General features: G+C 31.0%; 6 protein-coding genes across 22 annotated transcripts; 3 read left to right on the forward strand and 3 right to left on the reverse strand.

Annotated features, from left to right (window-relative positions):
- The first annotated feature begins 7,515 nt into the window (after window positions 1-7,515).
- LOC134688258 (rho GTPase-activating protein 20-like) lies at window positions 7,516-173,720 on the forward strand. Of its 10 annotated transcripts, none has more exons than XM_063548772.1 (23): window positions 7,516-7,537; window positions 12,782-13,408; window positions 61,796-61,997; window positions 64,797-64,899; window positions 66,327-66,417; window positions 79,840-79,885; window positions 84,834-84,903; window positions 85,655-85,757; window positions 133,513-133,623; window positions 138,525-138,635; window positions 145,062-145,153; window positions 151,851-151,962; window positions 153,144-153,208; window positions 154,641-154,832; window positions 156,686-156,761; window positions 157,173-157,250; window positions 159,373-159,442; window positions 162,888-163,058; window positions 165,881-166,047; window positions 166,302-166,463; window positions 166,895-167,004; window positions 168,859-169,193; window positions 169,669-173,720. In XM_063548772.1, exons 2-23 carry the CDS (start codon window positions 12,851-12,853, stop codon window positions 172,575-172,577), a joined length of 5,934 nt encoding a protein of 1,977 aa, XP_063404842.1. In that variant the 5' UTR covers window positions 7,516-7,537; window positions 12,782-12,850; the 3' UTR covers window positions 172,578-173,720. The 10 variants fall into 10 exon arrangements, with proteins under 10 accessions (XP_063404842.1, XP_063404845.1, XP_063404843.1 ...); XM_063548775.1 differs by lacking the exon at window positions 7,516-7,537 and adding an exon at window positions 10,444-10,486; XM_063548773.1 differs by lacking the exon at window positions 7,516-7,537 and adding an exon at window positions 10,459-10,541.
- Window positions 173,721-177,946: 4,226 nt separating this feature from the next.
- On the reverse strand, window positions 177,947-182,875 carry LOC134688260 (uncharacterized). Its single transcript, XM_063548790.1, has 4 exons — window positions 182,475-182,875; window positions 180,617-180,740; window positions 179,740-180,218; window positions 177,947-179,266 (listed from the first exon to the last, which is right to left on the reverse strand). The coding sequence occupies exons 1-4, from the start codon at window positions 182,633-182,635 to the stop codon at window positions 178,801-178,803; spliced, it is 1,230 nt and encodes a 409-aa protein (XP_063404860.1). The 5' UTR covers window positions 182,636-182,875; the 3' UTR covers window positions 177,947-178,800.
- A 10,789-nt stretch (window positions 182,876-193,664) lies between these two features.
- LOC134688259 (sperm-associated antigen 17-like) lies at window positions 193,665-243,933 on the reverse strand. 7 transcript variants are annotated; one of them, XM_063548783.1, is made up of 42 exons: window positions 243,751-243,933; window positions 242,465-242,605; window positions 241,696-241,887; window positions 241,156-241,197; window positions 239,424-239,595; window positions 238,814-239,002; window positions 238,262-238,288; window positions 232,544-232,728; window positions 227,367-227,517; window positions 224,431-224,627; window positions 223,744-223,881; window positions 223,190-223,466; window positions 222,631-222,843; window positions 221,946-221,966; window positions 219,468-219,608; window positions 218,061-218,249; window positions 216,172-216,359; window positions 215,628-215,782; window positions 214,990-215,165; window positions 214,357-214,541; window positions 213,221-213,346; window positions 212,838-212,949; window positions 212,134-212,295; window positions 211,297-211,464; window positions 210,767-210,897; window positions 210,252-210,384; window positions 209,769-209,947; window positions 208,957-209,092; window positions 206,415-206,608; window positions 205,509-205,650; window positions 204,323-205,202; window positions 203,574-203,737; window positions 202,173-202,378; window positions 201,601-201,739; window positions 201,188-201,289; window positions 200,697-200,843; window positions 199,187-199,294; window positions 197,539-197,681; window positions 196,267-196,527; window positions 195,627-195,771; window positions 194,722-194,862; window positions 193,665-194,060 (listed from the first exon to the last, which is right to left on the reverse strand). In XM_063548783.1, exons 1-42 carry the CDS (start codon window positions 243,841-243,843, stop codon window positions 194,050-194,052), a joined length of 7,002 nt encoding a protein of 2,333 aa, XP_063404853.1. In that variant the 5' UTR covers window positions 243,844-243,933; the 3' UTR covers window positions 193,665-194,049. The 7 variants fall into 7 exon arrangements, with proteins under 7 accessions (XP_063404853.1, XP_063404855.1, XP_063404854.1 ...); XM_063548785.1 differs by lacking the exon at window positions 241,156-241,197 and having other exon boundaries at window positions 243,751-243,923; XM_063548784.1 differs by lacking the exon at window positions 238,262-238,288 and having other exon boundaries at window positions 243,751-243,923.
- A 51-nt stretch (window positions 243,934-243,984) lies between these two features.
- Window positions 243,985-245,182, forward strand: LOC134688261 (enoyl-[acyl-carrier-protein] reductase, mitochondrial-like). The gene has a single exon (XM_063548791.1). It carries the CDS (start codon window positions 244,006-244,008, stop codon window positions 245,122-245,124), a length of 1,119 nt encoding a protein of 372 aa, XP_063404861.1. The 5' UTR covers window positions 243,985-244,005; the 3' UTR covers window positions 245,125-245,182.
- A 7,111-nt stretch (window positions 245,183-252,293) lies between these two features.
- LOC134688262 (protein OSCP1-like) lies at window positions 252,294-272,994 on the reverse strand. Of its 2 annotated transcripts, XM_063548794.1 has the most exons (11): window positions 272,808-272,994; window positions 268,471-268,625; window positions 267,334-267,501; window positions 265,759-265,839; window positions 258,947-259,050; window positions 257,862-257,990; window positions 257,517-257,543; window positions 256,656-256,719; window positions 255,581-255,708; window positions 254,601-254,673; window positions 252,294-253,617 (listed from the first exon to the last, which is right to left on the reverse strand). In XM_063548794.1, exons 1-11 carry the CDS (start codon window positions 272,917-272,919, stop codon window positions 253,513-253,515), a joined length of 1,146 nt encoding a protein of 381 aa, XP_063404864.1. In that variant the 5' UTR covers window positions 272,920-272,994; the 3' UTR covers window positions 252,294-253,512. The 2 variants fall into 2 exon arrangements, with proteins under 2 accessions (XP_063404864.1, XP_063404865.1); XM_063548795.1 differs by lacking the exon at window positions 257,517-257,543.
- A 706-nt stretch (window positions 272,995-273,700) lies between these two features.
- Window positions 273,701-287,792, forward strand: LOC134688263 (24-hydroxycholesterol 7-alpha-hydroxylase-like). The gene is made up of 13 exons (XM_063548796.1): window positions 273,701-273,917; window positions 275,199-275,334; window positions 276,242-276,388; window positions 279,021-279,115; window positions 279,412-279,497; window positions 280,358-280,445; window positions 281,066-281,161; window positions 282,021-282,111; window positions 283,591-283,721; window positions 284,684-284,779; window positions 285,317-285,405; window positions 286,360-286,588; window positions 287,574-287,792. Exons 1-13 carry the CDS (start codon window positions 273,723-273,725, stop codon window positions 287,643-287,645), a joined length of 1,551 nt encoding a protein of 516 aa, XP_063404866.1. The 5' UTR covers window positions 273,701-273,722; the 3' UTR covers window positions 287,646-287,792.
- Window positions 287,793-288,358: the final 566 nt, after the last annotated feature.

Here is a 288,358-nt window from a genome sequence, read left to right on the forward strand (position 1 = left end):
ACTGGGTTCCGCGGAACCCTTACAAATTTTTCTTTTAAGTATATGATAAAGTTCATTTATAAAAAAAAAATATAGCGAAATCCTATATTAGAAAAAAAAAATATTTATACCCAGGAGTCCCCTTAATCTTGTAACCTAGTGTAATGATAAGATGAGAAATGATAAGACTTTCTAAAAAAAAAAAAAAGGATTTATGTTTTAAATTTAGGATATTATTTGCTAGCCCTGTGGAAGTTTATGTTCCACATCACAAGCAAACTTCGTTGATGTGTCACATTCAGTAATGTACAATTTAAAAAGATATGAGTTTGAGTCTATGATAAGGGGAATATATCTATGGTCATCTGCGTCACAAGTATTCTAAAATGATTAACCAAATCATGAGGGCTCTCCTAAACCTTTCGAATGGATGACTCTTACCTTACTATATTGTGGGGAAATTGAAATCTCTTCTCGTAAAGTTTACTTCGAACTAACACTCGTTGTTCTTTTATAGACGTAGAGGCAGAATTGACTCACTGGTATATCATAATAGTCATCAAATTTTGAATAATTCAGTCAAAAAATGTCATCTGTGCAGCGAAACGGGAAGTCAAAAGGTTTATATCAACTGCTTTTCATTACTCTTGTTCTTGTAAAGTGTATGATATTGGTTGATTGATTATTGGTTGCTCAACGTCCAGTGGCAAATATTTCAGGACGCTAAGTCCACCTTGCACGATTAAAGGAGTAAGGTGGCAAATATTTCGTCCATAAAAAATCATTTTGATAAACAAATCGTTTTAACCTGTATTAATAAGTGGAGGAAACCAGTTTACCTTTTTTACCTAGGAGGAACAAATGCTCTTTTTTGTAAATTTATTGGGGTGTAAAAGCGTTGACCGAAGTACATTTTGTATGCGCACGGTCAACGCTTTTACAACCACATAAAGTTACAAAAAAAAGCATTCAATACTTATAATTACATTTTTACCTATATGATCATGAAAACACGCCTTTTATCAAGTTTTTATTTCATTTACCTGTGCACTTTATTGTGGGACCTCGTGTCATCATGAATGAAAAGTTGCATTGTGTAATGCAATTGATTAAGGAATATCACGAGATTGCTAGTTAGCCAATCAGATTAACGTATTATAATGAAACATACATCTAATGTTATTATTAGTTTATGAATGTAGCATAATAACGTATCTTTCAAAGTCAAGAACGTTGTCATTGGTTGTCTTTATAGTTTTATATCTCAATGGTTTGGATTTGCTGTTGATGTTTAGATTTTAGTTGTCTGTTTAATTTGGTCTCAACTAATTTTGATAAGCCTTTTTTAGTACTTGATCTATGGTATAAACTTGATTTTAATGATTCCTGGTTGCATTTTTCCGTTGTTAGCTTTTTTCCTCTGGTTTATTCATTGTTATAGTTTAGTCTTTGTCTCATTGTCATATTGGCCTATATTCTTAAATTCATACAAATGGTAGAACTAATAGTTCAAAACCATTGAGGATCTTTAAGCATGCTGTTTTGTGTTCAGTTTGGTAGTAATGTTTTTTTCAAGATTTCAGGCATTGAAATATAAATAATGACAATTACAACTTTGTTGTAAGACTTATCTATTTACTTTGAATAAGATAAACTGTCTTCTACAAAGGGAACTTTATTTTCATGTGATTTCCATTACTTGACTGATAAAATATTTCAAGCTAGAGAGGCAATAAATGATGTTTATTTGACATACTGATATCTCTTATCATAACAACATTGTGTCTAGTACTTCCGAAAAGTGTCCTTTAAGACTCTTACAGAATATCTCATTAATGCTAAAGGAGTATACAAGTGACCACAGTATATCTTGTACAACGCTGTGGGTCAGCATGGATTCGAATCTTTGTTGAACCTATAGACAGTATACTTAGAACATATTTGATACAGCAGATGGATGACAAATATACCAGTGGCAAATATTACAAACGTATTTATGATTGATTGAGTGTTACTTGCATATATATTCCACTACATGGCGATGCAGTGGTAAATAGTGTATACAAATCCAGAGATAAGCATTGAGATTTAACAAGTGTCTTGATTATATTGTAGATCGTAGGTTGATCTTGTAATCTCTTCGGCTTTGTTTGTGTTGTAGACTCCTCCTAGTTGTTAACCTCAAATCTCCCTGAATCACAGATACTATTGGAGCCTATGAAAATACAGTAGATGTTGTATGGTTGCCAATAAGGCAACTCACCACAAGAAACCCAAAGACCGTGACAGAAGTTAACGTCTATAGAATATACCGTACGGCCTTCATTAATGAGCAAAACCTATACTACTTGGTTGTTTTTTCGGTATTTACAGTGGCAAATATTTCATTCATACTGTGCAAGTGAACACACAAAATATTCACTGATCTTATGTGCCACATGGAATTTTACTTTGACTTCTAACCGTTGTGAATGTTATTTTTTATGCATATATATGCAGCTGCGACAGCTTTGCAAAACTTAACAAACATATGCCTCCATCATGCCAAAAGAAGAAAAAATAGTCGCAGACAAAAAACTTTCAACAAAAACTAAAGATTGAGCAATATGTAGATTTGGTATGATATATATCTCCTTTGTTTCGATGCTCTTGTATTGTTTAATGGTTTTAACAGAAATCAGCATTTCTTTTTCATATTTTTTTCGGAACACTATATTGTCAAAAGAATCCGGCGATTGCATCATCCAAAGAGCAAGGTTAGACTGCATAAAATCAGTTTTCTCAGTTTAAATAGATCAACTAGACAAGATACAACTCCCTTTCCTTTATTCTTTCTTACTAATTCATGTTTACTGAAAACTTCCAGTTTATTGATTGCAGATGTCAATATAATGGTAATCTCTTAGATATCAGTAATATTGTTTCAAGGGCAAAAGTGACAAAAACAAAACCCGGAAGAGACATATACTATACTTGAACTATACAATACTTTTTTTGGTGAACATCATATTACGCAATGCTGATTTGTCTGTTCATCAGGCGTCTGTACTGAGATGCACCAATCAACAAATACATAAGACGACTCCTTTTGAAACGAAAACAAATATTGATTTTGATTATGTTTGAAAGTTGAAATCCAAAAGTTTTATCTTTAAAAGTAAGCAGTTATTTCTGTCTGTTGATTATGCTTAGCTAGCTAATTTTCAGTATGTTTTTATTAAAAAGAAATGATATGAATTTGTATTATCGATACTTTAAACTAGTAAATATCTTCGCTTAAGATGAGTATTCTTTTTGGTATGTATATTCCAAAATTAATGTGAAAAAGTACAAAAAATCTTCAGTCTTTTTTTATTTTATTTGTATGTTGATTGATTGGTTTCTGAGACTTCCAGTGACAAATATTCGGCCATGCCTTGTCTCGACGTGGCATACATATATATAATATTATTGAAAAAAAATTCAAACGTGACTAAAATTTTAATTTTATATCTTACTACAAAACAAACAAAGATTCTATTATCAACACGCAAAATGGAAGTGACACGGATATATACGACTAAATAGACGAAAATTGCTTGTATTTTGATTTTCCTTTGCATACCATGTTTAGATTTTTTATTGAACAAATTTATAATCATGCGGATTACCACGGATCCATACAATAAATTTTCCAGCTGTTTAAGTGGCCCAGATCCATTATTTGGACTGAAATTGAATTTTAACATGAAATGTACTGGTTGGATATAAGTTCGGATCTATATACCGTCAAAAGATCTATACAGAGTGAACACGTCTACAAACGATATAATAGGACGTGATCTTTATAAGAAAAAAGGGTGAAAAACACACTTGGTCGCCTTCGTGTTGCTCTTAAATTTTTCACTGCTGTCTTTTGTAGACTGTTGTTTGTCCTCTCCTAGTTTTTCGATATCTGCTATAGTGTTGAGCAACTTGTCTTCGACTGGTGAGTTAGGATTTCTCTGTTTTTTTTCTGTCTCTCTTTTATACAGTCGCACTCTGCTACGTATTGCATCCATTACTGCAACATTCCATATATATATTTATCGGACCACAGATGAATTATCACGTTGTGATTGGTTAAACGCCGTCACGTGGTGACCCCCTATGAGACCGTATGGGGTTAGTAAGTTTCATATGGGGTTCATGACGCGTTAATGGCGACGTCATCTATTAATGTTGTTGTGTTTCATTGTTTATTTCTCAACAAAACGCCGCAGAAAAAGTCCAACGTCCGATAAATTCGTTATACGGTTAACTACCGACCCCCTACGGATCCATAGAGGGTGAATAAAATTCATAGGGGACTCGGCCTCCGGCCTCACCCACTATGGATTTTACTAACCCTCTATGGATCCGTATGGGGTCAGTAGCGAACCATATAACTTATATTAATATACGTAAGCTTACGACATTGTGAAATATGGTTAAATGTAGTAGAATGAAATGTGGGGTACAGTGGCGGATCCAGATTTTTTGAAAGGAAGCACAATTACTCTAAAAGACTGAATTAACTAGCACACAAATGTATTCAAAAAAACAAACGCGTTGGACTAAGTTTCTATGCTAAAAAGGATAATATTTTCCATTTTTTTTTCAACGACCCCATTCGAATCACCATGCCAAATGGCAATTCGGAGGGAACCAAACGACAAAGTTTAAGACATTAAGAGACCAAAATGCAATCTGCAACAGTAGACAAGTGCATGTGTCCGCAATATTTCAAGCTTTATTACGTCCTTACATTTGTTTTTCACGTTAAAAGATCTGCAATCAACACCAAGTTATCCAAATAACAATCAAGATATGACATAAGACAACAGTTGTCAGAGTTCATTGAGTGAACAATCTGATTATATACAGTAACAAATAATTATGTGTGTTAAAGTTGTGCTCACCTTATAAGCAAAGCTTAGATTTTAATCTGCAGATTGTTGTGTTAAACTTTTTCTTATAGATCCGAATGCATCCCTTTTAATCCCATTCAGTAAACTAGCATGCACAAGGTGCAAAAAGAATGCACAGAAAGAGAAAGAAAATAAACAGTGTGTACATGTATTATATAGTAATATCGTCACCATACGTGAGGTCTGAAACTACTATAACAGTACAAGTGTTTCACTAAGAAGTATCCGATGATTACAGCCGATTGCATTGAGTGTGCAGGTACAGCTAACGCTGAATTAAGACTAGGCTACTTCGAAAGGAGGGTAGTTCACCTTACCTAATACTAATGTGACAGTTCAGCTAGCAAGCAAGCTAACCAAAGATATTACCCTCACCTTTACCTACACACTCAATGCAATCGGTTGGTAAAGAGTATCTTGTTTGCTGGGTATAGTCTCTTCCTTACCTTAACCTTATAATTCTCTCCGCGCCTGCTGTCGCATAAGGCCTTCATGCTGATGTCCACCCTTGTCTTGTGCCGCTATTCTGGTCAGTTTTAACTTGTCCGTCCTTGTTGGTTCCTTTCTCTTTCTCTGTTGTTTTAAACTGGGAAGTCTCGAGGGATGATGTAAAGGGTATCTTTTTGTGTGTCTCTGTAAAATAACATGTGTTATACTAAGCAGTCTCGGATGAGGTAAGGAGTATCTTTTTGAGTAGTATTGTGTAGACTACTATAACACCTGTTATACCGTGAAGTCTCTGATGAGGTAACGTATCTTCTTTGCTTGGTAGTCTAGTGTAGACTGATATAACACGTTTCATACTTCAAGCAGTCTCGGATGAGGTAACGTATCTTCTTTGCTTGGTAGTCTAGGCAGACTGCTATAACACGTGTTATACTCAGAAGTATCAAATGAGGTAAAGGGTATCTTCTATGCTTGGTAGCTATAGTCTAGTTTAGACTACAATAACACGTGATATACTTAGCAGTCTCGGATGAGGTTACGTATCTTGTTTGCTGGTTAGTCTTTTGTAGACTTCTATAACACGTGATATACTGAGCAGTCTCGGATGAGGTAACGTATCTTTTTTGCTTGTTAGTCTAGTGTAGACTGCTATAACACGTGTTATACTTAGCAGTCTCGGTTGAGGTAACGTATCTTCTTTGCTTGGTAGTCTAGTGTAGACTACTATAACACGTGTCATACTGAGCAGTCTCGGTTGAGGTAACGTATCTTCTTTGCTTGGTAGTCTAGTGTAGACTGCTATAACACGTGTTATACTTAGCAGTCTCGGTTGAGGTAACGTATTTTCTTTGCTTGGTAGTCTAGTGTAGACTCTACTATAACACGTGTCATACTGAGCAGTCTCGGTTGAGGTAACGTATCTTCTTTGCTAGGTAGTCTAGTGTAGACTACTATAACACGTGTCATACTGAGCAGTCTCGGTTGAGGTAACGTATTTTCTTTGCTTGGTAGTCTAGTGTAGACTGCTATAACACGTGTCATATTGAGCAGTCTCGGTTGAGGTAACGTATTTTCCTTGCTTGGTAGTCTAGTGTAGACTACTATAACACCTTTCATACTGAGCAGTCTCAGTTGAGGTAACGTATTTTCTTTGCTAGGTAGTCTAGTGTAGACTACTATAACACGTGTCATACTGAGCAGTCGCGGATGAGTTAACGTATCTTCTTTGCTTGGTAGTCTAGTGTAGACTACAATAACACGTGATATACTGAGCAGTCTCGGATGAGGTAACGTATCTTGTTTGCAGGGTAGTCTTTTGTAGACTTCTATAACACGTGATATACTGAGCAGTCTCGGATGAGGTAACGTATCTTGTTTGCTGGGTAGTCTTTTGTAGACTTCTATAACACCTGATATACTGAGCAGTCTCGGATGAGGTAACGTATCTTCTTTGCTTGGTAGTCTAGTGTAGACTGCTATAACACGTGTCATACTGAGCAGTCTCGGTTGAGGTAACGTATCTTCTTTGCTGGGTAGTCTTTTGTAGACTTTAAGTGGCTAATTTTACCTAATTCATGTTAATAGTTGACTGATTTACCATTATTGTAACGCAATACTATGTCCTAACAATTACGTGTTTTAGATAGATAATAACAACAATTTCTTTTCATACAAATTTTAAAAGATAAAAGGTAAAAAACTTCATAAATATGTCGACATTATCTAATTTCATATTATACTTACATCAACCTAGGTAATTATATATCTGTACTATTAAGAAACAATTAAAGGCGAACATCTTCTCATTTAACATACGGCTATTCGAATTGGTGTACTTTTTAGGTCAAATTAACTTTTTTCACGTTTTCACTCCAGTAACTCATAAAAACTTCTATTCTACAAAGAGATTAAGAGAAATAATGTATTGGATGTGAAATAAAGTTTTATTAAATTTGTACGCGGTTAAAACTAGTAGGAATTTAAACTCGACAGACACTTACGGTAGTCTGTTGTAAAAATAAAGACGGTGTTTTATGTTTATTGTAAAAATTCCTGAGAACCAGTGCAGAGATTTATTGAGTAAACAACGCATGGTCAATAGGAGGAAATAAGCCAGGATCAATATTCACAAATAATTTGACTTTGTGTGTCATATTTTCTACATGATTTGATCATATGTAAAGGTAAGATTTAATTACATATTTCTATGATATTTGATATTGTACAAAAACTTTTTGTTTAAAATTTCTTCGTCATTTAACAGTTAGTTTGATTATTAACTAGATGATGCAAAGAGTCGATAAAAAGAGTATAAATTAACCACCTTGCTATTTTAATTTTTATGCAAAATTTCATCCGTCAACTCCCCCTCCTTTCGCAACGAGACAGAACGAGAGAGCTTTACATATAGAAAAAATGTATTCCATTTCAACCATATTTTATTTCAATACTTTTGTATTATATCATACTATACAGTGGTAAACCATTAAATGACCATAACGTAATTAAATTAAATACTATGGACATTTTACATTATTTGAAAACCAGTAAACCATTTAAGCTCAACAACAAACAAGTTATTCGAATATGAAAATAATTTTACAATTTTTTCAATAAATACACAAATTATTCTACAAATTTTCGGATATAAATGCGATTGAGTTTATCATGCATGTGATTGGATTAGTGTATGTTACAAATGTTTATACTGAAAGATTTATTCTACTTAAAACATTGCTTCTCATTTGGGATCTGTGAAAATGTTGTTTTATATTCCTGATACAAAGTAATCAAATCCATCACAATATAAGACTCAAGTAATTTCAAGAATTTTGAATTAAAAAGAACATGTCTGTCCCAAGTTAGGAGCATGTAGTTCGGTGGTTGTCGTTGGTTCATGTCTGTCATATTTGTTTTACGTCACTGAATTGGTTTGATTTTAAGTTGGTCGTAGCTACTGCTAGTCTCAATTGAAGTGTTACATATTTGTCATGTCGGGCTCTTTTTTTTTTGGGGGGGGGGGGGGATTATTGGTATGGGGGTTTCTCATTGCTGAGTGTCGAACGGTTTCATATAACTGCTTAACCATCCACTTCATTTGAACCTTGGTGAATAGTTGTTTCATTGGCAACCATAAAAATCTCCTAATTTTAAATGGTAATGAAGTAAATACAAGGAAGATTATTTTTTTTTTATTCATTTTGGTTTTATGAATATTTCTTTAATTGATATTTTTTTGGAAAGAACCTTTTAATACCGTTTGACATTTTGGTTCCACTGCGACTAACTTGAAAAAAAAACCACAATGGATTACAAAATTACACAAAGACAAGATCATGAAACTTCGTCCTAGTGAACCACAAGCGTTACGATCTGGCACCCGCTTCTCCACGCGAATACGGGAGAACCCGGTTCGTAACCATTGGTTTCAGAATGCTTTTATTATCGAAAGGTGGAAAGGGAAATGCCGATGGTATCTGGATTTTGAACGGGTTATCTCAATACAAGGAAGACTAAGTTACATCATTAATTTGAAATGAAGAATATGAATTTGATTCTTCCTTATACATGATAATTATGTATGACTATTTGATCCTGGTGAAAAATTTCCCTCTCAGTAGATAAGATTAAAAACAGTCTCTAAACATTAATCCCGGATAGCGTCAATAGCCTGTATCATTACGATTCTAACAACATAAAGTGTCAAATAATCTTGTAAGTATCATAACTTGCTGAAACACTCTTAGAAAACATAATGAAACCATAACTATAGTATGTAAAAATTAATAAGATATATGGTATAATCGTAACTGAAACAACCAACAAAAGATCAAAACAACTATAGCTATAAAGTACGGCCTTCAACAATAAAGCAAATCACATACCGTTGTTTTAAAAAAAGAAAATGTGGTATGATTGCCATCGAGACAACTGTCCACAAGAGACTAAAATGACACAGACATTAACAACTGTAGGTCACCGTACGGCCTTCAGCAATGAACAAAGCCCATACCGCATAGTTAGCTTATAAAAGGCCCCACTATGACGATGTAAATCAATTCCATACCGTTGTGGCGACATAGTAAGCTATTATATCATTTATGTACAAGTTAACCGTAAAGAGAAAAGTAAACAACACCAGTGACCAATTTCCGTGCACAGGATACATGTAAGTCAATCCAAGTCATACCATGCGAGAAGCCGGAGAAACACTGATTGTCCCCAGACCCCCCCCCCCCCCCCCCCCCCCCCCGGATCCGCCTATAAGGTGTTTTTCGCCTTTTAAATAGTTAAAAAAAAAGCAGAAAACTAAGTGACACTGTAATTAAATATAAGGGCGAATTTTGAGAGAGGATAACAATTCATTTGCAATACTTTTAATCGAAACGAAGTAAAAAAAAACATCGGTTAAATCTTTACTTGACTAGTATTATATTTATTATTTTTTATAAATTTTTCCTTCAACTTTTTAATTACTTATTTTATACATGATTTTGAGATAAATGTCAGAATTTCTTGTATAGAAGCAAAAAAAAAACCTAACAAGTTCAGTTCTCATTTTTGACTTTTTAATTTCTTTAAGTATATCATATAAGTTTTTTTTTCGAAATTTCTCATGTTTTTTGCACAATTCGTCACAAGCTTAAAAAAATCATGTAACCCACACTTCACTTAGTTATTTTGTTTATTAAAATGATGACCCTCAATGATATAAAAACATAAAAGTCGGTATTAAAGACCATCTTAGTCTTGGCGCTCTCGGAACGTAATCAGAAGGATTTTGACTTTTATTTTTATAATCGTAAAATGTGTTTTAGATTAAAAAACAAAACAAAACCAGTGTTATTCATCAATTTTAATGGAAAAATATTTAAAATAAAATTAAAGGTCTGCTCGAATACTCCCAAAACAACTTATTTGATATTAACCGACTTTTTTTTACCTGTCACTGATTTATTATAATGGATTGTATTTTCACACATATTGACCGTTTTTCATTTTGTATGCAGGGTTATGTATAATATTGCGCTGATTTGAAAGGTTGCTGACTGCTACCCTAAGCCCTTCAAATTACATCGTATCTTCGGTACTTTTCTAGACTTTTCCTGAACGACAAGCGGGTAAAAAGTTTGGTAAGGCAAACTTAGTTTGAGCTGAGGTTTGGACAAGAACAGATACTATTCACAGGTTTGATCATTGTTGGTAATTCCTTTTCACAACACAATACTCAATATAGGTGTCATAATCACACCATATGATATGTCACTGATCACACTATAGACACATCTTACCATGGATGGAAAACAAGTGCCTGTGATCATAATTGAAATAGTCGATCAGGCACTTTTATTAGTAGTTGAGGTATCATAACCTTTTTAAGAGGGGCTTCAGTGATTCCCTATAAAGTCTACCAAATTTTACCAACAAAAAGGGGGGCACCCCAGGCCCCCTCTGGATCTACCTTTGGAACCAGAAACATATATATAATATATGTATTTAGACATATAAATCTGAACGTAGGACTTGTATCATCTCACACCATCTAAGTTGAGTTGAGATTCCATCAGACACTGTTTAAATAACCAAGGATTTGTATAGTCTCACTATACAAATCCTTGTAATAACTGAAGATCAAAATTACTCGTTTACTAGGCACATTATGCACATATTATATCATTGGTGTCTGAGGGCAGTCTAACTCAGTGTTGAGTCAAAATAGTCTCTCCCATTCATATCAAAAAAATAATATACTTCAATTATGGGGGCTCATCACAAGGCTATGTCCTTACATACTATAACATACACCTATAGATACATACATATATAGAGCCCCTGGCCTTTGTTGGTCTTGTATTATTTTAATTTTAGTTTCTTGTGTACAATTTGGAAATTAGTGTGGCGTTCATTGTTACTGAACTAGTATATATTTGTTTGGGGGCCAGCTGAGGGACGCCTTTGGGTGCAGGAATTTCTCGCTACATTGAAGACCTGTTGGTGACCTTCTGCTGTTATTTTTTTATTTGGTCGGGTTGTTGTCTCTTTGACATATTCCCCATTTCCATTCCCAGTTTTATACAGGCACTAAATTTTTCCATTCACAATAAAATCAGTCTCCTTCAGTAGATATCATTAGGGAGCGGCTAACTTCTGTTCTTTATACACTCATTTGAATAAAATAATTGAGTGCATTTTTTTCCTTGGTCTATATTCTATATACATAAATGCATTTTAGAATTGGCATGACATGAACTCGACTTAAGGTATTTTTCAGGTTTGAATGGTTTTACATTAGTCATTTTTCATTTTTGGGCCCATTATAGCTTGCTATTCCGTGTGAGCCAATGCTCCGTGTTAAGGTTTTGGTCTGTAATGGATTGCTAATTTACAAATTGTGACTTGGATGAAGAATTGTTGTATTGACATTATTCTTATATCTAAAGATACTTTATTCTATCATGAACAAATACTGTAATATTTCTTCCTTTGAAAATAGAGTATTTATTCCCTTTGATACTAATATCATAAATAATCTGATATTGAATTACAAAACTGTTAGCAACACAAACAAACAAAATTATTGAATTATCATAATTATTGGATACCAGGAAAACTGCATGACACACAAAAAATGACCACAATAAATAAGTTAAATATTCACTTCACATAGAAAAAAAATTTGATGGAATAAAATCACATTTTCTGTATTTTGTCTGTATAGGTACTTTGTATTATTCCTAGAATTTGATTTAAAATGTGGTAGGGCTAGTGCTGCTTTTAATCTTTGGTGAATATATTGAAATAATATGCTGCAAAAATAATATAGAAATTCAACATAGGGCATGCTTCTGTTGTCTTTGTCACAATTTATGAATTATAAACACCTAGAACATATTGATAAAATTCAACCACACAAGTTGATTTTTCTACATGACATGAAATTATGCACCTGCTATTTTAATTTTTGATCTGAGTGTTATTTTGGTATTTAACCATACCACCAAACATATCAGCAAGTATTTGTTTTGAAAAACATGATAAAGTTATACCTTGATTTGTGTACTATATCTGCAGTAAAACTAATTTAACATAGAAAATCATAGCAATGACTTGTTGTCTTCACATATATTCCTGTGAGGAGTTGGAAAATTCAATGTCAATCAATAGCCTTAAAATGCATATTATAATTTCAATTGAATCATTATTTCTGTAATTTCCGAAAAAAAATTCTGCACTTTATACTGCAATGACCAAAAATGCAAAATTAATAGCTGTGATTTAAAAAAGTGTTCCATACAACTAAACCTTCCAAATAGGTTAGAACCAAGTTTAATTTTGAAAAAAATTGCAAAAATTTCAGAACGAATAAAACAATCATTCATCATAGAGATTTGAGTTATAACGGTAATTATTTCTATTTTCAATTTCAGTTTGAGAAAAAGTTTAGAATAGTTAAATGTCCATAATGGAGAAAATGGGCTTAATTCTCATTTAAAACAATGACTGATAAAAGACGGCATTCTGTTGCTGAGATTGTCCCACCAACACCACATAGTAAAGACAAGAAAAAATGGTCGTTTGATTCATTTAGTCCTTTACATCTCGGATTTACACTGCCATCAAAATGGAAGAGAAAGTCGTCTGCTGATGGAATTGATCCCCGCTTGAGAAAGCATGCAGATGACCATGATCTTCTGGTGAAACCATCTTCATCACATAAATCCAAAAGACGTGCCTCAGTGGCAGTGATTGCCACAGAGACTACTAGTACTTGTACACTTGAAAAAAGTAGCCATCACCATGGCAGCGTATTGTCACTATGGAGAAGAAGGTCATCTGTTCAAGTTGAACAGACAATTACAGTTGAACAGAAAAGTTCCCCTGAGGAGGAAAGACCAAAATCAGATATGTCCAGGAGACGAGCCTCCATTGCAGTGCCACATCTTCATATTCCTGATTACAAAATCACATTTAAATCTCCGAAATCCAAGTCAAAGAAAAACAGCAAAGAGTATTTCCTGGCAGTAGTTTACCTAACCAATGGTGATACCAGATTGGTAAGTACATTTAACCAAGAAGAGAATAGACTGAGAGAGAAAAAACTAGTTGGAACTGTCAGAAAAGATATGCTCTTTCTGACACAGGCACTTGTCTCAGAATTTTTCCCCTATGTACCTTTAAATTAGAGTATATATTTAGGAAAGAAATTTTGAGACAAGCGCCTGTGCTTTCTGACTAGACATCAGTCTTAGAGACTTTACTAAGCTTTCGTTAATTAGTTGAACTAAAGGTTTTATTATTCATGGATGTAAAACCCCTATTTGTAGGAGTAAGATCAGAAATATTTGTGAGAGGCCAGTTATATATGTTAAAATTTCTGACTTTGAAGTCTTCAATCACACAGATTAGTGGACTAGCGGGTACAAGTCTCCTACAGACTTTAAAGTCTGAGGGGACTATGTATTGCTAGGCAATACTCACAGAACAATGTTGAAGTAGATTCATCTTCCAAATATTACTTTAGGTTAATTTATTTTGCCCATTTAAAATGTAACTTTTGTTTTATATATTATGGCTATGCTGTTGAAATTTCAATTAAAAATTTATCACTCCTTTTGACTTGCACATAACAAACTTGAAATATCCAAATATACCTCTTCAAAGACCAACCTATTATGTAAACTGAGTACTTCTTTTGGAATTTAACTATTTATTGAAGTAAAAATCTATAGTGGTTTAGATTTTGCCTTATATATATATATGTTCCGGACCATATGAGTATTTGGACCATACGCGTATGGTCATGACCATATGGGTATATACTCATATGGTCCGACCATACGCGTATGGTCGGGGTAATTAACACTCTGTTACAGTTTACTTTTAATACTTCTAAACACTTCATATGGTATGACTGTTCATTCAAAAGACAATATCATATAGGTAAATTTATCATTATATTATAATAAAAAGATAAGCTAAATAAAAATATGAAGTTTCACATATTTAATTTTACTTAATTGTCAAATTTAAAGTAAACATATTTTATACCGATCGCCATAACCGATGGTCGTTACAGAATTGTTATTACGATTAAATGGCAATATGTCGACTAAAAAATTAAATTCCAAAAATTTCTTAATGAACTGTTATATAAGAAGTCACTGGAAAGTAGCATACTATTAGTTTATTTAAGTGGTGTTGTGAAGATGGTGTATTTCAGTCATTTTACGATATTTGAGATCTTCTTAAAAACACCGTATAGACATCAGAATTGCCAAAGACCTCGGTATCACTGTACGCAGCTGCAAAAAGGCTTGTATTTCACTCGCAAACAAAATGTGTAAATGAAAAAGATCGTGCACAAATTTCTTGCAAATGCAAAAAATCTATGATACCGCGTGGAAGTGAATGTTATCCAAGCCTACATGCACGAATGTAACTAGCGATCAAAACTAACTATGGCATCAATATTAAATTTTTACGTAGTTTTTTTAATTATAAAATTAAAAAATTGTCATGTTTTAAACCATCACTGTTTTTTTAGATAAACTTTTTGTATTATTGAAACGTTTATAATGTAATTTGAAAAAACATATACCTATATGGTCCAAATACTCATATGGTCCGGCCCGTTAATAACCAAACGAGTATTATACTCATATGGTCGGACCATATGAGTATACACATATGGTCATGACCATACGTGTATGGTCCAAATACTCATATGGTCCGGAACATATACAAGATATGAAATGTTTTTGTGATGTCCACTATAAACATTTACTGAATTGTACATTCCACAGAGGATTGACCAGTTTGACCTAAGCCTGGCTACCCATGAATTTAGATAGTCTTAAAGCAGTTGATCAGAATTGATAGTATAGACTTTATCTAAAAAAAAATCCCTCAATTGATGAAATCTAAAATCTTATATCAGATCAATAATTTTTATACAAATATATTATACGAATAACAGATGGCAAGATTTAACAGTAAATACAGGAAGTATTTTGAGGGGGAAGGTAGATTGGTGTTATGTTATTACATACATATCAAGCATAATCTGATACCTGTATAACATAAACAATATTTCTTACTCATTATTAAAGAGCAGTTATTAGTTTGCTGTTAAAACAATAATTGACTTAAATCAAGCATAAACATTTTCTCCAACCCTGACCCCCCTTTTAATTTCTAAATCCGCCACTGTTTGTTCCTAGGTGCATATTGGACAATAGTTTGTAGTTTTTCTAGACTATTGTTTTCCAAACACAAACCAAACACAATAGTCCCTCATCTTTATTACATAACAATCATTGTTACAAAGTAGGAACAAAGCTGATAAAGTTACTTTAGCTGTGTTCTTTTCCAAGATTAAAACTGCACAAATATTTGTCGTTATAGTGATGTATTATTAAACTAATGTACTGTTAAATAAAATTAACTGAAAAGAATTTGTTTTGTTCTTTCCCTATTGATTTGATGATTTTTGTTTGTAAACACAATATATATAAATATGTCACCTAGAAAATATTTAAGCAAGACGTATTTTTAAATATCTTTCTAAAGAAAACACTATTGATACATCTTTCAAAGGATTCAGATCAAGATAAAATGTTGAAATACGGTTGTTTAAATATTTTTTATGATTTGAAATTAAAGATGCTATCTTTTACAAACAGATAGTACTTTGAGAGAATTTTAACTTGTAAATATTTACTAATCTATGGGTGAAATATGAAAATAATTGAAAGTCTTTAAGTACAATTTATGTCTCCACACACCCAAGTAAAACACATTACTTATACGGTAATAAAATCATTGATAAATTCAAAGGAAACTATTATTGAAATTTATGTATTTCAAACAAAATCCCCAAATATTTTTATAAAATGCATATTCTATTTTAAAATAATGAACAGGATTTGTGTTGGAAATGTAAAGTTTTTAGTTCAAAACAATTGTTTTCCGAATTTTTCTTCAGCTGATGTTAACAATAGGGTTTTGATTTTGCCTATTTGTTATTTAACTTGGCGTAAGTCCGGTAAAGAAGACACATATAACAGGCTTAGTTTTATTGTACGTCTCGAATGATTCAAATGCCTTTGGTTTCATGGGTTGGGAAGCAATAAAACATCCCCATGTATCTTTTGAGGGATTTTAAAATCAAACATATTTTGAAGTACTGACTGCATAGAATTTACAATAGTTTTTATTGGATTATTAAAGCAAGTATGCATTGTTGAAAACATTAGGATGATATACTTAATTCACTTTTCAGTGAAAGTCTTTGAATTTTAAAGGTGACATTTTTCATAACAGATGAACAGATAATTTATTTGAAACAGTTTTATATCGTGTTGTTGCAGTATAGACCACATCAAGTATAAATTCTTTAGAAGTTTTATATAACAAATGGATTTAAACTCTCAAATTAAAACTTCAAAAATACAAATTAAACAAAAAAATAAATAAAACAGGATACAAATATAACCTTTTATCTATTTATTGAGCAATATATACTTGTATGCTAATGTATATGTACCTTAGGCCTTAGGGATATGTTCTTCAAACTTGATAAAAACTTTTAATGCATTGTTTTTGTATTTCTAACATATTTGGATGAGTATTTCTTACTCATAGTCGTGAAAGGCATTGCTATATTGGAAAGAGAAGGTCCACAATAAATATTAGTGTGCAGGTTAAGGGTATGTAATACAGTAGCAAGGGCAGATAATTTTGCATCCAAATTTAATGCATTGTTTTCAAATTTGAAAGTACATGTAGTATTGCAAACAAAAAATTAACATGTTGTGTATTTAAGCTCCCAAAATCTATTGCTGGGTCACAGGCACTTGTCTCAGAAAAAAATTTCCTATATACCTTAATATATTATTGTAATATTAAGGTATATAGGATTATTTTTTTCTGAGACAAGTGCCTGTGTGCTGGGTATACAATTCTAGGCATTTGAAGACATGAATAACTGCTGAATGCTGTTGCATTCAGAATTCACTGCGAACTAGTTTAGCGCCAAAAAGGGAAATACCACCTCCAGCAGTTAAAAGCAATTAGGTTTTCAATCTCTACTTTAGCACTTGGACCCCATTTTTCTTTGCAATAGTCTATGCACTATTTTAGAAATGTTATATTGAAATCAGAAGAAAAAGCTGTGGTAGATTGTTTCTTTATACATTTCTATTAGCATATAAATGCCTATGGCTTTTTATTTGAATAATTATATAATTTCACAAACTTTTTATCACATTTATTCTTAAATCTTATGGACTTTCTTAAAAAGAATTATAAATTAAGGAACCATTTGCAAAGAAACAGGTTAAATATCTCTTTTTAAAGACATTTTCTGTCTCATATGTCCTTATGCACTAGTTAGTAGTGTTTCTATATACATTAACTCATTATCAAAATTATAAATTTTCTGTTCTTCAAAGATCAATCTTTACAGAAGTTATGAAAAAAATTCTATGTGCAATTTAAAAAAAATTTAAATAGCCATAATTCTAAATATGTAAATAAATGATATGTTACAAATATAACAATAAGTTTTTGTATTTATTCATGTACCATACAAATTTAACAGGCTGATGAAATATGATTTTATTAATAACATTAAGATAGAGAAAAAAAGGAATTCATATGTTGATAAAAAATGTTATTTTGCTATTCTAAGGCTGCATATACACAAATATTTGTTTGTTTTATTTATACCCAATGTTAAGAATAGAATAGTTTATTTTTGAAAGCAATCAAATCTCTTCAGAGATTGATTATTCAATTGTTTCAGGGATTATTCAATGCTAAAAATAAATGAAACGAACTAATTCAGCAGGCTTGAAGAATTATTTTGAGTTTTTATGTGTTTTACATACCCGTAGCCAGGGGGGTCCGGGGTTTGGATGACCCCCCCCCCCCCTTGAAAACAAATAAGCACTGTTAAAGTCAATGTTCTGTTCGAATTGGGACTGTTAAAAGTCGAGTTTGTGAGTCAAACGAACCCCCCTTTGGAAATTCCTGGCTACAGGCCTGTGTTTTATGATATTCAATTTCTATTTAACATTCAATGACAATCAAAATGGTGATTACTTATAATACACTTTCAAGGATGTACATTGTACTAAGAAAAAACGTGTTTGTATGGTGTTCAAGATTACAGATATATTTGAATTATATAACGATTTTTAAGTTGATATTATTTGAGATAACATGTGGGAAATGAAAAACAACATATATAAAGTTATTGATATATCATTAAATATTGCATACCTACTTAAATACTTATAGAGCGAATAAACTGACTTTTATTATTTATATACTAAGATTGTTATAAGATCTTTGAGATTACAATTGACTTTAAAAACGTGTTATGCAATAAAGATTTTTAATAATAGGTCACGGTTTTCAATTGTTCTGCGAAGGTTTAAAGCAAGTTAAATTGAATAATTTTGAGGAAGTGTCATGTCCTTAGTTTACCAATATGTTTCTATCACTTATTTGATTTCTTTAAAAGTACGGGAAATATTAGATAAAATTATTGAACAGTTAATTGAATTCTATACATTCAGATAACAAACAGGAACAACACGGAAAACTTTTGAGTCATATATTTTAAGAATTTATATTATGATTTTTATGTTAAAATAATTTGTTGTGAATGCTAATGTACACCCTAGGTAGCCGGTAGTCACATTTGTACAAAAATTCCTGTTGCAACACAGAGAAAGGCCTAGTTTTAACTGAAGTTGTGTCATTAGTTCCATGGAGTTGTGTAGTATACATCAGTGAAACAGCAACCCAACAACAAAGACTATGAAAATTCAAATATCACGACGGGGCAACATGCAGTCTAAATTGCCATGAGATTCTACTTACTTAAAGGCAGTTTTAAATTGATATTGAACTGAACAAATTAAAGTATATTCCTTGTGCAGCCCTTTCCAAATGTCATTTCCTAAAGTTTGACTATGTCAGACACAAGCTTATTTGACCACCGAATTAGACTATTTACCCGGTTTGTAATACCATGAGCAACACGACTGGTGCCACATGTAGAGCAGGATCTGCTTACCCCTCTGGAGCACCTGATATCATGCCAAGTTTTTGGTGGAGTTCATGTTGGTTTGTCTTTAGTTTTCTATGTTGTGTCTTGTGTACTATTATTTGTCTTTTTGTCTTTTACTTTTATAGCCATATGACTCTGTCAGTTGATTTTTGATCTATGAGTTTGAATGTCCCTCTGGTATCTTTCACCCCCTTTCTTAAGTATTCACAAATTTCAACCTGCTGTAAGTTCTGCAGATTTCTCTTGAAGTTTACCTTATACAGTGACTACTGTAGAAAGAACATAATAATATGCTTAAGGTGGTACCCAACACGTTAACTAAAATTAATTTGGCTCGTTTAATTTTCATAAAATTTTGTCAAAGTATTTACTTTGACCCTTTAACAAAAATATAAAAATTTCAAAAACTTTGAACCAACAGTTTTGTCAGAAAAATTACACTGGTTATATAGCAGTTTTACAAACACCAACTTTGATCATTGAGATGCTTACTATTCCCTTTACAATACAACATAATTAAAACGTTTAGCTGATTTTACAGAGTTGTCTTCCTGTAGTGTTAGGTATCACCTTAATTCGTGACAGAGAAAAAAGGGAAAGACTCAATAAGATATGTTCAATCCATTAATATGTAGATATGACAAATGTAGTTATACTGGAAAAGGTTATGTGACTTCAGACAAATATATAGTGAGAGGCAATAAATGAAATAGTAGAATACTAAGTAAATAAACCATTAGGTGTTCCATAACTAAGTTGGATGGATTTTTCTGTCTTTAAAAGAACAAGATTGTTCACCTTTGTACAGTACAGATTTGAATAAACTAGAATCTTCCTATACATAATTAAATGTACTAAACCTGGATGTGGATGTACACATCTGAAATGCTCAGGAAATTGCCAAAGAATACCTCATTGAGAGCTATGTATCTTAATGGCCATCAGGGGCCGATCCAGTCATTTTAAAAGGGGGAGGGGTCCCAACCCAGGACAAAAGAGGGGGGGTCCAACTAAATGTCCCCATTCAAATGCATTGTTTATCCAAAAAAAAGGGGGGTTCAAACCCCTGGAACCCTCCCCCTGGATCAGCCACTGGCAATCTTTGCATAGCAATGATTTTTTACAAAGTTTTAGATCTTAGTTTTTATGGCCAAATTTACCAAATCTGTCGACAAGTTTTTATGGAGTAATTTGTAGATGGCATTACTTCAGAATTACATCAACAGATCTTAAATGAGAAACTTAGGTTAGCGGCAAATATTTGGCACACTATTATATTATAAGTTTCACATGGAACAAATGAATATTTCAGTGATGTTTTCCTGGTGCATGAAGTTTTAATTCAATTTCAAACAAATAAATTATCCACTTATAAACCTTAACTGTAAATTTCATAGGTAGTTAACTAGCATTCATGGTCAATTATAAATCATAGTTAACATGAGAGAAAACAACCTTGTGATCTTTTTAGTAAAATTTTATTTAAGTAAAGACTTTTCTAAAGAAAATATTATTGACCATTGTTTAATTTAGAAAGGAGTCATAAAGTTTAATGTCTTCTTGTAAATATAAATTTGAATCAATATTTGGTTAATGTTTTAATTGTTACAATTTTTGACATGTTTTTGTCATTTTGCTGGCAGTGAGATTTAATATATAAGGACTTACTATGATTATAGTGAAAACTCATTTTAAGGGTCTGTGAAATAAAAGATAAAAGAGTATATTGTCAATTATGTAACTTAGAAAAGTTTTGTCCCTAGTTGTAAGGTCAAAAGCTCGCTTGAATTGTTTTACATTGTCTTATCGGGGCCTTTTATAGCTGACTGACTATATGCGGTATGGGCTTTGCTCATTGTTGAAGGCCGTATGGTGACCTATAATTGTTAAAGTTTGTGTCATTTTGGTCTTTTGTGGATAGTTGTCTCATTGGCAATCATACCACATCTTCTTTTTTATAAGTTAACAACATGAATAACAAATAATTACATTACATGAATGTTTCATAAGAATCTGTTCTTTTGATTGGCTGACAATACTGAATAGTCAAAAGGCATTACAAAATTAAATGTTTATTTCTCAATTAATTGCATTATTCATGACTTCATGTGCTTCCCTTGACAATATGTCACATCAATGCATGTGAAAACATTCAAAAATCTTGATATAACTTATAATTTCATGGAATGTATCATATAAATGTTATAATAAAAATTAAATGCTTCTTTATGTAATGTTACAGGAGTGTAAAAGTGTTGTTTGTGCACACATTTTTACATCATGATGACTGTTGATTTATTCATCATCAACGCAACTATCTCAGAAAAAATATATCTCTGTACTTTAACCTCAGTTTCAGGTATAGAGATGTGATTTTTTTCTGTGACAAGTGCTTTTGACCATCCACAAGAACTTGCGTTCATACAATGTTCAGTACTTCAGTACTTTGATTTAGCTTGTAGTGCATCAGACTACATCTTACAAAATATGCATCAGTCTACACTTTTACACCCAAATATAAAATTACAAAAACAGTGGCTGATCCAGCCATTTTAAAAGGGGGTGTTCCGAAACCCAGGACAAAGGGGGGTTCCAACTCTATGTCCCCATTCAAATGCATTGATCGGCCAAAAAAAGGGGGGTTCCACCCCCAGAACCCTCCCAATGGATCCTCCACTGAAAAAGAAGCTTTTAATTTTTAAGTGAACAACTATGAACTAATTCCTGGTCAGTATTTCATGTCAGTAACCAGAAGTCAAAAATGTTTGGACAAAGTCATTATCACCAAAATTTAAAAGCATCTGATTCTATTATGATTGAAACTGCTGGATTTTACATATTATTTTTTAGATAATCTTGTACATATCACGAGAGTGGTATTTAGAAGGACATTCTCAGTGCAAGTGGAATTAACATGTACATCTATATGATTCTGTACTAATAAAACATTTTTGCTCTAAATCTTCAATTTTAAAAGTACAGTTGCTTGTTTTGTTTTGTTTTTATGAAATATTTATGTTAAATTATACAACAATGTCAATGTTGTTTTTTTTTGAATTAAAATTGATTATTTTTAAATGCTTTACAACTAACATAAGTTTAAAGAAATAGGTTTTCTATAAATTGACATAACCTCTGAAAATATGAGATAGTTTGTAGATAACATTGATATTAGACTGAAATAAACTTGATTAAGATTGATTGCACCATCCATTTGTTGATACTGAAATCAAATCACGATCAGAAGTGCTTTGATCATTTATAATGTTAACTTTTACATCTTTGTTTAAGATAGGAACATAATAGTTTGTATTGTAGCCAAAGCTTTGTAATTTGTCTCATTGCTGTTCAATGTTTCTTAAACTTGTAAGTTTAAGTAGTGTAACATAATGTGATAGATCTAAGCAGATGTGGTATGTCAGTGCCAATGAGACAACTCTCCATCCAATTTAGACTTGCTTTTACTCAAAGTTTGCTCAATCAGTTTTTTGGACAATCATGAATGGGTATATATATATGGTTGGAACCCCCCTTTTTAGCTCACCTGGCCCGAAGGGCCAAGTGAGCTTTTCTCATCACTTGGCGTCCGTCGTCCGTTGTCGTCCGTCGTCGTTAACTTTTACAAAAATCTTCTCCTCTGAAACTACTGGGCCAAATCAAACCAAACTTGGCCACAATCATCATTGGGGTATCTAGTTTAAAAAATGTGTGGCGTGACCCGGTCAACCAACCAAGATGGCCGCCACGGCTAAAAATAGAACATAGGGGTAAAATGCAGTTTTTGGCTTATAACTCAAAAACCAAAGCATTTAGAGCAAATCTGACATGGGGTAAAAATGTTTATCAGGTCAAGATCTATCTGCCCTGAAATTTTCAGATGAATCGGTCAATAGGTTGTTGGGTTGCTGCCCCTGAATTGGTAATTTTGAAGAAATTTTGCTGTATTTGGTTATTATCTTGAATATTATTATAGTTAGAGATAAACTGTAAACAGCAATAATGTTCAGCAAAGTAAGATCTACAAATAAGTCAACATGACCAAAATGGTCAGTTGACCCGTTTAGGAGTTATTGCCCTTTATAGTCAATTTTTAACCATTTTTCGTAAATTAAAGTTATCTTTTACAAAAATCTTCTCCTCTGAAACTACTTGGCCAAATTAATCCAAACTTGGCCACAATCATCATTGGGGTATCTAGTTTAAAAAATGTGTGGCGTGACCTGGTCAACCAACCAAGATGGCCGCCACCGCTAAAAATAGAACATAGGGGTAAAATGCAGTTTTTGGCTTATAACTCAAAAACCAAAGCATTTTGAGGAAATCTGACATGGGATAAAAATGTTTATCAGGTCAAGAACTATCTGCCCTGAAATTTTCAGATGAATCGGTCAATCGGTTGTTGGGTTGCTGCCCCTGAATTGGTAATTTTGAGGAAATTTTGCTGTTTTTGGTTATTATCTTGAATATTATTATAGATAGAGATAAATTGTAAACAGCAATAATGTTCAGCAAAGTAAGATCTACAAATAAGTCAACATGACCAAAATGGTCAGTTGACCCCTTTAGGAGTTATTGCCCTTTATAGTCAATCTTTAACCATTTTTCATAAATCTAAGTAATCTTTTACAAAATCTCCACTGAAACTACTAGGCCACAATCATCTTTGGGGTATCTAGTTTGAAAAATGTGTCCGATGACCTGGCCATTCAACCAAGATGGCCGCCACGGCTAAAAATAGAACATAGGGGTAAAATGCAGTTTTTTGCTTATAACTATGAAACCAAAGCATCTAGAGCAAATCTGACAAGAAGTTAAATTGTTAATCAAGTCAATATCTATCTGCCCTGAATTTTTCAGATGAATTGGACAACTGGTTGTTGGGTTGCTGCCCTCCAAATGGTAATTTTTAAAGAAATTTTGCCGTTTTTGGTTATCTTGAATACTATTATAGATAGCGATAAATTGTAAACAGCAATAATGTTCAGCAAAGTAAGATCTACAAATAAGTCAACATGACCTAAATGGTCAATTGACCCCTTAAGGAGTTATTGCCCTTTATAGTCAATTTTTAACAATTTTCATTAATTTGGTAAATTTATGTAAATTTTTACCAAATATAGTTCTCTGTTACTAATGGGCAAAGTTCATGATAGATATAATTGTAAGAAGCAAAATCGTTCAGTAAAGTAAGAACTTCAAACACATCACCATCACCAAAATACAATTTTGTCATGAATCCATTTGTGTCCTTTGTTTAATATGCACATAGACCAAGGTGAGCGACACAGGCTCTTTAGAGCCTCTAGTTTTCTTCGGTTCGGACCCACCACCACCACCACCACCACCTTTATAAATGGCTGGATCTGCCTCTGTAGTTGTTATCTTCCTTCTTACAAAAAGCCAAAGATTTGTGTCAATGTAGTGACTTCAGGATATTCTGGCTGACTTTTTCACATTATTATGTATTGTACCCCAAACCTTTGGTCTTACCCCTATGGATTTTGATAACCCTCTATGGATTTGTAGGTGGTCAGTAACAAACCATATAACTTATAATATGATATTTCAATCATTGCTTTATTTCTAGGACTTAAGAATTTTTGATGATCATAGTCATTCTGTAACATTACTATGTTGCACTGCTAATTATACTATTTAGTTTTATAAAAATGAAGTTAGCAGGTTATTGTGTTGATAGATATATCACAGAGCTTTACCCCCTACAAAGAAAGTCTTAAATTAAACAGGAATCAGTCTACTGTCTGTTTCTTTAAAAATCTATTAATCAATAAGTATGGTTTTGTAACAGTTTATCCAGAATCATGTGTTGTTATCATGGACAATATCACTGCTTCCATAACTGTCTTGTCTTCACCACACTTCCAATGTACTGTTATTGTAGCTATGTGAAACTTGGTACATTGTTATGTACTAATATACAAATAGTTAGGTAATAATACTATGGATTCATTAATTTTCATGGGTATTTTTTTTTGTGGACTGAGGAAAACTTGTATTTTCGTTGATATTTGGTTTTGCTAATCTCTGAAGATTCTATTGTACAAATAGTTTTATAGGTATTCTGCAGTCTACAATTTGGAGTTTAGTATGGTGTTCAGTATCACTGAACTAGTATATATTTGTTTAGAGGCCAGCTGAAGGACGCCTCCAGGTGTGGTAATTTCTCGCTACATTGAAGACCTGTTGTTGACCTTCTGCTGTTTTGTTTTTTTTATGGTCGGGTTGTTTTCTCTTTGACACATTCCCCATTTCCATTCTCAATTTTAGTTGCATCGATTTTAGTAAGACATTTTAATCTAGTTCAGAACGGGGCATTCAGTCATTGCAGTTGATCTCATATTACAAATGTACCAATTGTATAATGAAGTGTTATACCGGTACTTTGATAGACCTATAGATGTACAGATGTGCATGTGGGTGGGATGTCCTATTCATCGAAATCTTTCCACACTCACAGTTATAAATCTTTGTTTAAAATATATATCAGTACCAACCATCAGTAATTGGAACTCCTTTTACGTGATTTATAGTTTATACATGAACACCTGAAATACTGATGTTGATACTGGTTGGATGTTTAGTAAGATAGAGTATTTGTTTTCCTTAGAAGACTCTTATTTTGAAAATTCACTCAATCATACAAATCTTTTGTTGATATTTTAAAATTTCATTTTGTTTTAGATTATGGTATCAGTTTAACTTTCATCCATATTTGGACATTACTGTATACTGAAATTCAGTTAAACAGTGATAAGGAATATAACCACTAATGCATACCCCAATTGCATTCTACATAAAATTCTGAAATTTTAAGCATCCACAAAGATTTCGTTTAATACCACAAAAAGATAAAAGCAAAGTTGTATGCCTTGTACATAAACATGTAAGTGGCACATACAGTTTAACGAGGGTGGTAAAGGGTGATGGTGGTGGTGGTGGTGGGGGGGGGGGGGGGGGGGGGGGGTGCTTGCATGAAAAAAACATGAAATAAGACATAATTTCTGTAATGAACGTTGCATGAAAAATAAATACTTTTATGCAAACCTTTTGTGACTGAGTCACTGTCTTCTTGTATATATTAACTCTTTGTTTTACTTGATATTCCCGATTTAGTATACACATTTATGATATGATTGGTTTACGGCTTTTAAAAAAGTATTTCTTGACTATTCCTGCCAAGTGTTTGATTTTTATTTGAAAAAACTGAGCACACAAAATAAGACTTTGAAAATTAAATAAGCAGAACACTTTGAATGAGGCATCCATCTTGCATGACTGAACGTGAAATAAAAAAGTAAAAACATGTTGAACGTGAAATAAAAAACAGCGATCACGTTGCATGAAAATAACCCTTTACCACCCTCTTTGACCCAATGCCTAACAATTTTGTTTGCTCCTCTGTCCTTCAAGTAGTGTAAGTTCTTTGACTGTTGGTGTATTTTTAATTACTTACATTCTGATTATCAGTGCTTTCCACCATTGCAGTCTTCTAATGAAATATGGCACACCTTAATTGGTTACACTGACCTACATTCTACCATTCTACATGGTGCACAATTTAATATATTGGTCACATTGACCTACATTCTACCAACACGTACATGGTTCTGTTGAATATTTATATTGTTTGATTATGAACAAACCTGAGATTATCCCGTTTTTTGTTGGGTACATGTTGCTCAGTCTATGCATGTCTTTCTATGTTGTTTTGTATACTTTTGTTTGACTTTTTGTCTTGTTTTTTTTTAGTCATGGCATTGTCAATATGTAAAAGAAGATGTGGCATGATTTCCAATGAGACCAAATGACACAGAATACAGTTTATTTTTTTGAGTTATGAGTGTGAATGTCCTTGGCCTTTCTACAATGGATTTTGTTAGGGATATGACAGTTGCAATAAAATGAATATACAATTCAAAGAAACTCTTAAGATAATACTTGTCTTCAGCAAATTACCAACTTTTGGCCAAACAAATACATTCAGTACCATCTGCAAAATGTTTCTAAAGCTTCATCTTAAAACTGTATGTTTATTACATAATAAGTGGTTCTGTTTATAATGTTTAGTCTTTAAATAGAATTGTAATACCAAAGTGAATTGATAAGACAAAGCTGTGCTGACCAGAATAAACACAGCAGGTGATTTCAAAGTTAATTAAAATCTCCTGCCAGACTCCCACAGAATGAGGGTCTGAATGGGGGGTCTGTTATTCTGTAAACATTTAATTTTCACCCCTTTTTTCTCTAATCTTCAAAAAATAAGTCTATTCTTTAAAAGTGATTTTTTACGCATTATTCTCTAATTTTTCCCCCAGTTTTCTTTAATCTTTAAAAAAAAAAGTAAAAAACATTCTTTTAAAAGAATGAGAACGGTGATTTCAAACAACAACAAGGCTTTCATTGGTTTCTCAACAATGACGTGTTGATGTGTATTGTTCTGCATGATTAAAGTGCTAGTTCCTTGAAGTAACAAGTCCAAGTTCTCATCAGTTCTTTCCAGTGATTTTGACTACATATAAGAAGATGTGGTGTAATTGCCAATGAGACATCTCTTCAAAGAAACCAAATGACACGAAGTCTAGTCTGAATAATAATTTTTTTTTTTAAATCCGAGTTAAATTGACAAAATTGAATTTTGTCTTGAATTTTGTCTCAACAAAATTGACAAAAGTGACTTTTGTCTCAACAAAATTGACAAAAGTGACTTTTGTCTCAACAAAATTGACAAAATTGATTTTTGTCTCACGAGAGTAAATTTTGTCTCACCAAAGTCAATTTTGTCTAACCAAAGTCAATTTTGTCTTACCAAAGTCAATTTTGTCTCATAAAAGTCAATTTTGTTGTTACAAAATTGAATTTTGTCATCACAAAAACGAATTTTGTGGTCACAAAATTGACTTTTGTCTCAACAAAATTGACAAAATTGACTTTTGTCTCAACAAAATTAATAAAATTGACTTTTGTCTCAACAAAATTGACAAAAATGATTTTTGTCTCACCAAAAATGACAAAATTGACTTTTGTCTCACCAAAATTAACAAAATTGACTTTTGTCTCAACAAAATTAACAAAATTGACTTTTGTCTCAACAAAATTGACAAAATTGAATTTTGTCTCACAAAATTGAATTTTGTCTCACAAAATTGAATTTTGTCTCACAAAATTGAATTTTGTCTCACAACAGAAAATTTTGTCTCACAACAGTTAATTTTTTCTCACAAAAGTTAATTTTGTCTCACAAAATTGAATCTTACCTCACACAATTGACTCTTGTGATTTTAATTTCCATATCAGGTAACAAAAGTCAATTGTGTATGCAAATATAAACTATTTGCATACCTTTTAGACAAAATTGACTTTTGTCATGACAAATATGAATTTTGTCTACACAAATGAATTTTGTCATCACAAAATTGAAGTTCTCACAAAACAAGTCTGTAGCACATAGTTTTGTAAGACAAAAATGATTTTGTTATGTCAGAATTGAATTTTGTACAAAACCACAAGAGTCCCATTCGGCGCCCCGTACGCTACGCCCCCCTCTGGATCCGCCACTGAATTAAAAGTCCGAGAAGAAGTATCGGAAACCAGTTCACATTGACTGAATCCTATAGTCTGTTATCACAAAAGCAAAAAAGGTTTACCAAGTTTGTTTTCACTTTTATCATATTTTTACAATGATAATTTTGATAATTTTCTTTAAATTAAAAGAAGGGAAAATTCTGTTAACAGTTAATTTTTAGCCTTTTCTTTTATTAATCATTCAATATTCATTATATTTTTAGACCACACATTTCTCTAATCTTTATTTTTTTTGCCCATTATTCTCTAATCTTCATTTTTTAAGGGCATTATTCTCTAATCATTTAACCCCATCCAAACCCTCCAGAATGATAATCTGGGATGATAATAAGAAATCAGTCAATGATTAAAACACTTTTTTTACCCTTTTTCTTTCATTGACTTCGACTGTATACATCTTTTTCAAAGAACCAGTGAATGAATGGATCACAGCAGTCATGCAAAAAAGGTTAAATGCTGTTGTATTTTGAAAGTGATTGTACAAAACGAAATTTGACTTTTTATAAAACATTGTTTGTCAGTTTAATTCTACCCAATTATTACATCTACAGTTATATACTGTGAAAGTACTTTAATTCGTGGGTATCAATTTTCGTGGTTTGAGGAAAATTTACATGTTCGTGGATTTTTAAATTCGTGGATTTTTCTTTTCTAGAAATAAAAAAAAAAATTAAAGCCAGGCTACAAATAGTCTGGATTTACATGATTTAGGAAATTGCAAAGTAAACATTGATCGTGTAAATGTGTAAATCGTAGTGATAACACTAATTGATCCATAATAAAGTCAGCAACAGATTAAAGATCATTGAAGGTGTTATTTAGGCCATGCACATGTCACCTAAAGAAAACAGTAACATATTTTATTTCGTTGGACACTTAAATTCGTGGATAAAGTCATCCACGAAAACCAAGAAAATTGGTACCCCACGAATAAAAGTACTTTCACAGTAGGTAAAGAAATTAAAAAACTACTCCCTCTTTATTTTTATTTATATATAGTTTTGTCATTGGCTAATTTTAAATATAGCCTTATAAACTGTCAAAACTGACAATTATTACATGATAATTACACAATAGTGTCACTTGGAAGAATAGGGAATAATGATTGCCAATGAGACAACTTATTATCAATGTGAAAGTAAGCTATAACAGGTACCTATACCCAAACTCATAAGCCATATGTACTCAAACCCACAATACATATGTACCCAAACCCATACATACAGTATAGTGACAGTGCTATAAAAGGCCCAAACATGTGGATACATTATTATTCTTTGGATGCCAATTGTTGTGAGTTTTGTGGATATATTTGAACCACAAATTTAAAAGTTGAACGAATAATGATTTGCAATAGGCTTTGAATACAGAGATGGCAAATCCACAAAATCTAATATCCAAGAATATGCAAGTTTTCAGCAATCCACGAAAATTGATACCCACGAAAAAAAAAAAATGAATCCCCAGTATATGTGTAAAATTTCTGAAGGATGAAGCAGTTAAAACAGATTTGTCACTTCATTTTCACACCCCAACATAAATTGAACTTCAGATTAGGTAGTTAACGGAAGTTGATTACACATTTATTGTATAAAAAACATACATGAATAAATCAAAATTTAAGTTCTACCCTATATTGAGCATAAATTTTGGCAACTTCAGGGGTTGTCACATGCACTTTGTGACACCCCCTGGAGCGAGGTCTGATGATATATTTTTGATTATGGACATTTTTGAAAGTATAGGTATGTTCTTTACAAAGAGGTAAATATGTAAGGTTATATGCATATTGATATTGGAAAATATCAGCTGTGAGTCACAATATGAAGCTTTTTGTTGAGTGAGCGCAGGCTCAACGAGTTCAAAGAGGCTTCATATGGTGTTGAGCAGCTTTTTTTTCCTATATGTATATGATGAAAATCTGATTATAGTTTTATCTGATTGCATTTTTGTATTTTGCATAAAAGAAAGAAGTGTAATTCTTAGTTTTATCACCATACAAGAAGACGATTTAATAAGTTACGGTCAAACATATCAAAGTCAGTTCATCCATTTTGATGTTGTGAATAATGCTCTGATCAAAGTTAACTTTGAGCTGTTACGCCCTGAACTTCTAAGAATTTAAACTTACAGTAAAATCATCTACCTTGACTACAGTATTTCCACAGATTTCAATATGACTGATATGCATATGCATATTTACTGGTAACATTCCCAAGTTATGTCTCTACGAGATGAAACATAGAGATCATAACTTGGAACCAGTACATTAACAAAATTAACTATCTATGAATATAATATATCTCCCTAAAAGGGGGGGTTGTTTTAGAAATAGCTTTATTTACAAAGTGCAACCTTTAATATCCCCCTTGTGTTTAGAAATCACAGTATTGATGTAAAAGGGCATACTTATTGTTTTTTGCATGAATGTATTCCCGGGCAGATCCAGCCATTTTAAAAAGGGGGGGTCCCAACCCAGGATAAAGGGGAGTTCCAACTTTATGTTCCCATTCAAATGCATTGATTGGCCGGCCAAAAAGAAGGGGGGTCCAACCCCTGGAACCCCCCCTCTGGATCCGCCACTGGTATTAACCGTATTAACAATAGGTTATGTACATTAAAATCACTAAAAATAAACAACTAGAAAAATGTTCTTGTTAACAGTAGTTGTCAGAAGAAAAGAAAAATATATAAATGTGTTTCTATGTCATATCATTAACTTAGTTCAGTTCAAAGCAAAAAAAACAAAAACAAATAACCTAAAACCTAAAACAACAACAAAAAAATAATTTCATGATAGCAGAGTTATCTTTCTTGACTTTGATGATAGTGCTTCAGACCTACATGAAGATATATGGTTTATTTTCATAGTAAATAAACTTATCTAATTACATACCAAAGAATAGAGTGGATAATTGATAAAAAAATCAAATTAATGTATCTTCTAAGATCTTAATATAAGGCTAGATAATATCTGTCAAAGAAAATAAGATGGATTTATATTTATTGAGACTTGCCAACTTCTACCTATTTATTATGACAGATATGCTATGATAGAATACTTAAGAAATCGGTGAACTTTTTATTTTGATCACACTTGACGCCAGCTTCTCACTTAAATACATGGGCAGATTAACACAGATATAAAATGATAAATGATCACAAAATTAGGGTAATCAATTCTGTAATCAATTGTTTTGATTCTGCAAATTATTGATATTTTTTTATTAGGGGTATTGAAGTTATATTATGATTTTACCCATGGGTCTTAAATCTTTGAGGTTTTCTTTTGAACTAGATCTATTGTTGTTGATATATGTCATCGCTTGTATATCTTTCTTCTGATGTGCCTATCTTCTAAAGAAGGTATTTATTTTAGCTAGTGTTATTCCACTTTGATAGGGATTTCAAACGGATGTTATGATGTTGTTATAAGTTTGAAGTACAAATGTGAAATATTAGATAAACGTAAAATGAAAAGACGCAGTGGTGGATCCAGAGAGGGGTTCTAGTCACACTTTGACAAAAAATTACAGAAGAAATCAAAAATATATTTAAGACATTAAATCTTGTGTTTTATCTTTTATATTTAGTTGTTGTATCATATCTTTATTTTTTGTGTTGATATGTCGTTAACTTTTACAAAAATCTTCTTCTCTGAAACTACTGGGCCAAATTTAACCAAACTTGGCCACAATCATCATTGGGGTATCTAGTTAAAAAAATGTGTCAGACGACCTGGTCAATCAACCCGGATGGCCGCCATGGCTTAAAATAGAACATAGAACATAAAACCAAAGCGTTTAGAGCAAATCTGACATGGGGTAAAATTGGTCATTTCTGCCCTGAAATTTTCATATTAATCGGACCCCCTGAATTGGTAATTTTAAAGAAATTTTGCTGTTTTTGGTTATTATCTTGAATATTATTATAGATAGAGATAAACTGTAAAAAATAATAAATGTTGGCAAACAAGATTTACAAATAAGTCAACATGACTGAAATTGTCAGTTGACCCCTTTAGGAGTTATTGCCCTTTATAGTCATGTTTTAACCAGTTTTTCGTAAATCTTAGTAATCTTTTACAAAAATCTTCTCCTCTGTAACTACTGGGCCAAGGTAATTATAGATAGAGATAATTGTAAGCAGCTAGAATGTTCAGTAAATTTAGATGTACAAACACATCACCATCACCAAAACACAATTTTGTTATGAATCCATCTGCGTCATTTGTTTAATATTCACATAGACCAAGGTGAGCGACACAGGCTCTTTAGAGCCTCTAGTTTGTCTTGTCTGCCATTTGGGTTCCCAATGCTGAGATCAACTTAGTAATATATTTGGCCTTTGTAAGGGAATGATTGTATATTTGGTCTGCAGCATGATAATGTTGAGTTGTAGTTCTGGGTTAAGCAAATGTACATCCACTGTGCAGCCACTTCAGTTTGCAGATAATTCAAACACATTTACAACACTCATTGTAGAAGGAAAATTCTTGTTTAATTGTCTAGTCCTTCCAAGTATGGAGATGATTTAGTATTTGGTCTAGTCCTTCCAAGTATGGAGATGATTTAGTATTTGGTCTAGTCCTTCTAAGTATGGAGATGATTTAGTATTTAGTCTAGTCCTTCCAAGTATGGAGATGATTTAGTATTTAGTCTAGTCCTTCCAAGTATGGAGATGATTTAGTATTTGGTCTAGTCCTTCCAAGTATGGAGATGATTTAGTATTTAGTCTAGTCCTTCCAAGTATGGAGATGATTTAGTATTTGGTCTAGTCCTTCCAAGTATGGAGATGATTTAGTATTTGGTCTAGTCCTTCTAAGTATGGAGATGATTAAGTATTTGGTCTAGTCCTTCCAAGTATGGAGATGATTAAGTATTTAGTCTAGTCCTTCCAAGTATGGAGATGATTTAGTATTTAGTCTAGTCCTTCCAAGTACGGAGATGATTTAGTATTTAGTCTAGTCCTTCCAAGTACGGAGATGATTTAGTATTTGGTCTAGTCCTTCCAAGTATGGAGATGATTTAGTATTTAGTCTAGTCCTTCCAAGTACGGAGATGATTTAGTATTTGGTCTAGTCCTTCCAAGTTTGGAGATGATTTTGTATTTGGTCTTAAGTCCTTCCAAGTATGGAGATGATTTAGTATTTGGTCTAGTCCTTCCAAGTATGGAGATGATTTAGTATTTGGTCTACAACTTGATAATGTTGATTTGTAGCCTGTAAGCAATTTTTACATCTGCCTTGCAGCCACTACCTGTTTGCCAAAAGTACAAAATTTTACAACACTCACTTATTTACAGTACAACGAAAGTTTATGTTAAATTTAGTTTCATAATGGATTGGGATTTTCATTTATGCTTCAGTTTTCATGTAAGTCAGTTGGATATAGGGATGCAGGTCCAGACCTGGTTTTGGTCTAATCAATTATTGGAATTTCTTGGCTATTTTGAGTAATAGGATAACTATATTGGGTATGATCATTTCAGATTCTTCATGTTTGTTAGAGCTTGGTGGAATATCATGGGTAAGTTATTGTTATTGTTGACCATGACCTTATTTTCATGATTCATCGGTCATAGTTAAGTTTTCCTGGTTAGTTTTTTTCTTAACTACTATTAGAAATAGGTTGATTGTTTTTTCCGGGGTTTACAAATCTTTCATATTTGTGTATGTTTTTTCCGGGGTTTACAAATCTTTCATATTTGTGTATGACCTTCAAACTGGGTTTATCTCACCTTGATCTCATTTATATGCATCCCATACCCGTAGCCAGGGGGGTTCGAGGGGGTTTGAACGAACCCCTCCTGTTCGAACCCCTCCTTGAAAACAAATAAGTCAATGTTCTGTTTGAATTGTGACTGTTAAAGTCGAGTTTGTGAGTCCAACAAACCCCCTTTGGAATTTCCTGGCTACGGGCCTGCATCCTTTATTATTTTCTGTGTCTATGGCAATTTGAGAAACTCAAAATTCAATCATGTCAGTAAAGCTTTTCAGCATGTTCACATTAGGGCCAGCTGAAGCCAGGCCAAGGTACAGGATTTTTTCCAGTTGTGCTGATAACTTACGTGGTATTAGAAATCTTAACTATTTGACTTGCGTTTGATTCTTTGGTCTTGACTAACTATTTGATTGTTAAATTCTTTCACTACTGATCTTGTCTAGTAATGCTAGTAGTTTATCTTACAGTTACTGAGTTACTATGTTACATCATTTTTTATCCAAGGTTACAATGAGAGTTGTCTCATTGGCACTGATACCTCATCTTCTTATATATATTAAACCCATGTTGAAAGATATCAAGTTGTTAATTTAAGTTCACTTAAAATCTAGCGGTTGCTGTTTCTTGGAAATAAAAAAAACAAATGCACTTTTATAGTTTTTGTCATCCCTTCAACTTAAGTGGTGGAAAGTGAGACATAGGTACACAGGCCCGTAGCCAGGAATTTTCAAGGGGGGACAGGGTATTTGGACTCATGAACTCAACTTTAACAGTCACAATGTGAACAGAACGTTGACTTTAACAGTGCTTATTTGATTTCAAGGGGGGGGGGGAGTCCGACCTCCCCCTAGCTATTGGTATGGGTACATTTATTTCTTTACCAGTTGAGTCAGTGATTAGCAATGTTGCTGTCTATCAGATCAGTGGCAGATCAAGCCATTTTAAAAAGGGAGGGGGTACCAACCCAAGATAGGGGGGGTTCCAGCTATATGTCCCCATTCAAATGCATTGATCCGCCAAAAGAAAGGGGAGTTCCAACCCTTGGAACCCCCCCCCCCCCCCCCCCTTGGATCCACCAATGCAGATTGTCTTTTTTTCCCTGAATTTTCAACAAAAGGCCAGACATGTCTCTGTGTTTACAGTTTATTAATTATTCCTGTTGACAATAGTCCATTGAAAGTGTGATTACTGAATCTTATTTGTATTTTAAGGAGGAAATTGAAAGTTTAGATATGTCTGGTATAGACTAATATATTATAGCATGAATAAATGGGAATACATATCATATGATTCAGAAGTGGAGTTCACTATTCACTTATATACATCATGTCATTAGATATAGTAACTTAAGTACATTAAACATGTATGGCACTTTAATGTGAAAACTGAAATTTATCAAATAGTGAAAAGTTCAAAATAATGTCACTGAAATTTTCATAAATATGTGATATATTGAATTTCACAAAACTATTATATGAAGGTTAAACGCAGCGTTTTAACATGGAATATTTTAAAAGAAATTATTCTCCCATTATAAGATAAATTATTTTAATATGATAATAGGCCAATTAAAAATGTTGACAAAAAACAAATTGCAGTAGAAATATGTAAGTGATTATTACGTTCTCCATTGAACCAATCCCCAGGGATACTCAGGCCAACTTAATATATAGTTAGGTCAAGCTATCAATTAATTGTTGGTTTATTTTTAATGTGATAGGTCCAAGGAAATCATAATTCCAATCAATTTTAATTTAAAATGTTATTAAAATTAATATATGATATTAAATATTTTGATAAATATAGTCCATATGTCTAGGTATATTGGTTCCAACTAAACAGAAGTTCCTACGGTGATTTTGCAATAAACACAATGCTATAATACCTTTTCTATTCATACTTTATTCATTTAGGATTCAACATACTTAAAAACTGTAAGCTTTTTTCCAGTTGGAAATGATATTGTATTCTTGGAACAAGTATTATCCATGTCACATAAACCAAACAGAGTTATCTCCCATATTGTGCTAACTTTAAAAAAAAAAATTGAAAAATATTTTGATAACATTAAAGTATTTTTCCTTGATAAAAATTATTATGACAACATATGTTAAGATATTTTAACTCCAGAATTAAAACATTATGAAAATTGTCTTTATGTCAAGATTTTAAGATTTATTTTGTAATTTTGACTCACAGACATATAGTATATAATGCATTACCAATAACAAAATTAACACAAACATAAACATATTATTAAGTCTAAGATATGACATTACAAATCTTAGAGAGTAAAGATATAAAAAACATTATAAATTTTAGAGTTTTAGGTAATAAATAACTTTATATGTATCATCTAAAAGGACTTCAGATATCAAGATGTAAGTAAAGTTACCCGGAGTTACTTCCCTGTGATTTCAACAAAATCAGTTGCAGTTATCTCCCATATTGTGCTAAAGCATGAAATAAATACATGGGCTTTAATCTTTATTTGAAAAAGATATTGATAACTTGTTGTTTCTGATTATTCCAGATGAAAGGTGTAAACGAATATAAGAGTTTAATATAGTCCATCCCTTGCCTTAAAAACCCTAGAACATTATCTTGTAAAATAACTTATACGACCAGACCAGAAATCTCTGCTATAATTTGTTTTCTTCAGTCCAACAAGCCTTTACTACAACTTTCCCCCTTATTAAGTGCCTGAAACATGTTTTTGTTTTCAAAGAAATATATGGATGTTTGTAATTTCTCAATGAGACAGTCACCCAACAACACAAATAGCCATGCATCAAACCCTTTACTTTCTTTTTTGACAGGGAAAGGTTAAGATATCACCTTTTGATATAACTATCATAGAGTATACTTGAGTACATGTCATCATAACTTGATCTTATATGCAAACAACACTGAATAGTTTTCATACAATAGATCAGAAATCAAAATGGCCTCTTTTGTCAGCAGGAGTGAATTTCAAATTCAGGTTGTTCAACAATACATGTAGTCACAGATTTCAGTTGGTGAATTGCCTCTCTATGTTAAGATATCTAAAACAATTCAGAAGTTGAAATCAGTGCTGAACATTTTTTTAAACAACAGTTATGCCCCTTGAAAATAGATATAATATGGAAAATATCATGGTTAGTAATCTAAAGACTTCATTTCTTGTAAACAAGATATTTATTAAAAAAAATCAAAACATTTTTTGTGCAGTTTTTGACCTTGGACAAATAAACTTCATGAAACACACGAGACATTGCAATGATCACCGTTATTTCATTTTTATGTGTTTTCTCATTAAATGTGTTTGTGGTATAAAAAATTCCTAACATTCCACCTATTTTTTTCTGGCTTGTTTGTTTAATTACTTTTCTGTAATGATATATTATATGAGCAGTATTTTAGTGCACTCTTTAATATATGCCTGAGGGAGTATGGGTTTCATTGTATTTCTATTCTTACTATTATTGGACAAGTTAATTATAGATTTCAGCAAAATCAACCAATGAGAGAATGAATTCAGACCATTTCACATTTTCTGAAAAATAATTATAAAATAATTACAGAACTTGATCTGCATTTGTTCATGTAGGAATCCAATGAAATGTTTGGTGTCTGTTAAATGTTCAGTGGCAAATCAAATGCATATTGATTGATTGATTGTTGGTTGCTTGCTTAACGTCCAGTGGCAAATATTTCATGCATATTCAGGACGAGAACAAGTTCATAATAAATACAATAGGTAGGTTGATACAAAAGAGGCCATCTTGGATGATGGTCAAGGAAATTTGGACTGCCACTGGAAAATGAGGGTATATTGGATAGGGACAGAAATTTTGCCTTGCAACAGGCCACCTACGGACCCCTCAAACAAATGCATATTGAGTACTGAAGAACATGTTAATGTCATACAGATTAACCATACTTTGAACAAGACCTTATTCTCGTATGGAACATGCATGATATATTTGCCCTTGGATGTTTTAAGCAGCAACAATCAATTAATTGTACAGGACCCACATTCTAAGTAAGATTTTTAAAGTGCTAGCTCACAAGGTAACAGTTTGTAGGAAGACATGCTACCATTCCTGGAGTCAGTTTCACAAAACAACTTATGACTTAGTTTGATCATAAATATACTGTACTTGTTCATGATGTACAATCAATCTTGGTCATAAGTATTTTTGTGAAATCGACTCCTGACACATTATACAGGCTTCAATCCAACCTGTCTTTGCCCTTGCTCATTAACGTGACAGTGGCGGATCCAGCCATTTTAAAAAGGGGGGCCCAACCCAGCATAAAGGGGGGTTCCAGCTATATGTCACCATTCAAATGCATTGATCGGCCAAAAAAAAAAGGGGGGGGTTCCAACCTTCAGAACCCCCCCCCCCTCTGGATCCGCCAATGCGTGGGTTGACCAAACCAAAAGCAACAAATATCAATTTTGAAGTATTTTGTTTGAATCCAGCTTCAATTGACCTCACACACTTGAGGTGACCACCCTTCCACAAAACAACAGAAGAGGTTCAAAGTAAATGAAAGGAATATACTATCTCTAACATCTTCGGTGTTCATGTTTGTAACACCCACCTAGACTTAATAGAGCCATAATAATTTAACATCTTATGGGAAAAATACATTTTACTGCTACATTGTATTATGTATGAATAAGTGATTGAACATATTAATTTCTAAAATAGATAATAAAGGTAAGTTTTCTCAATGAACAATAATCTATTGAAAAAATTATATGCTGCTGAAAAATCAATGGAAAATATAATACATCAGTAAAATTGAAAAATTATACCAAATAAAATCCATTTTTGTAGCATTGATATTACTTCTTATTTCAAGGTAAGAATGTCTTTGTCTTTGGAGTCACTTTTGATAGATTTATTTTCAATTTTGTATATTTTTTCATGAAAACCAATTTGACAGGGAGATTAGCATGTGCATAATGTTACAAAAGTGTGAATAAAACTTGATACAAAAAAAGGAAAATGAGGATGTTCAATTTGATGTCTCCAAAAGGGCCAAGTGAGCTTTTCTCATCACTTGGCGTCCGTTGTCTGTAGTCCGTCGTCCGTTGTCGTCGTTAACTTTTTAAAAAATCAGCTCCTCTAAAACTACTTTGCCAAATTTAACCAAACTTATCACAATCATCATTTGGGTATCTTGTTTAAAAAAACTATCCGGTGACCTGGCCAACCAACCAAGATGGCTGCTATGGCTAAAAATAGAACATAGGGGGAAAATGCAGATTTTGGCTTATAACTCTGAAACCAAAGCATTTAGAGCAAATCTGACAGTATATAATTGTTTATCAAGTCAAGATCTATCTGCTCTGAAATTTTCAGATGAATTGGTAAACTGGTTGTTGTCCTGGAATTGGTATTTTTAAGAAAATTTTGCAGTTTTTGGTTATTATCTTGAATATTATTAAAGATAGAGATAAACTGTAAACAGCAATAATGTTCAGCAAAGTAAGATCTACAAAGAAGTCAACATGACCAAAATGGTTAGTTGACCTCTGAAGGAGTTATTGTCCTTTATAGTAATTTTTTACCAATTTTTCGTTAATATTTGTAATCTTTTACAAAAATCTTCTCCTCAGAAACTGCTGGGTCAAATTTAACCAAACTTAGTCACAATCATCCTTAGGGTATTTGTAAAACTTGGTTGGTTGATAATATATTATAACTCCAGCTCCTGTGGAGAGAAGAGTAAACATTACATAATATAAAGATATAACAGTTTTTTGTCAAAAATTTGTGTGCGATGACTTAGCCAACCAACCAAGATGGCCGCTATGGCTAAAAATAGAACATTGGGGTAAAATGCAGATTTTGGCTTATAACTCTGAAACCACAGCACAGAGCAAATCTGACAGTGGGTTAAATTGTTATCAAGTCAATATCTATCTGCCCTGAAATTTTCAGATGAATTGGACAACTGGTTGTTGGGTTGCTGCCCCCAATTGGTAATTTTGAAAGAAATTTTGCCGTTTTTGGTTACTATCTTGAAAACTGTTATAGATAGGGATAAACTGTAAACAGCAATAATGTTCAGCGAAGTAAGACCCAAAAAATTGACATGACCAAAATGGTTAGTTGACCTCTGAAGGAGTTATTGTCCTTTATAGTCAATTTTTAACAATTTTCATTAACTTGGTACATTATTGTAAATTTTTACAAAATATTTTCCTCTGTACCTAAAGGGCCAAGTTTATTATAGATAGAGAAAATTGTAAGTAGCAAGAAAGTCAGTAAAGCAAGATCTACAAACACAATTTTGTCATGAATCCATCTGTGTCCTTCATAGACCAAGGTGAGGGACACAGGCTCTTTAGAGCCTCTAGTTATAGTATCCTGGATATCACCAATTTAAGTTGGTGAGAAGATGCATTTTTTTCTTTTAATGATGAGATGGACCATTAGACAATTTTCATCCATTTGTTCATATTTTTGTCCTGGTTATGTATTGGGTTTATGTCTAAGTTCTAAGCAACTACAAAAAGTAAGGGAATAGAAAGGTCCACACTAAAATGAGAATAATTTTACCTTCATTTTCACATAAATGACATCGGTTATATTTTTTCGATTTTCAGTTAAAGTATAAACAAATTGTCTAAACAGAGAAAAAATATGATAATGACCATTATATTACCACAAGTTATAATGAAATTTAAAAGAACTGTTGAATACATAAAGTCTTTATTACTGTCTCAGTCATATCTATAGTAGGTAATGTTTTTGATATAGTCACATAAGTATATTTAATGTATATGTTATCTTTGATGATAACGATCAGGTGTTTTACCTGTACAGATAATTTCAGGTGTGACAAACCAATACACATTTTATTTCTGATCTGTTACAATCGGTTCTTGATCTGTTATGATTTGCTTCAGGCATCCTATGATCCGATTAAAGCATAGTGATTTTCTATGGACAAAACTTTTTCAACAAATAATTGGCTTTCTTAATTCTACTTGACCGATATAATTCAATTAGTATATTGAGTATCCACATTATCATGATTCAATGAGGATGAAATTGGGATAAATTTATCAGGTATATCTTTATAGTTTCAACCCATGTATCTTAGGTATCCTGGATATTTCCATCATAAAAAGTGAAGAGAATTATGCTTGAAAGCTACCACTATCATCCCACACCCTGATTCCCTCAGGCATGTTACAGCCATTTTTTAAAGGGGGTTCCCATCCCAGGATAAAAAGGGGAAAAGGGAGGGGGTGCCCAACCCTATTGAAATGCATTGATTGTCCAAATAGAAAAGAGGGGGTCCAAAGTTTAAAAAAACAAAACCGGATCAGTGAAGTTTTAAGCCCCAATCCTTTTTTTTTTGGTTTCCACCAAGAATTACATGACAAAATGCTAGTTTTAAAATAATTAAACATGTTTTTAAATGGCAACTGTAAATTAATAATTTGTCACTGAAATGCCTGAATATTGAAAGGAAATACCAGCATTACAATTTGTGCAGTTAGAGCATGCATAGATATTCTTCAGAACACAAGCACTTAAATGTTATTCTTTTAAAGGTTGGGGTTAGTTTTCATCAATTAGTAAATAAGAGCATGGTGACCAATCAGATTAACCAAACATAAGTATGTAATGTCAGTGGCGGAATCAGCCATTTGAAAAAGGGGGGGTTCCCAACCCAGGACAAAGGGGGAGTTCCAACTATATGTCCCATACAAATACATTAATCGTCAAAAAAAAAGGGGGGGTTCCAACCTCTGGAACCCTCCCCCAGGATCCGCCACTGAATGTGGAGGTACTAATATTGTAAAATACGATATTAATGTGCACTTTTAAGAGAAATTTAAGATTTGTCATGGGATTTGTATTTTTGTATAAATTCAAACAGACAAAATTATCTTATATATAGGCCATAAAGAGTGCACACTAAGCCTTAACACTTTGAGGAAAGACATTTTGACTAGGAGAATTATCCATTCATATAAAACTTTAAAGAGCTGATTCATCCCACAAGTTGGTATAATTTTGTACCAAAAGTTCAATGTTAAAACTGTAGAATATATTTAAAAGACAGTTTTACCATTATGCAACATTAGTACATCTAATCTTGTTCATCGCTGAGATAAAAGCCATTGTATACTTATATAAAGAGTGTATACACTTCCCAAGTTTACAAATACCTTTTGTGGTATACAGTGACTCTGTCTAATTAATAAGCTACCCCACTGTGACCCCCACAGGTAACCTATCAATCACAAAAGCAATACACATCACTTATTATACCTGAACTGACCACATGGATAAAGTTTAATGCTTATTGTCATTTGTTGCTTGTCCTTCAATTTCCCGATTTTTATTCTGTTTTTTCCTGGATTTTTTATTTTTATTTTCAAATTATTTACCTGATGTTTCGATTTTGGACATATAAATTCATTTCTTGGTAAGTTGTAAATATTTATGTTTGATTTATGTTTTGTTTTTTCAACTTTTATAAATTTGTTTATTATCTTTTGATTTAAAAAAAATCATTGATACCTCATTTAAAAGTACTTATTTTAACAAGGAATTATTGAAAATCTACAAAAGAATTTTATTCATAGAAAAAAAAAGAATTTAGTTATAAATTTATTGGAAGAAGAGTCCTTATGTTCCAATTTTTTTATATACATTTTTGAAATTGATTTACTATGTATGTATATGCAAAAAGATAAAAGCAATGACTGTCTTGATTTGGATTTGAGAAAATTTGCAATTTTATGAATTTTAAAATTAGAATACATTTTTGTACTTATTTTAAATATATACCAGTACATTTTGTATATATTAAAATATCTGAAATTTGACCGTAAAATGATGGTTATATATTACATCATACATTACTTTAGACATAAACTGTGTATCTTTGTAATGTTTATATTTTGTGCATATTTAATTGATTTGTGTTATATTTCATTACTTTACAATATACTGTTATAATTTTGTAAGGAAATATGGTAAATAGTAAGACATTCCAGTTTCGTACTGGAAGGGGGATGCTAGAAACATTATGGCAAATTATCTATCATTGACACAGGATATTATTAACTTGAAACAACAGAACAATAATTTAAATTTCTTTTGGAATATCAATTGATACTTAACAGTGTCTCAGGGTTGTGCTGGGGAGCTTATGAAACTCTCTTTAGTACCAAACATGTTTGAAAGTAAATTGATTTTGGCATATTTTTATTAAACTTTTGAACCAAAATCCTTTCACACAAGGTGTAAAAAAAACAAGTATAAAGTTCCTTCATTCTGTTTATGCTGCTTTATTCATTTAGATAACCACAAATATATTAGGAAACCAATATAAATAAATCACAAAATAAAAAAAATAATTAAAGAACCATACAAAATATAACACGATGAATGACAATATGCAAATGTATATAAAATTAAATAGAAAATTCAAAATAGCCCAAAACAAGAACCCTTCAAAAGAATCGTTGTAAACTTCAGTGTTTTAGAAGGGTTACAAGCAGTTTCACTGCACTATTGGGTACTGAAGTTGTGTTGCTTTAATTGATAGTACATTAATATCAAATGTCATATCCATTGATCAACTGTGCTTTAAATGACAGAGACATGATAGAGAAAAGGAGTTTTGAATGTGACCACAACAGATTGAACACATAAAAAAGAATATTTTTGTAACAATGAACCAATTCATGATGGCATCTTTAAACATTTCCTAGTGATGATGTCATCCTAACCTTTTATACCTTTAATGTTGGTTCATTGTGTGCATTGAAAGCAGCAACATTATAGGAAACATAATAATAATCTAGAACTATGACTATTAGTTTAAACATATTTATTTAGAGTGGATTGGGAAAGAAGTTTTGTAACTTATATTAATCCCTTTCCACTTTGTGGGTGCGAGTGTTGCGGCAATTACCTGCTCTTTTTCTAAATCTACAAGGTTTGTCTTATAACATGCAAGAGATAATGGCTCTCTCTTAAAGGGGCCATTTGTTGTCCCCTTCCGACGGATTATCATCATTTCTTCAAGACCATACTTGCAAATGGTGTCAACGGAGAGCCTAAAATTCAGTCCCTGAAATTTTCATCCAGAACGAGAATCGAACCAGGAACCTTTGTGTTGGTAAGTCCAATGCATCAACCACTACACCACAGCTCTCCTATGACTATAAAATAGAGATAAATAGGATGCTGATGGAAGCTTAGGTCTGTAACAGGTTAAATCACATATCATTCATCAAGTTTGGGGGACTCTGACCATTCATAGAGATCTTTTGTAATCTTAAAGGTCAATTATTGCTTGATTATATTCTGTCAGTACCAAAATGAAGATGGGAGGAAAGTAAATTAACGACATAATGTTACCTGAAAAGAAAGATTTTTTTCTTTATAGAGATGACAGGCTTATCAATGGCGGATCCCAGAAGAAAAAAAAGAGGGGGTTGAGCTATACCCCCCTCCCCCTCTCCTCCCCCAAACCCCCTTTTGAAAATGGCTGAATCCACCACTACTCATGCAGGTTTGTCTGTGTAAGATTTATAGTGTTTTATTTCCCTATTGTTTTGTGTAGAAGAATTTATCATGAGTAAACCTAGCATCAGGAGACAATAACGTTGCTGAATACCTCAGGTCCCACTCCATTCGATTCCATCACTTCTGTTCTTGTGGTTTGGAACATGTATGTACCATTAGGATTTAATGTGGTCGCCTCTTAAAATTATTTTTTGGAAAAGATTTGCTATTGATTTGTTTAAACATTTTTATTTGATGTTTGTTTTCTTCTATATGAGTCTTTGGTGAATCATTTAGACCACAGGATGAGCCCTTAGTTAACTGCACTTACATAGATGTCATATGTAACTACAAACTTTATACATTTATAATTCTTTATAGGATCAGGAAGAGAAGTGATGCAAAAACTTATACAATTTGTTTTACATTCGACTAATTGTTTTTCAGAGATCAAAGAATTATCTAATTAATGAGTTACCTATGAAGTCCTGATCTAACTATACTATTCAACAAAAGTAATCATAAACAAGTTTGAACTCAAATTCGTTAGAAAATATGATAAATATGAAAAACATTCATTTTAAAAGCAAATGTATATGATTTAAAGATACGGTATTATTGAACATAGGGGTCAAATTTATCTTGTGGGAAATGATGCTATAAGTCAGCTCTTCATTTCGAAGATAAGAATTCAATGGCATTCAAAATTTTAAGCAGACTTAATGTTTAAGTTGTGAGTTTTTAGTTCTAATGTTGATTTTTGAATTTATTTTGGGTGAAGTTACGATTTTTGATAACAAAAAAAAAATCCTTTTAAAGTTGGACAGCAGGTTTTAGTCAAATAATTATAAATTCTTAGCATTTCAGAATTCTTAGGGAGGACCAGAGACACCATTTTTTCCAGACATTTTTATGAAATGATTCTCAATAATTGTTTATGTTAGATGGACAGTTTTAGGTGAAAGAAATGATTGTTATAGATGAAAACATCAGTGTTTTTGGTAATAAATCTATATTTTATTATCATAATATGTTAATAAATATACAACAGGAGGGACATACAGAAATAAGTCCATCTCTACTGGCATTACTTGATCCAGGTGATATTTACTGGTTTTATCTGCAATTTATTTTAGAAACAGAAATGTTAAGGAAAAACGATACTGATATCCATTTCGAATTCAATAAAATCTGTTAATTATTCATTACAAGTTTTTATACCAATATAAACTATCTTTTAATCACAAAAAAAATTTAAGTTACAGAAATTGGCCATGACAAGGACCCTGCTAAAGAAACATAGTTTTACAGCAAATAAAAAATAATATTAACAGTCAGTGTTCTGTGAAATTATTGTCATTAGAAACTTTATTATAATTAATACCTAATGTGACCATACCCAAATTGCACCTATTTTGACAGTTTTTTCAACTACATTTTTTAGCTCACCTGGCCCAAAGGGCCAAGTGAGCTTTTCTCATCACTTGGCGTCCGGCGTCCGTCGTCGTCCGTCGTCGTCCGTCGTCCTGCGTCCGTCGTCGTTAACTTTTACAAAAATCTTCTCCTCTGAAACTGCTGGGCCAAATTAATCCAAACTTGGCCATAATCATCATTGGGGTATCTAGTTTAAAAATTGTGTCCGGTGACCCCGCCAACCAACCAAGATGGCCGCCACGGCTAAAAATAGAACATAGGGGTAAAATGCAGTTTTTGGCTTATAACTCAAAAACCAAAGCATTTAGAGCAAATCTGACGTGGGGTAAAAATGTTCATCAGGTCAAGATCTAACTGCCCTGAAATTTTCAGATGAATCGGACAACCTGTTGTTGGGTTGCTGCCCCTGAATTGGTAATTTTAGGGAAATTTTGCTGTTTTTTGTTATTATCTTGAATATTATTATAGATAGAGATAAACTGTAAACAGCAATAATGTTCAGCAAAGTAAAATCTACAAATAAGTCAACATAACCAAAATGGTCAGTTGACCACTTTAGGAGTTATTGTCCTTTATAGTCAATTTTTAACCATTTTTCGTAAATCTTGGTAATCTTTTACAAAAATCTTCTCCTCTGAAACTACCAGGCCAAATTTAAACAATCTTGGCGGCAATCATCATTGGGGTATCTAGTTTAAAAATTGTGTGGCGTGACCCGGCCAACCAACAAAGATGGCCGCCATGGCTAAAAATAGAACATAGGGGTAAAATGCAGTTTTTTGCTTATAACTCAAAAACCAAAGCATTTAGAGCAAATCTAACAGGCAGTAAAATTGTTAATCAGGTCAAGATCTATTTGCCATGAAATTTTCAGATGGATTGGACAAACTGCTGTTAGGTTGCTGCCCCTGAATTAGTCATTTTAAGGAAATTTTGCCGTTTTTTGTTATTATCTTGAATATTATTATAGATAGAGATGAACTGTAAAGGGAAACAATGTACAGCAAAGTAACACCTAAAAATAAGTCAACATGACCTAAATGGTCAATTGACCCCATAAGGAGTTATTGCCCTTTATAGTCAATTTTTAACAATTTTCATAAAATTTGTAAATTTTAACTAACATTTTCCACTGAAGCTCTTAGGCCAAGTTCAATATAGATAGAATAATTGTAAGCAGCAATAATGTTCAGTAAAGTAAGATATACAAACACATCACCATCACCAAAACACAATTTTGTCATGAATTCAAATGCGTCCTTTGTTTAATATTCACATAGACCAAGGTGAGCGACACAGGCTCTTTGGAGCCTCTAGTTTATGATCAAGACAAAAGTTTCCATTTTGTGTTTATTTTGTAGCCGTATTCTTCTTTAAGATATAGGTACACCAATTTGATTTTAAATTCACATGGAATCATAGAAAAATTGGTCTGAACTTACATCCAAACCATCAATGATTCTGTAATGAGAAATACCCAAATTGCATCCATGCTTAAATTTGCATCGTCAAAATTTGAATAATAGAGCTTATGTTTATTTTTTTCAAATATTTTGAACAAATGGATATTTGTCCATGCTTACTCTTCTTTTTATTAAGAAACAATACTTGAAACATTTTGTATTTGCTAATGTAAAAGAGATGACGTTTTAATGACGTCGCATGACGATGTTTCGGTACATTTTGCTTTTTCAGTAAACACTTCATCTGTTGATAAATACTGTGACTTTTTGTGTATATCTAAATATATTTACCTATTTTGAAAGAAATGCATACTCCCAGATTTCCGCTGCTATTAATGCTAAATAGGAGTAATTTGGGTACTCGTTGCAATTTGGGTACCGTTACATTATGGTCCTTTTTTTATTGACGTAATAAAAAAATAATCTAATGGTTAGTTTCCATATAGTAAAAAAAAGCTAATATACAACATCTCACCATGACCTGAGATTAATCATAGCTAAAATACCTTACCAAAAATAGTGGTAAATTATGACAGAAATGTGTTTTTCATATGAAAATAATTTGTTGTTTTGATATTTTTATTGTCATGTTGACATCTCAGCTTCAAACAAAATAAAACAAAGATGTATGGTGTTGTTGTTGAACTACTGTCATTTATAATTTCATATGTGTATATATTGTTATGCGTTTACTTTTCTACATTGGCTAGAGGTATAGGGGGAGGGTTGAGATCTCACAAACATGTTTAACCCCACTGCATTTTTGCGCCTGTCCCAAGTCAGGAGCCTCTGGCCTTTGTTAGTCTTGTATTATTTCAATTTTAGTTTCTTGTGTACAATTTGGAAATAAGTATGGCGTTCATTATCACTGAACTAGTATATATTTGTTAAGGGGCCAGCTGAAGGACGCCTCCGGGTGCTGGAATTTTTCGCTACATTGAAGACCTGTTGGTGACCTTCTGCTGTTGTTTTTCTATGGTCGAGTTGTTGTCTCTTTGACACATTCCCCATTTCCATTCTCAATTTTATTGTATTTATATTTTGTATGAGGAATAAGAATAAGCTGAATGTACATTGAACAAGCATATATGGTTTCTTTATGATGGCCAAAATGTACACTAAATAATCTTGTTTTATCTTTGTGATGTCCAAAATGTACACTAAAGTTCCAACTATATTTGTGATGTCCAGGCGGACTCTAAGAATTTTGTGCTACTTTAAATTGTGATGTTCAAATGTACACAAAAGTTTGTGCTATCTTTGTGATGTTCAAAATGTACATTAAAGCTCAGGTGCCATATTTGTGATGTCCAAAAGGTAAAGCTTTTGTTGTCTCAGTTATGTCTAAAATTTACACTAAAGCTTATTAGTTATCTTTGTGATGTCCAAAATGTACACAAAAGCTAATGTGTTATCTATGGGATGTCCAAAAAATACATAAAAGCTCAGGTGCCATATATATGATGTCCTAAAGGTACACTAAAGCTTGTGTTATCTGTGTGATTTCAAACTTCTGTTATCTTTGTGCATGATTGCATGATTTCAAACTTGAATATAAATAAACCTATCCATTGAGAAAAGTTATATGAATATCTGCAAGTATTATTTCTGTGGTATTAAACTTTTCTTAGTTCCTACAGTAAAAATTAGAAATAAAAACATGACAAAATATTGATAGATTGGTATATGTTTTTCTGGTGTAAACATTGGTTTGATGACCTCCTAAAACCTTGTCCTTACTTTCTTATTTTGTTTAAATTGTTAACAATTGCGACTTTACTATGGTATTTTGCACCTCTAAGGTGATTTCTTTTGCTTTAATTTAGAATTGTTTGATCCTACACCTTAACCTTAGAAGTTTTAGCTGCATTATCAGATTGGCCTTTAACTTTATAAAAAGGAAAACAATAATTTAATGTGACCTTACCTCTTTACATAATACTAAAACAAATGTGGTATGTGATTCATTTAACCCATAATTATCAAAAATTGTGTAAAACAAATAAATCCTTGGTAAGTTCAGTGGCTTGAAAATTATTATAAGGAAAATAAGCAACAACAAAAATTAGATTTTTTTTTAAATTATTGTTTTTTTTTCTACCCAATGGTACTCACAAGCTGAAAGTAGACCAATGATGTCTTGACTACACATTAACAATATGCTTAATCATTCAACAATAGTAAAATAAAAGGGTATTTTCAAAATATTCATTTTAAATTTCTGTGTGCTCCATGTATTTTTAACCAAAAAGAACGGAAGGTAGGCTTTTCATTGTTTGGTTGGGGTAAAACAATGTGTGCAATTTTTTTTAAAATCTAACCTGTAAATGTTAGATCATAAAATGAATAAGTGGACCCTGGTTCAGTAATATAGTCAATTCAATGCTTTTTCATTGCTTTATTGTTGAAAAGAGACGTTATCAAATTTGATGCTGCACTGAACAGCTTTATATAAATAAGAAGAACATTCTACTCAATCTAATTTTAGATAAAAACAAAACAGCGTTATATTTGTTAAGAGTAACAGTTATGATATAGACTGAACATGTTTCAATGGAAACTGAACCTTTCTGGCATTATAGATAAGTATACCCCTTTTACAATGCATTGCTTGAACAGTTAAATACTATTGTATATTGTTGAATAAATTAATTGGGTATTTAGGCTTAAGATTGACGAGGGTTTTAAATCTACAATAAAATCAGTGGGAAAAAGTAAATAAAAACAATAAGAACTAAGGATTAATTATGATAAAGCATGGTTTCCGGTAATTTCAAAGAAAATTAATGATTTGGGCGTGAGACAATATGTGTGATTTTCTACCCATAAGGTGAGAATTATGTTATAGGAACCTTTATTGTATTTTATAAACAACGGTTTTACCGTAACTGTCCTAAGCAGACCTTTGGCCAGACATCTGATACCATTTGTTATAAAAGTTATACAAATTACGAACAGATATGGAAATAATCTTAACGTATCAAATCATCTGGAACCTTTCTCTTGTGTTTTCGTGGATCATTTTCTCTGATAAATCAACTATTGTTTATTGAAAACAATAAGTAAAAGTACTGTATAATAATTAATCATTGACAACGTGCCAATGAGACAGTCATTTGATTTTATAATTTAGTAATTTATTTTATTTACTTCCTCTGTTCTAGACAAACAAGTATTGGAGTAATATAGATTCTTTCAAACAGGAATTATGTGATGTTTCTGATTAAGAAAAACTTTAAAAGCTGTATGTCAAAATTTACAGATACATATGGATTATCTTATAATTGTTTTAGACCTGCCGTTGATGTAAGTAAGCTATATAAGTTTTCGTATAAAGGAACACAAAAATAAAGGAAACGCAGAAGTTTTAAGGTGTCAGGTCTATCTATCTGACAGGAGTCTTCTGACCTTGACACCTCTTAATGGTTCAATTTCACAGTTACTATTTGTATAATATTTGGTGTAGAAAGTCTGATGGAATCACAGAATACCTTAAACTTTTTTTGACAGGACTTATTATAGTATACAAATGTCCAATGTCTGTCTGTCTGTCTGTCCAGTGTAAACATGTTGCAGAGTAACTGGAGAACAACTTAACCAAATTTCATGAAATTTAACATAGTTGTTCTTATAATGATGGTCAACAATCTGTACACTTTTTGGTGAAAATAAGATTACAACCTTTTGAGTTACAGGACTTTGTTACTAAAACAGGGGGGGGGTGGGTCATATGTCACAAAGTATCTCCAAAATGATTTTTGATTATTGCTTAAAACTTTACACACTTCTAAGTTATATCATCAATCTAAAGATTGCTATAATTTTTGGTGATAATTTTATTTTAGAGTTGTTGAGGTTTTTGTTAAAAAAAAAAGGGGGTTTTCACATGTAGCGCTGTATCTCAAAAACTATTTTTGATTATTGCTTAAAACTTTACACACTTCTTAGTTATATCATCAATCTAAAGATTGCTATAATTTTTGGTGATAATTTTATTTTAGAGTTGTTGAGGTTTTTGTTAAAAAAAAAAGGGGGTTTTCACATGTAGCGCTGTATCTAAAAAACTATTTTTGATTATTGCTTAAAACTTTACACACTTCTAAGTTATATCATCAATCTAAAGATTGCTATAATTTTTGGTGATAATTTTATTTTAGAGTTGTTGAGGTTTTTGTTAAAAAAAAAAGGGGGTTTTCACATGTAGCGCTGTATCTCAAAAACTATTTTTGATTATTGCTTAAAACTTTACACACTTCTAAGTTATATCATCAATCTAAAGATTGCTATAATTTTTGGTGATAATTTTATTTTAGAGTTGTTGAGGTTTTTGTTAAAAAAAAAAGGGGGTTTTCACATGTAGCGCTGTATCTAAAAAACTATTTTTGATTATTGCTTAAAACTTTACACACTTCTAAGTTATATCATCAATCTAAAGATTGCTATAATTTTTGGTGATAATTTTATTTTAGAGTTGTTGAGGTTTTTGTTAAAAAAAAAAGGGGGTTTTCACATGTAGCGCTGTATCTCAAAAACTATTTTTGATTATTGCTTAAAACTTTACACACTTCTAAGTTATATCATCAATCTAAAGATTGCTATAATTTTTGGTGATAATTTTATTTTAGAGTTGTTGAGGTTTTTGTTAAAAAAAAAAAGGGGGTTTTCACATGTAGCGCTGTATCTCAAAAACTATTTTTGATTATTGCTTAAAACTTTACACACTTCTTAGTTATATCATCAATCTAAAGATTGCTATAATTTTTGGTGATAATTTTATTTTAGAGTTGTTGAGGTTTTTGTTAAAAAAAAAAGGGGGTTTTCACATGTAGCGCTGTATCTCAAAAACTATTTTTGATTATTGCTTAAAACTTTACACACTTCTAAGTTATATCATCAATCTAAAGATTGCTATAATTTTTGGTGATAATTTTATTTTAGAGTTGTTGAGGTTTTTGTTAAAAAAAAAGGGGGTTTTCACATGTAGCGCTGTATCTCAAAAACTATTTTTGATTATTGCTTAAAACTTTACACACTTCTTAGTTATATTTATCTAAAGATCTCTATACTTTTTGGTCATGGTTCAAAATGTTATTTAAGAGTAATGGAGTGTTTTTGTAAAAAAAAAAGGGGGGGTTCCAATGTTGTGCCGTATCTCAAAAACTATTGATGATTGCATAAAACTTCACACACAAGACAACGGGTTTATCATAGTATTTAGTTTGGGAAAGTTTTTTTTCATGCAGTAAGTCTTCTTAAAGTTTGTCAATATATTATTGATTTATCATGTTATGATAAATTATGCAAGCAATATATTTGACAGTGAGAAAAGATTTATTTTTATGAAATGTTCATTGTTGTTTACATAATTAATTCATGCTTAGTCTTTGAATAATTTTGATTATTTGACTTGGAGATATCGTGTTCATTAAAAGTCAGTTTGCAGTTACGTCAGTGAATCAATTGACTTATAAACCTATATAAACCTTTGGATTTGGTCGTTATATAAGTTACTGTCAAGTTGTCTCTTTGTATAATTTTGACTATATTTGCTTGGAGAATTTTTACAACCCTGGGTATTTAACTGATAGAGACCACTTGATGACTTTGAAACAGGGGTGATTCCAGCTATTTTTAAAAGGAGGGGGTGTCCAAAACCAGGAGAAAAGGGGGGTTCCAACCATATGTCCCCATTCAAATGCATTTATTCGTAAAAAAGAAAGGGGGGTTACAAATCCCTCCCCCTGTCCTCCCCTCCCCCTTGGATCTGCCACTGTTCAAAACCAATTTATTTAAAGAACTGCTGTAAAAAAAATAACTGATGGTTATGTATATTATGGTTGTCTTTTGACTCCTAATAAACAGGTTCAGGCATCATAAGAAATCTATGCTTTTGTGGTTCTTTATAATGAACAACATTCTCAGTGGATTTAATAGAAATATCTTAACTCATTTGTACAATTATATTTTTTTATATAGATTTACGTTCTATTATGTATAAATCTGTTGCAAATTGGTCATCTGAGGTTATTAGTTTTGACCTTTTCACCTGATATAGTAGTACATAGGAATGATGATACTTAATTGCATCATCATAAAAAAACATGTCAATACTCTCTAACCTGCAGTGCTAATTTTGATAGGATACCTGATGTTTTACCTGGAATCAAGGTATTCAAATAAACAGATACTTTGTGCCAACTGATAAAGGGTAGGACTGTGTATTTTCATGGTGTCAGATTGTTATGCTAATCTTGCTGAGACTGGAATTTAAGCAATATGTTTGTTTTCATTAATGTATTTTGGGTTTTGTAAACAATTTTATAAAAGTCAGTCATATTTCTAATGATTCTAACATTAGTGAAGGTGCCTTGAAAGCATGTTTTTTTGGAAAAGAATTCTGTTGTCTATTTTTTAAAATGTCAGATCATATGATATGTGCTCTTGATATTTTTGGTATTTATGAGGATTAATTGTGGTGGTAACTTATGGTTATGATGAGACCATTTAAGAGACATTTGTTTAGAAGGAGATGTATATCATCATCTACTACAGTGTCATCATCTCAGTCTGTAAGTTTTTACTCTAATTCTTGTTATCAGAAGAGATTGGATCTGTAAGTCTAAATTCTGTCCTACACATGGAAATAGAGCTCAATACTGACAAGATTTTTACCCAAAAATGTTAGAAATTCAGGGAAACAGTCAAAAACTCCTTAATTTTACTCTGAAATTGCATAAAAACTCCTCTGAATAATTTTACCCAGAAAGTGATAGAAATTCAGGGAAATTGTCTTAAAGTGTGTTTTTTTCTTCGGAAATTGCAATTACAATAAAGGAACGTCAAGATGTACACAGAAAATGATTGAAATTCAGGAAAATAGTCAAAGACTCTGTAATTTTTCTCTGAAATTAAAAAAAATATAGCTCTCAAGATAATTTCCCCAGAAATTGATTGAAATTCAGGTAAATTGTCTAAAAGTTGTTATTGTTCTCTGAAATAGCATAAAAATAGCTGTCAAAAATAACGTCAACAAAGTGATAGAAATTCAGGAAAAATGTCTAAAACTTTTGAATTGTTCTCTGAAATTGCATGAAATGATTTTTAGAAAGTGAAATTTAAACTGTTTCATATTATATCTTAAGAGTATTGTATTACAAAAAGTGACAATTTAGGTCGTTTGATTTTTCATTTCTATTGTTTTACATTTAAAAAATAATTAGTCATGTTTATGAAATATGACTATTAGAATTTACATGGAAAAGTAAATAAATAAGAACAAAATAGTTAAGATGTGAAAGATTATGACTGGGGTAACAATAGTATTAGCAGGATTAACAACAGGTATTTATATCTATTATAATTAGCCTTAGATTGTGGAATAAGGCCAAATGTATGTTATTATTAATTTTAAGTAGATGTTTATTGAATTTTATACCCATTCAATTTCATACCCTATTTATAATGTTCTGGTTGTATTTCATGCAATACTGTAGATTCTGAAATTTTGGAAAAGTTTTTGTAACAATCAGAGGTCAATTGAGGTGGGGGTCTGAGTGGGAAACCGTAAATTTTAAAATTGTTGGATCCACCACTGACAATGTTTATGACACTACAATCAAATTAATCTATTTTCTCCTAGGTTGGGAACCCCTTTAAAAATGGCTGGATCCTTATAAGCATTACATTGCTACATTATTTGTCTCTAAAGTTTCAAGATACCACCATCATTTTTGACTGGAATAAACAAAATAAAAATAAAAGGTAATAAAGCTGAATTATAAAGTTAACATATAATTTTAAATATTTGCCTTTATTTTGTTTATTAAAGCTTGAATACTATATTTACTATGGCCCACATTTTGTTTATAATTTGACTTTTAATCCCTGATTTTATTGAGCCAGGGTACAACTGAGAAAGTGATACACATATAACTGTTGATTTTATTCTTACTTAACAACTAAATGATGGCTTAATGTCCATTTAATTTACAATTGATGATATTGATAACAATGATTTTAATGGAGAGATTGAACTCATTGGTACAAACCAATACTTTCTTTATTTGTTTTTAATTGAGATTTATGCTCATGTTGGTCATTTTATTTCTAATTTCATGGTATTAGTAATGTCCAATTATAAACTGATATTGACAATTTAGGTTCAGATGACCTGATCAGGACCAAATTAGTTAATTTGTATTTAATTTAAATGTAACACATAATAAATTGTGATATAACTTAATAATAATATATTTAGAAATGGAATTAAAAATATAATAGAAAATTAAAACAGAAATTAAAAGAAACGAAAATGAACTTTACAGTATCAAATTGCACTGGTCAGACTATCGAACTGTGAAGCTTAATTATTTGATTTGATTTTTAATAACTTATTGTCTTTACAGAGCATACAAAGTTTAGAAACTGAACCTCAGATAGTTTGCTCCCCTCAGATATGGGAGTTTTTGGGTTCATTAATTGGTATCTGAAAGATCTTGATTTGATCTTGTTATCTGTCAAAACAATTGTTTCAAGTAGTCAGGTGCTTTGTTACTGCCATGCTGCTTGACTGTAAATGCCCTAGGATATGGTCTATCTAGTATTTAGTGCTTTAATTTATTATTGTCTTGCAGCTGGACTATTAATTCTTTATTTCTGCCATTCTGTTGGACTGTTACTCCCCTAGAGTATGGTTTGACCAGTAGTTGTTGCTAGGTGTTTGCCATGCTGCTGAAAAGTTATGCTCCTAGGGTATAGTTTGTCCAGTAGTATTTGCTTTATTCCTGTCATTCTGTTGGACTGTTACTCCCCTAGGTTATCATAAAAGTCAGTGCTTTATTATTGTCATTCTGTTTGACTGTTACTCCTCTAGAGTATGGTTCGTCCAGTAGTCACACCTCTTTGTTACTGCCATGCAGCGTAACTGTTACACCCCTAGGTATGGTCTATCTTTAATCACGCTGCTTTGTTTTTAGCAGAGTGCTGTGTTGCTGGGCTGTAACTCTCTTAGTGTTTATTCTGTTCTGAAGTCAGTGCTTTGGTAGTTCAATGTTGTTTGACTGTAACTACCTAGAAAAGTACTTTGAATACAGAAAGCATATTTTATAACAACACAATAGCGCCTAGGGGGTAGTTCAACATAGTACTCAAGTTCTGTATTTTCACACTGAAATGTTGATACCCTGCTTACTACCTATAAGTGTATACAATTGTAATAATTTAAGATAAACATTTTGATATAATCAGTTATAACCTATTTTTGTGATTAGGTAAGATTTTTGATAATTAATCTGATTATATTTACCACTATAAAGTTATTAACACTACAGGTATTAATAAGATTAGGAGGCCTAGACTTTTGCTGAATGTCAAGATCTTTGAAGTGCTTCACACTTGTGAAAAAGGTTTAAATTATAATATAGATATAATATGAGTTATTGTGTTATGTGAGTTTCTGGAATCGTAAAAGTCTCAATATTTGATATTTGAAGCACTTTTTGTATCATTTTGTAAAACAGGATTATCGAAAGTTGGAATTTATTATTAATCTTCAATACAGGTAGGCATTTTATCACTGGAGACAGTGGCTGATCCAGAAATTATCAGAAGTTGCTCCAGTCATGCTTCAGTGATTCTCTATATAATCAACCAAATTTTTCCTCAAAAAGGGGGGGGGGCTCAATTTCTTCTCTGGCTTATGAAGAGGTAAATAAACAACATTAGAATAAATTTGAAGGCCCCTTGAAAGGTTTTGTAGGACTATGACAGCCATCTTGCACGTAAAAACCCCATAGGCATTTTGAAATGATGGCAGGTATGGTCATCTGAATTTAAAGCCAACTTGCCAATATCTTTAAAACAGTGTCCACCATAAATTAGTTTACAGTTTTAATTGATATCTTGTTTGACTTCTGACTTACTTTTGTAGCACTTGGAGTTTCAAATATCCAAACAATCAAACAATTGTCCTTTGTCTTAAATTGGCATAATTATCTGAATTGCTGTACACATATGTGTTTCTAGTAAATTCTTGTATATTTACAATAATTCTAAATCAAACTAGAATAAAGGCTTTTATAGTCTGTGGTTTTATTCTCAAATATTGAACCTACCAGGCAGGGGTGTGGACTATAGAGTACAATAAGCAAGAAATGAAACCTAATAGAAAAGAGTAATTAAAACTCTGGTAGTTTATTTTTTCTACATCAAATTAATTTTTAAATGTCATCACTTTAGGGGAGAGTCAAATGGATTACTTATATATTTTATTTACTTAATATGTTGCCTTTCAAATTATTTGTTGGAAAATCTGTATTTTGTTTCATAAATAGGCAAATCTTCCCCATAATGTTATAACAAAAATCCTTGGAAAAACTAGTTACAGTATTTAAGTATATGAAAATTGCCTCTATTTGATTTTCAGTGTTATTGTTTGAATATTGATGAAAATTGTTCATAGTCAATTTTTTTTTATTGCACTGTTCTACAGTATATAGTGATACATCAATATTGAATCAATATACATCTTATAACACCTGTCCTGTATTGCAAGGTTTGAAAAACTTAATTTATGTCTCTGATGACACTACTTAAATTTGAAGCTTTATTTGCATTAGTGCAATATATGATATATTATTGCATGCTAATTAATTTTTGGTTAGGTCCTGCCAGAGACGTATATATGTCTGGTTCTGCATCAATATATATTGAGCTATATTTTAATGTATTTAATGGTTTTATCTACAGGTTTATTATCTGATATAGACAAAAATTATCATTTATTACATTGGGTGGAGTTGTCATCTGAATTATGATTGACCCAATGACCAGTATCTGATGGTCATCATTTTAGTGGACCAAAATATCTAGAAATGCCTTCCATCATCTATATACATTGACCAGTATCTGATGGTCAATATTTCAGTGGACAAAAATATCTAGGAATGCCTTCCATCATCCCTATACATTGACCAGGGGACAATATAGATATTTCTAAAGTTGGCATGGATAGTGAATTCCATCACCTTGATTTATATAAGTCCATCTGAAATTCCTTCTGAAGGATTCTCTTCAATTAGACAATGTTGTCACTGGGTACAGCTGGTAATAAGTTTGACGACAAAATACATTAAAGGATACTGTATCAGTTAACAGAAGGTCATTAATATGAAACCTGGATACCAAGATGTAAGATTGTGACGTCCATTTTCACTGAACTAGTTCACAATTTTAATTAGGGGCCAGCTGAGGAGCACCTTCAGGTGTAGGATTTTCTCGCTGTGATGAAGACCCATTGGTCTGTCAGTCCATCCATCCGTCAGTCTGTCCGTCAGTCCGTCAGTCAGTCCGTCCCATGAAACTTTCGTCACATTTTTCTCAGGAACTCCACATCCACCCTGTCTGTAATTTAGTCTCAACATTTATATATGTGCGTTTTCAGATTCATCACTTGACAACTTCCTGTTTACCGAACACTTGTATGATTTTACACATGATAGCCAAGTTGAAAATTTTCGTCACATTTTTCTCAGGAACTACAATACAAGGATTTCTGAAATTTGGTTTAAGGATTTATATAAGTCAGCTATACTGTGTGATGCATTTTCAGATTCATCACTCGACAACTTCCTGTTTACTGAACACTTGTATGATTTTACACATGATAGCCAAGTTGAAAATTTTCGTCACATTTTTCTCCGGAACTACAATACAAGGATTTCTGAAATTTGGTTTCAGGATTTATATAAGTCAGCTATACAGTGTGATGTGTTTTCAGATTCATCACTTGACAACTTCCTGTTTACCGAACACTTGCATATTTTTACACTATTAATATTATCCACTTGCAGGGGGGGTATCATCAGTGAGCAGTAGCTCGCAGTTTCACTTGTTGTACTTAATAAAGGATACTAGCAGCTTTCTATATTTTTTATTTTTGGGAACAATACTTCTTTTAGTTGAATAACCATTCAACAAAACTGAATTTGATTTTTACTTCTTGTTAAAATTATCTGCTAATCTTATTTTGTCCTATCTTATATATCTACAACTGTAGATAACGCTTTTTATTTGATATTTATCAGCCGACTTGTTGATTATAATATCAGCTGTTTTAAAAACACCAAATAACTTTCATCGGACATAATTCATATGTCCAAAATTTATGTTGACCTTACCATAATTAAAACAAAACTATTGTTTCATAAAAATAAATCATTTGTTTTACTTAATATAGATATACCAATATGTGGTATGAGTGGCAATTAGACAACTCTCCTTTCAAGTCCAAGTTTGTTAAAGTAAACTGTTATAGGTCAAAGTGTATTCAACACAGAGCCTTGGCTCACCCTGAACACTAAGCTATAAAAGGACCCAAAATTGACATTCCTAACAGGAAAACCAACAGTCTGATATAAATGAAAAAAATGAGAGAAACAGTTATGCACAACATCAACAAACAACCACTGAACATCAAGTTTTATTGGGTACCAACCTTCACCCTTACCTGAAACAAAAGTGTTACCTCACAACACTGAAAGATGAAAGACACACTATGAAATTTCAATTAAAATGGCTTATCAATTAAAAGTCATATTGATACAAACAAGTGGACATTATTTTGGCCTAGATAATTATTCAGTCTAAATCTGACATTAATTTCAATTGTTTTAATTTTGGTCCTCTAAAAACTGGACAATGTGGGGTGACGGTGGGCTATATGGATGGATAGCATTGTATAGGGAACCTTTGACAAAATTCTGAAACATGATGACATTTTTAAATAACTTGTATAAGGCAGAACTGTATGAAAAGCATCCTGTTTTATCAGGAATCACCTTCTTTATAATAACATTCTGGACAGGGCAGTAGTAATGGTCAAAGCATACATGTCATTGGTTCATTAATTCAATGTAATATACACAGGAAAAAATGTGATGACTTAAAAGCAATGTAGAGACTTTACTATTGACTTAGGAAAGGACTAACTAACAGTGAGTGTACAAACAGTGGATGTTTATGTCTAGTTTATCAGTGGACAATCATAACATTATTGTAATAGATGATACCAAGGACGTTCATCTGTATAATTAGGGTACAGGGTGTAGGAGTGCAATGAAAATTAGTTCATGGATGAAAACTTAGTCTGGTTTGTGTAGATAACAATAAACCATGAAGTTGATCATAATGACAGTTGATTCTCCTAATTTTTATGTTTTTTCAATTTCTATTATTATGGGTGGCAATTTATGTTGATAGAGGTAGAATTTTATTTGAATGTTTGTTTTGATTTTCTATTTTTGCAAAATTTTCTTATAGTATATACTGTAAACCTACTAATTTTCGCGACTTTCGCTAGTAGAAAAAAAACGTGAATAAAATTGTCGCGAATATGTCAATCTTTGATTTTTCCTTAATAAACTTCTTCAAGTAAATCAGATAATTCGAAATTAAATAGCCCCAAAGTGGTCAAGTAAGGGTAAAACGTGAAATAAAGTATTCTTGAAAATAAGTTGGTTTACAGTACTTCACAATACCATATCACGTTAACATCCTTTCTTTGAGCACTCTCCCTGACCATGTTTTATTCTCTTTACAGTTGAGTGGTGAGGATGGAATTGGGATAGCAGATTTATTTACTCAGGCCACCATGGACCAGAGAATCAACAGCTATCGTCTGATTATGGCCTCTACCAGAGCCATACTGGACTCGGACGGTAGCTCTGGATCGCCATGTGTGGATCCTGATTTAGAGGATGTGTTTGAAGAGCTTGGTTTACAGAATGACCAAGAAGAAGAAGGTAATGTACAGGAGTCAGAAAACTTAAGGATTTTTGCTTCTTTTGTTTTTGAATTTTTGAATCCTGACTTGTTATATGCATAGAGGGCCATGAAAGAAATTTCCCTGCTAATCCCTACTTTTCTTAATTTTATTACATACATTTTAAAAAGCCATATTTGAAAATCCTTGTTTAATATTTTTTCACATATTTTTTAAGGAAAAGGATGTCAATGTTAAATATATGAAATGTCTAGAGAGAATTATTTCCTGCTAAATTTTTAATGGCTAATATCTCAAAAACAAGCACATGAACCCTCCATTTATCGGTAATTCGTATACCGGTATTTTCCCTTTGATCTTACTGCCTAATATTTTCGAGTATCAACGTACGGCTGTATCACTGAAAATATTAGGCAATACATTGCGTGACGTCATAATATTGTGTGACGTCATAATTACCGATAAACAAAATAATAGGTAGTTTCGTTTTTGATACTGACTATATCATGTTGAATATCTTAACTCGCCCTAACAGGCTCTTCTAGATATTCCACATGATATAGTTAGTATCAAAAACAAAACTACCTATTATTCTATATTTATCTTTTTATTTCCTTCCTTTAAAGTAGCGCTGATCAAACAGTATTGGTCAATACGTCCTTAAGTCTGTCAATCTGTCAGTTATTTTCATTTCTAGATGCTAATTCCAATACTTTTTATCTGATTGAACCTGAGACATGATGGTCATAAACTATTGGAGGAACATCTCTATTGATCTTCAGGTTACTTTACAGCCAAATCCAAGGTCAAAACTTCTTAAATAGACTGACATGTATGCAAATAATTTGATTTTAAAGTCATTTTATCTTGGGTCAAGGTCAAAGTTTCTAAAAAATATCTTTGCTAAAACATTATAACTACCTGAAATCAAAAGAATCATATCTTTAAGAGTAAAAAGTTAAAACTATGCCATTTGGTTATTATTAATTTTTGACCTCAAATACTTTTCAGTAATGGTAATTAATGCTTTTTTGACGAATGAGTTTTTGTTGACTTTGGTATCTTCTAAAAAAGAAAATATAGATGTATATAAGAGTGCTTATGCTTTATTCTTGTAATGAATATTTAAAAATGTCTTAATTATTACTGAACTGTAATGTCAACAGTACTGTGTAAAATGTACTGTTTTAAATTGAATGCCATGAGCTGGATAAGTGAATAAGGTAAAAAGAAGTGATTTAATAGTAAATACCAAAGATAGAAATCTACGATGTTATCGTGAATGAATCTTAATTTACAGTTTTTTTTACCTTTCAGAAAAAACTTTTACAACAAAGGATTTTTTTAACTGACTGCATAACAACTGTATAGTAAATAAAATATGGGTGTGCATAATTTGACTATTATAGTCTCATTTTTACGATAACGTATTCTGTTTTATTGTGAACGTGATATTCCCAGTAGGCTGATTTCTATCATATAAACTATAGACAAGTATTAAGATGTTAAGTGTCACCTTTTATGGGTATAAGGGTATTTATTGACACCCACAGTTTTTTTATCAACTGACTTACTTTGCAGTGAAAACATAAGGTTGTCATTATTTGCAGCCTGAAATAAAAAATCAAAACAAAACCTAAAACTATTATTTCATTGTCCTTAACTTTTTTGCTGCACTCATATATTCACAGATTGACTTAACTTTGATATTATGACCTATATCATTGAAAATTATAATTGTTTTCAAAAAAATCAAAACAAAACCTAAAACTTATTTCATTGCCTTAAATTTTTCGCTTCACTCAGATATTCACAGATTTGACTTAATTTTAATATTATGATATATATGATTGAAAATAATAAATAATATAACATGCAAAGATTAGTTGTCCCCCTCATTTTGACTGTCATAGTACATTAATGTTGTTTTCTTTCAATGAATGACGTTATGAGCTGTAAGAAGATGATCAGTGACAGGAAAAATATATTTCTTACATCTTTGATATATTTCAGATTTGTTTTATATTAAAAGATAGATTGTAATGTCCTTGCAAACTTAAAAGTACAAGTAAATAAATAGATTATTTCATAATTGAAAACAGAAGATATCAATTTTGTCACTAGGAACATCACACATCTGTATTAAACTGCTACAAATTTGTCTTAAGTCTAAATTTATAAAGTCAGAAGAAAACATGAAAGAAAGAAAATGACAATTTTATTGAAAAATGATTGATGCTTCTATAATAGTCAGTAGCAAATATTTCAGGCATATTCAAGATGATAAAAGTAATATTCAACTTAGGGAGGACATCAAAAGTTCAATGTTGGATGAAAGACTTAATTCACATAGTTTTTTCACTTAGGACCCTCCCCCCTCTTAACTTAATTTGGGAAAAATTGATTGACCAATAGGGATATATGTAAAAATCGATTTAAAATATACAAAACTTGCAGAATCTTAACCCCCTTCCCAAAACTATTTGATTTAAAGTTTTTTATCCAACATCGATCTTTTGATGTCGTTCCTTATTAGCCAAAGAAATCTAAGAAGACCAATGCTTTATGAAGCCTTATTTCAAATATTTTAATGCAAAGTGTTTCAAGTTCTGGTAAAACTTTATCTTAAACATAGGGTGACTACTTCTTATGCATACAATAATGTGCAATGACTATGGATTTGGTTTTATGCATGAGACGCTTTTAAGACAAATTTGATTTAGTTAGCTTCTATAGCACTTTGTAACATTCAACAAAGGAAGCTGGTATTAGTTGAACTTAATGCAATGTTTATTTAAATTTGTTTTCTTCTTTTCAGAAGACGATCCACGTTATGATGTGGTGAATGATTTACAGAAAACTGAGCGGGAATACTGTCGTCTGCTGAGGAGTATCCTGAATACATATGGTGAACCACTCAGGTATCTATATATGATTTGTTAAATATCAACAGGGTTTAATACTAGCAGGGCATTCATTCCTTAAGACCACCACCCTCATCATGTCTGCTTTCTGTCTCATAATTCACATTTGACATAGGGAAGGATGAGTTATCTCCCTTAGCACAAGTTTATAGCATATACTGGCACATCAATGAAATTCCAACCTCTTTTAAATTGAAATTTTATCACAATTGTTTTATTATTCTACTTTGATGCCAAAACATATACTATAGACTTATAACAAAATAAATTACAAACAATCAAATCAATTATTAAAAATATTCAATGTTGAAACTATTGTATAATTTTTTGATACTTTATTGGATTTCTGTCTCATAGACACTTAAGATTATTTCTTTATTTTACAAGTGTATTCTGATATCTTTAAAACAAGTATGTTTTACTTAATAAGTGATCAGTTTTGGGTTTGTTTGTGTAAAATTTATAAAGTTTAACACTTAGATGATGTTTGAATGGTTTGTTTTAAGAGAGCCGTATTTACAAACATTAAATATATTTGTAACTAGGTTTGAGTTATCTCCCATGGAACATAGGATTTCTTTTTTTTCTTCCTCTTATATGCAAAATCAATCAGTAAATAAAACAAGAAACAAGAAATGAATACATCTTTATTATTATCAACAGAATAAATTATCAGGATGAACATCAATTCTATGTACTTATTTAAAGAAACAAACATTCATTCAATACATGAAACTCAATTTAATTCCTTGATTTTATCGATGATCAGTTACTGTCTGCTGTAAAAAAAAGTCTCAATTTAGACCGACTTAAAGGCTGGTCAAGACTGAATCCTTAGATTTTAAAGCTGAAAAGGGCATCCGACTTATAAGCGGATCGACTTATAAGCGAGTACCTACAGTAGCTGATAAGATTTGTAATTCATCATAATATGCTTATATTATTTATATATTTGTTGTCATTCTCAACCAATGATTCAATGATTCAAACTTGTTTGTAATTGTAAAACATATATGTAATTAATCACTGATGCTGTTATATTTGTATGGAAATTATATAAGCTGCATTGCTTTTGATAAGATATAAAAAGAAGATGTGGTATGATTTCCAATGAGACAACTCTCCACAGGTGACCAAATAACATAGAAATTAACAACCATAGGTCACTGTACAGCCTTCAACAATCATCAAAGCCCATTTGAATTCGTCAGCTATAAAAGGCCCAGAAATAACAAATATAAAAACAATTCAAATGAGAAAGTGGAATTAAATTGGGAGGATTCACTGGACTGACATCTTCTAGTTTGTAGGTTTAATGTTCGTTCAGATATTTATGATTATTTTTCTCGTCTATAACTTTTATATTTTCACAGTATGCATGATCCTTAATTCTTTAGTTTATATTGCTTACATTTTTTTTTCAGGAAATTTTCCTCATTAACAGCAGAAGATCACAAAGTTTTATTTGTTGGTATAGAACCTATCCTCTCCATCAGTGCCATGTTAACTTCTAAAGTAAGTACACAATACACATACTTTATATATAAACAATCAAACTACAAACATGTGGAGCAGGAACTGCTTACCCTTCAAGAGTACCTGAGATCACCACGGGTTATTGAAAGGCTTCAAGTTGCTCAGTTTTTAGTTTGTTATACAAATGTAATGTGTTTTGTAAACTGTTGTTTTTTCTTTTTATCATTTTATTCTTTTTTGTAGCCAGTTTATTGAAGACTCAATATAAGCTTCAATGTCTGTTTGGTATCTTTTCAGCCTCTCTTTGAGCTTCAATGTCTGTTTGGTATCTTTTCAGCCTCTCTTTGAGTTTCAATGTCTGTTTGGTATCTTTTCAGCCTCTTTTTGAGTTTCAATGTCTGTTTGGTATCTTTTCAGCCTCTCTTTTTTTCTATAACTTACTTAAAGCATATCATTAATCAAAACATATTTTTTTGGATAGAACATCCAAAAATATACCTTGTAACTTTCTAGGTGATATTTTGTGCCTTTGGGTTGCTGTCAAATTGACAATTGCTCCACATCTCCTTTTTATCTTCAACAACACAGTGAAATAAATTATTTTGTACATCAGAAAACATTACTTTAATATTGTCCTTTTGAATATGTAAAGTTCAATAGTTTATCTTCAAAACATATCTTTAAAAAAATGACTTAATTTAAACAGATATTTAAAAATATTTCAGATTTTTATCATCAAAATGGGCTATTATTTGATTATTTATAATGATAAGTTCTCCTAGGGACTGATATTGATGAGTTTTTCTAGTAACATTTCAACTCTCTATTATTAAAATTTCATGAATATTCATATTTGATACATATACAGTTTATTGCACTTTTATTTTCAAGATATAATTTGTTTTTAATCAGAGCTGACAATAAAGTCGGTCACTAAAAATATTAAGATAGAACTAAATGTCATTTCCATAAATATTTTTTTTCTCTTGAAAAATACTTGGTATGTCCAAAAACCAAATAATAACCACTCATCAATCATATTTTTGTTATAGGATATAATAGAACATATGCCCCCCCGGGTGTGGGAATTTCTCGCTACATTGAAGACCTGTTGGTGACCTTCTGCTGTTGTATTTTTTTATTTTGGTCGGGTTGTTGTCTCTTTGACACATTCCCCATTTCCATTCTCAATTTTATAATAACTTTTTTTTTGCAACCAAGTTTTTTTTTAAACTGTACCAAAATAGATTTATTGTTAGCAAAATCTTTGAAACCATGCCTTCTGGAGACTTTGAATGTTTTTAAAAAAAAAAATTTAAGTAAAAAGGAAAATACAGTATTTTTAGGGTGATGAATATATTTTGACACAACAAATGTTTGTATTGGATGGAAGTGAACGAAAAAAAATTGCATTTGTAGAAGTATGTTTTTTTAAATCATTGAATTGGTTTTGAGACTACTGATTTTTGTATCAATTTTATCAGAAATTTTTAAATACTGGAATTGTAAATTCTATACTCTTTTGCTAAGTATATTTGATTTCAACACAAATATTTTATTCTGGGTCCAATAACCTTTTAAGTCACTGATATGATTATCGTATTCTGAAATATGAATATAATATTTGTTCTTTAAATCTTTAGAAACAAATAAGTATTTGTTAAACAGTAATAAGAAAGTGTTCTAATAGTGTAAAACTTTCATATTAGAAAATGCTTAATCATTTGTTTTGGTTTATAATTTCCTATTTAGGGTAAAAAGTACAACTATCATTTCCGTCGAAAGAATTAAGGACAAAAATTGAAATGTTTTCAAACAAAGGATCATTATGGGATTGAAAGCTAATCCTGTATATCAACCATTCTCTAACAACTATTTGATACACTTCATGACAAAAAATAAACCACATATATTAAGACTTATTTAAAGGAAAACCAAACGATTAACTATAGTACAAAGATCATATGATGACATTAATTTTGACAACCACAAAAATCTTCCTTTGAAATTTTACTTTTGTTGAAAAAGATAACTCACACTTCCCTAGTAATTAAAAGTGCACTGTTGTTTAAAAATACATATTTTAATGGTGAAACGGAACCTTTTATGAAAAGTTGTTGAAGATTTTTGGGAGAAATACAGCTAATGTAATATGGTTAAGACTTAGAAAATTAAATCTAGATAAAATTATAATTCGACTGAAAATCATGACCTATTAAATCAGTTCACATTAACAACATGTATATGATTTTGTATCCTACAAATATTCACAAAATATAAATATTATTTTTTGTAATTATTTATTTAAGTAATTAAGTATCCATGTACTATGGCTTGAAGTATAAGATTTAAAGGTAAAATACCCATAAAACATCACTGGACAAAGTATAGGTTGACTCTTAAGTATTCTTTTCCAACAAATCTCCGTCAATTTTGTGATTTATTTGGTTATTGACATATTTGCTGTCGCTCAACTTGTTTAATACACCATAACAGATGAGAAAATAATTTTTGTAAAATTTCAGAAAATTATGAAGTAGATAATTCGTGCCAGTAATTTTAAACAATTGCTACGAAGATTTCTCGGTACATTCTCTGGTCATCAACACCACCATTGGGGTCAGGGGCCTATAAGTCTTGAATTGACGGAAATATTGGTCTTTTGTTATGCCGATTGTTGTAATGATAATTCCATTAAGACTAGTATTATCGTAAGCAGACATTAATCAAGTCAGCGGACAAATATAATTGAAAGATTTGTTTGCACAATTATCTCGTAAAATTACAAGGACTTTTTTATACTGTAAATATTTATTTAGTTTTTTTGCATAATACATTAGATAGTATTTCATCAAGTAAATGCTTAATATAAGAGCATGCTTTGATCTTATGTTAAATCAGGTACTCAAAATATAAAAAAAGGATGAAAATATATGGCACAATTTAAAGAATTTAAAAGAACTCTCATAAGTCATACCTGCCAGTCATTGGTAAGTGTAAGTGTAAACTGTTTACATTTTTTCAGACTTACAAAAATCTTTCTTAAAACTATGATGTGCTCATCATCTTATCATCTTAACACTTTAAGTATTTATTGCTTTAGCAAGTTGTTATTTGTGTAAACAATTGGTAAAAAGAAGCACCACCATATAACATAATTTTTAAAAGAAAACTTTTCATATAATATTGTTCAATTGTCTCCCTTTTGTTTTCTAAAAGGAAAGATAAGGGGATATTTTTTGCTTCATTCTTCCTCACTGGCAGCACTATAATGCTCTAGTGCAAACAAAATAAGATACAAGTTGATTTTGTAAATGCAATGTATCAAATCAAGTAACTCCAAGATTTCATGTTAATAAAAATCAAATTGTTTTGAAAGTTTTTACAAGCTGATACAAAGGAGTTGAGCCCATAAGAGTAAGTTCAAAACATTGCATTTAACAAATCAGGTCTAATATTTCTAACTCTGACAGCTTTACCTATAAGGACCTTGTCCTCTAATAAAAATATAACTATATATTACTGTTTTTATGACAAAACTGCTGTTGGCACGTGGGTCAATTGAGGACATTTTTGGACTTCCCTCTATGTAAACAAGTTTATTATTTTTATCAGGTGTCCAGATTATCAATAACAAATTTGTACATGTTAATGGAACTCACACTTGGTTGCCTAATCATTTCTTGAAAAGTCAACAATATTGGTGGAGGGTCATCAGGAAGTCAAGGAAAGTTTTTATCCCCTTGTCAAATTAAAATTTTTCTATAAAACTTGTGAATTTTAATTATTACTATCAGTGTCAAGTGTGACAGTATTAAAATTGTTACCGTGGTAATTCAAAATTACATCTCTCCGTGAAGCGTCAACTTTTGGTGTGGTCATGATGCGAAGCGGATTAGGTTTCCATATTGAATTGGACACTTGCAGGTGTGAAAAGTGTATAATGCTGACCATGAAATGAACATAGAATCCCTGAACAAAAGATCTGAAATCTATTACTATAAATAATTCTATTTGACCGATGTCCTGTCATAATTTTATTTGTCCATGAAAATTTATTAAAAATAATATATACTGATATTATATGATGACCATTCACAGATATTTCAAAGAATATGTACATAAAATTTCATGGATATTTACCTCAGCATGTAACATAACTTTGTACCTGAAAAGATCAGAAGATTTAATATGATTTTAATCGTCTGAACAGAAGTTAGTCAGGACACAGTAAACGCATGGCTGAAATAAACTTTGGACAGTTTTATTCATAGTTTGGAGAAACAAATTTTATTGAATCTGAAGATGTATTACTACATTCAGAAAAGTGTTGTATATGGTATACCTTACAACTGCAGTTACAGTGGAAACATTTCTAAAGATTTTAATTGTATTTGCAACAGAAAGACAGATGCTGTCAGATTCTATAAGGGGCATTGGTGGCAGAGTGTTACCCCCCCCCCCCCCCCCCCAATATAAAAATCAAATCTGTAAAGCTCTTTCCACTGTAGTAAAGCATACTGACATCATATATAGCCACAATAGTTAATAAGGTATAGTCATTGATCAATTAAATAAAATTGAGAAAGGAAATGGGGAATGTGTCAAAGCGACAACAACCAAACCATAGAGCAGACAACAGCTGAAGGCCACCAATGGGTCTTCAATGTAGCGAGAAACTCCCCCACCAAACTCTCGTTTAGGTATGGGAATGATGAAATGTGGTATGATTGAGGATGAGACAATAAACCATGAAGACCGACTAGGATCTGACAAATCAATATCTGGTGTACTGCCTTCAACAATGAGCTCTCAAACCTGTAAAAGCTAATTGGGAAGAACTAGGGTTATCAAATCAATACCTTGCACAAATATAAATACCAAAAAGACAACAGCCACAAAGCATTGATAAAAAACTGAAAGCTAGAGTAGCAATTTCAAATAGTAACTGTATAAAATCGTTGTAAGAACCCATAGTGACAATATTTATATATTTTGCTAAAAGGCCAAATTGATGACCTTTAGTAAGTGACCTTTAGGAAGGAGTTTCCTCAAGGTACAATAAGTTTATATAGTTAGTAATTAATTTAGAAGTTCTGTCAACAACAACATCCTCTCTTAACAAGGCCATCCTCTCTTAACAAGGCCATCATCTCTTAACAAGGCCATCATCTCTTAACAAGGCCATCCTCTCTTGCAACTGGTATCTACCCGTATTCGGCCGTGTATAGTACGCATTTATGTATAGTCCGCACCCCTCTTACATCCCCTTAAAATCGAGAAAAAAAGTTTTGTAAAAAAAAAAAAAAAAAAAAAAAAATTATTGTAAAAGTCTAGTTCACTGTAAAAATCCATTGAAAGAGAGCTATTCTCCATGTTTTTTATAAAAAAAAATAATTATGTTTTATTTATTTCATAAAAAAATGAAATGGTAGAACTTTTCATCAGGTAGTTAATATTTAATAATTTTATATAAGTAGTTATTAATCAAGAGATTCATTTTAAAATCAACATTTGTCTAAGTATGTCCAAGCTGATATATAATATAACAGAAATAATTTGAATATTATGGAACAAAAGAAAAAAGAGATCAAACATTTATCTAAATTATTTAGCAGTAATCAAAATTTTAAAACTATTTAATCTTATATAATCTTTTCATTGATCATGTTGTTTTATTGCCTGGGATTATAATATTTAACACCTGTCAAAACTTGACATCATTATTTAATTGCTACACACCCATACTTAATCCCTAATTACCTCTCTTGATTACCTATACAGGATGTCACACCTTTACTTTTAATAATCAATTTTGAAAAGAAAAGTTAAAAAAAGAATAAAAAAATAAGAATTAAATGAATTAAATACATTAAACGTCTCCAATAAACATTGTTGATGCAGAAAAACGAAATTTAAAAAAAAAAAAATTTTTTTTTTAATAAATTTCGAAAACCGTCTATAGTTGTGTATAGTCCGCACCTCTTGTACACACTACATATTTAAGGAAAAAAGTGCGGACTATACATGCCCAAATACGGTAATTTTATTTATTTTTCAGTTTTGTTACCTTTTATACCTTTTTTACACATTTAGTGCCTTTTCTGTACTGTATATTATGGTATGTTATTTTATGTACATTTTGTTGATCTACTAATCTCGATTAAAGGAGTATCTTTGGCCAAGTGGTGTTAGTAATTCAAGCTCAAACTGCTCATAGCCAGTTGTGTTCAACTTCAACTGTTTTTGATTGAAAAGTTATTATCATTTTAATAGTCTTTCTGTCATTTTGAGTTTCTCTGGGTACTCTAGCCTTTTCCAGAAAAACAATTCTGATGGCCAAGGTTGCTGAATTAATCCCATCAAAAAATCAAAACAGACAAAGGTTAAAAATGGTTGGGGGTGGAGGTTGAGACGTCCAAAAACCTGGTTTAATCATTCAACAATAAACTCAATAATAGTTGGCATATGTCATATTTAGTTTTTTTTTGTTGCTATTTTGAGAATAAGGACCAGTTAGAAATGGAATGACAGAATATGTTATAGGCTTGGTATTGATTTGGAGCTTGTCATATTGTTCCATATTTATAGGGTTATATTTTAATTGTGGATGAAACTGGTCTTCTGATTGGCTGACATTGTTTTGTTTATCATATCATAGACACAATTTTGTCATGAGGCCATGACATCATCAACGTTTTTTTCATGATTTACGCTGGTTTAAAATGGAATTGAGAATTAGATAATAAGAAATAACTGAAATATTTTGTCAGTTTATTCGAATTAACATAAAAAATGTGGTGCACACTGTTACATAACCTGCTACATGCATAATTCAGTGTGAACCACATTTTTATTTTATTTCTTCATAGACAGAAAAAATATTACAGTCATTCCTTTAATAACTAATAATATTTTGGACCAAAAAAAGCTCTCAAAGCCCCATGTCTTTTTGAGACAGTTACAAGTTTTACAATAACTCTCATAATACACCTTTATAAATCGCTTCATTTGGATGTCATAATCTCTATTTTTCAATCAGAATTATTAAATTTATCGACATATCAAGGAAACTTGTCAGGAAAATGTCATCAATTAAAAAAATCTTTTTTGCAAAAATATGTGCACTTGCATAAACTGCAGTACTTTGATATATCATAAGAAGAAATCTGTAGCCTGCAGACAAGTGACCATTTTATTTGACAATGTCACAATAGCCTAAGAAATTAGACAAATATATCATTAAATTCCAAAGGACAATTTAATCTGAATAGATTTAAAGCTGGTCCTTTTCAATGGAATACACACAATTTTATTTAACCAAAGATTTTTTCGCTTTAATTCTCAAATTGAATGCAAGATAAAGTAGATATAGCGGTAGTTTTGTCTTTTTATCTGTCTCGGGTGTTGAGATGGCCATTGTCCCGCTGTCACAATACAAAACCCAAATTTTGTTTGTTGAATACTTTTCCTGTCGGAGAACTTTAATTCACAACTAGAAGGAATTTATTAATTGCATTTGATGGAATGACTCATTTTACTTATTTTCAATTTAATCAGATCGATTGATTACATTTTAATAGTAACCAATATATTGATAAAAGACAGATTTTCACACCTTGCATTTAAAAAGTTGACCACTTCTCAGTTTATTCACAATCAGTATTTGGTCATGTGATTTGGAGCAGTGTGTTTGGTGAACCAGATATAATACACAGCGGTACTGATGATTTTCATTGTAACTCGCACCGTAGTAGTTTACTTTAATGTGTCGAAATAGCGATCGTAAAAATCAACTTCTTTTTATTATTAATTTTGAATTTGTGGATTTTTCATTCTTGATATTTCAAGGTAGGAATGTACACTATGATAATATGATTTTGATAGATAAATGAAAATATAACACTGAAAATTAAATCAATTTTCTTTTATATATATATAGCTACAGGGAAAAATATATTATGCAGTTACTGTGTACTAACATCATACATGACTTTATATGTGTGCATGGAAGGTTTTGTCAGAATAACTTTTAAAGCTCCTTTGATTTTAGTTTTAAACTTGTAATTATAAATAATGAGAAAGTTATTACTCTCCCTTTCAAATCTATAGTTGGGTTACTCGGTATAGAGAGCACCAGTTAGAAATATAAAAACAGTTTTTTAATTGAAAAAATGTTGCTTGGTTTTTTTTTGGTCTTTTATGCTCAAGCAATAAAATAAGTAGATATGTTATGATTGCCAATGAAACAACTCTCCACAAAAGACCAGATGATACAGAAACCACTATAGGTTACCATACAGCTCTGAGCAACAAAGCCTAAAACCCTTCCTGTAGAGTTAACTATAAAAGGTCCAAATATGACAAATGTAAAACAATTCAAATGAGAGAAATCTAACAGCCTGATTCATGTACAAAATAATGAATGAAAAACAAATATGATATACATGCATTTTGAGAATTTTAAAAGTCTGATGACTTGAGTAATGTTGCAACATGCAGAAAGCATTTTAGAAGTGTCATGATTTATTTTACAAAAATAGAATATGATCAGTAAATTGTAAGCTCTCATTGCTTTTAGCAAATAAAACTTTAAGCAAGGAAATTTAAAATTAAAAGTTGGATGAATGATTTTGAAAATAGACTAGAGAAAAATATTGATTGATTGATTGTTGTACATGTATCCTCTATGCAGCATTGGTGCCAAAAGGCTATACTGCGTATAATTGTTTGTCTATATGTCACAACTAATAGGTTGATTTTTTTGGAGTCATATAATTAGACCTTACAAGTTAAAGTGCAGTGACAAATTAAAAACACACACTACTAACTAGCTATCTAATTTACTTTATTTATCGACAATGCACGCTATAGTTACTCTCTTCTGGGACATCTTAAGCTCAGTAGAAAACTTTACCAAAATGATTTGAACTGCTGGAAATATGATCAGTAGTATTATACCAGGCATTAACTAGCTATTAACCATGCTGTAGAATCTGACGTAGAACCAGTTTAATAAACAGGGACTTGGGTAAATTACTGCTCATTGTTGAAGGCTGTATGGTGACCTATATTTGTTGTTCATGTCTGTGTCATTTGGTCTCTTGTGGAGAGTTATTTCATTAGCAATCATACCACATCTTTTTTTTTTTAAATGAACATTGATGGGATTTGACTTCTTGTCATTTGGTTGTGATTTTGATTTTATAGTTCCTTGTTGTTTGCCATGGTTCTACATCACATTTGGTTTGGTTTTGTTGTTCCTCTTTGATGGATGAACACAGTTCTTTGTTGTTTTGTTCTATATGGTTTTGTTTTGCTTGGTGTTCCTCCTTCTTGTTTGGTTTGGTTTTGCTTGGTGTTCCTCATTGTTGTTTGATTTGGTTTTGCTTGGTGTTCCTCCTTGTTGTTTGGTTTGGTTTTGTTGTTCCTCTTTGATGGATGATTACAGTTCTTTGTTGTTTTGTTCTATATGGTTTTGTTTTGCTTGGTGTTCCTCCTTGTTGTTTGGTTTGGTTTTGCTTGGTGTTCCTCCTTGTTGTTTGATTTGGTTTTGCTTGGTGTTCCTCCTTGTTGTTTGGTTTGGTTTTGTTGTTCCTCTTTGATGGATGATTACAGTTCTTTGTTGTTTTGTTCTATATGGTTTTGTTTTGCTTGGTGTTCCTCCTTGTTGTTTGGTTTGGTTTTGCTTGGTGTTCCTCCTTGTTGTTTGATTTGGTTTTGCTTGGTGTTCCTCCTTGTTGTTTGGTTTGGTTTTGTTGTTCCTCTTTGGAGGATGAACACAGTTCTTTGTTGTGTGGTTCTATATGGGTTTTTTTGCTTGGTGTTCCTCCTTGTTGTTTGATTTGGTTTTGCTGTTCCTCTTTGATGGATAAACACAGTTCTTTGTTCTTTGTTGTTTGGTTCTGTATGATTTAGTTTTGTTTTGCTGTTCCTGTTTGTTGTTTGGTTCTACATGGTTGGGTTTTGTTTTGCTGGTTTTTTTTGTTGTTGGATGATACAAAAAGGAACTGACACTGTGTTTCATTTGGAGAAGACAATACTAAGTTGAAAAACTTGTTTCTTATCCATTTGTCTTTTTTTAATGATAAAATATGTTTTTAACTAACAGTTTTTTGTTGTTTGGTTCTATATGGTTTTGTTTGATTTCCCTGTTCTTCCTGTTTTGTTTTACATGGTTGGGTTTTGTTTTGCTGTTCCTCTATGTTGGATTTTCTAAATCATTGTTTTTTTGGTCCTACATGTGTTGTTTTTTTTATTCTGTTCCTCTTTGATGGGGGAACACACTGTATTGGTTTTAGGTGTTTCCCAGTTTTTGTTTGTACATAAAACATAGGATTTTACATTATGTGTTGTTGGGTTTTTAACATGCAATGCAAAGACTTTAGAATGTGCATTTGCTTTTTCTCCACTTAGCACATGCTATAAAACAGTTGGGTTACATGTGAACTGAAAAGGGTTAACAGATGTATTGATATTCATTTGTTTAAGGTTAATTTTTGTCCACACATGACTGTTCCTGCAACTGTTATTCTGGGAATCAGCAGGTTAAAAATGTGACTTGGTATGCATCTAATTTGTCACTTAAGTGTAAGCGGCCATCCAAGAACTAGGATTCTGAAGTTTCAATCTTCAATTTTTAGTGTTCTAATTTATTTTTTGTTGTTTTATCTATGCAATGTATGCATCTGTATTATTCTGTCTGGATATATTAAGAATTAGGAAGGTTTCTCAACATTTCTAAAACAATGCTGTGGTATTCATTTATTCAGTGTATGTTTTAAAATTTGCAGGGACTTCCTGCTTATTCAAAGCATTATTAATCTATTTTCTTTTCTTTAAGATTTTAACAAAAGTGTATTATATGATATTTTATTATGAATAATGACCCAATATCCTCATTTTTTTCCTTAAGCATTAAAATTTTATAGAAAGGAAATCAATTGTATACACATGGTGACATGCATTGATTGTCAGATTTGTAAAACTTAAATGCATATACCTGTTGCAGGTGTGTAAATAGTTCTTATATCATTTTATAATTTATTGTTAAAGTTTATGACAGGATAGATTTCCAAGGTTTATAGCTGAAATATCCTTTTACTTCCACAAAAGACATTTTTCCCAAGCCTAAGATGTTATGACAGAGAAGATTACTATGCAGTTTAATTGTTTTGCAACATTTAAACGAAAACGAAGAATGGGGAATGTTGAGCTGGAGCTCGTTATTCTGATCTCTGAAATCAAATATTTTTTTATTAGTCTGCAAAAAGGATATATTACAAATTAAGAAGGTATCACAAAATATTGCAGTCTCATTATTAAGGAAGTTTATGCTAATCTGTTTTATACTTAAACGTATTTCAATTGTGAAATTTAAAAAGCAGAACAAAATGAAGGTTCTACCGTAGTTAAGCAGATATACAATGTACATTTTCCATGTTGTATGGTTCAATTGCCATATCATTGCTGTATACCTAACTTAACTGGGATTTTATAAAAGGAGAATGTCTAAATTGCAGGGTGCCATTCTACACTTTTATATATATGCTTTGAACTTCATAAATAGGAGGCCTTTGCTCATGTGTACCAATGATTTGTGAAAGTACCCAGTACCTCATCCTTGTGAATTCCCTAAGATAATTTGGTAGATTTGTCTGAAATTTACTATAATATACAAAGATAGCGATTTTCCATTCTAAGGTCGTGGTTTTCTATGAGCACTCTAGCTTCCTCCACCAATATAAAATGGCAGCAATGAAATAGCCCAAAAATGTCGCTTTGAAGTGGGGTTAAAACACCAACAAATCAATAATAGAAAGCGATTTTGTGCTGTCTAATTACATTTATCAGATATAAACGAGGTATAGATTTATGTTATCAAACCTTGAACATGATAATTGTTCTATAGTAGTGTCCCATAGTAGATTGTTCTATGCTACATTGAACCTAACTACTTGAAATTATTCTGACAAGATATAAGTGTTAGAAATTTAAGAAATTGCTATTTTTTTATTTTATACCTTTAATTATGGATGTATTGTAAGTTTTATTTTTACAATGTTACACCCTTTCTTCTGGATAATGTCTGTTTTGTATGACAAAGAGTATAAAGTCTAAGTGTGAACGGGGTCCTATTCATAGAATAGTTTACTTGAACTCTCCGAGGGCAATAAACTGTTTGATGTACCGATAAATAAGCACATCTTTCCTTAGTAAAAACAACTCTGCAACAATGCAGAAACAGATCATAGATTCATCACATTTTCATTTTTTTTTTGTCCTTACTAATGCATGTACCGTTTGATGAATAAAAAGAAAAGGAAGATACAAATCATGCAAGTCCTTTTTTTCAAATTTGACGAGCATGCTTTTTATAAAATTAAATAGATTTTTTTATCTGCAGTTTACTGCTTAAGGTCTATCGTGACACTTAAGACAAGTAAGGATTTAACCCAGGATCACAGAAAGACATTCTACCAGTAGAAAATATGTATCTTTAATTTCTCAATTTGAATTTAAATGGCTTTATCAAAGCTGATTAACCTAGTTTAGTATTTATAAAACCCTTTTAACCAGAAAAGTAAACCATTAAAAAATATCAGTTTTGTTATATGAGAAGACTGGATATTGTCTTGTTAAAATTAATGATTCATGTAACTTCTTATAACTGTCAAATTTAAAAATTTATAAATCGTTTTAACTTTTAGGACAGAGTATCAAAGTTTACGATTTATAGAGAAATGTTTGCATTTAAATCCGTGTTTTGATGAGTCTTCATCTTTCAGATGTTCCAGCTATCTTAACGTAAAATGATTTTCAGTATTAGTAATACATTATGATATTATTTTGCTCTATACATTTTTTCAATATTTATTTATACTTAAGTTATATCATAAAATATTGTAGGTATTTTACCTGTTTTGATACCCATCCAGTCAATTTGCTTTGAAGCAGGTTTGGTATCAGAGTGCACAATTTACGATAGTATTTTCATGCATAATGGTTTTGTGATTCTTCTTTACATTTGTTGTTTTTATAGTGATATTAAGATGATAACACAATATTGACTGCTGTACCCCTATTTTTGACATTTTTACTCTTTCAGTATGTTTGTTTTGTTCATACATCGTTGACAATGTAATGGAATTTGATGCGACTGTCATACAAGTGAGAGGTTTAGCTAGCTATAAAACCAGGTTCAATCCACCATTTTCTACATTAGAAAATGCCTGTACCAAGTCAGGAATATGACAGTTTTTATCCATTCGTTTGATGTGTTTGGACTTTTGATTTTGCCTTTTGATTTTGGATTTTCCTTTTTGAATTTTCCTTGGAGTTCAGTATTTTTGTGTTTTTACTTTTTAATATAATCATGAAAGCATTTCCTCCTTTTGAATATTTTGCTTCTTTGATGAACTATAAACACATACATTTAACTATATTTTTTTTCTTTTTCAGTTTGAAGATGTTTTAAAGACCTGGGACAGTTCTGCTTCACAGATAGGTGAGTAACAAGTAAAATATGTGCCAAGGAATCAGTCTTGTGGAGATTGGTGACTGTCAATAATTTTACAGGCCTGCAAAAATGAATAATGTTTGGCAGACTATAATGCCCAACATATGATAGTAAGGCAGGGGAGTACAGGTCCATGTTACCATGTTTTTTGTCATGTCTGTGTGGTCTGATGTGTAATCTGTCTGTCTATTTTCTATTCCTCTTACCTATATCCAGTTAGACTTTTGGTTTAAGATTTTTTTGTGATGAAAAGCAACTAAAAACCTAGTGCATAATGATGTAAACTTGAAAGAAAGAAAAATGCCAAATTATGGTTTTGACTCTGATTCAGCTGTTCACTGAACTTTGAAGTGTGATAAGTGCACACAGGGCATGGTGTCCCATTAACATATATTCTTGTTTAAAAGTAACTTAAAAATAATGTTCTAAGCTGGTGACTGCAGTTTTTTTATCTGGTAGATTTATATCATATTTCAATGTCTATCTATTTCGTCCCTGTCATTCAGTCTTTTGAGAATAACATTAATTTCTGATGATCATGAACACATTCAAGTGCAGTGCTGTGTTATATATCTTTGTGATTTTCAAAATCATTGATCGTAAACCATTAACAATGTCTTCAACACATGCAGTTTTTACATTTTTTTACAGTTGACACTATTTATAGATTATTGATATATTATACTTAAAATTTAAATTTTTTATTTAAAAAAAATTAATTTGGAGTTATGTCCCTTGAATCATTCAAATTTTTTTTTCATCCTTGTAAAAATATTTTCCACATTATGCTTCATTAAAGCAGAAATATCTTCAATGAAAGTAGGTTAATGTTAGTGTCAAAATTGGTTTATGGTAATGTCAGGGAAAAAATCAGTCAAGGAAAAGTTAGGACAACACTTTTTGAAGTCCTTTTTAATATTTCATACTTATCAAAAATCAGATAATTGAGTCATATAGAATATAGATTTTTATCTTTGAGTTGGTAAAATATGATAAGTTTTTCATAATAAGATTTTTTTCAATATGACCTAGAGTGTTATGAGTTTGAACTTAAAGTTTAATTTATCAGTGGACCATGACAACATAGGCCTAATATCAATACATCTAATTATATAATAAAGTTATTGACATGGAAAACTATTTTATATCACCTTTTGCTGTGTTTCCAGCTGCTAGCAAAAATATATTTTACAAAGAAAATTTAGGTTTATTTCTTTTTAAAGAATGCAAGAATAAAAGACCACCTTGAAAAAGTTTTTATATGTGAGCATTTTCTAAATCAAAGATACTATTTTTATATAATTTATGGAATACTTCACAAATATTTTTAAAAAGTAAAATTTTATTCAGAAATATCAAGGTCATCTCTTTAAAAATATATAAAATTTACATATAATTGGCATAATTTATGATATATATGTAATATTATCTCATTCACAATTTTGGGCTGAAATTTTTGAATAAATTAAAAATGTTTGGAAACTGCTCGCATATCTTAAATTTGTAAATATATTAAAATTTTGGCAGTTTATATTGAATACATTGATATTTTTTGCAGCAATAAATAAACTGCAACCTTAGATTTAACAACATTCTACAATTACTGTGTTCTCAATTTGCTATAAAAATACTGTTTTTGGATTTGTGTTACCTTATTGCATCTGCCTTGTAGGGTGTGTTTTGAAAAACAAGACTTTGCTATCAAAATTTATTTGCTTATAACTACTTGAAACATGTTTATGAATATTCTTATTGGAAAATGAGTAAACAAAGTTCAAGATTCATTAAGTTTTACATCTTTCCACTCAGTGGTGATTATGTCATGGGATTACATGAGGGTGGTAATGGGGGTATCATCATGACAAATAACGGTAAAAATTCTTACCAAATGACATTTACCGTAATTTTGGTGCATGACATCAAAATGTACACTTTCTTTTAGACAATAAAGAAATCAACTGATTTTGACTTATCACTTTAATTTTTTCTAAAAATTTACAGTAACAATAATTATTTGAGACCTCTGATGAATCATGGTAAGGATATTTTATCCAAACATGGTGAAATTTTAACCAATTTGACTCTAACAGTGGCAAAAAATTATTGTTTGACGCCTGTTGGTAAAGGGCATTCCTACCCTCTTATATCATGGCATAAAGTGTTGGTCTGTCAGTGATTATGTCACATCATACATATTCAGTCCATCAGTGACTATGTCATGGCATACATTTTCAGTCCTTCAGTGATTATGTCATGGCATACAGTGTCAGTCCTTCAGTGATTATGTCATGGCATACAGTGTCAGTTAATCAGTGATTATGTCATTGCATACAGTGTCAGTTATTCATTGATTATGTCATAGCATACAATTTCAGTCCATCAGTCATTATTTCAAGGCATTTAGTGTCTTTCCATCAGTGATTATGTCATGGCATACAGTGTCAGTCTATCAGTGATTATGTCATTGCATACAGTGTCAGTTATTCATTGATTATGTCATGTGACATACAGTGTCAGTCTATCAGTGATTATGTCAAGGCATACAGTGTCAGTCTATCAGTGATTATGTCATGGCATACAGTGTCAGTCTATCAGTGATTATGTCAAGGCATACAGTGTCAGTTATTCATTGATTATGTCATGGCATACAATTTCAGTCCATCAGTCATTATTTCAAGACATTCAGTGTCTTTCCATCAGTGATTATGTCATGGCATACAGTGTCAGTTAATCAGTGATTATGTCATTGCATACAGTGTCAGTTATTCATTGATTATGTCATGTGGCATACAGTATCAGTCTATCAGTGATTATGTCAAGGCATACATTGTCAATCCATCACTCATTATGTTAAGACATTAAATGTTTTTCCATCAGCCATTATGTCATGACATACAGTGTCAGTCCATCAGTCATTATGTCACATCATGCATTGTCAGTCCATCAGTGATTATATCATGACATATAGTGTTAGTTCATCAGTTATTATGTCAAGGCATACAGTGTCAGTTCATCAGATATTATGTCATGGCATACATTGTCAGTCCATCAGTGATTGTATCATGGCATACAGTGTCAGTTCATCAGTCATTATGTAATGAAATACATTCAGTCCATCAGTGATTATGTCATGGCATATAGTGTCAGTCCATCAGTGATTATTTCATTGCATACAGTTTCAGTCTATCAATCATTATGTCATGACATACAGTATCAGTCCATCAGTGATTATGTCATGGCATTAGGTTTAGGTCCATCAATAATTATGTCATTGGATTATATCATGGCATAGGCAGTGTTGGTTCATCAGTGATCATTATTTTTTTGTCCTCCCATCTTTTATGAACCGAACATAATGTCAAGTGTTTTTTCTCATGCTTTTAGTTATCAAGCTGATTTTTAGGTCCCTGTTGACTTTGGTATAGGCCATATAGCTTATCATTCATACCACAACAAACAGTTATACAAACTTTTTTTCTAAAGACCATTTTGTGGTTTATGGATAGTGTCGGTCGGGCAGAGGGCTCCCTTTCATTGCTTATACAAGACAGGTTAATTCATATGAATTGAAAACTTAATAGGCGAATGAACAACTTAAATCAGCGTTTTGTTAATCTTTAATGCTGATACTGTTCAGGGAATAGAAAATTAAGATAAATTTTCAATCCAAACAAAGATGCGATTAATTGTTAAAGAACAATGGGGATATGTTTCTAGACAGTATAAATAGGATAAGGACAATCCTGATATTTTTCCTCACCTTTTTCATTCAAATTAATTCAATGGATTGTTTCACTGTTAATGGGCATTACAGTGAAACACTTGACCTGACAAGGCCATACAATTGCTATCGTTCCCTAGCCATTAAATTCTCCCTTTAAAATCTAAATGTATTTAAAATTTATAGCTATATAAACTATTCATTACTAATACCATCAACCAATACACTTTCTGATAAGCCCCCATATAATTTCTCTGATTGTTAAATTGTATCACCCCAGGCATACATTTCTATAAATGGACATAGTTCGATTGGAAATCAATTATCAATAAACGTCCATTACTTAACCATTCTTTTGATAAATATGTGAACTTTAAGGTGATAAGTCAAGATAAGGCCGCTATTGTCCAAAGGATAGGACGATCTTACTCGATCATAAGGTAATTTACTTTACCGATTAGAATGCAAATGATTGAATTTATGAATAAATGACTTTCTTGTCATGGTGCCAAAGCAGGTCTGTTTTTATTTAATTAAAAATTTCTTTAAACCCTGAAATATATGTGAGTTACTTACAAACTATTTAAAATTCAGTTGTTTAATGCAAATGCAGTTTTATTGGCTAAATCCTCTCTTGTAGCCTGGAAGTATAATACATGTATTGACATAACACTTCCATGCTTGTAGTAAAGGAAGGTGATATCCCTAACAACTAAAGAGTGTTTTACATATCTATTTTGTGATTTAATTATCAAGAAGAGTGTTTAGGTGGTACATAACACTACAGGGAGATAACTCTGTAAAGATCAGCTCAATAATTTAATCACATTCTATCGCTTGGGCAAGAATAATCACAAATATAATGCCTGCCCATGTTAAAACTACAATAAGGTATAGTTTGCATCAATTATTTCTTAAATAGAACATGTAGAGACCAAGTGGTCTAAGTAAAAAAAAAGAAGATGTATGATTTCCAATGATACAAGTCCCCACCTAACACCAAATGATGAAGAAAGCTAAAACAACCATACTTCACCAGAGTACACTATAAAAGCTAAGTGTATCTACAGTATCACTAGCCTGACAACACTGGGACTGTGAGTTTGAACCCCAATACCGAAACTACAATGTTTTTTTTTAAAGGAATGTTTCATTAGGATATGTATGTTACTTCAGTGCTGATATGAAATTTACCAAAAATTTCTTGTTTTATAGGGAATCTTTTTTCCAGTAAATTTTGGAATCTGTATGAAGATTACCTGAAGAACTATTCAAAAGCAAGGAAGTAAGTATACTAGAACATCCATGTATAAAAGTTATATAATGTGGATAAACTGCAGAAAAAAAATAAACAAGTGTTTACAATATAAAAAATTTAAGCATATTGAATAATATTTTTTCACTTTTGAGAGACTTTAGAAATGATTTAATAAAAAAAAGAAAAAAACCTACAAAAAAAGTGACAATTGACACGTATAAAAGATAGAAGCACAAGAGACTTTGAAACCCCACCAAACAAACATTGACTGTCCTGCCTATACCATGAAAGAGGGGCGAAAGATACTAGAGGGACAGTCAAATTTAACTTATAGATCAGAAATAAACTGACAACGCTATGGCTAAAAATAAAAAGACAAACAGTATTTAATACTACACAAGACCCAACATATAAAAATGAAGACTAAGCAACACGAACCCCACCAAAAACTATAACAGTTTATTTTTAAGAAATGCATTCTTGTGTTGACAGTAGCTGAAATCTATTGGATTAAGGATAGCTATTCTTGTAAAAAAGAGATGATAACACAAAATATAAATAAGAGTTGAAAATCTAGCAGACATTAGAATTTTAACTCAGAATGAATCCAGAGAGAAGTGGCAGGGGTGGGCATCAAACAGATAGTTTACCTGACAACAAAACAGTGCTTTTCACATAATTTTCATAATTTAAGGTGAATTTTCTTGACAATCTCAATGGCTGAATGCTTTGATGTACATGTAATATTACTGTTTCATTGTCTATATTATCCCTACAGATTACTGGAAGACAGATGTACAGAAGATCAATCGTTTCTAGAATTTTGTAATCTTCGTAAAGGGCAGACAACTTATAACTTACAAACCTTGTTACATCTACCTGTGAGTACATTGTTTTATTTGATTTACTCACTCTCTTGCCCACCTGCACACCTGTATTATGGAGGGGAATAAATCACTGCATTGGTGTAAAAGGTTTCAATCTTTTATGACAAACTTTCACTTGCCAACAGTATTTTTTACATATATTTGTTCCACCTTTCAGAAGTTCTCCTAGAAACCTTGGACAAAACAATGCAATGATATTCATTCCTCTTGGAATAAAAATTCCAAATCCTTATCTTTTAGGAACAAATTATGTAATATTTGTTGACAAAGTATTTCTTCCATTTGTAACAATATATTATGAAGAAACTTCTATTTCATCGCAAGCTGAAAGAAGATTTAATTAAAGTTTTAAATCAAAGCTCTAAGTAGCAATTTATTATTATTCCTTGCCCCCTGCTTTGTGTTTAATCTTTTGCTATAATTATGCAGGCTATCTTTCATAAATTAATTACCACCCTACTAAGAATTGTCTTCTAACTTCTACAAAACAAGTTGAGATAGAGTTATCTTTCTTGATACAGTTGTTATTTTTTTTTTAAATCTAGTGTACTTACGGAATTTCATGCTCTGTCAGCCAACTTTATATAATAATAGAGAAAAGCAATACTTTATTATCATGTATCAAATTTTCATGAATAATATTTCTAAAACACAAATAAAATTTTCTGCTTTGTTAAATTTCTGCTCAAGGGTATTTTGACTGTAAATATATGGAGATCTCGGTACATTTGAATGACAGGGTTTCTATTAACTAATGTGTGGTCCGAGTACGTCCAGTCGGGTGACAGTTTTATTGTAAGTTTTATGATGAAAATATTTTGTATCTGCTCATTGTTTACATTACATGATGTCAAATTTGATGATCTGTGAAAAAAACATAAAAAGTGGTGATCATAGATTGGAATTTTTGACCTTAAAAAACAATTTTTTATGTATAGTATTTCATGTTTTGTGAACTTTGTGGTAATGATATGAAGGTAGAATAAGCTTGTAAAATAGATTTCTTATGTAAGGTTGAAGCCTGAATGAAGCGACAAAAGAAACACAGTAGGACTATGGAAAAAATGAAATGACGAGCAACAGGACATAAGTCATATATCAATGAAATTTGGGAAACAAAAATCTGACTTACGTCTAAAAGAAAAAGTGATTTAATCCCAAGATACTGGTATCTAAGGTACCTTTAGGTTTAAATCATAAGTAACTGTTAAAGTGATAGATTAGCAGGGCCCAGTAGCCAATGCTACTGGAAATTGGATTGGACCCCTAAAACTTGTATGATAATGGCCATAGTGCTTACATAAATTTTTAAATTGTGGCTAGTTTGGCCCATAGTCAGATAATGCTAAGCCTTATTCCTGGAGTTATATCACATGTAAAATTAGACATTTGTTTAATCACTTTCTTAGTAGAACATTTTTAAAAATAGATTCATGCAATGTATGAAATATTTAACATGAGAACATTAACAAACTGAGAAACTAAATTGACACGTCGTACAATATTTAGAAGAAGTAATATTGGATCGCATTTAAAATGAATAAATGTTTGCATCATGACGTAGTTATCTTATACATAAAGAAAAGAATGCTGAGTAAATCATCCAAAACAGGATTTAAAAGTGCAACCTGCTGAGATGTTTATGGGAATTTTGTTGATTTCGTTTTAGTCCATAAGATTAAAAATTTTATTTACAAATATAAAGAACAAAACTCTTTCGCAATATACATACTGAAACTTACTGTTGATATCTTGTCTTAAATATCTGAAAACAACTGTAGGTTATTTAATATCTATGATGAAATTTGAATGGTATTCAGGTTATCACATTTGGTAATGATGAAATTAGGCAAAATTTACACCAAATGTCTAGGAGGACTTTTTATAGTTTCTGACAAGTAGTTTTATACCTTGTTCTTGTAAAAAGTCATATATTTAAAGCTCAAGTTACTGAGATAAAAGGAAAGTAGATATGATAGATAAATATAAGACAAATTTAAATTTTATCTTTATAAATAAACACTCCAAATTTATTTGAATTTTTCAAGTTTAGTTTTATCAAAAAAGATGAATTTCAATCATATATGATAGATAGGTATTTTGGTTTTGTTTTTTCATTGAATGACCTGATGTTTTAAGGAAGTAGTCTTATTTTCTGTTTAGAGATAAACTATATATGGAAATACTTTGGATTTATTGTGAATTCTTTTATGATGTCAACATATCACTGGTTATGCTGTGAATAAAATATGAAATAAGCAACAGTTTTATTGAATGACATAAAGGAAGCCTTTGTCTTGGGGAGGGGGAGGGGTTCAGTTTATAATAGGATAATTAGAAAAATAGATTTTCAAGTTCCCCTCCTCCTTTATATCCCCCTATTTTGTCATTGCTTTCTAAATCAGTTAATATGCTATGTTATATACTTATTCAATACTAATATAAGTAATTTCAGTAGTAGGAAAGAGTATCTTTGAAGTTTCACATTACTTATCTTATAAGTTAGTAAATATATATATTTTTGTGTTGTGGTGGTTTGAAAATTCTAGTTTTCCTTGAACACCTATTAATTTAGAAATTATTGTCTTTATTTATTATTGCAATATTTGAAGAAAAGACAATTAGTGAGATTTGAATTATTATGAAGAAAAATATGTAGACAGATATATGTATTGAAGATAAGAATGCAAGTTCTTATTATTGTGTTACTCAATCAATGGCATTTAATTCCCATTACATTAATAAAAACCTCACAAAAATTTCTGAATTTTCAGTATTATAATTTATTATTTTTAAATCAACTTTATTAATGTATTATAGATATAGAGTGGTCCTGGTCGTGCTATTTCTCGGTGAATGTTATTGAGATAGTCCTTATCTATGAAGTACATATTTGGCCGAATTGTGAAGCACTTTTGTTGTTATTGACTTTAATATTTATTGTTTTGTTTACTTGCTTGCCAAATTCTTATGGTTTCATATTGAAGTGGCAAGGTTTCAATTGAGGACATTTTTTTTCAATAGTAGATACATGTTTGATAACATGTGATAGATAAGATGATCACTGTATGCCTGGTGCTAGAAATCTGCAGTTCAAAGTACGAATTATGCGGTCAGCTTCACATAGATTCCGGTGTGAAGATTTGTATCTGTGGACAATCCCTGACGATCCCTGACATAAGATTAGGTCAAAGTAACATTACAAAGTCTGCTCAATCCTCTCTTTAAGTCCACCAATATTTGGACAGATCTTTGTCTTAATACCTTGATGAAATCTCTTGTTTTATCTCTGAATTCACACAATTGTATAGAAATATTTTTATTATATCAAGAACCTGTTGATATACAATTTGGATAAACACTTGAAATATAAGTAGTGTCATAATATCTATGATTAGAAAAATTAAGATAAACAAAACAATAGGGAGTAATCAAACACACCCAGGGACAGCATGAAATATAGATTAGTTATTAATTTTTATCAGCAATATGATCATTGACAGTGCCACTTTGTTGATAGAGCAGGACTCGGGTATAAAGGGAAGGGTACCAGTTAATGATGGTAACTCCTCTGATATTTGTGGTTGGTGTTGTTACGCAGATAAATGTGGTAAATTTTTGGAGAGGTTAGAAAATCCTGTTGGAAAGAGATTACAAATTTGTCCTTGTATTATGTTTGATAAATTTTTAGATATTTACTGAATAAATATGACATGCTGCAATCTTAATTTGTAGACTTATTATTAAAGATACATGCTGGAGAGTTGTCTCATTGACACTCATACCACATCTTCTTATATCTATAAACTTACACTCATAAAACAAAAACAAACCATACGATTTTACCTCAGTATGAAATTTTATTAACTTCGTAAATGATGCACAGTTGTTATCAAATATTATATTAAAAAGCAAAATGTTTGCATGCTGTGTGCAATTTTTGATATATAAAAATACAGTGCCTATGACCACATATTAAAGGATACTTATGTATGACTTTATTTATAATCTATCTATGTTGTCCTTATACAAGAGTCAATTAAAGTTTGGTCAAATGAGTTCATCAATTTCTCACTTGGATGACTTAATAAACCATGAAATGTTACAATAACCACATCTTATATCATACTATAATTAAAGTTAAAAGTTAAAAATGTAGCCTCTAGTCAGTTCTAGGGTATAGTGTCAGTTTCAGGTCAGTGTGGGGTCAACATTCATTAATATTGTTGTTCTACGGTATAGGTGTATTATAATTTTTTGCTGATGAATTTCTGGAGTTTTTTAAGGAATTTGAAAAAATCTGGATCCCTTCTGGTATGTTTTTAAAATTACTTATTCATATTTATCAATATTCTAGTTATAATTTGTAGAACAGTATAATTTCAAGATTTTGAATACCATTTAAACTAAACATGTCAGAGAAAATAAATACCAATTGTCTTGAGCAAAAATATAATTATACAAAATAGTTGGGTTTTTTTTGGTTGTAAAATATCAGTATAAAACTTATAAAAATGTAAAGAAAAACAGCAAAATTGTCTTCAGCAAATATTATCTTTGATATTGTTGTACAAATTTAGTGATTACTGTAAATTCAGAAATTATTTTCATCATTAGTTTTTATCATTGCAAAAAAATGTGACAGAGATGAAAACGCAATAATTTAAACTCGCATTTTGAAATATATTATATGAATTCTACAGGATTTTTTCAAAATCGTAAAATCAAATCTCATTTAAGTCTAAAATGACAAAATCGCAATAATGAATGCAGTCATAATAATTTCTATATTTACAGTACTAAATATCAATACTAGAACAATTTTTGCTTTTCAAGTTTATCATAGCTTTTCATTTCAACCATATGCATATAACTATATGCAAAGATGAAAACACAAATGAGCCTCTTGTTTAAATCTTAAATTCTTTAAATTGAAAATTTAAGCTTTATTTAATAGATTTAAATTAGATATACAGAATAAAGATTATATTTATTTAAAGAAATGCAGGAATGTTGCAAGTTATAAGAATACTATTGAAATGGTGTAATTTTGTATGATTGTAATCAGATATGTAGATATAACTATATCATAATTTGATTCTGAAATGAAATTCTACTATGAAAAAAGAAACTAGTTTAAGTATGAACCACAACAAAACTAATTAAGTTCATATCTGACATTTTGATAAAAGGAGGTTGTCACAACTTTATCTGTACTATCTAGAAGTTTTTTTTAATAGTCCATGACTTTTTAGACTAGGAATGATTTAGAGCTTGAAATATTGCATAAGCACATGTTTTTTGTTAGGACACTATGTTGGCCTTTGCACATCTTTTGACTACTTTTTTGTCATATGGTACATAACATCCTGTTCATTTTAGTCATTGGGCCTCAGTGGGCCATGTAACATTGTGTTCATTTTAGTCATTGGGCCTCAGTGGGCCATGTAACATTATGTTCATTTTAGACATTGGACCTCAGTGGTACATGTAACAGTTTGTTCATTTTTGTCATTGGGCCTTAATGGGCCATGTAACATCTTGTTCATTTAAGTGATTGGGCCTCAGCTGGCAATGTAACATCTTGTTCATTTTAGTCAATGGGCCTCAGTGGGCCATGTAACATCTTGTTAATTTTAGTCAATGGGCCTCAGCTGGCCATGTAACATCTTGTTCATTTAAGTGATTGGGCCTCAGCTGGCCATGTAACATCTTGTTTATTTTAGTCAATGGGTCTCAGTGGGCCATGTTACATTTTGTTCATTTTAGTCAATGGGCCTCAGCTGGCCATGTAACATCTTGTTCATTTTAGTCAATGGGTCTCAGTGGACCATGTAAAATCTTGTTCATTTTAGTCAATGGGCCTCAGTGGGCCATGTAACATCTTGTTCATTTTAGTCGTTTGGCCTCAGTGGACCATGTAACATCTTGTTCATTTTAGTTAATGGGTCTCAGTGGGCCATGTAACATCTTGTTCATTTTAGTCAATGGGCTTCAGTGGACCATGTAAAATCTTGTTCATTTTAGTCAATGGGCCTCAGTGGACCATGTAAAATCTTGTTCATTTTAGTCAATGGGCCTCAGTGGACCATGTCACATCTTGTTCATTTTAGTCAATGGGCCTCAGTGGACCATGTCACATCTTGTTCATTTTAGTCAATGGGTCTCAGTGGGCCATGTAAAATCTTGTTCATGTTAGTCAATGGGCCTCAGTGGACCAGGTAAAATCTTGTTTATTTTAGTCAATGGGCCTCAGTGGACCATGTCACATCTTGTTCATTTTAGTCAATGGGCCTCAGTGGGCCATGTAAAATCTTGTTCATTTTAGTCATTGGGCCTCAGTGGGCCATGTAACTTTTTGTTCATTTTAGTCATTAGGCCTCAGTGGACCATGTAACATCTTGTTCATTTTATTCATTGGGCCTCAGTGGACCATGTAACATCTTGTTCATTTTAGTCATTGGGCCTCAGTGGGCCATGTAACATCTTGTTCATTTGAGTCATTAGGCCTCAGTGGGCCATGAAACATCTTGTTCATTTGAGTCATTGAGTTTCAGTGTGACCGTGGTCTGTCAGTCTGCAATGACCAATAGCCTGTCAACACTAAGGTTGTGTCGTTTGAACCCTGTTGAAGAAAGGTTTTTCAAACTCTGATATCAGAGATTAACTTGCTGTAAGTATCTTGATGTCTCCAAGTACCTCAGCATCTACCTCCTGAATAAAGACATGATATAACTAGGAGTGCTAAAAATTGTGTACCTGTTTTCTTGAGATGCCTCAATTTACAAATTAATTTAGTTATACTTTTCCTATTTAAGTTTCAGTACACTGAAAGATTCACATCTGTGTGGTTTGCTTTTATAGAAAGGGAAGAGTGAAATAAGTTAGTCATCATCCATTTTAAAAGCATTGTATAATTTGTGGATATATAATAACACACACAACATCTTTCCAGGTCATCCGTTACCTTTTAAGTTTCAATGGAAGGTTAATGCAGTCTTACTTTTAAACAAAAAATTTAAATGTTAAGTTTATGGATTTCTATAATTATTATTGAGAAATGAATATGTACTGGTACGGAAGTAGTTTTTAACCTTTAGTGGATGTTTTCAGAAAAACATTAATTCTAAGCAAATCTTGAAAGTCTAACAGTTTCAGAAATTTTAATGATAACATGAGGGTGGAAATTTGTGTAAAGGGAGGGGAACTAGAATTATAGTCACCAAATTAATGAGACATTAGATGTCTTGACAAGATAAGTAAATAAATGATACAAGAGAAGACTTTGGAGTATCCATAGGTTTTAAATGGTAAATAAGGTCATTATAATAGGTAAATAGTTTATTTATCAACCAAAATATTTGTGAATATATCAAAATAATTCCAGTGTCGTCCCATATCAACATCTGTGTTTAAGAATTCATTTATTAAAGAGCCTGAGGTTTAATAAACAAATAAATACAAAATAAACTAGAGAACTGGTACAATTTAGAACGTACCAATGTGAAAATGGTACCATTTGAAGCAGAAGTAAAAAACAATTAACTAAACGTTAGAATTTTGACCTCAGGGTTATGAAAGCACAGCGGTTTATATGGAATTCAATCTGTTGGGTAATACAAATGATAGAAAGGGTTGTCCAAAGATATAGAGTAAAATATATTTTAAATTAAAAATAAAATTTAAAGCTCGACAAAGTGCTTACTTAAATAATGAATAATAGCAGGAGATTAAGAAGTCAATTATCTCCCCTTTCTGAGGTCAATAAAAGTTCTGTAAAGCACACAAAAATGAGCAGTAGCAAAACTAAGCAAATGTATAGACCGTTCCTTCTGACGTTTAGGTCTGATTAGTACAAAAAAAGTGTCTGTATTTCTGGTATATTAAAATTATAATCCTGTAATGACCTATAGATACTAAATGTCCTAATCAAAAGTCATCTGAGTGATAATCATATTGACTGTTATATTTACAACAGAAGCAGCACTCAGAGCAGAACCTGAACGATGCAATATTGGTGTAATCACCACCTTTCCATTCCTACCCACACACTGTTACAGACACTTTTAAGCCACTTTTTTTTGTTAAAGATTATAAGTGCATGTATCTTATATTGGGTTTAAACTAAAATCCCCTAAAATACTAATAATATTTTTTTATTTTTTTTTTTGGGGGGGGGGGGGGGGATAAGGATGCAACTTCTTGTATGTCAGAAAGAGTTTTAATGAAAACAAACACGAAATAATCTTGAAAATTGGTTCATGATTAATTGACAATAGTTCATTCCCTTGATCAAAATTGTAGATATGACATGAATACAATAATAGGTTCTTCGTGAGAATGTGATTATAAATAAATTGTTTGATAATAGATGAGTACAATGTTAAAGTGGAACAGTTACTCAATAACTTGTAACCTGTACTATATTTGTACAAGTTATTATCTTATAATCATCTAAAGAGAATACCAATAGATTTACATGTATATTTGGCAGATTTGTGCATCAATATTTAAAGTCGACTTTTTTTCCATCAGAACACTTTATAAGTGTGCATTCGAGATATCATTATGTGCCTTTCAACACATTTTGTTTTACATTTGAAAGTCTTCTGAGGAAAGGTACCAGGAAGTTAAAATCTCCTACACAAAAATACTTAATGATTATTTAATAATTAAGATAAATTCTGTATTTTATTTAATGAAAGTGGAAAATGTGTGTAGATCACTATAGATTATAAAAATTTAAGAAAAAAAATGAAGTTCTGAATATTTAGATATGGGATCTTGGGTCAGTCATGGTGCTAAGATACTGATACAGTTAAAACTAATATTTGATCAAAGTATAACTAACCACAGCAGTGTCTTTTCTTTTATACCTTTTGCATGCTTCATGGAGAGAGGAGAGCTATAATATATAGCCAATATAATGGTGTATACTCTCATTGAAAATAAATTTTGTTTCCAAATTTTGTTTGTTTGTGGGTTTTATATGTCCAGCAGAGTCTCATAAATAAAGAAAAATTTCTCAGTGATATTCGTATAAAAAATCGTCCAGTGTGTAATTAAATAAATGTTTAATAGAATAAGATATGACAAGATCCCAGACCAGTTGACGTCTTATGTTCAGAATAATTTAATAGTTGGTTATTTAATTTAAAATGCGTCTTATTTGTGAAATAACATTTATTCATTTACATATACAAACATTTCAGGGGTTCTTGGTAACTAAGTGATCCAAATAATTCTTACACAGCATTCACTAGCCTGTTAATTCTCCAGTTTAAACTTGGGAGTTCTAAATTGACTAGGATTGCTAGTTTTCTGTCCTAAATCTTTGATTCTATTTGTACACTCTGGCTTCCCCCTTCTCTTAAATCTGGCTGTCAAAAGATCGCCAATTAGTCTTAAAGTGGCATTCAGTACCAATAATTATATTCAATCAATCAGAAATATCAGATGATTGGTTTTTTTTTGTCATTGGGTTGCTGTCTTATTAATGAAGCACCTCATCTCTTTTTATATTTGTGCAACCATGGTGTAAATTATAAGTTGGTTGTGGCAGCAAGGATTAATTTGTGTGTTAACAGTTGGGAAGACTCCTCTTTTAGTTTTAGTAAAGTGTGGTGGTAGGTATAAATCATATACCTTCAAAAGGGACCACAAAGGGGTATAAATGCCTGTGTAATTAGGAGTCCCAATATCTATGTTATCAAGGGAATTGTATATCTCCCTTTTCTTGAATGCTACATTTCTCAAAATAGAGCTGGTGTTCACAGCACATAACAAACATGTAACATATATGTATTTTCACCATAATTAGTAATGAGATATCCCAATAGGACGCTTGAATAAGATAATATTTTTTTATGAATGGCAGGGGTAACGTGAAGTGACGAAGAATTCAGTCAATGTTATTAACAAGACACTTTTATAATCTTGTCAAACTCAAACTTAATTTTCGTTACACGTAAATCCCTTCAATGCTGAAAATAGCATATATGTAAATCAACGATTATAAACTCTATTGAATACATAAACATTGTAAAAGATCTGTTACATACTTAATTCTATTGATTTGAAATGTAATGTTTGACAATATTTCTTGAGTCGGGAGATAAAGTTATGAACTAGATGTGCATTTAAGAACTGTATGATGTCATTCACTTTATGTATGAAGAATATACAGATTTTGACCTTTTGTGCACTTTTCTGGAGTCTAATGGAAAAATGATAGAGTTTTTAACTGTGGGGAGAGCACATGAGTTACGACCATTGTACAAGTTTTCTTATCACTATCAGATATAATATGGTATCATGTCCATAAATTATTTACATTTAATTACTAAGTTTTAATATTAAAAAGTTATGTATCTAATGTTTATATAGAGATTAAAATAAAGTTTGTATTATCATTTCTGATAAACGATGAAAACTTTAAACAAGAGAAATTAATACATGATCTATGTAAAGGAATGAAATTCAGGACTATAATTCTACCGGGACATCGCTTATTAAAGGTAGCTGATAAGATAAATGGAAGTCTATATGTTAGTGACAAAGATGACGGAATAAGACAACAAATTCATTGGAGGCAGAATTACAATTGGAGTTAAAAGATCTTAAAATGATACATGATATTGACTCTAAACAAAACAAATTAATGCAAAAGTGATGTCTAGACGCTGAGATTGTCCAGGTTCTGTGAGCTTTATTGTGAAACCATTGCTGATAGAATCAATGTTTAAACTAGTAAATGATATATACAGAAGTTATGAACGAGAATCATAAGTGGGACTTCATTCCAGATAAAATTATTTACATTTATAACAAGAGGGAATTTATAGATATACAAGTATTTAAATGACAATAGTATGACAATTTTGAACATGTGGGATGAACAAGTTTGTTTTTGTAATACTACAATTATACAGGAATATAGTATTTAGGATTTGTTTAGGTAAACATAAAATACAATAGGCACATATAACATTCCAAACAGATTATCTGGACAACCAGCTGGGCAGTGTTTTAATTTCATGGACGCGGTCAGCTGATTTGGTTAAAACGTGGTGTTGATTTCAGTCCAGAAAGTTTGTTCATGTCACAGAGGTGGAAGACCTGAAAAGTCAGGGTTGAGATATTTGATCGGCAGTGAGATTAAGTGCTGTGCATAATTTTATTAAGCTTAGACTTCTTAAGGAAAGTTATGTATGTGTGAAAACAGTAAATAATCGAGGATTTTTTCTGACATACTAGATGTTTTTGGTTGACTGAACCTAGTTTTGTCCATATATAGATGTAATTTTGTACATTCATAAAAGAGTTTCATATTGTATGCGATGAACTTCCTAGATAAAGATCGACTTTAACTTTCATACGTAATTATGCAATTTCTTCAAAGTGCAATATTAATTTCGAATTTGAGGATAATTTAGTGACTGGATAATAACCATAGGTAAATCAATTACCTTTACCATGCGAAATAGTGTATACTCAGATTTCTTACTTTTCTGAGACACCATTTTTTGACTAATTTGGTAACTTAATGTAAAATCATTGTAGTGTATATGGATAACCTGACATTTACATACACTTCAAATTAGACTGGTAAATATGTTTTCATGATTTCTTAACTTGGATGACAATATTGGGTTTTTTACCTGGAGGTGTTAATTTTGTACCTGTAAAAAGTTGTTTATTTCTTACCTATGATAATGACCAGGTGAGTTGTAATCACAATCAACATAATTGACTTTAATACTGTAAAACTTTTAACCATTGTATAAGTAAAGGACTCAGGAATTTTACAACTTTTATGTACATTTCAATGGATTTTTGGATATTTATAAATAGCAGGAAACATGTGACTTGATGGATTGATATATGTGATAGTTTTGTGATGATGGAATTTAATTACAGTTTGAATAGAATGACTATAGGTTAGTAAACATGACATACAGACTGTATGCATCGTCAGAATCCCTGGAGGTGGTGGATAGCCCCACTCTGTCAACACGCAGCCTCCCAGGGGTATATAAAAAAAGGTATTTACAGCTGAGTGATGAAGATTCTCTCTGTTCATCGTATGAATGTTTGAATGACATCAATGTATCTGGAAATCGAAGGTTACGACAGATATCCACATCAGATAGTCAGGATCTGTCCGACATGTCACCCATGTCAGCTTCTGGTGACTCCCCAAGATTACCCAATACCTCTGTTAACTATGGCAAGAAACGTAGGGCTCCTCTACCACCCGTTCATGTATCTATCAAAGAACCTGAACATTCAAAACGTCAAACTCAGGATGATTTCTACTTAGAAAGAAGGTTATCTAGAATTGAGGAGGATATAGAAAAGAGGAGACGGCCGATATCAAGCTACAATGCTCCATTAATAAATATACATTCACCAGAAGATATATCTCCGCGTTTATCTTCATCACAACGATTTCGTATGAAGGCAGCCATGATACTGTCATTACATTCACCAAAACTTAATCGTAGAGACACTCAGGGTTCAAAGAGAAAGGGGAAAAAGAAACTTTTGAATCAGTCGTTTGAGGAGCTTGATCCTGAAGATGTTGTGTACTGTTATTTATCACCAGATTTACATGAAGAATATGATTTTGAGGTAGGCAGTACCATTTTATAGAATGAATTTTAAGGTTAAGACACCTGACTTGTGTTGCTGGGTATTTGTTGATCTGTTTTTTTGTTTTTTTTTATGTTGTTTGGTCACTGTCTCATTGATGTTTACTCAACATTGATAGGTATTCAGACATAATGGTATAGAGTTGTCATTTAATTTGTTTATGTTTTGAGGGGGGGGGGCAGTTTTGGAAAGGGGAGAGATAATACCAGTTTTCAATTGAATAAATAAAGAGCCTTACTATTTATATGTAACAAGTCTTTTCCAATCAATGAATTATAAGGACAATAACACTAGTTATAATTTTTTCCTGTCAGACTCACTGCTGCAAGCCTAATCCATCAGGACACATATGTTCACAGTTATTCATTATATGCTTAATGAATGTATTGTGCATAAATTATGTAATGGGTGTGCAAAAAATACTACACGATGCTTTTAAAAGGTTTCATTATAAGAAAATTTAAAATGTAGTGTTGTTTAAAAAGCGTGGGATTGTTATACAAATTAAGGACAAAAGCACTGTCTGAAGTTTAATGTTTTCTTAAAAACTTATTTTTAAGACTTATTTTCGAAAATATTAAAAATTTGAAAAAAAGTCTGTACTTTGAAAAATTATGGTTTTTAAGAGGTCCAACACACTGAAATGTTTTAAAACATATATTAGCTTTGTTTCATACAAAAACTTTATAAACAGAAAAAAAAATGTCATTGGAATGACCTTGAACTTCAGTCTTATTATTCTATTATTCTACCACAGGTTGCAGGAAATTTGTTTTGAATTGAACAAAAATGTTAACATGTTCTGAGAAAAGTCTGAATTAGTGACCAGTGCAAACATTTCAATAATAGTTGTGAAATTCTTCGTAATTTAATTTATTCTTTACCTAACCATTATGTTTTAAAGCTATCTTAATCTTCATCTAAATGCTAAGTACTGGTTATAATGGTAATGTTGTTTTAGGAATTATATACTGAACTTTGGATTGAATGTTTTATAAAGGTTTGAAAATAGGATTTCAGATTTATTATGGCCATTATAAGTTGTAATCATTTATGTCATCAAGAGTCAAAGTGGGAGACACGTCTGGCATGGTATTAGGTCCCTCTTTTTTCAATCCTTTCAATGAAGGCCAGTGTCCTCACGGATATTTTTGTTTTTAAATGTTTTTGTTTTTCTTATGTTAGATAGTCAAAAGGCCTTAGAAATTGTACTGCAAAAAATAGTACAACTCATAGATCAATCTGTTATGGAATAGGATAGTTGTCACGGAATATTAGTCATTATAATGGCAGTGTCTAGCATGGTTGCCTTTCGCACCGTAACATCAATTATAGAAATAATATCTGGCATAAGTTTTTGCCTTTAAACAACACCTATATTTGACATAATGTTAGTCTGTTGTGATGTTATACATGTACTATATATTGTTTCAGGTAAGGGTGAAGGTTGGTACCTATGAAAAATGAGACTGTATTTATTTGCACATGTCCTGATGTTCAGTGGTTGTTTTTTTATATAGATTAGACTGTTGGTTTTTCTTGTTTAAATGGTTTTACACTATTCATTTTTGGCTAGTCATTTTATAGCTTGCAGTTTGGTATGAGCCAAGGCTCCGTGTTGAAGATTGTACTTTGACCTATAATGGTTGACGTTTATAAATTGTGACATGGATGGAGAGTTGTCTCAGTGGCACCCATACCACATCTTCTTTATCTATTTAGGTTATGTCTATAGTAGCACAATCTTGCTCTGTGGCACTCTAGACAATTTATTGACATTGTTCAAAGATCGACCATATATATTGTAACTAGACAATTCATTGTGCAAAGTTTGACCATATATATATTGTAATGATCTTATATTTACCGTGTATTGTCATTTAATAACTACACATTACACCAATTAACAGCATGGGAAAATATTGACAACACGGAAACCACAGGGTATTTGTTAGGCGTTAGTTTGTTACATGATCAGTAAAAACCTATCAAAATTAGGAGAAAGCACCTCTATTAAAAGAACCTGTCAAATTACTAAGATATTGGGGACTCAAAACTTCAAAATTACTTGGCATCATTGTCAAGTCTTATATTCACCTGGAGATTTAGAACCCTGTTTGGACTACATGTACTTATATTGAAGTGTTCAATATTATCGGATAAAGGAATTATTAAACGATGAAATACTTAATTGAAGAAACTTTGTCATTTAAGGAAGTATGAAACATAATCTAGTAGGTTATTGGTTGTTTAAAGCATGTAAATAAAGCAGAATTTTACTGTTATAAAGGAGCAAAAAATCTAATAGTAAATGAATGTTTGGAAGGAAATTACAAATTTTAATCATTTTTTTAATGACCTTGTATTGAAAATTAGATTAAAATTGCGCAACTATTATTTATTATTGCATTAATGACATAATTTTTTGTACCATCGATACATTTGTTTGTTAATTATAACAGATTATTTCTATAAACAACACTGAATCGTCCAAAACGTCACGGAAATGACCGTATTTTGTATTTGGAGTTTCAAAGATGTTAATTTAAATGCAAATTAATGTTAATAAGTTAAAAATAATGAACTTCAATTCCTTTGAACATAAAGTTACACAGTACATATTTCATATTTAATATTCTTTTATGATACAATCATGAATTAGAATGCTTTGTTTTTTTGAACGCAATAAATATTTGGTTGTTTTTTTTCTGTTGTGGTTTCTCAGTGTCTGTTTATTTGACCCTAGACAAAGCAGAATCCTGTTCAGGTTGTGAAATCCAAAATTAAGTAACAATTACATGGTGCATCTTTAAAGTATAAGCCAGTTCTAGCTAATGGGCGTTTTTTCACCAAAAAATCTTACAATAAAAATTGATTGCAAGATACACTGAAATGTTTATGACTTAAAAGTTTTGATTTTTTTTAAAGATTTACTGTGAAATTATCGCAATATTCTTAAAATTTTGTATGTGTTCCACCATTATTATACTAACACTTGACACACACATTACATTTCTGATGTGAGTTTGAAACAGCAGTAAATTTACAGCTTAAGAAATTAACAAATTAATTATCAGTTGTGAGAGGAAAATCAGAAAAGGGTTCATACATAAGACAAATATTACACTGCTCAAATCCCAAACACCTTATTTTTATGCCCCACCTACGATAGTTTATACAATAGCATTATGTATTCTGGTCTGTACCTCGATTCATCTGTTTGTCTGTCTGACTGTTCATCGAATCGTCCGTTTGTCCTGCTTCAGGTTAAAGTTTTTAGTCAAGGTAGTTTTTTATGAAGTTGAAGTCTTAAATCAACTTGAAACTTAGTACACATTTTCCATATGATATGATCTTTCTAATTTTAATGCCAAATAAGAGTTTTGATCACAATTTGAAGGTCCACTGAACATAGAAAATGATAGTGCGAGTGGGGCATCTGTTAACTGGGGACACATTCTTGTTTCTTAAAAAAATGTCAGTGTCTGAGTTGCTTAGTTGTTCATCATCTTTTTATATGTGCCTCTATTATTGTTGATTTTCCACAAGTTCCCTCTGTTTGATATATAGGAGTTAGAATATAAATTAAGACCCTATACAATCTGTACCACAGCTATGTAAACTATGTCTGAGATATTAATTTTACTATGACAAATACCATCTTAAGTAAGTAACAGTCATATTTTTCAATGATAAATGTATATGATGGAGTTATATATATAATCCATGGTATATGTAGTTAATGTGATAAATGTAGGACTTTAACTGTTCCAAGCTGACATTTTTTATAACCTGACATTAATCTTCTTAGTCTAACTATGAACAATGCATTCTAATCTTTTTTTAACATGAAGGTAAAAAAAATATTTTATAAGATTAAGATCATGTTGATCTTCATTCTCTCTTTTTATTGAAAACATAGAAATTTAAAAAAAAAAGCCTATAACCATTCCATCATTTACGCTCATATTTGTCCTAAGATTCAGTACCATATTAGGACTACTTATATTTTTGGGTATTCAGTAGATAAAGAAGGTAGTAAAAGATGAAATACTAAGAACAGTCGTCATTTGAGGAAGTTAACTAACCCACAGTAGATCTTTGGAAAATAAAATGAGCATAGGTTATATATGTTTTCAGTACATCAATGATATTGCTTTCTGAGTATTAAAAGCATAAATCTTAAACACATTTATAACTTTTCCTTGAACACTAAAGTTTATATCTATTTTTATGTTGAAATCATTTGGATTCAGTGGTAACTTAACCTTATACATACAGTATATATTTTTAGGGTATAAACTTGTTTCTTCCTGGAAGTGCTTTGGTACTTAAAATAAAAGATTCTTAATTTATTAAAATTGACCAAGTAATACATTGAATTGTGTACCCATTAGTTTTGACGTAATATTATGATGGATACAGGTGATAATAAAACACCTACACTTTACATTAAGATTCTTCACTTTTTATAATTACGTAATTTTAGCTTTTTATTCCTCGTTTCTTTGAATGCAAATATTTGAGCTGTCACTGAACAAAATTTATGATTTATAATGGCAAAATGTAAGAAAATAAGCATGCATATAGTGGAAAGATACACTCACTGGACCAACACCCATTAGGGAGAGTTTTATTTTTTACCATTACATGATAGACATGCTTTTAGTATGACGTGTTGTCAAAATAATTATATTTTGATATGACAAACCTAAAATTGGTGGTCCATTTTTCACTTTACAGCTGTGTAACCTTTCTTAATTGGTTGTTGCATTAAAGTAAAAAGTAGACATTTAACATGTTTGGGGCCCTTTATAGCTTGCTGTTCAGTGTGAGCCAATGCTCCGTGTTGAAGTCCCTACTTTGCCATATAATGGATTACTTTTACTAATTGTGACTTGGATGGAAAGTTGCCTCATTGGCACTTATACCAAATCTTCTTATATCTATATAGCAATTCAGACCTCTTTAACTTATAAGTAAAATTTTCAATAACCATATACCATTAAGGGCTAAATGTCAGAATTCTAAAATAAGTTTGATGCCTGTGTCAAGAGCTTCGTAGGAATACAAAATTAACTTCTGTGAGCATGATAATTTCGGACGGTAAGGAATCTTGTTTACATGACTGAATATTTTTTTGGCATATTTTTTATGGGTAAAGACATGTAGTTGTACCAAAGGGTACCCTTCATGTCCTTGTACTGATAGATCCCACTATTTTGAATTGTTTAGATTATAATGAATCTGTTATTGGTCTTTTAAATATTTTAGTGACATGAATATAAACCTTTTCTCTCTGAATCCACAATACCTGTTTTGACACGCCGATCCATCAATGTATTGAGTAGATGTGGATAAGATCTAAATGGTATGATGATATCTCCTAAATCTAGATTTATATCACCAAATAATACAGTTCACAACCTGGTTAGGAGAAGGTGTTAGCGTGGAGACAAATTACTGTTGAGATTAAAAAATCAGTCAAAAAAAGTCATTACAAAATCTGTCCACCCCATGAAATCAAGGTGGTATCATTTCAACTTTTAATACATTTTATGGTAAACTGTCCTTGAACTGTTCATTTAACCCTAGCTTGCTCATCAGCCTATAATTTTTTTAACTTTCTGGTGAATTTTAGACTCTGCATAACTTATAGTAAATGTGGGTATTAATCAAAGTAATAAAAACGGACAGAAATGGCATACCAGGTTTTTGGTATGCCAAAAACAAGAGCTAAGAAAAGGTCAAGAAAATCATTTTCTGGACAACAAAGCTATATTTGTATTGTTCAAACGTTCACACATAATGACCTGTGTTTTTTTAGGTCTTTGGGTCTTTGTGGATAAGTTATCTCATTAGCAACCATACACCACCTCATTATTTTAATATATGTCTACTGTTTTTGTGGATGTCTTTTTGGTGTTTTGTTTTGTTGAGTTTCTGCCTCATTTTATTTAATGATAGACCAGACAGCTTCGGAGTGGTCTGTTGTTGTTGTCATACATTTGCCTTTCTGCTAGCTATTTATGTCTTAGAGTTAAGATCTACAACAAATCATAAAGTTGATTTTTGATTGGAGAGTCAATCTATGCAATTTTTACCTTTTTTGGAAAAATATTTTGAAGATTTTTTTTCCCTGACATACAACGTAAATATTGAAGATTTATTTTTCAAGAAACCATCCTGGATAAATAAATATTTGATGATGAAGATTATAATCTGAAATAGTTTATGACCACTATTAAATTTTCATGACACATTCATTTCATTCATAATATTAATAACATCCTTATCAATGAAAGATATTAAATTTTAGAATTTGAAAAAATTATTAAAATGGTATATTTAATCTTTTCAATTTTAATGGTGCGAAATTTTAAAAATATGCTTTCACAATAGAAAAGAAACCACAATAATTTGTTAGGGAGGCTCATTAATATTACATCAGTGATTGATAAAATGAAATTAACAACTTAATTACTGATATCAATTAAAAATATTGGTCATTGGCGGTTAAATAAGTATTATAAGAATGTTTAATTGTTAAGCATGTCATTCACATTTTACAGTTAAGGCCTTGAGATTCCAGAAAACATCACAAACACAATCAAAGCTATTGTTGCAGCTATCAAAAATATTTACTCAGTTGTGTAAACCAATTTCATCCAAAAAAAATCAATTATCTTTATTATCTGATTGAATTTGTCCATTAACGGTGTTTATATTTCAAGCAAAGAAACAAGATATTATTTCTAGAAACTTGGCAGTTTGATCTGGTCAGCCAATTGCTGTAGATTTCCCCGTCTAAAATTCTTCTTTTTTTGTGTATTATTTGGAAGCTAATATTACAACACAGTTTACAATTCAAGTTAGCCGAAATATACGTGTACTTCCATGAAATTTTGACTTAAATTGATAATCGTTCTTTATGTTATGATAAAGGAGGCTTCTATGATTTCTTTGGGTTGTTCTCTTGGGTTGTTTTGATATCGTCTCATCTCATGTTGGGGTGTTTATACAAAAGCGAAGTATGTCTAAAAAATAGTGAAACCCTATAATTTTTGTCTATGATTACTAACCTTAATATGGAATGAACAAATATATATATAGTTGTCAAATAATTGTCACATTTTATTTTACGTAGAAGTAAATGATCACTGTAAGACTAACAATGCTACTGTGTGAAACCTTATAATGTTGGACATTATTATGACCAGTGGTTAACTGTCAAATATCACAAAATCAAATATGGGTAATAAACACTCTTAAAATAGGCGTTGTATGTTTACCTGGCTTTAATATCAGGCTTTGGTCATATCGGGTTACGTCACCTCTAGCTGACCGTTAACGCATCCCTCTTTTATTGTTTTCTTTTTCCAAAAGCTAAATCATTCATGACGGTACTTTTGTAGTTGACTGGATTTTGTTTCCTCCGGTACTTTTGTTGTTGACTGGGTATTGTTTTCATCAAGTTTGTTTATTCCCACTATGTGAATAATTATATGAGGGAGAAGAGATCGAGGAGTTTATTGTCAGACGTCAAGAAGATGTTTCATTTAGAAAAGATTTCTAATGAAAAAAGATATAGTATTCTGTAACAAATATCTTTAATATTGAATTCATTATTGTTGTAATCATGATACTTAGTTAATTAAAAATTTGATTTAGCTTTATACATCTTTCCGCCATTCTGGCTCTAACTCTTAAGTTACAAATTATGCCAGTGTCAGTGACTTTGATATCAAAACCTGGAGTCTCTGAACCACATGATATTACACATGTATTCCTACTTTTAAAGCATTACGGTTCTGGTGGTAACATTTTTTAGAATTTCATAGTTTTGTCAGACAATTAAGTTATGTAACTAACAAAATGCATATTTTCCATTGTGAAAAATTGGCAAAATCCAAAGGGGAGAGGGGATGTACTGAAAATTGCTCCTGAATGCAAGAACTTGTTTGAATATTCCACACTCACCTCAAGGCCACTGAAGCAGTCATTGAATGAATAGGGTTTTGCACACAGTAGCACTTTTGTCAGAAATATAACCTTGTAGATAAGTCTTAAGGATGGTTTTGACTATCAAGGCCCTGATATTAAATATAGAGGTGTATATAATCCCTGGGAAAGGTTATAAAACAATACTTCAAAAGGTCTAAGTTTTAATTCTGAGGGACAATACATCTGCTGCATAAGGATTAGATATTATATAATCACTTTGGGATTAAATGTAACATGCATTTTATATTGAAATAATAAATGAATTATTCAATTTCTATTGTATATCTTATTTGAAGTGAAAAGGGGGGAAATTATAGAGATGTCAAGAGTACAATATCAGTTTGAAATTTCTTTTTTGAATTAGAAAAAATAAACTCGATTATAATTGTATAGTAAGGTTGGAGAAATTAATTTGGGCCCTTAAATGAAGCACATGCATAAGGCATGTAAGCCTTTATAGGTACATGTTCAACTGTTCCAACTCTTCATGGTTTAGGTAATGTATTAAAATTCACTATTTTTCAATTACAGTAATTTTATATGGATAAAGTAATGTTGGAATAATTTTGTTTGTGTATAGATTCAGAAAATATCACAAAATTTTGGACAAAGTTCAAACAAGTGAACAGGGAAAGGAGTCCAAAAAATATCATTTCGTTCTTACTACATTTACAATGCAGCATGCAGGGAAGAAAAATATGTCAATTTGTATTAGAGAGCTACCGAATTCTTAAACACAAATTATATATGGTTCACATATATAATGTTACTGTCTTTGACCGAGAAAATTTCTATAGGAGGGATAGATTTATGGTGTCAAGTTAAAAATTTGAGTATACTATCATATAATTTGTCATGGCTTCCTAACCTGAGCTGAATACTAAAATGTATTTGTGTAAGTTGATGATGTTATGACATGTTCTACAACGAGTTTACTTTGTGATTATGAATGTTGAGGTTATTCGAAATGAAATTAATACAATGCTAAAACAGCTAGAAAAAAAGTTAAATTGTAAAATCAGATAACATAGAAAACAACTGATCCATCCACTGGTACATTGATCCAAATACACTGATAACAGGTCATTTGTAGATCCATCACAAGGTTTTAATAGTCCAGAGATTTAAAGTGACCAATATTACCATTGTCCAGAACAGGATATAAAACTGTTCGAGATCAGTGTGATATGCTTTTAATAGATAGCAGATAAATTTGAAAATTTACTAGTTTGATTATTCAAGGGTCAGACTATGTCTCTTATCATACTTATTGTAATTTACCTGTTAACCAAGGCTACATAAGTCATTCATCATGTAATTTAAGTTTAAATTGAAATAAATGGGCAATTAATCTTAAATTTTAAATGAGGGGAAGTTAAGGTCAATGTGAATTTTTCAAATAGAATTTAAATATAATTGAGTTATCTCCCATTACATGCTATTTGATATTAGCATGTGTAAAATTTTCATTATTTTTTTTGGCAATTACAATTATTTTTTATTGAAAGCAACTTTGACCTGTATTATGATATGTTGTTACATATATCATTAATTTGATTTTTTTTAATTTATGTTCTGCAGTTACTGATTTAAAAGTACTATTAGTTATATATAGGCTCATACAAGGTACAAAGAGTGACAATTAAAATCAGTTTATACCCATGTTAATCAATTAGAACTTAAACAGAATTATGTCATTGAACCATGTTTTTTTTATCATCCCATAATCAAAGGAAGAACAGAAGTAAAAAGTTTTAGTTTTATTGATATTTTATTACTTGACAAATTTCTACCTTTTTTGACTGGAAGGCATTAGATTTGGTATTGTTACCTAACTATTTAACAATAAAAATCAACTTGTTGTAATAATTATAGAGGCCAAAGAAAGGGTCTAAAATATTGCTTCATTGTTTTTCAAGTATTTATTTAGGTGAAATAAAAACAAAGATTTGTGGAAAATAAAATTTGCATAAAAAGAGTTAAACATTATTTTCTATCTGGAGAAAAATGCTTTTCTTAATTATATAAAAAGTTCATGACCCCCTTGATTCTCCCCAAATTTGTTATAAAGATGGATTACTCCCCCATTAGGATAGATTACTTTGTATTATGATATTATCATTATTATTTTCTTTCACTGGACAATGACCAAGGAGATTTTTTGTGGATAAAAATGTTAATCAAATTCCTATCTTCATTAAATCTGTCTGTAAGTATCATTGTTTTTTAAAGTTCAAGGTCAGATATTTCTTTATGATAAATTTGAGCAACTTTTGTCTTCAGACTTCGAGTGTTTTAGCTGTTGCAGGATACTTTAGGAAACCAGTTGTTAGTCTTTATTTAAGGCTTTTTGATTTGGCTGCATAATAATATATAGTCAAGTTATATTAAGAGGTCAGCTGAAATAAGTCTTACAAATTGTATTATTTGTCTATTTTTCATGAACGGGTTGAGGTTTAGTCTTATTGTATTTACGCTTATCTCAGATTCATTTATATTCCTGAGATGTCTACCCTTTTGTTGCTTTTGTTGGAAGGAGAACACCACAATATGTGAAATATAAATATTGCCTACCTTGATAGAAGCTAATGATAAAAGAAGCTAATGACAATACCATGATGTTATATACCCTTTATAGATGCAAAAAGGTTCTATGCCATAAATACTCTGTATATATTGAAATTTTTGGATCCATTGGTACATGCTAATTGCTACATGTGACTATCTTCACAAAATACATGATATGCATTGGTGCAAAGAACTAGTTAATTTTTATTCAAGCTTTGATAAATTCTAAGAAATTTATAACAACCAATATTAAGGAATGAAAACTACATGTATTTGAAATTAACAATCAAAGAAGCTGGCAAAGTTGCAGATAGTCGGTAATGGCGTTCATGGCAGCAAGTTCATAGAAACTAAATGCACATTTATAAATTGAAGGAATTAAGGAAACAATTACCTGATCATTGCTTGCTGAAAAAGATTCATTTGTTCGATTATTTCACTTCGGACTATTAAAGTATGATTTAATATGTGTAAGTCAATTTTGGTAGCAATCCTGTAATTTTGATTAAAAACCAATAAGATATCTAAATGATTCTTTGTTTAATTAGATTCACCATTGCAGAGAATTACTGCACTACGTAAATTATTGAATAAAATTGCAGTAAAACCATATTTTTCATTCAAAGTGTATAATGTTTTTCAAAATAGGTATCATTCAAACATAGGTTAAGGAAATGTAAATGTATGGTGTAAGGGAGATAACTGAAATTCATGACAAGTTTTATATCTTATAGCTGTCATAATATGATGGAATATAATAACTACTTAGGTGACAGGATTATTACCTTAAGGGTAATGTCCTTATTATGGACACCTGTGTTTGACAAAGAGGGATAATTATAATCTTGACAGGTCTTGTTGATCAAGGTGATTGATTTTTATGAAATTGTCATAGTTTGTAAAAAAAACTTGAAAATAACAATAAAATGTTATTGATGGCATAATCTGTCAAAAAAAGTTATAAAAAGAAAATTTTGGTAAATGTTGATTTTTGCCGAAATAAATCAAACAGTGTAATACAACATATTTCATAACTTTAACTGGAAGTTGAAAACATTTGAAGTTCACCTTCAGAGTACAGAAAACATGAATTTATTATTGTTGTTAAAATGAATGACATTTAACATTGTTTTCTTTTGAATAGAAAGAACAACGCAGAAGATTTGAACCAAAAATTGGGTTATTCTAGTGGACCATTTAGTTTTATAGCCCAATTTAGCACTTACTTAATCCATTTCAAACTTAGTAATTTCTGGCACTTAAGAATGGATAATAAACCTAGCTGGCTCTTATACAGACAAAACTTTAGCACTAAAACATTGTACATTTTTCGATCAATTGCCCAATGGGTTTAATAATATGATTACCTCTGTAGGAGAGATGTTAGAATATGCATTCCATAAGTTGAGGAGGGCTTTCACAAAATCTTAAATAAAACTTACAAAAATCATGTTCAAATTACGGAAATGAAATGTAAATATTAGTGACATTGAAATGTATTATTTTACAATTGTCGACATGATCTTGCATAATATTGTAACTGTCGAGTCACAGTACAAACAACAAAACAAATATTACTGCTATATATCTTTTTTCATTCACTAAAATTAAATTGTATGTTTTCTTTTGATATGAACTGCCTTCCATTATAATTTATTTTCTTAAACATTGGCCGTGTTTCTCACTCCTAACGCACTAGGTATTTATTGACACAAGGCAAAGCTAACGGAGTATTCACAAATACCACCCCCACTTGGCACATATCTAATGAAATAAGAAAAAATCAAGGCCAGTTTAAATCTAATTTTTAAAATCACATTTGGATATTCATTTACCTCACAATGATTAAAGCCAATATTTAGGATCGATTAACAAATTTACAACTACCAATTATTTCCATACAATTCTTACTCGTCTCTGGTGACAGTTTTCTATAGATATTATATAGACAATCCTTAATCTTTGTCGTCAGTAATATGAATGAAGATTTACTGATTGCTGCAATTAAAAAAAAAAAATTAAATTATAAGGTTAAAAAATAATTGTATTTCTCCTTTTACCTATTTTTTGCCCTTGCCCTATAATTACAAATATCTTTCGTACAATTTTAGGTCAATCCTATCCTTCTAACAGTACAATGTCCCAATTTTCAATCTATTTCTTTATATTTATTCAAATGATCATTTTAAACACATTGCATCAAAATATTGCAGTTCTCATAGAAAACTGCATGAAGTTCGTTGAAAATGCTGATTTTTATAAAGAAATCCACTTCAGCTTGAAGAGTGTTGCAGTTATTGCCCAAGAAAATTACTGTTAGGTGACATTGGAAAATTGCTGTAAGGAAGATTTAAATGCTGTATATTGTTTGCCTGTAAAGATTGTTCTCACATCATTGAAAAGTTATTGAAACCTAGTTGATATGCTGCTCATGTTTATCTAGAAAATTGCTGTAAGGTCATTGCATAGCTGCTATTCATCTAGAATGTTGCTATAAGGTCATCAAAATAGTGTATCCCTTTAAATTAGTGATTGACATCTAGTTTGAATTTGAATATGACATAGATAGATGGCAAACTGACAAAATCTTCTTCAGTTCATTGGTGTAATATGATAGGATAGGTAGTAACATAATAATGTATGCTTTTACTTCAGTTTGAATTTTTATTGTGACTTTAAGATGAACAACAATTATACAAGTCTTGCTCCTTTGCCATTCAAGTTTGTCATGTACATAAATGGGCTTTGTTTCTTGAAATAATACCACATATCTCTTTTCGAATTAGTTGCAGAACTGCAGTTCTTTGGTCCTTTTCATACTCTTTGACAATTTGTGGACCATAGAATTGAGAATGGAAATGAGGAACATTTTAATAGAGTTACAATTCAGCAGCTTTTTTCCAGTAAGCCTATTAAAAACTCCCAGTTTGTTATTTTTCAAGAGTTTCAATAAAACTGTGGTTAAAAACAAACATTTTGATAAGTGCAAAAGGATCGTGAATTTTGACGATTTTGACTGATGTCTATTTTCTTCCTTCTACATGCTTCAGTGGCAGATATTGTATATAAAGACCTTGATCGGGTTATATAGTTTGTAGATATAACCCCCAGCGGTTGTAATCTAGTTATTACGTTATGTTTACATAGACCTGATATATATGATTTATAAGCTTTCAATATTGATCACATGTTCAAAACATTTCTTAAAAGTTTTCTTACGATATTTAACGATATTTAACACACCCTGATATATGAAGAAAGAACAGTTTGAGCAAGTGATCTGTATTCAATTACTTTGACTTATTTCACAAGATGTCTTCTATTAATTGGGTTTATGTGGACTACAGTTTTTTGTCTCTGCCTTTTGCGTCTCTTTTTTAATGTAGAAAATTTTAAAGGACATATTTTATATCCATTTCATGAGACAATATCCATAAAATGAATAAATTTTAGCAACAGCTTTCCACTTCTCATCTTACTATATCACATCCTCAAATATTTTGTTTGTAGATGGCTGTTTAAACCTGTCACATAACTTGATCTCTTTTTCTGGTTTTATTTGACTAGGAAAGCTTTAAAAGGATATACTATCTTTGCTATGTGGTTAAACTGCTCTTTTAAAAAAAACGCTGATGTAACATTATATCCTTTGTGAAACATTGTAGATATCTTTGCCACCAAGAAACAGCCAAGATCTTGCTACATACACACTTTCTGACACTTTCTGATGAATGAAATTTTAACCTTTTTCTCGCCACCCTTGTGAGGTGGTGTAAACTATCCCATCAGATTAAATTTCTCTCCACCTATTTACATGTAATATGGTGTACAGAAATGCATGTTTCTTTTGTTTTTGTGCAAACTTATAAATTGTTTACTACATTTCTAAGTATTTTGTTTCTCTATGTTTGGCATTGTATGATAAAAAGCAGCTTTTAAATGAATCCCTTGTTTTTGTGTTTAGACATATTATAAACTCATCAGTATGTAAGTAATGAGACAAATTCTCTGAAGTTTTTCACCTGTAAGGACAAGTCTGTAAGGGTATACTGTGCTTGGTTACATAGAGGTCAGATTTCAAGGTCAGATTTCAAGATGTCTCCAATTTCTCTCCATCATTCTATAGGAGCATAAGATTTATGCATCTAGATATGAGCTGTATTTGAGCTAGGCAGACATGTAAAAGGCTTTTATAGATATATTTAAATATGAAAAACTCTTAAAAGAAGAAGCTGTATTGAATGGAATGCAAGGTAAAAACATTTGTGTCTATGAGTTTACTAACCATGAGACAGTTGTTGTTGTAGGCATAATGCTTTGTAGGTGTGTTTTTGTTTTCTTTCTTTTGGTATTTTGAAGATTTAAATGTGCTTTTTTTTTCTGTACTGATTTTTATTTTTACGTTCTTTTATATAAATGCTTTTTGTTATTCTACTGATCGCTAGTTGAAAAGAAGGTTGAGATCTTACTATATAATCACATGCCTGTATCAAGTATTCAACCATGTAATTCTTATGAATCTTCCTTTTTTCTTTTTAGTTATTTTTGGGAATTTGATATGATTACAAACTTTTGTTAGTCTCTGATGAATTTATTCCCAACTTTTCATAACGCTGATTCTTGAAGCATTTTCAGCATGACATATTTTGTAACCTCTTATTTTGATCCCAAGATGATTTTCGTGCTGTTGTTTTTGAGTCATAAATAGTCATGCACAAAGGCCATTTTTTTGTCATCTTTCTTATTCATATATACAAATAATTATTTATGTATTTAATATGTTATTGTAAGTTGTCAGATTTAAGGTAAAATAGGAAATTACATAATAAAGTACATGTAACTCTAAAATTGAAAAGCGTTTTCATATTTTTTGAGCATCCTAGCAGCATTTGGTTTCAGGTAAGCATCTTTCATTCAGTTATCAGCAACTTCAACATTTAGATTCAGTCTGTGGTTTAGATTTTTAAACATCAATGATTTTGTTAAACCTTCATGACATTTTATTGAACTTGGGCAGAATCTGTTATATAAATCAACTGATAGTATCAAGGGCAAAATTTTGAACGTAGTTTTTTCATTATTTTTGCAGTTAATATTGAGAAACAGTCTTATTAGGCTTTAACTCGTTAATAACTTTATCAAACCTTCATGGAATGTTATAAATATCAGACAGAAGCTCCTCCTGATCAAGAAAAAAGCATGTCTGAAAAGAAAATTTTGAACTACTTAAAAATGGCCTTTCCTTAATATTGGCAGTTAACGCTTTTATTAAAACTGGCATCAGCAATGGGATGTGAGACACTAAGGGATTCTTTTTCTTTTTTCTTTTTTTCTTTTTTAGATGGTATTTACTTTTAATATCGGTCAATTGATAAATTATTGTGTTATAATGATGATTTGTTTCTCATATGTTCATCTGCCCTATTTATACTCTGAACTGAAATTCTTTTTAGCTTTATAAGATGTTATATATAGATCAAATTTCTTTAATAGTATTTCAAGTCTTTTAAAAAGACTTTCTTCCCAAATTCCTTTTTTAAACCCCATAAAGTTTTAATTGAGAATTTATGTAAATTTAATGTCACTTTCTATTTGATTTTGTTGAGCTAAGTGAACAGTTCAATTGCATAAGAATTTAGGATATTTTGAATAATAATTTCTTTCAACCTGAATTTGTTTCATCCTTATTCAAAGAAAGTTTATAGCCAGACATTGGTCAACATCTGTCATGTCTATTGGATTTATGTTTTTTAATGCCCCACCTACGGTAGTAGAGGTACATTATGTTTTCTGGTCAGTGTGTCTGTCGGTTCGTTCGTGTGTCTGTCTGTCCCACTTCAGGTTAAAGTTTTTGGTCAAGTTAGTTTTTGATGAAGTTGAAAGTCCTATCAACTTGAAACTTAGTACACATGTTCCCTCTGATATAGTCTTTCTAAATTTAATGCCAAATTGAAGTTTTGGTACACTAAACATGGAAAATGATAGTGAGAGTGCCAGAGCATTTGTGTACTATGGACACATTCTTGTTTGTGATGAATTAGTAAGAACTTCATGAAAATCAGAAATACAACTGAAAAAAGTCATATTCACAGAAAGTGCAGTTGGAGGTGCCATAGGACTGGACTGTTTTAGATCTTGCATATCAAATGTAGGACTCTGGTGTCCATGTTTGTGCTATTCGTTGGCGCATGAGTTCTTATTGATAAACATACATAGAACAAAATTCGATTAATTCAATTACTTACACGATTAAATTTTTAGATAGTTACCTGCATGTTTTTTTAGTGTTACATGATATGGACTACATACTATATAATGACCCTTTTGATCAGGTAATCGACAGTTCATATATAACCACACCCATTACTTCTTTACGTCTACAATTAGTAAATATTTTTATAACAAGTTCAAAACTTTGATGAACTTTTAAGTAGTATGTCTGTCAATATCTAGACCACATAACCAAAATATATATTGTATAGTTTAGTATATATCTTCAAGTGTCTTGTTGTTTGGTCTGGAAATTTTTGTCGAAAATGTTGTTAGATTCTGACCCCAACAATATTGAGTCCTGACACTGTTCTGTTGGATGGTTGACCAAAAGGACATGATGGTCACTTGAGCTTGGTAAACCATTGTCAACCATGGTCACAAAGGTAGAAAACCATAGTTGACCATAGAGTGCTGCTCCTCCAACCATGGTCAAACCATGGTTATCAATGGTGGGCAATGGTAACCATGGCCAACCATGGTTGCATTTTAACAGGTGAAAACATTGTGACTTTCCATCATCCAAGACATTTACTTGAAAAAAGTAATGTTCCTGGTTCTTAATCAATTAATAATTACAAAAAAAGGATAGAAAGTTTATATCAGGCTTTTTTTTAAACTTGGAATTATTTTCAATTATGGAATTTGCAAAATTTCTTGTGCTAGAAATTTTTAATGAATTTCATGTTTCTTCTGTATCATAATGTTTTGAGTGACACATAACACTTTCCATACAATGTATTTTGTATAGATAGTGTTGTGCGTGGCACAGTGCATTCTATTGAAAATGTGCTATTTTTTTGGTAATAGGTTGTGTTGTGCGCGGCACAGAACATTACAATACAGAAAAAACAAGGAATTCATTAAAAATTTCAATCTCAAGAAATTATACAAATTCCATAATTGAAAATAATTCCAAGTTAAAATAATAGCCTGTTTTATATTGTCTGTGTTATGTAAAGCAAAGTAATTCACATATTTTATTGTGAAATAGATGACCCTTCAGCTTTCTACCTTTACTATTTAATTAAAAAGATATGTTACGAAACTGTTATGATTTGAACCCTAATGGCTTAGGATATAAGAATGAGTCTCTTTTTAATTCAAGTTTATCGTAAAGCGTAAAAGCTTTTGTAAAAAAAGGGAAAATCTCGGTTAAAATTTTCATTCATGTTAGGTGGATGAACTTAACCACATTTTTTTGGGTGAAGATCGTAAACATCTCTGCCTATTTTTCATAGCATCATTAACGAAATCACAAATATTTCTACCTCATGAATACTAAAGGATATGCATTTAAACATTCATATGATTCTTATGTACTTCATAAATCTTCAAAATTCAGGTAGAAAATAGAGTCACTAATTCATTTTTTCTAATTATCATAAAAATATATTACAATATTGAAAAGAAAGATTTTAAAATATGAAATTTTAAGCTTTGACATTGTAAACATCACCAAGAGTCCTAGATGAAAGTCTCTGACTGTCACGGCTTATACCCTATCTATTTAAGCCTCATATGGACATCATTTACTTGGTGTTCCAGGCAGTGATTTATTAATATGTCGGTGAAATTTCTTAGGTAAAATCCTGAAGGTGGCATACATTAAAATTATTTTTGAATTTTTAATGAGGATTTTAGAAATTTCTGGATTTTAGCACATTTGTCCATTATGATGAAATGTTATAAATAGATAGTTTGCAGTTGCTAAATAGAAGCTAATCTTTGACCAGTAGGTATTTGGCAACATGTTATTTGAAGCTAATCTGTGACCAGTAGGTATTTGGCAAAAAAATATTTGAAGCTAATCTGTGACCAATAGGTATTTGGCAAAACATCATTTGAAGCTAATCTGTGACTAGTATGTATTTATTAAAAGATTATTTGAAGCTAATCACAAGTGACCAGTAGGTATTTGGCAAAACCTTATTTGAAGCAATCTGCATTGGCAGATCCAGGGGGTTGGACCCCCCTTTTTTTTGGCCGATCAATGCATTTGAATAGGAACATACAGTTGGAACCCCCCTTTTGTCCTGGGTTGGGAACCCCCTTTTAAAATGGCTGGATCTGTCCTTGATCTGTGACCAACTGGTATTTGGCAACATGTTTATTTGAAGCTAATCTTTGACCAGTTGATATTTGGCAACATGTTTATTTGAAGGCAATCTGACCAGTTGGTAGTTGCCCATATCAAGGAGATTATATTAGATAACCTCCTTGCCCATATGAAACTAGAAGTTACTGTGACTTACTTGGTACGGTACTTTTTTTTATGAGGAAATTGATATTTGGTGATTGGCCTAATAAACTCACTTTGTTTTGACTTTTAAATTTTTTTTGGCTTGTCATGAGTTTTAGCTAAAGTTTCAACACTGATAATCCACAAATTTTGAGATTTATATGCTACCTAAGCTTTGTTGTGTCTTAGGTGTAGTCTGATATTGATGTCAATAAGAAGGGAGGTAAAGCTTTCTTGTGTCTTAGGTGTAGTCTGCTCATTGATGTCAATAAGAAGGGAGGTAAAGTTTGCTTGTCAGTTGATGATATTCTGTACTTAAAAAGTACCATGCTGTTATTGTCACCATGTATAATAATTACATCATAATCAAATTCAGTCACAGACAGGTTTTAAGTACAATTTGATTAAATATTATGTTAATTGTTTTTATAATCATTGTTTTTCAATTCAGCTAATTGTTTGCGTAATTAAAATTTATTCATGTCTTTGAACTTAGATGATTGCTATTGACATTAAGGACACAAGTCACCAAGTACGGAGCTGCAAGTGCATAAAATGTAAACAATTATTTTGATTCTAAAAAAAGTTGCGGAGGTCAGAAATTGTCATGTCATACACCTCAAACATTCTGAGTTACATCAGTGTTTTATTGAAATGATCTTGTTCCCTGTCGGTTTAATTTCAATATGGTGAACAGCCATGTACCTCCCTATATCAAATTCTATGTACTTGGTCCAATTTATCAGTGGGAAAATTAGAAATAGGGCATTGTGTGGGCTTAAACATCCTGAACTTACAATGTTTTATATTTGTTTCATTTCGTAAAGGTTACTTCTGTTACTGTGGATTCATTTTTTTTCTTTGGATACCAATTTTCGTGGATTTTGTGGGTAAAGGTGAACCACGAAATAAAATGTTTATGGAATGACAAATTTCCTATAGGCTTGTATGCAAACTTCGGCAAAACCACAAAATTGAATATCCAAGAATGTGTAATATATAAAAAAGAAGATGTGGTATGATTGCCAATGAGACAACTGTCCACAAAAGACCAAAATGACACAAACATTAACAATTGTAGGTCACCATACGGCCTTCAACAATGAGCAAAGCCCATACCGCATATAGTCAGCTATAAAAGGCCCTGATAAGACATTGTAAAACAATTCAAAAGAGAAAACTAACGGCCTTATTTATGTAAAAAAATGAATGAAAAACAAATATGTAACACATAAACAAACCACACCACTGATTTTACCGGGTTCCTGACTTGGGACAAGCACATACAGAAATAATGTGGTGGGGTTAAACATGTTAGCAGGATCCCAACCCTCCCCTAACCTGGGACAGTGGTATAACAGTACAACATAAGAACGAACTATAAAAATCACTTGAAAAAGGCTTAACTCATCAGATAGTCCGGGTACTTATACATCCCGACACAAAAGTTTAAGTAAGTTTTCCTTAATCCACAAAATGGTACATGTACCAACGAAATTAAGTAAATCTAGAAAAATAAAGTGGTCATGCATGTTACTTATGTATTTCTGCCTTTTGTGTGACCTACTTCGGTTTGACCTAATTGTAGCTTGGCTTAAAATCAAAGTTGGTCAACCTGACCAATATTTTATATTTTCTTACTTTTTTAAAAATTGCTTTTCTGTACCGACTTCAAATATAATCTTTCCATGTTGTCTTCTCCTGAATTAGCAGTTTTCTGCTTTGAAGTTGACATGAAAATTTAGTGTAGAAAAAACCAGTAGACTGTAAAATTATCTGTGTTATAAAACTTATACTGTTTAGAAGAGTATTTAAAGTTAACATAAAGATTTAATTGACCTAACAATTATAATACCAGTATGCTAAATCAGGTTTCTTTTTTTCACCTAGTTTTTCAAGGATTATTATTAAAGTGGCTTTAACTTGCTGAAGAATTTAGGACAACTAGAGAAGATTGTCTTGTTCTTTAACTCCTGAACAAATTTTGAAGCCCTAAGGAAGATTTCTAGCCTAAATCGTGTCTTATTTAAGTTATTACACAATTTTTAGTTTATGATGAATATATGAATAGTTATCAAGTTAAATGAAGCAACAATTTTAGATAAACTCCAGTTACTGCCAAATGTACTATTCTCTATGTGAGTGTAATATATACCAAACCTTATACATTATCTTGTTGTCTGGACTGTTAAGATGTTTTTTAATTACAATAGTAACAATCACTAAATAGGACCTGCTTTTTTTTAATACAAAATGTCAATGTAAATGATACTTCAATTTCAGTAACCATCTTTCAGTTTTGTATGTGAAAAAAAAATGTTTCATTTAGTTTATGACTAAGTGTCACTGTCTCGAAGATGCATTTGTATCAGGAGTGGGTGCTACTTCAATTTAGCTTATAGTTTTTATGCAGACTTGGTTCATTAAGCAATGTGGATGTACTGTTTCATGTTGGTCTAATGATTTTAATGAGGAACAAGTGTGAATTGCAAATTATTTTTTGGAAAACATTTTATGTAAAGAGCTTGGTCATTGTTATGTATTACGTTCCATTAAAAAATTCAAAAAAACATAAGCTGTTTTCAACCTAGAAAAAAACCTGTATCAAATATGAAACTGATAATCGTCCAGTCTAGAGACTTTGTCCCGCTGACAGATGACCTGATAGATAAATAGATTGGTGTTAGTGGACCGGTCAGTTTTAATACTGAACAGTGGTCAGTTCACAATAATGTTTTGTTAAATCTGGCCTGAGGGATGATATTTATACTTGGTGTTAAATACGTGTACCTTGCTACTGATAGTCTAAAGTATAATCGTATGTTTACAAAGCAAATCAGACGTTACGAATAACAACAGCCAGTTACGAATAACAACAGCCGTGTATTGAATAAATGAAATTATACATGGATAAAAATAATATAATTAAAATGTTTAGACTCATTTAAGAATATTTCACTATTCAGTAAAGTTCATGTTCTAGGCCGAATGAGAAGTGGTCAGATCTACATGTGACAAATTTTCAATGAATGAAACATTTGATTTACAGTGAGTGAAGTTCCAAAATTCCATTAAATTCTTATGTGCTGAAGTTTTCGATTCTACCATACATTTGACTGTTTTTTGAATGGCATGGAAGAGCTGTAAATAGTCTGCTAGCTATGTATGGAGTACTACCATCTTCTCTCACATGTGTGGGGTATTTGTAAATAAAGTTCTAAAGGGAATGTTTTTTTTAAACATAATAGATTATAACATGAGCTGTGGTTCACTTGTATGAATTTGTGGTCAGTGTTTTGGACTTTGTGACATATTGCATCAAACTTTCACTTGTCAAATGAAATAAAAAGACCTGAACCACAGAAAACTTGTACAGTTTTTGGTGATTTTAAGACTTTATCCTAAAATACTTGTAGCATGATCAATCATTTTACATAATTACGTCAAATATTACATTGATTTATGTTTTTTCGAAGTTTGTGTTCACTCGTACTTTTGATGAAATTGGGTGTTCTCTCATTTCACACAGGTTATTTGTGAAATTGACAGATAGTTTTCTTTTTTTGTTTACTGGATTTATTACAAATATTAAGGAAATGTGATGTATTAGAGAGAATGGATTCATTTTTAAGGAACTATTATCATGAAGAAGACCTCTATTTGGATCCCTTCGTAAGTATATGTTAATTTTTGGGATAAAAAATAAAGTTGCCAGATGGAGGTGTGACAAAGATGGATTATATTTAACGGAAATGAAATCAATCGAATCATTGATAGAATCTAAATGAACAGTTACTTTATGATTTTGTATGTCAAAGTCTTTTTTTTTGTCTCATGTATATTAAGTACAGCCTATGTAAAGTTTAATTTGTCTTAGTTCTGTACGATTCTGTGCAATTGTATGCAATAGGATGGTACATGTATATGAATGGCTCTTAAGTTAATATTCCTAGTCGTTTTTGTTTACAACCAGTGTTTCGACTTTTGTGTCCAGTGTATATGTTTCTTCACAGTTTGGCTTTGGTACCTTTCAATTTCTTTGATTTGTTTTGCTGATACTCTTGTTATTTGTTTTGGTTATAAGTATTTGCCTCATCATCAATGAATTGTACTTCAGAAGGTCTTTGCTCAATAGATTGTTTACAAGAATTAGTTGATATTAAATTTTGTTGTACAAGGTGAATTAAAATTAAATGAAACAATATGAATTGACAATAACAGACAGTTTAAATGCAATAAGATTCATATGATGTCTGGAAGTCGAAAAATTAAAAAATGTTACACAACTTATTGGAAAACCATGAATGATGGGAACTGACGTTGTTGGCTTAAAAATTAATTACTTCATTATGAGCATTATTCAATATTTTAATATGATTTAATCCCTACAAGTTATTTTCAATTGACACTTCAATATGTAATTAATTTTTCCAAATATAAGTCAATCTTATAAAAGTACAAACACAGATTTAGTCAAAGTACTGATGCACTTTCATTTTTCCTACATTTTTTAAAATGGTTAATGTATTCCTGCATCAAGCTGCGATTTCTAATAATTTGAGGGTAATTGCCGAAAATTAATGGTGTCATATGTCACTTCGACAATTTAACGGAAAAATGGTTTAGGTCACATCCATTACACCATAATTTCAGTATCCATTTAAAATTTAGTTTTATGGTAGTGAATTTTAAAAAGGAGGACCTATTTTTAAAATTCATTGAAATTTTATATGTCGCCGAAGAAACTGTGACCAAATGGTACATTTTTTATTGTCTGTTTAGATTTAGAGGGATATATGGGTTAAATATCATTTAAATTATCCCTATATAACCTTAGGAGGTCTTCTTTACTATAAGATTGATAGCCACAGCAGAATTATATATAACATATTTATTGACACAGTATAAAATATTGCGGTTATGAATTGATCACTTTCGACTGACTATTTAAATCATCAATAAAATAAAACTTTACCGTTATTCACAATTCTTGAGCTTGAGAACCTGCCCTTTTATTATACATGTGTGTTTGCGTAACTTTCTCTCTTTACTTTGACCGTGTTTAAATTGCCTGGAATTATATGTATATCTAAAACAAGTACCCCGGTACTGTATACATGTCTACAGATATAGAAGGATATTGCAATATCTTGATATAAGTAAGCCGTAATAAGTGTGAAAAAATTAAACCTAAAATGAAGACTTCGTTTACTTCGAACAACACAACAGATTACTTATGGTACTTACAGAAAGGATATTTTATAAACAAATATACCTGACAGTGTTAATTCTTAATTAGGTGTGAAAATAAAAAGTGACGTTGATTTTTGATATTGAAGCATGTACATAAGTATTTGACAGTGTTTGGATATATGTGGACAGCAAACAGTGAAAAAGATACAAGTCTTAATTAGGTGTTAAAACAAACAGTAAATATTTAGTAGATGTTTAAGGAACAGGGGTAGTTACATGAAGAGACACGACAACACGTCAAATCAGCGAAAGTTTTTAAAAGTCTCAGTTACGAGTATTGTTTAAATGTTTATAACGGGTAGTAAACTATAAACATAGATATCAAGAAAAAAATGGATGTATGTTCGGATTGTGAGTTTGAAGACTAAATAATGGGGCATGCTATACAGAAAGTTACAGTAAGTTCTATAAATCTTTTCTGTGTTTTCTGTAGCCAATACGTAAAACTTTTTTAATGTTGATATATTGAAATGCTTCATTTAGGGATAAAATAAGAAAAGGAGGATCAGATTTTCGAATGAGGTTATAATATTTTTTAAAAACAACCATCATATAGATCTCATGCAAGATTGAAAATAAGGACAATTTTTTAATGACATAATCTTTTGTAAAAATTTATTCTTTGGTGGGTTTTTTCATATTATGATTTAAATGAATAATATTTATTGTGACCAGTATTCTGCAAGCATGCAGTTTGGTTTGGATTATTTGTCAATCTTTTTTTTTTTTTGGTTTCCTATATATGTGACTTTTATAATGGTTTCAAAAACCAATGATTTAAAATTTGTCAATATCTTGCTTAATGGTTTATTGTGCAATAGTCTCGGATGAATCACAAAAGTTTTTTGAAATTGGACTATTTCTTCATTAAATGAATAATGTACTCATTAAAAGTAAAGCAATTGAAATTCACCTTTTTAAATAGAAAATAGACATATCAGAAATGTACCTGTAAAATTTGGAATGGAAATGGAGAATGTGTCAAAGAGACAACAACCCGACCATAGAGCAGACAACAGCCGAAGGCCACCAATGTTCATTTTGTACTTGTTTATATCATGATGCACTCAAATAAGCCACTCATTCTTCAGTTTATATATGACAAAATCTGCAAAATCTGAACATTTTGTATTATTATATTTTAGCCTGAAGAGTGACAAGGATAGAATAACTTAATCAGTGTGACATCAAATTTTCAATGTTATAATGTGGTACTAATGTCCCTGTACTGAATGCTCTCGACATGCATTATTATATAATGTTACAATCTAAATAGGTATCAACAATTGTATTTGATATGAATAACAAAGAATGATTAGATTTGGTTTATTTATAGCCTATGAATGATATTTACGTCTAAACAATTGTGTTTTATAACTGGAAATCAAGTACACATCTTTTTTTTTTAAATACCTGTCAGAGGTGTGACAATTGAGGGAGGTGAAATTGCAGGATTGTTTTTAATCTTCCTACGCAGAATTTTTTCCATAATTTACAAACTAAGATTAAGAATTTTAGACCCTTGTAAATCAGAAAAAAATTTAGACGAAAAAAGTTTCTTCATTAAAACAATGATGGCTTATTATAATAAAATTAAATGATAAACATTAGGCAGTTATCTCCCTTTAATTAATTTAAGGGAAGATAGTAATTATGTTGACCTTGAATGACCCAGAAGAAAACCTGGACAGTTGTGAATCCAGGATAAGTCACAGAAGTCCCAAAAATAATCACATGTGTCTCCATCGAATTATGCATACTATGCATAATTCGATGGAGACACATGTGATTATTTTTGGGACTAGTATGCATAATTCGATGGAGACGCATGTGATTATTTTTGGGACTTTTTTTGACACTGCATAGGCAGATCAAGGGGACAGGGGGCCTTTCGTGGGGAAAATTTGGTTGATTATATAGGAAATCACTGAAGCATGATTTGAGTGGGCCCCCTTAGGTCAGTCAGCAGGCCTCCCCTTATGAAAAGTTCTTGATCCGCCACTGTTATGTGATCTTTAGCTATAAAATCATCCCATAAAACTTTCATCTTACTCTGATCAGCAGTTTCTATTATGATTTCTGGAATTACCCCTTCCTCCACCTTTTGAGAATCCTGGGTCTTCCCTGGTTATAGTCTAAGGAGTTGGTTGCAGTTAAGACTGGTGAAATAAGTTGGCACACTATACCTTTTGAAAGTACATTTTGTAAAAGCTTTAAAGACCTACATAATTCAGTTTACTTATATAATAGACAGGGAGGGGTGTAGTAAATGTCAAATTCCTGTATGCTATTTGTTATTTCTCAAACACCTTTTTTAATCAAGTTGAAATGATGGCAGGTTAAAAAAAGAAATTCGGTTAAACGGTTCAAGCAATAGAAGTGAGACATTTTTGTTCAACGCTTTAAATGAATTAATAAATAACGTTTTAAATCGATTTTAATAAAATTGACACCTTTATTTTAGGATTTACACAAATAACTGTATATACCTGTAAATTGTGAATTAACCAACTTGTAGAATTGATTGACTCAATTTAGGTGTAATTTGTTTCAGTTTATATTGATTAGATATAGTTAATATTTGTATAACTGTAGTAACAGACATTTAAGTCTGTCTTAGTCAAGTTGTTTTTTATTAATTTTAACTTATGGAGCATTTCTTATGAAATATTAATAACTCCTTTACCCTTTCAGAAACATTGTATCATAAAATCCATTTAAATGAATGAATGTCAAAATGTTTGATTTCAGTTAATTTTTTGAACACCTTCATATTGATGAATTAACCAAAGTTTGATGCCCCCCCCCCCTTTTCCTGTATAATCTAAACCATAATTTTCATGTTCATGATGTTGAGAATATTAAGGACACCTGAACGTGGGAATCCTTGACTAACAGATAAATTCAAATTCTCATGTTGTTTGATCAACTCCCAAAACATTTTTTCCTTAGAACCAATGATTGCAAATATCGAACAATATTATGCATATTTAACCTATATTAGTAGGTGTCTTTGATATTTTTATTGGTTATATGGTATTTTTAAAGATGTTACTAGACAAATGGACCATTTATAAAACACCTGTGGAATTTGTTCCCATTCATTACAACCCTGGTATATCAATCGCTTTGCTTGATAAATAAAAGTTTTTTGTACTATTAATTTTGAAAAGTTTTCGTCTTGCATGTAAACTTTCCAATTAATAAATTTGGTTAACAGCTTTAATTGGTCTTTGTAATTTATGCAAATTTTTGTAAATTTATGCCAAAGTCGTTAAATGTGTGATGTTATTCAAGAAACGGTTGTGGAGGTCTTTGATAATGGTTTCATTTATTGCCCAAAAAAATTTATGAAAGAAAAGGAATATAGAAAAAAGTGTTTTAATATGAAATAAATCAAATCCTAGGAATACTTCACCATTTCATCATTGATGTGAGAAGTGATTTGTATGCATGTGCAGAACGTGTAACTAAGGATTCCTAACCTATAAACATTGCTGCACTATTAGAGAACCTTCACAAGTGTTTAGCAGTTCGTCTGATTGGACACTTTAACTTTTTCTCAAAGATGTTGTTTTTCGGATAAGTTCTGCATTCTTAAATTTAGATACCAATCGAACATCACTGAAGAGTTTTTACCATAGTTTTATTGGTCATTGTAACTTTCTTGGATTCTAATAACTGACAGGACACCAACTTGTTTCGTGTGACTTATTTTGAAAAGATTGTTACATTTGAAATGCATTTGATCTTTCATTGGATTTTTGTTTGACTGATATGTTTTATGATTAGATACCAGTGTGACAGACTTAATACTGATTATTTTAGTACTTGTCTTGGATTATCTTAAATATTTGAATTTGGAGGAATACTCACAAATTATCACTTGTTTGTCTTAAACAGTTGTCACTGTAGGAGTTGACTACAGCAGTTGAGGCAGGTGTAAGTGGAATATGTATTTTATCTATAAATGCAAAAGTAGCATAATATTTTTTATTGTAAAAAAAAAACGTTTGAAGGGAGAGAGAAATCTATATGTAAAATGCTATTTTAAAGTTTACTGTTTATAATGCCTCCATTGACCATTTGCATTGCACTTAGACTCTAAATTTACCAAATATAAAAAGTGGATTCTACATTTACATGGAAGATGTGTAAATTGATTATGAGTTATATTTTAAAAAAATTGTCTGTGAAGTTATGCACTGATCATTAAAAATGTAAGACTTCTTTGATGTTCAATTTAAAAAAAAAAGTTGTACACTTTGATAATCATCAGAAAAACTTACAAGCTGATAAATGCATTTAAATTTTAAATGGTTTGAATATATTTTTTGAAAGTATAAAAACAGTTATGTATAAGACAAGATAGGGATGAAAAGAATTAAAAAACGGTGTCAAATCTATCTGCATTATCCATGGCCATTGATATTGGACAATAAATTGTAGAAATGTTATATTTTATCTTCTTAAAAGATTAGTTGCAAAAAAATAGATCAAATTCAAACAATATTTGAGATAAAAACTATAAACATTAGACTATTATGCTACACCATTTCAAAACAAAATTTTGGACCGCATTCAGCTAAGGACACCTGTAATTTTGCTTATCTAATTGTTACCTGTTAACTTTAAAATCTCATTATATGTAGGTAAAGGTAGACAAACAAACTCTTCCTTTTATCTCTGGCCAGGTTTCAAAGGTATATAAATTTTAAGTCAATATTTAACGATTTTATTACCATATCTATAACTGATGTCAATTCCTGTCAATATTTCTATTACCTACTCATTATTATAATTATGATTGTAGACACATTAATTGCACCTTCTGCATTTTGAAGTGCAACTTAAAATTCAAGTAATAAATTTTATTTTAATTAACTTCATTAATAAATGTCTAGTCACAAATTTGCAATTATGATTATGGTCCTTTATGTATTTATAATATAACAACCAACCTTAACTGGTATTTCCATATTAAGCAGCATTAATTTTACAGCGCTATATTTTTTAGTTTGGATATTCAGGAAGTTGGGATTTTATGTGAAAATTTATTCCATGTTTTGACAAGAGGCTCCTATTTTCAAGATTTCCTGCTGGACTCAATCATTTGGCTCATATGATCTACCAATAATTTACTTTAACATGTTAAAACGAACATGACTTTAATATTGATAAGTACTTTTATGGCAATTAAGTGAAGGTTCCTAGAACATTTACTTTCAAAATAAAAAATATGATTTATGATAATGATCATTATGATTGTAAGTAGAATTAGAATTTTAAAGTAAGATTTATATATTCAAAATCAGCCTTCCCACTCAAGAAAAGGATATTTCAAAATGTAAATGTACAGATACTAAATCTTGGAATATATAAATGAAAATAAAGAATAAGCCTACGACAGCTAGGTTTTACAAATGTAAGAAATAGGTACATGTAATGGTAGTGCAGACTTGCTATTTAAGGTTCTTGTACAGTACACAAAACCATCGTTAGTTTGTCAAGTCATGATTCTGAAACTTTCATGGTGCATTTGAAGTACATAGACTTCTTATTGGTACTTATTAGTATGTGAAGTCATTATTCCACTACTGTCAAAGCTATATTAACATGCATATGCTGAATTTTATACAATTAAAAAAAATGCCACTTTTTGTCGAGCCTGCAATCTCTATTGCAGAAAGTAGTGAAGATAGAAGTTTTTTATAACCTTGACTGGCTATACAGCCCTTGCATGGTCAGTAATTAGTAACAATAGTGACATGAACACATATGTGATAGCTGACCACATCACATGTGTCACTAGACATGTAATAACCAACCACTAATAGATTCAAGTGCACACTATAGACAAATTATGGTTAATGGTCAGTTTGATGGGAAATTTAGTGACAATTTTATGACATGTCAAACATATATATGTTATTAATTACAATGAGGTTGAGATTATTGACATAATTATGACAGAATACACAAGTCAAACTCATTCTTGTGACAGTTTTACAAGTTTTATCAGAATTATTATACCAAAACTGCAACTATATCTGGTTTTAACAACCCCAAATAGAATCTTAATAGAAGCCTTTTTGACTACTATAGAGGGTGTTAAACGACCTTGATCAAGGTGTAACATGGTTGGTCATTTGTTTTTATGGAATATGTGTTCTAATTTTACTTTCATTATTTTTTGTCTCACAGTGATAAAGTTCCAAGAGGGAGACTTACAGTGCTGTTTTCATATTTATTCCCCATTTATGGGCATTATGTTTTCTGGTCTGTGCATCTGCCTGTTCCTTTGTTTTTCCGTTCTTTCGCTCGTTCGTTCGTTCGTTCGTTTGTCTATTTGTTTATCCATCTGTCGACCCGCTTCATGTCAAAGTTTTTGGTCAAGGTAGTTTTTGATAAAGTTGAAGTCCAATCAACTTGAATGCATGTTTCCTATGATATGATCTTTCTAATTTTTATGCCAAATTAGAGATTTTACCCAATTTTCACTGTCCACTGAACATAGAAAATGATAGTGTGAATGGGGCATTCGTATACTCAGGGTACACACTCTTGTTATGTTGTCTTCTGAATAGGTAGATGTTAATATTTAGATCACTAATGCAAAGCCAATGATATTTTTGGTATGCAGCTATATAAGCATTGGCAATCCTCATTACCATGCTTAGGACCCATCACTCAGTTTTAATCTCATTGACATGTATTCCACATCTCCTTATATAATATTCATATATATGACTTTGTTGCTTGGATCACTTTAGGAAAGGGGATGAAACTCATGAAAATACATAGCAACTAAAGTGTATACCAAAATTTTTTAAATTTAAAAAAAAAAAGCTTTTTTGTCTGTTTTAAAATAAGTGCTAATGGATTATGTATGGTCAAAATCCAACTTTTTGATTTAGAGTTGTCTTTCCTGTTCTTAACCGAAATTCAAAAGAAACATTAAGATTATGAGAAATAATGTTTGTGGTTTATGACATGTTATGGCAAAATGACAAAATACTCCTGATTCTGAATGAATGACCACTTTTTGACAACCAACCCAGATGGCAGGTAATGTTACCTGTCACAGAAGTAGGTCATCAATTTTACGATTATTTAGGATGGGTATTGGGTCACATCTTTATGACATTTAAAATCAGATAGTTAGAATAATTGTGGTCGTGAAAGATAAGCATTAAATTTTTTAATACACATCTTCAAATTTCACAATCCTGAAAGAAAATAAGGGATAAAAGGTAAAATAGAAGACGGATTGTCAAGTGTTTTCTGTTTATTTCAAAAGAAAGTTTTAATGGTGAATAAGCTAACATGTGGTATCTTTCATTCTTACTCGCTAAATAATAATATTCACATGAAGATAGGGATTGGATAAAAAGATAGTTAATGTCCAATAGATTTTCATTTCATTTGGCTATAAAACATAGAATAAAGTCCATCTATTCACTACAACTAAAGTTAAGCAATATGGCTATATATATTAAGGGTAGATTGCAAAAGGTTGTGTGAACATTTACGATGTTTTGCCACTCAGATTCCAAACTCATACTACCAACACACAGTTTCTATATCAACAGATTAAGTACTTTTAACAGTAAATCTCATTTACAGCAAGCATTTTTATACAAAATTTGCATTTCATTAATAATATTTTATTCCCTCTGTAATAAGAATATTATAGAGCTAAGTGATTTTTCTAATCCAGTACTTTTCTATGACGTACAACTCATCTTATTCTAAAGTTCACTGACAAGTGCCTGGAACAGTTTACATCAGAACGTGTTGATATAATTGTGAACTCCACGTTCACGTCCTTTTTATGAATAGAGATTATATAAGTTTGTCTATAGATTTAACACAAGTGCTTTTACATATTAATCTTTGTCTTAATGAGTTTTGTAAAAGCCTTTAAAGTACAGTCAATATTGGATTGTCTCTTACAGTATCTCAACATCATAAAAGACTCTTACAATTTAGTTCAGAAATGTTTTATGCTGAAATGCACACCCACTTTGTAAATACTTTTTGTACTCATGATAATTGCCGAATATGTGATATCTTAGTGCAAGATTCAATTATATACAAGTGACTGTTTATTTAGAACTGGAACTATACAGTTGATATCTTTATATAGAGAGAGCCACTCTCTATAGAAGTCTTCTGTACTCTGTAAGCATGCATGTACTAATTTGCCACTGGGTGTGTAGCAAACAACTATCAATCTCTTAAATTTTTGATATGAAAGAAGGAAAAAAAAGAAAGAAAAAGAATCGACATTCAGCCCTTTCAAGATCTATCAATTATTTATTTTAAAAGTTTATAGTGGGGTTCTTTAACAATTTGAACCATATTTTTAACAAGATTGCTCTAAGCTGGACTTCTTTATAGTAAATCATTGATAACTTTAACTTTTACAGTCCTAGTACATCTATCAATAGTCCTCAGTGTATATTTACTTTGCCAATATTTCTCATGACGTCAATGCTTCTATCATATCAGACTTAAAGAAATCGTAAAACATGTAATCTTATTATCCTGTCTATCTACCAACCATTAAAGGACAATAGACATAGGTACTTCATATCAGTCGTGATTGTCCTCTTATATTTGATGAAAGAAAAATCGGTTAATAATCTTCATTGATGAGCCTGTTAATGTTGATATATAGAATGATTTGTCCCTAGCTACAAGAAAACTGACCTGACGTTCATGGTTATATTGCAAAAGAAAGAAAAAAGAATTCTCTTTAATTGTTGCGTAACATTTAATTCTGTTTAATTGAGAAGTGGTTTTGCACTTTCCTGTTGTGCATAACAAAAAATGACACGGGTTATGTTCTTCTCATATATGTTATGATGGTATGATACTAAACCCCTTACGGGAACGATTGTGTCTGATGTTCATATGATGAAATCATAATTTTTCAGTCAGTTTAATTGAAGTCTGGAGCTGGCATGTCAGTTAACTGCTAGTAGTCTGTTGTTATTTATGTATTATTGTCATTTTGTTTATTTTCTTTGGTTACATCTTCTGACATCAGACTCGGACTTCTCTTGAACTGAATTTTAATGTGCGTATTGTTATGCTTTTACTTTTCTACACTGGTTAGAGGTATAGGGGGAGGGTTGAGATCTCAAACATGTTTAACCCCGCCGCATTTTTGCGCCTGTCCCAAGTCAGGAGCCTCTGGCCTTTGTTAGTCTTGTATTATTTAAATTTTAGTTTCTTGTGTACAATTTGGAAATTAGTATGGCGTTCATTATCACTGAACTAGTATATATTTGTTTAGGGGCCAGCTGAAGGACGCCTCCGGGTGCGGGAATTTCTCGCTACATTGAAGACCTGTTGGTGACCTTCTGCTGTTGTGTTTTTTTATTTTGGTCGGGTTGTTGTCTCTTTGACACATTCCCTATTTCCATTCTCAATTTTATTGGAATTTTTGCCACTGGTTGATATTTTTAGTTTGTGGACTTTAGTTAAGAACAAGGTTTTGTATTGTACAAAGCAATTATTTCTTGACTTGGGAAAATATATTTATATATAGCATTATATTATGGTGCGGAAATCCTTGCATGTAGAACAAAGTCCATAGAATTGTATTATGTTCTTAGCCTGGGAAAGTCGTATTTAACTTTCACAGGGGGAGGAAACGTCTTGTATTGAGCCCATGTAACTTCCAAATATAATATAATGTTTAATCAAACTTTATCATAAGATCGTAATCGTAAGATTAATAAAGAGAGAGATGATTTAAACATCGGAATTAAATAAACTTTATTGTTCTAATCTTTGTTGATAGTACTTTTCTTCATATATCGAGGGCCACTTAATAAAAACATGGTTTTTGTGTTAAGTCTGTTTAAATATTTTCTCACGAACTTATCAAGACTATGTCAAGGATGGTATTATAGGTGTCTAAAAAAAGACACCTACCATTATATACTTTTATATACAAAATCCATTTACGAGTTTGTAAAAAAGGATATTTTCATAGTAAAGTTACAATGGTTTTTAAATTAGAAAAATTCCTTGATTAAATTATTTTAACATATCTTATAGTAAAAATACAGGTGAAATTAGAGTTTGATTCACCAAGATTGTCACGCCATACCAATCCTAAGACATATCTTTACACGTTCACTCATCCCATACATCACTCTTCAATATAGGAGGTAAGAAATTTGTAAACAAATTACAAAAATTAATCACAATTTATCTGGTAAGTCCAGCATTATATGTTGACATTTTAACCTGTCCTATTTTGATTAGATAAAAAACATTTTATCAGATAGATTTTCCCGGAACTAAGGGATGTAATTGTTGACCGACAGTAACTTCATGGTTGTTTTTTATACTTGTATCCCAGAGCCTAATTGAAAATTCCTATAGGCATGTTTAATTGTATACGAAAAGTTTGTTTAGGGTACATTAGTGCAGAGTAATAGAGTTGGTTAGGAGAATTTGACACAGGACAGAGTCTGGTTCAGTACTTTAACCTGAGAACTGTTAAACTTTTCCATATTGGGATTTGTTTTGAAAGCTGAAAGTGACTTAATTTATAGGCTTAAGTTAGCTGTGTTTTTGTTTATAAAGATTCATGTGCTTTCTGGATTATAGAAGATAAAAATATATCAGCATTGAAAATACATGCATTTATGTTTCCAAGAGTGTTTGCTGTAAAACTGTTTGCCAGTGACGAAAAAATCAACGGTATTTATATGTTTGTGTTTTTTATCATTGCAGGTTCAAAGGATACCTGAGTATGACAAGTACTTAAATGATCTTCTTGATGAAACAGATCCAAACCATCAAGACTATGAGGAACTCAGCCGAGCTACCTCAAGAGTCCAAAATGTAAGTCTTATTCACCTTTTTTATCAACCAAAAAGGTTTGAACAATGCTTTGGATTTTCAAATATTTAGCATTGGGCGTCACTACAGAGACATTGATTGTTACGCACTGCATATCTGGTGCAGTATTATTGGTACCATGAGTTTTATTTTTGAATTAAATTTTTAAAAATGTATGCAGGACTCTGGCATAAATTTTGGTTGCATGGTAAACTGAAAATCACTCTTATGGGACTTCATTTCTGGAAAATCCTTATTTCAAACACATGTTATATACTGTAATGTTAAATTATGGTCTTTTATGCATTGAATTTTAAAAGATAGTTTGTGTCACCAATTTGTTTTATATATAAGGCAGACATGATGAAACCTTCCTTGGCTTAGACCAGGATGTTTTATTGAAGTCAACTCAGTACAACCATTGAGTCTTTATTGTTTTGATCCTCCTCATAATTTTATTATTATGTCTCCAAACCTATCTCCTGATAATTGATATTATGCAAATGAGTCATTATCTGTTTTTCAATTAACATTCTTTTTCCCTATTATACAATGCCGTCTTTCATACTCTGTACCCTATATATTTAATATACAAAAGTAAAAGATATTTAGTTAAGTTTTGTGTAATACAAGTCGGTTTCTTTGTTATAAGTTCTCATTTTACCAATTTAGGGAACGTTTACCACACAGCTGTTATATTTCTATTTACTTTATAAGAAATCTATTAAAGACATTCAAGTAGGGTCATTATGACCATAAATAGGCAGAAGTTTATTCATTTCCTCACGGAACAATCAGATATTTTTTGTAAATTGATTTTAGTACACAAGAAACCTTTTGTTTATTATGACCAATAATATGCTTTACAGTGATTCAGTTTTGAAGGCATCAAGTTTCTGGTCTTGGGACTTTTCCTGTACCTTTGCTCCATATTTGCTTGGGATCTGATAAATACACCCTATGTTTCACAGGCTTCAAATCCTAGATATGGTCTATAAGGGAGACTGTTATCTAATGGATAAAATAGGATTGAATAACAACATACTTAATGCTTTCACTGAACATGACTCTAACAGCGTTCTGAAACATTTCTAAATGAGGAAATTTCTTATTTTTAAGTTTTTAAGGAATCATTTATCTTGAATTTTAACTTATCTTCAATAATGAAATGAAATGGACAGCTCATTTTGAAGACACGTTTAAATTGACCACGTTTTTATTTTTCGGTCTTGTTTGTCACACTTCAAGTTTACTGCTCTTCTATCCACAGTCATTGGTCTAAAAAGGAAAGTTCATAAAGATTATGGTCATTTATATCTTATATTGTATTTATCTCAGGAGACACTAAAAGGGCAAAGCTTAGTTCATTATAAAACTTTTAAAAAACTAGTCACGTGTAAAAAAATAAAGATAATAAGTTGTGTAGTCCTTGGTCAGGTTTGTCCTTATTTCATTAATACTCTTGGAACTTTAATCCCTACAAGGAGGTCAATAATTGCGAGAAAATTTTTTTAATCCATATTTAAATTCTCATGTTTAAAATATTAGGTCTGTGTTCAGGATATACTATGGTATCTATGTACACTAAAATGTACCTTTAATAATGTGTATACAAATATGCTTATATGACATATCCATATTCAGTCAATTAAATACAAATTAATTAAAGGAAGATATTATTAATATAATAATTTGGCATGCACAATATAATATTCTACATAGTGGGTCATATCAATGAGCTCTCCAAGGGGGTAATATATATAAAACAATAACGTCGCTGAATCACCGAATTACAATTCTGTAACTATCGGCAAGCATCACTAAAATCGTCCGTGTTGAACATATTCATATGGATGTCATGGTCACATGATTTTGAAAGGCAGGGTATGATATTTATTGATCTATTCATAAAGTATTCATAAAAAATGTCTTTTGGTGTCATTATACACCTTATATTGACTTCAAAACAGATTTTAATGATCTTAAGCTGTAGAATTGTTAAAATATAAGTCTTATAAATATAAAGTTTTTTATGTTGTCGACATGGGGTGGTCTTATTTATAATGTCAATGAAATGAGATTGATGACCTTTTCCCCTGATTTATTGAAATATTATCAGAAAGTTTAGCTTATGTAATGGATACTTTAATATAAACTATACACCTACTTGCTGTAATTACTAGTGTAAATGGATTATATAAAATAGTCATTTTATTACAAAGAAGATGAATCTGAAGTTTTTGTTTTTTATTTTTTTCAACATTTTTTTGCGGTGGAGGCTCAGTTTATTAACTTATATGTACTTAGCTTCCAAACTTGAAATTTCTTGGAAGGATATCAATTATAAAAAATAATAGATTGAATATTGCTTTGAAAGGTCAAGGTCAAGGTGACAAACTATATTCATATCCAACTTAGAATTTTGACTGCCTTGAAAAGTAGCAATGATTCCTTTTATTATTTTTGCCAATCCATCACTGTAAAATGGTGTTAGGAGTTTCATTCTGAAATGTCAAGTACTCAACCTTCAATCTCAAAAAGGTTAAATTCACAACTTCAGTGTCAAGGTCACAAACTAAGTTCAACTTAACATAACCCATATCCAAGGTAGAGTCATTATATCAAGAGGAGAATATTTTAATGTCTTTAAAGATACTTGGTATGATTTATCCACCATTAGAAGATGGTCATAAATTTCTTTTTAATGTTGACACCTACAAGGTCTACATTACAAACAAAAATAAGTCACATTTATAATATGTTTGTTAGTTAAATGCAGACTGACAGACGGTAGCTTATGGTTTGTTCTGTGCCTTCAGTGTGATAAATACAAGTTGATAGATGATAGCTAGAGCAAGCAGGTTGTATAGTTCTTCAAACAACTGTTTGAAAATCAAAATTAAATCTATCAGCCGCTGGTCATCAAATAAGATAGTTGTCCAAACAACTGTTGGACATCAAGGTTGTTCTTAATGTTCTTAATATTTCTATTGATAAACAATACATACACATATGAATTTTGGCAAATTATATTAATATTAGCAAAAGGGTGGTCTTATTAAGATTCTTCTGAATAAATCCCCAGAGTGTGGCAATATTTTGACGGGTGATTGTCACACCATACCAGTTAATCCTGATCAGCACTATACTTAACAGATTAAAGTCTTACATACTAATGTTTAACAGATTAGTAAAACACAAGGCTGTCATAATAAGTGATCAAATCCCATTCATTTTACATCACCAGACCTTAATGTGCCGAGTCATGGTTAGTTGATACTTGTCCAATCTGAAGTGTGTCTTACTGAGGTCAACAATACAGTATCACTGAGAAATTCTTCTAGTTTTTAGCAGAGTCACAGTTTATTGATAAATATTTGTAATCTTTCTGTTATATTTTAACACTGATCAGCATTTACAATATTTTTGTATGACAACTTGGTCAGATTGTCAATTTTACTCAAAACTCCTTGACAATTTTGACTTTCTAATTCATAAAGTTTTTGTCTTGCCTATAACAAAGTCTTTCTAGGCAACTATACATAGAGATGACAGCATAAACAATTTGCAAAGTGCGGTCAACTTCATTGTTTCACCTTGCAGAACACACATTGGAATGGTCCTCAGGTTTTTCCTGATAAGACCTTGTCACTCATTTATTGTGATCTGATCTTGACATCCTTTTCATATTCCAGTACTATCATAAATTATTCAGAACTATTCATGATAGGTCAATGATATTTGGTATGCATGTTTGCCATAAGAAGTTTAATATATATGTCCATCTGTCACCTTTGAAGTATCCTTGCAACAACTTTGTGGGTTTTGTGGGTTGACAGATTCCCCATTTCCATTCTCAATTTTATTATAGTTGGTGGCCTGCTTCAAGGCAAAGTTTTTATCCCTATTGAACATGTCCTAATTTCTAGTTGGATGATTATTGCAGCCTTCATCCTCATCTTGTCCCATTAACCTAATGAACTTATCGTTGATAAGTTGTTTTTCTAAAATATTTATGAAATATTTGCCAATGGATGTTCTGCAAACAACAAACATCTATTAAACAGAAATGATTATAATTTATTATAACAGCAGACAGGCTATTTTTTGTGTCAGTCATGCTAATGCTTACTTACTGACTTTTGACCTTTGCATTCCATTGAATTTTTTCATTGTTTGTTACTGGTTTTTGTCTCTTGACTTCATTCTGCATCATTATTTATTATAAACATTACTGTGAATTTAGTGATTTGGTCCAATGGTATGCATGGCCTATATCAACGTACATACACAATCATATCAATTGTAATAAAATGTATTTATAACTTACTCTGAAAATAGTTGGATTTTAGGGACAATTGTATTTTATTGTCAGAAGTAGCATTCAATTCCACAAGATAAAAAAAGCTGCATGGTTAAACATTTTTTTATGACACTGCATGGAAGCCATAGAAAATGAATATTATCTTGCAGGCCTTTTATGTTACTGACAACTAGTACCTTATTTCTGGTCCACAGATCAAATCATTCTAGCAAACTATGTATAGTTTTATTACTCAAATCAATAGCAATAAATGCAACAACGCATTTTTTTAGTGTTTTTAAAACATCGTCATAAAATATGTTTCCTTGCAAGTTTTTATTTCTTATTTATGAAAAATAACTTACGATGACACAGGTGACCTCTAAAGTTATTATGATTTATGCAACATAAATTTTTAGCGGAACCCATAACAAATTTGGACAATTAGAGATGTATTTTGGTTAAGTAATGTTTATTTCTCTTTCACACTTATTTGCATCTTATTTTAAAAAGCATTTGTATTGAAAAGGAAGATCGAATCAGAATTGAATGATTTTAAAATTTGAAAAATGAGTGAACATCTTCCCGTATTTTTTTCTAGATGGTAAAGGAGCATGAGGATGAACTTGGAACGTCAGAAAATCAAACAAAAATGGATAGTATTCAGCTACGATTCCCAAATGATAACTTACAACTTGATGATAATCAGCAGGTAAGTGTTAAAGTAGTTAAGTCTGGTGTGAAAAATTAGGGTATATTTGAAAGGGACAGCTAGAGTTGTTGTAAAGTGTTCCTGTTACAATCAAATTGAGGATGGATGTTAAACAGGTTGCCTTATAGTGGGGATTACAGATCCTTTTATTAATTTTTGTTGACGTTGGTGTAACTCAATTTTTTGTTTTTTCTTGATATTGTTTTGTGGAATTTTGTGTCTTTTTGTTTTGTCTTTTTAGTCTTTGTTTTGTCAGGGTTTTTTCGCATGATTTTTATATTGCCTCATTTTTTTTCTTCTTTCTATTTTTCTATGTTCCATCAGAAAGGAAGGAGTCTATACACCATGATTTTAGCACAAGGTTATAAAACCTAATTGGTCCGAGACCACAATTGTCGTCCCTTGATTTTCGTTGTTCACGAATATAGTCCCTAGTGTTAACAGTGGGTTACTTGCCATTACTTTTTATACCTTTTCCAAATTTATTTCTCCATGTTTAATGCCTCAAATTGTAAGAAGGGGGGTGAAATTACACTGTAAAAAAATTAGGGTCCAGAATTTTAAAGGAAAGTAGTGATTTGGTCCAGGTGAAAAAGGTTGAAAAATAGCACTTCGGAAGCTGTCAAAAGATTTCAAGACGCCCTAAAGATAAAATTGTCCATATTTTGAGTTAGAGATGATGAAGTTTGCTATAATTTTGATATAATTTGTTCCAAAAGTAGTACAACACACTGTAAAAGTTTCATTGAGAAAGCGCAGGTGGGATTTTTTTAATTTTCATTTATGTTCTTAAAGAAATGCACTACAAATTAATTGTGTTCTCGGACCAATTGTGCTTGTATTTATGCAAGCTGGCTGTCAGTTACAGTTTTTGAGTTTTAAGAACCAAATAATGATCATAAATTTTAGATGCCAAAAAAAATTAACATTCATGTACTTTCTCTTTAATAGTATAGTTTGTTTATATGGGCAATTAACAAGCACTTTATCTTGACATTTCCTAAAAGTTGTTTTTTTAATTTTAAAAAGTGCATAGTATTTTGTGTGTGGAGTTAACCTTACCTGACCATTTTTTTTAAGAGAACCTTTAATAGGTAAATAACAGATCTTTTGTCAAAAGAAGAAATTCTGCAACAATCCCCTGAACAACTTATTATGAGACATAGTTTATATTTTTTTAGTAGATATTAGATAATAGAAGTTGATGTGGATGTGTCTTAAACTAGGATAATGTGTTATATGAATCAATTAAAATATAAGATCAGATATTCTGTGGAAGGGTGACAATATCTTGCCATTGTACTGTTTAGTCATTATTGTTTACCTTTTTTTGGAATAGTTAAAAAAAAATAATGAAGTTTATAGGCAAATTTTTCCTGTAATTGTTTTTCATCATAGAATAGCAACTGATTTTAGTATGATCACCTTCTTGACTTTGATGGTTTGACTTTAGAATATTTCTTTCCACTCATTAGTTTACTATGATCCATTTGTATAGTATTGAACGGTTCTCAGGAAAGTTAATGTTTTGATCCGATTTACTCATTCATCAATAAGATATTTATAGTAATAAATAGAAGATTTTGTACGTGTATAACTTTGACAGACATTTATAAATGTTTGGTTTTAGTTGTTTTGATAATTTCTGTATATGGTACTGTTTGGAATATACTATTTCAATCAAATTGCCTCTACCAAATCTGAAACCATTCATGCTTTTTGTGGTAAGAAAAACACACTTTTTGATAATTTATTGTAAGGTACTGTAATAATTATAAGCGTAGGAAATCATATGAGAGACCTCTCTTACATATCTACCGGCTCTTTCATATCTACCATACAGTCACTTACTGTTGGATGATACTTTTGAATTGTGTTACATATTACAATGGAAGTATAAATAAATGATTTGAAATTTGGTCTTTACCTTTGTTAAATGATAAGTTGAAATGACGTGCAAGCATATTTCAGATTTGCCAGTAACTTCCTTATGAACATTTTTAACTTTAAATTTTTATCATATTCAGTAAGCGTAGATTTTTTCGTCAATTTTTTTTCAACTTCTGTATTATTTGGAATTTCATTGAGTAATGTACTAGATATAAGTGTTTACATATATATATAATTGTTTGATAATTGTTTGATGATACTTTGATTTTTTTCTATACCCACTGAGTATATTATTTTCTACAATGTCTTATAAATGAGTTTTTGACAGGACATTACACGCAAATTCTTTTTGTTGTTGACTTTATAATTCACATATTCCATAATTTATATAATATTACTTGGTTATTTTAAGAATTTTCTCGGTATAGAATACATATGGCCATTTTATGGTTTATATCAACATTGTTCATTGAATTTCTAATATGCTTATGAATACTATCAGAAAGAATGTTTAGCTTATGCTCAATGTAAGCTTACATTTCAGTTGCTAAAAGGCGGAAATACTTCTAATAATATTTTGTTAATTCATTCAATTAAAATTCCAATAGCTTAAATTAATCAATCAAAATTTATACCATGAAAGTGCTACCGTAAGGCAATTCATTTGGTTTGTTGAATTATTGTTTTGTTTTATTTATTACACCTATATGAGGTTTAGACCAAGAAGTATTGAAATTTTAATCTATTTGAATTCAAAACTATTATTTGCGGGATTAAATTTAATATGTGACCTAAGGAAATGCAGTGGATTATTGCAATATAATGGAGTTCACTGAGGCAGCATGTTAATAAAGGAGGCAATTGACGAGTACTGTGAAAAGTTGGCAAGCTTCTTTGAAGTCTGGAGCAAATGACGTTATGAATAAATGCAAAGGCTTCATTTTGTTTAAATTATACAGCTATATAGACTTATTCAAGGAGTAAATGTGTAAAGCCTTCTTATTGTCGTGGACAAATCTTATGTTGACATCTTCTAGTGAAACGTATTGAATTCCGAAGGATAAAATTGACACTTCATATTACCCTATACATTATGATTAAGTGCTTATTTTAGATTTAAGACATACCGATATTTATCAATCTTTGCATGGTATCTACAATTTAATGTTGAACTTTTTGTTAAATGCTAGATCTATTTTGAATGTTATTGTTGCATTGTAAACATTATTGTCTTGGCAGTTTTAGTCAAGAGGTCAAACAAATATTCATACATTGTTTGGACCGTTTTAGAAATGTATGACAGAATAAAGACAAATTGCACAAACTTTAAAAATGCGACAGTGAAAATTTGCTCATTTTTTTGGACATAGAATGTGTTAACCGATATAACGGGAGATATTTAGGGGAGATATTTACATGCTAAGGTGAGTGTCATAGCTTTTGTTTATATTTTTCTTTCAAAAACATGGTTTTGATGGATCATTATGGACTTCCTACTAATTACTTGTTGACTGCATTTCGTAATGGGAAATATGTTGGAGAATTAATGACTAGAAGGACAGAATGTGCATTTTATAACCTATAATAGTCTGGCCTATATTATGCATCTAGTCATAAAAGTCTTGTCTGACAAGAAGGTTTCTGATTATATTGCTGCACATTAACCTGCACCTATTCCTAAGTACAGCAATAAAAGTCGGTTAAATGATATTAAGGACATTCACTCCAGCTTGCTTGGAATTTGGTCTTTTTTTTTGTTATTTTGAAACTCACCCATATTAATACTAATAATAGCATCACTAATGAAGCCAGTATTCTTTTGTAACTTTAAACTACATAGACATATATACTTTCTATAAAATTTTAAATGGATGTCTGAATATAGGTATACCGTATAGGGCACTTTTGTCGATGTTAAGGCTGTCTATGAAAACCAGAGTGGTATCAATAAGTAGATACATGTAGTTTATGCTCTCTTGATCATATCCAATACACTAAAAAGTGGTTTGAATGGTTTTATACTAGTTATTTTTGGGGGCCTTTTATAGCTTGCTGTTCAGTGTGAGCCAAGGCTCTGTGCTGAAGACTGTACTTTGATCTAATATAATAGTTTACTTCTACAAATTGTGACTTGGATGGAGAGTTGTCTCTTTTGCACTCATACCACATCTTCTTATATCTGTTAACACATGCATAGAATGTTTTTTTCATTCAGTTCAATACTAGTTGTTCTACCTTATTCAGTAGACATTGTAAGCAGTTAAAGTGGCCTATTCTATAACAAGCATCCTCTGTATTGTTACATATGTTAAAATTATTGAATGACCCAAATCATCAACCTGACAGACATAACTGTCATCCTAGGATGAGAATAGAAATTGAATATCAGAATGATAACTGACCATGAGGCCCCCTAGTAGAGTTAGTAACTGCCTTACCTTTCAGGTGTCCTATTGTTGCTTTGTTCTATATCACACAGTCTTCAGTGGAGACTTGTCTCATTGGAAATTATAGCAATTCTTCTTATTTTTGCATTAAAGTCATCACCAGCTTTTAATTGATATAAGAATAAGATGTGGTATGATTGCCAATGAGACAACTCTCCACCAAAAACCAAATGACAGAAGTTAACAACTATAGGTCATGAAACACCTTCAACAATGTAGTTCATATGTTGTTGTAGCCTGTAGTACCATGAATTTGTGTTCAAATTAAAAGAAATACCATAAGTCATTTATTTGTTGCTGCATCTTATTAACTAATATTAACCAAGACTTTCTTTTTCTGAAGTTAAAATTAAGTTGTTTTCAAAAAATCCTACAAACTGATGTTTTTACACCATATCACAAAAAAATGGTGGCACAGGAACAAGAGGGTGGTCCATTGTTAATCATCTACTAAAAACATGATAGAAACATGATGTTTTAGTCTTTTTTATAATTTCAACCGACCACAAAAATGTTGTCATCACCGTCCCTGTGTCTTTGCATCTATTTACGTCATTGTCTTAATACCTTCAAATGTCTGTTTCTTAAAGTGTAGATTTAGCTGTAAGAAATCAAGGTATTAAAGTGTTGACTTAAGCAAAAAAAAGTATGTTGGATTAAGCTTTCATCTTCTGTATACAAACATTAAATATGAGAAAGTGTGATAAACGATGTACCTAGTATTTGAATGGTTGCAGAGATATTTGAATTCTTTAAAATAAGTAAAAACTGACATGTTTCTCATGACACACAAAATCTTGACGTCACCATTTGTAATAGAAATGTTCATTGAGTAGAAGGAAGCTGGGGGTTACTTTTAACAAATCTACGATATGGAATGATGTTTTTGAAAGTAACTGTGTTTTGATATGAATAATGGGTTTAACAATTCAAAATCAAGAAGATCTTGCAGCATTTATGTTGGCCAAGGATAAAATAGGATTGTCAACTTTCTTCAGTAAATTCAAGGTATAGTGTGATGCTTTATCTAAAAAAAAATTCAATACAAAAATATGATGTCCAGCTAAGGACTGTGACCTCTAGGTGCTGGGTTTCTTGCTGGGTTGAAGACCTGTTGATGGCCTTCAGCTGTTGTCTGCTTGTTGGTCAGGTTGTTGTCTCTTTGACATAATCCCCATTTTGATTTTCAATTTTAATGTTCCTGGTTAAATTATCAGTATAATATCTATTTTTCAATCAATGTCATTTGTTTTTAAATTTTTAAATAGTTCACATTTTTGTTTTCCCTGTTCGTTGAAGGTTTGTAGTTTCTGTTGACAAAAGGCTATAAATGGAAATATAACTTCATATCTGTTTAACAATAAGAAAATTCCAAACATGTTATATAATCAATTTTGGACAAAAAGTTTGAAATTTTAAACTTTGGATTTTATTTATAGTCATCTTAGTGTTACTAAATAAAACAATGCAACGTTAAAATTTGTAAAGAATACCTGTGATCCAGGCTTTTGTGTTTGTATCATCTTTTAAGATACATAAACAAAAAAATAAACATATGGAGCATGAACCGATAAATATTTCAAAAGGCTTCTAACCAAAGGCATTCCGCTGAAAGAGGAGTTTAAAAACTAGGAGGCGGTGGTGTATCGAAAAAACAAAAAAAAAGGTTGAAAGATTTTAAAACTATAGATTGTTAAAGAAGATTTTGATAGAAAGGAAGTTGAACGGTTTCACAGTAGGTGTTAAGACATATTTAAAATGAAATATTTCAATGGAAGATTTCGTAATTGTTGAGATTTATTTTGATTACAAAGGAAAGTGATGATAATAAGATGGATTATGGTAACCTATTTTTATTTTTAAGACAACATTTTATGATGTTTTAGACATAACAAATATTCATATCTATAAATTTAAGATGAGATGGAGCAGGTTAAAAGTTAGATATTTTGTTAATTTTCATGTACATTTCCAAGGTTGAGATAATGAAATCGAAATTTTAGCAGAGATCAAAATGAATTGTATAAAGATCAGGATTAATGTGATAAATTTTTAAATGTTCATGTAATATTTTTTTTTCTTCTTTCAGAAGCGAACTTCTTCAACGAAAAGAAGAAAGTCTGCACCAGGAGCTATTCTACTTAAAAGTATCGGGAAATCTAAAAGTTCCAGTAATTTGTGGTAAGTAAAGGAAGTCAAATGTTAGTCTTTTTAAGATTGAGAGTAAGATTATCCATATAAGGCTTTCAGTTAACTCCTTGTCTTTCTAAAGCCCTATACTCTTAAAACAAAGTGATCAAGTCTTGTAACACCAGGTAATTGTTAATTGAACCATGTTTAGCAAAATTCTGACATTGCACAAGTTAGAAGCTTATCCTTAAGTTTCTGGTAGATTTTTTGAAACCAAATATATTTCGTCTTGATAATGAATCTTAATTTTGGAATTCTGTTTCTGTTAATTTATGATGTATAAGTAGACTTATTGAACTTAAGTCCAACAAAATTATCAAAGTTGTGTGTGTTTGTACCAGCCTAAGTAATGTTAACTATCACATAAAATTTTAAAACATTTCAATTATGGCAAAAAATGTTTATTAACATAATAAACAAATATGTTAGTACATTTCATAAATAGTTAAGTAAGGTGAGCTAGGGAAGAATAGGAATACTAATAAACCTAAAAGCATTTGTACATGTAAGTCATTGCGCTCTCTAAGAACAGAAAGTTTATCACCGTATAAGTGGGGATACATCCATCATAATAAAATAACCATTATAAGACGTTCAAAGAAAATGCCTGGTAAAAGTTTACACAAAATATTATCATAATAACCAAAGTTTGTAAACAAACTTTCATCGTTTACTTGTAATCTGTAAATCTCTTCATCAAAAAGATGTAAAGAAAACTGTTAAACCTGTGATGATCTTCCCAAACTTAATGAAATACTCGTAAAGATTAATCTCTAACTTTCCAATGGTGGGTGTTCAAGCAAAGTTGCTACAGAGCGGTGGAATTTTACACATCCTCAGCTGTGTAGAGATAAACGTATCTTATATCTATCCCTATGATTACCATATATAGTCAATATCATTTGAACATCTGCGATCCTTAATCTACTTTGTTTAACTAGGTATCATTGTAATTATATCGTCTCATTATGGTATGTCTGGTTCACTTCCAAATTCCTGTCATTATCCGTTGTTGTTCCTTAAAACCACATCCATAGTGAGGTTTATCTAGTCATTGGTTTATACAGATGTTGCTGCAATCCCACATTATATAACTTTTACGTAGAAACTATTTAGAGTTGATGCAAAAATTTACAAATGGCCGTGCATAGACAGAGCAGTCACTGTGATATATAAAATAAGAGTGTAATAATGCTAAATTTAATGGTTTATAAGTTATAATGATGTACTTTTTTCTGCATATGCATTTTGTTGTTTGATCAGGTGAAGATTAAGATAGAGAGGAGATAGCTTAGAACTTAAGTACTTAAAAAGAAGTATTTTACCTTTTCACATTTTAATATGTCTGTCTCAAAACTGTAACTTTTTCACCTGAAATTATTGAAATTATCTCCCCTTTCTGTCAGTAGGAGCATCCATATATCAGAACACCTCTTACTTGAAAAAATAACTTATACAGTAGTGAAATAATGCTGCCAATTTCAACCAAAACTTTATGTTAATTCTACAGCCTGAAGAATTTTTCCTTTTCAGCAATTATATTTTCAAAAGGGGGATATTAATTTTCGTCTCATTTTCTGATCTATAAATGGTTGTAATATCATCTTTCTTCTGATATGAAATATTTCAAAATAATCCTCGACCTAATTTTTAAAGTTTTAGATTTGACAAGAAGACAGTGATTTTATGATGATTTCACAAACAGATTTATGACATGTTTATATTGTACAAGGAAATGGCAGTGACAAAGGTTTCATAACAAAATGTCTTTATGACAAATTATTGCATCATAACATTAACTATTTCCATATTTTGTTGACGTAGTGTTGTGAATATAATAACCAAAAAAAACATCATGGTGTTGTAAATATAATAACAAAAAAATATAGTACAATTTAAAACTTTCATTGGATATCATATTTATGATTTCTCTTAGCAACCTACATGTATGTGTATAAGTAAAGTAAGACGATGGGTTATGTTTCAATTCAAAAGTTCAAAAACCTGCATTTCTTAAACATAATAAACAATATGAACTTTCTTAAAGAGGTTTATTTGAAAAGTCAACAAATAAGTTGACATGTTTCAAAGTTCAAAAACGTGTCTCAATCGCCAATAAATTAGTTCGAGTAGTTGCTATTTCCTCTCTTTTAAGTTCAAGGTTGAAAGTTTGAATTCAAGGGTATTGAAGAAGGTGAATTATACTATTCTCTAAAGTTTCCTATGTACCCAGATAATTTTTCAAATAATAAAGTTTAATGAAAGCAGGTTTATATTCCTAGCCAAAAATCATTATGATTTGGTTGAAACAATATTTGAGCAACATGGACTTCTTGAATCTGGCAGCATGGGTTAGGGGATACTTCATGAGGCAAAATGACTGATATATTGTTATGTTATAAACTGACCACACTTTCATGTCCTAAATTTGTATGAAATATTTGTCACTGGACACATGAACTACCAGTTATCACTGTCTTCTGTTTGTAAGGGATCTGTCTAGCCATCATTTAACATCATTCATTATAAGAGATATTTATTTACGTTGTACTCCAATATTATACCTATGAATTTATGAATAAAATTCTGGACCAAATTTCAAGTCAAATTAAGTCCTGATACTAATATAGATGGCCATTTCTATAGATCAGACGAAGAACGGTACTATTGTAATGTACTCAACAAAATGACAACAAAAACAATTTATGTTGGATGTTTATGTGAAATTACTCTGCAAATAAACTATCCAATACATTTATAAGTCAAATACATAACTATAAGTTCATATTATAAAGAAGTATATTTGAAAGGCAAATAAAGAAAAATTAGTACATTAAATATTGAAATAATATTTGACATAATGCAAGGAACTTCAAACATGGTCCCGTCAGGTTTGTAAATATCAGGCAAGGATCAAGATCGTATGTTAAATTTCAATTTATTCTGTTTCATAATAAGACCTTCGGACTACTTATATTTCTATGCCATTGTCTTGGCGCTGTTTTATTGAGGTAAATTAATATTTACTATAATTTGATTTAATTGCTGTCAAATGAACATAACTTGGGCTTCATCTATAATTGGATTAAGTTCATTTAAAGATTTATACAAGGTTGATCTATACCAAAGATTTCCATTGTTAAAAGTTAAATAATATTTCAACAGATATAGACATATAGTTTATACTCATTCATAAAAATTGAAAGATTTTTGAATAAAAAGATGTGGGGTATATAGACAGAAATCCAACAATGATCAGATGTCTTTGCAATACATTTTGTTGTTTTCCTCCGCATCTCGTGGCCTGTATCAATGTCAATCATACCACATCTTCTTTACATATCTTCTCCTAAAAAGTTTTTTTAGATAAGATTTAATTGACTATCAAAGATCTGACATCAACTCAAGGTCAGACATCAGAATGACATCTTCATGCGAGTTTAGTTTTCGGTCAACCCATTGTTTGAACTTTGCTTTGTATTCATTACGTCAGTTATACGTTAGCACTTTTATAATTCACACACTTTTTTTTGTCCTTATATTATTTAGCAAATTGCTAAAGCCTCTTTTATTTTAGATTGCAATATATGTACTAAATATTTTCTTTTGGTATGATTCAAGTCTGTTTGAGACTTAGAAGAAAGTTTATGTTTGTTTTGACATAGATGTTCTTAAAGTTGTATTAAAACAGAGCTTTCACTGGCCATAAAGATTGTTTTTTATGTTGATTTTATCTTTTAAAAATGTTCAAACATGAAAGTATAATTGCGACATTAACAAATAAAGAAATAAAGATCTTTATCTGATTTGTTGATCTGTTTTTCTCTCTAAGTATATTCAATGGGTACTATCACCACATATACTGATCCATCACCACATGTACCGTGCGATCACCATATATGCCAAACGTTATATATTTATTCAGTGCCTGACAAATATGTTACAAGAGGAACGGAGAATATAGAATTGTCAGTACATTACTGATATTTATAGTATTTTTGTCCATTGTATAATTCTTCAATAAATTTTTTGTACTGGATTATAAACACAGGGTTTTTGGGCATCAAGTAAATTTAAATTAGGTTATCCGATTATACAAGTGGCTTTAAATTTATAAAATCCTGATTTTTTTTTCTTAGTAGCTAGATTTATTCCAGTTATCACAAGATTCTAAAATCATAAATCAACTAGGATGTAAAAAAAATCTTAAATCTTGATAAGTGTACAATTATAGTCATACCCTAAAAGTGTTTTGAGTGTAAAAGTATAAAAGACATTTCTGCCTTATGAGTTTAAAGTTTACTTAAAATATATTGCAAATCTTATCTTCATGTCTTTAAAATGATGTACCAACCATACAGAAAAAGAAGTACAGATTATTTTAGTAGAAAGGTCCTCATATTTGACCAGAATTATCAAGTTTTGATAAAGGTTACAAGGTCAAATTAAATGACCGATTATAGAACCTGATGTCCAATGAAGGTAATTGGTCGATATCTACCAGTACAGAAGACTTAAGATTTGGTCCAAGAAATCTGTAAATTTTTAACTCTTCTTAACCAGCAAAAAATAAATAAGTTTTATACTTTATTATTCAATCATTTAGTAAGTGCAAAACTTTTAGGTTCTTCTCTAGGAAACTTAATACATATACTGAAGATGCAGTTAAAACCTATTCAGTCTGACAAAAGCATTCTTTATCATTTAACAATTAACATCCAGACATCACAGTAACATGCAATAGATTTGTTTTTAAGTAAACTCTTCCTGTACAGTAACTTAATATTTACCTATTTTATAATTATTTAGTTTTCTCATAAAGGGGTGACATCTGCACTTAAGTATGTAAGACATTGTGATCGAACCATAAACCAAAAATAGTTTTCAGTTGGACAGCCCCTTTCTACATTTTAACATCTTACACCTTGAATAATCAGAAACATTGAAACTTTGAAACTTTTTTTTTTTCAAAACCCCATCAGGCCTAATTCAGCACTAAACTGGTAAAAAAACCCTGAATTACTCATTATGAGTTAAATAATGTGTTTTTTTAAGACTCTCAGTCTCTGCCAGTGCTGCTTACTGTCCTTGAACCAGGTTTTTATGTAAGATGCTTATGCTGATTTCATCCTGGCAATTGAATTATCAGTTCTACTACAAGTAGGAATTATTCACAGTTGACACAAACAATACAATCTGGTAGTATACTAAAATGCAGAGCTTCTACTAACTATCATGCAATTTTGACCTTATTTATTTTAATCTTTTATGAGAAGGTTAAACAAATATGAGATTTAAAACCAAAAATAGATTAATTTTTCTAATTATAAAATTAAAGTGAGGATAATTACCAGATTTGATATCAGATAGCCGTCATTCTGGAACCAAAACAATTTGTCCCTTTGAAGTGCATTTTATTCTTTTAAAAAATATTGTGATAATGGCTAAATTAGGGTCATCTTCTTTCTTGTTTACCTGCTAGGTAAAAAATAACGTTGTCTGTCTTGTCTTTTGAAATTTTGTAGGCCTTTCGTGTAAACTTGTAAATATGTTTACTCATTGAAAACAATCGTAACAGCCTTTTCATGCTGTATTGAGATTTTTTTTCTGTCATTGAAAATAAATATTCATTTGATTTTTCTAAGTATATTATTCCATTAAAATTGTCTAGATATTTGGCCTAAATTTTTGACTAATAACAAAAGAATGACATTGTTTACCTAACATGCTTTTAAAGTGATTATCCATTCAAAAATATTTTTCTAACAGAGTGGGGAACGTCTTATGAATGAAATTCACAGCAATTGTAGGATTACTCCTACTCATTTGTAAAAGAATTTAATGAATGAAATTTACAAAAGTAAGAAACAAACATGGGTCAACATTCTCGTTTGTTTTAGAATCGTTAGAAGTACAAGATTTCACTACATCAAATTGATCAGTCATTTCAAGTGACATTCATGTTTTGTTGTATTATAAATATCCTAGACCACATAATGCATCAATGAAAATATCAAGGTTGCCTAGTCCATATAGAATCAAATTAGGAATCAAAATGCACCTTTTCCTGTTTTAGTAGTGTGCTGAAAGTTTTTTCTTTTTTTCTTTTTTTTCGTTTTCACAAACAAAAGATATTTATGAGATACATATACATTTAAACAGCATATCTAGTGAGTGATCTGAGGTTATTCCTTTTTAATAGTTATAAAAAAATAATACAAAATTGGATGTTTATTTGAATGTAGCCATCAAATTTTGATGCATAAGCGGTATGTTTTCCAAAAATGTAAATAAATTTGTTTTAAAGTAGATCAGTTTTCTTAGTTCACATTAGGAGCCTTAAAAGTATCATGTGAAAATGCAGGACTTTCAAAAAGTATTTGAGACAGCAGACATTTTTTTTCTTATCCTGATTTTTTTTCTGACTTAGTAACAAAAGGCAATCATGGTAATCATAATTTGAGATAATGACAAGTAAGCATCTGGGAAAATGTTTATAAAACACTTTTGATTAAGGCAACTAAACACTAAGAATAATGTAAACTAAACACTAAAAACTGGAATATTTGGGCAACTAAACACAACACTAACATTTCCAATGCTGTGATACACAATTGATAACATTCATATTAATGCTGACATTTATCAAAGTGTAATTTTGTAATTTATAAACTCTTATTGTTTTCAGGGCTGGTGCAAGCATGGGGAAAAAAGAAACTGATTTGGCGAGTCCTGCATCCAGACTCCCAAATCAAGAAAATCGTCAGTTTGTGATGGAAGGTCAAGTTCAGTTTGCTACAGTAAGTTTTCTCAAATAAAATTCATAAAAGAATTTGATGATAAACAATAGCCAGTATAAAACCACAATCTAAAAGAAGTGACTGAATACATACAAGACTACCAAAGATTACATGACCTTAAAGTGTGATAATGTCACAATACAAACATGACAGGATCGTAAGTTCAAATACCAACTCAAAAAGTTTTATTACAGGAATTCATCTTCATTACAACAAACCAGATAAAACAATATGTCACAAACATTTTATTGTCATTTGCATAGTAAAACAAAGAACAAGTTGTGAAACACACCTTGAAACAAAAAAAATAAAAACCAAACTCCTAGGTTGAAAACCACAGATACGCCTAAAAATATGTCCATAATTTATCTTCTGTGATATGTATCACGAAAAGATGTGTTAATTATCTTAAAGCAGTCATATCAGTTATAATCTATAGAAAAAATGTTTATAAATGAATGCCTCTGAATAAAGGACTCGGCTTTTGACCTAATTAACCATGATTTATGGGTGTCCGATGATTCCCGAACTTTTGTCCCATTGGCCATTTCGATAGTAATCCCAACAAACCGACAGAGTTAAGATTACAATATTATAATTCTGTGCTTACACGGATGACGTGAGACGCATATATTTTCCTGAATGGTTCATTGTGCTACATACATCATTTCCAGTGATTGATTTTCATATTTGTTGTTTTTTTACTTGTTTTTGTTTAAATTGCAGATTATGGGAATTAAAGTTGAATGATAATTTTTAACGATAGATAAATCATAGACATTTTTGGTATCAAATGATTTTGTAATAATGTCTTAAAACCAAATAGATTATTCTCATGGGATTTCTAAAATGGCATTCTTATCGACAAAGGTCAAAATTGTGTCAATCATTTAAGTCTTTAAATGATTATCAAAAGAAAGAACACTCAGATTGATGTGATAAAAAAATAGATAAAAAAATCTGCTTTATTTGCAAAATATGAATGAAGAAAAAAATGCATCTATTGGGATCTCATCCCATTTTTTTGTTGAAAAATTTAGAGGATATACTTATGGTATGGGCTTTGCTCATTGTTGAAGGTCATGCAGTGATCTATAGTTGTTTTAATAACTGTGTCATTGGCAATCATACTACATTTACTTACTTTGATATTATTTATTCAAAATTTTATTATTTTTCAGGGTGTACAGATACAAGATAGATATATGTTCCTATTTAATGACCTTTTACTGGTAGCTAAACAGAAGTGAGTATCAGCATCTTTATATTTTTACAAACATGTTGTAAAATGGAAACCAGACAAAATAAGCTACCCATATAGATATAAATATGTCACAATGGCATCATCCAAGGTGATCAAACATCCATAAACAAGGCAAGATCTAAAACACTGATGTCAAAACAAGTTGTGAATTTATTCAATTGTCTTCAGAATCTTATTAAATGCATTCTGGGTAATAATTTTAGTGTGATCATTAAAATGGTGACATAACTTTGCAACTTCTTAATATTATTCTGTAAGGTTATTTTCAATTTGGTGTATGAACGATTGGAACGACGGAATTTGCTTTCCAATTCACCAAATATTACAAAGGTCAAACATCAACTCCAAACTCTGAATGGAAAAAATTCATAAGATATCGTCTTTCATGATGTTAATTATTATGTAGCAACTAATTGAACTATTTTGGTTTCACGTCTGCCACAAAACTTAAGTTTGATTAATGTCACTCCTACAAAGGTCAACCACATTTCAAAAACTTACTTGCCTTTATCCATCAAATTTATTTTGAATAAAGAGCATATTGTTTCTATTGTTTAATCTGCAAATGCTCAGTATGCTCAATATGTTATATTTGTTTCTAAATATGATGCAACCCACAATTAATCGGTAAACAGAACCATTATAGACAAAGGAAACTATCCATTTTAATCAAACCAAAATAAACGGTTATATAAAAATGTTTAATGAATATATAGTAAAGTACTTGTCTTAAATTGGTGTCATCCATGTGTAAATAGTATCTAAACAAATAAATTGGTTAACTTATGAAAGTTTGACCCGTAGAGATAGATGTCTGTACCCGTGCCTGCCTCTATTATCAACCTACCCTCGGTTTTGTCAATATTATTAATGATAGCATATCTTATAGATAAACCTCACAATATTATCATACAAACTCACTTTCTGTTTTGATGTTAACTGTGTTCTCCTAAGAATGGCACATACCATATAAGTGGCATGGTTGAGTATTATTCCGGCCTTTTGTAAATGTGTGTGTTGACTCCTTTTGAAACCTAAATACCCTACTGCTGTTTTAAGTCACAAAAGCATTAGCGGTATTGACTGGAGATAATACAAACTACAGTATAGACTGTCTATGATAATGACAGGTCCTTCAAATTTTCTCTTATTCTGACTGAATCTATCTCTACCTACCAATTTTCTGGCATTCTTATCCATCAGGTAAAAGTTCATCCCGTGGCCAATGAAGAAAAAACATACAAAATGAACCCAGCACATTATCTTCTTCATTTTCAAATGAACAAATCACATACTTAAAGTTTACCTTTCTACCCAAAATTAAATTCAGAAAACCTTGATAAATTCTGTATAAAATCCAATATTATTTTGAAATTTAAAGTTTTCCAATTTAATGTTTTCTTCTGATTTTCAGGACATCAACAACATTCAAGTTGAAGCAGAGAGTAAGAGTCTGTGAAATCTGGTTATCAGAATGCATAAATGATGTCACTGAATTGACGAGGTCTACAGAACTGTCGTTTGTTATGGGATGGCCATTGTGTAATTGTGTTGCCACATTCAAAACACTTGATCTGAAACAGCAATGGCTGACCAAACTAACTGAGTAAGTTTGTTATACATAGTTTATTTTGATCTGTGTAATTATGGGCAGTGATGCCAAGAGAGGTGATGCCTACAAACTTGTATATATTTATATATTTTTAAGATTTATTTAGGGGGGGATTATGCCCTGTATTTCAAAAAAAAGAATTAAGTATTAAATTTATTATTCTAGGTGAACTTTGGTTACTTTATAGAACAACAAAAAACTGTTTTCAATATGGAAGCATAAAAAGGAAGAGGAAATAAGAAAGAAAAATAACAAGTTCAAAAATATCTTTGGAGACCTTGCTATATCATGATTATGAATAAGAAAGACATATTACAAACACAAACAAACAAGGGAATACAGATTCAGGACATGTAATAATGAATCATAGTTCCTCAATATGCTTCGCAATGTCAAAATCTGGACTTAATTTGGTAACAAAACATTTAAACCTTAATAAATGTCAACCACCAGAACTTCTGTAAGGAGCAAAAACAATAATGAGGAGAAATAAATGTCCAGGATTCAAATCTATTTTGTTTGTTGGGTGAATTACAAGTTTGAACTTTTTTTGGCACTACTTAAATGATTTTTATTTGTTAAAAACATCCGGGAGTCTAGATTTTTTATTTGAAACAAAAACAAAAAATAATCTTATCCTTTAAACATATGGAAAAAAAATTATGAGACTTTTTAATCCTTGTGCTTTTAAGTTTTTTTAAACTTTTCTTTAAGAAAACTTGTACAGAGTAAGAAATAATGTTTTAATTAAAGTTTTATCTTCTCTGTATCTGTAAATATGATTTATTTTGCTCTGGAAACTGTAATTCTGTAAATGTATAAAATAAGATGTGTTTTAGTTTATTCAGTTGGCAAATAAGAACTATCTTTAGGTGGGGTATAAAGAAGGTACATTGCCACTGATCAAAACATGAAAATCAACCAAAAAGAATTTGCCTTGTTTCTATCACCACTAGTTTAAAAAAAATACATATTTACACCACACTTTTCCCTTGAACCCTTCAGTTAATACATCAAGTTCTGCTGAGTACTCAACAGGTTCAGTAAGAGTACTAACTTTTATCTTTTAACAAACCATCTGTCTCTTGGTTCTGTTTACATGTTGATTAAAGGCAAATCTTAATTATATGGAAATGTACTTTATGTAATTTATGCATTTCTGATATTAAAACATCTATAAAGATTCTCCTCAACAGGTGTTTTGCATTACAGATAAAAGTAGCTCACCTGACCCCAAGCTTCCGAAACAGGTGTAATGCATGACAGATAAAACTAGCACACCTGACCAGTCTGAGTTACTTACATAATTTTAGGCATACAAACTCACAAAAAAATGTTGTAAAATATGAACTTCCAAAGTACAAGTGGAAAGATTTCCCTTTGAACCTTCTCTATTGACGGAAAAGGCACAGACATAAATGAAAATAGGGGGAGGGTTGAAAATTAAATCTGGCCTTACATTGTTCATAGTAAAAATTCCTAAATATTACATTGGTTTTAGTGCAGTTTGTTTCAATAGTACAGTTGGCCATTATTTATAAACCAGGCAAGCATTTATTACTGCATGACTCCTTTGGGCCTCTTGGTTTGCAGAAATAGATATAAGTACAAACAAATAGCTATGATGGATAATTAACATCCTGTGATATGTTTTTATAAATGATGATATTGTATACTTGTTTGTTTAAAATAATGAAAAGTGACAATCTTTTCTTCTGACATAAAACATTAATGAATAAAAGATAGATTGATGTGTTGTTTTTACAAAAATGCATTTTTATCTCCCTGAAATGTGTGAAGTGGTCTCTCTTATAAAGATTGATATGTTTGAATTTTTATTCTTTTAGACAAATTGAAAATGAAAGATTGAAAGAACAACCAAGGGTGATCAAGTTAAAAGTTGTCAGTAGAGAAATAAGTGAGGTGAGTTAATTACCTGTACAGGTGAAAAACATCACAGAAATTAGCAATTAAGGTAGTTATGCACCTTTGAAGATTGACATATGTTAACTTAATTAATGCTAATTAGCCAGATATTTAAGAATATGTGTATTGTTTTGCACTTTTAAAAATATATTAAAGTAAAATATTGTTAATTTTACATGATTATGATTTGGATTCAAACATACATGGATAAGTGAGAGAATATTCCAGTTGGAATAATTTGTCAGCAATGCGTAGTCTTTTGAACAGGAAGGTAAAAGTAAGTGTTTTACATCTTCATCTTTAAAAACATGCGATACTTCTAAATACCACTTAGATTTCATGAAGGAATTATTAATTTATTTAAATTGATGTTATCATTGTATTGTAAAAGTTGTTTTCTTATTTTAGCCATGCATGGTTGACGTAGATACTAATATGGATGCTCAAAAAGTCCTTAAGGAATGCATGGCCCATTCCCATTTATCTGTAAGTAGACCATATTGGCACTTATTTTCCTTACTATAAAATTTTATTGTTTTCAAACATGTTTTTAAACAAATATAGTAACATATTCCTTGAGCTTGTGTAGTATGAAATATGTATCTTATGTTCATAGTGATCAGGTATTGAAATACTTAAGGGTGAGATGGTCAAGCCTATTTCAGTCCTCTGACCCATTATGTATGTTTTTGTTTTAAGGATTCACATATCAAGTTTCACTGATATAGTGACCAGGTTGTGAGATTTTCTGGCTGTTTGTCAAAATTTACATCAATTTTCCATCAAAATATGACCTATAATGTTAGCGGCTATTTATGTATACAAACAAACATTGAATTTATCTGTGTATTGCCTTAAATATCTCTGATGGCCATCACAATTGTTAGTGATCAATTATTATTGAGGCCCTGTAGGTTTCAAACTGTCAAATGTTTCACTGATTACATTGATGACAAGACTTGTACGCTGTGTTATATTTTAAATCACACTTTATAAAATTTTATATGATTTGAATATGGATGAAATGTACAAATTTGAAATGTTTTATTAGCAATTCCCCCCCCCCCCCCCCCTCAAATCCCCTATATACACAGTTTCTGCATTTAACATAAATATACATTAGAAATCTACTTCCATAGATATTGAAATCAGATCGCAAAGATAACGATAAATATTAATTGACAGATACTTATATTGTACTGTATTGTTATTTGTTAAAATTTAGTTTTCATGACAAGAGGGTGCTAAAATTGTGATTTCAGAATTTAGGTATTTAATTTATTCATTGATTGGGAAAAGTCTATTTGGCACAGTTTTTCTCATCATGCAAATAATGATTGATTGATTGTTGTTTGTGCAACGTCCAGTGGCAACTATTTCATGCTTTTTCATTATGATGTAAATGATGAATGCAAAACTCAAATTTAATGGAAAGTGTACACTGAAATAAGGTCCTATTTCCTTTTCTATTCCTTCATCAATCATCAAAACGTCCAGTATATTTTAAGATGTTTTAAAATAACTTCTGACACTACATGGTTAATACAATACACAAAAAATCTTCTTTGCTGGCAAAAAAATTTATAACCAACTTTGTGGTTTTTTTTGTTAGAAATACCTGAGAAATACGATGTTGACCTCATATACCGTAATTTCTACATTTATTTTTATGAGTATGAATCTGACTAGTACATGTCAAGTTAAGACAGCTAAGTATTTTGTCCTTCTCCACTAAATCTATATGAGGAAGACTCAGTCAATCAGTAACACCTGAATTGAGGACAGTTTATACTTTGTGACTTCAGACATTGTAAGATAAAAGTCAAAATTTGATTATTTGTGCAGAAACTGTTATCAATGTGGTACAGGTACACAACCTTCTAATCTGGATGTTTGATGACCAATTACGGGATAATGAATTCGATTACATCATGGTTATATGTACAAGTATCATCTCAGAGTGATAAACTATTTATCTCATCGTCAGATTTATAATTTGCCCTATCGTTTATCGTAATTAAAAATAACTGTTATCAGTTATAAAGAGAAATCAAATTTACAACCTTTGCCAAAATTTGGATATATTTTTTATTGTTTACAACTTTTGGGCAAATTGTGTTGAGGCTATAATACAGTTAGTTTGTCTTTGTGACTCAAGCTAAGAATACACATCTGTATAAGGATAAAACAAAACTTGTGTTTTATATCATAAGGAAACTAGGATGAAAGGAAATTTTATTCACAGTGAAATTTCTGTAAAAAAATTGTGAACAGGAACTTTTTTTTTAGAAAAATTGGAAGTTACTATCAGTTTTTGTGTCAACAGGAGTAAAAAAACACCGATCTATTCTTGGCCGCTGAACACAATCCTATGTCATTATTTTCAGAAAAGAAAGTATGTGATGTTTTATCATATTCAATGTTGATATCTCTCATTACATCGAATTACACAATTTCTTCTGAATACAAACTATTGTGTATATCTTACGAATCCTCAAATTTCATCATTCCTGTGTGTATTTATGGGTCAGTGATGCATAGACGAGGTAAATATGTAGTGAACGGAGAACCAGACCAATGTCTAACATGTTGTTTTTGCTCCTCACAGGATTCCGATCCCAAGGATTACCAGATGTGGGTGAGATATGGTAAAGAGGACAGTCCCTATCCACTAATTGGTGAGTAAGATAGTCCCTGTTCTCATGGGGGTGTATTATTGTTTTAGGTTGGGTATATGGTAGCTGTATATTAAATGTCAATATAAGATACACTTACACTTTAACAACTGACACAATTTTAGAATTCTTTTAATGTGTTCTTTATTGTTTAGTGAGACCATTTTAGATGGATCAATGGCTAGATAGTTTGTATTAACTGTAAATGAGACTATTTTAGAATCTTTTGAGTGTGTTCTTTATTGTTAGTGAGACCATTTTAGATGCATCAATGGCCAGAAAGTTTGTATCAGTTATAATTAACATTGACTCTTTGATTTATTTAATGTCTGTCAATCATGTTTATTCATACTCCATTGTCATAGAATTCTTTATTCTTAAAAATGACTGTGTATTTGGTCACATTGAAGTAGTTGACACATGTCCTTCACTTCTAAGGCTTTATTGTCATTTCAAGGATTTCATTTTATTTTGGACAATAAACGTAAATAAAAGAAAAATCTTAGACATTCTAGTAACACTCTTACAGTTCATTTAAACAAAACAAAGCTTGATCATGCGGATGAATTTGATGGTCATTTGAAGAATTGAAATTGTTATACCATGTTATGAATTATGTGTATCTTTTAGAAATAAACTATACATTGTAAATACAGTGAAAGTTTGATCAGGTGCTTGAGAAATGAAGAACTGGACACTCGACATGTTTACAAATGTCACAGAAATTAAAAGTATCAATTTTTTTGCCTTACAAGTCCTGTCAGTAGTCTTTCCATTTATAACTAAAAGCAATTTCTAGGTTTGACGACATGTTTACAAATGTCACAGAAATTAAAGCATCTAATTTTGTGCCTTATAAGTCCTGTCAGTTAGTCTTTCTATTTGTAACTATAAACAATTCTAGGTTTGACGACATGTTTACAAATGTCACAGAAATTAAAAGTTTCAAATTTTGTGCCTTATAAGTCCTGTCAGTAGTCTTTCTATTTGTAACTATAAACAATTTCTAGGTTTGACGTCCTGTAATTTTCAAAGTGTTGTCTATGGTTTGATGCCCTGTCAATTACAAAGCGTTGTTATTAGGATAGTATCATTATGGCTCTCTTTTTATATTTATATATTTTTACATTTAATGTAATGTTGTATTATATATTATTGAGAGATGAGACTTAAATAAAATATTGAATTGAATCATTATATTGTTAAAGGTCCAAAAGTTTTAGCTACAAGCTTATATAAGTGTTTTAGGATTAAGGGTCGTCTTTATATATTCATACTTATTTGGCAACCGGACAATTGAAAGACAATACTTTAAACACATATGTAAGATAGTATTGTAAAGCATGGATTTTTCAGTGCAGAATACGAATAAAACTTTTAAAAGCATAAGAATAACATGAATTAATTTTTTAAAGATTTTTCAATATTTACACAACTTTTAGTGAAAGTGAAACAGAACGAAATGTGTTGGGGATATTGCAAAATATTTTGTCACTTTAAATTATGTACAATTAAAAACAATACTTTACAAAAAAACTTGTGTTTGTCTGAGCACTCCTTTCGGATTATTTATCTTTATAAACCAATAATGTATGAAGGCTAATGTCCATCTTTAAGTCCTTGACCACTTAGAAAGAGAATTTTTATCTTTGTTGTGAATAGTCAATGATTTTAGAGTCTAATCTGTGATATCATTAAAGTAAGACTGTTACTCGGTATTCAGGTATGAGTGAAATTAATTAGATACCTGTCCTTTTACCTGATTGTTGTACAAAAGGTATGAAATCATCTGTATAAATCAAATATACCTGTGAAATAGGTCCCATTTATTTGAAATCACCTTGATAAATGGCTGAAATTTACTATTTAATATTTGGATAATGACAGTTTAGGGCTTGACTTAGTTATTTATTGCGGATTGAAAATATAAAGTAGCAAGGTATTTTTCTTAGTTAAGAAATTTGTAAATAAGAATTTAAAATGGCATTCATCATAAATGTGAAAACAACATTTTGTTGATGTAGCAGATAATATCTGTTATTTAAAAGGAATTTATGCTAAACCATGTATATGTCCTTAATGGATTTAAGTTTATTCCCCTTTAAATTTCCTACAAATTCAAGAATTTTGTTCGTGAGGCATATTTATAATTTTAAAGAATATAAGTAGTCTTTGGCTAATTTCTGTTTATGGTCTATCTATTCCTGTTTCAAGCTTTTTTGTTAAAATTATAATTCACGTGCAACTTGGGTCCTTTCCAAATGAAAGCTAAAAATAAGATAAATCCTTCCCAGCAAGTTTATGTTACATATGAAGTAATTGTTTACAAATAAAATTGGACCCTGTGGCCATCAGAACCAACCTCAACTATTTCAGGAAGGTTTATACATATTTGGTTAAGGTTATCAAAACAGGTGTACTCCATCAAGTGGGTTCTCATTATTTCTTAAAACATTAATTTTAGTTTATTTATGGATTTTAATTAATGATAAACAAATAATTGCGGTCTACTTTTTAAAGAATGAAAATTACTCCTCTAAGTTAATATAGTTTATGCAAATGAGTTGTAGGAAGAAATTCTGATGTGAGGCCAATTAGTACTAAATAACCTGAAATTGAATATTGTTTTATGCGAAAAAAAATAATAATTTTGTAACAGAATACCAAAATTTACAATATATTGACAAACAGTCTGAAGTTTAATTGTAACTTTAGTTGACCTTATGTGGGCATTTCAACAACATTCTTTTCTAACAAAACAAAAGGAGTAACCTATTATTATTTGAAATGTCCAAAAATTCTAAAGGTGAAAAATATTTTGATAAAAACATAATAGGTTCACAAATTGTGTAATACATAATCACTTGTTTGTTACCTGAATTGTTGAATTTGAATGACAGGTATGTCTGTCTTTTGATTGGTTGAAAAATTTATTGCTCCACCTACATGTAAATTTCAGGTCAACACAGGTTGACAATTTTTGGTTGTAAAGTAGGTAGTTGGGTTAAATTGTGTGTAAACATCACAAGTATCTATTTACTGGGAAATATATCAAATTGATTAGGAGAAATTAATCATAAGTGAAAGTTTGAAATAAAAAAGCTACTACTGCAGTAAAATGGATTTTTGTGAAATTTTAGTGACATGTTAATTTTCACTTGTGACAATTCTTTGGATTTTATTTCAAATGACAATATGTTACTTTTCTTGAATGAAGGTAAGTAAAATGTCTGCCATTTAGCCTGTGGTCATCTCATATCATACATGTATAGGTTTAAATTTTCAGATATGATAATTCATACACTAATGCATTAATAATTTGAATACAATTTTATAGAAAAAGAAAAAAAGCTTTTGTTTTCAATTAAGAAGTTTAATAACATGTGCTGTTGTAGAGATTTTTTAATTAGGAAAGAAATTATATTTTATTTTTTTTATTTATTTGTAGGTCATGAATTACCGTATAGTATTAAAATGAGTCAGTTGAGAGATAGCTACCAGTCAAAGAACGGAGACGTAACACTGCCATCAAACGGAGAAATTCTTGACCTGAATTCTGCGGGAAGCAATGTTGAATATATTCTAAAGCACAGGAAATCCACAAAAAAGACAAATTTAGGTAGATAATTTTAACTTTCATATACATGTACATGTTTCCAAGGGATGTAGTAGTGTTGCTGCTGTATTTGGGTTAATATTTTTTTTAACACTGTTTACTCAGTTGTGCCAATAAATTTTTAAATGTGCCCTTAATCTAAACATTGTACCAATCGTAGTAAAATTCAGCATAATATTCGCCAACCAGTGTTCAATGATAAAAATCTATCTTGGTTAAATATTATAAAAATGTCAGTCAGGTGTGTAAAATTGTCAAAATTAAATGGTCATTTTATAATTTATATTGTAATCCTATTGTCTTAATTAACACCTTAACGACTTAATTTCTACAAAGTCATGAAGTAAAGTTTGACAAAAATATCTTTTAATCTTTGACTTTAATCACAGTCCTTCACAGTGTTGGGTAGTGCTACGATTTGCTTTTCTACTTCTATTGTTTGAGTTGCCGATTTTATTATCTTTGATTAATTTTTCCAATTAAATGCCTTGGTAAATTTTAAAAGAAGAATTTTCCATAAAGAAAGTCTATAGAAAGCAAGAAATGTGATCTATCTATTGGCACTGACGTAAATTTACATAATAGTTTAAATCTTTGTCTTTTCTATGTTTAGACGGAATCACATTGTATTGAATTTGTCTAGATAAGTCAAAAATTAAATAGTGATAACAAGATAAGTATTTAGTTCTTTGATTATAACAGAAAAACAAACAATATATATATTTATGTAAAATTGGAAATATTTACTCATAGATAATCTAAAATCTCTTTATCATGTTATGTGAAAGATCATTGTTAAAGCCTCTTGTCTTAAGCATGATAAAGCAGGTATATAAACAACAAAAATATGCTAGTTAACAACCAACAAAATTTGACTTAAAAGAAAAGTATCCAAAATATTGTCGTTCATATTTGGAGTCTTTTGGGAATAAGTGTCTATGGGACTACAGTATATACTAACTACTATAGTTTAAAAAATCTGTACACATGTACCTGGTATATGAATAAAAATTCTAAAAGCCACTTTTTTTACAATTTTGGATGAAAATGGCATTAAATAGTATTTTGCTTTGATGGCCTTTTTTTATAATTACCTTTTCAATAATAAAAATGTGTCAAATTATGAATTAAGTATAAAGAGCTATAATTTTTTAATGTTTTTTGCGGTCTGGCAGTTTCGTATTTTGTCTAATCTTGGCATTAAGATTTAGTTAGACATCATTACTGATGCCAATACATGGTTACAACTTTATATGAATGGATTCATCTAGCTTATAACACCTCTGATTACAAATTACCCTTGAATAAGAAAATAACAGAATAATTGTACTATGGACTGAAATGTTCTAATCCTAAAAATTTAGACCTTTGAAGCTGTTAATCTCCTTAAAATCTTAAAAGATTTACACACAATGGATAGATAAAGGATTATTTAAATAAAAAGCCAAGATGACATTCAGTGAAAGGAATTAGAAAGTAAGTTCTGTTATTGGTAAACAACTTTCAACTAATTAGTACCTGTATTCTTTACACCTTTATAATATACCTGGAATGAAGTAATTAATGTCAATTGTAATTGCCATCAATTAAAATATCAAAGGAAATTAATATGCAGATTTATTCATATAGCGCAACACAAAAATAGCATGACGTTAGTTCTGTGAATGTTTGTATTACCTATTGAGATAAAAAAATTTACGTACAAAATTAAATTTTGTCACTCAAATATTCATTATGATTAATAATAAATGTACATACAGTTCTATCGAAAACAAGTAAAATTTATTATATTTTCCCTTACAAAAAAATCTTGATTTATTTATGACAATGTAAAAAGATTGACAGCAAATTGAAGGAAAGGTGATTTGTCAAATGCATTTGTGACAAGTTGCATGTCCAAAGCATGTTATACTATGTAATATTTATTGTGCATAGATGTCACAATCTGTTTTGTCATGCTGATATAAAAATAGAAATTGATCAAGGTACATGTACATGCATATTAACCCACATGTATAAATATATGTAGTTAAGGATTTTAAACATGCAAATTAATTACTTTTTTTAAAAAGATTTTGTGATTTTGATCTAATTATAAGATATTGACAAAACTACCTTAACAAAAGTGTCCAAACAAATTGTAAGTTTTTTACATGGACGTAATTAACACTTATTTTTATGTGAATGGATTTGCCATGGTGAGTTTTTCATTCATGACTTTGACAATCTCAGTCACATGGGGGTATAGTTACTATAATAATGATGTAATTGACTTATTTACACAAATTATAGTTGATACCTCTTCATAGAAACTAAACATCAAAAGGGTTGTCAAATTTACCTGTAGTTACGTAGGTGTATATATACCTTAAAGGTAAAAATTGACTTCCTTAGATTGATTGATATCGGTAAACCGTATAAACCAAACACAATTAATCACCCCTTACAAGGACCAATACATAAATATGATTCACGGACATTTTACCTACCCCGTTTACTCATTTTGTGTATGATGTGTTGTGGTGCACTAGGCAGGAAATTGCTTCCTGCGTTTCGTCAATAGAATTTGGATGATTTAAATTTTTGTGTTTTGGAATTTATATTTTTCGAGAGAGTAACTTTTTTCGTTAAAAAAAGATGAGATCGAAGTTAATTCATAAAAGCAAAAGTTTGGGTGACTTGGATTTCCGGAAATTGGGTAAGTTGTTATTGATACATAGTATTACAGAGTATGAAAAAGTCATGTTTAATTTGTGATTTTAACATTGTGTGATTATTTTTAGTCGGTAGAATTGTTCTTAAAAAATAATTCTTTGTGTTTTCAGACGAAAACTCCTCAGGAAAAAGTATGAAGAAACCAAGACGTTCACCATTTAGTATTTTTCGTCGTGGTAAAGATGACAAAAATAATAATTCTTCTCCAACTGGAAAACTGTTTGGAAGACCTTTGGATGACCTGGTCATAGATGGAGGTCTACCTAAAGCTGTTATGGTAAGGAAAACTTACTGGATTTTATAAAGAAGAATTTTTACGGGAAAAGAAAAAGAAAATCTTTAAAAATATTTATGTTCTTTTCAAATATGCCAAAAAATTATATCATTTATCTCTATCCATTACAGAAATTGTTTCAAAACAAAGTAATATATTATTTGCAGAAGATTAAAAAAAAACCCATGTGTTGGAAATGAAGAGATTCTCAAAAAATGATTGCCAGTATTTTAAATTTTCTGATTGTCATTTTTTAGTGCCTGCTAAGGATAATGTACCGTGATGGTCCATATACAAAAGGAATATTAAGGAAATCTGCAAACTCTGTGAAATGTAAAGAAATCCATGAGAAACTGGACGAAGGAGAAGAATGTCTTGATGATAATACTCAAACACTAGTTGTTGGTGCAGTTCTCAAGGTAAATTCAGCTAAATATTATATGAATATGAAGCTCAGTTTTAATATTACCGTACACAAATAAATTCTAAGATTATGAAAAGTACATATTAAACTTAATTTACTATTATGAGATAAATTTTGAATATGGTGAAAAAGTATAATCTTAAAAATACTGAACTCATATGAAAATTCAGAACTGAAAGTCTGTTGTCTCTTTGACACATTCCCCTTCTAAATTTTATCTAATCAAATGGAAAAATAAACAGCTCAAACACATCAAACAAATAAGTAACAAAGTTCTGTCATATTCATGATTTGGTACAAAGAACTTTTTATAAAAAAAACAAGTATGAGGATGATTAGGGAATCAACTGTCTTTTATAGATTTGACGATTTTCTTATAGTTTTCAACAAAGAGAGTATAGAATTGATGTATGTATATTTTTTCAGGATTATTTAAGGAATCTACCTCGTTGTCTGTTATTGGAAGACCATTATAATGAATGGGTGGCCCTAAGTGAGCAGGACGACTCCTCAGCAAAAATGAACAAAGTTAAACAGTAAGTACAGCAGAACCATTAAGTTAGGAAAAAAGGGGGAGGGACAGTTTGAGAAAATGGAAAATAATAGATAACTACCAGTAAGTTTATATTTTGGAAATTGGTGGACAAATTATTTGGATTTCTATAACGAATGAATAATTTTGGTTTTAGTTTATAATCTTATTGTGTAACTTGCCTGTTATGAAATGGTCCAAAATGAGATTGGACATGCATAAAGTACAAAAAAATTACTACCAGTGACCTTCAATTATATTAAAAACCTAGTTGTTGTAATTTTACATAGCGTTAGCAATTATTAAATTTATTCTGCTTCATTTAATGTTAAAAAATGTACATTTTTATAAAAAGTAAACACGAAAATTGGTGTTAAAATGGCGTGTCAATTTCAGGTATGTCAAGTTGTTGACATTTGTCAATGTCGATAAAATCATTTGACCCAACTGACCTTACCCATACCTGTTCAGCAGGTCACAAGGTTTGAAGTACGTAATTAAAGGGAGTGAATTTCAAAATTTGGTTTTAATTTAATTACGCTAAACATGGATCATTGGATAAGGGTATACTGATCAATATCATTGACGACCGCCTGGAGGACCAAGCTACTTCCGCTAATTTTAGTTTGTAGGAGTAACATAATAAATAATCAAAACCACAATCCTTAGAGCATATGAATAGTCATAAATAAATTGTTCAGCTTTAATTTAAAAGTCAAATTTGCAATATTGTAATAGTATAGAAAAAAATTGTGACTTTCATTTTTTGATAAAAAAAATTTAACCACGTGCCACAATTTGTCATATATTTCAAAAACAAAAAAATCATGAAGTTGATACATCTTTATATATTTGTGTTATAAAAGGTCATGGGAAAGAATAATCATATGCAAATTAACTGTATTTTGATATTGTTTATTTGCTTTTGTTAAATCTGAAATTGAAGATGTGTTCTTTTTATAAGATTCCTACTAAATATACAGAATAATGCTGAGACCTTCCAAATGTCACCAATGTTAAAAGGTACACCCTTATTTCATTTCAAAGAGTGTCATTTATGTAGAAATATTTGAAAACTTTAAAGTTAATTTGAAAAATTTCATACCTTACAAACTTAATTTTATTGTTGCCATTTAAGTAAGTTTAAAAGGCAATAGTTTTAAAATGAAGTTCAAAAGAAGATAAATACCAAAATTATCAAATAATACAAGCTTTTGAATCCTCCCTTTTACTTCGGGTATAGTAAGAATTTAAACATAATTATATAGGTAACATTACAGAACATTACAAGATTTTAAATAAACTTTACATTAAATATCTCATAAACAAAATAAGATGAAAAATGTTTTTTTGCTTTTTAAAAGTTTGCCCTTAGCTATTACTTTTGACAAATGGATATTTTTTGTTATCATAAAAATCTGTCCTTTTATGTAAACAAAGTGACAAAAGATTTGATCAACAGGATCTATAAATGTTACTTGATCTCAAAAGGAGGATTGTAATTATCAAATAATTACCTGTAATTATTGCAAAGGTGTGTCAACAACAACAAAGTCAAAAAATATAATCTCAAAGACGTTTTATTCTGTAATAAAATGGATAAGCAATTTTACAACCCTATAACATAGAATTTAAATAGAAAGACTGAAATAATCAAAGTACATAATCTCTACAGAACAATTTTAATCAAAAAAGTTTGAAAACTGAAAAAAAAAGAAGTTTAATTTATGTTAAATTAGTTAAACCAAGGATTTTACAATACATATTCATGGTAAAGCTCATAAAGTTATTTTGAATATGAAGAGACTAGACTTTTTATGTATCAGGGGAAGTAACTCTATTTTAATTGTATTTTCAGATTGCTGTTTAAGTTACCACCTTCACACTTCGACCTTCTACGCCATTTAATCTGTGTTTTACACCATGTTCAGGAAAAACACAGTGAAAACATGATGACCTCATATAATTTAGCCGTGTGTATCACACCTAGTATTCTGTGGTCTAAGGAGCAAATCAAAGACCCAATGGCCACCCAATCACCACATAAGGCAATAATGTACCTGATTGATAATTGTGGTTCCATTTTTGGTGTAGAAACGCTAAGTCTGTTTGGGGATGAACAGAAAATCAGACAAGACTCAAGTACAGATTCAGATAGTGTACATAGCTATCTCAGTACACAAGATTCTGGAAGTAAGATATTTATCTTTTTTTTTGAGGATTTGCAAATGATATTATTTATTAAGTTCACAGTAAAAGAAATTTCACTAAAAAAGACATAAAATAAATAATACAGTATGAAAAAAGTTATTATACATAGTTTAGAAGATTCCCCTCAAGGGAGATAAGTCAATACAATGAAACAGTTCTGTAATCATCCGTTTACCAGAAGAGAGACATACAATATCACCTTGAATTATTTAAATAACCCTCTATTTAAAATGATTAGGGAATTTAGTTTAAAACATCTGAACTTTAACACTAGAAAAAAGTTCAACATCAACAAAGAGGATGTTAAACTATAAAAATAGTTACTTTAAAACAAACAATGAAAGTTCTGCTATTTATTTATATGTATGAAAAATAATAATTAATATAATTATGAATGCTTTAGAATATTTTGCTGTATCATAAAAGATTTCAATAACATTATTCTTTTTGTCCACAGGTGGAATGCGCCCAGATAACTCTTCTATGGATAGCCTAGAACATGATTTATATGGAGAATTTGATTCCAGTCCAAATCTTGTCAAAAGCCATTTATCGCCTTCAAATCTAAGCCGAGATTCAGGACTTACTCTTAGTGATGCTCAGTTATATGATGACGATGGTAGCATGGAGAATTTAACAGACAGAAAAAATTATAATAGGAGTATATCGCAATATATGGATCGTGATTCTGACAAATCAAAACATTCAGAAAATGTGAGTCGTAGCTATGAAACTTATGAAAATCCTAAACCTCCTCCAAGGAAACATAAAAAGCGTGAATACTCAATTGAAAAGGACCAAGTGACCAAAGGTGTTAAAAATACAATGCATCAAAGTTATAGTGCCGAAGGTTATCAAAAATACAAACGTGCCTCAGCCGAGTCTTTACAGTCGTTAGAAGATCACGACGATCAACGGGTAACTCCATATGAATTTTTACGCCAATCAGATTACGGAACATTAATCAAATCTTCAAGTGGTGCTCATTTATTTCTAGATGAAAATAATAGGGAATCAAGCAATAATAACTTACGCTATGTATCAGAGATTGAAATTCAAACTCAACGCTCTCCACAAGGAGGAAATGGAAAATTGACACGACAAGCTTCAGTTACTGAAAGTAATCCTCCTATGTCACCTACTTCTAGACTGTCATGTGGAAGTTCTTTTGATAGTGGAATTCCTCATTCATTATCTTGTTCTTCATTCATTCAAGGACAAACGTCACATGAAAGTGATTCACATTATTCCGAATGTAGCTCAAGTAGTGATCGATTACGACAGAGTCAGGATGATAACTCATTAAACAGTCAGTATTCTAGTGCTAGGAGGACAAGTCCCTCTAAAAAATATGTGAACTCTCTGATATCGCCACCTATCTCACCGAAAAATTCCCGTAAAGTGTTCAATACAAACTCTAAGGAAAGTGTTTCAGTGAGGAGATCATTTCCTTTAGAACTTTCCAATCCATCTAAAGGATCTGGATCACACAGTTACAAGGAAGCTGAGGACATTATCAAACCAAGATTTGAGCTTTCTACTTATGAATTTAATGAACATAAAGAAAATGATCACATGTCCCCAATTTTACAAACAAAATATGGATCTAGCGCTTCTGCAAATGATGTTCGACAGAATTTGCCTTTAAAGGCTTTCACCAAATATGGACTAGGAACATCACCGCCACCTGGTGTAGTATTGAAATTACACCAGAAACAGCAAAAACGTGATAATACACCAATGCGTGCAAGTCATGACAGTGCCATTATTTCACAAGTACGTAGAAATAGCACCGATAGCTCAGGAAGTGATCAAAAGAGGGAACATGAATTTCATCATTCAGAACTTAATATTGGAAAGTTAAGCACACCTCCATACCCTCTTGTGAAAAGTGACAGTGATAGTGATATCAATAGAACTTTATCAAACTCACCAAATCGACCAGATAGGCCTCCATCTTATGATGAGGCTTGTCAGAGAACTTTTATGCTTAAACATGGAATTCCATTAGAGATTTCCGAACAGGATAGCCAGAAACAAAAGGAAGCAAGTTTACTTGCAAAACAATTGTATGAAGAATCCCTACGCAAATATATGGAGGAGCATTTAAATAGCCCAAGTGTTCAAAATATTGACCGCAAGGAAATTTCAAGAAAGGAGGAGGTAATAATAGAACAGGAGGAGGGTGGCAGTGATTCCTCTGATGGAAACGAAGAGGATACTACACTGACGAAGAAAGACCCAAAGAAAATTTGGGAAGAATCTATGAAAGCTTATGAGCAAATCAAAAGTAGTTCACTGGATACTTCCTCGGCCAAAAAATCATTGATTCCTGATAGTAGCCTTTTATCACCTGTTGCATTACATCGTAGTGCAAGTGACTCATCTGACAAGGCTGGAACACTAAGCAGGAGGAGTCCTACACGGGAAAAGTCTCCTCTAGCTACGGACAGGAGAATACATGAGGTTAGTCGCAATTCATCACCAAATGCTCAGTTGAACTACTCATCTTCTAGTGTATCCAATAGTTCTTCAGATACTGTCACAGAGAGTCAACAAATTCCACCATATCGACGGGATCGATCAGATTCGAGTCCTGTATCAAGTCGTCACTATTTTCCCAAAACTTCAGACAATTTTGCTCAAAATCGTAGTGCTCACCCTCAACAACGAAGCTCAATTGAACAAATTCAAAGTAGGGAATCTTCAGTAGAGACTAGATACTCGTACAAATCTAGAGACTTCTCACGATCTCAGGACCGTTCAAATTTATACTCTAGAGATGTGGAACAAAAAGAAACTAGTGTGATAAGAGACTCTGCTAAACCACGATTTTTCACAGGTGCTAGAGAAAGTAGTAAAAGTCAGGAACAATCTCCTAGTAAAACTGTAGGTGCTAGTGTGACAACTAAAGTTGAATCTAAAAATTCAATTCAATGGAAATCAAAAAGAGAACCAGTAACTACTCCAAAGAGAGACTCTTCCGCAGATTTACCGTGGAGTGTTAAAAACTTACGTTCTGTATTTAACAGTTCGGGACAGTCATCAGTGAGTAGTTCAAGTGAATCACGTCCTCCGCCTCCTCCATACCAACCTCCTCCTCCATTTCGTCGTGACAATGCTCGAATGAGTTCCTCCTCGAGTAATAGTAGTTGTAGTAGTTCTAATACAGACAATAGTGCAAACATTCCACAGACTAAATCATCTCTGTCACATAGACGTTTAGGTGGGCCACAAGCCCATGACAGTTTCAGTGATGATTCTGATACTTCTAGTCGTAGCTCAGGACTTCGTAGAAATTCTACTAACAATTCATCCGATCAGGAATCGTGGACATATCTTGATACGGAAGTGACGTTTGTGTAATGCCTGTGATACATGTATTTGTTATGTTCTATCATGCCATTAATATTAATAAACATTTATGTATGTTCTTCTCGGTATACTTGTATTGTATGAAAAAGTTAAATTTGATAAAACAAAAAGAATTGGAAAGAGGAAATTTTAAAAAACTAAATATATCAAAGAGATACTTGAAAAAAAATCAAAAGTTCTTAAGAAATTTTTTTAATACAAGTTTCAGACAAAAGGGAGATTTTTTTTTGGCAGGGGGGTAAATTAAAGGGAAGTCATGCAGTAATTGTTAACATACTGAGAATGTTATTGGCAATACCTCAGATTTTACCTCATATAAATGGTTGATATACTCTAAAATATTTGTATATCTATTTTATGTATAAATACAGAATAATACTCAAATTGTACATTTGTAATTTGTATATATGTATATCTGTCAAAATGTGGTATACTGTACAGTATCTATGTGTACAGTGTTCTGTTTGTAGTTTTGTACATTTTTACGTCAAAATCTTGTAAAGTCTTCACATCTTTTCTCCAAGATGGAATTTTAACCTGTATTGTAAATAGGTGAAAAAAATTAATCAAATCTTGCCCAAATTGTATTTGGTAGTAATTAAGAAAAGGATGCCATATTTTAACTGTTGTATAATTTGTAGCATTTCTTATATTCCAAGTGCCAAGTATATAAGGTGGACAAATAACGATTTATTATACACAGAAAGTATAAAGAAAACAGTATGGCATGTTTATATAAAATTGTGAAAGTGCTATTATTTATTTATATTTTTATCACAAAACATGCACTGACTAAGAAACTTCAAAGTTGTCATGGAGATTTTTCTGAATAGCAACGTTTTTATATACCCGTATTATTAATGTCCTTACTATATAATTTATACAAAGGAAATGTTTTATCGAAACTTCAATAGTATTTTTATATGTTACCTATTTAGCAAATAATGGAAAATGTATTCTATTTTCTATGATTTACTATGCAATTATATAAACGATGCAATGGTTTTATATGTGATGATATTTGTTACTGTAAAGTGTAGATTTTATTTGTTACTTTTGATACACTGAACATTTTGTATCAAAATGTCATCATGAAAACCATAACTTGATCAAAATAAAAAAATAATATGAAAAGATTTGATGTTTTTATGTCTGTTGTGATTACAAATGTTTTTATTTGAGAAGACAGCGGTGACAATTCTTACATATTGATAGACCAGACAAACAGCATAAAACCCATTAAAAAGTTGAAAGACACAACATTCATATACAATAAATCAAATATAAAACAACAAAAAGTCAACCACAAAAGGACAAAGAAAAAAAGACACTAGACTTTCTAGGGATTTTTTTTAAACAGAAAAAAATAGCAAGCACAACTAACTTGAAAGATTTTGTCAGTTCGAAGTAAAGCAATCACCAATCAATGCTATACCTTAAGGCATGGTTACAGGATTACCAGTAATTATGCACTTGCTGAAAGGAAAAAGTATAGTGGTTTACATTTGTCTGTCCCATGAATTTTTTGTACATTTTTCTTTTGAAATACAAATCAGAATATTCAGAAATCTGCATTTCACTATGAAGTGAACATAGATATAAGGAGATGTGGTGTGAATGCCAATGAGACAACTCTCCTTCCAAGTCACAATTTGTTAAAGTAAACCATTATAGGTTAAAGTAGGTCTTCAACACAGAGCCTTGGCTTACACTGAACAGCAAGCTATCAAGGGCATTTTCTCATGAACTATGAACAAGAGTTTCCTGACATTTAATTGTGGTATGAAGTTTCATGTAAGCATTCTGTACTATGTGATGAGGTTTCACATTCAGAACTGATGAACCTACTAAATTTTAGAGGTATCATTAGTGAGCAACATCTCCTGTTTCAACTTGTTTCAATAACACAACTAAAGATATGACAACACTTAAAATGATGTAACCATCTTATCTCCACTGGTTCTTGTTCAATGTATGTAAAATCGTCCTGAATGCTGTCAACACTTGTATTTTGGAACTGCACAATTTCATGCATTCCCCTACTTGGTTATGATGGTTTTACTCAAAATCTGATGAGATGTACAGATAAAACATGGTCTAATTATCCATTGAAGTTTGACTTTGAACTATCTTTCAGTAACTGCAAGAACTATTAGAATGGTTATTGTTGTCATGCAATGTGAATTTTTGTGTTTATTGAAGATTTTAACAGTCAAGCCCTTTTCAAATGATTTTTCCTGTTTGTTCTATTGTTGAACTGTTTGTGGTAAGCTGGAGAGTTTTGCACTTACACACATTTTTAACCTCACTAAATTCTTTGTGTTCTTTTCCAAAGGCAAGAGACTAGTCTAGAAGTTGTGGTTCAATCTGCCAAGGTTGTTTTTAGTTTATATTATCTTACAATAAGGCTGTTTGCTTTCTGATTTGAATTTTATCTCCAGGTATCAAAATGTGATCTGTAAGTGCTTTTTGGTAACTCTTATTGGCAAAAAGTAAAAACACAAAAATACTGAACTCTGAGGAAAATTCAAAAAGGAAAGTCCAAAATCAAAAGTCCAAACGCATCATTATTATTAATGAAAATTATACCTCTTTTCCTATTTTAGAAAGATTATTTGATAGGAACACTGCTTTGTATTACAGTTTGTTGGTTGGATATAACAGCTGATTTCATTGAGTGTGTAGCCAAAGGTAATATTTTTGGTTAGCTTGCTTGTTATCTGAACTGTGAAGTCATTGTAAGGTTAGGTAAACTGCCCTCCTTTAAGAGTAGACTAGAACAAAAGGTTACCAATCTATCTGTCTGTTGGACTAGGCTACTTCGAAACTAATCAAAAATAGTATATTTGGCTACACACTCAATGAAATCAGCTGTAATATCCAACCAACTTGTAGTCTTCTGAAGACTATCTTAAGCACTAAGGACCATCAGCATTGGCATTTGTTATTGAACATAGAACCCTATGGGAAAACAAGAGAAATCTTTTTGTCAGAAACAAGTCAAACATTAAAACATACTATCCACACTGATCTGTGTCCACACTTCTTATTGAAGGAATAAATGGGACCAATTTGTTCCGATAAGACTAAAAACCTGACTGAAAATGGGACCTGTGTTTTCTAAATAAAAGAATGGTATACCAAATAGACAGGACCAACAAAAAATTTCACCAGTGACAAAGAAGTCAACATCCTTTCTAGAATAGCAAACCTGAGTCCATACCATATTACATTTTTTACAATTTGTAAATTTCCATGATTAAAATCATGTATAACATATGCCATCAGCACCAAATTCAGAAATGACCAAAATAATGACATTGGCGTAATTTAAAAAAAATGTTCAGACTTTGCTGAAACACGGAACAAATGGCTACCAACACAACCCATATTTCCTCAGTCCGTTGAGAAACAACATATATCGTTTAGAACATACAATTAAAAAAAAATTGAATAACAATCTAGTTGTTTAATATTCTGGAAAACCGAATACAAAAAAAAAAACAAGCCAACCAACCAAACTGACTGTGCTCACGCAGGAGATAACAGGTGCACTAACCAATATAGAAAAGTAGTACGGTAAATAATAAAAAGCTCAATCATTTCAAGCAAATCATACGTGTATAATACGAAGATATAGAGGATCCAAGCAAAACAGTGTTAACACTGTTGTGAATACTAGTAGATATAGGAAGATATGGTATGAGTGCCAATGAGACAACTCTCCTTCTAAGTAACAATTTATAAAAGTAAACCATTGAAAAATTCAAGGTACGGCCTTCAACACGCCGCTAGGAAAGCATGCAAGAGAGACCATCGTACACAGGAAAGCCCTGTAAGTCTGCCCATCTTGCATTGCATAGGGAAACCTGTCTATGGATTCATCTTTTATATAGAATAGCCACAAATGCCATGTTTTAATTTGTCAGAGTGATTTTCATAGTTAATCAAATAAATGTCCTCACAAACGTGGTGTGCCAGAGTCTTTCCCAGCAAATTGAACACATTGGACAACTAAAAGCAACACGCTCGGTCAAGATGTAGCAAAACATACAAATTTAAAAATCTTTGTATTGTTATATTGTCTTTATCACAAATGGCATGCATTGTTTATTTGTCAGTTATATCCCCATAAGTTTCATGGTATTTTAAAGTGATTTTCCGGTCTCAAATTTCGTGGTAATTCAGCGTGATACCAACAACTCGAACATCCTTGGAAACATTAATACTACACGTTAGGTGGAGAAGCATCCAAAAATACCAACTTGAAAGTATCTGATTGCTTTTCCCGCATATTTCATGGTTTTATTTGTCAGAGTGATTTCCCACAAAAAGACTGATTTGAACTTCCTTGTTACGCTACTAGGAATTTTTTTAATAGCATCTTAGGCCCCATAAATTATATCAAATTCACCATAACAAAGACTTTTTTATTAAGGAAACAGACTCGCTTGAACTCCGTTTCAAAATATTAAACTTTTCAAAAAACTAGTTTATGTTGATAGGGGATTAGTAAATGAATCCAAAGAGCAAAACAAATACATTTGTATATAGTATACAAATCCTTAGATTTACAAAAAGAAAAATAGGGGTCACCGGGCAATTTTTTTCAATGCATTCAAATAGATAAAACCAGAGGATTATGAAAATCTGACAAAAAAAATCCAAAACATGACAAGCCAGCTTCCTTAAATTGCGACTTGGATGGAGATTTGCCTCATTGGCACTTATACACCATCTTCTGATACCTTTATGCAGTTAAGACTATTCAGTGTATTGGAAATTTAATATGATTAAGAGAGCCTAAACTGTTGACTGGGACTTGACTTATTGGTACTACTTTGATATTCACAAGTCGCCTTACTGATATTGACAAACATTCTACCTATATTTATAAAGGCAACCACTAAAATTATTATAGAAAGAATACATGTAGTTATAAGTTAACAAAAATATATGGCTTCACTAATGATGCTTTTATTAGTATTACGGTGGATTCATTTATTTTCGTGGGTATCAATTTTCCTGGATTGCTGAAAACTTGCATTTTCATGGATATTTGATTTTGTGGTTTTGACAATCTCTGTATCCAAAGCCTATCAAAAATATGCTATTCGATGAACATTTGATTTCGTGGTTCACATGTAGACATGAAACCCACGAAAATTGGTTTCTAACGAAATTATAATGAATTCACAGAAGATTTATATACTAGTACCCCAAAATGTCTGTTTGTTATTTGTGTCGTTTGGTTGCTGTCAACACAAGAAATTCGATTTTACATCCAGTACGATATAGGTGTTGGCAGTGTACGCGAAAATAATGACACCACACAGTACATAGTTAAGGAAATATCAAAATACAAAAAAATGTTTGGAAGCTCTGAGTATTTTTATTTAGACGTAAACTATTGCACAAGATAACTGCCGTTTCATTAAATATTAACAATAAACAATTATCTATCTCCATTTCTAAAGTTACCTCAATATACAGAAAAATAAGAGGGTTCTATTCGCATATCTGTTAAAAAATCACTGTTGTTAATACATGAATATTATGAAACATATTACATATTTGAAACGCCGGAAAAAGTAAAATATCCTAGCTTAACGAAACAGACAACTCCAAAGTAATATTATAACAGTCAAAGGAAAGTAACTCTGGTAATTTGACATAAAACAAGACCATAGTCACTGCCTAATACATCTGTTATATATCTATGTTTCTCATTATCACTACCCATGCCAATTTATAAGTTCCAAATGTGGGATCATTATATACAACTCCTACTCGTAATACGTTTGAAGTTTAAGAAGAGAAAAATGGAATTCAAACAACTGCTGTTGGCAACCATATCAAGGCGAGTTTTGGCAAATTCAAAATATGACTGTTCATTTGACTTTACTTTTATTCTAACTGCAGTCATCAGAGACGTTCAATACCAATATGGAAATTATATGTTTCTTGAGGGTGCTCATTCTATCCAACATATTCACTTTCCGATGATTACTTTAAGTACATAAATTATAATAGCAGTAAACTCTGCGACTTTATAAATTCAAAACATAAAAATACAGCTTTATCACATTACACTATCCTCTTAGACCCACGTCATAATTTAGTAAGTGGCATAACAAGTTATTAATTTGTTAAGTTCTATTTTAGAACAAGAAATGTTGTGTTACTGCTTTATATTTTTTACCGACATGCAAAATTAACCAATCATTTCACTAAATTTTCTTATTCTTTTTGGCCTTTCTATAAGATTTTTCCTTTCACCAACGAAATATTTAAGAAGTCCATTAAAAAGCATCGAAAGAGAGTCTTGCTCTCGCTCGTACGCATGCATAACAGAAATCATGGACACACTGAAAAGTGCAACGGAACTGTAACGTACATGCTTTATGAGTTTCTTTTGCAGACCCCACTGATATAAAGCATACAATGTATGAGGAATCAGAAACAGTGACAGCTCTTTCCTTCTATTTGCTCTCTCAAGTAGAACACTTAGTCCACAGACCAGACCAGCAACAACAGGCACGTGGGTCTGTAATGGTGGCGGTCGCTGATGGAAGTTTCGTAGAAGACATATGACATACTTTGCTAGCATCACCATAGCTGCCAGGAAAGCAGTCGAGAACACCGTATTCTTTATCAATGACTTCAACACTCTTTTGGGTCTGAAATCATTAAGAAAAGTAATGAAAAAACGTCAAGCCATTCATCAAGTGTACTATATCAGGATAACTAAATTATGATTTTACTTAAATTGAAAGCGCAATGTTTCTTAATGTATTCAGGTATCGCAATATTTATTAATGTTTTCAGGTATCGCAATGATTATTAATGTATTCATGTAACGCAATGTTTATTACTGTATTCGGGTAGCATTTCTATAAAAGGATATATAAGTTCAAATTAAATAACAGCTAGCGTATTAATAAAAAAAGTGCTTCAGATCATCTCCAAGAAGGGGTATATTTCGTCCCTTTTTTGTCAAACCATTTATAGATTGGCCAGATAAGCTTTAAACGTAAATTAAGTTTATGTAGCTTCGTCTGACAACTCGGTAAACCGTCTGACGGAATAATGGTGAGACAATTTCGTACTTTTGGTTGCTTAAAATATTAAAAATTAAGAAAACCAAATATACCTTTCCAGTAATAGTTTTCTTCTAAATATCACCACTGGTGTTAAGTGGATTGGGAAATATAATTTTGCAAATGCTGGAATGCTCTGAAAGAAATCTTTTATTGCATGCTTCGTACAAGAGTCTTTGTGTAGTCCAACCTCACTGCATGTCAGAAATTTTTCTCCTGGGTTGCGGAAAAGAGTGTTCAATTTCTGGTCCGTATAGTCCCGAGACCATTTCAAAACTGAGTAGTAATACCCTGTAAATAAAAGTCTTGGATTCAAAGCCACTGCATACACGAGGAATCCACAACAGACACAGAAAAGCAGGGTTTCACTGTATTCAATGTATGGAATTTTGCCGCGAACAACAAGTGTAGATATCAAGGCACCAAATGCACGTGCAATTGCAAACAAGGTTACCACTTGTCGTCTGGTCGGATCCTCTATGATAATGGTTAATCCTGCTAATCCTCCTGCTATACAGTTGTTCCAACCATCCTGGAAGTAAAATAGTATACATACATAATATATAGATATGAGAAGATGTGGTATAAGTGCCAATGAGAAAACTCCATCCAAGTCACAATTTATAAAAGTAAACCAGGTCAAAGTAAGGTCTTTAATACCATGAGCACGGAGCGTTGGCTCATACTGAACAGCATATATTGTTAGTTTATTTAGAAACTACAAAGTCAATGTATTTATTTTTACTTTAACAACATTTTGACTCCGTTAACTTTGTAACGGATTACTCAAAATTAGTTACACTTTCAACACCAAAAAAAATTGCACAGTATAGATCGTTTTAACTAGATTCAATATTTTATTTATTATCTCCAGTCTGGGAAGAACATCTATTACATTTGTTCCTGTTCGAGTGCCGTCGAAACTATTACCTTTTTGTCACGAATAAGTTGAAGCACCTCTCGGACAAGTTCATACACACTTGGGTACAGTCCAAAGAAACCAGCAAGACGAAGACAATCAGTTGATGCTATCTCTTTTAGAACTCCTGGAATTCTGAAAATAAAACCTTAGACACATACTCTTGAACGACAAGGGATAGTATACAATGCATAAGTGCTCTAGGATGTTTTATAGGTGCATAATCTGTTATTATATTTTTAAGTACTGTACACAGCTACTTTTGCATAGGTCCTATTTCTGTTTAACTGGAAATCTACTTTTAAACCTCAGTACTTTTTTTACTCTGAAATTATTGTAATATTTAGGAACCTGTATTTTACAGTACTTGATTTGTACTTGAAATAGTAGTTACAGACTTTTGGTTACATCGTTACATTTTCAGCATTTTGAAAGTTCGTCTATTTCAAATCTATAAAAAATATGATATTTCAACATGGACAACTATGATCACTATTATATTGGTATAATTTCGGTGCCATTTTTTTTAGTACAAGTCCGTCTCGATAGTTAGTTATAGATGGCGTCAAGACTAAAATACACACAAAACGAAAGCTAAATTTTGTCGAGCTCATGCCTTGTAAATTTTTTATTCTAGACTTTTTTAATACTTTGAGTAAATGTTTTACATGGTTATAAATCAATTATGAGAATTTGAATCATTTCGGGGGACATGAATTTGACAGCTAATACCTCTTTAAGCGGTTGTTTTATAAATTAATGTGTGTAGTAGATAAATTCCTATACCAAGAAGGTCATATAACCTCCTTGCCTATACTAAGGAATAAAATGAACGAGGTTCTTATTTTCTGCTGTTTGTTAACAGTAAACAAATAGTTCTGAATAAACGTAAATCTGTTGGTTTTTTTTTAGTGATCGGCTTACCAAGACTTTCGAACGCCTTACGCCTTAAAATAATCTTCTCCTTTGACTAGCCTTGATACCATTTATTCCCTTGGTCGGCGGGATAGTCGCTCCGAACGGCCTTTCAGCTCCCCGCCTGATGCCAATTATACTAAGATAAGCGTTTTTTTATCGATGTTTGTCGCATGATAACTTTTAAATGAGACGTTTATAAATACTGGCAAACTAGTCAAACGCCACAATCATGACAATGATATAGATGTGCCAGTCTCATCCCAGGAACCTAGAGAAGTTAGCGTTGATTGTGCTTTTTTGTTGTTGAGAATTTAGGAAATTGTGTTAACGACATGTCTTTTCAAGTCTCAGTTATATTAAGATTTTCTTTAAATATATTTATGTATAAAAAACGGAAACGGATTAATATAACATGCATGTTAGAAAACAGATTAGTATAAGCAAGAACATATATATTGATATCCTGTTCCCAGCTATAAGTTGACAGCTTGTTTCCAGATCCTATTAATTATCAATTGTATTATAAATATGTAAGTGACAAATTGTGTTCATTATTAAACTTGCATCTGATTAATAAATATATGTCACTATATTTATATCGAAAGGACCACTATAATGTGTTGACCCTTTACCGTCGCTTTTAGTAACGTTAGATTGACCGTTTATCCTCAGCTCTGATGAATGGTTGCTTGTTTAATTGATTAACATCCAATTACAATATTTCATGCAGGTCCAGGACAAAAAAATAAACTAATTGATATATACGGAAGTTAGTTGACAAAAATGAAGAGCATAGTTATGTTATTTGAAATGCAATTAGAAAAAAGAGTAAAGGCTGGCAAAGCAGAACAGTTGCCTGGTTACCTGATTATATATGGTTAAATTAAGCTGGGACTATTATACTATAGTCCCAGGTTTTAGCCAGCAGAAATATATGCTATAGTAACTAACCTCTCTCTAAAAGGATTCCGTAATAATGCCGACACAACTTTAACGCCAGCATACAGAACAACTCCACTACCAAAACCTTTGCAGAATCGTTTAACGATTTGTGTTGTCAGTTGACGTGCCTTTTTCTGTTGTCTGGTTTCTTGAGGTTCATCGCCGTCCATTTTTGTTGTTAGTTTGTAAATAAATGATTAAAATGGTCATACTTTTTATCTATCGTCAAACAGAAATCTCCGATAACGCTTATCACGTGAAAATATTATCCATAAAATATAGATATATACATATCATGATAGATACATGATTATTTTAACCCCTCAAGCCTGGTGGATAGACACTGAAACCGGTTAGATTCCATGTTAGACCCGGACACGATGACGTGGATACAATTTACATGTCTTCCTAGTAAATGTAGTTTCTGTTATCAAAATTATACATTGTTTACTGTAAGAGTACAATTGCTAGGTGTTTACATTAGCTTACTATCATTCATTGCAGAAGTACATTTATGGTAAGGTTCATATTCGGTGTACTCTATTAGTAGAACATCTATGGAAAGGTTCAAATTTCTTGTATTTTGTCAGTATTACATCTATAGTAAGGTTCGGGTTTTGTGTTTTCTTTCAGTAGTACACCTATATTAAGGTTCAACTTCAGTAGTTTATCTATGGTGATGTTCAAGTTCTATGTATTTTTTCAGTAGTACACCTATGGTAATGTTCAAGTTCTATGTATTTTTTCAGAAGTACACCTATGGTAAGGTTCAAGTTTTATGTATTCTGTCAGAAGTACACCTATGGTAAGGTCCAAGTTCAATGTATTCTGTCAGAAGTACACCTATGGTCATGTTCAAGGTCTATGTATTCTGTCAAAAGTACACCTATGGTAAGAATCAAGTTCTTTGTTTTATGTCAGTAGTACACATATGGTAAGGTTCAAGTTCTATGTATTCTGTCAGAAGTCAACCTATGGTAATGTTCAAGTTCTTTGCATTCTGTCAGTAGTACTGCTATGGTAATGTTCAAGTTCTTTGTTTTCTGTCAGTAGTACTGCTATGGTAATGTTCAAGTTCTTTGTTTTCTGTCAGTAGTACTGCTATGGTAATGATCAAGTTCTTTGTTTTCTGTCAGTAGTACTGCTATGGTAATCATCAAGTTCTTTGTTTTCTGTCAGTAGTACTGCTATGGTCATGTTAAAGTTCTTTGTATTCTTTCAGTAGTACTGCTATGGTAATGATCAAGTTCTTTGTTTTCTTTCAGTAGTACTGCTATGGTAATGATCAAGTTCTTTGTTTTCTGTCAGTAGTACTGCTATGGTAATGATCAGGTTCTTTGTTTTCTTTCAGTAGTACTGCTATGGTAATGTTAAAGTTCTTTGTTTTCTGTCAGTAGTACTGCTATGGTAATGTTGAAGTTCTTTGTTTTCTGTCAGTAGTACTGCTATGGTAATGATCAGGTTCTTTGTTTTCTGTCAGTAGTACTGCTATGGTAATCATCAAGTTCTTTGTTTTCTGTCAGTAGTACTGCTATGGTAATGTTAAAGTTCTTTGTATTCTTTCAGTAGTACTGCTATGGTAATGATCAAGTTCTTTCTATTCTTTCATTAGTACTGCTATGGTAATGATCAAGTTCTTTGTTTTCTGTCAGTAGTACTGCTATGATAATGATCAAGTTCTTTGTATTCTGTCAGTAGTACTGCTATGGTAATGATCAATATCTTTGTTTTCTGTCAGTAGTACTGCTATGGTAATGTTAAAGTTCTTTGTTTTCTGTCAGTAGTACTGCTATGGTAATGATCAGGTTCTTTGTTTTCTTTCAGTAGTACTGCTATGGTAATCATCAAGTTCTTTGTATTCTTTCAGTAGTACTGCTATGGTAATGTTAAAGTTCTTTGTTTTCTGTCAGTAGTACTGCTATGATAATGATCAAGTTCTTTGTATTCTGTCAGTAGTACTGCTATGGTAATGATCAAGATCTTTGTTTTCTGTCAGTAGTACTGCTATGGTAATGTTAAAGTTCTTTGTTTTCTGTCAGTAGTACTGCTATGGTAATGATCAGGTTCTTTGTTTTCTTTCAGTAGTACTGCTATGGTAATCATCAAGTTCTTTGTATTCTTTCAGTAGTACTGCTATGGTAATGTTAAAGTTCTTTGTATTCTTTCAGTAGTACTGCTATGGTAATGATCAGGTTCTTTGTTTTCTGTCAGTAGTACTGCTATGGTAATCATCAAGTTCTTTGTTTTCTGTCAGTAGTACTGCTATGGTAATGTTAAAGTTCTTTGTATTCTTTCAGTAGTACTGCTATGGTAATGATCAAGTTCTTTGTTTTCTTTCAGTAGTACTGCTATGGTAATGATCAAGTTCTTTGTTTTCTGTCAGTAGTACTGCTATGGTAATGATCAGGTTCTTTGTTTTCTTTCAGTAGTACTGCTATGGTAATGTTAAAGTTCTTTGTTTTCTGTCAGTAGTACTGCTATGGTAATGTTGAAGTTCTTTGTTTTCTGTCAGTAGTACTGCTATGGTAATGATCAGGTTCTTTGTTTTCTTTCAGTAGTACTGCTATGGTAATCATCAAGTTCTTTGTTTTCTTTCAGTAGTACTGCTATGGTAATGTTAAAGTTCTTTGTATTCTTTCAGTAGTACTGCTATGGTAATGATCAAGTTCTTTGTATTCTTTCAGTAGTACTGCTATGGTAATGATCAAGTTCTTTGTTTTCTGTCAGTAGTACTGCTATGGTAATCATCAAGTTCTTTGTTTTCTGTCAGTAGTACTGCTATGGTCATGTTAAAGTTCTTTGTTTTCTGTCAGTAGTACTGCTATGGTAATGATCAAGTTCTCTGTATTATTTCAGTAGTACTGCTATGGTAATGATCAAGTTCTTTGTATTATTTCAGGAGTACTGCTATGGTAATGTTAAAGTTCTTTGTATTCTTTCAGTAGTACTGCTATGGTAATGATCAAGTTCTTTGTATTCTTTCAGTAGTACTGCTATGGTAATGATCAGGTTCTTTGTTTTCTTTCAGTAGTACTGCTATGGTAATGTTAAAGTTCTTTGTATTCTTTCAGTAGTACTGCTATGGTAATGATCAAGTTCTTTGTTTTCTGTCAGTAGTACTGCTATGGTAATGATCAAGTTCTTTGTATTCTTTCAGTAGTACTGCTATGGTAATGTTGAAGTTCTTTGTTTTCTGTCAGTAGTACTGCTATGGTTATGATCAAGTTCTTTGTTTTCTTTCAGTAGTACTGCTATGGTAATGATCAAGTTCTTTGTTTTCTTTCAGTAGTACTGCTATGATAATTATCAAGTTCTTTGTATTCTTTCAGAAGTACTGCTATGGTAATGATTAAGTGCTTTGTTTTCTCGCAGTAGTACTGCTATGGTAATGTTAAAGTTCTTTGTTTTCTGTCAGTAGTACTGCTATGGTAATGATCAAGTTCTTTGTTTTCTGTCAGTAGTACTGCTATGGTAATGTTAAAGTTCTTTGTTTTCTGTCAGTAGTACTGCTATGGTAATGATCAAGGTCTTTGTTTTCTTTCAGTAGTACTGCTATGGTAATGTTAAAGTTCTTTGTTTTCTGTCAGTAGTACTGCTATGGTAATGATCAAGTTCTTTGTTTTCTTTCAGTAGTACTGCTATGGTAATGTTAAAGTTCTTTGTATTCTTTCAGTAGTACTGGTATGGTAATGTTGAAGTTCTTTGTTTTCTGTCAGTAGTACTGCTATGGTAATGATCAAGTTCTCTGTATTATTTCAGTAGTACTGCTATGGTAATGATCAAGTTCTTTGTATTATTTCAGTAGTACTGCTATGGTAATGTAGAAGTTTTTTGTTTTCTTTCAGTAGTACTGCTTTGGTAATGATCAAGTTCTTTGTTTTCTTTCAGTAGTACTGCTATTGTAATGATCAAGTTCTTTGTACTCTTTCAGTAGTACTGCTATGGTAATGTTAAAGTTCTTTGTTTTCTGTCAGTAGTACTGCTATGGTAATGTTAAAGTTCTTTGTTTTCTTTCAGTAGTACTGCTATGGTAATGATCAAGTTCTTTGTTTTCTGTCAGTAGTACTGCTATGGTAATTATCAAGTTCTTTGTTCCTTTCAGTAGTACTGCTATGGTAATGTTAAAGTTCTTTGTATTCTTTCAGTAGTACTGCTATGGTAATGATCAAGTTCTTTGTTTCTTTCAGTAGTACTGCTATGGTAATGATCAAGTTCTTTGTTTCTTTCAGTAGTACTGCTATGGTAATGATCAGGTTCTTTGTATTCTTTCAGTAGTACTGCTATGGTAATGATCAAGTTCTTTGTTTTCTTTCAGTAGTACTGCTATGGTAATGATCAAGTTCTTTGTATTCTGTCAGTAGTACTGCTATGGTAATGATCAAGTTCTTTGTATTCTTTCAGTAGTACTGCTATGGTAATGATCAAGTTCTTTGTTTTCTTTCAGTAGTACTGCTATTGTAATGATCAAGTGCTTTGTATTCTTTCAGTAGTACTGCTATGGTAATGATCAAGTTCTTTGTTTTCTGTCAGTAGTACTGCTATTGTAATGATCAAGTTCTTTGTTTTCTTTCAGTAGTACTGCTATTGTAATGATCAAGTTCTTTGTTTTCTGTCAGTAGTACTGCTATGATAATGATCAAGTTCTTTGTTTTCTCTCAGTAGTACTGCTATTGTAATGATCAAGTGCTTTGTATTCTTTCAGTAGTACTGCTATTGTAATGATCAAGTTCTTTGTTTTCTGTCAGTAGTACTGCTATTGTAATGATCAAGTTCTTTGTTTTCTGTCAGTAGTACTGCTATGGTAATGATCAAGTTCTTTGTTTTCTGTCAGTAGTACTGCTATGGTAATGATCAAGTGCTTTGCTTTCTTTCAGTAGTACTGCTATGGTAATGTTAAAGTTCTTTGTTTTCTTTCAGTAGTACTGCTATTGTAATGATCAAGTTCTTTGTTTCTTTCAGTAGTACTGCTATTGTAATGATCAAGTCCTTTGTTTTCTTTCAGTAGTACTGCTATGGTAATGATCAAGTTCTTTGTATTATTTCAGTAGTACTGCTATTGTAATGATCAAGTTCTTTGTATTATTTCAGTAGTACTGCTATGGTAATGATCAAGTTCTTTGTTTTCTTTCAGTAGTACTGCTATTGTAATGATCAAGTTCTTTGTATTATTTTAGTAGTACTGCTATGGTAATGATCAAGTTCTTTGTTTTCTGTCAGTAGTACTGCTATGGTAATGATCAAGTTCTTTGTTTTCTTTCAGTAGTACTGCTATGGTAATGATCAAGTTCTTTGTTTTCTGTCAGTAGTACTGCTATGGTAATGATCAAGTTCTTTGTTTTCTGTCAGTAGTACTGCTATGGTAATGTTCAAGTTCTTTGTTTCTTTCAGTAGTACTGCTATGGTAATGATCAAGTTCTTTGTTTTCTTTCAGTAGTACTGCTATGGTAATGATCAAGTTCTTTGTTTTCTGTCAGTAGTACTGCTATGGTAATGTTAAAGTTCTTTGTTTTCTGTCAGTAGTACTGCTATGGTAATGATCAAGTTCTTTGTTTTCTGTCAGTAGTACTGCTATGGTAATGTTAAAGTTCTTTGTTTTCTGTCAGTAGTACTGCTATGGTAATGTTGAAGTTCTTTGTTTTCTTTCAGTAGTACTGCTATGGTAATGATCAAGTTCTTTGTTTTCTGTCAGTAGTACTGCTATTGTAATGATCAAGTGCTTTGTATTCTTTCAGTAGTACTGCTATGGTAATGTTAAAGTTCTTTGTTTTCTTTCAGTAGTACTGCTATTGTAATGATCAAGTTCTTTGTTTTCTTTCAGTAGTACTGCTATGGTAATGATCAAGTTCTTTGTTTTCTGTCAGTAGTACTGCTATGGTAATGATCAAGTTCTTTGTTTTCTGTCAGTAGTACTGCTATGGTAATGTTAAAGTTCTTTGTTTTCTGTCAGTAGTACTGCTATGGTAATGTTGAAGTTCTTTGTTTTCTTTCAGTAGTACTGCTATGGTAATGATCAAGTTCTTTGTTTTCTGTCAGTAGTACTGCTATTGTAATGATCAAGTGCTTTGTATTCTTTCAGTAGTACTGCTATGGTAATGTTAAAGTTCTTTGTTTTCTGTCAGTAGTACTGCTATGCTAATGATCAAGTTCTTTGTTTTCTGTCAGTAGTACTGCTATGGTAATGTTGAAGTTCTTTGTTTTCTTTCAGTAGTACTGCTATGGTAATGATCAAGTTCTTTGTACTCTTTCAGTAGTACTGCTATGGTAATGTTCAAGTTCTTTGTATTCTTTCAGTAGTACTGCTATGATAATGATCAAGTTCTTTGTTTTCTTTCAGTAGTACTGCTATTGTAATGATCAAGTGCTTTGTATTCTTTCAGTAGTACTGCTATGGTAATGATCAAGTTCTTTGTTTTCTGTCAGTAGTACTGCTATGATAATGTTAAAGTTCTTTGTTTTCTTTCAGTAGTACTGCTATTGTAATGATCAAGTGCTTTGTATTCTTTCAGTAGTACTGCTATGGTAATGATCAAGTTCTTTGTATTCTTTCAGTAGTACTGCTATGGTAATGATCAAGTTCTTTGTTTTCTGTCAGTAGTACTGCTATGGTAATGATCAAGTTCTTTGTTTTCTGTCAGTAGTACTGCTATTGTAATGATCAAGTGCTTTGTATTCTTTCAGAAGTACTGCTATGGTAATGATCAAGTTCTTTGTATTATTTAAGTAGTACTGCTATGGTAATGTTAAAGTTCTTTGTTTTCTTTCAGTAGTACTGCTATTGTAATGATCAAGTGCTTTGTATTCTTTCAGTAGTACTGCTATGGTAATGATCAAGTTCTTTGTTTTCTGTTAGTAGTACTGCTATGGTAATGATCAATTTCGTTGTTTTCTGTCAGTAGTACTGCTATTGAAATGATCAAGTGCTTTGTATTCTTTCAGTAGTACTGCTATGGTAATGATCAAGTTCTTTGTATTATTTTAGTAGTACTGCTATGGTAATGATCAAGTTCTTTCTATTCTTTTAGTAGTACTGCTATGGTAATGTTGAAGTTTTTTGTTTTCTTTCAGTAGTACTGCTATGGTAATGATCAAGTGCTTTGTATTCTGTCAGTAGTACTGCTATGGTAATGTTCAAGTTCTTTGTTTTCTGTCAGTAGTACTGCTATGGTAATGTTCAAGTTTTTTGTTTTCTTTCAGTAGTACTGCTATGGTAATGATCAAGTTCTTTGTTTTCTGTCAGTAGTACTGCTATTGTAATGATCAAGTGCTTTGTATTCTGTCAGTAGTACTGCTATGGTAATGTTCAAGTTCTTTGTTTTCTTTCAGAAGTACTGCTATTGTAATGATCAAGTTCTTTGTTTTCTGTCAGTAGTACTGCTATGGTAATGATCAAGTTCTTTCTATTCTTTTAGTAGTACTGCTATGGTAATGTTGAAGTTTTTTGTTTTCTTTCAGTAGTACTGCTATGGTAATGATCAAGTGCTTTGTATTCTTTCAGTAGTACTGCTATGGTAATGATCAAGTTCTTTGTATTCTGTCATTAGTACTGCTATGGTAATGTTCAAGTTCTTTGTATTCTTTCAGTAGTACTGCTATGGTAATGATCAAGTGCTTTGTATTCTTTCAGTAGTACTGCTATGGTAATGATCAAGTTCTTTGTATTCTGTCAGTAGTACTGCTATGGTAATGTTGAAGTTTTTTGTTTTCTTTCAGTAGTACTGCTATGGTAATGATCAAGTGCTTTGTATTCTTTCAGTAGTACTGCTATGGTAATGATCAAGTTCTTTGTATTCTGTCAGTAGTACTGCTATGGTAATGTTCAAGTTCTTTGTTTTCTTTTAGTAGTACTGCTATGGTAATGTTAAAGTTCTTTGTTTTCTGTCAGTAGTACTGCTATGGTAATGATCAAGTTCATTGTTTTCTTTCAATAGTACTGCTATGGTAATGATCAAGTTCTTTGTTTTCTTTCAGTAGTACTGCTATGGTAATGATCAAGTTCTTTGTTTTCTTTCAGTAGTACTGCTATGATAATGATCAAGTTCTTTGTTTTCTGTCAGTAGTACTGCTATGGTAATGATCAAGTTCTTTGTACTCTTTCAGTAGTACTGCTATGGTAATGATCAAGTTCTTTGTATTCTTTCAGTAGTACTGCTATGGTAATGATCAAGTTCTTTGTTTTCTGTCAGTAGTACTGCTATGGTAATGTTAAAGTTCTTTGTATTCTTTCAGTAGTACTGCAATGGTTATGATCAAGTTCTTTGTTTTCTTTCAGTAGTACTGCTATGGTAATGTTAAAGTTCTTTGTTTTCTGTCAATAGTACTGCTATGGTAATGATCAAGTTCTTTGTTTTCTTTCAGTAGTACTGCTATGGTAATGTTGAAGTTCTTTGTTTTCTTTCAGTAGTACTGCTATGGTAATGATCAAGTTCTTTGTATTCTTTCAGTAGTACTGCTATGGTAATGATCAAGTTCTTTGTTTTCTTTCAGTAGTACTGCTATGGTAATGATCAAGTTCTTTGTATTCTTTCAGTAGTACTGCTATGGTAATGATCAAGTTCTTTGTATTCTTTCAGTAGTACTGCTATGGTAATGATCAAGTTCTTTGTATTCTTTCAGTAGTACTGCTATGGTAATGTTCAAGTTCTTTGTTTTCTGTCAGTCAGTAGTACTGCTATGGTAATGATCAAGTTCTTTGTTTTCTGTCAGTAGTACTGCTATGGTAATGATCAAGTTCTTTGTTTTCTGTCAGTAGTACTGCTATGGTAATGTTCAAGTTCTTTGTTTTCTGTCAGTCAGTAGTACTGCTATGGTAATGATCAAGTTCTTTGTTTTCTGTCAGTAGTACTGCTATGGTAATGTTCAAGTTCTTTGTTTTCTGTCAGTAGTACTGCTATTGTAATGATCAAGTTCTTTGTTTTCTGTCAGTAGTACTAATATTGCTATGGTAAGTTTCTAGTTATACACTCTGTCAGAAGTAATTCTGTGGTAAGGTTCTAGTTCTATGCACTCTGTCAGAAGTAATTCTGTGGTAAGGTTCTATTTTTATGTTTTTTGTCAGTAGTTATTCCATGGTAAGGTTCTGGTTCCATGTATTCTGTCAGTTGTACTTCTTTTGTTAGGTTCTAGCTCTATGTATTATTTTGGCAATATATCTATTGTAAGGTTTGAGTTCTATTTGTCCTTTTAGCAATAGATCTATGGTTGATAATTTAGTTGTCTGGTTTTTTTTCAGTAATAGAAATATGACAAGGTTTTAGTTATTTCAGTAGGACACCTATGGGGAAGTTTAACTTTTGAAATCATTTTATAAATGTTCAAAATGAATAATTCTGTAGCATAGTCTACATATCCTCAGTCTTCAGAACAATATCAAAGTACTGGAGTAAACATAGTATCAAACAAATGTTATTGAATATCCAAAGGTAAAGTTAGCTTGCATGATTTCTTCATAATACTACACATTTTTTAATAACAGAATTTCCTAATTTTCTACATTATATGTAATCTTAGGCCTTTCGGCTATTTTTTTATACTAAAAGATAAACAACCTTATTTTTACCTACATTCACTTTCTGCTTCCATGTTTTGCAATATAAACAACATTACAGTTACTGCTGGCTGGCTGCAGTTAAGCCATTTACATCAGCAAAAAGAAAAAGTAGCAATCTGAGATAAACCTAAAATTTATCTGTATTTAGCATTATTAAAATGATAGGATCAGAAACACTGGATAACTCATTGTATGGTTTGGGTATAATTTGGATTTGAGAAACATGCAAAACCAAGGAAACTCAACATTGACCAATGCAATTTGAATGAAAATAGTGTCATGGTCATATCAAACTTGCCAGGCAGACATATACACATTACCATCATTCCATACACCAAATAAAGCAGTCGATGGCTAGACATTGGTTATAGTATCAGATATGGAGACATGCATGAGAAAATCTAACCTTGATCATTGATAAATGAAATGAGCTAGAAGTTACATTTATACCTTGTAAAGATCCCAAATATAGTCATGCAATTGCCTGTAATAACTAACCATAAAAATATTTTTTTAAACCAATGCTGAACCAGGAAAATGAAGATGTAGCAGATACAGTTTAGAATGGGAATGAAGAATATGTGAAAGAGACAACAACCCTACCAAAGAAAAGATAACAGCCAAAGAAAATTTGTAACATAAGGCATCTATATACAAAGCATGATACATCCAGGTCTTCAACCTTTTGAAATTTTAAGCTGTAATCAAATAGTTAACTCCACCACATGAATAGAATCCCTATGTCTAGCTTTCTGGGGCTTTCAACTCAGGCAAGACAATAACTAATTTAGCCCCAAACAACACATGTAAATGTACCTGTCCAAAGTTGAAACCTATTCTGTGGCTCTGTGGTGTTTTAACTACAAATCTCAATCTCTGATAGTATTTTTTAAAAATTAACAACTTACTAAACTATTTATGTGGTTAGGAGTATGACATATTGTATATGTTTAACCCTGAAACGTTTTTTTTGTGTCTGTCTTAAGTCAGGAGGATGTAATTTAGTGTTAGTCATTGTTTCATGTGTGTAAAATTTGTTTTTTGTAAACAAATGTATTATAAATTAGGTTGTTAGTTTTCTTGTTTAAATTGTTTCACATCTTCCATGTTGAGTCATTTTGTAGCAGTCTATGAGGTATAGGTTTTCCCTACTGTTGGAAACCATAGGGTGACCTACAATCGCTTACATCAACTTTATTTGACCTCTAGAGGATTGCTGTCTCATCAGCAATTATACTTTATCATCTCCTTATGCAGCCCTTAAGATGGTTGCTGTTTTTTTTTTAGAGGGGAATCTGGGTCATTAACCCTTTCCTCCATTGAAATTTTTGTTTTGCGTACTTGATTTTTCAACAAAATATTCTTTGAAGTATTAATGCATTGTGAAAAACAAATATTTCATCAAATAAATTTTGGTCAGATATTCTTTTGAATATCTTTTTCATATTGGATACAAATTTTATTAAGTCTGATGTAGTCAAAGCATTTCAACTGAGGTACTATACAGGCGTCAAAAGGCGTCATAATGGGAGTAAAGGGGGTGGCGTCAAAAGGCGTCATTATGGAGAAAAGAGTTAAAATGAAGTTAAAACCAAACAAATCAAGTATGTTGGACTTCATTCAGTCTGTAAAAATTCAAAGAAAGTCAAAAATGACATAATAAATTTATTAAATATATCACAAATATGATATAAATTTCCATTCATAAAATGCTCTTACTCATAACTCTATTCACAAGCAAAAAAAATGGAAATTTACTCAAATACTCATCACAATAAATAACATTTCATGTAAATAAATTGTTTATAAAATATAAAGTTTCTATCACAGCACATAGTAGTCAACTTTTCTCTTCAGTATCATTAAAAATCAACAAAAAACAGTTTTTCTTGATAAAATGAAGAGGGTCATTAGATCCATGATATCATACAGTCATAAATTAAGTTACATATAAAATTCTGATTTTCAGAGGCAGGATGGAATATCACTGTAAAAATCACAAACACTGGACGGAATCTGGATAACTTTGATTGTTGTCTAGATGGTACCTAAAATAACAAAAATTTAATATATACTTTTACTTCAGACAGAAAAAAAGGTATACTAGAAGGTTCAAAACAACACTGCGTCTTTTTCAATTAAAGTAGTACATAACATTACAGAAAGATAACTCTGTAAAAATCAGCTGAGCGTTTTAATTGCATTCTATTGTTAAAATTGGAGTTTGCCAAACTGCTATAATATTCAAGAATTTTTCTGACAAAGTGTGTGGTTCATTTTTTTGGAAATTTTTATATCTTTGTCAAAGGGTCAAAGTGAAAATTTTGTCAAAATTTTATGAAATTTAAACAAGTCAAATTTAGTCCAGGTGTTTGTAACAGCTTAAGGATACAAATACAGATTCCTAAGCCTTCGTGTCCTTCTTACACTTCTAATTTCATTTTTTATCCTGCCCTACTTTTTTTTTTAAAGTTTTGTTTACAAACATGTTCAACAGATGAACAGATGGACAAAGTGGAAACTTTAGTGGTCCTGCATACTTGATGTGGAGTCCTATTTTATTCCTTACCCTTATCTTTTGTGTTAACAAGACAGAATGGAATATTACTAATTCAGAGAAATTTCTAAAAAAAAACAGTTTAACATAACACACAACTTTTTCGCGGATTCATTTGCCTTGAGATTGACAAAAACACTCATATTATGTACCTGAAATTAGCTGATCCCTCCTGGGACGTATAATACCAGATGATGCAGGTGGTTTTAAGGAAACCAGTTTTGTTCCTGGAGATTTACCTCCCTTTGGACTGTTTGGTTCTCTGTTCTCAAATTCATATGCAGTTAAAATAGGTAATATGTGTTAAGGAGAAATATATCACATAAACCAGTAAATAAAGGCTCATACAGTTCTAATAAAGAAACATTTATATTTTCAGTATACATTTTAAAATAGCTGACATTAACTAAACTGCCCAATAAAGTAACGTCAATATTCTGTTTGAAATCTCCAGTTTACTCAGGTAGAAACTACAACATTTACACTTAAAATTTGCCTTTTTACTCAGGAATCTATAAAATATACTGTAAACCAACTTATTTTGTTGGAAACTTTATTTCGTGTTTACCTCCTTTCTTGCCAAATTTCGCTGCAACTTAATATTGCTATTTTAAATGTACTTATGTAATTAGACAAGAAAAGATCCAAGTTTTAGATTTTTGCGACAATTTATAATCCTGTTATTTATCTTCTCAATAAAGTCGCTAAAAAATAGCTATTATTGTCGGTTAGACAACTTTCAATAATAGAACATAGAACATGGATGTGAACAACTTCAGGTCAAATCAAAGCCTTCAACAATGAGCACAAAATGTACTGTTCAGTAAAAACTGTATAAGGCCTCTATAATATTATCTTTTGCATATTTGTTTACATTATAAAATCAAAAAGAAATCTGTGTTAATTTTTCATCATGTTGGCAGCTTTATTGTTCAAACATAACTAAAAGAATTCAAAAACACATATAAGTAGAAATTAAATATTCATGAAATATCAAAAAGATGAAGCCTAGCCAAATGTGATGCAGCTATATACCATCATTTTTTCAAAAGGATATTTGCTGATATAGGTAGAAATAAAACATCTGTTTCTGTGACGATCTCTAGTTCGTGACTTATTGACCCAACCCCAGACTCTCCTTCAACACCAACAGCTATGGCATAAATTTCTAGGTTCAGTTCTGTCTTCATTCCTGCTGCAATCTGTAGAAAATAATACAAATTATTACCAGCTGACATAATATTTAGACAAAAGCTCTCGCAGCTTTGTAAATTTTAACAACATTTGATTCTTGTTTTTAGTTATTAGTATTTTGGATATATGTTAGCAAGTTGCTTTCTCATTGTTGAATCTCCCCCCATTTCCTTTTATTCATATAGATGTGATATCCTAAATCTCTTGACCACTGTACCCTTGGATTGTTTAATAAACATTTACACATATATTATTATAGTCTATCTTATTATCTTATGGCTTTACTAAATTGAAATAATATACAATTTTCCACAACATCATAATTTGGTAATTTTTACAGAATATTCATTTGGGAATATTCATATTTTCAAAAGATGCAACTCCTCATTATGAAGCATTATATTTAAACAAATACCGGTAAACTAAATATATTCAGACTATATTTCAGTATCTGATTTCATGTTAACAAAGTATATCTAGCTTTGGTATATATGACAACTTACTGGGCCTGGTTTGTAGACCACTCTGAGGCCTGTTGAGGGAGGTGGCTGTTTTAATTTAAATCGACCAGAGTCTACACCAGTATTTTTCAAATGAATAGTAAAACTGTATGTATTTCCTTCCTTTAGAACCCCAAAGTCAACTTCTTGTGGTAACAGAATAAGTCCCTTCATCTGATTTAACTCCATCTGTCCTCTTACAGAAGACCCTACTGTTAAAGAATTCTTCACCTTCCTTTTCACTGGGTCCTCTACCATCTGAAACTGTAAAAACAATTCTTTATTATTACTACTTTATATAGGAACATTGAATACTGAATATCTCCATATGAGGTCAAAATAATTAAAATGATGCAAAATAATCAAAATGCTTTTCATGTAAATATGACATTATTTGTATAAGGACTTGATTGATTGATTGTTGGTGTTTTAAGGCCACTAAATGTGGCTCCCGGGTCTAAATCAATTTTTTTTATTTAATATAGGATTTCTCTATATTTTTCTATTAATGAACTTTATCTTATACTGAATAGAAAAATGAAATATAAAAATGGGGTCACTGTTCATTTACGCTCACAATCTGCCATTGAAAGAAGCATACATTTTTGTTAATTTCCTTTTTTTCTGTTGAACTAATAGGTAAATGGCGGTAATATCGAAATAAAAAAAGAACTAAATGACAGAAATCGCTTAAATTTTACAATTATTTAGGTTATGTACAGCTTATTCGGAAACAACAATAAAAAATATAGGTCACTGATGAGTTAAAAAAGATATTTCAATTTTAATGCCTAAAAATGGCATTTTTACACCAAAGGGAGATAATTTGGAGCTTTTTCAATGATATCTAAATTTTAAAAGTCACCTGGGGCCAACACAAATTGATTTTTTGGAATGATTGTTGTACCATATGATAAAGTAGCAACTACTTAAGGTAATAAATAAAATTTGTAATGAAAAATTTATGTTTATTTTTTTTTCTGAAAATCTTATACCCGGGAGCATCCTTAACTCTTAGGGCTATTTTGTGGCGGCCAGTTTTTATTGGTGGAGGAAGCCAAAGTCCCCGTAGAAAACGAATGAACTTTGTTAGAAACACTTACAACTCAAGTCAATTAAGATTGGAATCAAGTACACCTGCAAGAGTGGGGTTCAAACTCACAACTTCAGTGTTGATTACAGTAACTTAAACTACTTGGCAAACGAGGCCCAATATAAGGACTTGAAATAATATTTTAAGAGCATAATTACCAAATTAAGGAAGTTATATCCTACCTTATTATTAGGGATAGCTCCTGGTTTTCCACCTTTAGGAGGTACTGGTACAGGATTTCTACGAGGTTTTCCTGTCACATCCATTTTGAGACTTCTAATCATATATGCCTCTCTCTCGCCATCTCCAATCTCATCTTGAGTATCTGCAATATATATAACAATTCAAATATAAATCTCACAAGGAACCATTTTATTTTTTATTTTTAAGTGTGCTACCACATAGATCATCTACTGTGGATTGATTTAACTTTGTGGATAGCACTGATGCAGCTGAAGGGAAAAATTGTATCTTTGTGGATATTTGGAGAAAAAAAATCTATATCACAAGCCCATTGAAATTTTTTTCTGCGTTGAACATATAAATTTATGGTTTACCTATACCCATAAATTCTTGAAAATTGGAACTATGAAATTTGGGTCAAAAGCATATTCTGGAAAATGTTTTAAAAAGTTTAAATAATAATGAACATTATGTACAGTAAAACCTGTATAAACTGGCCGGCTACGGGACTATGAAAAAGGACGGTTTGGACAGTGAGCTGGTTTATTCAGGTTTCCGTTTTGATCAGAAGTTAATGACTTGTGACGTCCGACATTTTGCATGTAAAAGTTCTCATTGATTGTAAATTATATCTGATAAATTGAAATACTTTCACTTCGTTTTTCATTGTTTGCATTTGCATCAGAATGCTCGCGTTGTTTGGATTGTAAGACGAGAGTTTCGATTTACTCCCATGATCAATAATTTGAAATGTTGAGATGTTGGAATGGCCGAATAAAAAGCCAGAATATTATCAAACGTAATTTCATCACTTTCGAAACTTTGTCGTACAGTGTACAATATCCATTGATTGTTGTCATCCGGGTGTTTTTCATTATCAAGGTCATTTGTTTAGGGGTTCACAACAGGGAACCCAGGATTTCGAAATCACGATGTGAATTTCTTACTCCGCGATTTTAATATGTTTATCCAAGTTAAAACGTAAGTTCAATCCGAGATATATTCGGTGTGTCTTTTTGTTTTATTGACACTTTTATAATGTTTTCATAAATAATACAGCTCACTACTGTACGGTTGTAGGTTCACAGTTTGACACCTGACTAATTGATTATCAAATATGTTTTGATTACATATCGATCACTGAAATTAATTAGACAAACCGGTTTTGACAGGTAATAATTAATGTAATTAAGAGTATTGGGACTTCCTAATTAGATCGGAATTCGGAATACACAGGGTCCGGTTTATAAAGGGTATTTTAACAAAGACTTTGAATGCAAAAATATGGGACTTTCATTTTCGGCCGGAATGGACAGGAAACCGGTTTAATCAGGGTCCGGTTTAATCAGGTTTGACTGTACTATGTTTCAAGTTGATGCAACAATAACTTAATGGTAATTTAACTTGACCAAAAAACTTTAACCTGATACCGGACAGAAGAATGGATGAAATATATAGCCCATCTACTATTAAGGGTAGGAAAATAAAAACATCTACCATTCACTATTAAGTAACATATCCAAAATACATTCCTTGCATCAAGATGGTTGAATGTTGAAGTATTTCTTGTAAAACTGAACATACAATGACTTGTCTGTTTTTAATTCAAAGTGTGTTATTCAATAATTATGGATGTTAGACACTTACAGCCCTCTTCAAGTGTGGGATGTTCCATTATTACTGCAGGGAAGTCAACTTGGGATGGTAGATCTGAAGGTGAATCTAATCCACCTGCCTGCTTTGGGGTTGGGTTTGCTGTAATATACAAAATGCAAACGCTTGACAGATATATTTTGCACTAGTGTAGTTAATCAAATTGAAATCAATAAGTTTATTTTATTTATCTATGAAGCAAGAGTTTATGTTCTGTAGTGTGCTGTATTCAGTTTGTGGAATCTTAGTTGGGTGTCACATGTGGAGCAGGATCAACTTACTCTTCAGGAGTACCTGAGTTTTTGGTTATGTTTGTGTTGCTCAGTTTTTTTAATTTTTATGTTGTGTTTTGTATACTGTTGTTTGGTCTTTTTCATTTCAAACCATGGTAGTGTCAATTTATTTTTGACTTATGAGTTTAAATGTCCCTTTGGTACCTTTAGCCTCTCCTTTAGATATATATATATATAGTTATAGCGAACCCTATTGAACCTTTCTATAGATTCACCTGCAAGTTACCTGTCCATTTAAACTTTTGGCAGTTCTATTGTCCCATCTAACAAATACAACAGGTATTGTTCTCTGTATAGTTTATTCACTCAGACCTTTAAATTTCTTCTAAGAGAAATATATCACTCATTGATTAATCTACCTCAGTAGAAAATTTATCTGCTAAATTGATAGAAATTACATGTTTCACATAAAAAAAATGCCTGTGATTTCGTGTTTATTAAACATTTATAATATTTTTTTCAATATGTTCAAAATAAATAATAACTTAATCATAAACAGTTTGTTTTTAAAATAAAAAGTATTGTTCATATGAAAATTTGCATTTTTTAGTTTTTCTTTAGTTATAGAATACTTTTAAGAAGGCCTTTATATGTAAACATCAACATTTTTAGGTTTTTTTTATCAATTTGTTTTTGGAAATAGGAATAATGTTAATTTTTTTTAGGAATCAACTTTTATTAATGTTTGAATCAGTGTTTACATTCAACAGATTGAAAATATAATACATTCAAACTCATATACATTTTTTTATAAATAGTACACATGTTATTTAGCAGATAAATTTTTTACTCAGGTAAATTAATCAATGAGTGATATATTTCTCTTAGAAGAAATTTAAAGGTCCTGGTGAATAAACTATACAGAGAACAATACCTGTTGTATTTGTTAGATGGGACAATAGAACTTACAAAAGTTTAAATGGACAGGTAACTTGCAGGTGAATCTATAGAAAGGTTCAATAGGGTTCGCTATAAATCTATTAAAATGCATAATAAGAATAATGACAAACAATATGAAAAAAATCCTCTGATTTACAAGACTACTATAAATTATAATATAGATATATATGTGTGAAAAACTGTTCCTGCACCAAGTGAAATTATAGTGTGATGTGCAGTGACCAAAGCTTTTATATATTTATACTGTGAAGTTTAACTTGGGAATCGGGTTCTTATTCAAAAATGGGAAACTGTTTATTTTCTAGACTTACTTGGGCGACCACCCACAGTTTTTCCTGCATGAACTGGTGTTGGATTGTCTGGTCTGATTGGTGCTGGTGACCCTTGACCTGCTGCATGTGCAGGGGTTGGGTTACCTGGGCGTATTCCTCCTCTAGAGGGCACTGTCTCTGGGTAAACTACAAAGTCATGTTGGAACATTTTACAGGGATATTCTGTTTTACAGAATTTTCATGTAAAGTTGGAATGGTTTTTAGATTTTCGAGCATTTATACATTTCTTTTCTGTAAAAATACTCTGTAGTTGTCATTCACAATAATATATATATATTGCATTTATAAAATCTTCAATTGGTATTTTTAAAAGACAAAAGAATAAGCTATATATAGATTATATAATAATAAAATAAAGCATTTAAAGAAAACTGAGCAACAAAATGTATCAAGCTGTTATATTTTGCTAAAACGTGATCCTTTGAAGTGAAAATGCATGTAAAATAAACTATAAGGTTGTAAGAATGTACCTGAATATGACATTGGGGTACCAGGACCTGCTTTATGTGTGATGGTCTCTCCAGGGGATGCACTTGATCGATCACTCTGACCTGACTTGACAGCCCCTAGTGCTAAAAATCAAAATAATATTTGTGTGCAACAAACACCAATGCAACCCATACCTTAATAGATGTATAAAACAAACACACACAGACTGCAAACTTTTAAGGTATAAATCTATTTGCTTATGAATTTTCTATAAATTTTTTCTTTTTTTCTTTTTTCAGATGTTTTACAAACATATTGTGGGCGATTCTTACATTAACTTCTTATTAAGGATAATCAGTACAAATAAATTCTACTTATAGTGCAGGAAAAAGGACAAATGATGAAATTTTTAAACACTTGCAGAAATTTTCCATAGGCTGGCAATGATACTTACATCTCGCAGGATGAGCACTGGTAGCTGGGCTGACTTGATCTTTATTACTATGACTAGAGGAGTTTCCCCTGACAGCCTGGGTTCCATCTTTCCTGGGATCCTCTGACAGTTGTTGTAAAATCTCATCAACATCTTTAGCCTGAAATAAAGAGTGAATATTATATGAATCATAAAATGGGTGGATTAGGTCAAATACACCCTTACATGGTCTGAATTGAAAATCCAATTTAACCTAACACATGGTTCTAAAGGACTTTCAGTTTCAATATTTAAAAGAGGTGGTAATAATCTATTAGAGGAAAAGATATTGGAAATTCACTTGGCCTTATTTTCCTAGCAAGTAAAAGTAGCCTTGAACTATATCTGTAACAAATTTTACAGGAATTTTTGTCCACACACAATGAAAATTGGAATTAGATGTCATATTACAAAATGTCATAAACTAACAATTTGTCTTAATCCTAAGAGAGTTATAATCCAAGAATACAAGTGTTTACACAGGAATTCTAGAAAGAACATGCCTATAGGATTTTAATTGTGCTAGTCACAAAACTTTAGGTACAAGATGTTACCTGTGATAGTAAGAAAGCCTTTCCAAATTCACTGTCAAAATAGACTGGTATTTTCTTATTTCTGAGAGCATTTCTCCCTTCCTGCTCCTCTGCCAGTTCTCTTTGATCCCTCTCCCAATCTGCCTTGGTCCTCTTTGGGGTCGGTGTTGGTGGAGGACTTGGGGCAGGAGGAGTCATTGCCTTTTCATATATATCTTTAACAACCTCTGCAACAAAAAACGTATTACATAGATAAACTAAATCTGATTATGTTTTTAACAAATTCAAATATAAGTCTCACAAGAAACCATTTTATTTTTTATTTTTAAGCGTGCTACCACATAGATCATCTACTGTGGATTGATATATCTTTAACAACCTCTGCAACAAAAAACGTATTACATAGATAAACTAAATCTGATTATGTTTTTAACAAATTGGTTAAAGTCATAAGAAACGAGTGACCGGTGAAAAATAATGTTCTTCCAATTCTTAAACCAATGCATACAAACATCATAAACTTAGTCTTCTGTGCTCGAATTTATCATTTTTTTCGTGTAAATTTCGTATAATCGTCAATTTTTTTTTCAATCGGTCAGTGTTGTTGTGAAAATATGGCAGGTAATTAAAGTTCGTGTTTTGAAGCTGAAGTTTAACGATTGTCACCTGTTTGTCAACAATTGACGAAAAATAAACAAAAAAGCATGGAAAATGAACACGTGTTTAACATGTAAATTCAGATAATAGTTAATTTAAAGGACATCCATGCGTATTGTGGTCACCGGATTTTTACGAGATGGGTTACACTGAGGTCACCTTGCATACGGAAAATATATCGGGGGAATTGCTTGCTGGAAGGAAGCAATTCAAATAAAGTAAACTTCTTCTAAATATGAATAAAATAAAGAATTTTCTTCAGAAAAAAGTATATGTACATAAGTTTTACAATGAAAACTATCCATTGAGTTATAAAAAACATATGCATTGGTTTTTTTTGATTTGAGGTTTCTTATGACTTTAAAATGTAAAAAGAGTTGTAGAAATAGCTTTCCTCATTATGTTCAGTTTCAAGTGCTAGTCAATTTACAGCCATTTATACAGTAGTTTTAAGCTCTACAAATCATTGATTTATGTTATTCTAATTCCAACTATATCTGTGTTTAAAGTAGAGAGTGAACAGTATATCATATGAATTTTTTGCCAATGAATACTACTGTTTGCTAGTTGGTATCAAATACCACTTTATGCACAGATTTTGAAGGAATGGTGAATTCCAATTGAAGTTGAAGTTACCTTTCAACCCTTTGATGTGTTCTTGGCAGAGATAAATGTTAATTGAATACCTGGATCTTTTGCTAACTATAACCCCTTCTTATAATTTAATTATTTTTTTTTATTAGTTCTTTCAATAAATCAATTTACCTGGTGGAAATTGTGGATTGGTTGCAGAGTGAAGACCCATTTCCTGTAGATCAGCAGCGTGGATTTTCTCCTCATCTGTTCTAGGATCTACTGGCTGCATAAACTCAGATGTTTTGTTTCTATTGATAACATACTCAGCATAATCCTTTAATCCAGCCTGTAATCTGTTATGCAAGATATTCAAAATAGTTTAAATTATTAAATTAACTGCAGCTATTATAATTGAAATTGAAAATTTTCCTCATTACTGTCTTGGTTTAACAGTTCTCATGATTGAATAAAAGTTGCATTTTTGTTGATTTGTCAAAGTCTGCATATGAGACTATATAGAAAATTTCAACTGTGTCGAAAAGTTGAATTGTTGGTTTACCAATACCTACAAAAACTATGCGCCATACCTAACTTCCTTCTCTGGGGAGAAAAAAACTTAAACTATAAACTGTGATTATTATCAGAAGTCCTAGCAGTAATGTTCATGAGTTCATGTAAAACTAAATCTGAACTTTACTATATTTGAGTTATCATTTATTTGATAACTGTAAATTCAGAAATTATTGCGTGCATTAATTATTGCGATTTTGTCATCTTAGACTTAAATGCGATTTTAAATTTTACGATTTTGAGAAAAATCCTGTTAAATCCATATAAAATATTTCAAAATGCGAGTTTAAATTATTGCGTTTACAACTCAGTCGCATTTTTCGCAATAATAAAAACCTCGCATTAATTTCTGAATTTACAGTACTTACTGATCTCTAAGCTGGTTAGACACAGGTTTATACTGTATTATTTGTCTAAGTTCTAACTTGTTGGGACATTTCAGAATTGGTATCCTAGCTGCTTGTTTAGACACAGTTCCAACATTTAATCCTTGACCAAGAGTTGTTCCGTATTTAGGTCCAGGAGTTTTGAATTCTTTGGGTGGAAGTGTTGTAAGATCTCTGCTCCTAATACCTGAAGGAATAATAGATTCCTGGTCATACTTTTTAAACCAGACATCTGACAGACCACCAACGTAAGGTTTTAGAATTGTAATTCCTTGAACACCAGGATAATCTGGTAAATCATCACGTAAAACAGCCGTTGCTTGGCTCTGTTCAGCATTGTTTATATATTCTGCCACATCCTGGTATCGCATCAGTTCAGTGCCACTTCCGTCAGCGTGACATATGAAAAAGCGAGGAGCATGTTCTTTAAAGGAAGCCATTCTCTTGTCCGCTCGACTTTCATCCTGACTGGTATCCGATAAGTCATCTTCATTGGCAGTCATTACAGCATAGTCCCCATTAGATTTGACATTAAACACATTCCCTTCAAGGTCAACACTTTCAATAACAATGTCTGCATTATGACGTAACACATATTGTAAATCTCTCTCTGGTAACATCTGTTCTGTTATTTTGTTTGGTCGTGGGTAATAAGTAACCGTTCCCTCAGTGTCTACCTCTAACCGACCACTGTCGTAATGATGAAGCATGTAATAGCCATCTGGAAACACATTGATTGTTGTACCATTACCAAAAATGGTCAGATTTTCACTGGTGACACTGTTAAATTCTACTGTGGCATAGGCTGGACACTCAACCTTAACAAACTTGATGGTCTGGACTTCTATTTCCTTTTCTTCACCTGTGTAAAGAGAAACATAAAATCAGTATCATCTTACAACAGAGTGACTTAATTCACAGTATAATTAATAGCTGATTATGAGGTAGGGGTTTGCTCATTATTGAAGGTCATGCAGTGACATTAGTTTTTAACTTATAAGTCCTTGAGTCTCTGTTTGAGAGTTTTTTCATTGTTTTAAAATCAATCCACATCTTATTTTTATTAAGAGTTCTGTTTTAAACATTTTGAAAAGAATATAACCTATAAGCCTAAGGTTGACATGTAAATGATCTTCAACTAAGTCAAGATATCAACAAATGTTTATACCTTCATAAGATTCCTCTCCACTGCGAGTTATCTGATTTTCTCTGTAATATGTTGTAATACGGGTACCATCAGCATGCTCCACTATAGTGGTGCCATCTGGATAACTAATTGTCATCACATGATCATCTCTTGTTGCCATGGTCTACAAACAAAGGGAGACAACATCAAATACTTGTTTTACTCTGATTTACTTTTTTTTACTAGCATCAGCATTGAATTTTACATCTGTTTTACTAAAACATCATAATAAAAAAATGACTGGAACAGAAAATGAAGTATTTCATATCATATTTGCCATTATATTTACATAAAACTAACTAAATAAGCATCAAAGTGTATAAAACATATACCCAACAAAACTTTAATTTACTATAACAAGTGAAACTGTGAGCTACTGCTCACTTATGATGCCCTGCCGCAAGTGGATAATATTAATAGTGTAAAAATATGCAAGTGTTTGGTAAACAGGAAGTTGTCGAGTGATGAATTTGAAAACGCATCACACGGTATAGCCGACTTATATAAATCCTGAATCCAAATTTCAGAAATCCTTGTATTGTAGTTCCTGAGAAAAATGTGACGAAAATTTTCAACTTGGCTATCATGTGTAAAATCATACAAGTGTTCGGTAAACAGGAAGTTGTCAAGTGATCAATCTGAAAACGCATCACACGGTATAGCTGACTTAGATAAACCCTGAAACCAAATTTCAGAAATCCTTGTATTGTAGTTCCTCAGAAAAATGCAACAAAAAATATTCATGGGACAGACGGACTGACGGAAGGACAGACAGAGGTAATACAGTATACCCCCCCTATAAATAATTATATTTGGTTTAAACTTAAAATTCAAACCGAGTAGATTTTCTTTTCATTTGCATTCAATCATACAATTATTGATACTAACTTGATTTGTTTCTGGATCCGTTGCCACACAGATCATGACAGGTTTTAAGTCTTCTGTCTCCACGTTTTCTTTATATTGTATTTTCTCTCCACTGGGATATGTTGTGGTCCACACGCCTTTCTTCTCCTGTTCTGGTGGTTCCTCTTCAGCTTTCTCTGGGACTGGTTTACCTCCCTTTGCTGGTTTTCCTGCTGCTGCAAAAATATACGAATATTGTTTGTTTAATAGAATTAAATAAGTTAGGTTAGACAAAGACAATTTTAAACCTTCATTTAAAGATTGCAATTTGCATACAAGTTATTTGAGGTGTTGTGTAATTTTGCCTGACAATATATACATCTAAAGTTAAGCAACTGTTACTTTAAATAACTAGGCATCAGACAATCTTTTTGTCATATTTGTAGTTATACCTTCATAGTAGTCTTATTGTTTTCATATTATGGTGTTGGGCAGATATTGCACCTTGTATTTAAGGAATTAGGCAAACAACAATTTTTTTTTATACATCCCCATAGCATATTCCTCTACTCATTGCAGTCCATGTAGCAAGCTTCAGTTGCTTGTTCTTAGTTCATATATCAATAAATATATAAGGCATAACTGTTGTAAAATATTGTGATTTCATTCCATGACCAATAGCAGATCTCAATACTTTACCTGTAATTAATAGAAAATGAAATAATTTCTGTTAGTTAACAGTTTAGGGTGGATTTAAAAACATGGGAAGGATGGGAAAATTAATTATGTTTATTTAAAATGAATCAAAATTAAAAAACTTTAATGTCAGAATATATTGATCGCATAATTAGCTGAATGAAAGTTCTTAAAACATGTTCTGGGATTGAAGGTTAGTATATCAGTTTTTAAACCCATTTAGCTGAATAATATTAATTTGCTGTCTTTAAAACAGCAAAAATTCCACATATTTATCTTTTTTGTTGAAAAGATTAAAAGTAAATTGTAATATAATAAAGTAATTTCAGCAAAAAATAGATAGTGGTCAAAAGGTCTTAATTCATCAAGTCACGGTTCATTAACATTTTTTCAATTAAAATTTCAAAACATATTCTGACATAACCCTGTTTACTTTATGGTTTAAAAAGATGTCAAACAAAGATTCCCTGTATTTTTCAATTTATAAAAAACAAGAATGTGTTCATAGTACAGGGATGCCCCACTTGCACTATCAATTTTCATGTTCAGTGGACTGTGAAATTGGGGTCAAAACTTTTGATTTGGCATTAAAATTAGAAAGGTCATATCATGGGGAACATGTGTACCAAGTTTAAAGTTGATTGGACTTCAACTTCATCAAAAACTACCTTGACCAAAAACTTAAACCTGAAGTGGGATGAACGGACGAACGAACAAACGAACAGATGTACAGACCAGAAAACATAATGTCCCTCTAATATCGTAGGTGGGGCATAAAATAAGGACAAATAACCACACCAATTACATTTATATCAAAAAAATAAAATCTGTTTCCTTTGAAATAAATATATTTTATTAAGTACTCAAGCTGCAACATCAAAATAAATTTAACAAAAGGAAGCACACATTTTTCAATTCAGTCATAAAATAAAAGATTAAGGAAGTAAACAAAGGGGGAATAACTCAAAATACATGCATTTGTTGTTATACATACCACTTCCAGGAGGAATACTTTCTATTTCACCTGAGGCTGATTTGAAAAAGATTATTTTTTGCATTTGAAAAGTCAAAACTATGATGTGAAAAATAGTGAATATCTATTAACTGAATGTTATTGTAAAGTACAGCATATTTGGTAAAGTATAAGCGGACTGTTTTTTTTGACAAATTATGAATCTTAAATTGATAAAACTTTATTACTAGTAATTTAATCAATATATTTTAATACTTGCATATCAAAATGTAGCAAGTACACATTCATTCAGTTCAGAGCTAACACACAGAAATCTGTTTTATTTACAAAGTAAATTATGCTTAAAGCAAAATACACAAAAATTAAAAGTAAGTAAATTAATATGTATTATTACAAGCTGATTTTAACAATTTAAAAAAAAAACATATCTCTTAAAAGCAAACAAACTTCTGTGAATAAATTTGTTAAAAAAAATCCACTGCTTTTTAATGCATTCAGTGCGTCTGTGTCTTCTCATTCAAAAAATAATAACACTGTTAATTTGATTTTGATAATAAATCAGCAAATAAAAATCATACATTTCATAAAGTTTGACTGCATGTGCATATAAGGTACTGTGGATTCATTAATTTTCATGGGTATCAATTTTCGTGGATTGCTGAATACTTGCATATTCTTGGATATTTGATTTCATGGTTTTGACAATCTCTGTATACAAAGCCTATCAAAAATATGCTATTCATTGAACATTTGAATTTGTGGTTCACCTGTACCAATGAAACCCATGAAAATTGGTATCCAATGAATAATAATGAATCAACAGTATCTAAATTGAAATATCTTATCACTCCACATTAATGAATAAACAGCCAGCCTTTATAGTTTGTATAATATTTTATTAAAACCAATACAAACTTTTCTTGGTTGGTGTTTCAGCTCTTTCTGGCTGGCTCATGGCACTTCCAGCACGCCTAGGAGTAGGACTAGGGCTACGGACAGGAAGTGGCCAGTGACCTGTGTGGACACTTATAGTACCATCAGCATATAAGACCTGATAAAATGATAAAAAGACATTTATTTCAATTTGATTTTATATGACACATCAAACTATAATTTCATCTAATGATCTATTATTATTTTGAACAAACTGCTGTGTGATTTGAAGGCTGTACTTACTGTAAATATCTAAATTTTGCATCAAAGATTTTTTTATTGTTAAAAGTCAACCAAATTTTTTTCACAAGGCAATTGCTAGACTTATATGTGTTATTTACAAAGTTTTGTTGCAGACATATATAACATGTAATTAGTACAATATACTAGTAGTCCCAGTTTATGATAACAATACATTTATATCTCAATATGGCAACAATCCTGTATTTGAAAGTTCTATTTATACATTTAGCATTGCATGGAAATTGCTACTTTTATTAAGCTTAATACATGATTATTTACCTAAATACAGTGAAAACAGTTGAAACTGAATCTTGCACTTTGCGATTAGATTTTCCTCTGAGTTCGGTATTTTTGTGATTTTACTTTTTTTTTTTTACACAAACCGAAACCTGTTTAATTCAAATATGTTCATTAGTCCAGTCATATAAAATTTAATGAGATGTTAACCTCACTAAACATCTGCCAAAACCAAATAAATCTTTGGTCTTGATGAGGTTCGGTAAAGACAGGTTTCACTGTAATGTTATTTTTCTTGGGACTTTTCTACTCACTTCTACATTACCATCCACCATGTTTTTAATGACCGTGCCCTCGGATGTAATAATTCTGGACACTTCAGACTGAATATATTTCTTCCTTGGAGCCTCACACTCTTGCTCACATCGTGTCTTGAATGGATAACTCTGTTTAACCAGTAACCTTCTGTCATCCTCAGTCATTGGTTTCATTCCTGGTGAAATAGATTATCTGAACATTATAGTTAACCGAGGAACATTTTGCCAAATGAAAGTAAATGCTGAAGATATGCACATTTTGTGATTTTGTAGAACATAAATAGCGTTATTTAAAAATTTAATGTGATTATTCGATATAAATAATTATTTTTGAAGTTTTGTTATGTTGTGACAAATAATATAGAAAAAGTATTAAGGATTTGAAATTTTTAAATGTAAATTATGCTTTTTTGTTTCTTTTTCCAGTAAATATTCAACAATATTGACTTATCTATTGTTAACCCCTTAGAAACTACTAACCTACAGAACTTTCCAATATATATTTAACATTCAGACCATCAGGACATGTAACATACAACTGTTGGAAGGGTTGTACTATTGGCTTTTCTTCATCTTTTTTCTCTTCATCAATCTTTTCTCCATCATCTGGTGCCTACAAAAACAACAAGTTTATCAATAATTTGCAAAGGACTTTTGTAAAATCATATAATGTCAATATCAATTGGAATATGTCACCAAATGTATATTTCATGAAGACGATTTTTGTTCATTTTACAATACTGGTGTCAATTTGCTTTAAAAAGAAGCCCTGCTCATATTAATAAGATATTGATACAAAAGAAAAAACCTGAAAAAAACCCACAACTTTCGACACAGAGATATGTCTAACCTAGGTAAATATGTCTTTGTCTTGATTAGCAGTATTTTTCACAAGCAAAACAAAGCCATAAATAATTGTATGAAGACACACTTCCAAATGATTATAATATCTCTATCATCTTTCATAAAGTTGAATGGATAATTTGTTGACTTACTGGAACCTGAGGTGGTGGTTCAGGTGTTGATCCTTTCTTATCTCCCTTCTTACTCTTTGCTGGTGATGGGGGTGGGGCTGGACTGGGTGTAGTGGGTGGGGCTACATAATCTTTTGGCTCATACTTTTTAGCTGCAATTAGAAAAAAAAGATCTTCTACAATAACTGGAAGTCAAAGACTTTTCTGGATAATATCAGATATGAATAATTTCATATAAATTTACATGAAAGGATATAAGATTGGCCTACACAAACCAAAATACTAATACATACAGTAAACACAAATGTAAATGTATAACATATTCTTTTACTGTACTTTATGACTTTACGGTATGGGGTTTTCTCATTGATGAAGTTGTAAAGGTAATCTATAGTTGCTTAAATCCAAATCATGTAGACTTTGATAAATAGTTGTCACATATGCATATACAACTTTTTCTTATTCTATTTTCAAATTTATTTCTATAATTTCAAAAGTAATCAAACAATTTTCCTAATAATCTTTACAATATATAAATGATTGTTCCATACCTTCTTCACAAGTTCCACTTTCTCCAAACTGACTAAGTGACATGGTCATGCCGTCCATCAGCTGTGCTGTTATAGAACCAAATGCACTGACTGCTGTCTTTTTATCTTCTGATTTAACAGACATGTTTGTTTTAACGCCGACACTCTCTGTATCTTTTACTGATTTATCTGCATTAAAAAAAATATTATTTGGACTATAAATGTACAAATATGAAATATTTTTTTCTCTTTTTTTTTAACTTATTTATACATATATGTGCTGTCTGTCTGTATGTGTATCTGATGTTATTACATGTATGTTTTGTTTATCAATATCAGTCAGTTTAAAGAGCTCTTAAGAGCTCATGTTCATTGTTATTGTGTATATATGCAACCCGGCTTTAAATACAGATTACTTTACTTTACTTTCCTCTAATTTTTCATTATAAAATAATCAAGGAAGATAATCAAAAACAGTTATAACAAAAGTGAATGGTCAAATCAATTAATCACTAGAATTTTTCCTGCATGCACTGGTGCCTCTGATCCTTTTTGAAATTTAAAATAAAATCATAATTGTTCATAAATGTATTGTAGTAAATTTGCTAAAATTCAAGTGTATTATTTTTTGAAGAAATATTTCTGTTATTCATATATTTACATTGTGGTAAAGTTAATGAAATGTTGGAAATCCTTAAAATAGTTTATTTATAATACAAGAATGTTTGTGAATGGTGCTAAATTTAAAATCTTTTAGGTACACACCAAATACAGAACAAGCTGAAAATCTTACAACATGGTGTAGCAAAATTATTGTTTGAAAACTTTTTGGCCAAAAATTTAAATGAAAAATCTCACCATCTTTTTCTGATTTCTCATATTCTGATTTTTCTTTTTCATCTTTCTTTGAATCAGTATCATCTTCATCGTCACTTCCATTGGAGTTTTCTTTAGGGTCGAGAATGTGAACAGAGAAAATGTGTCCATCTTTTAATACTGTTGCTTTCACACAAGACGTTCCTAAAGAAATAAGTCAAAACACTATAACTCAATTGTTTTCAATTCTGTGTCAAAGGTTAAATAAAGTAAAAGTTATATAAAAGTGCAATACCAGAATATAAACTTAAACAAAAAACTATTATTGAACTTTTATTTTCTTAAAAATGTAAGTATCCTTAATATTTGTAAAATTTGGCCAATAATTAGCTTGTGTCCTATTTTTTCATCTGGAGTCAGTTTTACAAAAAATCTTACGACAAAGATTGAATTGTTCATGACTTACAATCAATCTTAATCGTAACATTTTTTATAAAACAGACTCCTGGAAATTACAGAACCTTTTCATAAATATTATTGATTCTTTCCTTTGACAACAGTTTTTTCTTGAAAAATTGGAAAGAATGTAAAAAGAAATAAGTGTGTTATACAAAAAAATTATGATCAAGAAAATAATAGTACAAAACTAAAATAATTTGCAATTTCTTTAAATCAAATTGATAAAATGTTTAAAATAATCTGAATTCACAGATGAGATGAGAGAAATTTTACATAGAGATACAAACCTTGTACAAAATCTGTTCTTTCTGTTCTAATTTGTCCTCCATCAGATGGAAACAGAGTTGTTGTAATACCAGATACATGTATCAGTTTGTTACCAACATCATAACCAGTAAACTGAGATGAAAGAGAATCAATGTTAATACTATAGCCAAAAACACAACAGAATGATATTTTTTACAAAATAAAATTTATCATGCCTTTCCCACCTTTTGAAATCTCTAAGGGTTATTAGCAGAAAAGTTGATTTTGACCTAATATATTTTAGAATGTATATTCGTATCTATCTTAATTTTCTCTCTTAATTGGAACCAATTAACCCTTGTGTAACTATTCTGGATACCAGAAATCTCTCTTGCTGTATAAGAACATGGTAGTTAATACTTACAGGCCAGAATTCCTCCTGCACTGGTGTGGAAGGCTGTACAAACTCTACTGGTTCCTGTTTATCCTGGGAACCTTTAGATTTGGCACTTCCTCTGGATCCTGGTCTCTTTTTGTCTTTGTCATCACCCTATAATATGTAATAAATAAGTTTTAATTGTCAGAAAATTTTCTTTAAATTCCCTTACAAATGATTAATTTTTGGGGGTAACTATTGTTGTGTATTTCCTTATTACCTCTATTCTATCTGCTGACCAAAACAAGAAGTATACAGAAAAAAAGTTTTAACACATAAACTTGTGAAGAAATTAAAAATTATACTAAATAATTATTTTTTTGTTTCTTTTTTTCATGATATCATTAATTTATATATACAGTGGATTCCTTAATTTTCATTGGATACTATAGTCGCCGTCAGCTGAAATTCGTAGCGGTTATCGGTAAAAATAATCTTAACTATCAACCGCGTTCTCTCGAGATATAGTTTTTCTCATTCCATTCATAAATCGCAAAAAGAAAAACCACTACTGACCTACCTTTTAAGTGATCGCACTGTAATAATCCTGACCTTCACATTTTCCAGAATGTTTTCCATTGTAATTCCGCCATCTTCGTTTCTATGAGGATCATTTGTTTACATGTGAAATTCGTCATTTACGCAGTTTCCTGAAATGTTCTTTTCATTGATGTGATACGGTTTCCCGCGCTTTATGCAAATGTTATGAAATTGAACTCCAGGGGAACACTTCCGGAAAAAACAATGGCAGATTCCATCATTCAAAATAGTCTTGGAAAATGTGAAGGTCTGGATTATCACAGTGCAATCACTTAAAAGGTAGGTCAGTAGTGGTTTTTCTTTTTGCGATTTATGAATGGAATGTGAAAAACTATATCTCAAGTGAACGAAGTTGTAGTTTAGATTATTTTAATTGATAACCGCTACGAATTTCAGCTGACGGCGACTATAGTGCAAATTCAAATGTTTAACAAATTACAAATTTACTAAAGGAATGTAAACAGACGTTGCCAAAACATTAAAATTCACTAATATATACAAGTTTTCCTCAAACCTCCAAAATTAGTAGCCAAGAAAATATATAAATCCTTAACCCTAACCACAGTAACTAATTAGATACCCACCTTTTTGCCAGGAGATTTAGATCTTTTAGCACTCTTTGCTCTTTCTTTGTCATCTTCTTCAGATTTAATTCTGTCCTGTTCCTCTTTCCAGGCTTTCAATGAATTGTTTCTAACAAAGATATTACTATTTGCAGATGAAGACCTTTCTTGGCTGCTTGATCTGGACTTAGGACTCTTGGACCTACCTATAATATAAAGAGGTTTATAACAGTTTTCCAAGAGTTTTTCATTTTTATACCAAATCCATTTTTTTTTAAAACAACATTAACAGATAAATCATTCATCAATAGAAACCTTGTCATGGCCTGAGGGTTGTCTTTCATTTTTTTTTTTTTACATTTTTGTCCTTTTCGAAAATTGTAATTTATGACAGTCTTATTTAAGGTTCTGTTAGATATATCTACCTACTTGTCTAGAATTGTGGCTGTTTAGAGCTTGACATATTGTAAAGGCACTTATATATTGTTGAAGACCTCTTGATGAGCTTTTTTGTGTCATTGGGTAGCTGTCTTTTCTATTTGTGCCCTACATCTCTGATATTGTCATAGATCTAGAATTACTTCTTCAAAAAATTTTACTTACACATTTTTTCTACTTAAATGTAAATAGCAGTGCTACCATGTTTCAACTTACTGGGTGATTTCCCTGGTGATTTCCCTCTCTTTGCAGCTTTAGCTTCTGCCTTTGCTGCTTCCTCTTCATCGTTCCTCATTTTATCCAGTTCCTCTGACAGAAGTCCAGCCTGGTACTTAGCCTCCTCTTCCTTGGTCCAGTCGGCTATTGATTCCTCTACATATTCTTTGTAATTTCTTTAAAATAAACAAAAAGGGAATTAGCATGCTTATTCTTATTGTAAAAATGTATTTAAGCTAATTATTTTACCATTTATGTCAAGAATGAAAAATATGTACTATGGATTCACTTATTTTCGTGGGTACAAATTTTCTTAGATTAAGGAAAACTTACATGTTGTGGATATTTAATTTCGTGGTTATGAAGAAGTTTGCATGTATGCCTAAAGGGAAATTTGCTATTCTTTGAGCATTTAATTTTAAAATAAGGGTTCACCTGTACCCTAGAAGTCCACGAGAATTGGTATCCAAAAAATAATTATGAATCCACAATATTCTATTTGTGCTGATTTAAATTTATCAATGACTACATGGGATTGTAATAAATAACAGCAACATATTATGCAATGCATTATTGTTGTACATACATGACATAGTTTGATATTGTTAAAAAATAGTATGCTAAAACACAATGCCAACCTTAATCCTAGATTGCTGTGGAGTTCTGTATGCCAGTCCACATGGTTCTGAAGTTCAAAGGAATGTGGATTGTGTAGAACAACCATCATGGAGTGGTCTCTCTTGTTGTAGTAGGTGTCAACAAATGGTAAATAGTAAATGGCTTCTTTTAGGATCTAGATATAACAAATACATAAACAATAAGTATAAGTATAATTGAGACAACTATGAAACAAAGTCCAAATATCATGGATTCACTGCATGGACCTCCACAATGAGCAAACTCAATACTGTAAAGTCAGCTATAAAAGGCAACCATTATAAAACAGAATGTGCATCCTTTTTATCTATTAGATTTCATTTGCTCAAAGTGAGTTAACAACTGAATTAAAGTTTAATTCTGTTTTAAATTTAAAATGTGGAAATTTTTTAATCTTTAAAAAATGTACCAGTTGTTTGCAAAATTTTCAAAAAATGTGAAATTGCAAATTCTACTTTTTACTATAAAACGTTGATAAAAGTTTTCAGAGAATTTTTTATCAGATATGACTGTATGACCTCTAACCTGAAGTAGAGTGGATTTCTCGTAATGTTCAGCAAAACACCACTGATCCAGTTTACGTTTCTGTGCATCAACAATTTCATGCATGCTTTCTTCTGGACTTTTATATGGTTCTGGTTCAATGACTTCCTCTGTTTCCATTTCTACATGTCGGACTGGTTTCCCAGTGTCATCTTTCTCAAAGTGAACAACTACAAAACAGAAAGGCAAATTAATTACAAAAAGGCTCAGGAATCAGATGTTTGGTTGCTAAAATGGTTCATAAGTGTTCTAATTTCTTGTTTTTATATAGATTAATAGACCGTTGGTTTTCCTGTCTGGATGGTTTTACAGTAGTCATTTTTGGGGCCCTTTATAGCTTGCTTTTCTGTGTAAGCCAAGGCTCCCTGTTTAAGACCATGCTTTGACCTTAAATGGTTAACTTTTACAAATGTGACTTGGATGGAGAGTTGTCTCATTTGATATCATGCCACATCATCTTAAATCTAGACATGAGCAATATAAAAATTATGGAAAATGGTCATATTGTGTCATAAAAACATATAGAATGAAATTTGAAATATTTGACTATCCATATTGTTCAACTTAGTTACTGAAGCAAGTGAAAATATTCTTCTTTTTCACTTTCTATCTAATTTCCTTTCTGTCTATATTTACTAGGACATAAACAGCTTATCAATCTGTTTCTCTCCTAAATGCTGATATATCCAGGATGGTTGAAGAATTTTGACTCAACTTACATTTAAATGTCATCTATCTGTAGGTATTCATTGACTTTTCTGGTGAATTTGACCTTTATGATGATGACATAGTAAGTCCAATGGTACTATTTCTATGATGATGACATAGTAAGTCCAGTGGTACTATTTCTATGATGATGACATAGTAAGTCCAATGGTACTATTTCTATGATGATGACAAAGTAAGTCCAATGGTACTATTTCTATGATGATGACATAGTAAGTCCAGTGGTACTATTTCTATGATGATGACATAGTAAGTCCAGTGGTACTATTTCTATGATGATGACATAGTAAGTCCAGTGGTACTATTTCTATGATGATGACATAGTAAGTCCAGTGGTACTATTTCTATGATGATGACATAGTAAGTCCAGTGGTACTATTTCTATGATGATGACATAGTAAGTCCAGTAGTACTATTTCTATGATGATGACATAGTAAGTCAAATGGTACTATTTCTATGATGATGACATAGTAAGTCCAGTGGTACTATTTCTATGATGATGACATAGTAAGTCCAATGGTACTATTTCTATGATGATGACATATTAAGTCCAATGGTACTATTTCTATTTAATTAATTTTAGGCCTTCTCCTTTCAATTGTATTTTCGATAAGAAAGGACTGAAAAGTCCATCCCTAATTATCATGTTTATCAAGAAATTAATCCAGAGATATATGGTATGAGTGCAAATGAGACCACTCTCAATCCAAGCCACAATTTGTAAAAGTAAACCTTTATAGTATGGTTAACTTTAACCTATAATGGTTTACTTTTTAAATTTTTATTTGGATGGAGAGTTGTCTCATTGGCACTCACACCACATCTTTCTATATCTATTAACACTGAGTCTTGCTCACACCAAATATCAAGCTTTAAAGGGCACCAAAAAATGACTATAAATTCCTATTATATCCTTATCAGGGTACATCACTCACCTGAATTACTCCTGGACCTCCTTTTCTCTAGAGTACTGGACCTTGATGATGGTCTAAGAATTCTATTAGGGTCCATCACTCACCTGAATTATTCCTGGACCTCATCTTCTCTGGAGTACTTGACCTTGATGATGGTCATGACTCACCTGAATTACTCCTGGACCTCCTCTTCTCTGGAGTACTTGACCTTGATGATGGTCATGACTTACCTGAATTACTCCTGGACCTCCTTTTCTCTGGAGTACTGGACCTTGATGATGGCCTAAGAATTCCCTTCTTACTACTTGCTAGACTGCCACTATCAGATGACCCAGGACGTGATCTATCATTTTGTATAGCTACATCACTCTTTCTATGGACCAATCCCATCTCCTCTAATGGTGTAGGGGAGGCGGCTCCTACAAAATTGTTCAAATTTAACTTACAAACTATTTCAACAATCAATCAATTCCTTTTTTTCTGTGTAAATATATTCTTATTCAACGTGTTGTCTTCTGAAACATTAAATTATCTATGTGCTGAATTTTTTATTATTTCTCCTAATTCAATTTGCCTTTTGAAGGATCAATTCTTTGCAGACAGATAATTCATCTCTAATTGAACAATATAGAAGTTTCGTTAAACAACACCATATACATTCCTAAAACTGTTTAAAGTAAACCATTTCACTATTTTTTAAAATACAGATCTTTTAAAATATAAAAAATCTTGGGTAAATATTTCTAAATTCAAGAAAATAAAAATTTGTATAACAACTGAAAATTTCCTCTTTTAACCGTTAAAATCATTTATGATCAATAACTAGTATAAATTAGCTTAAAAACAGAGAAAAAAAAGAGATTTATTGGTAAAGAATTATATTTCAAAAGGTATATGTGAACTGATATAAAAAGATATATAAAAAAATCTTTAAATCAAAACAGAAGCCCTAAAAATCTACACTGGACTATACAGGGTGACTGTGGGAGCCTAAAGACAAATGGATCAGGCAAAATAAAACCACTACTAGAACTATAATAAATTTGGTTCAAATAGGAATAACTTATTGTCCTTTTTAATGATGAAAAATAATTTAAACAAAGAAAAAAGTTAAATAACAAAAATATCAAACTCTGAGGAAAAACTCAAAACGTAAAGTTTGGGATCATTGTTTGTCAAAATTGTTTTCCTTTATGTTAGGAATATTGGAATCATAAAGAAGTTAATTTTGAAAAAAATATTATTATCATTGTCAGGAAATTGTACTAACTTATCATTTTATGTAGCACTAACAGTATACAGTAAATAAGTACTTTTCTAGCATTTGGACGATTAATCAATTCATTTTCATATCATTATATTCAAATATAGCATCTAGAAACCTATGCTAAAACAGAAAAACTGTAAAATGTAATCTATCTAATGTCATTCATAACTACAAAAAGCAGCAATAACTATGAATACAATCTGTTGCTATAGAAACAGAATCTGCATTGTATTATATCGTCTTCTCATAATCCTGAAAATACTAAAAATAGAAAACACACGATACTACATGCATAAAATAAAAGCAAGAGACTACATGTAACATGCCAGTAGGGACTAATGTTACATTAAGCAAATCACGATGCATTTACGTTTAGGTTTCTTCTTTGACCTTGAAGGTCGTTTTTTGGTATCTGCATGCTGTCGAGGAGGAGGTGGTACAGGTGACACGATAGGTGTAACATCAGAAGACGTGCCAGATATGGAGTAATCAATTAAATCTGAATCTATTCCTGTGTAAAAAATAGCAATAATAATCAGTAATCTACAATATTCTTCAATTCTGCAATGGCAACCCAATCATCAAGTAATTTAATCTGTGCAACACTGGATTATTACATGCAGAATTGCATTAAATGTGCAGATTGTACAGAAAACTACATGTAGTCTTTAAAAAAAGGTACATTAGACAGAAAAAGACACCTTTACAGCTTAAAAAGATGGCACTTAAATAAAATCTCTCATTTTAGGAACATTAAATCAGCTAAATAACATGTGTGTAAATTATTATATGCATTAGGTGTCTTGTTCCTATTGTTCTATTTCAGTAAGAGTATCAGTTTTGGGTCAGTTTCATAAAAATCTGAGACTTGGGTTAAAAATCTTGAAATCTTTGTTTTTCTCCTTTTGGTTATAAACATCAGGCTTTCCCATTAAATAACACATTCATGTCTTTGTTACTTACATATTAATGTTGAGATAAATTTTAAAAATCTGTCTACATTTAATTGCTGTTATAAAAATATCTAATGTGAATAAATTCAACAGAACAAACAAATTTAAAGATCATCTGAATATGCTATTTGTTCAAATGAATTATATTATTTTTAAAGAATTAGAAATTTTTAAAAAGTCTAACATGTGAAAAAAAAATCTATAATAAAATAAAAGCTTACAAAATAATATAAATGTAAGCCAATGTAATAAGAAAAAAGCTTGGTGTGCACAGGAAAAGGTAGAGAGTTAGAAAGACCACTGTAATAAATTATAAATATATTTATCATGCAATTGATTAAAGGATCTATTTCATGGTACAATGTATTATTACTGGTTTCAATTTGATGCTTTTAAAATAGATTGTCAAAACATAATTTGAAAATTAAGTTGTTTTATTTCCCAACTTATCAAATATCAGTTTGCTGGTAACATTGTTAACCCTTTCCTCCATAATGACGCCTTTTGACGCCACCCCCTTTACTCCATAATGACGCCTTTTGACGCCTGTGTAGTACCTCAGTTGAAACACTTTGACAAAAAAGTGTCTGCAGTTGACTTAATAAAGTTTGTATCCAATATGAAAAGGAATATCATAGGAATATCTGACTTAAATTTATTTGATGAAATAGTTGTTTTTCACAATGCTTTAATACTTCAAATCATAAGTTCAGCATTTTATCAAAAAAATCTTATGCGAATCAAGTATGCAAAAAAAAAATTTCAATGGAGGAAAGGGTTAACAAAACAATGTTATTTTTTCCACTTGTACAAAACTACGTAAAATAACATCTTGTCTTTAACTTAAAATTAATAATCTTGTTTCTGAAAAAAATTAATCAGATTTTCTCTAATTGTGAAAACTGATATTTTTAATAAAGAAATGTGTAGAGAAATTGCAAAAAGTGCTTTTAAAAATGTATATATAGTTATTTTCTAATAATCTTAAAATAAGCCATGAAAATGATCCAATGAGATATGTTATTTTGTGATAAGCATGACAGTCAACTAACACCATTAAGTCTTGATACAATTGTAGTTCTATTAATGTTACGTCCAAATATTTCTGTCCACTTGGTTAGATTTTTCCTTTATCCTTAAAAAATTAGGTTCATTTTATTCTATAATATATATTGTAAATCAATTTAAACTACTTCTATATGAAATCAAACATTTATGAAATTCTCAATGACTAATATATCTATTTACAAATGACTGGATTCAAGGTCACCTAAAAATGGGAAATATAAATGTTGTAGGTTTTTAGTTTGACAGAAAAAAATGTAAATTTTTGCATTTATTGGCACATTTATCATATTTTTTGTTTGTTTAATAGTACTTGTAGTAATAGAATTTGAAACAATGTCTCGACAGTAGTATGTCTACTTTTAATTTTAAAATGGATAACATTTTTACATCTAAAAATTACCAATGTAAAAATCTTAAATAAAGTTATGGTTGCCAAGAATCATTTCTTTAAAAATCTGATTAAATTCTTCAAAATTTACTCCAGTATAAACATTTCAAATTCCTGTTTTTTGTGTATTTTTCTTTTAATTATCTTATTTGTTTGAAACACATTGCCAGAACAAATAATTGTATAATAAACTTCCCATTTCCTATTTATTTTTTTTAATGCCAACTTAAATTACATTTTTTTTTAAATAAAAAAAACTAACTTCTTGAAAGATTTTAAAAAGGTTGACCTCAATTTTAATGTTTTACAGTACAGTACACATTTTTTTTTATTTAATCCCTAAAACAAATCTATAAAAGTAATTAAAACAGCAGATGGTAGGAGTAGTTTTAGTTGACTGTCTATGATAGATGCTAGTACAATATGGTGAATGACTTACTCGGTATAGGATCAATTCGCACTGTACAAATAAAGCAACAATTAAAACACTCGTGTGATATGCATTTAACCATTAAAACACTCTAGTGATACCATTACCAGTTAGCAAACAGGGAACCATGAGTCATAAGAGAATTGCAAAAATAGTCTGAAATTGTGCTTAAAACTAAAATATCAACACACAATACTTTATTTTCAATGTTTATATATAAAGTGTGTGCTTTACCCATTCAAATGTGTACAACATTAAATGCAAACACATTAAATAAAGCAAAAGTTAAAAGTGTTATCCATATTATAAACAACACATCAACCATTTATTGATATATTCGTAAGTTTATTATATTGATGATGATTAAGTAATCTTGTTATATATAGTAATTATATCCATCGATACAAGTTTGCATGCAATTGTGGGTTTTTTTCATGCTGAAGTTTTAAAATTTCTTCTATCATTCATTGCCTTACTTATATCAAATTTAATACAAACAAATAATTTTTATAAGAACTATCCATAAATATATTCATTAAAAAAAAGTTTTACCGCGACAGATATCTGACCATCATCATGATAACCTTTTCCTGTAATGACCTTCACCTTAAGCTGAAATGACACCCTACATGCAGTGTTAATGGTGGAACAAAACTTCAACCAAATCACACTTTGAAATAGTAGCCTTAATTACCTGATCGTTCCTCAGATGGTGTTGACATAGGATCTCTCAGTGCAGACTTTAAGTGATGTGGGATCATTCCTTTAAAGAAAGGATAAGGGTCATCCCATGGGATCACAGTGTGCACCACTCCTTCCCCTTCTTTTGTCATAATGAAACCATTAGGATCTGTGGTTGACCAATCCATACACTCAAAGACAAACTGTTTGAAAGCTCTATCAATTTCTGAAAAGAAGAAAATCATCATCTTATAAAGTGTGATTTTGCTAGTTTTATTTTTAAAAGATTGTGCATTTGACAAAAATTTCTTCATATGACTTCAAATATATGAATACACACTTGAAAATAAAGTTGCTGCCTTTTATACATGTAATTTTCAATTTCTGATAGTGAAACTTACTTCAAATTCACCTAGTGACAAAAAGTTCTTATTGTGAATTCTTGTGGGAACAGAGGCTATGCTGATCAAAGATAAATACTGAATATTCATGAATTTTTATGGTAATAATTATTAAAGGCCTGAATACTTTTGCGATTCATTTTCTTGATGTTTTAGATGAGAGATTGTTACCTGACTGGGACAGTCCACCTGTGGCACTGAAGTGTACCAATTCCTGCAGTCTAGCAGCTCTTTCTTTAGCCACTTCAGATGTAGGGCGAGGCAAGTCCAGCATAGCAGAGAAAGGAAGACGCTCTAACATCTCCTTTTCCACTTGTTCTGGGTTAAAGCCATGTATTGTTTTTAAATTCTGACAATTTTGTGATATTTTGTCATTTGCATTCATCAATAGTGGTCCTGATGGCTTTTCTGGTGGACGGTCTGGGAGATCAAAGACATCAGATAGAATCTGAAAAAGAAATGAATAGGTGAAAATTAAGATACTCTCTATAAATTTCCATTTCTTAGGTTTTAAAAAAATAACTTAATTCACAGTGTTTTAATGAAATGATTCACCTCAATATTTTAGACATGGTTTCAATATGTAACATAAAAATAAAATCACTGAAAAAAATCAATATGATTTTTTGTTCTGCTAAATAGATCAATATCTATCTTTCCATTACTTAAACAGATATGATAATCCTCATGAGTATGTTTTACAGAGTTAAGGGGAGACAACTCACATTATGTTCCTCCTCAGTAAGGGCAAGTTTGAATGCCATTCCACTGATATATTTGGCAAGTTCTGAGTTGAGTCCATCCTTACGTCTTGGTGGGACTTGTTCACTAGGAGGCTCTTTACTTTCTTCTGTTGCCACAATCTTAATTTCAGTAAAGAACATGTGTTATTACATAAGAATATAAATAAAACGTTTTTACATACATATTGGTTTAACTTTCTGATGTTTTTAAAAGATATTTGTCCACTTCTTGAAAGTCTAAATACATAATTCAAAATTTCAAATAAAAAAGATAAGTCATCATAAGCAAGGCATCTAATTCAGGGTGCCAGACATACTTTTTTTTTAATAAATAAAACATTTGGCCTGCAAAATCAATTGAAGAGTTTAAGAATATTGTACACCTATCTTTTAATGGAAAAACTATACAATTGATGTATACCATACAGCTCTTTTGTTTCATGCTTATAAATGTGTATGGTAGGCTCATTTTTCATTTTTATAAAACAGTGATTCTAAGAAATTCATAAAGTTGAGCCATATTAAACTAAGGCCATCTGATAGTGACGAGGTTTAGAAATCTCAATGTTTCGATTGATAAAAAAGTTTCTTTGGCAGTAAATTAACCAAAAACATACTAAAATGAATTATGACTTTAAGGACATTTATCCAAAAGGAAGACAAAATTACCTGTTCAAGCATGCTATGCATGACTAAAGGTACACTGACAGATTCTTGTGGTACACAGTTCATCAGATCGTTGTAATATCTCATATCAGTTTGTGTGACAAAATCTTGGTCAGGAACAACTGATGTTGCAGGAGGTGGGGCACCTTTGTCTTTATCGGCAGCTGGGGTTGGAGCACCAGAAACTGGTTTCCCATCATCTGAAGAAAAAATATCATCACATGAATCTTTACTTGTTGACAATTAAGTCAGAAATATTTGCATGTATTTATTACTGCAGACTTTGAACATTTACTGGTGTTAAACTGATAATCGTAACTGGAATTACAACGATTCTAATATGGTGACAGCAGAAATAGATAAAATCTTTTCAGTCATTTTTCTCAAAGGGAGCCCGTTGTTGTCAAGCTTTGGGAAATGTTGCAAACAGTTGTATAGCCAAAAATTACTATAAAATGCTTAGCTTCTTCATGACCATCACTGACGTTTCGATATCTCAGTAAATAACTATTAATTTTAACAACATCAATTTAATGATAATATTTATACAAAAGAAAGGTCAGGATGCTTTGTGTGTTATGAAGTTAAGCACATGTTAACATGGAGTTCATTGGTAAACATGGTAGTGTGTTCATATATAGTCCGAAGATCAAGAAATCAAATTGGTGTGGCCTTAAATTTTCTTACAAGATATATTTATTCAAAGAATGACTGTAACTTTAAGAAAATCAACATGCATATTCCGCCATATCAGAAACAAACTAATTCAAGAAATGATAAATTCTTAGTATATGAAAAGCATGCTGCATACATATGCATGGAAGTTATTGTTGAGAAAAAAAATTGAAGGTAACAAGGAACATTTTTGTACTTGCATTTTTACCATATACTTAGTACTTTTCTATCTAATAAAAACAAAAATTAGCCTTCCTAATTGTCATGCATTTTTCTAAAGCACAATATATTTATTTGATAATCTATTAGTCTATGTAATTAAACCAGTTTTGACATATAATGCCTTCTGAGGTAATTTTTCAATACACATATAAGTAATATATTTGTGTTATTTTGTCCTTCAAATGCTTCACAAGACTATACACACCATGTAGTTAAGGCTAATAAAAACAATAAGCACAAGTAACAAACAATAAACAAAGGTAACAATAAACTGGTAACTATTCTAGATCCTTTACCATCCACACTGTTTAAAGAAACTCCTATAATACACATGGGTATTTAATCAAAACACTTGCATTTAATTTTAACTAGAGGCTCTAAAGAGCCTGTGTCGTTCACCTTGGTCTATGTGAATATTAAACAAAGGACGCAGATGGATTCATGACAAAATTGTGTTTTGGTGATGGTGATGTGTGTGTACATCTTAATTTACTGAACATTTTTGCTTCTTACAATTATCTCTATCTATAATTAACTTGGCCCAGTAGTTTCAGAGAAGATTTTTGTAAAAGATTACTAAAATTTACTAAAAATTGTTAAAAAATTGACTATAAAGGGCAATAATTCCTAAAGGGGTCAACTGACAATTTCGGTCATGTTGACTTATTTGTAGATCTTACTTTGCCATTTATTTGTTTTTACAGTTTGTTTATCTCTATCTATAATAATATTCAAGATAATAACCAAAAACAGCAAAATTTCCTTAAAATTACTAATTCAGGGGCAGCAACCCAACAACGGATTGTCTGATTCATCTGAAAATTTCAGGGCAGATAGAGTTTGACCTGATTAACAATTTAACTTCATCTCAGATTTGCTTTAAATGCTTTGGTTTTTGAGTTATAAGCCAAAAACTGAATTTTACCCCTACATTCTATTTTTAGCTTAGGCTGCCATATTGGTTGGTTGACTGGATAATCGGACACATTTTTTAGACTAGATACCCCAATGATGATTGTGGCTAAGTTTGGTTTAATTTGGCCAGGTAGTTAAAGAGATTTTTGTAAAAGATTACTTACATTTAAGAAAAATTGTTAAAAATTGACTATTAAGGGCAATAACTCCTAAAGGGGTCAACTTATTTGTTAATCTTATTTTGCTGAACATTATTGCTGTTTACAGTTTATCTCTATCTATAAAAATATTCAAGATAATAACCAAAAACAGCAAAATTTCCTTCAAATTACCAATTCAGGGGCAGCAACCCGACAATGGGTTGTCCGATTCATCTGAAAATTTCAGGGCAGATAGCTGTTGACCTGATGAACCATTTGACCCCTGTCAGATTTGCTCTAAATGCTTTGGTTTTTGAGTTATAAGCCAAAAACTGCATTTTACCCCTATGTTATATTTTTAGCCTTGGCGGCAATCTTGGTTGGTTGACCGGGTCATCGGACACAAGTTTGGTTAAATTTGGCAAAGTAGTTTCAGAGGAGAAGATTTTTGTAAAAGTTAACGACGCCGGACGACGCCAGAAGCAAAGTGATGGGAAAAGCTCACTTGGCCCTTCGGGCCAGGTGAGCTAAAAATCATATCTACATGTATCTGTGTAAAATAGAACAAAAGTGAATCCACTGGAAAAAATATGAAGTTATTTTAACCGGGATACATTTCACTCCAAAATTAAACTATACCTATTTCTATTGAAATATATGGAAAAGGGCAACATGAACACCAATACTAGTATCAACTGTTATATCCAATAGTGCAGTTAAGTTGCTGATGGAATATTTTGTTCATTTCACGCAGAAATTTAGGACAACCCGTTGAGTTAATAGCTAAAGTCTTATAGGATTGATAGTATGCTTTGCAGTATCACCTAGCACTTTCACGACTTGACTGTGGATTTCTTTAGTAGTTTGTTCAAATTTCTGACCAGTTGAACAGTTTGGTTTTATAAAACAAATTGCAATTTTGATGAGAATTTTGAATAAAATGCAATAGATGGAGAGCAACACTAACAGTTAAGTCACAGTAATTACCTGCACCAGGTGAGGGAGGAGATGGCTGTCCAAATACTGGAACATGAATCAATTTTAGATTCTGTAAATAGTTTTTGTACTGCCTCCTAGAATCAATCAAGTCATAAATCATACAGGCAATATCTTCAAACACAGCTGATCCAAATAAAGCCTAAAAATAGAATAAAAATATCTCAATACTGCAATTTTAAATAAAGAATTAATGAATTAAAGGAGAGTACCATCAGCAAAGGCAACACTAATCATCATTCAGTAACATTGCCAGTGAAGGAAAAGTGAAAATCAATTATTGAAAACGATTTAAATATAGCCATTACCTCTTTGATGTAGTAAAATTCTTATGTGCATAAAACTATGTTGTTATTCTCATAGTATCACAGTATTTTAGATATTGTAGATATTGTTTTTTTTTTTACATTTGTGTATTCTTCTATCAATCTATTTCTGTTCTATTATCCTATCTCTGTTGGCAAATATGCCTTGAAAATAGACATAATGGCCAAGCTTACTATTCAGGTAGCACCAATAGGATACCACCAGTCTACAAAAGTACTTCTGGTAATTTGAGTTCTTGAATGAAAAAAAATCATGAAAAAAATAAATAACTTTAGAATAACCATGCTTGTGAAATTTAAAATAATTGATGATGAGTATTAGTAAAAGTAAACCCCTTTAGCAAAATTATAATATATAAACCTGGTATCGTGAAAATAAGTTTCCAAAACACGGAAGAAAAAGTTAATGTTCTTCGAAATAAAATGAAACTGAGACAAACCGAGAAGTATAAGAATGTGTTTATCAAAAGTAGTAAATCCCGAGTAGAGCGTCTCATTGAAATGAACGCGAGGGCAGTATTGAGAAACCTCCCGGATGGGCGCGATTATAGAGTTGACGCCTCTGGACGGATAAAGAAACGCGATAATCAAACGCAACGAGGTGATGGTGAATAGGATGGCGCCCGATCTATTGAGTCTATTAAAATTGGTCATTTGAATGTTGCTGGATGGACTAGAGAAAATTGTCAGTTAAGGTCAAACATTTTAAAAAGCATTGAATGTGATATTATAGCAATTAGCGAGACACATTTAGCAGGTCAAGATGAAATAAATGTAACTGGTTATACATGGCTTGGTTTTAACAGAACAAATATCCATCGTAATGCGCCAAAAGCGTCAGGTGGGGTTGGTATATTGATTAGTAATTGGCTTTTGAAATACTTTAACGTATCTGTAATCGATAAAACTTTCGAAGGAATTCTTGGTGTCAAATTCGAGAACACGTCAACAGACTTGGAATTCATATTGTATTCATGCTACTTGCCACCAGAAAACTCATCACGAGGGCGCGATGCTCAAGGTTTCTTAGCACATCTTTTAACTCAAATCTATATGCACTCTGATTGTGAAAATATTCTACTAGTCGGTGATTTTAACGCTAGGATCGGCTCCTTATCAGAAACCTTAAACCAAATAGATAATATCCCGAAAAGGATTGGAATAGACAATAGTATAAATCAGCATGGACATGAATTCATAGATTTTCTAAACGAAGCCAAGTTTTGTGTTTTAAATGGTAGATTCGCCGAAAATGATAATTTCACTTCTATTTCACGCAAGGGAAAAGCTGTTGTTGACTATTTTTGTGTTCCGCATGACTCTCTCAGTAATTATGATAACTTTAAAGTGCTCCCAATACAGAGTATTGTGGACATGCATAAACTTCAACCTTTGATTGGCGAAAGGTCAAAATTACCGGACCATTCAGTGATTACATGTCATCTTAAACTTATGATTACGGATTTGATAGACGAAGCGCAACCGATTGATCCGTTATTTAACCGTACTCGTTATAGACTAGACAGGATACCAGGCGATTTTATGTCAAGTGAACTGAGACGGCTAGCAATAGTCAATATTATTGATCAGATAGAGCGAATTAGAGAGACACAAGAAAATATTGACATGATATACAGTGATTTGTGCAACGTGATTGTCGCTGAAATGGACGAAAAAATACCGAAAGCAATTTCAAGCTCATCAAAAAAACGCTTTAGACATACAAAACCGTACTGGAACGATACATTAGCTACAGCATGGAATAAAATGCATACGAAGGAGAAAGAATTTCTAAAGTGTACTGGTAATAGATATACAAAAACGGCAACAAGAAAAGATTACGTTGATACACGAGACAAATTTGATAAATTGTTAAGAAAAGCGGAACGTGAATATAGAAGTGCGAAAGCTTCGGACTTTGAATCGATATCTGTAAATAATCCGAACGAGTTTTGGGAGAAAATAAGTAGGCTTGGACCTAAAAGGGATACATCTATTCCAATGGAAATTGTTGACGATAACGGGAACTCTGTACGAAAAGAAGCTGATATTCTAGAAAAGTGGCGAACGGATTTTTTCAACTTATATTGTTGTTATTGGTTTTGGAAGGCGGCTTACTTATGTAGTAATTGCGCCTTAAATTCATATAACATAATTTAAGATATTATTCAACTTATATCATGGTGGAAATAGTGAACAGTTTGACAGCGATCATTATAATCGAACAAAAGTGCATAAAATCTTATTAGAGCAAAATATGAATGACCCTTTATATGAACCAAATGCATTCATTAACGGTAACATTACACGTGAAGAAACCAGTGACATAGTGATGCACGCTAAGAACAAATCTGCCTGTGGTCATGATCAAATACCATACATTGTTTTGAAGAATCCCGTAATAATAGATGCCTTGCATAATCTTTTTCAGTGGATTTTCGATACTAGTACTATTCCGTCGATCTGGCGAAAGTCGATTATTTGTCCTATTTTGAAAGACTGTAATACGGACGCTAGAGATCCTATGAATTATCGAGGTGTTAGTTTGTTATCATGTACCAGTAAATTATACAGCGCTTTAGTTAATAAGAGAATTACGAACTATTTAGAGAACAACGACAAATTAGTTGACGAGCAAAACGGGTTTAGGAGAAACCGCTCTTGTGAGGACCATATTTTTACATTGAATAGTGCAATTCGAAACAACGATAAACTTTATGTGGCATTCATTGACCTAAAAAAATGCTTCGATTTTGTTGACAGAGAAATGATGCTTTATAAACTGTTAGTTAATAATATAGATGGTAAAATTTACAACTCTATAAAGAGCATTTACAACAGTTCCGAATCTTGTGTTAAACTGAATGGAAAGTTAACTGACTGGTTCCCCTGTACAACTGGTGTAAAACAAGGAGACAATTTATCGCCTACATTATTCTCAATTTTCATAAATGACCTAATAGCTGAACTGAATGAATTGAATATCGGCATTGACATCTCAGACAGGAAATTATCGGCGTTACTTTATGCAGACGATATAGCTTTATTGGCTAAAAGCGAAGACGATCTACAATTATTGTTAAATAAGCTCGGGAACTGGTGTAAACGCTGGAGAGTCTTAATCAACACCAATAAATCTAAATGTGTTCACTTCAGAAAATCAAAATGTAAGCAGACTGATTACAATTTCATGATCGGAAGAAATAAACTTGAAGTTGTTGACCAATACAAATACTTGGGTGTTATATTTACATTTAACGGAAATTTTACCACAACCGCCGAAGCACTGTCAAAAGGGGCTGGTAGAGCACTTGGAAAAATAATTTCTAACATTCATTCATTTAAAGAGATTGGAATAAAGTCATTTGAAAAGCTATTTTACTCGTGTGTTGTGCCTATACTAGACTATGCATCCGGAGTTTGGGGGAACCGAAAGTTTCAACCCATAGAGAACATCCAGAACCGATCTATAAGTTACTTTTTAGGAGTTCATCGTTTTGCCCCACTTCTTGGTATTTATGGGGATATCGGATGGATCCCGTGCCACTACAGACATTGGACTAATATTGTGCGTCTCTGGAATAGACTTGTTCAATTTGATGACAATCGCATTACAAAACAAGCCTTCAATCACGACTATGAAAAATGTAGAAATAATTGGTGTTCTGACTTCAAAGACATACTCATGAAACTTGGTATTGTGGACTACTTTGAGCGCAAGGACGTTATAAGTATGACTTTGTTCGAATCCATATTGAAGGAACACTATAACTGTTTATGGAAAAATGACATTGTGAAAACTCCAAAGTTGAGAACTTATGTGAAACTAAAGACTAATTTTGGAATAGAAACTTATGTTAAATTAAATTTGAACAAAACTGAACGATCTTTCCTAACACAGCTGAGATGTGGAATTCTTCCTTTGAGACTAGAGACAGGTAGATATAGCGGCGAGCAACCAAATGAACGCTTATGTAAGTTTTGTAACAGCAATTCCATGGAGGACGAGTGTCACTTTATTCTCCACTGCTCCTTATATAATGACTTGAGAGAATCTACTTTTAATGATATATTTTCTGGCAATGAACTAATAGATATGACAAACGATGAAAAAATTATCTTTTTGATGACAAACTATCCTAGAAAGCTGGCTAAGTATACAGTGAAAGCGTTCCGGCATAGACGCGAAGTGTTAAATAATACATGAACAGTTTGATAAACAGTATATTGCAATTCCAGATGACAGTATTGATTGTATTTGAATGTAATATGAAAATGTAAAAACGTTACTTCTTGGTCAATCTAAAGATTTCCAGTTTCTTTATTATAAATATTAATTTATTATGCATTCAACTTTACTTAATCGATTTTCTAATAAGTTCATTTTTTATATAAGTTTGAATTTTTCATTATTAATTAATTATGCATTCAACTTAACATTTATTAAATCGATCTTCTAATAAATTCATTTCTAACTATTTATTTATATAAGTTTGAATTTTTTCATTACTAATTAATCATTTTGAAATTTAGCTTAATCTTACTTTTCATTAATTTGTTTGAAATCCGTGATAAAAGAATTATGTTTTATTATTTGAAAGTGACTTATAGACCCAATGGGTCGGGTGTATTTTATTGTGTATGTAATATATTTGTACTTTATTGAAATGTGATTACACAGGTCACTATAATAAACATTTACTTACTTACTTACTTACTTACTTACTTACTATAAACTATATAGTAACATTGTGTAATGTTCTAGTTGAGGAAAAGCTCTTAAAAATATGATCTTTGTCTGACCTTTCATGTAAAACTACACATAAACTAGAATATACATACCTTTTGTTCTGGATCTTCCAAGTTTTCTGGGATGATCAGAGACTTCACTTCATATTCCAGTCTAGAAATATCATGAAGTTTGGAATCATCCGAAGGCTTCTGTAAAAGTAGTATAACATCTTTCCAGAAAGTTTTCAACTCCTTCTTAAATTTCTTCTTTTGTTTTCTTTCCTCTTCTTCAAGAGCTGCAGTTGAAAAAAATAAAAGATATATATAAATTTCAGTGCCTGATAAAGTAATATGAAAATTGGCAGTTGTTGATAATTGAAGTATGCTAGATTGGATGACAGGTCTTCATATATTTTTTTTAGGTGATTTTCCAGTATTTTTTAGTCTTCATTTTGCCTAGTCGTCTTTACTCTTTTTTCTAGCACATTATTCTCTATTCTTTAAACCCCATACAGACCCTAATGTATGGTGTGTATCACTTTTATGCATAATGACACTGAAAAATGAAAATACAACAAAGAGAAATAACTATAGCACTACAAAAGTGTATACATTAAATAATATATTTTGATGAATTAAAAAATCATAACATAAGTTCCATGTTTCCTCTCTATTAGTATAAAAAAAAATTGTAAGGGTTCCGCGGAACCCAGTGTCTCGCCTACTTTTGCTGTAAATCGCAGGCTCAACAAAATTTGAGGAAAAAAATCAATAAAAATATTCCTCTTGATACTATCTTTTGATTGTAAGAAGCTTTTGTCCATGTTTGGTAAAAATCTAGGATAGTTAATGAATCTAATAAATGTTTTGGAAACTTTAACTGCAGACTGTATGTAATGTTAACTGGAAGAAAAAGTAAGTCCATTTAAAAGTAAAATACGGAAAAAATGGATTATTTTTTTTACAAAATTTACTTCTGGATACTATCTTATGATCATCAATAAGCTTCTGTCCAAGTTTGGTACAAACCCAGGATAGTTAAAGAAAGTTATTAAAATTTTAAAAATTTTAACCACAGAGTGAATGTAATGTTTCCCCGCAGAAAAACTAAGTCCATTTAAAAATTAAATACGGAAAAAATGGATTTATTTTTTTACAAAATTTACTTCTGGATACTATCTTATGATCATAAATAAGCTTCTGCCTAAGTTTGGTACAAACCCAGGATAGTTTGAGAAAGTTATTAAAATTTTAAAAACTTAAACCACAGACTGAATATAATGTTTCCCCGCAGAAAAAACTAAGTCCATTTATAAGTAAAATACGGAAAAAATGGAATTTTATTTTCACAAAATTTACTTCTAGATACCATCTTATGATCATAAACAAGCTTCTGTCCAAGTTTGGTAGAAATCCAGTACAGTTTAAGAAAGTTATTAAAATTTCAAAAACTTTAACCACAGAGTGAATATTTGTGGACGACGCCGACGACGACGCCGACGGAAAGTAGGATCGCTTAGTCTCGCTTTTTCGACTAAAGTCGAAGGCTCGACAAAAACCAAAGATATGATATGACTGCTAATGAGAAACCCCTCAAGAGAATACCAAATGATATAGAAGATTATAACTATAGGTCACCAAAGGGCCTTCAACAATGAAAAAAAACTGATACAGCATAACAAGCCATAAAAGGCCTGTAAACAATTCAAAAAGAAATAAAAGGCTGCGCTTTAGTGCATGATACGCCCGTTGCTCTTTAAACTTGTCTATATGCTTTAAATGAATTTATATGAAATAGTGTGAGCCCTGTCAAATACCCCCCCAATTAATAAATAAAAATGTACAAAAAAATTGGCACTATTAAGGCTACCTCAAATTTAACTAAGTTTGTTGTCTTAATTTATGTCAATAGATATAAAAAATTTATCAAAGTTGCATAAAATTTTGTGAAAGTGTTAGTTATTGTCCCAAAATTGGAAAATCTCCCCTTTTTTAAGCATAAAAATTCATAACACGGAAATGTAATATCTGAAATTTATAAAAATTGAAAAGGAGCTTACATCAAGAGATATAAACAATTCACCAAAGTTTCATGGACATTGGTGAAAGCCTTTTTGAGTTATTGTCAGAAGTGTTAAAAATCCCCCCTTTTTTTATGAATAAAGCCCATAAATCCAAAACTCAAAATCTGATATTTATAAAAATTGAAAGGGAGCTTACATCAATAGATATAAACAATTCACCAAAGTCATGGACATTGGTGAAAGCCTTTTTGAGTTATTGTCCGAAGTGTTGAAAATTCCCCCTTTTTTATGAATAAAGCCCCATAAATCTAAAACTTAAAATCTGAAATTAAAAAAAAACCGAAAGGAAGCTTACGTCAATAGATATAAACAATAAACTTAAGTTTCATGGAAATTGGTGAAAGTGTTTTTGAGTTATTGTCCGAAGTATGGACGACGGACGGACAACGGTATACCATAATACATCCCGTCTAAAAGACGGGCGTATAAAAAAACCAACAGCATCACTTATGTACAAAATAAAAAACAGAAAACAAATATGATATATTGCAACAAATAGCAATCACTGAATTATTTTGTTAATTCCTACAGCTTTCAAAATAATCAATGTCAACATTTTATTTTTCATAAGGCCCTCAAAAAAAATAATTTATATAATGTTTCCTATCAACCTACTAATTAAAGGAATTTTTTAGAAAGCACAGTTAAAGTCTACACCATTTCCCTTTATTGTAAACAAAAAATGTAATAAAAAATAAAATCACTTCAAGTAAAACCAAGACAGAAATAGATATATATTTTGGCCTACATGTTTCTCGACAGAACAGTTTTTGTAATTTCTAAGGCGTGTATCCTTCTAAACGTGATTAACTTGAATTTTTATAATGTGCATTGATATAACATATTCCCTGTGCATAACTTGTCACCATATTAAAAACAATTGTACAAAATGTACTTAAATATAACCTTTATCAATAATTGAAAAGATACACATCAAACTCGGATCTCCTGTAGTTGGTGATCGCAATACTGGTATACCAGTATTGTCCACAATACTGGTATAATTTTTTTTTACCAGTATTGTAACTTTTTTTTAAAAACAACAACAATACTGGTACATAACTGATATACCAGTATTGTAGTTGTATTGTTGATTATATTTTAAGGATTTACATGTATATTGAATATTGAATTTTAAGCAAAATTAGATATTGAAGATCAAAGTGAGAGTAAATGAAGCCAAGCAGATTATAAAGGATACTTGTGAAATCAATTAACAACCAGTTAAAAATAATGTATACTATACTTAAATAAACAAATAGATTCTTGTAATTAACTCATATTATTTAAACAATTGTTAATTATGTAAAATAATTGCTTATAATTTATCATTTTTCTATTTTTCAGCATACATTTACATAGATCATATGCATTTGTTGGTCTTTATTTTCTTAAGAATCTTTCATATAAAAGATATCAATATCCCTTTAAAAACATAAAAAGTTACATGATAAAGGAACCTGACTTTAATCAAATTAACTAGTTTGTCTATGATTGTTAAGGGTAGATTTTTGTACTAGGCAAGCACTCCGACAGTAAGAGAGCTGTACAGGTGCTATCTGCAAAAGTTTTTAATCTAGTAAGAAAAGTACACAAAGACTGAATACCTAAATATCAATATAGGAAGTGTGGAGGGAGGATTTGCAGAAATACCATCTTAATAAAATATAGACACTAAAATATACTACTGAGACTTGTAAAGGGATAGGTGAAAGAAAACATAGAAGAAAGTAAAGAGTTTGTTAAAGATGCTGAGACAGTATGGTTCCCTTAAGCAATGACAATGTTAAAGAAAAACATCAGAAAATTTAAAACTTTCTTTATGACACCTCAGTGTACCATCAATGGCATCATCAGTTAAACATACAATCATTCCTTATAAAATTGTCATGTCATATGTTAATTTCATTATGCATACATGTACATATGTGACACCAGGGATGGGGTAATTGAAAATGTAATGGTAATTAAGTGTAATGCATTACAATTTTCCATGTAATTGAATGTAATGTGTAATTGAGCATTTTTTTAATTACATGTAATGGTAATTTAATTAATTACATTGAAAAAAGCATGTAATGCTCAATTACTTTTGAATTACATTTCAATTACATACACTTTTATGGTGTTAAAAATAAGGATTTGTGTTTAATAATATAAATTGTAAAATAATATTTTATTTTTCTTTCAAATATTGATATCAAATACTTTTTTTATATATGAAGTCTATAATCTATACTGAAGTTACAATGTATATTAATATTTATTTTACCTACAGATGTTGTTTTTTTCTTTCAAATTATCATTTAATCATAAATTAAAAAAAAATGAGAATTGTATATTAGTGTTCAATTTAAAGAAAGATCTCTTATTAAACTAAATAGATTGATAAGTAATTAATCCCCTTGTTAAACAAAAACCAAAAAAAAAGTGTCACTGTGAAAAATCTTTCTTTTACAGTTCATTTAGAATTTAAAATCACTGCACACAATCATTTTGTCAAATTAGTATACACAAAGGGATTATAGAAATAAAAATTAATAGCTGTAAAAACAAACAGCAATTAATCAGATTAAAATGTCCAGGGGCAATGCCACTGTTACATGTATTTTTATCTAATTAGCAAAATATTGCTAATATTTAGACATAATACATGCATTATTTGTACTAAAAATGATTTTCAATATTGTGACAAGACACTTTTTGATATTTTTAGTGTAAAAAATAATATTTATGTTTCATGTATAATATCTTTATTTATATTATGTTTAATTTAAATGACTTCATTTCTGAAATGTCAAAATACCCCTTGATGTATTTGCAAGTTAATAGGAACCAATTCCCCATTCTTTCAATATGACAATCTTCTGATCATGGAACTTCCATGTTCTGATCAAGCAATATCTGCCACATTAGTTCGTGTCGAAAGACTATTTAGAATTGCTGTCAAAGTGTTCAGACCAGAGAGATTCAGACTAAGTGACAAAACATTAAATAGCTAATGATTATCAAATGCAACGCTTAAACTATGCTTACATGAATATTTTACACATGCATTATTTATTATTATACATGTATAATATTGTTAAAAAAAAAAACCATGACCAAATGTAATGTGTAATTTAATTAATTACTTTAGAAAAGTAATTGTAATTTGATTAATTACATTTCAAAAACAGTGTAATGTGTAATTGATGTAATTGATCATTTTTGCAATGTAATGTGTAATTTAATTAATTACATTCGGATGTAATTGACCCCAAGTCTGTGTGACACCTTTGATAAAAGATTAATTACCTTATATTGTTTATTTAAGAATAACACAATACTGGTACAATACTGGAATACAATACTGGTACAAAATTTTTATACCAGTATTGTGCACAATACTAGTATACCAGTATTGCGATCACCAACTACTTCCAATATCTAGCTATGACTAAACCAAAATAGTTATAGAAATAATTTGTAGATTTTTTGTTAAAATGAGTCTTATTTCCTCTTCATATATTAATTCTATCAGAATGCTTCTTTCAAGGAATTTTTTGGGTAACAAAATACAACGAAAGGTACAAATAAATGGTGAGTACATTTGAGTTGGAAAATTTTCATGAAAACGAAATATTGACAGGAGAAAAAAAATGATATAAACATGCTAGACAATGGATGAACCATAATGAAATAATGAAATCGTCATAACCATGCCTGAAAAAAAACCTGAACAAAATGTGTCGTCTCTACCTACCCAACAGTTGTCTGCTCCTGCCTCTTCCTGAAAAATGCATTCATGATTGCACATAATGGTTGTGTACAAAAAATGAGATGAGTATGAAGCCTTTAAAAATGCTTTCAACCAATTTGTCAACTTGGGTTCTACATTCTTATAAAGAAGTTGATAGCTATAATCAGTTATGGAAACTACAAAAAAAACAACACCAACTAACATTAATGTCTATAGACACTGGTGATGTCCTCAAAATGTGTAGGCTGTGAAATGTGGGAATTTTATAGAATAATCCCCTTTATTAAAATTTTCAGTTTTATTTTCATTTTGCAGTTTTGTCAATTGAACCCACAACCTGATGTGTTACTAGTATGATGGGGTGTCTTTAGGTTGGATGATGTTTGATAGCATTTGATGACAACCAGAGTAGACCAGTATTGCAAGAAAATATAGGTTTCCCATAAAACTACTTGACTATAACTGATCTGAAAGAACCAAACCTTAATATCAGATGGACAGTTAGGCTTGTCACTAAAGTTGATTGAAACAAAAGTTCACCATTCAAGAACCTACCTAGTGTTTTTTCATCTTTTTCAATAGCAGGTTCGTCATCTTTCTTTTCAAATCTTTCATAGTCCTGTGAACCAATTCTGATGACGGAATCTACATTGATACCAAGTTCTGCCATCTCTTTAAACAAGTGAGGGTTGTTGTATCCATATACCATGATATAATGGTTGGCACCGTCATCAGGTTCATCATCTGAAAAAAGAAAAAAGACTTATTTTAAACAAAAAAATGTATGTAAGTTTTCAATCTGTCTACATGTCCATAATAACATTAAATTTTTTTTTATGACATAATTAGTGTTGCTCAGATCTGAGCCTTATAATAAAAAAAATAACCGGTCTTTTATAAGCTAAAAGAATAGTAAAAGATGTGCAAAGTGACAAAATAATGTTCTTATAAGATTTACAGCTTGTCAGTTGTGGAACGAGACTAACCAGGACATACATGTGTCGAAATGGTGCAATAATGTAGTCATCTCACATTTTATTACCTTATTAGTTACTAAGGAAATGAATATTTATACAGTTTTATCAAAAAGCAAAAATAGTGTGTTTTCTAAAGGTAGGTTTTAATGCTATCAGTGATATGTGTTCCTGCAGCATTGTAGCATTACCAATATATTTCCCTGTATCATCCTCTTCTCCCCTCTTTCTCAGTTTAGACCCTTCTTTAGCTGAAGGTGGTTCTGGTGTCTTTTTCCCTCCTTTTGCTCCTTTCCCTGCAGACTTTGGTTTATCTTTACCTTTAGCTGACCCTTTCTTTTCTTTTCCTTTATCATTGGCAGCCTGGAGATATTAGAATTAAATTATGTCATTAAACTATTGTCTTTTATTGGCAGCCTGAATGTATCAGAATTATTCTTTTGCTATATAAATGTCTATTGGTAATATCTTTGTTTATAAGAAATGTCTTATAAGAAGTTCCTAGTTAAAAGTACATTTTGATTTAGGAACTATTGTGACAAGACAATGGAAATCCATAAAACAAAGAGAAAACAAATTTTAGAACTTCTAATTCAAGACGTTTTCTTTCATTTTAAGAAAAATCTAAAAATAAGTTTTGATTTTCGAGGAGCTTTAGTTAAATTATTATAAATATTATGCTGCCTTCCATACAAAAATGACAGAAGATCTGCATTTAAAAATTTGTACTGTCCTGAGATAAAATATACTCAATCTACAAACAAAACACACACAAATTACTTCTACCATTACCAGATAATGAAACCATTTTTGGTAAATCTTGAAACATAGTGCAATGCAGCTTGGTAAATGCACCAACAAAAGTTGCATAACAAAACCACTAAAATATGTATCAGTGGTTTTAGTGCAACCTGAACCTATAATCTATATTTTTTTGTGTTTTGTTGGTCAAAGTGAATGTTGATATATATGTGTTTTTATAGTGGCTGTCTAAACAGAAATTATAACCTTTGCATCCCCAAATTCATTTATTTCTTACATCTAGGTTTAACTCTTGCTTTCTCAGTATATCTGCCTTCGTTTACAATAATAATAAAAGTAAATTTCAATACATTTAAAAACTAGTGGAATATCTGGCAATAAATTTCAAACAAAAACCCCTGTCTAGTCTCTCTGTTTTGTTGTGTCAAAGTTTGATTTATTTGAGTTATTCGAATGTGCCTATTTCTCCTTGTAATAATGGTAATATAAAAGATAACACTTTATAGAAATAGATATGTTCTAAGTCAGGAGCCTCTGGCCTTTATTAGTCTTGTATGATATCTAATTTTAGTTTCTTGTGTATATTTCTGAGTTTAGTATGACATTCATTATCACTGAACCAGTATACATTTTTGTTTAGGGGCCAGCTCAAGCATGTCTCTGGATGATGGAGTTACAGGCTACATTGAAGACCCAGTGTACTGCTCTTTGGTCGAGTTGTTGTCTCTTGACACATTCCCGATTTCCATTCTCAATTTTATTAAAGTTGTTTACTATTGTTAATGCCTGTTACCCTCAATACCCATAGTATCAGGTCCTCAAACATCAAAAAAGTTATATTTATTCTACACAGTTACTATGAAAAAATGTCTACATAGTTCTATGTCACACAAAAAACAGATTTTCTACTGAGAATAGTTTCACATAAAAGTTCAAATTCAAACATCAACTGACTACAAAAGATCATAAAAATACTACTCAGGTCCATGCAATTAATAAACACAATCAGTAACAGTAAGTCAGAAGTTTAAAAACCACAACCTCCAGAGATAAGAGAAACTAATTTTCTTTTGTACTTAAACACAATCCCTAAAAAATAATGTAATCTAAAATATAACTCAAGGGTCAATCCTACCATGGCACAGATTCTAACGATCTCACCTTTTTCTTAGATTTTGGTCCATCTTCATCTATAAAATCCACCTGGAGGTGGCGCCATAAATGAAAGATGAACATGTTTCAGATAGAAATCAACAAACGCAATGTTTCACTTGAAACAGAGATTTCAACATGTATTTTGATAAAAAAAATCTTGACAAAGTTGACCAGAATGCAAGCAAAATTGCTAAACATTTGGATGATAATTATGAATACAATGTATAAAAATATGGGTGAGAAATAAATATTTAAGCAAACACTATGCTCACAACTTGTCTAGAATGATTATTTCAAAGCTTGACTTAATTTATGGATACTTGCCTATCATCCTGGTCTTCAAAGATCATACCTATCTTTCATATTTAATTTCATAGTGTTTTATGTATTACAGTTTAGCTAACTTAACTCAATTTTGTTAGTCATGTAAAGAACCAATTTGTCATCTGAAGACAAAATAAATATGGCTAAATTTTCAAATAAATTTGTTCAGACAATGCATTGTTTTGCCTAAAAAGTGAATTAAAAAAGTTATTTTCCTCTCACCTTTCTTTCTTGTTCACGCCTTTTAAGATCATTGCTTTTTATCCACAATAACTTAAACTTTAGAAGTTTGGCCAGTAGTGGTAATGGGATTTCTTCATTGTTATCAAGTATGGTCTTTATAGATTCTGTTACTTCATAATGCTGAGGTACTTCTTTTGGTTTCTTTCCTTTTGGATTGCCAAGTTCTCTAACCTAGGTAGGATAAAAATACAACTTATAGTCAAATGTTTTCACACTAATTGCCATAACTTATACTATTTTTTGTAATTACCAAAATTAAGATGAAAGAAATTGATGTTGATTGGATTTACATGAGGCAAGACTGAAGTGTTTAAAATGTCTATCAGTATTGTTAATTCAGAATACTGCGGTGCTTTTATTATTGCAAAAAATGGGACACAGTTATATTGTACGTATAATGGCAATAATCTAAACTAGAAATTTGAAAATTTTTAAATGAATTACACAGGGTTTTTCTCAATATCACAAAATTAAAAATCACATTTTAGTCTCAAATGACAAAATCGCAATAATAAATGCACTCAATAATTTCTGAATTTACAGTATGTACAATATCCTTACTTCATTTTCCAATGTTTCTCTGGTAGGATAAAAAATACAACTATTAAGTAAAATTTTACCACAATATTTGCACAAACTATTCTTTGTAATTACCAAAATAAGATGGTAGAAACTGATGATGTTTGGATTTACATGAGGCAAGACTAAATGTGTTTAAAATGTTTATTAATACGTATATTATCCTTACCTCATTTTCCAACGTTTCTCTGGAGAGAACACTGAACAATTTCCTGGAACCAGCTGCTACTGTTTCTCCTAAAATTTTAATCCAGGAATAATCGTCTACTTTGTTTCCTACTACAAATGTTACATTTGGCTTCCAGTTATCCTTAAATGTAGTAGATGAGAAAATGGTTATCAAGGCATTCTATAAAATTTGATCTTTTAGTTTAAATACTTTATGTAGCTTTGACAAATCCAGGAAAGAAACTGATAAAATAATTCACTGAAGATTTAATAGTTATTTTGTCCAGTTTTAGTATTTTGCACTTCACTGTAAACATTACATAAATATCAGCTAATGGGATGCACTTTAATGATAATCAGGAGATTTGGTATGATTGCTAATTACATGTACAACTACACATGTATCATCACATGTTCGGATGAAGTGGATGTACATTTTGTACCTGATGTAAGCAATTATAGGCAATAACACAGACTTTGACAATGAGAAAAACCAATTCTGTATTGGCAACAAAAGTTTTAACTTAAAAAAGATGAAACAATAGACAACTTTCATGATTGATGCATTTACATCAAAAACTTTGGTTTAAGTGAATATCATTTGTGGGTTAAGGGGCATCATCACTTCAGTACCAATGTTGAGCGATTGGTCGTAAAATTATGATGCTATATTGCATGAATAATTCAACAAATTAGCTCTCATTAGGGAATTGTGATTAAGTACCAACTGAACAAACATTATTTCTTGTTTATCCTGCACAATGACAATCACTAAGATGCTTGATGATTGTTAATAGTGCAGGGATACAGGTGATCACCTCTATCTGGTAAATGACGCCAGTAAGTCGCACATAATTGATGAGTTTTTTCGTGTGACAAAAAAACTTGAAAGTGGTCTTTTCAATACACCTTATCGGTATTTGTCCGCCATTACTGGATATCACACAGGTTCCCGTAAAATTTTGACGTCATAATACAAAAAATCTGACGCCACAATGGAAAAGTGATTGTTGTATGCGTCAAAAGGTCAAGCAGCCAAGTCCGGCAGAGTAGGGTAATAGCTATAAGGTGTATACACCCCTTTACAATACACCTTATCTTATGTGTTTTCTTTCATTTTCCATTGTCAATGAGATTATGGATGAGCAATGTATGCAAGGATGACAATGACTTTATGTATCTCTAGGCATATATTTGTTAACCCTTATATTTATACACAGAGGCTTGTTCAACATGGTTATAAACACTGATAAAGAAGCGACCTTTCGGTTTTAAATATAGATTAACCTCTTCAAAAACAGCTGCAAGTAATCCTGCTTCCCATTTAGCTGGTCCTCCTTGACCTCCTCCACTTTTAACTCTCTTCCCCGCCTTAGACATACTGTTTTATTTTGAAAATCATAAAATAAAGATGCTTTCCGCCATATCTGTTTGGAGGTTGCTAAGAATCTGCTTTTGCGCAACTCAGACTTCCGGTTACTTTTCTTTCCGTTCATTCGTAATTCTCTCGACTTACCCATAGATAAAAAGTGATATAAAAAAATGTCAGGTCGTATTTTTCAAAGAATTACAAATGTATTAAGGAAACACCAATTAAAGAATTCTCTAAATTGGAAGACAACCTCTTTACGGAATATTGGAACAAGTAAAGAAACTGAAGCAGTTATGCTAAAGGACTTTGGTGATCCAAGAAAAGTTTTATCATTAGAAAAAATATTAGTACACAATCCCTCTGATGATGAAGTCTTGGTTAAAATGTTGATGGCACCAATAAATCCGTCTGATATTAACATGATTGAAGGGACATACCATATCAGACCAAAACTTCCTGCTATTGTAGGCAATGAAGGCGTAGGAGAAGTTGTTGAAATAGGAAAAAAGGTTAAAAACATGAAAGCTGGTGACTGGGTGATTCCTGCTGAAGCTGCATGGGGCACATGGAGACAACATGCTGTGACGAAAGAAAATATGTTGCTCAAAATTGACAATGATATACCTTTATTGAGTGCAGCAACCATAATGGTTAATCCGTGCACTGCTTACCGTATGCTCAAAGATTATGTGAAGCTAGAAGCTGGGGATTTAGTTATTCAGAATGGAGCAAATAGTGCTGTTGGTCAGTGTGTTATACAGCTAGCTAAAGAATGGGGTATTAAAACATTAAATATAATTAGAGACAGGCCAGATTTGGAAAGTCTAAAGAGCCATTTGAATCAACTTGGTGCAACTCATGTTGTAACAGAGGAGTTTGTTCGAACACCAGAAATGAAAGAACTTATCAGCTCCTATAACCAAAAGCCCAAACTTGCTTTAAATTGTATTGGTGGGAAAAGTGCTACTGAACTTATAAGATTTCTTAAAGAAAAAGGTACTATAGTTACTTATGGGGGAATGTCTAAGAAACCACTGACAATTCCAACTGGTGCATTGATTTTTAAAGAAGTAAAAATAGTGGGATATTGGAATACACAATGGAACTTTGAACACAGAGACAGCGATGAGAAGAAAGACATGTATAAAAACCTATGTGATTTAATGAGAGATTGTAAACTTATACCTTCTCCTAGTGAATTGGTACCATTTTCAAACTTTCAAATGGCAGTTGATAAATCATTAGAAGGTTTTCAAAACCAGAAAAAAGTTCTTGTAATGCAGGAGTGATTATCATTGCTTTTTGTAAACTTTACAATAATAAAAACTTGCATTCATAATTTCAGAAGTGATCGATTTTCTTTTGAAAATTGAAAGAATACTTGATATAAATTAGTATAAGACAATACTAGAAGTAGTAGAACTAAATTAAATACTTTTTTGATGATAAAAAAACCCATGTTAACACATAAACTGATCTGGATGGACATGATGGAGGATATCATATTTCAAAGAATTTTTTATGTCTAACATGTTTTTGTCTAAGGCCATGATTTTGTGAACATTTTAAAATTTGTCAGTTGGACCAAAATGCAAACTCAATTTGTATGTCACTATATTAAAGAAAGGAAAATCATTTTCAGATATGCAAAAAAAAAAATTATTCTCACAGCAGCTGTAACTCCATTATAATTAAGTGAATTGGTATAAATGCAAACACCACCTGTCTGTCATCTTCACTAGCCAAGGGTTACAATCCACTTCCCTCCTCTACAGATTGTAGCCCTTGGCTTGCAAAGATGCAGGTCTGTAAAAGAGAGGGAAAAGATAACAAATGGACATTCAAACTCTGATGTAGAAAAGACTAACAGTGCACAAAACACAACAAAGAAAACTGAAGACTGAGCAACACGACCACCACCAAAAATGGTGGGAGATCTTAGGTGCCACCGAAGGGTGAGCAAATCCTTCTCCACATGTTGCACCTGTTGAGTTGCCCATGCAAGTACATACTCAGGGATATTTTAAATTCGGTAGGTCACATTTAGGGAAAAGGGGACAGGATTGTACATTTGTAAGTACTGTAATCATTAAACACTAATGTTCCAAAATATGCTAATGGTCTGTATTAATTGTTTAGGGTATGCTTAAAAGTAATAGTAGATACATGTATAAGGTATATGTCAATTTGCATGCAACTAACAACACAAGACAAAAAAAACCAACACAAAGCCATTTGTCTTGGAACAACAAACATTTCCAGATATCAGAATTAAACTACTACAGCTATTTTATCAACAAAACTTCTTTAAATGCACAAAAACAGTCTGATATGAAAAAAGACGCATTCAATTTATTTCAACCCTGCTACATGTACATTCTGCATATGTGTGCATGTCCTAAGTTAGGAGCCTGTAATCATGATAATCCAGTGGTTGTCTTTTGATGCTGTACATTCTATTTGTTTTATATTCATCATTTTGTACATAATCAGGCTGGTAGTATTCTTGTTTAAATTGTTTTATACATTTTGTGCCATTTCTGGGCCTTTTATAGCTGACTATTTGGTATGGAATTAGAAGGCCTAACAGTGACCTTTATTTGTTGATTTTGGTGTCATTTGGTCTTTTTTGTGGAGAGTTGTCTCATTGGCAATTATAATACCTCTTCTTATTTTTATATCACTGAAAAGATTTCTGAGAGGTACATGAATATTATATGGTGTGGCTAAATTGCCACAATCTCATCTCAGTTCAGAAAAGTAAAGGAGGTACAGTAAGACTTAGACTATGTTGTTTAAGTTAATCAATATTTGATAATCATGCTGATATATTTCTTTTGACACATCTCATTTCACTGGTGAAAAATTACAGGCATTGTAAGGGGTAGATCTATTCTAAGACTAAATAATCTATGATATGAGTGTTAATAATATGTGACATTGAAAAGTCTGTAATTAAATGAAAGCAATATTTTTTCAGTGACCAAAGATACAGAACAATGTGAACATTTTGTGTTCTTTAATACCTTCCATATTAGACATGTTAGAGATTCAGTTCTGTTGGATAATTTTAACTTCATATCCACTTCAAATGTATCAATACAATATACATCCAAATATTAGCAATATGACGTTCTTCAAAAATTATTTGAGTACAGTCATAAATTTAAATGTTTAAATATGTTATTATTATTTTGAGGACTCTCAGGAAGATTAGTTTTAACTAATGGGATCATCCTCTTGAAATAAAGATTATTTATTTTTATTTACTCAAATAATTTTTGAAGAACACCATATTGCTATTATTTGGATGTATATTGTATTGCTACAATTGAATCAGTACACACCTGTGGTAAAATAAAGGTAAATTGTATGTCTGCTAATCAACAATAGCATGATTTGTATGGGCTATCATACCCCCATCTTGTATGCCTTTTATGAATGAGTTACCTAAGGTCAATTGGTGTAAATTACTATGCAGTATAGGTTTTGCTTATTGTTGAAGGCTGTACCATGACCTATAGTTATTAATCACTATGTCCTATAGTCTCTTGTGAAGAGTTGTCTCATTTGAAATCATTAACTGGTAGTAAAAAGTAACTCTTACTTGTAAAACCTAGACCTCAAGAGATAACAACATGCTATTTAACCTAGTGTTAGCTATAGTTTATAGGTTATTATCAACTGAATCAGGTTTTTGAAGATTTGTACCTATATATATATATAAATAACTAAGTAGACCTGCAAAAGAGTTTTGGTTCTATATATGTTATAGCCTTTTCAGAATATAAAGAATCCTGGGTTATTTTATTTTTGAACCCAAAAAATAAAAATAACGTTACGTCATTGGTTGAATTTCCATTGTTTATGACATTTTTAACCAATTACTACGTTTTGGTGAACATTTTTGAAAATATCACCCAGAATGCATTAGATTCTGAAACTGCAAATTTCAAATCTAGAAGGTTAATGTCTATAATCCTTCTGTATGCAATTAAAAAACAAGCACATATTAATGTAGTTTATTTTATTAAAAATACTCCAGATCAATGAACTGTTTTTTTTACAAACATGACCCAAATATTTATGAATAACAAACTATTGTCATGAAATTTGTCTTGAACAAATCTATTTTCTACAAGTAATAGAACAGGATTTAGAAAATTTTCATACAAAGCACTTACGATTTCTAGTACATTTAAGAAACAAGTCAGATTGAATTTTTCAAATTCAAATATCAAGCCTACGGTAACCATCTTTACTAGTAAATTATGATGTACTTCTAACACCTAGCCATAGAGTACAGTTCAAAGTATAAGACCCATAGATTTTTCATGAACAAAAGTAATAACCAGCTACTTCTGAAATCTATTCTATACTCTGTTGTAGTTTAATTGCACAGATAATATTTTGAGAACACAGTTTCATTATTATCTATTAGTTTACAAATAATTTACGAATATTACATTTGCATACATTTGTATCACAAACCAAAATTTTCCTACCAAAATAAAATTAAGCAACGCAATAATGTCTACCTTAACGTTATGATATCTAACATCTGAGTACCACAAAATGATGATTTCTTTCAAAAGCTTATTACATGTACATTAACATATATAACATCAACCATTGTTGTTAAATTGTGTTACTGAATAGTTTCATTTAGACACACTTAAATGTATAAAGCTAAAAAGAGCATTATAAAAGTTTGGCACAAGAACTTATACATACAAGTAGCATTATCTGTTAATGTCATAAAATAAAAGACAAAAATAAATAAACACGCATACTTTTGCAAAAGATAAAAAAACAATACAATGCAGCTTATTTTCTGGTAACTTGTCAAGTCAGTACATTTAGTGGAAATATTTCATGAATGTAACAACAAATAAACACAATAAAATATGTTAAAAGAATTGAGATTCATACTATATTTGTTTAAACCATGCAAAAAGAAAATATGTTAATGATACTATGATATGTACAAAAATATTTTTTCAAAAGTTTATATTTATTCTTACTTCTATCTACCGTTAGTTTTCTAACTTCTAACTACCGTTAGTTGAAGATGTAATAACAGATTATATCAACACACAATAAAAGCTGTGAATCAGAAAAACTAAGGGAAACAAGAGGCTCTCAAGAGCCTGAATCGCTCACCTGAATTTTTTTGGTTAAATCTCTCATCAATGATTATTTTGGCTTTTCAATTTATTTAAATGTTCTTTGAATCGTCTTATTTTCTTCAAAAGCAAAAAAAAATAAATCATTTTCTCCTATGTTCTATTTTAGCCATAGGAGCTATGTTTCTTGACATACAAGGAAGTAAAATATAAAATTTATACTAGATACTCTGAAACTCATTTAGCCTATGTTTGGCTGAAATTGATACAGCAGTTTCAAAGGAGAAGATTTTTTAAAGTAAGTCAACATGATGAACAAATTGTGAAAAAAGTCTTTTAAGGGCAATAACCCCTTAAGGGGTCAATTGACAATTTTGGTCAATTGACTTATTTGTAGATCTTACTTTGCTTAACATTTTTGCTATTAACAGTTTATCTGTATCTATAATAATATTCAAGATAATAACCAAAAACTGCAAAATTTCTTTAAAATCATCAATTCAGGGGCATTATACCTGAAAAACCGGTTACCCACTTTGGCTGAAAATTTTAGGACAGGTAGACCTTGACCTAATAAATACTTTAACTTCTTGTCTTATTTGCTCTAAATGCTGGAGTTTTTGAGATATAAGCCAAAAACTGCATTTTACCCTGTGTTCTATTTTTAGCCATGACGGCCATGTTTTTGACGAAATAGAAAATAAAAACACAAACTTTATTTTATACACCCTACTGATCATTCAGTTGAAGTTTGGTTGAATTTGGTTGAGTAGTTTTAGAGGAGCAGATTTTTTAAAGTTAGCAAATATGATGAACAAATTGTGAAAAAATTGTCATTAAAGGACAATAACCCCTTAAGGGGTCAATTGATAATTTTGGTCATTTTAACTTATTTGTAGATCTTACTTTGCTGATCATTTTTGCTGTTTACAGTTTATCTTTATCTATAGTAATATTAAAGATAATGATCAAAAACTGCAAAATTTCCTTAAAATTACCAATTAAGTGGCAGCAACCCAACAATGGGTTGCTTGATTCATCTGAAAATTTCAGGGCTGATAGATCTTGACCTAATGAACATTTTTACCACCTGTCAGATTTGCTCTAAATGCTTTCGTTTTTGAGATATAAGCCAAAAACTGCATTTGACCCCTATGTTCTATATTTAGCAATGGCGACCATGTTCGTTGATAGATCAAAACTTCGGATACAATTTATAAACTAGATACCCTGAGGAACATTCAGTTAAAGTTTGGAAGTATTTGGCCTAGTAGTTTCAGAGGAGTAGATTCTTGAAATAGTTTACGACGACGACAGACGACGACGACAGACGACGGACGCCAAGTGATGGCATAAGCTCACATGGCTATGCCAGGTGAGCTAAAAAGAAGCAATCTCCTTTATTGTAATAATAATATGATATGGAACATTGTCTTCTAATTAACAACAATATAAACAAAGTCATGTGACTGCTGCTATAGACACACACAAACTTTAGGAAAGCTTTTGAACGTATATACTAACCAAGAAAGTGTCCATAGTACACAGATGGCCAACTGGCTTAATCCTTTTCTATGTTCAGTGGATTATGAAATTGGGAGAAAAACTGTAATTTGGCATTGAAATTAGAAAGTTCATATCTTTAGGGAACATGTGTACGAATTTTCAAGTTGATTGAACTTCAACTTCTTCTTGACCAAAAACTTTGACCTGAAGCGGGACAGACGTTCAGACGACCAAATCGACCTACAGACCAAAAAACATAATGTCCCTCTACTATCATAGGTGGGGCACAAAAACACCTCAAGATAAACCATGTATGTCTGAATATAAAATATAAGTTATTGCTGGTGAAATATGAACAGCCATTAGTTTACGCAACTACATTGTACTTGAATAGTGTTAACTGGAAACAAAGTGAGGTGAATGAAAATGAGAAAATGTTTGTTTAAACATTTTCATTGTTTTAATATATTCTTGAGGAAATAATGGTAGCTAACCCTTCTTATCTTGGGCAAAAAGAATATTTGAATAAATGTAATATTTGTTTATTGTGTTAAGGCAAAAAGCCCAAAAACTTTCTCTAAAGTAGTTGTTATTCAGATGATAGTAACATCATGTGCTTTAACTTGAACAACGTACAGATTAAATTTCTTATCCTTCAAAAGAACAAAATACATAACAAATAAAAAAATAAACATATCAAAGGCTCATCACATGTGAAAAAAACATATAAAAATAGTGATATATATATAATGATATGCTTGAACAATCACAAAAAGACAAGGACGGATTCTTGGAGCTTACATACAAATAAACAGAGATACTTTAAAATAAAACACAAGTCTGCCCAAGCAATATTTCAATAAATCATTTTTTTTAAAGTTAAGTTTGTGGTTTCTCTTCTTCTTTTCATAAATAAAATTACATTTAAACAAGAATGTGTCCATAGTACACTGATGCCCCACTCGCACTATCATTTTCTGTGTTCAGTGGACCGTGAAAATTGGGGTCAGAACTTTAATTTGGAATTAAAATTAGAAAAATCATGTCATAGGGAACATGTGTACTAAGTTTCAAGTTGATGTAACTTTAACTTCATTAAAAACTACCTTGACCAAAAACTTTAACCTGAACTTCACACTATCATTTTCTATGTTCAGTGGACCATGTAATTGGGGTCAAAACTATAATTTGGAATCAGAATTAGAAAGATCATATCATGGGGAACATGTGTACTAAGTTTCAAATTAATTGGACTTCAACTTCATCAAAAACTACCTCGACCAAAAACTTTAACCTGAAGAAGGACGAACGGACGCACAGACGGACGAACGGAGGCACAGACCAGAAAAATATCGTAGGTGGGGCATAAAAAAAAAGGTTCCTAAAAAACAAGGTGGAAAATAAATAGATGTTTCTCTAGCACAATCAAGATTTTTTAAGCCAACTGGGTCTACTGTGTTCATAAGAAAATAGAAAATAATTTAACAAAATCTGAAAATAATTCTTCTAGTTTCTTTACCATTCCCAAATTACAAAAACATATTTTGTATGAACAGTTATTAACATTATAATTCAAAGTCCAACATGGTTTAGCATTATATTGGAAACTGTATAAGAATGATGGCATCTTGATTGGTGTCATGACAAATAGTTTCTAGTTGAGAAATTTCATGTTGGATTTGTCTCAGCTTCATTGCTGCCATTTAATTGTTTGTAAAAAAAACATAGCCATTTATCGTAATAATTTAAGTTGTGATATGATGCTTAACAATTTTTTTAAAAAGTCATAAAAAAACATACAGGCCAAGTTTGGATGGAACTAAATAATTTTGAGGGGTAAGGACTCTAGATTACGGGAAATACAAGGCCCCTACTCTGAATATGTTTACATTTAAATTTGATTGGATCGACGTCATAACATCCGGGATATCGAGTCGATTTCTAGTAACCCTGCCACAACCCAGGGCTCATTGAGTTATAATGGCGGGAAAGCTATATCCAATCATAACAGGTGTTATATATGACCATGTCAATCCTATCTACTCTAGATATCCATCTGAACTTGACCACAGTGAAACCAGATCAAACTAAACCCTGAGTAATCTGAACTTTCTTCTGATTGATATCACTTAAAACAAAACAAAAATAACTTCATAAGGTTATTCAATAGTAACATGAAATTCTAAACATTATGAAAGTGAGATTCCATTTTAACATTTTTTACTCTGTATCATATATCTCTTATCATTTAAACAATACTGGAGAGGTCACAAATAATAGCACTGCCTTTAAAAACTCTATTTAATAAATTATTCAAACAAATAATTTTAAAAACTTTTGCTTAAATCTTCAAGTGTCATTTCTCAAAAACAACTTAGAAATCAACTCTATATATGACTCAATTACTCTTTAAGGTACCACTTAACATATTGTTATTTCCAAATATCTTTATAACTTGAAATCACAGAAAATCATCGAAACAATTATAAAACTGTGCTGTATACATGTATAAGGTGGTTCTAATAAAAGATGTAATTTTTGAATTATTTTTTTCAATCATAATTTTTCAAACAGGAAATTCAATTTAGGACTAAGAATTCTAAAAAATCTGGATCCAAGTGGTCTATTTCTTCACTTTTTTTTTTATAAAATCCCAGAACAAACATTAGAGTTCAACCAAAGAAAATGAATCCACAGTATCTAAATATGTGCCGTAATGATTTCATATAAATCTACTTGATATGTAATCCAAGCTACAAGCTTTGGTCCATCAGGATATGTAGTTTTTCATATATTCTTTGAGTCAAACAATATCTTACAATTTGAGACAAAATTTACATTAACATGGCTTAAGAAAACACATTTACAATCATGTCCTTAAACATCAAAACATATTGGCCTGTATCGGTAAAGATTTGTCTGTTGATCTCTCATATCATTGTTATACATTTACTCTAACACAACACTAAACCATCTCTCTCTCACATTTACACTTCACTCTCTCTCTCTATCACGTTCACACATGTTCCATAGTACCAACATCAGCTAGGCTTTATCCATCAAATCTAATAAATCATCATTGTCATTAGAGGATCCTTCATTTACTGCTAATTCTCCCATAATTCTACTTAATTCATCATTCTTTTGTTTCTGAAATGTAACCAATATTTTGCATTAAATATAAAAGACCCCAAAAGTTTCAAAATCTATAGCAAATGAGGGCCATCATTACCTTGACCAGAAGAGAAAAGAAAACAAACTTTTACAAATTTTCATGTAATCTATATATTCCCAAGAACCAGTTTTAGTCATATGGCTTACATTGTCTGGAAATAGCCCTCAAAATGTTATTATCTGATTGTAATGCATCTTTACAGAAAATTTTATAAATCTATTCCTTTAAAAAAAAATTATGCTCTGTGATTAAAGGATAGGAATTAAAAATCAAATCAAAAACAGAAACAGAAACAGAAAAAAAACTCCATTAAAATAAATTCTGTATACACATATATGGTGAAATTGCAACACTTCTATTTCATTGAGTATAAGAACTACTATTTTCCCCATCTTTAGTAACTTGAGACTTCAGAGATTAGTTAAAGCAAAAATATGGCACAAATAAAAGTCTTTAAACATAAGAAATACTGGTAAATGTATCTTCATAATACTTGAAACAAACTTATTCAAGCAAGTTAAAATTTCCCTTAAAACCTCTTCTACTAAAAATGTTATTTTTGTTCAAAACCTTATATATTAGTGCAAAAAAAAATTTTTCTTTGTCATTTTAACTTTGTAAAATAAGTGATGATACTTGGTTTGATTTTCTATGCATTAAATTTAAATTTCATTGTTATTTACAGTATTTTCTGGTTGATTTAAATGAGTACCAAGACTCCTAACAACAAGTGTGTAACTGACATAGTATGTAACTCAGATTGTGTGTATCTGGTCAATTTTGAAAGTGAACAAAGCCAAGCTTGACCCCTACGACAATTGTGCATAGACGAATGCTATATAGGATCATGACCAATTACACAGACTACAGAGAAACCACTGTCCATTCAATCGAATGATCCTGTGAGGTATAAACAATATTTCCCTATTATACAAAACATTCTTTTTCTGATTCTTACCTTGGAAGCATCTATTTTTACAACTTTAGATTCAGCTAATTCTATAGGCTTCATTAAGGCTGCTTCAGCTTGTCTGTAAATACATGATAAAAATATTTTTAAACTTTCAAATAAGGTAAGATTTGCCATTTATTTATGTGAAATCATTTAACAGACTCTTCATACAGTTTCTAAAACTATATATTGTTTTTCACATTTGTGTATTAATTTTTATCTGTAATAATTGGTAAATCTATAATAAGCTATTCTTTTATTAGTCATTTGATATTTGAACAAAACAATTGTGCTCATTATTTCTTAATTCTGTGTTTTTTCATTGGCATTTTTTGCCAGTAAAGCTGATCTTGATTACACAATTCAAATGATTAGTTACTTCCTACAAATTTCACACTATTATTCAATGTGCTACCTCACAAGGTAGCAGTTCAAATGAAGAAATGCCACTTTTTACATATTCCAGACTTGAGGTTGACCAGTCTTTGCTCCTATTCCTAAATGCTTGGCAGATAAGAACCAAATACCCATTTTAAATGCTTTTGGTAGATCCGGACAATAGTTAAATCCATGACCTCCACATATCCAAGTGAGCAATGCCGCAAAACTACAGATTAAGGTCAAAGGAAGAAGAAGATAGTTCTGATAGAGACAAGAATAAACAGACTTATTTCAATGTAACACTAGACTTTGCTTTCAAGTGTATTCTCAAATACTGCCGATTCATTCTTATTTGTGGGATATCAAATTTCATGGATTTCCTTGGTACATGTGAGCAACAACTTTAAATTTTCAGAATATGATAAATTTTATGAGCGCTTGTATGAAGACTTTGGGAAAACCAAGAAATCAAATATCAACAAAAATGCAAAGTTTCTACAATTCACGAAAATTGCTTAACAAGAAAAATAAATGAATCCACAGTACACATTGTGATATAACATTGACTAAATATCATTTCAGTCAGGTCAATTAATATATCTTACTCTTCTTCTTTGTCATTTTTAAATAAATTCAATCTGATCTCTGATTTATTACTAGCTGTTTTACTTCCTATAAGTTGTGATAATAAATCTAATTGTGCTTTGGCTAATGGATCAGGTGTACTGGATTCCTACAAAAAATAAAAGTTACATTATTACTGCATATTTTTTTCTTCAGGTCAAGCTATACTACACAGAAAATTATTAAACGAGGAACAGATGATGCCCCCACTTGAATATAATGCTTTTAATGGGACACAACTCAAGAACTGTAAAATTAACACTACCAAAATTTATACTTGATCTGAGTTCTGTAGTTATAAGCAATGTGTATACCTTCCTAATATTTAGTTGAGGCAAACTGAATTTTAAGTTAGAAAACTGAAAAGAAAAATCCAGCAATTTTTCCATTTGTTTAGGGACATAACTCTAGAAAAATAAAAGTGAAGCCACCAATACTCGAAGTAAGTTTTGTGGTAATCAGCATTGTGTGCAAGTTTCATCCCATTTGGTTGAGGCAAACTAAAGTTAGAGAACAAAAAATAAAATTTCACCAATATTTCCACTTGTAGAGGGGCATAATTCAACAACGGTAAACGTGATAACACCAAAATTCAAACTTAATAAGTGTTTTGTGGTAATAAGCATTGTGTATAAGTTTCATAACATTTTGTTTTGAAGCAAACTAAATTTAAAGAAAGGAAACAAAAAAATTCAGCAATTTTTCCATTCATAAAGGGGCATAAGCCACATTACTGTAGAACAGTAAAAGTGATGGCACCAAAATAAAAAGTTGATCTGTGTTTTGAGGTAATAAGTATTGTGTATAAGTTCCATAACATTTGGTTGAGGCAAACTAAGGTTAAAGGTAATTTTTCAATTTATAACGGGGCATATAAGCCACATTACTGTAGAACAGTAAAAGTGATGGCACTAAAATAAAAAGTTGATCTGTTTTTTGTGGTAATAAGTAATGTGTATCAGTTTTATAATTTGGTTGAGGTATTAAAACTAAAGTAAGAGAACCGAAACAAAAAAAATTATCTTTTTAGCTATGTCAGTTTCTTACAATACTCACTATATCTGAACTTGTTGTTGTTCTTGCTGATCCAGTTGTTTCTACTGTTCGTGATACAGAATACCTAAATTATATAATATAGTTCGGATAAAAACTAAAATATTCATTGTATGTTCCTTTGCTACATTTTTTGTACATCATTTAATCATTATTATATGATCTGAAATCAGTTATTTCCTTTATATTGCTTCTGAGTCCTGACATAGATTGTATTTTATATTCCTTAATTCACCTACCGCATTGTATTATTCAGAATAAAATAATTGGTTTTAAAGATAGAGAGATCATATATACTATTTTTACAAAGAAGATCATACAACATTTTTTCTCAGTTCAGACAGTTTTAAACATTGTAAATTATCTAAAACAACAAACAAAAATGTTAATACAACAAACTAAACTCAGTATTTGGCCAACATTAGAATATTGTTTGTTTCCTCAAACCTGATTACCTTTTACATACATGATAATTTAAAATTTTCTTGAAAAAAATCAGTTTTATTTTGTACATTTTTTCCTTGATTGAATATGGAGCAATTAATGTCCCAACAATGGGAGATTTATCCCTGTACACCAGTCCCAACTGCTTTAACAATAATATGTTTGCAAAACTGATCTAAACAAGCATTTGGTTTCTATTCTGTCTGGTGTACAGGGATAAATCTCCCATTGTTGGGACATTAATTGCTCCATATTCAATCAAGGAAAAAATGTACAAAATAAAACTGATTTTTTTCAAGATGTGTCAGAATTGGAGAAACAAACTATATGCCATATTATGCTGACTTACGAAATGAACTAAAATAATCATAAAATAAATTATCCGACCAGGAATCAGACGATGTTTTCTGAAACACTTACTCACTAAAATCAAAAGCACCTCTCATCCTTGAAAATATTAATTATATTTAATGTAATAAATTGAGATTTCTGTTGTAAACATTTCAAACAAATTTATTTAACTAAACACAAAATTCAGTTGTGCATCAAATAGAACAACTCTTTCCTTGCCCTTTGTAACTTTATATGGTATAGATGAGCACTTTTTCAATTTTAATTCTTGTAGTTAATTCTTTTTGCTCAAGTAAACTATAGCGTTTCATTGTTTCTTTGGCAAAACAAATGTGAAGCATGTCTTACATTATACTTGAAGCTGTGTAGTATTTTTTTTAAAATTGGAGAACTTTCATCACAACTTTAACTTACATATTTGTTCCTAATTTTGTAACTCTACTGCCTTTCATGTCAAATGACCCTTCACCTTGTGACCCTGTATATGATCCTCCAGGAGTGAACTGTATTGTTTTAATTTCATTACCATTTTCATTATAATAACTGTAAAAGAACAAAAATAATCAATTTTAAAACTGAACTCTGGACACATAATAAAAATGACATTTAAATGGTACAAATGTAGTATAATTCATTATAGGTTGCCGCCTTAGAATCTAAGGCATTCTGGGTAATATTTTCAAAATTGTACACCCAAATGTTGGGATTGGCTTAAAACATTATAAACAATGATAATTCAACCAAAGAGGTAAAACTTATTTTCATTTTAGTGTACGAACAGTGCGATTACCCTTAGTCCTTTATATTCAAAAGGCAAATTAAATATATCATAATGGATTCATTGTAAAAACATATGTTTTTAAATTGATCTCTCTTTTATTTACAATGTTCTGAGATAAGAACTTGACTGTTGACCTTGCAAATCAATTTTGCTCCTTATCAATTCTTAGCATAATCACATTTCAAAGTCAATTGATGAGTAGTTAACCCTCCATTTGACTTGGATAATAAGTCTGGCCTCAACCAATTTGTTTCTGGTAATAATGTGTTCCATACTTAATAATGTTCCAGTGCATCATATAAATTATTCAAATTACTATTCTAGTATGTTTTTTATCTGTTGTATTTTTCCAAAAAAGTTGTCCAGATTTCAACAGTACCCAATATTATATTTTACAATTTGGTAGGACTGTTGACCTTGCAAATCAATTTTGCTCCTTATCAATTCTTAGCATAATCACATTTCAAAGTCAATTGATGAGTAGTTAACCCTCCATTTGACTTGGATAATAAGTCTGGCCTCAACCAATTTGTTTCTGGTAATAATGTGTTCCATACTTAATAATGTTCCAGTGCATCATATAAATTATTCAAATTACTATTCTAGTATGTTTTTTATCTGTTGTATTTTTCCAAAAAAGTTGTCCAGATTTCAACAGTACCCAATATTATATTTTACAATTTGGTAGGACTACGGAAAACGGCATAATTGTACAAACCGTATAAGACCGGGATTTTCTGTTCCATGAGGTAAACTTCCTGCTGTCGGTAAAACAAATCTACCATTACTATTTTGTACTTTGTCTTTAAGAAATATTGAAACCTAAAACAGAAATAAGAGAGAAATAATTATTTACAACATTGTGTGCCAACTTCATGGTATTAAAGGAATATCTTAAAATCAAAGTAATAGTTCTCACCATCAAATCTAAAATGAAATAGTGCTGTGTTATTGAAGAAACTTGTCAACACAAACTCCAGAGAAAAAAAAATTGTCTGTAAGGTTAGAGCTTTCTTACCTACCCAGCCACTCCTCCAAAAACAAAATAAAAAAAAAACAATCATAACACTGTTATTATTTTCAGATGTAAATATTTGAATACTAGTCTATATCTTCCTTATGAAATATGAATGCTGGTAAATTGACCTATATTCATACTGTTCATACTGTTATATTAATGCTAACTAATATATCAATCATTTTTTGGGGAGTTTTTTGTAGAATATGCCATATGGAACATAAAGGGGAATTCCAGCACAGTGATCCAGTAGGCTTCACAACTGTCAATTTCTTAAAGAGACTTTACATTGTAGAAAATATATTGAAAAAGGTCAATCTTTTAAAAATAATTTATTCCTTGCTGTCAAATTTTCTTGAAGTTTTCATCATTCTTATTCCTTTATAAACCTAGTGCAAACCTGAATACTTCAATTCCCTTCCTAAAGCAAGCAACCTATTTACACAAAAATTAATATTATACTTAATTCTTAAAAACTTATGTAATATTTACACAGAAGAATCAATGAAAATTTGAATTTGATATACTTTCTGAATAGATTTAAAATAGATCAATATATTTCCTTTAAATATTTAAATCTATCAAATGAAAATAAATCCTATAATCCTATCTGAACATATATGCAGAAGTACTTTAAGTGGCACAGATTTAAGGCCATTTTAGATAAGTATTTATCTGATTTGGTAGTATGCGATATTTTCATATTTCAATTTTAGAATTCTATTGCATACAAGTCAAGCTTGAATTTTCAATTCATAACAAATGATATAAACTTAAAGTGTCCATCAAGCTTTTATTCATTAAGTAATAAACCAATGAAGAAAGTTTCTCTCACACCTCAACAATCATTTGCATGTTGTAAAATATCTCATCCTTTTGGTCCAAGTACACAGTTATCGTCCTTTGATTTTCGTTGTCCACGAATATAGTCCTTAGTGTGGACAGTGTGTTACTTGCCAATTTTGTTTATACCCCTTCCAAATTTATTTCTCCATGTTTTATGCCTCATGTAGCAAGTAGGGGGGTGAAATGACACTTTAAAAAAAATTGGGTCATAAATTCAATCTAAAGTAGAAATTTGGTCCAGCTGAAAAAGGTAAAAAATTAGCACTTCGGAAGCTGCCAAAAGATTTCAAGACCCCCTTAACATACAATTATCCATATTTTGAGTTAGAGGTGATGAAGTTTTTTTATGATTTTGATACAATTTGTTCCAAAAGTAGTACAACTCACTGTAAAAATATTATTGAGTTTTTATTGTTCCAAAAAGAAACAAATGGATTATTTTTGAGAAAGTGCAGGTGGCATTTTTTAAATTTTAATTTATTGCCTAAAAGAAATGCACTACGAAATAACTGTGTACTCAGACCTTTTGTTCTGTTTACAAAATATAAAAATGTTTAATCTAACTACAAACAAGGACTGGTTGTAAAGAATATTTGTGTGTTAAACAAACATTGAATTGATCCAATGTGTAAGAAAACACTAGTTTATTACCATGAACACAAAACATCTCACAGATTTAAAATGATTCATCAGCACATTGTAGTAAGCCTTGGAACTAGAGATAACATTCAAAACATTGCAATTTTCAATGATGTTAACAACGTGGAAGAGTACCAATATAAGGTCATAATTGGGGTACATTCATGACAAATACCAGTAATAATCATGATGTTTTTTTCAAAAATAATGTTTTAAAGTTAATTATTTGAGACCTCTGAGTTCTGACGAATCATGCTAAGGATATATTGATGTATCAGGGTAAAATTTAACCTTATTTGATGTTTACAGTAGCTGTTTGATGCCTGACAGTAAAGGGCATTCTTACCATCCAATATCCTCTCTTTAACCAATAGCAAGACAGAGGACTTTTTTAAATATTGCATTACTTGTAATAATATAAAATAGTTCTGTATAATAAATTGCTATATTGGATAATTGTTTACAATTTGAATATTACTGAATTAAAGATTTGTCAATACCAATATGAATTATTAATTTTGGCTTTCATAGTAGACTAAATTCAATTGCTGAAAATCTGACAGCAGAAGAATGAATATATTCAGATAATTTTTTATTTATGTTTTTGGCAATCACAAATATTAAAACTGCTCACATTGAAAATAAAATACATTTACAAGGTTGGGGTAAAATAGTTTTGTATCTGAAAGAATGGGAAGTGTCCATATAAAGTTATACAGGGAGTCATCATTCAGTAAGTGCAATACAGGGCAATAAAACACTTATAAATGTTAAAAAAATTATCTTTGATTGTATCTCCTGGAGCAACAATTTGCAGCTTTTGATGTTTAAATAGATATTACTTAGAAACATAAGCACACCTTATAGTTGCCTAAAGACTAGTGTGCCATCTTTTTTTAAAATTTATAACTTGCATTTTAACAACAGTATGGATTGTGTCATGAAATAAAATGTTGGATTTGAAACTTGTTTCTTAATCAAATGGAAAGTATTCTTTTCTATTTTGTCATTTTGAAATTTATATTATCTCTCCAAAGAATCAATACACTTTTATGTTTCCTGGATCAAAGAAAATTTGACAATTCAGGTGATAGTAATATTGGTGATGTACTTTTCTGTATGAAATCAATGTCTGATATCAATAACATAATTTCATCAGTTTCCTGGAAGACAACACCTAGGAAATTAATAATCGTTGAAACAAAGTTTCTCCTTCAATTATTATTGATACTGATTACTAGGCATAAAAATTTACTCCTGCAATCGTGTGCCATGTGGGTTGAGACCTTGAGATAGCATTCTAATCTTCATTTTGTGTGAAAGCATTGAATTTAATCCCAGAAACCAATGCTAAAATAAATAACAATAATAAAATTGAGAATGGAAATGGGGAATGTGTCAACGAGACAACAACCCGACTGTAAAAAAACAACAAAAAAAAAAAAAAAAACAACAGCAGAAGGACACTATATATACATTGGATCTGTGAAGACTTCAATATTGAGTTTTGCAAATTTCTTGGTTGAACTAATAGCAATGATTTTCCATTGACTCATATCTGTCTAAACTACAAACCATGAATAAAAGATCCTTTTTAAAGATCAGTTTTTTAACTTATTTCTTTAAAGGGCATCCATGAATAAAAGAAATTTGTCATCATGTGAAATTTGTGCAGAACAACAAGCTTTTTAACATTGCAGTTCATGCTGAAGTGCAAATAAGGAATACATGCCTGGAAAAATTCCCAACTATAGCATATATAAGAAATCTTTATACATGTATGATGATTATTTCAATACCATTCTGAATTCTATATCTTGTTGTAACATCTTAACCTCAAACTGCTGATGTTCAACACAGTTTTAAATGGGAGTGGAATATATACATACAAGGCCATATTATTAGGGAAATACATGCCTGGAAAAATATACTCAAATGGGAAAAAATCCCAACTATAGCATATTTGAAGAAAATCTTAGATACATGAGACTTATTTCATTACCTGATATGATTTTTTTTTTATCAGAAACATCTCAACTTGAAACTGCTTTGTTCAACATTTGAATCAAATAGTTTAATAAGAGTGAAATACATATAAGGCCATATAATTAGGAAAGAGTGAGATATATATATATATAGGCCATATACATGTATGATGAGACATAGTTGCTTGTTTCAATAATAAAGAGGAGGACACTGGGGCTAAGGAAGAAAGGAATAGAAAAGACTACTATGGTTTTTAAACATATTTATATCACAGCTAAAATAATAAAGACCCGATTGCAAAAAAAGTATTTGAAGAGGTCCAAAACAACTGTATTTTCATAGATATTGGAAAATCTCAAGCTCAAAACATATCTCATTTCTATAAATTTAAGGACACCTAAGTCCTCAGTTCATTTAAATTCTATTAATCTTTAGACCCCAGTCCCTTTACTCTGTAAATCTATGGACCCTACTCAATCCAGTCTTTTCTATAAATTGATGCAACTCCTATAGTTCCCTTTCTATTATCTTTTTATGGAACCCTTGTATCCTAAATTGTCAACCATTCTCTTTTATTAAATCCATATTCCTAACCATTCTCATTCTCCTTATACATTTACTTGATACAATTTGAAGTATATATAACATATGCTTTCCTATGCTACATCAATACCTTAGAGGTTATGCACCAAAGACCTTTACACAACAATTTAAACAAGCAACTTAGTCACGTTTGGGAGGGTTTTTGAAATGTATATAATATATATAAAAAATTAACATCACAAATTGTAACAATAAAGATATAGCTTCATTCATAATTAATATTACACATCCAAGTACCTGTTCTGTTCCATCAGAGTTCAACTTAAGAATGAAACGTATTTTTATCACCATGTACAGTTAAAGTGATTTTAAATACATCTAAATGATTTATCAAGTCTGGAGAAAGGTATTTTTGTCACAATCTACAGTTAAATTGATTTTAAATATATCTAAATAAATAAACAAGTCTGGAGAAAGTGATTCTAAATACATCTAAATGATTAATCAAGCCTGAAGAAAAGCATTCTAAACAAACTGGTTGCATATAACTAAAAAAATTCCTTTGCTGAGTGCAGCCTGATACGACTGCAGATGTTAATCCTGAGCAGTTGGGGCAAATTTGGAGACAATATTCAAGCTTGATACTGTCTAAGTTTGGATTGTGATCAAATTTTTGACATAGTATAGATTTGTGACACAAAATTACTGCCAGGATCTTACAAATTTATTGCACATTTATACTGTATTTTAAAGATTCTTCTTGAAAGTTTTCAAAAATTTAAAATTTGAAAAATTTTGAAAAAAAAATTTGAACCAGAAATAAAAATTAGAGCCCTCCAAAACTTTTGAATTCCCAGTTTAGAGCAATTACCCCCACACCTAATTCCAGCCTTTCCTTTGTAGTAAGGAACCATGTACATGTAGTACAATTTTAGAGAGACACAAGTTATTGTCTCGAAACTAGAAAAATGCTTGTTTTTGGCCCCCTAATTCCTGCCTGAATTGGGCATTTACCCCCAAACTCAATCTCAGCCTTCGTTTTGTGATATGGAATTTTGTGGTACAATGTCAGAGAGATCCATAAACTAGGCCTAAAATTAAATATTGTTTGTTTCCCCAATCCAGACTGACCTTGCAAAAATGGTGCTACTCATAAAATTTTATTGTCAAATCTAAGTCGAATATTATTTTATTAATTTCTGATTTTCAGGCTTGCCGGATTGTCCAATCATGTTCAAGCTTTTTGGAAAATAAAATTATTTCCCTACCTTTCTTCCCACATCTGGTTTGGCAGAATTAGGATTGGGGAAACAAACAATATATTAATTAATGCGGACTTAAAAACATGGAATCCTGAAGTCCAGAATTTAACGAAATTAAAATCCTGAAATCCTGCAACTCAAAAAAAGAATTTCCAGATCCTGAAATCCAATGCTTAAAAAACACCCGACCCAAGAGTGCCAATTAAGGTCCTACCCCCCTCCCCCCTTTCATTTCAACATCTAACATATCTTTTATTTTAAAACAGTCTTTAAAGATTTGAATCAAATAGAATTAATGACTGGCTAGAAAATTGGTTGACACATGGAAGATTTTTCGCGGTGAGGATTTTCCTATTTCCAATACTGTATATGTTTGCTTATTGTTGAAGGCCTTGTCATATGGTATTTATGGATAGTTGTATCATTGGCATAACATATTAAATCTATTTGCTTTTATCTGACAATAAAATCATTTCAACAAAAGAAATTTAATAGCATTTTATTTAAATCATCTCAACAATTCAGCATTGATTTTCAATTGTAGACAGTAAGCAAATTTAAATTGAAGACAAGTGTGCCTTCGGGAAAATCAATTGTAACTTCCATTTTAACATGTTATCTAATAGCTACAATCGTCCATTTGTACACATCATCAATTTAAGATGTATTCTTTTCAAACATTATTTTTTTTAATTGTTTTTTTTTGCTAAGGAATTGTTAATTGTTTTCTAGTCCCATGTGTTATCTCGATATTGAATCAATCAGGTAAATTTCTGAAATATTACCTGAATTTCAATGATTTAATCAATTCAAGGTAGAGTTCTGCTATACAAATATTATTAGAAATCCAAAGTAGCACATCTCTAGGGACATTTAATCAGAGAAAATATTTCAAACAACGTAATTATTGAATTATTAATTAATTAGTGATCACGAATGGGAGACTGTTGACTAACAACGTTAGCCATATGACACTGATCATAACATAGTAATGAAACCATCAGCAAAAATGTACAGTAATTAGTTAATAGTAATTACTGTGGATTCATTATTATTCGTTGGATACCAATTTTCATGGGGTTTGTTGGTACAAATGATCAACGAATTTAAATGTTCAATGAATTACAAATTTCTATAGGCTGTATATGTGGAACATGCAAGTTTCTCTCACTCCATGAAACATTGATACCCACGAAAATAAATGAATCCACAGAACACTATGATAAAAGTACTTACACGTATATGCATATCTTGGAAAAAATTAAGTAATGTCTGTCTAATTAATTGATATTCTCCCATAGTTAACGATGCAAAACTCTGAAAAATAGAGGACACTATGTAAGACACAGTTAAAAAGACTATTTTTCATTCATTATTTTGTTCATAAATCTGGCCATCAGTTTTCTTGTTTGAATTGATAGGCATTTGTCATTTCAGGGCCTATTATAGCTGACTATGCAGTATGTGTTTGACTCCTTGTTGAAGGCCATAAGGTGACCTGTAGTTGTTAATGTTTATGTCAATTGGTCTCTTGTGGAGAGTTGTTTCATTGGCAATCCTACCACCCCTTCTTGTCTTTAAATTCATACATTTTAAATAGCACAGAAGTTTTTGAAAATGGCCAAAATACTATTTAGCTTAATTATTGATTACTAAAGATTCGTTCTTAAATGTTCTTATTCATATATTGGCTTTTATTGCTAAATATCTTATAATCTATCCCTTTTTACTTCAAGTTTTGTTGCTAAAAATTCAATAGTTCAGTAGATAACTATTAATTTTTTTTTTCAGTTTTACTTATCAATACTTTACAAAGCAACTAGCTCAAGCATCATCAAAATTAGGACTACACAAATCTTAGTACACATAAGTTTAAATACATTTATGTTTTTGGCTGGTATTTTATCAAAAAGTCAAAATCTTGATCATTTCTATACAAGACAAATATCTGTTTATTGTGTCTTTTTGTGTCGGGATGTATAATTACACGGCCACGCCCACTTGTATTTTTGTCCATCTGATGAGTTAACCCTTTTTCAACTGATTTTTTATAGTTTGTTCTTATGTTGTACTGTTATAATCCCAGGTTAGGGCCTTAGAGGAAGGGTTGTGATCCCGTTAACATGTTTAACCCCGCCACATTATTTATGTATGTGTCTGTCCCAAGTCAGGAGCCTGTTAATTCAGTGGTTGTCGTTTCTTTATGTGTTACATATTTGTTTTTCGTTAATTTTTTACTGAAAAAAGGCTGTAAGTTTTCTTGTTTGAATTGTTTTACATTGTCTTATTGGGGCCTTTAATAGCCGACAATGTGGTATGGGCTTCGCTCATTGTTGAAGGCCGTACGGTGACTTATAGTTGTTAATGTCTGTGTCATTTTGGTCTTTTGTGGATTGTTGTCTCATTGGCAATCATACCACATCTTCTTTTTTATATTTGATTTATAAGACATAATGATTGTTAATCTGTTTGACCAGAAATCAGTAATATTATATATGTACATGTATAACAATTGATAAAATGGAAAATATTACATAAATAAAACACATCACCTTGCTGAATGATGAAAATCTAGAAAATTACTACAAAACGCTTGATACATGTACCAGAGGTTATTATCTAAAGAACTATGTGGAATTTGATTGTTGATCCATAAAAATTATAAAATGTTGTCATTTGTTTGATATCAATTCTTTAGGAAACTTGTCACCATCACAATATTTTGGTATACAGTTTAATTTGATGTGGAAATGATAAGTTTCTTGTAAAAGGTCTCAAGGAAAGATAACTCTCTATGAAAATGATACTTACTTCCATTAATAACCTATAAACATGATCTAACTGTTGTCTAATTTCTGCAGCATCCCCAACAAAACTTCTCATGGCATCCAGATGATTCAATGTAACTAATATTATATCTCTAGGTTTAAGGCACATGGAGACTTGGTATTTAAAGGCCATTGTCATTAAATCATACAGCTGGAAAAACAATTCAATGTCAGAATTAGTCGAAATTAAAATTATCTGGTTCTATCATGCTTTGTTAATTTATTGAAAAAGACTAGTACATAGTGTACGGTAATTGAATTAATTCCAACAAAAACTTTTTAAGGTTATATGGGAGTACATGTTTGTATAAGTAAAAAGTTATAGAAATGTTATAAATTGCAAAACTAAACCAATATTGTTCTGCTTTCAGAAATTAAAGACTTTTTTTCAAACTAAGAGCTGTGCAACAATTAATAGTAAAAATTACTATGCGAATTTACAATTGAATCACATGATATTCTTCCTATAAATCAAAATTCCCATTAATTACAGTAATTGTAATATTGCATTAAACAATTGCTAATGTCAGCACACATCTGGGATCATTATTTTCAGGCCATGAATGTCAAAACACTCCTATACTACATTAGTAGATTGATTAATTGATTATTGCTTGATGTCTTATCAGCAATGAACAGCTATATCAGGAAAATACTGTCAGAAAACATTCTGTAAATGATTCAACTTCCCTTCTAATAAGTCTAGTTTTTTAATTTAGTTTTCAAACATGAAATATAACAAGTTTATTACACAAGTTTATTGCAACTACATGTACAATGTACAATTTTTTTAAATGAGACTTATAGTAACTTATATACTGTAAATTAAGAAATCATGACATTGCATGCTTTTATTTTATTATTGCAATTTTTGAAGAAGTGACAAAAATGCAAGATTAATAATTGTGATGTCGGGAAAATCTAATTACATAAATATGTATAAGCATGATTAGATACACTTACTGCATCAGAATTCGAGTTCTTATTATTGCGATACTTACCTAGTCGCATTATTAGCATTAATTAAAATGTCGCAATAATTTCTTAATTTACAGTCTATGACAATCTAACCATAGTAAGTCTGGTATGAAAAATTTATAGGTTAATGTTTCAAACTGACCTTGTCCATACTGGCAGCATTAAGTCTCATAATGGAAGCATGGGCTAGTCTGTCAAATACTGTTCTCATGGCTTTCTTGGAATATAAAGGCTGAGGCTTAAATAATTCATCCATAAATCTTTTGTGAAACATTGTTGCAATGATATCATGTAGAACTGGAAAAAAATAACAAATTCAGATTCTTCACCTGTAGGCACCTCTAATGTTAAACATCTATAAACCAAGCAATATTCAAAATAATAATATGCTGAAGAAAGCATCAAATGATAATAAATCGGTTGATTGTCATGGTTGTTGAAATCTCTGATGCAGGTTCAACAAATTAGTCCCAATCATTTATATGGGCCTTCTTTATTTCATGTTGGGAATATTCAAATTTTTATGAATTTTATGACAGATAATTGAAGATTAATTTCAAAAAAATAATCAAAATCTTCTGTGCATTTCGAAATTCTAATGATAATTCAGTGGTACAAAGTTATTGTTTTCTACATGAAAATCAAACACATAGTCTACCATCCATTTATTTTTTAGTCTACCATCCATTTATTTTTTGTTTAGTGACATTCAAGGTATTCTCCTAAGCCATTCACTTTACTTTAGCCTGATTTTGGTCAACGAATTCTTAAAAACAATTAGATAAAATAAAAAATAAAATAAAAAAAGGGATAATAATCCATTCAGGTCTACAATTACAGATCTTTTATGTCAAAAAAAAACTAAATTAATCCACCACTGTTAGTAAATTTTAAATATAAAAAAGTGATCATGAGTCTATCAGAAAAATACTGAAAATAATTGGGTCTTTCCACTTTTTCATTAAAAGACCTATTGGTTTTGTTCTGATTATTTTAGGTCTTTCCACTTTTCCATTGAAAGACCTATTAGTTTTGTTCAGATTATTTATTTTCTTTTTTTTGGGCTGTATTTTTGTTTCAAAAGATGTCCCTCAGTTTTTTAAATATAATGTCATACAGCTTACAGTCTATAAGTTTTTGAAACGCCGCTTTCAGGAGAATACATATGAGAGTTATTCCCACTTAATCCTTGATCCAAAAAAGAAAGGAAAATTAGGTTAAGGTCAGGGGTCAAGGTCTACATATTCTAAATTTAGATTTTTGCTTAATTTTACTTCTTTTCAAAAACATAAAAAATTGTTAAACATTGTATAAGATATATATGTTTCCACACATATTTTTACTAAATTGTTAGTTCAGACATGTTGTAACATAAATACATTTTGATTGAAAAGGTACAATGTACAGTATGCTAACATTAATATGGGGTTTTCTCCCCTCTTATATTTAAGATTAAACATATGGTGATATAACTCATTCACCATTTTTAATAAAGACCTAGTGCCTTTTGATTTGAGGTCCTTCGATTATGATCTTCACATTAAGCTCAAGGTTAAAGATAAATTTTAAGTCCTAGATTTTATAAACCTTTGCTTTTACTTAGTTTAATCATATTTATTTATAGTGGATTGGGAAAAAAGTTTTTCAACTTATATTAATCCCTTTCCACTTTGCGGGTGCGAGTGCTGCCTTGTAGCAGCATTAGCCTGCTCTTTCTCGAAATCTACAAGGGTGTCTTAAATGTGCAACGGATATGGCTCTCTCTTAATGGGGTCGGCCATTTATCGTTCCCTTCCAATGGACTATCATCGTTTCCTCAAGACCATACTCGCAAATGGTGTCAAAAGAGAACCGAAAATCCTTCATCTGTATACATGAAAAAGCAATGTCACTTTTTGCATTAGATTGCATGCCATATGACATTGGAAAAGCCAACCAGAAGTGACCTTGTGTAAACAGGTAAAAGCTATTTTTTGTACTTGCATAATCATAATGTACAAGCATATACAACCATAATCTTTTGAATCGGTGACAAGTAAACTACTAGTATCAATAATACCGGGAGTGAAATCATCTTACAATAAGCTATCATTTGAAGCTAGGAATGAAAATTTAAACGAAATATTATAATATAGTAAATATACGCTTCTGTCCAAATTTCCCAAAATTTCATGAAGGTTGCACCTTGTAAATACAGCTGTCTCGAAACACGCCTCTTTTGGAGGGATCTTGAATATTCATTGAAAATTAATTTTGTTTACATACTGGTTCCCAGTTATGCTCTCTGTAGGGTAGTTAACATGGTTAAGAAAATTAGTGTTCGTTTAAACTCTGAGAAGTTCAGAGCATATAAACGTTGAAAATATCCTATATTTTGATCTTTGAAAAAATTGTGGTGCATATGAACTTTCAATTCTAGGATAAGATTTTTTTCAAAACTTCATAGTGGTACAGTTTTAGCCGTAAAAGGAGTTCCTATGGGAAATTGCATTGTCAATATTTACAGAAATGCAACCTGAAGGTTAAAAAAATCATTGATGACTGATAAAACGAAAAACTTGATCTTAATAAATATGATTATGATTTATCCCAGCTTAATCATAAAAAAAACTTCTGCCAAAGCTTCATAAAATTCTATGAAGGTTTGACAAAGTTATTAATGTGAACATGGTGAATGGAAAATTAAAATAAATATTTTTAAAATTTTGCTAAAGATCTGGATATTGTCTTTTGGTCATATATAAGCTTCTGTCCAAATTTCCTTAATTCCATGCAGGTTTGACAAAGTTATTGACTTTAACCACAGACTCTAGACTACCTTTATGTTGACACCACGCCAACACAGAAAACTACTATAACTACATGTATGTCTCACTTTCATCTTGTTACAAATATTACATGCATTTTCAGGACAAAAATAGATTAACAGTAAACACAATAGGTTCACAGAAGGTATTGAAAAATAGGCAGTTTGAGTGGCAGTCCAAATTTCCCTGAATTTAGTAGTAAAAGTCCTATTTAGCAATACCTTCTGTGCACCTGTTGTACATTTGTATTCAGGGAAATTTGGACTGCCAGTGCCACTTAAAAAAATAAGGTACATGTACATTAGATATGGACATGGTTTTTTTTCCTTGTAGCAGACCACCAACAGGTCCCTCAATGAAATGTTGCAATGTTTTTAACATGCAGAGTCCTAGTACTCTCTTAAGGTTCATCAGAAGGAATTGAAAAAAAATGGCCATGTTTACACCTCAAAATTTACTATGAGTACAGACAAACTGGTACATCTAGGAAAGTTTTAAGGCATGGCAGGAACTAGATATATAAAAGTTATATGAAGTCTACGTTTTAGGAAATTAAAAACTTACCTTGCTTTTGATGTCCAGTTTTTTCCAGTCTGCAGAAGATAGCAAAATAAACAAACACCTGAGTTTCATTTGATACCTCCACTCATTTACAAAATTTAAATCACCTATTGTCTGCAGATGTCAATAGTCCATCTATTGTCCATTTAAATCAATACTACTCACAACATATATTATATTAGGGGAGATTCTCAAACCTCTTTCCCAACTTAGTTTATTTCGGCACCTTCTGCAGGAACGAAAAAAAATGGATAGCAAAATCTAGTAAAGTTTATAATTTTCTTAAACATAAAATGCATTTAAAATTTATATATATCTAGTTCCTGCCATCCCTTAAAACTTTTGCAGGTGCATAGGTTAGTCTGTACTCAGAGTAAAATTTGTGGTGTAAATACGACCATATTAGCCAAAAGGTTATGATCAACCTTAACTCCAGGCATAAGAATCATCATCACCATTCTGATGACAAGCATACATTGTACCTCTACATGCAATTGAATGCCCGGCTTTTGCAAGGACCATTTTTTCTATTCGATATTCACCCTTTTGAAGTCAAGAGGGTGGATTGACATAAAAGCTTCACAATCAAGAAGGCAGTGTGAGAAATCTGAATTATTTACTGCAGATCAGGTTGAGAACAATCCCCCAAATGAGAGATATCCCATAAATAAGAACTGTTCCCCAGACCGACAAGGAGTTATTTTTCTGTTGTAGAAAAAAAAAAGACAAACAGCTATTTTAATACACCTTATCGCTAATCCCGGCTGACTTGGCCGCTTGAACTTTTGACGCAAACGTCAATCACTTTTCCATTGTGGCGTCAGATATTTAGTTTTATGACTTCACAATTTTACGGGAACCTGTGTGATATCCAGTAATGGTGGACAAATACTGATAAGGTGTATTGAAAAGAGGGGGGTTAAGCACCTTCTATCCTTTGTTAAAGTTAAACATAAAGCAATAAACTGGCCCCCTTTTCAGCATAAATATTGCCTTCAATGGCTCAAGAGTGTATAGTATACTATACAAATCCTATAATGGCTTATAATTGGGTCTTGAGTCTTGACAGTGCACCAGACAAACTTAAAATTTAAAGCGTCTTTATTCTTACCTTTCTTCGCTTTCTCGTCTGCTATATTTTGGGCTCTAAGACGCTGATCGAGGATGTAAATCATTTCTCCTCCCAAATTTATGAACAACAAAGGTAATGTTTTACACGACATTTTTCTGGATAGTGTCAAGAACCAGATCGAATCTGTCAGTGCTCGTTTATTAGAAGGTCAAGGCTATTGTCAAGACGTTCGGAAGTTTACAATAACTAAAAGTCAAAACAACATCGTAAGCTCGGACAGGATTTCCGCGTTACTGAGAATGAACACTTCACCAAAGACGTATAGACTTTAATCTCGGGACTTTAATTCATCATTTTTTTAAATAATTTTTTTTAATTAAAACGTATATATGGATGAGCGCTTCTAATTTACCGATTAAAAGTCTTTAAGACCGAAATATTTTCCAAAATAAAATAGAATTTTGAAGGAAATTTAAGCGGAAAGTCCTTTATCAAATGTGTATTTTAAATTATTCAATATATTCATGAATTTAACAGATACACAATATTAGAAATGACACAGAATCTCCAGTGAATCATGCTTCTATGATCAATCATTTTTTACCTAGAAAAAAGGATTTCCAGTAAGGTCCTTTAATGACGAGACTTCCTGTTCACACCAGAAGCTCAGACACAAATTTTCTAAGTTCATTCAAATGGTACATGTCTTTACATATAATAATGAAAAATACAAAGTAGTTTGTGACAAACGTCATCAAACGACAAAAAAAATGAACATCAACAGAAATTTTACAAGTTTAATTTATTTGCCCAAAACCTTGAAAATTATGATGGAATTATGTACTTTGATGTTAGGAGAACTCGAATAGTTGATAATAAGATCAACACTTCACAATTGTTTTTTTTATGAATTTTGGAACTTCTCTAGAGTTGTCGTATTCTTTTAGAGTGAAAATGGTTATGGAGCTCAAAGATCTGATTGTTGGACTTATTTTGTCAACGATCATACCTATCCTATACTATTTATACCATGTCAACCGTTCAAAATCAAAATCTCTGCCACCAGCTTATAAAGGCTGGTTTCCATGGTTGGGATGTGCATTTGAATTTGGGAAGAATCCTCTTGATTTCATAGCCCAAAAGAAGGAGGTATATAAATGATATATATATTCCTAAATTATAATACGAAACATTTTTTAAAAGACCAGATTTTACTTATATCACTTTCACCCGAGTTATTTTGGATCTTATCAAAGGTTTATCCCTCAACAGAATTGCAAATATTTGATCATGTTGATAATTATTCCAAATGATTAAAATATCTTGAAAGAGGGTAGTTATGCCCTTTAACGTCAGACATCAAACAGTCAATTTGGCTACTGTTAGCATCAAATTGGTTTAAATTTTATTGTGTTTCGTTAAAATTTCCTTATCGTGATTCGTCCGATTGTCTCAAATAATTATTGTTAACGTCTTTTTTTGACGTGCTCATCAAGATCAGTAGATTTTTCATCTTCTAAAAGAAAGTGTACATTTTATCGTCATACACCAAAAATTACTGTTAACATAATTTGGCAAGAATTATTACCGTTATTCATCATGTAGGTACCCCCTTGAAATGCAATTTAAAAAAAATTCTAGGACGTCTTCCTAGAAGATAGGAAAGAGTCAGAAAAAAAAAATGATATAAGCCTTTCATTGAAGACATCATAGTTCATGTAATTATTTAAACTAGTTGATTATGTTGATAATCTGAAAAAAATTTACTAGTCTTGGTCATCACACTACATTGCATACATGGCATAAGTGGCTATTAAATGGTGCATCTGTGAAACTAATAAGAAATACCATTGACATGTAATTTCAAATAGAATTTATTACTAGTCCCCTTTAGTATTGTTTTATCATGTCAAGTTACAAGTCAAGGTCAATTTTCACAATTTTAGCTTTTCTCCTTGTTCAGTTTAAGCCCTCTACCTAGAATTAAATTTTTGATGAAATACATGTACTTTTTAATTACTAGATTTCTGTTCAAAGCGGAATAACTCATATTTTAAAAGATTTGACAAGTTATAGATCAAGTTAGAATTTTGTTCCTTTACATTGAATTTTCAACCGACAGGGGACGATATATTTCCATGCAATACTCACAGAATGCTTGTTCCAATATAATGACGTTTTAAAAGTACATTTCTATATAATAAAGAACAGAAACAAAAAAGTTGAAATTTTCTAGCCTACTTAAATCAAACCATGATAAAATGATCATTATTAAAATTTGTCAATCTGCTTCTTTTGCAGAAAAGGACACAATGTACATGTAGCAATTTATTACACAGATAATACAATCATTATGCAACATATTTTATAAAGAAAACTGCATAAATTCAATGATGTTTTAAGAGATTTTGAATTCTTTATTTGTTGCAGCTTGGAAGCATCTTCACTCTGTATGTAGCAGGGGAACGTCTGACTTTTATTACTGATGCAGAAGATTTCCAACATTTCTTTCAATCACCATTTGTTGACTTCCAGAAGGCTGTTCAAGACCCTGTGTTAAATGTTGGTATGTATATCTTGCAGTAACAATAGCACAGAGTCCCATAGAAATCCAAATTTGAACATAAAAATATACATGTAGGCCACTTGAAGTGAAGTATAAACAAATATATAGTGAGACCAACCCTATCTGCTATTGTTTTCATGGCCTAGATGTCTACCATTAGGTTTTTCATTTGGCACTTTTGGTAGAAAAGGACAAAATAGAAAATCTCTCCATATATAAAAGTCAAGATTAGACAAAAAATGAGCAAAATAAGAATAAAAAAACACAATTCATGTCTGGTTAGGATAATGTAACAAAGATATGCGGTTGATTGCGAATTAGACAACTATCCACCAGAAATTAAATTATGCAGATATTTATCCTGTTACTGAGTTAAGCATGTTATGAAGACAATAGTTTTTCTACTTCCTGACTTTCAATAATCAATGTGCCCTTATTTGCCAAAAGATACAAAAGTCTGTGAATTTTCCAGCACACTTCCTGATAAGTTTTGATATGAAATGAATTGTCACTTTAAGGAAATTAAAATAAATGGCTATGAATGCCAGAACTTGATGAATTTAACATAGAATGCAATGAATTCTGAAGTAGAAAATTGTCACTTTAAGGAAATTAAAATAAATGGCTATGAATGCCAGAACTTGATGAGGTTAACATAGAATGCAATGAATTCTGAAGAAGAAAACTTTGAAGAAACTCTACTCTCATTTGTACTATACGTATAGTAGTCCAAATTGATAGAAAAATTTGTCATAAATTTGAAAATAATTAACTACAATTATTCCATCCTGTGCATGTGAATTTCTGAATATTAATTAGTGAACATGGTGTTTAGACTGTAGAAAACATATGATTTTTTCTTATTATTTACTGCAGATGTCAAGATAATGATTTTTTTAAATTACAGCATCTGTAAGTAAAGCATCATTTTTCAAGTACCACACAAAGATTCATGACATGGTTAAAGGAAGACTTGCTTCATCCAGGTTAATTTACTTTTCTGACAAACTCTGTGATGAATTCAGGGACCAGTTAACACAGATTGGAAAGCAAGGTAATGGATTGTCATTATCTTGAAAGTCACAATACAATGTATGATACCTATATTTAAACATTTAATTTTAATTAAAAACACTTTATGGAGATATAAGTCTTAATTTCAATTAGGCCAAATAAAGAAATATGTGTGGTTCCATTTACCCGACAGACCCTAGAACTTTTTTTTTTCATTTCTGAAAAATTATTTCAAACGATCAAATCTTGAGGATTGTGAATTCAAATAATTAAGGTGGTACCTAAAACTAAAAGGAGATAACCCTGTAAAGTCAGCTAAACATTTTAATTACTTTGTGTTGCAAAGGGAATATTTAGCTTCTCAATGATCAAAATTGGTGTTTGTCAAACTGCTATATAACCACTGTAATTTTTTTGACAAAACAGTTGGTTCACATTTTTTGAAATTTTTATATTTTTGTCAAAGGGTCAAAGTAAGTAGTTTGTCAAAAGTTTATAAAAATTAAACAAGCCAAATTTATTTTAGTGAAAGTGTTGGGTACTACCTTAAATTCATAGATTTTTGTCATCTGAATTTTCATCAGATGTATCTGTTATGGCTAAAATGCAAGAATTCATAACAGAATGCAACAAAAATAACTAAATTGGCCAACTTCTGGTAAGGGGGTGTATAATACCGTAATCATTTTGACAACCAAAGTAAAAATCTAAAAATAATAATTAAAAACTTGCCGACCTACTGACCATACTTTTTAAAAGTATGTTACTGAATGAATGAATGAATGAATTTTATTTCTCATAAACTACAAGTTACATAGTTACAGAGAATATATAAGCAATTACATAAAATATTGAAGCACATGTGAACAATACAAACATAAACATTAAATTTCAAACTAACCAGGAGGAGTGACCCTCACATTTATAATTTTTATAAATCTACAAAGTTTTTCAAGAACAATATGATTATTAGAGCTCATTAATTGTTGATATTTATAAATATTTGGACGAAGAGTACAATAGTTTGGTAACAACCTCTTTCTTTCTTGAGTAAGAGCATTACATGACATAACATAATGATATTCATCACCTACGTCACTTGATTCGCAAAGATGGCACAACCTATCATTTCTTGATATGTTATTCCACCTTCCCGTCTCGATAGGTAATCGGTGACTTCCACATCTAAATTTACACAATAAATATTGATTATATATTGACAATTTGGAAAAATAGCTTTCTAATTTAATATCAGTTTTAAAAATTCTATAACATAAGCATTTAGGAGTAGTGTTAATTTCGCTTAGGCAATTCTGCAAAAACTGGTCTTTAAGTTTCAACTCAATACTTTTGATTACCCATTTATCTAACATTTGATTCGACCAGATATTTGACATTCCACAGGTATCAAAAACAGTTTTTACAAATGATATCCATTTGCAGTTAAGACCATAGTTATGAAAATTAATATACAATAGTTTATATAAAAGACATGAAATTTTACTTTCTTTACCACATAGTAATCTACATAAGAAACTAACCATACGAACTTTGGCATTAATAATTACAGGATATCTACCCAATTCCGCATAGACAATACAGCTAGGCGTACTCTGTTTTAAATGTAGAACAAGCTTACAAAATTTTAAATGTATACGTTCTATCAAATCAAAATTTTCAAATCCCCAAATTTCCGAACCATAAAGAAGAATAGGTAAAACTATCTTATCAAACATGTCTAACTGACATTCTATAGTCAAACTGTTTTGTCTACACTTTTTTAAAATACCATACATTGCTTTTGTAGCTTGTTCACAAATATATTTTCGGGTCTTTAAAAAAGAACCACTTCTAGCAAAAAATATACCGAGGTATTTATACTCAGTTACAATTTCTAATTCTCTATTCTGTATAACAAATCTAATATTTTTGGGTTGTCTCCCTTTGGAGAATATAAGAACTTTTGTCTTGTTAACATTTATTTTGAGTTGCCATTTTTCACAATAATCATCAAATTCATTTAACATGTTTTGTAAATCTTCACTACTCTCGGAAAACATCACAGTGTCATCCGCATATAATAACATAAATATTTTTAAAAATACTGTTAACTCATGTTCGAGGTCATCACTAATAGAATTTACACCAAGTACATCTTTGCCTTCAAAAAAATGTTGTAAATCATTTAAAAATATTGCAAACAGAGCAGGGGAAAGATTTTCTCCCTGTCTTACACCCATTTCACAAGTAAATAACTCTGATTTCTCACCATTAAATATAATGCGTGATTTTACATTTTCGTACATATTTTGTATAATACGGAAAAATTTGCCATTTATATTATTCTCTAAAAGTTTAAATAATAAAAAATTTCTTTGAATAAAATCAGTGGATTCCATTCACTAATAAGGATACCTTTGTAGTGGAGATTATCAGTGGGCTCATTGGCACTCATACCACATCTTCCTTTATCTATTAAGTAAGTATTCTACTCTATATTAAAGCATTACTAATGTGATTAGAAAGTTAACTTAGTTAAGTAGCACACAATTTCCTAATAATTAGATGTTAAGTTCAATTTTACTGTAATCCATGAAAATTGGTACTAATGAATTTTAATTAATCCACAACACATGTATAGATTTCAATACTGGTTATGTATTATCTTACAGGTAAGGGAGACCTACATCACTTGGTGAGGAAGTCTATGTATGCTGCAGTTATCAATAACCTATTTGGTAAAAATGTTTTACCAGTTAATTCTGAGGTAATTATTGCTTATAGTTGTGATTAACCCAAATTAAAAAAGTTATAAATCTCAAATCTATTAATAGAAATTAAACATGCAATTCTCTCTTGCAAATCACTGATTACTTGCAAACTTCTTCTTCTTCTTTATGTTTATGCGTTGGAGCAGACAAAGCTGGCTTATAATTTTCATGGATTAAGCTGTGTTCCCTTAACATTCAATTATTTGCAAATTATATAAGAATAATTTCATTGTTATCTGTTGAGTTAAACATCTCTGATTTGATCATAAATTTGATTTTAATTATTTTCTAGAAAGAATTTGAGAAACTAGAAGAAATGTTTGTCATGTTTGATGAACAGTTTGAATATGGAGCCAGAATTCCATCTGTTTTTCTGAAGTTAGTATGATATTTGTGTAACTTTATTGTGGAAAATAAACATGTTGATTGAAATATTGATTTTTATTTCTTATATCAATGTTAACATCAAGGTTCAATAAATTTAAAATGTTTGTAAATTTCCAAAAGTATGTAGTTGAACCTATATAGAAGAAGTTTTTAATTGAAAAGTTTAGTGGTGTCCATTTAGGAGATAACTGTATTGTATTTTAAGCTCTGACGGCATCAATTGGGGATTTGATGGTCGCAAATTATGTTTACTGGTGACGGGTTAGCGGAGACAGTAAACAGGTATTTGCGACCATCAAATCCCCAATTGATGCCGCCAGAGCTTAAAATACAATATTGTTATCTCCATTCTAATGAAACTCTCAGAAAACAACGTTAAAACATGCATTTAAAATCTGTCATATGCTGTCTGCGCTTGCGCGTAAGTCCCATAGCATCAATTGTCAATTGATGCCATGTAAATAAGTGACGTTATCCAATCAAAATGAACGTTACAAACGTTGTTGCATTAGAATTCATTTTCATTTGTCAGATATATGAGTTTTCTTATTTCCTCGGAAAGCAATCAAAAAGTCCATTGTGGCCATACATATGTGTCTACTTCATGCCCAAAATTAATTTCTTCTGAATTGTAAAATATTTAAAGTAAACAGTACATTGTCCTGACTTGGATACATATTGTCTTGTTCCCAAACAGATAAAAGTGGAACATGCTTGACAAGCTTTGCATTTCATTATGCCTTTAAGCCTTAAAAAAATACCTTTTATACTTTAAGACTTTTATGATATTTCTTAATATATTAATGAATGCACATGTATGTGATTATTCATGCAACAAATCAAATTTTCAGAGATTGGTCATCAGCTAAGAAATATTTGATAGACCTGTTCAGTAAAGTTGTTCCAAAGACAACAAATAAGAAGTCAGATGATGATGAGGTAAAGTATTTATAGAAAGATATCTTAGTTGCACAGACAGCAACCTAACAACACAATAACCAAATGACATCTAAATTTCATCATAAGTCTCCAATGAAAGACAAGTGACAACTGTAAACCAACTAATTTTTCAACTTATGCCAGTAGAAAAATATCACAAAATTGTCTAGAAATGGCAAAAAGCCATATATAATATCAACCAAAAATAAGTTGGTTTACAGTTATGATATGTGAGGCTCTAAATTGTCCTGAGTCTAAAAAATTGTGATTAGGTAAGGTGTTAACTACAACATCAAACACAAGCATGGTTTCTGTTTTTGCATCATTGTTATACTGTGGATTCATTAATATTCATTGGATACCAATTTTCTTGGATTTCGTTGTTATAGGGAAACCACAAACCTTGAATATTTAACGAATTGCAATTTTTTTAAAAGGAATGTATGCAGACTTTGCCAAAACCACTGAACTATATATCCACAAACATGCAAGTTGTTCTCAAACCACGAAAATTGGTACCAACCAAAATAAATTTATCCACAGTAACTTTTCATAGAAAAATTATAATTGTTTGTCTATTTATTCCAATGAATTGCTATAATATTCTAATCTTTTTTCAGACATTACTTCACTCTCTGTTAAACTTAGTCCAGGACCAGTATAAACCAAACTATAGTTTGTTGTTATTATGGGCATCTCTGGCCAATGCTATACCAGTAAGTATGACATGCTTGCAATTTACATAGTGTATACTGTATATGATTCTTTAGTTTATGGTTTTTATTTGAAACTTAAATAAGCCCATTCTCATAAGAAACCACAAAAAGATCCAGTTGTAGATTTGATTTGGATAACAGTGGTGTTATCTTCTTTTCATTTGAGATTATCTGGTTAATTCATATGTATATGAAATGTTGCTTGTAAAAATAGCACTGTTTATCTATTTATTTTAAGTTACAACTATCCTATTACGACATGTATTTATTTTTGTTTCTGCACATAATATATATACTCATAATTTATTATAATTTCTTATTTTAGTAGCTTATTTTAATCTTGAATTTTATTTGCTTAGTCAACTTATTGGGCTTACCGAATCAAATTAATGTAAGATAATTATTTGTTGTATACCCTAGATTTCACTGTGAAAGAAGATTTATTCTTTTGTTACCAGTTTTCATGCCGGAAATTTATTAACAAAAAAATACTTCCCAGTGAAATCTATATACATAATGAGTTGCAGTCGTCCAATTAAAAAATCTTACATGAAGTAGTGAAATTTCACAAGTCACAAAATCTGGCTTCCACAATTTAACATACTTTCAGGACAAGGAGGACAGATTTATATAAGAGCACTGCTCTTGTTTCCTAATCCCAATTATTGAATCTTTTTTATATTTCATATTTATGTCTTTACCCTTGTAGCAAAATATAAAATGATTTCTTTAATAAAATATGTAAACAGTAACATACTTTCACAATATCATTTTCACTAATAGATAATCTTCAGTTCAAAACACAAGCAAATCTATCAAGATCTCAATCACCATATATATATTTCACATATTTTAACAGATAACATTTTGGACACTAGCATTTATTTTGCATGATGAAAAAGTACTACAAAAAGTGAAAACAGAATTGACAAGTGTATTTGGACAAAATGGTAGGACATGGAACAAATTCATGATGTTCTATCAAAGTCTTTTCTTACAAGCACATTTGATTTTCTTTTGATACTTACCGGCTTTTCTATCTGCTTATAATCACTCATGCATTTCAATCACTTTTTAAAAATGTGTGGTTAGCATTTTTAGCACCTGAATAGGCTAGACATTTAACAGTAGCAATTAGTTGAAACTAATAACTGTTTCAAGAATGAGCCATCAGTTTGCACAACAGCTTCATTTATCACTAAGCTAGACATGAACCTTCCTCAAACATCCTGAGAATTCAATAAGTCATCTTGAATCTTGGCTTCTTTAAAAAAAATAGTTTATAGTTAATTTAAAATTTTAAAGGTTCTGAATAGTTAGATTGGTGGAGAAAACACAACATTGGCTAAATATTTTTAATTATTTGCTTGTTTTAAATGTTTTTTTCAAAAGGAAGTACAAAATGAAAAGGAAATAGAATAACTTGGCAATAGAACAAAATCCCTTCATCTGGTTCAAACATTTTATTTATTCTAAATGCTGTAGTTAATAATGTACACAGGAATTATGTTTTTATGAATTTTATTTTATTTTATTCTCATGTAAAGGCTAGTTATATTAGTTTAATATATTTTATTTTTTATACCTTAAAAGAGATAAATTTGCCTTTACAATTGTCTTTCATAGTTGAACAATACACTGCAGAAAAAGGTACACCTTTTTGCTCTCAAAGTTGCTTATGTTATAAATATACAATGATAATAAAATTGAGAATGGAAATGGGGAATGTATCAAAGAGACAACAACCCGACCATAGAAAAAACAACAGCAGAAGGTCACCAACAGGTCTTCAATGTAACGAGAAATTCCTGCACCCAGAGGCGTTCTTCAGCTGGCCCCTAAACAAATATATAGTAGTTCAGTGATAATGAACACCATTTATTACTGATTTACCTTGGGAGTATAGAATGCCATTAAGTCTTTTTAAAATGCATATATTTATAATTTCTAGTGGCATGCCAATTCCCCTCCCCCTCCACCCTCAATTTTCGTGATTATATAATCCAAATTGTCCATTGTCCTCTTTAAATCCTCCCAGGTATTTAAACTGTACATCAGGCAGTAAATATTGATTTAGGGAAGAAATAGAAATCAGTTGGCATTGTCTTAATACTTGCCTCCCTGATATCTGAAAGAACAACAGAGATATTTGGCATTTCATGTGACTGCAGTTATTAAACTGTTGGAATTGCTAAACAAAAAAGCTCTTGTTTCCATGATGAGAATTATGACATGTTTTGAAATTTATAAAAATATATTTTTTTACTTAGTGATTTACTGAATTTTAGTTTCGGTTGACAAACTCCAAATTGGATAAACAAAAAATCACCCAATGAATTGCCCCTGTATACAATAGTGTGAAAACTATATTCAAGTTAGTTATACTGACAGATATATAATTATCACATTTTTATATTTCATTTTTTTAGGTCAGTGTCCAACTATAACAGAAGAAGGTCTGAAAAAATTACAATACCTAAAATGGTGTGTTTTAGAGTCTATTAGACTAAGACCAACTGGTATTATCACAAGACGGGTTATAAAATCCTTTAATATTAGGGTAAGCAATGCATGGTCTGTTGGTATGATTATCTGGTACTAGATTGCTGTTGGATGTACTCAAGTGTAGACACAGCTTTAATATTTCAACATTGTACACTTTGTAATATCATCATTGTACACTAAATGTAATCTCTATATCATACACTTTGTAATATCAACATTGTACACTTATGTAATTTTTATATTATATACACTTTGTAATATTAACATTGTACACTCTGTAATCTCTATATTGCATACTCTGTAATCTTTATATTGCACACTTTGTAATTTCTATATTGTACACTTTGTAATCTTTATAGTGTACACTTTGTAATCTTTATATTGCACACTTTGTAATCTCTATATTGTACACTTTGTAATTTCTATCATACATTGTATTTTATTATGGTGTCACAAACTGATGGAACATTATACAATGACATAAAGAAAATATACATTAAATCAATCAGTACCCAGCCATAAGATTGGCTTATGAGACAAAAAACTACAAAACATTTCACATTAGAATATGTACATGTAAATATAACATTTCCTAAAGTTTGGTTTGGTTGATATTGTTCACTTTGTAATTTCTATATTATACAATTTGTAGTTTCTATATTATACACTCAGTAATCTTTATATTGTTACTATAGGTTTAAACACATTTTTTTCTAGAGGTTATTGATGTGGAAATGGGGTGATTAATAGAAAAACTGTATAAAATTCTAAAGGACTTTATGTTTAGTTTGTGAGTAATCCTGGGATATCTGTATACATCTGTATCTCGCGTGAAAAAATTACAATGAAGGTTACAAAAGCAGTTTTGAAAATACGGTTAACAAAGTGTAAATCTTGGGAAAAAATTTGAATTGACCTTCAGCTGAAAACTCTTGAATATTGCTTACTATTTTGTAAAGCATGATATGTATGGATATGCCACTTCAAATATTACTATAACTTATTTTTACATTGTAGGAGATGGAGATCCCAGAGGGAGACATGTTAATGTTATCACCATTTTGGGCACATAGAAATGAAAAATATTTCCCAGATCCCTTGATGTACAAACCAGTGAGTATCAGGCTATTGAGATGCTGCCATCTTTTTATCATCCGGACAGTGAAATTGTATATACTATGTACTTCCTTGATGTACCCAAAGTCAAAGTGTATATTCATTGTGAAAAAAATACACACTAAGAGATAAGAATTAGTTTATGGAAGACAAATCGTTATCAATTAATCAGTCTATTCTGACTTTATATTTTTATTATGCTCCATTTATGGGCATTAAGTTTTCTGGTCTGTGCATACCTTCATTCGTTCGGTATTCCGTCTGTCTGTTATTCTGTCTGTTCATCTATTCGTTCGGTTGTCTGTCGAATTAATTTAAGCAACCATCTGTCCCACTTAAGCTTAAATTTTGTTCACAGTAGTTTTTGATGAAGAAGATGTCCAAAAAAACTTGATACTTAGTACACATGTTCCCTATGATATGATCTTTCTAATTTAAATGCTAAATTATAGTTTCCACTCCAATTTCAAGGTCCAGTGAACATAGAAATTATTAATTACGTTATAACAAAAGTTTATCATTTTCATTTTCTAGGAAAGATGGAAGGAAGCAGACATAGATAAGAATGTATTTTTAGATGGATTTGTAGCTTTTGGTGGAGGCAGATATCAATGTCCAGGGAGGTAGGTAACACATTACAGTGTATGTGCAACACCTTTGTTTTTGGAGGTAAACAAATTGTAGGTGTGATTTGCTCTTATAAAGTTAGTGTTAGAATGAAAGGAAAGTGTGTCTATTCATGACAAAATCCCTACATGTAGGCAAACCCAAAGTAAAAAACAAGCTGCTTTTATTTCTGTTTTTCATTTCAAAGTTACAGCAAGTGACAAGCATAAAATTTGTTATTTGTTATGTCACTACATAGCTGGTTTGTTTGTGTGTAAGCAGAGAAAACTGTCAAAAGACAGAAAAATTGATGGCAAAATTGTTTTTTTTATGAATGAAATAGATCTAGATGTATGTCATTGAATAGTACCGGTAATTGAAAAATACATAACTTATAATGGTAAATTGTTGCTAAAAGATATCAGTAACTTTTGAGTTAGGGAATGTTAAAAGCAAAGATATTTTACTATATGTTTTTTCAATTTTGCCTGAGAAGTAGATAAATCCAGAAGTAAATAAATCCAAATTTTTCTTCCTCAATTTTTATGAGAGAGATTTCTTTACACTTCTTGACCTAGAATGAGACAAATTCCAACACTGTCCACATGACATAAAATTAAGCAACCATAAGTCATTCTACAGCCTTCAACAATGAGCAGAAACCATACCTCTCTGTAAAAGGTCCTGACATGACACAATAGAAAATAAAGGCAACAGTAGTAAACCACTGATCAAAATTCATAAATCTATTGAGAAAAAAAACAAAACTGGGTTAGAAACTAAAATTGAGGGAAATGCATCAAATATGAGAGAACTATGACACAACAGAAACACAACATTAAAAACACTTCATACAAAAAACCTACAGACTGCTTTATAGCAAAACAAAAATAAACAGGCATTACCCAAAATCTAATGTAATTTAGGTGATGATCTGCTATCTATATGTATGTTTTTCTGTTCTATTTTAGGTGGTATGCTATTTTAGAAATCCAGATGTATGTTGCTATCTATATGTATGTTTTTCTGTTCTATTTTAGGTGGTATGCTATTTTAGAAATCCAGATGTATGTTGCTATCTATATGTATGTTTTTCTGTTCTATTTTAGGTGGTATGCTATTTTAGAAATTCAGATGTATGTTGCTATGTTTCTACAGTTGTTTGATTGTAAACTCCTTATTAATTCAATTCCAGAACCTGTAAGTTCTATGTAAAATCATTAATAATAAAAGAAAAAAAAACTTCAGTAAGGAGGCAGTGCATAGTATATAAACAGGCAGATTCCTTATTTTTTATTTAATGAAACAATTTCCTGACCGCTTATATTTTTGCCCATCATAAGCTTAAACAATGGAATAAGTTTAATAATGAAAAAGGGGATTGATTTATGTGTAATATGTAAATAGTCACTTTCAGTAATATTAAGGACTTGTAATATGTTTGTGTTATAAAGATATAAACCCTGTTTTATACTACAATGACATTCTAAGCCATAATTTATTTCCTGACATACAATAATCTATAACAAGACATACAAAAACATGTGGGTTCCATGTATTATTATCAGTACATTTAAACTGATTATTAACTTCACTTTTAGAAATATCACTCCTTTGGATAGATAGAATTTTAATGAGTTAATAGTATACAGTTCAGAAATACAAGAACTGATTCATATGAGGTACAAAAATACATACCTTGTATGATATACCCAAGATTCTATGAGAAGAGAGCACAAAGTTTTACCCTTATCAATCTGTATGTCCTGAAATTGTTCCCTTGTGGCCTCAACCAAAAGAACTTGCATATAATACTTATTACCATAACAACCAAACACAGATCAAGTTTAATTTGGGTGGCATCACTTTAACTGTTTTTCAGTTTAAAAATTCATGCCGGTACAAAAGGTACTTACGATGTGGACATCTGGGGTTGAAGTCATAAAACTTTGCTCAGTGCTTGGAGCACAAAAAATCATGCTGGAAACACCAAATCCTGTATTTTGATTGGTTGATTTTTAAGTCTGAGCACAAAAATCTTGCTCAAAGTTTTAATCATTTTTTTTTTGGCATAAATGAATTGAAAAATATTTCAGTTTAAGAATATTTTCCTTGATTAATACCAAAGCAGTGTATTGTATAGCTCAGCTAACTTTTTATAATTATTTTTTATATATCATTTCAGAGCAAGAAACATTTAGTAGGAACACAACAACCAGCAGAGCCCTGTCCTGTGGAATATAAATTAAGGAAATAGAGGCTTTATTGGATTAAAATAAATTACTCAGGGGAAATTAGTAATAGAAGCTATTGTAATTATGTTGAAATTTTAAGCAGTGGAAATAGACATTTTTTATTAGAATTCATTTAAATAATGCAAAGGATGTGATAAATAAAAATACTCATGTTTTTTAATGATTCATCTATTATAGTTTTCATCTTTATTCAAAGTGTTATTATATTTCGTGCAACCAATTTGCAGAGAGAATTATGTTTTTGTCCGTTCAATCTGTTATACCTTCTTACCATCATTAATTTGTTATTACCAGTGACTTAAGTTTTTTTCATTCATCAAAACCACAGATAAGTACAATAATCAGATAAATCTAAAACAGTGAACCATTTTTTCAATGTTGATTTGTTCTTTTGATCCTTCAAAAATGTGATTAATAAGGACATCAGAGAATATTTGATTTTTGGATGAATAACAGGGCCAATTAAGCCCTTGAAGTACATTTTCCTTTATCTAAAAATTTCCACTCATCAAAACCTTGGAGGAATTCAATAATCAGATTTTTTTTTAAATTGCTCACCAAAAGAGACACAATGCAGTTTTAGGGAAGTAGACCCAGTTTAGTTACCTACCTGGCTTGTATACCTTATATTGAATTCCCTAATTTTCAATGTTATTATTGCAGGGGTAAATTAGTGGTGTTATGATTGGTTTAATCTGGTCACAGAGTGACACAC

Source organism: Mytilus trossulus, chromosome 10 (assembly GCF_036588685.1).
Source record: "Mytilus trossulus isolate FHL-02 chromosome 10, PNRI_Mtr1.1.1.hap1, whole genome shotgun sequence".
NCBI lineage: Eukaryota > Metazoa > Mollusca > Bivalvia > Mytilida > Mytilidae > Mytilus > Mytilus trossulus.

Coding starts and splice junctions, on each gene's coding strand:
- LOC134688260 (XM_063548790.1), bottom strand. CDS start 182,635: ATGGACGGCGATGAACCTCAAGAAACCAGACAACAGAAAAAGGCACGT. Junction 180,219..180,616: donor AACTTATTCGTGACAAAAAG/GTAATAGTTTCG, acceptor TTTTACTTCCAG/GATGGTTGGAACAACTGTAT. Junction 179,267..179,739: donor AGAAAACTATTACTGGAAAG/GTATATTTGGTT, acceptor TAATGATTTCAG/ACCCAAAAGAGTGTTGAAGT.
- LOC134688263 (XM_063548796.1), top strand. CDS start 273,723: ATGGTTATGGAGCTCAAAGATCTGATTGTTGGACTTATTTTGTCAACG. Junction 279,498..280,357: donor ATTCCATCTGTTTTTCTGAA/GTTAGTATGATA, acceptor TCAAATTTTCAG/AGATTGGTCATCAGCTAAGA. Junction 286,589..287,573: donor TTAATTCAATTCCAGAACCT/GTAAGTTCTATG, acceptor ATATCATTTCAG/AGCAAGAAACATTTAGTAGG.
- LOC134688261 (XM_063548791.1), top strand. CDS start 244,006: ATGTCAGGTCGTATTTTTCAAAGAATTACAAATGTATTAAGGAAACAC.
- LOC134688259 (XM_063548783.1), bottom strand. CDS start 243,843: ATGTCTAAGGCGGGGAAGAGAGTTAAAAGTGGAGGAGGTCAAGGAGGA. Junction 239,003..239,423: donor TGATACAGGGAAATATATTG/GTAATGCTACAA, acceptor TTCTTTTTTCAG/ATGATGAACCTGATGACGGT. Junction 210,898..211,296: donor AAGTGGAACTTGTGAAGAAG/GTATGGAACAAT, acceptor TTCTAATTGCAG/CTAAAAAGTATGAGCCAAAA.
- LOC134688258 (XM_063548772.1), top strand. CDS start 12,851: ATGACTGATAAAAGACGGCATTCTGTTGCTGAGATTGTCCCACCAACA. Junction 79,886..84,833: donor CAGTTCTGCTTCACAGATAG/GTGAGTAACAAG, acceptor CTTGTTTTATAG/GGAATCTTTTTTCCAGTAAA. Junction 151,963..153,143: donor GTCAAGTTCAGTTTGCTACA/GTAAGTTTTCTC, acceptor ATTATTTTTCAG/GGTGTACAGATACAAGATAG.
- LOC134688262 (XM_063548794.1), bottom strand. CDS start 272,919: ATGTCGTGTAAAACATTACCTTTGTTGTTCATAAATTTGGGAGGAGAA. Junction 267,502..268,470: donor ATGCTGCCAGTATGGACAAG/GTCAGTTTGAAA, acceptor TTGTTTTTCCAG/CTGTATGATTTAATGACAAT. Junction 259,051..265,758: donor TCCAAGATATGCATATACGT/GTAAGTACTTTT, acceptor TTTCTGTTTTAG/GTTTCAATATTTCTTAAAGA.